Consider the following 288358-nt stretch of genomic DNA (forward strand, 5'->3'; position numbering starts at 1 on the left):
CGCCCGCAGGGACCTGAAGGAGCGGCTGGGCTAGAGATTCCGTTACTTCGCAGAAACTTAGCGAAAACACTTTCTGGCGGGCTACCAGCGAGGCGTGGGAATGACTTGTGTTTCCGCGTTTTCCGCCAAATCGTAACCGTGATTGGCTTGCTCAGCGCATAGCTCCATGACGTAGCACATTCGGCGCAGAAATTGGCGCCAAGAATCGCCATTGGTGGAATGGTTGTGCTTCGGCAATAGAGTGGAATTTTCCGCCGGTTTTCGAGTTGCTGATTGGAACGTTTAACCACGGCCACTGTCGTGGAGGCGGGAATGTTCTGTGTTCGGCTTGTATGGGTGCTCTTGAGAGAGTCGGCTCTCGCCTTTCGGTCGGAGTAGGTTACAAGACTGAGCTCTCGCTGCTCTGGACAGCCTGCCTTCCGTTGGCTGTCTAACTTACTTTTATTTAATTGTAACTGTTTGACGATGCTGCTGAAGTTTCGACTTCAACGTAACTTTCCGAGTACAGTTGGCAAATGAGCGTTCTGTGTACAAGCGGCCTATGTTGTCTGTCTTGAGCAGTTTTGGCTAAAGTTGACTGTATCGGAGTTACTGTGTGGCTTCACTTGTTGAAATCAATCACTGTACCGTCAGTGATTGTGTGGCGAGCCTTCTTCGTCTCCCTCAGAGGCGCATTTGTATTGCTAGGAAGTCTTTAGTCTGGAACAACCCGACCAGGTTAGTTTGTTTCGCCCTATACTCGCGATATTATCATCAAAACGACGGGACGTCGAAGCAACCAGCCATCGCCTCCGGTACGCCAGATCGTGTTCTTGCAGGTAAGAAAACAGTTTGGTAATGTATGTCCGCAGCACCGGCAGATACGGATTTTCCTAGGTGATAATCAGAGCTCAGCAGAGCGCGCCTGTTCGTCTTTTTCTAACTTTGTTCTGTCTTGGGTGCTCATTGTCTGATTTCTCACTACTGTAGCAGCAATTAATGTTGGGTTGGCTGTGTGTTTCTCTTAAGATTGGAGTTGCAAGGAATTGGCTCCACATACCACTTCGTCATAAATGTCACAGTCTAGTTTAGGGACAACTTCACCTTCACAGCATTCATTTGAGTATCCAATTTGAGCCAATTAGATGTATTGTAAATGTTTCATATGTTTTGTTTATTATTTTGATTTTAATCATAATAAATCATGTTGTTATTTTGGACAGAACTTTCATTCTGTTAATAGGTAGAGCAATCCTTTCATTTCTCACTACGTTAATGAAACTTCCCTTTATTTAACTTATTTATTAAATGAAATTATTGCAGGTGCCAAGCTCTTTTCTACTCCACTTGCAGGGTCGATTACAGTCAGTTTGCGTTTCTTTTTAATCCATGTGCAACAGCAAAAGTCGGAGTTAGAAAAGGGGGGCTTAGAGCATCGTTTATGTATGAAGATTCTAGAAGAATTTAGTGTTAAATACACTGCTAGCCCAGGCACCTCGCACTACTACTGTTTGGCATCGAATGGCTAAGTTGAACAATGGAATCGCAACATCAAGGTAGAACTAAGAGTCCGACTTTCAGATGACTGGGTCAAAAACTTACTAAGAATTTTTATTTAATGAATCCCGCTTGGATTAAGTGAAACCAGAATATAATCCAATCACTGGAGAAATCATATAAAGCACAACTAGACTTCCAGCTGATTACTTTGTTCCTACACCAGTTGAGTGTGATATTCCAACTTCCATTTTCAATTTGAAGCAGCACATGGCATCACTCAAAGTAATAAGTGTTCGACATCATGTTACAAAATGTTTCTTCCTCCATCCTGGACTTATAACCTTAACACATCTACTCATAAGACATGGTACACAAAGCAAACATCTCCACCCTGTCTACAATGGACCATATCGGTACATTCATGCTCTCAAATAAACTTTGTTGTTGAAATACCTAATGGTCAGATGGCCATCTGTGAAGAGAGACTCAAGCCAGCGTTCCTGCTGAAGAATAGGGATCCTGTATCACCCACATCAACTTCAACTAAACAACCAGTCCCATTCACCAAACCACTTCCACATGTTTTTTACATTAAAAGAGAATTCTCCATCAAATGATCCTAGTTCCTGGGTGTTTATTTAGGTGTAAGAATATTTTGGAATGTACATGTAAAATAATTTTTTTATAAATTACCTAGCATAATTTATCTGCTATGGCTAGTCACAGATTATTTACCTGAAGTATGTGTTATAACATCAAATTCTGCATTCTTTGATAGTATAAAATCACATAGTATTATTCTATGAGTTAATTCTACAGTACCATGTGCATGGCATCTTAATATTCAAGTTGAAAGCTATTTGGATATGTTCTTGAGCAAGGTCATGTGGTAAATTTTTGACACTGCTGAAAGGTGAACAAATAGGAAAAGTCACGATCAAATATCTAAAAATTAGGCATTTAGTTGCCCAATATAACATATACATACAATAGCAATCCACAATATTTAGAAAGGAATACTTAGAGCATTTTCACCTTATCCACTATGTTTTATTTTCTCTCCTCAAAAGTACCAAATAATGTAAGAAGGGACTGTATTTTTCCTTCAGAATAACGGACTTTTTCACTGTTAAAAAGAGAAAAGTACTTCTTCACTTTATGCACAGCGCAGACTTTTTCCTCTGCCCAGTCATTGTAAAACCTAAATCTTTTTCCCATTCAGATATTTGGCCTGTTTGTTGTAGGAATACTTATAAGCAAATTATCCAAGCCCTCATGGAATCTTCGTAATGTGTCATAAATAAAAAGCAAACAATAAAATAAGGATTAAGAAAATCAAAGCAAAAAGTCCACTACTATAAAATGGGTGGTCACAATAAGAACAGGTTAAACGCCAGTGTTAGAAGATGTCCACACTCTCCTCTTGTCAACGGCCATGTCAATTATTTTCTCCTGAAAATCCATGATGTTGACACATCGTTTCATTCTAATTTCGGTCTGAGCGAACACAGACTTTTGAGAAGCATTGTAGAAGGTTTCAACGTTCTGTTCCATTCTGTTCTCTGATATCCTTTGTGAATCAGCATTCATATTCTGATTTTACAGTGTTTTTTTCAGGTAGAGTTGTCTTTGGCATTTAATTTCCCAGTTCCTCGAGGATTTGATTTTTGCCTTTCCTCGGATGCGAAAGGAATGCAGTTTAGATCTTCTGAGATGTCTTCAAGCTCGAGGATGTTCTGTATGCACATGATGGGTTTTATTTTCTTCCAGATCGCGACACATGTACGAACAAAAGAATGAAATGTGTAGTAGTTAGCTTCAAATATAATTAATGTTATATAACTCGCATATTTCATTATGTATTTCAATAGTGGTGGTCGAGAACATTCGTTGTGTTAAGTTTTATAGCTTTCTGACAGGTAGCTTTAGTGCTTTTAAGGTAGCATTGCAGATTCCATTGGTGCTCAGAATACCTTAACTCTAATGTAGTTGAGGATCTCAGTTGTAAACAATGATAAGGAATAAAAGTGGTAAGTGATGTGCTTTATTCATATTATTGACCCTTTAAAGATAGACCAAGAAATGGAAACTCTATGTCTAATAATTTCAGATACTCTATAATGGCAACTTTGTCAGGATGTATAAGTGTAAACTGTGATAACTGTGAGAAACATAGTTGCTGGTAGTAGTAACGGGTGTTGCGTTTATGCCAAGAAAATGCTTTTCAGAGGCGATTTTTACCAATTTGAAGATAATGTGGATAACTACAACTTAGGTAATGTAAGTGCATTTCTTAATCGTTGCTAATTGCACAAATGTGAATATTTATTTAAAAAAGTAAACAATATTAAATCTTGTCCCTCACCGGTATTTACATGAATTTTGATGGTTGTAAGCTTTCACAGTAATGTTTTGTTAATTTGCCAGTAAGTAAATAGGGGTCAGTCAATATTGCCCCATGTTAAATGCGCTCAGTTTTCAAGTAAAGAGTGCAAAGTATCAATTAATAAGTTTTTAACAACAAAATTGTTTGACGAATTGACCGTTTTAAAAATGTGTCGTTACTGTGAATAGATTTGGAAACAATAACTTAACTCAATAAATAAATCCATTCCATGTACTTGGAATAACTTACGAGATTTTTTTGAAATTTTACTTTGTAATTTCTTAAAACAGCTAGCTTGTCCTTTGCCACTGTCTACATCCAATGTCTCTATATGTGTGGCCATATGAAGAAACATACTCTCTAATGCCACATTTGAATTAAGCAATTATTTTATGAATTATTGTGTTTTATGGCTTTATCGAGTTAAGCTACTGATGTATGAGATATTGTAGCACCAATTTAATGTTGATAAATCATGTGACTGTTCCAAGCATTATCACTGTACTGTAAATACCTTTGTCACAGCATAAAATTTTCTTATTATTGCCAGAGTCCCTATCCACATTCACAAATCTTTATGAAAATCCTTTAGCTTTAGTTCTAATCGAGATTGGTACTCTTCACTCAGATTTACTGAATCGGCCAAAGCCTTACAAAAGTGGTTAAATGATAATGACTGATTTGGGTAAGCTATTTTAGATTTTTTTAATAAACTGGGTCGCATTCATTTCAACCATGGGCAAGCAGCCACTGTACTGTTCCATCAGATTCCCCAGCTCAAATACTTATGGCTGATCAACTTGCATTCACAGGAAGTTAGTAAAGAAGTAGTTGTAGGTTTATGCATACACAGATCACTTTTGCAGCGATACTGGACAATTGTGATTCTATAAAGCCAGGTCTGGATATAGTTTACCAAAAGTCAATCAGCAGATTTTGAGACAATAACTGTGTCACTCGTTTCTCTTCTGCGAATAAAATACATTCTACCCATCTCAATTATATACATATGTAATTTTAGTCATTGCAGTAGATATGTATTATCTCGCCATTACACTCTCCCACAATTGATCATGTAGCAAATAAGATTTTAAAGCAAAATGCCTTGTGTTATAGTTTTCTCATCCTTTAAATTTTTCAATTAATGGCAACAAATTAGAGCTGAAGGTATTCATAATGTTGGATAATAGCGTTTCAGAAGAATCAGGTTCAGGTGAAATAAAAGATGATTCTGAACTACCTCAACAAGCACTCATTATTTCTTCTCAAATATCAAGACCAAATAAGATGGAGAGTTGTGTGTCCCGTCATACTAAAGATTCACAAGAACAGAACCATCAACTTTGGAAGAAATAATGCAATCTTAGGTCTTGAAGAAATGGCTTCATGTAATTAAAAAGGAATTAAAATCACATGCAGAAAATCAAACTTCAATCAGAAATTCTGCCACCAAGCAAAAATCCGGCCGGTGTGGCCGAGCGGTTCTACGCGCTACAGTCTGAAACCGCGGGATCGCTACGGTCGCAGGTTCGAATCGTGCCTTGGGCATGGATGTGTGTGATGTCCTTAGGTTAGTTAGGTTTAAGTAGTTCTAAGTTCTAGGGGACTGATGACCTCAGAAGTTAAGTACCATAGTGCTCAGAGCCATTTGAACCAAGCAAAAAAATATTGACGCCAAGAGAGTCTTTAAGTCAAAAAGAGACTTATAAGGGCAAATAGGTAGCTACAAAGCTAGACTGATAGTGCACAAATAAAAGGTTTGCACTGTGAAGAAACATGTGCACTAATGATATGACACATTTCACTCACATTTTGTTTAATCTCGCTGTTAAATACGATTTGAATATTGATAATTTTGACGTAGTTACAGCTTTTTTGCAGTGTCACTTGAAAGAGCAAATTCACATTAAAATTCCCATGGTTCACTACATAACAAAAATAGCAAAAGCCAAAAGCATTAAATGACTTAAGATAGCAATCTACAGACTCAATCAAGAAAGTTCCTGTTGGAACATGAAACTGGATAAAGTTCTTCTACATCTACACTTCAACAGGTGCAATATGCAACAGAAAATTGCATTTAAATAAAAACTAAAGGAACAATTGGAACTAGATGACCTAGTTGCCTAGGGGTCCATGTAACAAGAGAAGTCAGGTGTGAACTTTTATGAATGGATAAGGATTTAAAACAAGCAAACCAACCACCATCTTGTATCCACACTGCTAGACAATAACAAAGTATTAAGCCATGAAATGATCCCAAAGACAGAGATAGAATGGAATTAAATCAGAATGTCCCTTGCAGAGAAGCCATAGGCAGCCTAATGTATGTATAATTAGGTACTAGACCAGATCTTCCATATGCAGTTGGAGTGTTGAGCTGATCTAGTCATAACCAAGGAATACCCAAATGGCAAGTTGAAAAAAGAATCTTATGGTATCTAAAGGGAACTGATGTTGGGAACCATGGCATCACAGGATACAGTGATACTGACTGGGCTTGGGACACTGCTGATCGAAAATCGACCACTGGCTCCTTGTTTATGTCACAAGATGCAGCAATTTCGCGCAACAAAGAGAAAAAGAAAGACAAAGAACAGTAACTCTCATGATGGCAGAAGCAGAGTACATGACATTAACTACCGCCTATCAGTAAGCACTTCAGCTGTAACCTCTACAAGGGAAGTATTCCCTTTGCCAAAAGAGTGCCTGAATAACTAGTTAAGTAATAACAAGCATGCAATTAATAAATCAAAGAGAAGTGGATATAAGGGCCACACTAAACATATTGATACCAGGCATTATTTCATCAGAGAAAAAACCGTTTCAAAAGAAATAACAATGGATCAGATATCATCAACTAAACTCAGAATCTGGACTGTAGGGATGAAATACAGAGAGGCATTGTTTCCAGTGGGGCAATTGCAAATACTAGAAAATCATTCTAGATGCCTTTGCTACAGCTTTTGCCATGGACAACTTTTTTTGTAGATATTCTGTGCTTTTACATTTTTTTAGTTGTTCTTGTTAGATTCGTTCTGTGTGAAAACATCCCTTTTCTTCAGTTTCAAAATGTAACCATTTTTATTTCATGATTAAGAAACAACACTTATGTTTCTTTGGTAATTTTAGGGTATTATGCATACATACCTTTGCATCCTTGGCCTCTCTGAAGTCTCTCCCTGTTCCATTACTATGTATTGTAATATTCACTAGCTGCTGGAATAACAATACTGTTATGATAAAGTCCATGTTGTCCCACTGCAAGTCTTCCGTAAGCTCAATGTGCTCTGAGAGTAAGCTGAGGATAATCTGAGGTGGAGCTGTGAGTTCTACATTTTGTAAAGACTTGCGGCACAATCACATTTTCAGGCAGTGAAGTCATGGGTATTTGGCGTCGTTTGGTGGCGTGTTCAGCACCACCTAGTGGGATATGGCGAGCCCTCTATAGTAGTGCCTTGTGGAGGCTGGTTTAAAAGTCTCGTCAGCGAAGATGAGGGTTATGTGACACCCCATGTCTGGTCGACAAACACACTATCGATAACCCATTCTTCCACCAGCCCTTCCCCCCTCCGAAAATTGCACATCCCATCAACGCATGGTGTGGATGGTGGGTGCAGGCAATAGTGTGGGGGAGGTTTGGCTGTAGCGTGATGACAGATGGGCTCAACCAATCAGCATACTGACATTTGCCTTGCAGACCACTGTGAACATCTGCCGAGGACCAGAGGTAGGACGTCATCCAACAGCACAAGTGTGTGCTGTATTTACACTGCAGTGGACGCCGAAAGCTGTATGGCTGATGCAGGTGCCATGTACATGACACATTGCTGTAAATGTAGGCAGATATTGTGGCTGTGGCAGAGGCTGCAGAGGAGGCAGCGCTTGTGTAGGTGGGCAGGGATCGAACTCAAGGGGAAAGTCATATGACTCAGGTGCCCAGACATCAGTTGCCTGCAGGTGCTGCTCTGGGGCAGCGGTCTAGAATGCTGCAGTATTTCTGAAACACGAATATCTATAGCAGGATTACAGGTATCAGGAATGCGCAACTGATTTTGATGCTTTTAGTTGGCACATGTTGTGCTGAAAACATTACAACGTCTGACAGTGCCAAATTCCGAGTTGAGAGGCTTCTTAGAGACATGGTAGAAAATTTTCGTAGTTCGTTGCAAAGTTAGCATTGGAAGGAGGCTGTTGAGGGCAAACAAACATAGCAGAGTATGTGATGACAACCATTTATAATTCTGCTAGTGGAGAAGAGTGGAAAGGCAGAGTGCAATAGATAGTGAGAAACAACTACAAAGCAATGTCCCTTGAGTATAAAGCAAAACGTTTTGACATCTGAGACCTGAAAGTATGAACCAAACATTCAGCTTCACTGTTTGATTGAGGATAGTGTGTTGCCATTCAGATATGGTGAATCCTATTTTGTTTGTAATTCCCCTAAAGATCATTGTGGACCATTGTCCAAAAAAATTCTTAATGGCAAACCTTGTAAACAAAAGACAGAAGGGAGTGTTTTCATAGTGCTAGTGATAGTTGTCAAATGAATATGTTTGATATGAGGACGTGGTGTCTGTTCTTTCGAACTGTGTCCAGATGGTACAGTGGCTAATGCAACTGGCTAGGAAGGGGGAGATCCCAAGTTTGAGTCCCAGTTGGGTACACAGTTTCCCTTGTCCACACTGGTTCCATGTAAAGTCAGTAATTCCTTCCTTTTCTTTCCTTCCCAGCTCCACTCTATATTTAATTTACTTAAAACGTATATCTACTGTATGCATCGACAACAAACAGTCACTGTGTGTTCCAGAAAGGCACAGCAAAGTCAGTATGGGTGCGTTACCAAGGTAAGCCAAATCGAGGCCAGTTGGAAAATTGCTGCCTGGTTATCTGTGCATGCTTAGTAGTGGGCAGTCATTTATTTTGCCTGCTAGTCAGTCTTCTAGTATCTAGGTGTTAGGGTCACGAGCCCAGAAGAGGCACTGCAGGCAATGTCGTGCTGTTAGCAAAGGTACTTGTTTCGGTAGTCTGATGCCTGTTAACGCCAGATTTCACTGCACTGTCATGATGGATACGTTCGTCATACATCCCACATTGATTTCTACAGTTATTTCAAGCTGTGTTGCTTGTCTGACAACACGCCGACGCTCTTGGTTGTTAAGTGAAGGCCATCAGCCACTGCATTGTCTATGGTGAGAGGTAATGACTGAAAGTTGGTATTCTCCACACACTCTTGACACTGTGGATCTCGGCATATTGAATCCCTTAACAATTTTCGAAATGGAATCTTCCCTGTGTCTAGCTCCAACTACGTACCATTCCGTGGCCATAATCATGGCAGAAGCGTTTTCACATGAATCACCTGAGTACAAATGACAGCTCCGCCAGTGGGTGCACTTTGTGTATCAGTTCAAACATTTCAGTAAACAACATAGTCATTGTGTTATGATACACAAAGTGGTCACAACAAAAAAGTAAAATAATTGTAGCTTTGATTTGTCAAAACATAGATGTAATGGTTAATTATCATTCATTCCATATTGTAGGTGTTGTTGGATGTTTTAGTAAGTAATAATCAGGTGCAGGGGATCCAAGGATAATGTGCACACAACACTGTTTGCTGTGGTAGGACCCTTATTAGTCAACAGTTTCTGGATAGAATTGTCATTGACTGGAACAAACAGTAAGAAGTATCCACTCAGATCTCCTTGCATTTCAAGGCTGCCCCAGTTACTTCAGCATTACGAGGTTACATGAAACAGTGGTGCACTTGAATAATTACTACATAATATATGACCTATACAGGTTATGCTGAAAGAAATTCTTGTTAGGACACTAACAGAAGTTTTACATGAATAGAAAGGAGAAGGCGCAGCTTTAAGATACTAGATGGATCAGTGTTTAGAATTGGGGAATCTTTTAATGTTTCATTTACAAAACAGAAACGAAGAGGTGAAAAGAACTTTTAATTTATTTACAATGAAAATTATAATGGAAAACACATTTATAGAAGATGCTGAAAGTGTCCCTCTGCAACATCAACACAAATCTCTGCACATCATAGCATATTCATATACACCTGCCATAAAGTTGGGATATCGATGGTGGGAACTTCATGGCTGATGTTGTCTTTCAGTTCCTGAACTGTGTGTGAATTTGTTTCATAGTCCTTGCTCTTCAAGTGCCTGCACATGAAAAAATCACATATCATTAGATCCAGAGAATGAGGTTGCCATAAATGTTTGCTGACAGTTGGTTCTCAGTGAAGACATCATGGACTTATTCCAGGGATACCTTAGATGTGTAGCACATTGTTCTATCTGAGCAGTGGCTGCTCATATCGATAGAGCCACTCTGGTGGTTTCTCTTTCCTGCCACGGTCAGGGCGGTAAGCACCGCTCTCTGGGGCCTATAGGAGGAGTAACAAGGCGAGGTCCTGTGGGGGGTGTGCTCCGGGATGTGGTGGAAGACGGTTGTCGGGTTGATGCAGAGAGAGTGGGACCGGACCTATCGCATGCAGATATACAAGTTAGCTCTGAACGGAAGGCGCCGTAGCAAGCATCGCGGAGCGGGCGTCCTGTACTTTGTGTGAAGGAGTAACGATTTTTGCATTGGATGTCCCAGTGGTTCTCGAGATTTACGGTGGCTGCTTTCGGAGAAGAGAATTGGTAAGAGCTTGTGTCTACGCTCTTTTCATACGATGTTGCTGCCGGCCGTTATAAACGGGTGAAAATCAGGCGCTTGTATTGACTATATACGGGAACTGGTGATGTAAAATTACATTTGTGATTGAATCTCACTTGTACTGTGACAATTTAGAGGCGAAAACTGTGGTGGTTTCGTTAGGTCTTGTTCTTTGCTGTGCAACTAAGGGAGTCAGTTATTTGAGGTAACTGAGGGCGCACCATTATGTTGATCTAAGTGATATGTTCTCCACGTTTTTGTCTATGGCTTTACGAATCGAAATCGTGGGGGAGTACATGTGTGAGGAATTTGCTATTCTATTGATGGTTATGTTGTAAAGACTGTTCTCTGATGTGTTAAATTACGCACTGATTCGAAGCCAATCTAAGCACAAGTTACCATTGCTAGTTTCTTATGTGCTACTGTCCTTACAATTGGCGTTGTCTGTCTTTTAATTGTGGGTGTGCTCACGTTTAAAAAAAATTACGGCTACTATTCATAAGGGTTGTCTAGTAAGGAAATTGCTTAAGCTTTTGTCATATGCTGATCTGTTTGCCAATCACATTGGCTTTCTACGCAGTAACTGAAGGAATGTGTATGGTGGTTCAAGATTGTAGGCTGACTAGTATTTGAACTGATGTTGAGGTTAAGAGCGAGATCAGCATCCCGCATACCCACACGCTGCGCGCGGTTAAGTGTTCCGCTATTGGGGAGCCGGCTCTCTGTTCTTGGATTTTGTAAGGATATGTGATGAGTGCATCGCTGTAGTTTTCGCATGCTAAATTGCGGGTTGTCGGTGCCGTCCTAGGGCTAGACTTGTGATGTATGTTATGCTGAAAGGGAATTGACTGTACCAAACTTAAGAGAGCTTTTAGTTTGTTTTAGATCTGTACATGGAATGATGTTGATATTTTGTCGATTGCAGCAATAACTTCATGCGTGGGGAGACACTCTAAGGGACGTGTATTGTACTGTTGCAGTGCAGTCCATCTGAAATGTGCTACTTCAAACTTGGGACTGCAGCTCTCTGATGTTATATATTCCTGTTTAAGCTCAAATGTTTTGGATGTAATATGGTTGTTGAGGATTATGTAATTAATTTTGATCGCTGGTTCCTTACAGGAAGTATTGCGTTTTAAAATATGTGCTCCGTCAGAGCCTATTTAAATATGATTTTAACTCATCATTCAAATTTTCTAGTCTTGCTTTCTTAAAAGGCTTTCACTTAAATGATTGCTATTTGCCTGTTTAAATCTCTGAGTGACTTGAAGGAAAAGAATATTATTTTGTAATTTGTACTGATTGTTCCTTTTGGGTAATACCTGACTTATGTGTTCAATAAATGTGTCTAGTCAATGGTGATGCACTCTTCTATTGGTAGCCTACCCCTTCCACTCCACAGCCTATTGAGCTGCTTTGTGTCGAAATTGTGTTCAGAACACCCCTCTGACCTGACACCTCATTATCTTGCTGGAAGAAGAGCAGTATCTTTCATATTCAGTTACTTGAGTAATTAAAATATATCAAAAATCTCCATATGTGCAACAATGTTGAGGGCAGTGTCAAAAAATATCAATCCAATGATGCGCTTTCCTGTTACATTGCACCAAACGCCGATTTTTTCGTCGTAGAGTGTTGTCAACACAGAATTTTAGGGTTTTTCATTGCCCAGTACCTCATGTTCTGTGAATTCACATGGCTGGAAAGATGAAACCCTGCTCATGATGTAATGAAAAGGGTCTATCAAACAAAAGCCGATGTAACTCAAAACTCATGTGCAGTAATCTACACGTTTCTGGCTGATATCCTCCCATAACTGCTGCACAACCGTCACACAATATGGCTTCAGATTAAGACTTTTGAATATCCGCTGGCAACTACTCCTGTTTACATGTGACTGCTGGGCCAATTTATGTGTAGTCTTCTATGGGCTCTGAGTAATTCTTTGGTGGATGTCTGCAATAACTGTAAACTGAAGGAATTCTTTGTCGTTTTACAATTTGCACTGATCTGGAGATGCACCAGTTTTTATACAGGCTCTGTATTGTTTTCTTTGCTGATAGTCCTCTATCAAGATACTTGAGCTCTTTTCTTAATCGAATCTGTTTTCACATATGCTTCCACAATTTCAACTGCTTCTCCTATCGAGGAAGTCATTTTGCAGTTTGCAAAGAGAAAGTCTGACGTCACTGATGAAATAAACTGAAATGCTGACAGAAGAAGGCTAACAATCGATTATTGCATAAAACTATCCTTTGTTGTAACTGCTTACTCTGTTTCAGAAGTCGAAATATTTCATTTGCATTCAAAGGGGAGGTAGGCCACTTTTAACTGTGCCACCCTCTACATAGTTCAATTCAATAATGATCGCTCGCCAAACAGGCATCCCACCTCATGGGACTGTTGTAACATGCCAGTGTACCATTGACTCTTATGCTATGACATGTGAATTCATTGGTGTGATTGTTTGTGAAATGTGCTAATAGGTGTTGCATCTCACACTCAGAACATATCGTCCTGTACTATAGCAGGACCGAATAGCATATAGCAGAATTCATCCTCATGTAAGCACAAAATTCATCCGAGAGTGTGCGCCAGTGTTTCAGTTTTTGTGGTCCGTGGCAACACGTCCTAATGCAGTGATAGTTTCATTGCGCCATAGCTGCTCACGACGTGTGTTCATTGCTCTCATACATTCTTGTCACATATTCACTAACACATTAACCCTTTCTTTAGAAATTGTTCACAGTATCGCACCGTGTTTACATATTAAGGTATTACATATAAAAATCCCCTCAATTATACCTGTTACACCCTGTATACATTGATCAACCAGAATATTATGAGCACTGACGTACTATCGATATAAACGCGTCCAGACGACAGCAGCATCACGTGACAAGGAATTACTGTTAGTCAGACAGACATACAGTGCTGTCTATGTAGAGAATGGGGAAGGTGTGCGATTTATCTGAGTTTGATCAAGTGTGGTTAGTGGCAGCCCAGAGGCTTGGCATGAGCATTTCGGAAACTCGACAACTTTTTTGGTGTTCGAGGAGTGCTGTGGCGAGTGTCTTCAAAATGTGGCAAAAAAAAGTTAAGTCATGTCCAGACATCATGAGGTCTGGCAGCGAACTGTTGCGGAACTATCATTAGACTTGAATGCTGAGCAGAGTACAAATGTGTCATAACGCATGGTGCACTGAACACTCCTTATGCCTTCGAAGCGAATGGCTCATGCATGTGCCAATGTTAACACCACTACAATGGCAACTATGACTGAAATGGGTCCATGTCCATCGACACTGGACGCTGACGCAGTGGCAGAGCGTCACATGCTCTGGTGAATCCCGGTACCTTCTTCTTCATGCTGATGGGAGAGTGCGAATCTTCCAGGCAAACAGCTCCTTGACATCTGCAATGCAGGACAGAGACAAGCCATTACACTCTGGGGACCATTCATGTGGGTGTCCATGGTCCATGTGGAGCTTGTGCAAGGCACCACGATGGACAAGGAGTATCATATGCTGGCTGCAGACAATGTACACCCCTTCATGACAGTCGTGTTTCCTGATGGCAGTGGCACTTTTCAGCAAGATGATGCATTATGTCACAAGGCCAGGAGTGTGATGGAGTAGCTTTAGGAGCACAGTTGCGAGTTACAAATGATATGCTGACCCTCCCAACTCGCCAGATCTGAACTCAAACACATCTGGGATGTAATTCAATGTGGCATCAGAGCTCATCGCTCCTGTCCCACGAATTGAGTGGTACCACCTCCCTCCAGCGACCTATCACGGTCTTATTGCTTCCATGCCACGGTGCATCACCGACATAAGGTGGACATACTGGCTATTAGGTAGGGGGTCATAATATTCTGGCTGATCAGAGTATAGTGACTGCTAAAGCAGCTGTATTTCTACTTGTGGTGTGCAATTTTAAATCAACATTTCAGAAGAGTCACAGAAAATGGATGGTAGAAATTGGAGAGAATTCCATAATGAATAATAAGTCTGTACCCAGAAGCTAGTCCCCCTTCACCCCTCCCCCTCCCTCCCTCCGCTCGCCCTTGCAGATATTATAAGACCTTTGGGTTGATGAGTGCATGCTGAAGCAAATATACCATCTGACCAAAAGCTTAAGGTGTTTGACTGCTGTGGGCTAACACGACGTGTGAAGGTGGTGGGAGCAACGATAAAAAGTGGAATGGAAATGAATTCACTTGGCCCTACAGTCAGTACTTTCGTGGTCCCAAGTTTTGATTGGTATGATCTGTTGTGTAAAGAAAAATGGATTCAAGATTAATCTTTCTGTGACTGGTTAACCATATTATGGAATGTATATGAAATACTGACACATGCTGAAGCATCGCAAGGCTTAAGTTTTTTAGCTAATCACTGTGCTACACTTTTAGCCTTCACTACACTACACTTTTAGCCTATGAAGTTCTTGCACCAAATCTCACTGGACGTTTGGTTTGCTTGTGCCTGCTGTTCATGCACTATGAAGTATGTTCCTCACTGTTTTGCTGCACGTGAGCACAACTAGTGCTGTGCACTAGCGAATGCAGGACTAGATCTGCAGAATGAAATACCAGGCACAGATATGTTCTCATGGTTCCCTTATTGGAAATGAACACAGCTGCATGTAATGTACAGCATATTCTACAGCTACAAGGAGGCTGTCTGTATTTGGCTTATAGAGGGCAGTCGCCAAACCGTGTATAATCTGTGGTGGGTGACACACAGTGAGTGCTCATAGTTTGAGGTACGGCCACCATTTCTCACACACGAACCTATCGACAAGTTACTAAGTGATCTGAGCTTCGAAACTCGCTTGTAGCAGTTTGCATAATTTAGACAAAAATGTCAGCACACTCTTGCGACTAGACTGCACACATCCAGTGTTATCACGACAGCAAAACACTATCATGCACTCGTAATGCGAGACGAGGTGGACAAAGTGACCACAGATGAATTTTCTCTATGCTGAATCATGTGCGTCACAAGCAATACAATTAAATACCTTCGCTGCCATGGCAAAGAACATGGCATGCTATCCGTGAGAGAAGTTACACGCAAACACTGTAACGTACATGAGGCACAAAGGAAACAGGCACATAAAAAGACAAGCCATGTATGAATTTACTTCTACAGTAATAACAATATGAGTGATCGGTCCCTCAGGCCTTTGACATTAATACAAGGGATTCCATGACACGGACAGAGTAAGTTGAGAAAACGAAGCCACATGGCAATGTGTGCAGATCATTTGCAAAACTTGGTCTGTATAAAGAGTGAATGGAGCGCTCTGGCACTAATTCGCGGTTAGGCATGCATATCCCAGCAATTACAGTTCGGTCAAAGCGTGCGATATTAACACAGCGGCATCGTCTTCGCTTCCCACACCTTTCTGGGCATTGTTGTGGCAAGCCGTCAAATGTTGATTATTCTAACACAAAACACTCCGGAATTAACACTCAGGAAATGTTATCTCGTTTAAACGAACATGCGAGTCGCTCGGCGTCCGCGAGGGAAGTACCGATCGTGGAACACTTTTCTGCCGCATGCCTTCCTAGGAAAAACTTCCAGTTGCAATAAAGAAGTGCATGATGGAGAGACTCCAACTCGTGTGTCTGCTTTTGCTCACGGTCCCATCTAGCGCTGTGAGACACGTTGTCGCCTGTTGATATCTGTTGAATCAGACTGGGGGCGAATAGACTTCACAATGCTTTTTGTTGTGGCGTCACTAATGGGCTTTCGACTATCGACTTTGGCGAGCGCGTGTGAACGACCCCTATGTGAACCATGTGCATTTCGATTATTCATTTTTTAAAGTGTAGTTTTATTTATGTCATGTTCCGTAGATAATTTTCCCGATTATTTCATCGATGTGATGTAGAACAGGTCAGATTACAAGATATATACAGGGTGCGTCAAAAAAAAGTATACACGCTTTGAAGCGTCATAGAAAATTTATTTCCCGTTCTACAATGTTAAATTTCTGGAAATGGAAAGCTTAAAGTCCAATCCGAAAAATAAATGAACTTTGCAAATGTGATTAATGTTCAAACTGGTGGCCTTCAGCATCAATACATTTCTGAGTACGAGTCACCACTGATTCCGTACATTGTACCAAAGTGTCCAATGAGATTTCTGCACACACTCCCTAAATCTCATTCCAAAGTGTGTCCGGGTTACGTGGTTTACGTTTGTACACCTCATCTTTTACTATGCCCCGTAAGAAGAAATCCAGCGGCGGAGGTCTGGAGAGCGTGCAGAAAAACTCGATTGGTCCCTTCGTCCTATCCACTGGCCTCTCCCATTGTGATCCAGGCATGCTCGTATGTCCCTATGATAGTGCGGTGGGGCGCCATCTTGTTGGAAATAAAACTCATCATTGACGTATAATGCACGAATGGCGGGGTATATGGAGTCAGCAAGTACTGTTAGGTACGTTTCTCCAGTAACAGTACCTTCAAAGCGGAAAAGCTCAATGAGTCCCCTTGCAGACCACACCACACATTAACACTAGGCAAATTCACAGCCTTTTCAACTGTAATGTGAGGATTATCTTCAGCCCAGTACACACAATTGTGCCTATTGACAGTTCCATTGAGTTTGAATTGGGCTTCATCCGACCAAATAATGCAATCCATAAATCCCAGTTCACGTCTCACCATCTTCTGAACCCATTCACAAAATTCTAACCTTCCATCTGGATCGTCGTGACATAGCTGTTGCACGAGCCTTGGAATGTACACACGAAACTTGCCTTTATTCAGAATGTGTAGAACACTACTAGAACTTACATTACTCTCAAGTGCCGCTTGCTTTGAAGATTTTTGAGGCGAACGTTGAAACTCTTCTAAGACTGCAGTTGTGGAATCATCACTTGTGGCTGTATGAGGTAGCCCTGATCGATCTTTATGCACATCACACACTGTTCCATGAATTTCGAATTTGTCTCAAAGACATGTAATTGTTAACCTTGAAGGTGGTTCTGTACCATACTCACTTCTCCACTGTCTTCGAACCGCACATTCTCAAACTTCCAGTACCACTTAATTATCTGCTTCCGCGCTTCAAAGCTCAAACGCACGTCCGCCATATTGCAGCTACTTCCTTGCCACTGCTACCTCCTGTTGAAGAAACGTAACATTACTTTCTCACAGATATTTAACCTTGTAGAACGGGAAATAAATTGTCTATGACAGTTCAAAGTGTGTATACATTTTTTGATGCACCCTGTATATACACACATGAATAGTGCTAATATTAATATTACAGAAATTTTTAGTTCTACAATTGCAACTACATTTAAGGGTACAATCTTTTTTTTATCCAGAAACTCGTATATGAAGTAGAAGGAGTTGCCCAAAAAAATGATTTTAAGCTAGATTTAAAACTTGATCTATTACCTGCGAGACTAAGTTGTTGGGCAAATGATCAAAGATTTTTGTTGCTGAATAATGTACTCCTTTTTGAGCAACTGACAGCTTCGTATGTATGAACATCACTGTTCTTCACGAATTGAGATGGATTATTTGTAACGAATTTCCTAAGTGAATATATGTACTCTGATGGTGCAGTTAAAATACCTAATTCCATGAAAAGGTGCCTACATGACGTCATTGGGTGAGCACCACTAATTATTCTCACTGCTCTCTTTTGTGCAATCAGTACTTTATGTCTAAGTGGTTTGTTTCTCCAGAAAAATATTCTGTAAGACATTATTGAGTGAAAATATGTAAAGGGCTTTTGGAGGCTGATCTGTTTATTACCAAGACTAGCTATTATACGAAGAGCAGAAGAAGTTGAACTTAATTGTTTGAGATGCTCAGTAATTTGCTTCTTCTAGTTCGAGTTGTCATCGATGTGAACACCCAAAAAAATTTGGAGAAATCTACCCTGTTAACTGAGTCCTGTTCACATGCTACATCAACTAACGGTATGACTCTATTCAGTGTACAGAACTGGATATAGTGAGTTGTTTCAAAATGAAGGGAGAGTCCATTTTCTTGTGATGTGTGTGCTAGTGGTGTGTGTGTTAGTGATTAGCTAAATTGCGATTTTCCGATATCATTGATTTCTGTGAATGCTACTTTTCAGTATCTGATATTCTTAACTGTGATTTGTCACAGTTAAGAATCGCAGTTAAGGAACCCAGGTCTTGTAACCCTCCGCACTCTACCACTGCTATTTCTGCTACTTCTACGATTTCTGTGACTCCCGCGATTTCTGCAACTTATCACTGTATGAAAAAGTTTCACTTGTTCGCACAGAAAATTGCATCTCTACAAAACTGTCATTAGTAAGTATGTTTTACATTTGTTCTTCCGTTGGCTTTACTTTTGTATTAAAAAAAACATTGTGAAAATATTAATAGTATGATTAATATGTAAGTAGCCATACAGTACTGTCATAGTTCGTGTTTAGAAAACGAATTCTAACGTATTGTTATGTTCTCAGATACCCAAACGACATTTCAGTCACTCAGTAAGGCGATAATTCAAAATATCATTGTCAACAGATGTGGAGAAATTGCCACTGCGTCTTTAGACTGTCTTCGTCAGATGATAGGTTAGTTTATAAGTGTTTAGATGAAGTTAATTATTTAAATGAGATCGTTCTTGCAAATGTGAAACATCACCCATTGAGTGGCTTTCATTAGTAATACTACTCTGTCAATTACATTGCTTGTAATTAGTGACAGCAAAAATGTTTAATAATCCTTCTGATTTTGTAGATGAAGTTCTGACTTCGATTACTGGTTGCTGTACTTATCTATCCACATCAAAGCTCTTAGAATCCTGAAGGTTCAAGACAGTTCTTAGAGGATTTGCAGTTTAAAAGTGCCATAATTATGAAATAAGTGTACAGGCTGAGTGATTGAACTGTTTTTAATTGAAGTTGTTATGCAATTTTGAAGGAATGGTAAATGTTAAGTGCAGTGAGTGAATAATGAAAATCACATCCTCCACATGTTAAGCCACCCTATACCTGTGAATTTTCCGCCATTAAATTATTGATAAAGACTTGTTAGAGAGTGACATGCCGATCCCCCTCTCCCTCCCCCCCCCTTTTCCCCGCAATCTTGGTGTGACACATACCTGTAACATAACCTGAGGTCTAGAGGATGCATTTTGAGCCTGTTGATATGAAAGTGGGAAGTACAGATCTTCCAGTTAAATTAGGAATCTTTAAGTGCGGTACTTGAAGGTAACCCAGGAAAAGCTCACTTATGTATGTGGTTCTTGTGCGTGCAGTTGCCATGTAGAACATCAAGTGTAAATTTTTTCTCCAGAGTCTTGAACTATGTCGAAACAAAAGTGAGGCATTCATATGACTCGATAATTTTGTTTTCATTTCAATACTCTTACACAGATGTCTGAGTTCTGCTGTGTTGACATTGCAAAAGTCCTGTAAGCATGTAGAGTATTAACAACAATTGTCATATTGGAAGCAGAATCAAACGCATTTTTTAGGTTACTTGTCTCTAAATGACATTTTCTGGAGAAAAAAGAACCTAAGAGGACAGCTTAAATTGCTGCAAGTGTAACGATGCGGAATAGCATTCATATTCTTCATTGTTACAAATATCTCACACGTTGCTACAAACACATTCCTGTTAACAGTTCTCGATACAACTGTGAGATTCTCTTCCAACTACTACATCCATAAATATTAACTCGGAGCTATAGCGACCGACAGAATGGATAGCCTCGTTTCTGGTCGCCTTTACAGCGCCACTACGACACGATTAGATAGCAAAAAGTAACGAATTGGAACCGCAGATGGATGTCAAGAGCGTACGCGCTGTAGTGCATCGCCACGTGCACATATGGATGTGTTTGAATGTGCACATCCGAGCAAACCACGTCAACATGGCAGCGTTATTGTAGGTCAAATGTAAGACTAAAATGTGGTTTGTTTCATCATCGCCTTAACGCTCTTGCGATGTGCCAGCACCGAGGCCATAACATCACCCTCCATAGCTGTACGTGACAGTATGCAAATAGGAGAATCCAGTGATGTAAGAGCAGAGGAAAGGGTAACGCACTCTCGGCATTCACGTCCAGCTGACATTAAACAGAGAGTAGTGACATACAGGCTCTGTGTCCTGCTGGCGGGTTCTGTGCAAGTTGGCAGAATTGCTCTACTCTTTAGCTGTGCGTTTCCCCTTCTCCCGTTTAATCTGTCATCGTCTGTCTGTTTTGCTTTTCAGAAGTGTCGCTCTTTCGCTTTCTCTGTCTCTCTCCCAATGAAAAGTCGGCTGTCAGTTACAGTTTTGGTAAGATTTTTATTTCGGATATGAGCGGAAGTCTTCATTGTTTCTTTTTTAATTCTGAATATAAAGTTTCCAATCATAAATATTGAAGTAATCGTCTTTATTTTGGGTTTGTTCGTTGAAACATAATTAATGCATTACTATCATCGCTGTCACTAAACTATAGAATCTGAAAGCAAGTTTTGTTGTAAGCTAATTAATAATGCTTGACAGATCGAACGTAAAACCAGTCCGAGTTGCAATTTTTACTTTTTCTACACTCGATGACTAGTTCGGGGCGAGACGCATTTTCAGATCATCCTTATGCACTTTAAATGTTCACTGCACATTTTCTGACAGCTTCTGAAATGTTATTTTCGACTTTGTTATAATTATTGAAAATGGATTTTGGCTCGATACTAGTCATAGAATGAATGAAAAATAAAACTGTCGTAGCTCTGTTGGTAAAAAGGGGTAATAGAAAGCACTGATGCTCATATCGTTATAGGTACTGTAAGCTGACTAAAGCCAGAGATAAGGTCAGCTGAAATTTTTGCGAAGAACCTAACGGTGTTCTGAAAGGATAGGCTAAACATAGCTGGCGGTGGCGCGTTTGCTGCTATTAGAAGTAGGTTAAGATAAATTGAAGTAGATAGATCCTGTAAGTTTGTAAGGTGGCTATAATTTCGCACCTTACAAGCACTTATCTACATAATTTACCGTGATTTACAACAGGAATTAGATATAATTTGATAGGTTGTACATTGTGTATATGAATATTTAAAGAAGACTGACTCTCGATTTGACGCACTTCGGCAACTTGTGCTTCGATGGGAATGAAATGATGATGATTAGGACAACACAACACCCAGTCCTTGAGCAGAGAAAAGCTCCGACCCAGCTGGGAATTGAATTCGGGCCCCTTAGGATTGACATTCCGTCGCGCTGACAACTCAGCTACCGGGGGTAGACATGAAAGATGATGGACTGTCTTCTTATCAAAATGGCGGATTCAATGATTGCATATACTAGTAAAGGTTAGAACGCTATTGGAAATGAAACTGCAGGCGTAACTCAGGCCCTGGTGTGTTGGTCCTGCTTAACAGAGGAAGTAGCCCAGGCGAAAGTAAACGGTTGTGAAAACACACTTGACCTCTTACCAACAAATAATCCTGAGCCAATAACGAACATCAAAGCTGGTACAGGGATTAGTGAACACAAGGTGTCGTAGCGAGATTGGATATTGTAACCCCAAAAATCCTCCAAAAATAAAAGAATAATATACCTATTCAAAAAGATAAAAATTCTTTTCCTGCCTTCCTGAGGGAAGATCTCCACTCCTTCCAAATTAACAATGTAAGTGTATATTAGATGTGGTTTGAATTAAAAGAAATGGTATCGACAGAAGTTGAGAGATTTGTACCAAATAAATTAACAAACGACAGAGCTGATCCCCCTTGGTACACAAAACGGGCCAGGCACAAATAACGAGAAAAGTATGCCAAATTTAAACTGATTCAAAATCTCCAAGATTGGTGATCTTTTACAGAAGCTCGAAATTTAGCGCAGACCTCAATGCGAGATGCGTTTCCACAGTGAAACTTTGGCTCGAAACCTGGTAGAAAATCCAAAGGGATTCTCGTCGTCTGTAAAGTATGCTAGTGACAAGACACAATCAACATCTTCTCTGCGTGATAGCATTGGAAATACTATCGACGGCAGTCCTGCCAAAGCAGAGTTACTAAACACAGCCGTCCTTCACTAAAGAAGCAGAAGTGAATATTCCAGTATTCCAATCAAGAACAGCTCAGAACGTGAGTAACTTAGAACTAGGTATCCTTGGAGTAGCGAAGCAACTTATAATCACCTAATAATGGGAAGTCTTCCGGTCCAGTCTGTATACCAATTAGGTTCCTTTCAGAGTATGCTTAGCAATAGCTCCATACTTAACAATTGTATACAACCTCACATTCGGCTAAAGATCGGTACCCAAAGACTGGAAAGTTGCACAGGTCACGCCAATATTCAAGAATGGTAATAGGAGTAATCCACTAAATTACAGACCCATGTCATTAACGTCGATATGCAGCTGAAGTCTGAAAAATATATTGTGTTCGAACATTATGAATTACCTCGAAGAGAATGGTCTGTTGACACACAGTCAACAAGGATTTAGACAACATCGTTCTTGGGAAACGCAGGGAGTGCTGAGTGCTATCGACAAGGGATTTTAAATTGATTGCGTTTTTCTACATTTCCAGAAGGCCTTTGAAACCGTATCTCACAAGCGGCTTGTAATTAAATTGTATTATTACGAAATATCGTCTCAGTTACGGGGCTAGATTCATGATTCGTGATCAGAAAGGTCACAGATAGCAGTAACTGACGGAAGGTCGTCGAGTGAAGTGATTTTTGGCGTTCGCCAGGGTAATGTTATAAGCCCTCTGCTGTTCCTTATTTATATATATGATTTAGAAGAGAGTCTCAGCAGCCGTCTTATGTTGTTTGCAGGTGATGCTCTAGGTTATCGTCTAGTCAAGTCATCACAAGATCAAAACAAATTGCAAACGACTTAGAAAAGACATCTGTATAGCGCGGAAATTGGCAGTTGACCCTCAATAATGAAAAGTGTGAGGTCATTCGTAAGAGCGCTAAAGGAATCCGTTAAACTTCAGATACACGATAAATCAATCAAATCAAAGAGCCGAAAATTCAAAAATGGTTCAAATGGCTCTGAGCACTATGGGACTTAACATCTATGGTCATCAGTCCCCAAGAACTTAGAACTAGTTAAACCTAATTAACCTAAGGACATCACACAATACCCACGAGACAGAGAAAATCCCTGTCCCCGCCAGGAATCGAACCCGGGAACCCGGGCGTGGGAAGCCAGAACGCTACCGCACGACCACGAGATGCGGGCGGAAAATTCAACAAAACACCCAGAGATTACAGTTACGAACAGCTTGAATTGGAAAGAAACATAGAAAATGTTTCGGGGAAAGCGAACAAAAGGAGATTGCCTACATTATACTTGTCCATCCCCTTTCGGAGGTGGCGGCGTGGGATCCTTACCAGGTATGATTAAGTGAGTGCATTGAGGAAGTTCGAAGAAGGGCAGCACGTTTTGTATTATCGAGAAATAGGAGTGTGTCACAGACATTATACAGGATCTACGGTGGACATAATTAAAACAATGGCGTTCACCATTGCGGGAGACATGCAGCATGAATGGTCACAGGTTTGATTGACCAATGGGAGAGTGTCCTGAGATGTTGAAAGAAATGAACAGGTAGACAGGATAGACAGGAACTATCCTGAAAAATCCTACTAACAATGGTTCAATGACTGGCTTTCCATTATTACTTTAGGAATATACTAAAACCCTCTACATATTGCTCCCACAGGGGTCGTACGGATAAGATTAACTTCATTACAGCACCCACATAAACATTTAAACAATCATTTTTCTTGCATCCATATGTAAATGGTAAAAAGCCGTTATAACCAGTACAGTGGGATGTAGCCTTCGGCATGCACTTCACAGTTATTCTCAGAGCATAGATGTTGATGTAGATAACTGGACCAGAAAGTATCACTCCCTTTAAATGCCAAAACTTTCATAAATATGTGTAACCCACATTGGAGGTCATCTTCTGAGTCTGTTAAAATCACTTGGTCAAACGCAATGAGTGTATCGTTTAGAGTGATATCGTGCATTTTGAAATGTGTAGGTATTTTCTTCTGCCATTCATTAATTATATTATTATAAAAATGAAGTAATTTGAATGACAGTGGATACTCTTGTCTAAAGCCTTGGACTGTCACAGCCTGTACTGTATCAACTATAATTCTGATATTCATTTTCTTAAACATAACTTTCTATTATTCTTACAAGATGTTGTGGGAAGTAGCATATCAGTGTATGATCTGACCAAGATAACAATCTTGTCACATCTGGCGTTAGGTTACACATCTGGTGTCAGATTATACATGTGTGTGACGTATATTCAAAGCCACTCCCTCCCCCTCCCTGTGAAAACTACTGGGATTTGCTCAAAGTCACCCAGTGAAATCACCCAAGCAATTGTGTGACTTACATTCATGACCACCAAGGTTAACGCTGAACCCCTCCCACTCTCCCCCTCTCCTCCACTTTGGACCCCATCCACAACTTTATCTCTTATAAGTGGGATGCTTGAGTGGGAAGGAATCACCCAATAGCTGAGCAGAGTATTTATTAATAACAAACCTGTAAGGTGGCAGCTTGAATGAATGTTAATTTCGGAGCTTACATAACATTTTATACGGTGTAACAAGTAGAAGGATAGGTCACCAGACATACTTCAGGGATAGTGAGCAGATTTGCCAATCGAAACGTACAGTAGGTAATGAAAAAAGGAATGACACTCGATTCGACGATATTAACACACTGAACCCAAATCCTCCATGACCAATCAGCAAAAGGTGAAAAAAACTGCTGGAAGAAACGTTTTAGTTTGAGGGTAGACGCGAGTCGCGCCATCGTGGCCCACATACAACAGAAGAATTCTAACAGGGGTTGGTGACCCAAAGCAAGAGACAACGAACGCGCAGGGCGATACAGCGAGGGGAGCAGGTAGCGATCCAGAGCTGCTTGCAGCGGAGTAATTCTTTAGAAAACTGCATTGGGGAATTTCCAGATGAATACAAACAGATCAGCGACGCAGTTGATCTCGTGAAAGGCCCGTGTTACACTTGTAATGTGCGCGTGTAACTTTTAGGTAACAGGAGCGGGCACAAAAGTCCGATTTGCTGAAATAAACTTCGAAGCAGGAAAAGGGGCTATGTTGCTATGCAGTTTGAAGGTAGGCCCTTTGCGATTGGCGGGGGTAGTTCCCACAAGATGAAAGGAATTCTTCCATTGATCAGAAATAGCCATGATATGAAGCACGAAAGGACACAGGTTGGGGACAGTTTGCTCCGAAATACATAATACCGAAAACTTCAGGGACTCTCCTCTGAACCAGCATCAAGTGTAGACCAGGGATCACGCTCTGTACGACGCCAAAAGAGGAATTTTTGTGAACACTGCGTTCACTTTGGCAGACATTCAGCTAGAAATTAGCTGAAGAGTCGTAGAGCTCCGACAGCAGAGAAACTAAACAGCCACGTAGTTAATCGTTCTTGTGAGAACTGAGAGGGCGCTGGGCATATACGCTGCTCCATCTATGCACATGTATATCGCCATATTTTTCAGACTAGGTATGAGTGCATGTTTTCTCGCCTAACAAGAAACATAGGACAATTTCAGCTGCTAAAATCAGTAAAGATTTTGATTAGCTTTTTTATTGGATTTTCAGAGGACGAGAGGAACCATGCAGCCGACAGCATGTCTCAGCTAAAGGTAAATGCCTCTCGCAGTTAAAATTGTTGGATCACCAGCTTGTGTCTATTGTGAACTCGAGCAACCTTGAGTGATCTTTTGCTCATCTTGTCACAAAAAGTAACCATCCTCCGTAAACTTGATTTCGTCCTAAATAGTAGCGAACTTAGAACCTGAATCGCATGATTTGTCGTAATATTAACCAACGCAAACTAGGCTTCACTGTCTAGAAGTCAGAAAAATCTTGTAGAGAATCATCTATTTAAGTTTGATATGGTTGGGTTCAGTGTTATCTTTGCTAAACACGACAACTGTCCTGAAATCTTGACAACTGTCTGAAATCGTCATGTCACAATCTATGTAAACCCATGTGCTTCTTTGACAACAACAGAGAAACTAAACAAATTTTACAGCTAAGCACCCAGGTGATCTGTCATAGAACAAAGGTCCGCTTCTAACCCCAGTAATTTATTCTAAGGACGCTAATGCACTCACAGGATGTTTTTGCTGATGTCTAAGGAATGTGAGAAGGAATGGAGTGTCAGAAATTGCTTTAAGTAATATCATTTGAGATCTTTTCGTTAATATAAAGTTAATATTACATCATTCGAGACACCAGCAGAGACGATACCCAGGCAGATACGTAAGCACTCTTATTTTTCCACAGTTTTACATATTTTCCACATTTTACGTAATTCCCCCAATTTTACGTATTTTTCACCATTTTTCATATTTTTCGGGATTTTCCAGAGTTTTATGTATTTTGTCCAGCTACAAAAGATCCACCCCATTGTTCCCAACTTCCCGCAGACGTCATGATGGTTTCAGACAATCACAATGCAACATGCATCTGAATTAGTTATCACTGATGTTGAAGCACACCTCCCCAATTCAGTAATTTTATAGCTGAGACACCTGAGCGACCGCCATAGAGATAATTCTGACTGTCAATGAAATTCACCAACAGCCATGTAACTTTGGATGTTATTTTATTCTATTTTTAAGGCTACAAGTTTCAGCATTTCATATGCCATCTTCAGGACCCATATGCATCTCTCCAGGGCAATGGGGTCTAAAGATCACATAATGAAATGCTGAAACCGGTAGCCTTCAAAATAAAGTAAAATAACACTCTGAGTAAGACAGATGTTGGTGAATTTCATTGACATTGACAACTGCTTATCCAGCTGATGTCCCCTGTCCATAATGCACCAATAGAGACCGTAGGGAGAGGTTTGGGGCTGTGTCTATTTGTTAATAACAAATTATATCAACTAAGGCCAATTTTAATAACAAATCAATATTTCGTCATCAGAGACTCCAGCAGACACCAGATCCAGACAGATGTGTAATTACTTTCATTTTTTCATGTTTTCGACGATTTTACGCATTTTACGCAATTATGTGAGTTAATTGTCAATATCACATGATCATTGCATTGTATCATTATGTAGCGTCAACGTTGCAATGTGTTACATCGACCTCGTGATCCTCTCAGTCAATCACAATGCATTATAAGCCTGATTTATGTATCACTTCTAAGTCACCACTCTGTTACTAGTGTATGATGTCATAGTTTGTGTGCTAGAAACGGTCATATTGGTAGAAATTATGACATCGTATTAAATTCTATAAGCACTACCGATTTCTAACTAAATACATTGTATCTATAATGTCGTAGAAAGATCTGATGCTTCCAACCAAAGATACTGTATGTTTGTAGCATAGCGTTTCAGAATATGCACCTAGAGATAGAGCTGAGCAGTAACTGAAAAACTTCTGTAAAAATCAAATCCCAAACAAGGTGGTCCACACCCTCAGACTCCGGCCCTGATGCATGGTGTATGATCGCGGACGCTCTCCACCCAACCTAGCAATTGCCGAGAAAGTTGCATTATCTACATCTACATGACTACTCTGCAATTCACATTTAAGTGCTTGGCAGAGGGTTCATCGAACCACAATCATACTATCTCTCTACCATTCCACTCCCTAACAGCGCGCGGGAAAAACGAACACCTAAACCTTTCTGTTCGAGCTCTGATTTCTCGTATTTTATTTTGATGATCATTCCTACCTATGTAGGTTGGGCTCAATAAAATATTTTCGCATAATAGTCATAATCATCTCCAGCCTGGTAACTGACACTGCTGCTGTATCAGTTCTGGCGAACAGAACAGATCCACATGTCCGCTTTACATTACATCAGACCATCTCCCCAGGTTTGGCAGATAAATTTGCATTACTTAAACAAAATGCATCTGTGACGTCCTCCAATGTGAGCGACCTAGTGGCTGCAAAACGGCATTCAGTTATCCAGAGAGGGGACATCCCACCACAGAAAACCTATTGTAGAGCGCCCTCATCTTTGTTGACTAACATTACTAACATTTTAAGTACCAGTCACTCCTCTCCTCGCCCCCTTCCTCTCGGGATCAGCGAGAAACTAGCTCGCCCTCGTACCCCCGGTGTAGGTACATGGCGAAAGACCCCAGGATATCGTTAAGTTAAAATTTATTAAAGACAAAAAATGAAACACCAATCGACCATAAGTGTTGGCAAAGATGTTAATTACGAATGCGCAGCAAGGCACTGACAAATGAAGAAAAAGAAACATCATTCATTTTTCCTTATACATGATTTTGTTTCTGGCTCTCTCTCTCGTATGTAGAGGTTTCTGTTAAGATATGCGGCTCAGAATATGTCGGGCTACGGGTGTTTTGTATCATATATGGTTGGAAATAAGAGAAGTTTTGATATGAGTATTAAGTATTTTTTATTCAAGTGAAGTGGAACCAAGTAAAGAGGATTTCTTATTTTTGACACGCACTGGTGTCTGCTGCCTGCATCTACAATTGAAATGTAAGAGAGGAGGCCCGATTAGCCAAAAATACTATGAGCACAACATTTCTAATAATACAATTGTAATATACTTTAAATTAATTTTCCTCTCCATTCATATATGTAGTATTATTGTATATTTTTTTGTTATAGCTCAACTGGCGACCTGAGTGCCAGGACTTCAGGGTACCGGTCTTTAGTAGGGTTTGTTAACTATTGTTATAGTAAGACATTTCTATACCATTGTTATTAGTCATAAAAACTAATTGTCGGTATTCTCTGTTTGCATGGTTCACAACAGGGAGCAAGTAAAGCAAAAAGCAAACAAACTGAGGAGATAATTTTAGAAAGGAATAAGAATTGGACACAGGTTATGTAAAATTTTCTATAGTAAGCTGTTTTTTTCGGCGCAGTAAACGTAGGTCGACTACGCATGGTTAGGTTTGATAGTGCCTCTTTTGATGCAGATAGAAACCTTTTCCTCATTATTCCCTCCTTTAAATTTTATTGAAAAATTGACAGGAATTTTTCCCTGTGATACAGTAAAACATAAGGAATATCAATAGCATAGTTTGCCCATCATAAAAGACGTAAAACAGGCTTTTACCCGTAAATTGCAATTATGAAGTGTAATAATTAGCATATGAAATTTTAACATTTTTGTGAAACTTTTATTTTTGCCAATTGATACAACATGGCAGAAAAATTTATGTTCATTGTTGATTGCAATGCGAAAACGCAATCAGCCAAGATGGCGTAGAATTTCGAGATCGAACAATTGAAGTTCAGGTGCCTTGCTTCCATGCAGAAAGTTTAACCTTTAACTGCTGGCGTGCGGTCTGTGAGACTGCGCGCATTTTCCATCACGTAGTTTAAATTCTTTCCCGCGCTCGCTATCGCGCCACAGTTTCAGTAGCTTCTGAGAAGTGCAAGACGACTCGCATAACTGCGAATGAAACAGACAGGTGAGTTAGAACTAATTAAATGTTGACGGCGGTCTGTCAGACCGCACGTCAGCGTTAATGTAATTATTTACAACGAAGGGGTTACTTTGTCATTCTTCTTTATAGGTATTGTAGACATAAATAAATGGAAGTAGCCGGTCCGTCTGGCCGTAAAAGGTCAAAAAAGGATCAACATTAACACATAAATGTTACTAATGAACATTTTGAAACAACTGTGCAACGTTGGCTAGAGGAGAAAGGAAGATTCGGACTTCAGTGTTGTGGGACAGACCCCAGACAACTCTGAGAACGAAGAAATAGTCTCTGACGATGGTACAGAAAAGGTTGTTTCAGACAAGGAAGAGGAAGACCTAGATCCCATACAAAGAATTTCAAATAGTTTTTATGGCAGGAACCGGTACAAGTGGTCGAAAAATTCACCGAACAGAACAGTTAGAGCTCCTGCGCATAATATTATTGTAAAATTACCCTCTTCCAGGTTGTCTAAAAATGAAAAGCATGATCCTCTTTCCATTTGGCGCACGTTGATAGATACTGAAATGATTAATGAAATTTTTAAATGGACGAATGAAAAACTAGCTGCTTATAAAAATAAATTCTTTCGCGAAAATCGGCCTGAACTCTCTGAATTAAACTCTATAGAACTGAGAGAGTTTTTTGGTATATTATTCTATTCGGCAGTTTTCAAATCAAATCATGAAAATGCTGACTACATTTCCACATCTGATGGTTCTGGCCGTGAAATTTTCAGGTGTATTATGAGCAAAAATGGATTTCTTATTCTACTGCACTGTTTACGATTCGACGGTGCAACAGACAGGAGTGAAAGATTGTTGAGTGATAAGCTTGCTGTTATATCGTTCATATTTGAAAAATTTGTTTCCAATTCCCAAAGCTTGTACAGTTTAGGAGAAAGTGTCACTGTGGATGAAATGTTGGTGCCTTTTGGAGGCCGTTCTTACTTTGTTCACTACATGCCACAAAAAGCTGCCAAATGCGGCATCAAAATTATGAGTATGTGTGGCAGTAAAACCAGCTACTTCTACAAAAAAATTTTGGTACCAACTCAATCTGTTATCCGCTTATGCAAACCAAATTACGGCTCACGTCGCAATGTTACTGCTGACAATTGGCTTTCATCTATTGAGTTGGTCGATTATTTGACAAATAAGGACCTTACATATGTTGGAACCATGATAAAAAAAAAAAAGAATTACCTTATGAATTTCTCCCAAACAAACCGTGAAGAAGGGTCTGCGTTATTTGGTTTCACGGGTACAAAAACCTAATGTTCATATGCGCCTTAAAAAAAAATTTGTGGTGTTGGTTTCATCAGTGCACCATTCTAATGAAATACATAGGCATACAAACAAACCTGAAATTATTGCCTATTACAATTTCATGAAGGGGTGTGTGTATGAGCTCGATGGTAATTTTTTACAGAATTTTCACTCTGAGTGGGGTAAATGCGTATGTGATCTACACCACACAATTTACCAAGCCAACAGAAAGAGGAGTTTTTCTGAGAATGTTAGCACGAGTTTTAGCGTAGCCTCAGATGAAGCGACGAGCTGTGAACAACAAGTTGCCACGGGAATTAAGAGCGACCATCATCAGAGTTCTTGGACGCACCGGAAGAACAAGCACCAGACCCTGAAGAAGGAGGTAAAAATAGGCAAACCTGCTACACCTGCCCTTCAAAACTAAAGGGAAAAAATGATTATTCCTGTAACACGTGCAAAAATGCTATTTGTCTACAATGTGCAACATTTGCATGTAAAAATAGCAGCTAATTTTTTTCTTTTAAGACTGAAATAAGTCATTATCACGTTAAGTTTCTCAGAGTGCTTTATATTTTATTGTTTTAAACAGTGTTTGGTACAATAAAAAAATGTAGTTTTTTAAATTTTTATTTCGTTGTTCATTCTCCGCTCATGTTTGTAACACACAATCGTGGAACATGCCAAAAAACCTTTGTAAACAGTACGTTTCATAAGTAAATTTACATGCCTTTCAATTGTTATACACGTATTTGAAATATTTATATACACTCCTGGAAATTGAAATAAGAACACCGTGAATTCATTGTCCCAGGAAGGGGAAACTTTATTGACACATTCCTGGGGTCAGATACATCACATGATCACACTGACAGAACCACAGGCACATATACACAGGCAACAGAGCATGGACAATGTCGGCAGTAGTACAGTGTATATTCACCTTTCGCAGCAATGCAGGCTGCTATTCTCCCATGGAGACGATCGTAGAGATGCTGGATGTAGTCCTGTGGAACGGCTTGCCATGTCATTTCCACCTGGCGCCTCAGTTGGACCAGCGTTCGTGCTGGACGTGCAGACCGCGTGAGACGACGCTTCATCCAGTCCCAAACATGCTCAATGGGGGACAGATCCGGAGATCTTGCTGGCCAGGGTAGTTGAGTTACACCTTCTAGAGCACGTTGGGTGGCACGGGATAAATGCGGACGTGCATTGTCCTGTTGGAACAGCAAGTTCCCTTGCCGGTCTAGGAATGGTAGAACGATGGTTTCGATGACGGTTTGGATGTACCGTGCACTATTCAGTGTCCCCTCGACCATCACCAGAGGTGTACGGCCAGTGTAGGAGATCGCTCCCCACACCATGATGCCGGGTGTTGGCCCTGTGTGCCTCGGTCGTATGCAGTCCTGATTGTGGCGCTCACCTGCACGGCGCCAAACACGCATACGACCATCATTGGCACCAAGGCAGAAGCGACTCTCATCGCTGAAGACGACACGTCTCCATTCGTCCCTCCATTCACGCCTGTCGCGACACCACTGGAGGCGGGCTGCACGATGTTGGGGCGTGAGCGGAAGACGGCCTAACGGTGTGCGGGACCGTAGCCCAGCTTCATGGAGACGGTTGCGAATGGCCCTCGCTGATACCCCAGGAGCAATAGTGTCCCTAATTTGCTGGGAAGTGGCGGTGCGGTCCCCTACGGCACTGCGTACGATCCTACGGTGTTGGCGTGCATCCGTGCGTCACTGCGGTCCGGTCCCAGGTCGACGGGCACGTGCACCTTGCGCCGACCACTGGCGACAACATCGATGTACTGTGGAGACCTCACGCCCCACGTGTTGAGCAATTCGGCAGTACGTCCACCCGGCCTCCCGCATGCCCACTATACGCCCTCGCTCAAAGTCCGTCAACTGCACATACGGTTCACGTCCACGCTGTCGCGGCATGCTACCAGTGTTAAAGACTGCGATGGAGCTCCGTATGCTACGGCAAACTGGCTGACACTGACGGCGGCGGTGCACAAATGCTGCGCAACTAGTGCCATTCGATGGCCAACACCGCGGTTCCTGGTGTGTCCGCTGTGCCGTGCGTGTGATCATTGCATGTACAGCCCTCTCGCGGTGTCCGGAGCAAGTATGGTGGGTCTGACACACCGGTGTCAATGTGTTCTTTTTTCCATTTCCAGGAGTGTATATAAAAATAAAAAATAAACACATCAAATTGTTGCCTGTACGACGCCAACAATACAGCGGTCTGAGAGACCGCACGTCAGCGGTAGTGTGACAAGATCGGCACGATGTCAGATAAAGGTTAAGTGGGTCAGAGAAGAGAGTCGCAGATGTGACAAATGACAGCGACTTTAAACAGCAGAATAATCTTGACTACACAATGTTTACAATTGACGAGACAATGTCATGCATCTCCCAAAGAGATGTACCGCTCATGAATGAAACAATGGAGAGTGATTCCAATATGAATCTGACATTACAAACACCACTTGGTCACAACACAAACATTAACTTGGAAAGTACAGCTGACAGCAACCACAGAAGCATTGCTGTGACACAAACACGAAGTTTGATGACATGAAATACAGTATAAACACCAATTTCAGTGATATAAAGCAAGATATGAATACCAAAATTGATAATTTAAGACACAATCTGAACACCATCACGCAAGATCTAAATATAATGAAACAAGAACAAAAACAAGTGTTCAAGGATTCGCAAAACACGATCTTACAGACATTCAATAACCTAGCAAAAACTTTTTGCAGTGAAATCGACGAAAAATTGAATGATATGAGAAAACAAGTAAAGCGTGAAGTACTTTCTGAAGTCAACAGTAACATTACGGAGGTAAAACAGAAGGTAGTTTCCTTTAACGACCGTAATGATCTAGTAGAGCAACAGATAAAGAAAATCACAGATACAAACAAAAATATTGAAGCAACACAAAACCAGTTGTGTTCGACAGTAAAAAAGGTAATCCACTGTCGTTAACGAACTAAATGAAGACTATGAAGGTGTATCTCTAGCTGCAGAAGAGCTTACTTAAAGGGTAGCAACATTAGAAGTCGACTCAGCATGTGCTAAGAAAGGGAGAGAGAGAAGATCAATGAAAATCTGAGTGATATCATTAGTCAGGCTGAAGCAGGTACTACGTTAGATAAGGGTAATACCATTGCAGGGAAGTTAGTAATAGGTTGCAAGTTATACACAGATGTAGTAGAAAAGGCTATTCAGAAAGAAGAAAATGAAATAGTGAACAAGGTAAAGATTAACCTACAAGCTGTGGAAACAAACCACAAGCTGTCGATATTAAACCACAAATCGTCACGAGTCCCACAGCAGGTACCAGTGACAGTTGTAGAGTGCAAAATGTAAACATATCCATAACTCCGATACCTGAACAATTACCAACCAGAGTTACAGGTAACTACAATAACGACATAAATACGACCGAAAATGTCACTTGTCTATCAACTATTTTTGCGGATGAAGGTTTACTGAGACATCGACAGTTTCCAACATTCACTACCGATGGTAAAAGAATGAACCCGTTAGTATTTACCAGTGGTTTTCGTCATGTACTTCCACGCAACTGGACGGAAGCACAGAAAATCAGCGTTGTCGTGGGATATATGCAAGGTTACGTTCTTTTATGGGCAACTGAAGTGACCGAACGCCGCACCACTTATACCCAATTTGAACGAGCTTTCCTCGATAAATACTGGTCTGAGGCAGTGCAAAAAAGACTCAGACGCGAGGTTTTTCAACCCCACACCATTCAATGGCAAATAGGGTAGTCTACGTGAATACTCTGAAAAAACTTGAACAAGACACGCTACTAGATGAACCCAGTATCACAGGTTGAAGTGCTAAAAATTATGAGAAGTCATTTACCATCGCATATTAGAGAAAAATTAGTCAGAGCGCCATAGCACAAAACTGAATATTTTCTGTCAGTGCTTGATTCTATCGACTTAATCTAAGAGGAAAGACCCAATAGCGCAACAGAAAATCAGGCACAACAACAACATAGTTATGTAAATCAGTTAGTAAAACGTGCTCTAAACACACAGCAAGGATAGGAGGCCTATACGCAACAGCAAAGTTACATACCCAGAGGTAACAAGTACGGAAACGGGAAAAACAAGCGATTTAAAAGAAATTTTCATAACAGAAGGAGTAATTTCAACGCACGAGCGAATTACAATCCACCATCTCAAGACCCCATGCCGAACATAAACAGAAACAGTAAGCCACATCAGTGGCCGACACGCGGCAACAATGTCATGTCTTACGCTGTACCGCAGACGACCTTTGGGCACCAAAATAACGGCACAACCGCTAACGACATAAATTGGCGAATCACCCACCCGGTGCAACTAACTGAAATTACTCCTGGTAATGAATTAAGTCACATTAAGCCGTCGGAAAACACAAATCGGTCGTAGTTAAGCCTCAGGCTACTGACCAAGTAAGGAGGATTTTCTTATTTTTGACACGCACTGGTGTCCTTGAAGTCTGCTGCTTCATCTACAGTTGAAATGTAAGAGGAAGTCCGATTAGCCAAAAATAGTACAAGCACAACATTTCTAACAATGTAATTGTAATATACTTTAAATCAGTTTTTCTTTCCAGTGATATATGTGGTATTATTATATGATTTTAAAACTTGGGTGGGCGACACCAGGTAACACTTCCAGGTGGATTGAAAACACGTGCTTACGGCGTAAGTTCGTAGGCGTCCGCAGCCTCTGTTATTTGGATAAAATATCTCCGGGTATTGGCCCCATCATTGTAAACTTCTAAAACAATAATCTGCCAAAGTTTCGACCAACTTTCTGTGGTCCTCTTCAGAGCGGTTCACTGGTCTATACTGGTGAATGTCTTCATTTACGTTGTACTGTCCCACCGTCTATGCCTTTAGGTAATTAATCTGCATCAGTATGTAGATGAGCAGCGAACTGTAAACTACCATTTGTTACACAAGGATTCCTATTAACGCTAAATTATGGCCCTAAAGACTTCAAAAGGGTGATGGAATAGTGACATTGTAATTTAGTTTTGTGACCAGCTATCATACGTTTTTGTAATGGAAGTCTAAGTTATGATAAGTTCTATTGTTTATCATAAATCCACGCAGAAAAATAGTGCAGTAATTGCACTGAAGTATAACACGAAAACGTTTAATAACATCCTATTCAGTGACAAATTATCACAAGAACATGAGACAGTTACTAGAAACTAAAGTTGGCGGAGATTCAAGACCATTCCGGGATCTGACGGCAGTGATTACCAAAATTCGAGTTCATAAAGTTATGCATACCAGAAGGACGCCTTCTTCCAACTCAGTAACATTGTATTGTATACTGACTACGTTCAGAGGTATACACGCCGAAGCCAATTGCAGATCTCACCATTTTTTTTTTTTTAAACAACGCCGTTGTGTTGTCCACCAGTATTGCTGTCGTCGGACTCCAGGGTGATGCCTGTAAAACTCGAAAAGCTACGTAACGCAAACTTTACATCATGCTCCAGTTGGAGCTGCAAAGTGAAATGACTGCTTCTCACACTAAATTCTCCCAGCAGAATTCAAAGTGATTCTCTGACTAACAGCGTGCAGAGTCACTTTAGTTTCTCCTGTCTTCCCTCTTAACATTTTCTCCTTCTTCGAGAGCCAGTCCTCTCATGAGCAGTTATCCAATGACAAATGCCAGTTCCCCTGAGCATCCTCCCACTTCTCAATAATTTTCCAGAACTACTACACTACTGGCCATTAAAATTTCTACACCAAGAAGAAATTCAGATGATAAATAGGTATTAATTGGACAAATATATTATACTAGAACTGACATGAGATTACATTTTCACGCAATTTGGGTGCATAGATCCTGAGAAATCAGTACCCAGAACAACCACCTCTGGCCGTAATAACGGCCTTGATACGCCTTGGCATTGAGTCACACAGAGCTTGGAAGGCGTGTACAGATACAGATTCCCATGCAGCTTCAACACGATACCACGATTCATCAAGGGTAGTGACTGGCGTATAGTGACAAGCCAGTTGCTCGGCCACCATTGAGCAGACGTTTTCAATTCGTGAGAGATCTGGAGAATGTGCTGGCCAGGGCAGCAGTCGAACATTTTCTGTATCCAGAAAGGCCCGTACAGGACCTGCAACATGCCGTCGTGCATTGCCCTGCTGAAGTATAGGGTTTCGCAGGGATCGAATGAATGGTAGAGCCACAGGTTGTAACACATCCAAAATGTAACGTCCACTGTTCAAAGTGCTGTCAATGCGAACAAGAAGTGACCGAGACGTGTAACCAATGGCACCTCATACCATCACGTTGCGTGAGACGCCAGTATGGCGATGACGAATACATGCTTCCAATGTGTGTTCACCGCGATGTCGCCAAACACGGATGCGACCCTTTGAATTCGTGCACCCAGGTTCGTCGTTGAGTACACTATTCTGTCTGTGATGCAGCCATGGTCTCCGAGCTGCACCCAGGTTCGTCGTTGAGTACACCATTCTGTCTGTGATGCAACCATGGTCTCAAACGTCGTCGAACTGTTCGTGCAGATGGTTGTTGTCTTCCAAACGTCCCCATCTGTTGACTCAGGGATCGAGACGTGGCTGCACGATTCGTTAAAGTCATGCGGATAAGATGCCTGTCATCTCGACTGCTAGTGATACGAGGCCGTTGGGATCCAGCACGGCGTTCCGTAGTACCCTCCCGAACCCACCGATTCCATATTCTACTAACAGTCATTGGATCTCGACCAACGCGAGCAGCAATGTCGCGATACGAGAAAACGCAATCGCTATATGCTACAATCCGACCTTTATCAAAGTCGGAAACTTGATGGTACGCATTTCTCCTCCTTACACGAGGTATCACAACAACGTTTCACCAGGCAGCGCCGGTCAACTGCTGTTTGTGTATGAGAAATCGGTTGGAATTTTTCCTCATGTCAGCACGTTGTAGGTGTCGCCACCGGCGCCAACCTTGTATGAATGCTCTGAAAAGCTAATCATTTGCATATCACAGCATTTTCTTCCTATTGGTTGAATTTCGAGTATGTAGCACGTTATCTTCGTGGTGTAGCAATAGTGTACTTCAGACGAAGCTGACCAATGAAAATACCGTAATTTCGTAGCCAGAGGCCTACAGCTAAAAGTACGAATTTGTTTTTGTTTTGGGTCTGTCCTGTAGGTGCTTCAAAGGAGTGTGTTATTGTGTTACAGCATTTTGTTTGATGCTACAATGGCAGGTTATCAAGATTTAAGTGAGGTTGAACGTGGTGTTTTAGTCGGCGCGCGAGCCGTGTGACACAGAATCTCCGAGGTAGCGGTGAAGTGGGGATTTTCCTGTACGACCATTTCACGAGTGTACCGTTAATATTAGGAATCGGGTGAAACATAAAATCTTTGACATCACTGCTGCCGAAAAAAGATCCTGCTAGACGGAACCAACGACGACTGAAGAGAATCGTTCAACGCGACAGAAGTGCAACACTTCCGCATATTGCTGCAGATTACAATGCTGGACCATCAACAAGTGTCAGCGTGCGAACCATTCAACGAAACATCATTGATATGGGCTTTCGGAGCTGAAGGCCCACACGTGTACCCCTGATGACTGCACGACACAAAGCTTTACGACTCGTCTGGGCCTCTTAACACCGACATTGGACGGTTAACGACTGGAACATGTTGCCTGGTCCGATGAGTCTCTTTTCGAATTTTATCGAGCAGATAGACCCGACAGAAGTGGAGACAACATCGTGAATTCATGAACCCTGCATGTCAGCAGGGGACTGTTCAAGCTGGTTGTGTGGGGTGTGTTCAGTTGGAGTGATGTGGGACTTATGATGTGTCTAGATACGACTCTGACAGGTGACCCCTACCTAAGCATCCTGTCTGATCATCTCCATTCATTCATGTACATTCCGCATTCCGACGGATTTGGGCAGTTCGAACAGGACAATGTGACACCCCACATGTCCAGAATGGCTCCAGGAACATTCTTCTGAGTTTAAACACTTGTGCTGGTCACCAAACTCCCCAGACATGAACATTATTGAGCATGTCTGAGACGCCTTGCAACGTGCTATTCAGAAGGGGTCACCACCCTCTTCTACTCTTACATATTTATGGACAGCCCTGCAGGATACATGGTGACAATTACCTCCAGCACTACTTCAGACATTAGGCGAGACCATACTATGGTCGAGTTGCGGCAGTTCTGGGTGCTCGCGGGAGCCCTATACAATATTAAGCAAGTGTACCAGTTTCTTTGGATTTTCAGTGTACAGCAAGCTATGAGGTACGGTGAAGGCAAAAGAGGTAAAGGTACAGAGGGTATTCTTCCTGTGCTCGGATATCTTATGATAGGCTTTGCCTAATGCGTAAACAGAGTTCTTTGTCGCGAAACAACCAGACCTTTATTTCAGATGAGCCGCACAATCCGAGATTTGTTGAGGCCCGCTAAGGATCCTGTGAATGCCCTCCATACTGCAGGTGTCTACAAACTTCGGTGTGAATACGGGCCGAGGTCTGTGTTGGTGAAACTGGAAGACTCATTTCAACATGGTGCAGAGATTGGCAACTTATTCTGAATGTTTAGAAATGTAAAATTTTGCACTCCACAGAACGAAATAACGTATTATCCTATGACTATAATATCAATGAGTCACTGTTGGAATCGGCCAGATCATGCAAATACCAGGGTGTAACATTCTGTAGGAATATGAAATGGAATGGTCATACATGTTCAGGAGTGGGTAAAGCAGGTGGTAGACTTAAGTTCATAGTGGAATAATGGAGAAGTGCAATCAGTCTACAAAAGAAATTGCTTACAGATCATTCATCACTCACGTGGTGATCGTGAGAATAAGATTAGAATAATTACTGCACGCACAGAGGCATTCAAAAATTCATTCTTCCTGTGCCCCTTACGTGAATGGAACAGGAAGAAACCCTAATAACTGGCACAATGGGACGTACCCTTTGCCATGCGCCCCATGGTGGTTCGCAGAGTAAACAGGGTGTTACAAAAAGGTACGACCAAAGTTTCAGGAAACATTCCTCACACACAAATAAAGAAAAGATGTTATGTGGAAACGTGTCCGGAAACGCTTAATTTCCATGTTAGAGCTCATTACAGTTTCGTCCACCTACGCTCAATGGAGCACGTTATCATGATTTCATACGGGATGTGCCTTTACAAGTACGACACAACATGTGGTTCATGAACGATGGAGCTCCTGCATATTTCCGTCGAAGTGTTCGTACGCTTCTCAACAACAGATTCGGTGACCGATGGATTGGTAGAGGCGGACCAATTCCATGGCCTCCACGCTCTCCTGACCTCAACCCTCATGACGTTCATTTATGGGGGCATTTGAAAGCTCTTGTCTACGCAACCCCGGCACCAAATGTAGAGACTCTTCGTGCTGGTATTGTGGACGGCTGTGATACAATACGCCATTCTCCAGGGCTGCATCAGCGCATCAGGGATTCCATGCGACGGAGCGTGGATGCATGCATCCTCGCTAACGGAGGACATTTTGAACATTTCCTGTAACAAAGTGTTTGAAGTCACGCTGGTACGTTCTGTTGCTGTGTGTTTCCATTCCATGATTAATGTGATTTGAAGAGAACTAATAAAATGAGCTCTAACATGCAAAGTAAGCGTTTCCGGACACATGTACACATAACATATTTTCTTTCTTTGTGTGTGAGGAATGTTTCCTGAAAGTTTGGCCGTACAGTTATCCGTATAGTTTCGTCTATTTGGGACATTCGAAAAGAAACGAGGCGAAGGCTGTACAAAAAAAAAGAAAAAAAAACGTCGAAGAATCGTATTGCCATTGCCTACGGCAAAAACTGTGGTCTCGGTAAGAGCACTGAGGTCCCAAACTCGCCACTAGAGAGAAATATCGTCCACTGCACTCTGTAGTGCTGAAACAGGGTAATGGAAGCTTCCAAAGAAGAGCAAACGGACGAAGTGCTTTTCCTAACAGTGGAAGGAGTGCACGGAACAAAATGCATCGAAGAATGACACAAGCATACAGAAAGCACTGAACGTCCCATGTAGTTCCGACGCTCAGTCGGACTTCTGCGGCAACGGCTGCCGCTGTCGCTCGCTGTACTTCAGTGATGAGGGCATCCACCTCCTGGACAATGGTATCGGCAATGTGGTCTGACGTTCCAGGTTGCCTGTAATAAGCCAACGACATCCTTTAGTCCTTGAATCGTTTATATCAAGCCTTGAACCTTGGAGCGTACTTCGTATGCATGTGCCATTCTTCGATGAATTTCTGTTCCCCGTACTCGTTTCGCTGTAAAGGAACCCACTATACCAATGTGCACATCTTTTGAAGCCTCCAAGTATCTGTTTTCAACATTACTGAGGCAGCAGACAGTCAAAGTGTGCACCTGGTCCTTCTGTCGTTAAGCAGTTGTGCGTTCGTGTCCCTGCAGCTGGGAATTTGGGGCCTCGGAGCTCTTATAAGAACCACGTTGTTTTCCATATGCGGTGGCATAAAGGTATTGCGATCCCTTCACAGGTTTTGATATTACAGCCTCCAGTTTGTTTCTTTTTTAATGAACCTAATATAAAGAGTAGTCGGATGAAAAAGCGACAGACGGAAAAAAGTAAGTAAACTATTTATTATTAAAAAATTAATCGCCATACATAACTGATAATACATTAATCCTATTGTGAGACGAGACAGACAATGCCTTCATGGAAAAATGTTTGGGGCTAGCTATTGAACCATGATTGTTTGCAGGTGTGCGCCTCTTCATCCGAAGCAAATCAATGGCCAGGAATGTCTTCCTTTGGGTTTCCAAAAATATAGAAATCGATGGGCAGAGTAGGAACCGTATGGTGGATGTGTAATGGCTTCCCAGCGAAACTTCTGCAGTGTAGTCCAAACATTCTTGAGAACACATGGGCCTGCCCACATGTCATACCACTGTGTAAATGTATAAACAGTTTATCTGCTTTTTTCCCATCTGTCTCGTTTTCGTTTGACTGCCCCTAATACACAGCTCAGTTATCCATAACGCTCAAATTTTATTGAACCTACCTTACAAGTTATAAAATATTCTAAATCTATGTAGAAAAAAATGCAGGAAGATTTTTTGTGTGTATGTGTGTGTGTGTGTGTGTGTGTGTGTGTGTGTGTGTGTGTGTGTGTGTGTGTGTGTGTATTATGGGGGGGGGGGGGGGGGGCGGCGGGGACGCAGCCTTGGCATTTAAGCCAAGCCAAGAGCACAGGATCATCTCAGTACGGCTTTCTCAATATGGCTTTAAACACAACTTTTGGTATCTTACACAAAGTAACAGACAATTGCTCTCATCCAATGCAGTACATTTATTACAAACTGAAAAGCGTAATTTCCGTGGAGTGTTACGTATCAAAGGCACGCTCTGCCTGTGACCGATATACACTGAATAGCCAAAGAAACAGGTACAATTGCCTATAGGACCCCCCACAAACACGCAGACGTGCTGCAACTCGATGTGACATGGACTCGACTAATGTCTGAAGTAGCGCTGGAGGGAACTGACTCCCTGAATCCTGCACGGCTGTCCATAAATCCGTAAGAGTACGAGGGAATGGAGATCTCTTATGAATAGCATGTTGCAAAGCATCCCAGATATGCTGAATAATGTTCATGTCTGAAGAGCTTGGTGACCACCAGAAGTGCTAAACCTCAGAAGAGTGTTCCTGGAGCCACTCTGTAGCAATGGTGAACGTGTGGGGTGTCGCATTATTCTGCTGGAATTGCCCAAGTACACCAGAATGCACAATGGACATGAATGGATGGCGGTGGTCAAACAGGATGCTTACGTATTTATCAACTGCCATAGTCGAATTTGGACGTATTAGGGGTCCCATGTCACTCCAACTGCACACACCCCACGCCATTACAGAGCCTCCACCAGCTTGAACAGTCCCCTGCTGACATGCAGGGTCCATGAGTTCTTGAGGTTGCCTCCATACCCGTACACATCCATCCATTTGAAACGAGACTCGTTTGACCAGGCAACAAGTTTCCAGTCGTCAACAGTCCAATGTTGATGTTGACGGGCCCAAGTGAGGTGTGAAGCTTTGTGTCGTGCAATCACCAAGGGTACACGAGTGGGCCTTTGGCTCTGAATGCCCATATCGATAATATTTCTTTGAAGGGTTCGCACACTGACACTTGTTAATGGCCCAGCACGGAAATATGCAGCAATTTTCAGAATGGATGCACTTCTGTCACCTTGAACGATTCTCTTCAGTCGTCGTTGGACCCGTTCTTGAAGGATCGTTCTCCGGCCGCAGCGATGTCGGAGTTTTGATGCTTTACCGGATTTATGATGTTCCCATTTCATCGCTACCTCTGAGATGCTATGTCCCATCGCTCGTGCACCGACTATTACACCACGTTCAAACTCAATTAAGTCTTGATAATCTGCCATTGTAGCAATACTAACCGATCTAACATCTGCGCCAGACATTTGTTGTCATATGGGCTTGCCGACCGCAGTTCCGTGTTCTGCCTTTTTACATACCTCTGTATTTGAATATCATGCCTGTACCAGTTTCTTTGGCGCTTCAGCGTGTATCTTTTAACGTTAGTGTTGATATTAGTCAGGGATGACCTAAATCACCCCGTTCTCATGGGACTCGCTATACGGGAATTCGTAAATAGATTTCCCTGTAAGGATTCTGGGTGGTCATGTAAACATTTCAAAATCGATTCTGGTTGCTGGTTTTCCAATTCCGCAGTCAAATTTCGCTGCCATGTAAACGCAACTGGTTTTGAAATGTGCTGTCAAGTTTCGTCTTGCTTTTAATAATTTTTGGCTAAAATGGACGGAATGTCTTTTTGTACAGTGGAGGAAAAGTAGAAATATTAGACTGAAGCTGTTTACACATCGTGTAAATCAAGAGAAATTATGATTGTGTTGATTAAATCATTAACTGTATCAGCTGTTTTCCAGTCGCCATATTTCACAGGGCCAGAAAATCCGCTACAGACCAAGTAAACACGACAGCGAGAAACGGTTACCTATATTCCATTTTCGTCTTTTGGAAGTGTCGTATATAAATGTAGAATGATGATATTGTTATTTGCATTTTAATATCACTATACCGTTCATATAGATTATCATCACATATACAGATACGCGCTTCTTTGACAAGAAACTATCCCAACAGAACACACAGAACCTTAAACTATTTCAATATAATGAACAACACCATGCCTCCGTAGTTCTGAAAGCCGCTACCTGTCACGCCCTTTCTGGTCATTGACATCATGGGCGTCGCATTGTTGGCTGGCCTGATAGTTTTGCCAACGTGACTACGGAGACGTGACATACATGTGAACATCTTTGCGCTGTTTTGTCAGTTTAAATACACTACCAGGCACGTGTGTTGACAATAATTGAACTCCGAATTTGGAGAGCTTGTTTAGTTACTGATATTATTAATTAATAACTAGAAAGAGCAAAATACTCTCTATACAATGTCTGGTCAGTGGGAATTTGTGGGTAAAACTAAGCAGAAAGCAAATGGTCAGGCAGTCAAAAAACTCAGCAAGAATGAAAAAAAGAAGTTTGTAGAGAATGCACCTAAAGTTGAAGACATTCGTAAGTTTTCATTACATATTACCCAATAATTGAACCAGAAGCTGCAAAATATATTGAATATTACAAAATTTATATCATAGTTTTATAAGATATGCTGCGTTATCCTCTTCCAGATGTCTTAATTAAACAACTAATTGTTGCCTATCGTATGTCGTTATCGACGTCTTCTTTGTCATCTATACTGGTACTACTTCCAGTGAAAAATTGTGTGTTAAATCTGATTGTATGGTAATTGCGGTATACTAGAAGGAAACAAGACAATTTAATGATTTTATGGTTATATTACAGTCCCCTTATCGCAAGTGAAAACGCTGTACAGTGCCTTGGATAAAGAAAACAGGAAGCCGCAAGGAAAGGAAAGCGTCGCTGTAAAAGAAAACGGTGAAAAGAAACAACCTAAGAAGCAGCCAGAGAAAAAGAAAGAAGCCCACAAAGAAAAGATTGCACCTCCAAAAAATATTGAGGCTGCTGTGAAACTGGTGGGTTTGATTGTAGTGATACTATAAAATTGGTGTAGTTTTTGTCTGCCTGTGGGGGGCCTAATTATGTATGTCAAAATTGTTCCACTGCATATACTGATATATGGGTATACATGAGTTTATTAGAAATAAGTGTGTTTCCTTTTTTATGTGCACATTTATGACATTATCACAGGTCAGGATATAGTAACACAAGTATGGGTATACCAATCTGCCATTTATTTTCAGCAGTAATTCATCATTTACTGTAGATAATGGTCATTTTTTATGTTAAGAATATGCTACCGCTTAGTTTGGAGTATGCTCTGTTAAATGTTTTTCTTGCACCGCAGAGTTGTGTGCACGTGTAAAGTGTCACTCCTGTGTGTTCCATTTTTACAGAGACTTGTAAACTCACATTAGTTTTGTTTGTTTGCAGTGTATTATTTGTGCAGATTGCATGTAGGCCCTGTAAATTTTTACTGCCATTTATTCTATGTGAAATAGACTTGAACAGTTTTCATAACCCATGTTGTGTCCACCCTCCTCATCACTTGGTATATGTCAGTTAGTAATGATTATATTATCATTAAACATAATTACTCCTACTGAAGCAGTACATTATTTTTTATTTTAGTGACCAGTAATTATACTCAATGGAAGAAAGTATCCGGAAAGATGATGGCACATTTTCGAAGTACATGAAGTTTATGTAACACATCATTGTTGTTGGTGTGTGTGTGTGTGTGTGTGTGTGTGTGTGTGTGTGTGTGTGTGTGTGTGTGTGTCTAGCATTCTGGAATGTGTAGGGCAAGTACATATAGCTTATTATCTGGAAAATTTGATTATTGGGGAACAACCATCCTAACATTCCTGGGAATGACAGTGGACATGGGGGATAGAAACTGTGATTTGTAAGTATTGTGCTGAGAAATTTCGACTTAGAAATGAAACACAGACATTCTGTAGATTACTAAATAGGGAGGAGATAAGACACACACACAGTCTAAAGGTTAAGGCTGAAGGCAGTAAAGAGGTGATACGTAAAAATGTCAAAATAAGTAAATCCATAGTTCTTCTGGCTGTGGCCAATTTGTGACAGCATTGATACCATTTTAACTCCAAGTTTAGATAAGTATCAAGACAATGACTGGTAATTTACCTGTTGGAGAACAAATGAACTGTGGAAGATTACACTTGAGAGTTGAGTATTCTTTTGTCCTGAATACACAATTAACTCCACCTTTCATTCAAAGACACTGCATAATGTCACTTTCATCACCAGACACAATATTTGCTCTTTCCTCAACAAGGAAACTCCTTAAACAGAATATTATGATGTAGAGTCAAATACATTAAGAAATCAAGGGAGAGTCCCTACCTTCATTTTGTTAATCAAGTACATTAATCATACATTTAACAATTTATTACAGCTGTCTTAGTTATTTTGATTTCACTTGGTGTATGCTCCTTCATGTACAACTACGTGCTTTGTCAGTTTATTCTACACTTGACTCTTCCTTACTCTTGTTACTGATATTTACTTTAATAATTTTTTTAGTTTGTAAACCTTGTTACAGGTGACTAACAACTTATTTTTCAGCTATGATGAATATATTTCTTCTTTTGTTGATACATTTGTTAATGCTAGAGATGCTACCACATATTGGGGGGGGAGGGGGGAGGGGGCAGCTGTAAACGAAACTGAAGAAAGGAACATTAAGGCAGTTGGAATAAACTTGTGTGATACAGAACATGATTTTAGAGACAGAAGAGAGCATAGCAAATAATATTGGAATCGAACCTAGGTGTTTAAGCTTCTCTTACTTTCTATACTTGAAAAATAATAAGAATGAAAATGGGAGATGTAAAGATTTATTAGATAGTGAACTTGAATTAAACAAACATTTATCGACACCATTTTATGATATAAACTCTAAGCAATTTCTTTTGAATGAAATATTAAAATATTTTTGAACTGTTACTTAAATTATGAACATTTGCTAGGGGAACGGAATGTAGCAGTAGTGCATCAGGTGTTTTAGAAAGTTGATGAGTTTAAAACAGGGAATAGGTCTTTAAGCATGCTATGCACAGTACATAAAGTCTATGCAAAGATAGTACAGAGAAAAAAAAGAAAAAGAAAGCAGAAGCAATTGTAAATGTCACATAGAATGATTTATGTGAAATCAAAACAATCACAGATTGTGTTTACACCATGACCTAGCTAACAGAAAAATGTTACGAATGTAATGCACCTACTTACACTGATCAGCCAAAACATTAAGACCACTGCCGACCGCGACATTGGATGCCACCTGATGACACTGTGGGCATCTGATTTGCTGAGAAAAGTATGTAAGCAGAGTAGACACGGATGGGGAGAGGGGTCACCCTAGTGAAGAAATGGGTGGCCTTCACAAATGGCGTCATTGGGGTGAACTATGGCTTGAAATGTACAGCGCACCACGGACGTAGGCTGGTGGGAGCAAATATATGGTATGGGAGACACCTCCCGTGCTTGCATGGGACCTGTGGTAGTAATCAGAAAACACTCTGACAGCTGCAAACCACCTGCATCTCTTCATATTTGATGTTTTCTCCCACAGCGATGTCATCTTTCAGCAGTATAATTGTCCTTTTCTCTGAGCTAGAATAGCGCTACAGTGCTTTGAAGAGCATTACAGTGAACTCGTGTTGATGTCTCGGTGACCAAATTCGCTAGGTGTAAATCCTACGGAATCCATCTGGATCGCTATCAGGCACCATGAGTGCGTACGCAAGTCAATGACACATTATTCACATTAACTATATGACCTGTGCATAGACATCTAATGTCTCATACCTCCACAGGCCTACTAACCAAGTGTCAGATCCCTGATATGCAGAATCAGTGATGTATTTTGTTCCAAATACGGACAAACAAGCTATGAAGCAGTTGATCATAGTTTTGGCTCATCAGTGTACGTTGATTGCTCAAATAAAATAACATTGTGGGCGACAGATTTTTTATAACACTATTTTAGATGCAATATACTATGTAAATGGTCAAGTGATTTTAGCTGAAACAGCAAATTACATAAAATGTAAGAGGAAGCAGCTAGTAGCACTAAATAATTATTCAAATAACATACAGCCCTGCAGAATAGTGACTTTTCTTCAAAATCATTATGTTCGGAGATTTCCACCAATCTATTGATCACACAGTCCTAGAGCCCACAGATGTGACACATAATCTTAAATTTTTCTGTAAAAACTGAATAAAGTGTAAAGATTTTAAATATTGCACTTGCTGAGTCTACTGCCAGTAAATCAAGGGTTTACCACAGGGACAAGCAGGTGTTTATGATACGTCAGCTGACAAAATTGTGGAAAAAGTAACGAAATGGTTATGAATGATTGTCGAATCACAATCGGAGAAGTTGCTGATGGTGTTGGCATATCGGTTGATTCACGCCATGAAATTTTTTAATGAAAACAATAACTTTTGACAAAATAGTGTAACTGGATAGGTAAAAAATCTACTCACAAAGTGGCGACAGAAAACACACACACACACAAAATAAGGTTATAATTAGGCAGCCTTTCAGAACCAGTGGCTCCTTCTTCAGGAAGAAGGGTTGAAGGGGAAGGATGACAGATGAAGGAAAAGAACTGGAGAGGTCTGGAAAAAGGGGTAGGTATTGGGAAAGTCACCGTGACCCACAGTTTTGGGTGACTTTCCCAAAATCTACCCCTTTTCCCAGACCTCTCCAATCCTTTTCCTTCACCTACCTTCCTTTCCCTTCAGTCCTTCTGGCTGAACAAGGAGCCACTGGCTCCGAAAGCTTGGCTAATTGTAACATTATTTTATGTGTGTATTCTGCCACCGCTTGGTGAGTAAATTATCTATCCAATTACATTATTTTGTCATGAATTTTTTCAGACACATTGGCTATGGAATGTATGACAGCAAAATTGATTCTAAAACGAATTTCAAACAAAAACTGGTGAATGCAAGTTTATTTATTTATTCATTTGGCCTTGGATCATTGAGTACAACAGTATTGGACATGTCCTACGCAATACAAAAATAATAAATACAAATATTAAACATAGGCGATAGGATCAGGCAAAGATAGGGTAGGAAGTAGGCCATGACGTAATCAATGGAACCACCCCAGTATCTACCTTAGCAGACTGGAGAAATCATGGAAAACCCAAGTCAGGATGGGCAGATGGTGCACAAAGACTTCTTCCAAATGTGAGCCCAGTGAATTCACTGGCTTAGCCTTCCACAAAGATATTACAATGGCAAAAGGAAAATAATGGTATAATAGAACATGATATTTTGTAATATTTCACTTCTGATAAAGTAAAAACCCATGACCACACTATACAACACTGCTGAAAAGTATGACACACGAACGTCTGGCAACACTGTCCATCCTAGTTAATCTTGCTCCTGTTCCCTTCTCTGACAAGGTGTATTGCACTGCACTTAAAACAGAGAATCAGTAGCAGAAATGTTATAGTGCAAAGGCAAACACAACACACTTGTACATCAGTAAACAGATTAAAAAGTACGTGATAATAAATGGGGGCTAGCAATCCTATAAGCTAACATACTCACTTCTCAACAACAAATCATTGAGTGTTCAGATGTCACTAGATGAAGTCCACAACAATCCAGAATCATGTAACAAGTGATGAAACATGGCTTTACAGATCTGACATTGAACTAAGGGTTAGGTGAACCAGTGGAAGCATTCTGGATCACCAGGACTGAAAAAAGATCGACAAGTGCAGTCAAAAGTGAAGTTTATACTTACAAAGTTATCCAATTTTAATGGCATATTGCCGCAAGGTTGAATGATCAGTAAGGGGTAATGCTTAATATTTCAGAACTATTTGCTTGAAACCATCTGAAAAATGATTAAATAAAAGCCCAAGTTTGTGACAAAACATTTTCTGTCATTTGCACAATGATAATGCACCTGCTCACACATCATTACTTGTTCATAAGCATTTGCCTCCAAATTTGCCAGACGTCGCCCCATATGACTTTTTTCTGTTCCCAAAAATAAAGAAAACATAAACATGCAGTTGTTTTACAAGGCTAGTGTAAATTAAAAATGAATAACTGATAGAACTAAAAGCTGTACCAACTGTCGAGTTCCAGAAGTATTTTGGAGACTGGAAGAAGTTCTTGTTTTGTTATAGACAAATAACTTTTTTTTTTTTTTAAATATTCCCTATATGTGTAGCTGATGATACCATGTTCTTCAACAGCAGATTTACCTAGCACAAAGCAATCAGAAAGCCAATGTAGTGGCAACCACACACTCACTGAATGCTGTAAATGCTTGGAATCCATAGTCCTTACTGGCCTTGGACAGATTCCAGTATTTTCAGTGAAATAAAAGCATCATATTGCAGTTTTCAGAATCCTGGTGATCTGTGATGAGCAGCCCATCATACAATAGGAACACTAATAGATACGTGTTACCTTCTTCACTTGTGTCTTGCAAGCATGATTGTTTTGAATCTTTGAAGAGCTATTCTTGTACAGTGTTTTGATCTTCGAGGAGCCATTCTTGTACAAGCTTACTCTTGACTGTACATCAAACAGTGAGCTAGGAATCTGTGTATTATGTTACCATCATGAAGGACAAATTGAAGTTTACAATTGTTGGAACGTTTCATAATACTACATCTTTGTTGTTTGATGAATGACTTCTACTTATTTTTTTTATAAAGTTTGTTAGCAAAGAGTTGCATCTGAGTCCATGAAATTATGAAGATGAATTTGACAGTTGCATTCTTGTTAACATTGAGTATTTGAAGGATATGATATCTGTTCTAGATTAAAGCTGATGAATTAGATTCTGAAATAAAGATTGGGCAAGCAAGATTTGCAGAAGCACCGTTAGTATGGCTTAAAGGACTTGCTATTTACTGCAATAGCAAGCTATGTGTGGAGCACAGCCCAGTATTTCAAGGAAAACCAAATGAATACCCTCTGAGCTTGCTGTCAGGGGAGGTTCGTGAACTACTAAGAAGAGCCATCAAAGATGCTGGGGAAGCAGTTATTCAGCCATACTACGAATGGTGTCTGACTTCACTGGCAAATGATATGACAAAAGGTACTTATGCAATAATTTCAGTATTAACATCAATATTAGGCATATCCAAATGGAAATGAGTTTTGCTGTAGTGGCATTGTACTTAATCTTACTGGGATAACATTGTAGCCAATAGGTGACTTATGTTTTAGTCAGTGGTCCACATGAACTGAACAGTTTTGTCTCAGTTACTGCTATAGATAATCACAAACAGTTTTCATGAAATCAAACAGTGGAGAACCCATAATGTGATAACAACATGAATTACGATAGATTTATGCTCATTACTTAGAGGAGGCATTGAGAGGCAGTCGGGCACGTTCAAAAGTATGTAAATATAAAAGCAGACTAAGGTGTCAATGTCCTTAATCTATCTTAATTCATACAGCTATTGTGAATATTCACTTGCAGAATGCAACCATGCTTCAGAAATTTATCACAGGATGGAGAAGATTTTTAAAGAACAATTTTTCACATTTTATGTAGTATTAAGTTATCCAGGGCTATGTGATACTGTTAAGTTTTTATTGTTCATGAAGATTCATTCACCAATCCTGCAGTTACAGCTGTTGTGACCCAGTTCATAAGGAATAATTGGGTCACCACACATGAAATTGCTACTGAACTCATGATATGTAATGCAGGAGTGCATCACCTGATAAGAAACTTGATAATGACAATATTTGCAAACAAAGTTACCCAAGCATCTGTCGGAATCATAAGGTTGTGGGACTGGTGTCCCCCCCCCCCCCCCCCCCCCAACTTCTGCAGTACATTGAGCTAAGAGTAGACTTCATCACATGAATAGCAGCTCTTTTTTATTTGTTTTTAATTGCCTGCAATGAGATGGAATCCCTAATACCGGAAATAAACACTTTGCTGTATCTTAAATAGGCCATCACAAACTTGTGCAGAGGCCAGCTTTTGAAATGGATAGTACTGCTGTAAGATAATGCTAGTTGATGTATGGCAATAGATAAAACAAGGAAGTTCCTTTATCTTATCACTGTTCACATTTTTTACAATACATGGCTGAAAGAAGTGTTGATTTGCTGAAAGTATGTATGCCATTAGAGACAGGTTAATCAGAAGTGGCTTTCTATGCTTACTTGCAGCTGAAATGGATCTGGCTCAATATGCCTTCCTTTCTTTTTGTTCCTTTCTTCCCACTTATCTTGAAACAATCTTCAGACTCAAGCTTAATTTGAGGTCTCCAGATGTGAGGAAGGTAGTTTTTGAGGTTGATCTCTTAAGCTTATTCAGACTACTGAAACCTTCTCTTTCCATTTAGGTGACAATGAAATATTTTGAATTCTTTTGCCCATTCATCTGGCGTGTGCTGTTGGATATCTGTTTTCTTGCATACACTTCAATGTGACCAAAATAACGATTGCAAGGGAGTCTAGTGTGACCTACTACAGGGAAGTAATGCTGGGCAGATTCAAATCTTTTAGCAGCAATAGGTGAACCTGTCCAAATCAATAAAAGCCCAACCCTTTCTGATTCTATTGCATTTATCTGTGATTAAGTGGGAGATGTTTTGTTTGGGGGTAAGTTACAGCCAAGTATTTTATTGAGTAGCTCCCATCTTCATGTGAACTCCTTCCTCCATCTATCTTGCTTTACAGCTGTACTGTGGTTGTATTGTCTTCTTGTCAAACGCTGGAGCAACTGTTAGTTTAAGTATGGAGAACATTTGTTGCATGTCCACAGCTGTTACATGGTGCTCTTTCGGATTCTCTTTACCCATATCAGTTAAAGCCACAGTCATATTTTGCCCAGTGTCGTCCTTTCTGAGCTGCAGTTCATACAGTAACTGCACATAATTCTGAGTAATTCATTGTCATTAGAAACATCTCACTGAAAGTGTTGTTTTTGGCAGTTTGAAACCTATGTTGTACTCGGATACGAAAATTTTTCTGAATGTACTTTCGGAAACAGTAGGAACATTCTTTTCTTTGCAGTATTCTGAGTGTCTGTCCCAAAATAAGGGTTTACTTGAGAGATCACATTCCAAATTCATCTTGTTGGGAGTCTGTTGTCTGCCGTAATGATTGTTATATTTTGATATGGCAGCGATAAAATTTATGATGTCTTGTACAGGTCTATCATGAAATTTATGTGGATAGTTTCCATGTTCACCTGAAAGAAAAAGGCATTAGAATTTATATTGTGGTTTCTAACACAAATATTTCAACAATATGGTATTTGGTACAAATGGGAACATACAGTACATAGATTTAAACTGTGGAACTGCAAAACCCAGCTTTATTTGCTATTGTAAATTCCACTTCCCTCTCGCATGTTTCTGTAAGAGATGAACTCTTAGAAAAGCTTCATTGCAAATCATGACTTCCATTCCAAATACCTACATGTTACATGAAACTGTATCAGCATTAGATGATGTATGGTTTGTAGTCTTTTTGGATATAGTGATAGACATCCCTGGGGTTGTGAAGCAGCTGAATGGGTTGAAAATAAATAAATCGCAAGGTCCTGATGGGATTCCAATTCGGTTTTACAGAGAGTACTCTACTGCATTGGCTCCTTACTTCGCTTGAATTTATCACGAAACTCTTGTCCAATGTAAAGTCCCAAGTGAATGGAAAAAAGCGCAGGTAACACCTGTATATAAGAAGGGTAGAAGGACAGATCCACAAAATTACAGACCAATATCCTTAACATTGGTTTGTTGCAGGATTCTCAAACATATTCTCAGTTTGAATATAATGAACTTCCTTGAGACAGAAGTTGCTGTCCATGCATCAGCATAACTTTAGAAAGCATCGCTCCTGCGAAACGCTACTCGCCCTTTTTTCACACGATATCTTGCAAACCATGGATGAAGGGTATCAGACGGTTGCCATATTCCTTGACTTCTGGAAAGCGTTTGACTTGGTGCCCCACTGCAGACTCCTTACTAAGGAACAAGCATATGGGATTGGTTTCCAAGTACGTGAGTAGCTCGCAGACTTAAGTAATAGAACCCAGTACGTTGTCCTCGATGGTAAGTGTTCATCGGAGGTGAGGGTATCAACTGAAGTGCCCGAGGGAAGTGTGGTGGGTCCGCTGTTGTTTTCTATCTACACAAATGATCTTTTGGATAGGGTGGATAGCAATGTGCGGCTGTTTGCTAATGATGCTGTGGTGTACGGGAAGGTGTCGTCGTTGAGCGACTGGAGGAGGATACAAGATGACTTGGACAGGATTTGTGATTGGTGTAAAGAATAGATAAATGTAAATTAATGCAGATGAATAGGAAAAAGAATCCTGTAATGTTTGAATACTCCATCGGTAGTGTAGCGTTTGACACAGTCACGTCGATTAAATATTTGGGCATAACATTGCAGAACAATATGAAGTGGGACAAGCATGTAATGGCAGTTGTGGGGAAGGCGGACAGTTATCTTCGGTTCATTGGTAGAATTGTGGGAAGATGTGGTTCATCTGTAAAGGAGACTGCTTATAAAACACTAATATGACCTATTCTTGAGTACTGCTCAAGCATTTGGGATCCCTATCAGGTCGGATTGAAGGAGGACATAGAAGCAATTCAGAGGTGGCTACTAGATTTGTTACTGGTAGGTTTGATCATCACGCGAGTGTTACGGAAATGCTTCAGGAAGTCTCTAGAGGAAAGGAGGCGTTCATTTCGTGAATCGCTACTGGGGAAATTTAGAGAACCAGCATTTGAGGCTGGCTGCAGTACAATTGTACTGCCGCCAACTTATATTTCCCGGAAAGACCACAATGATAAGATAAGAGAGATTAGGGCTTGTACAGAGGCTTATAGGCAGTCATTTTTCCCTCGTTCTGTTTGGGAGTGGAACAGGGAGAGAAGATGCTAGTTGTGGTACGAGGTACCTTCCGCCACGCACCGTATGGTGGATTGCGGAGTGTGTACGTAGATATAGATGTAGATAGCTACTAAAGGAAGTACAAGTTAACAGAACGTAATAAAATAAATTTATAAGACATTAGACCATTTGTACTTAGAAAATTGAAACAAACTTCCAACCTTTTAGTACCAACTTTTTGCAGCTCTTCGGGTAAGTATTCAAGGTTTCCTATGTCCCTAAAAAGAATGAAAAAGGTTTTCTTCTTCCCCAACGAGTTTAGTATAGCACTTCTTCCAGCAAGTACACGGGCTTTGTGTAGAGGCTGCCTGAACAGTCTTGTTGCTTGTGGAAGACACATACTGCTGACCAGCATTATTTAGTTTTCATTTTTTCCATCCAGTTCTTCACTTTCTTTTTCTTGAAGATTTTGGTTTCTAAATATTGAGCAAGCAGTAAAGGAAACAAAAGAAAAATTTGGAGTAGGTATTAAAGTCCATGGAGACGAAGTAAAAACTTTGAGGTTCGCCGATGACATTGTAATTCTGTCAGAGACGGCAAAGGACTTGGAAGAGCAGTTGAACGGAATGGACAGTGTCTTGAAAGGAGGATATAAGATGAACATTAACAAAAGCAAGACGAGGATAATGGAATGTAGTCAAATTAAATCGGGTGATGCTGAGGGAATTAGATTAGGAAATGAGACACTTAAAGTAGTAAAGGAGTTTTGCTATTTAGGAAGTAAAATAACTGATGATGGTCGAAGTAGAGAGGATATAAAATGTAGACTGGCAATGGCAAGGAAAGCGTTTCTGAAGAAGAGAAATTTGTTAAAATCGAATATAGATTTATGTATCAGGAAGTCGTTTCTGAAAGTATTTGTTTGGAGTGTAGCCATGTATGGAAGTGAAACATGGACGATAACTAGTTTGGACAAGAAGAGAATAGAAGCTTTCGAAATGTGGTGCTACAGAAGAATTCTGAAGATAAGGTGGATAGATCACGTAACTAATGACGAGGTATTGAATAGGATTGGGGAGAAGAGAAGTTTGTGGCACAACTTGACTAGAAGAAGGGATCGGTTGGTAGGACATGTTTTGAGGCATCAAGGGATCACAAATTTAGCATTGGAGGGCAGCGTGGAGGGTAAAAATCGTAGAGGGAGACCGAGAGATGAGTACACTAAGCAGATTCAGAAGGATGTAGGTTGCAGTAGGTACTGGGAGATGAAGCAGCTTGCACAGGATAGAGTAGCATGGAGAGCTGCATCAAACCAGTCTCAGGACTGATGACAACAACAACAACAACAAGGTGATTATTCAGCTACTCATTCTGGAAATATTTACAGATGGCAGAGTATAGAATGCCACGCCATCTGTTGCAGATAGATGGAATTTTTTTAACAGAACATGAAGACGGCATGGTAAAGAATGTCACAACATGAAAAACTCAATTTCGAAAAATGTGGTTTATGCCTATATCTCTCTGACCCCTTCAGTTATACACTTTCAATGTATCACTTTTGCAACATAAACCATGCACTCAGTAATCTTCACTATCTTGTGCTCAGGCAGCTTTGCATGGAGCACCATGTCTGTCCAAGTCACCTGGAACAAACAAAAAAGAGAAAGATAGCAACCAGCAGTGCGAGGGGCATTATTCTGTAACAAGAAGGTGCATACATCATATATTTATTGTTCCTGGGTTATGGATATACAGATGTTGTCATTTCCTGTTTGAAGGAGTTCCTCTCTACTGTTCAGTGTCAGTATTCTTCTGTACTATTCATGGTGTAAACCGTAATTTTTACAAGTAGCACAGAGGTGTAGAAAGACAAACAATTTTTATACAAGACACTTGCGGTACATAAAGTAGGGGAAACATTCACAAATTGGCCTAGGAAACCGACCCAAGCTACTGTGCATACACAGTGTGCAAGATTTTCTCTCTCTCTCTCTCTCTCTCTCTCTCTCTCTCTCTCTCTCTCTCCCCCTCTCCCTCTCCCTCTCCCTCCCTCCCTCTACACACAAACTATTGGTCCTAGGAAGAAAAAAAATAATACGACCTTTTTTGCAGGAAATTTTATGTATGGTGGTTTAATTTTGTACTGGGGTATGTTTTCACTAGAGACTGCAGTTTACAAATAAGTCAAGAAAAAAGTACCAGTGTGGTGTTAAAACATAGCCCCCACACTCGCTGCCCATCAGTCATGCCTTTTTCCCACCACTGTGTAAAATTTTGCCACTACATGAATTATTTACCATGTCTGATCTCTTTTGGTCTTTGTTTTCTGGGCTGTCATCACACCACTGTCTGCTGGATTGTCTTGGTATCAAATTTGCAATACATCTAAGAGCCTTCTTCTGAAGCTTCACTAAACTATGTGTATGCATATGTGCTGCATTTCCTTGGATTATAATATAATACAATAAGGATAGGTCACTACTCACGTACTGAGGTAGCACGCCGAGATGCACAATTTCAATGAAAATGCTGTTACACACTAAGCTTTCGGCCAAAGCAGAAAAGAAAGAAAACACACACACACACACACACACACACACACACACACACACACACACACACACACACACACATATTCACACAAGCAGGCACACCTCACACACACAACTGTGATCTGTGACCACTCGGGCAAGATCAGGATTGGGGTATAAAGTAGTTCTGCAATTGCTCGCATTCCAGAGCCCTTTGTTGACAGTAACAGCTATTCCAAAGGCAATGGAGCTAATGAATTCATATCAGAACAGACAGTCCATTGTCTGGATGTGGATGTGGATGTAGAAGACTTCTGTTGAACAGAAGCAGCAGTCAGGTGTGGGGCAGGCAGGGGGAGGAATAGTAGAGTATGGATGGTGGGAAAAAAGAGCAGCTGTGTGGTGGGAAATGCAGGGACTGGAAGATGGCAGGATAAGTCTGCCAGGGGCAGCATTGGTAGGCTGTGAGGGGAAAGGGGGGGGGGCATTGGGAGTGGAGAGAGGAAGAGACTTGTGGGTGTATTGGCAGAGAGCAGTGCACAGTGAGGGTAAAGGGGACTTGAATTGAATTGGAAGGAGGTTATAGGACAAGGGGGACAGAATCTGTTGGGTGTAGAGTAACTCCCAGTTGTGCAGTTCATGAAAGCTGGTAGAGGAGGGGGGGGGGGGGTGCAGATGGACCAGATTGTGAAGGAGCCATTAATAACATGCTTGATTTTAATGGCTGCTTCACAAGCCAGGCCATCTAGATCCTCCTCACCAACACAGCTTTTCTGAACTGCACAGATTGCAGATTGGAGTTATCCTTATAACACATGCTCTGCTACTGAAATTATCCAGGCCTCAACATACTCGCACTCTCTACCCAACAGTTTCTGTGTCCTCTAACCTCATCCCAATTCACGTCCTTTCAGCCTGATTGTGTGTTGTTCTCTGACAACATATCCACCTGTCCTCCCCCCCCCCCCCCCCCCCCAATGCTTTTCTCTTTCTCTGCTACCTGTTCCTCTCACCTCCCCCACAGCCTCTCAATGTTGCCTTTGGCAGCCTTGTTCTGTCTCCTAGTCCCTGCATGCTCTACCAGGCAGCACTCTTCTCTCCTCCTACCCATACTCACCCTTCCGTGCCCCACTTTCGACTTCTGCTTTTGCTCAATGCAAGAGTTGCAGTCTGGCCAGAGCATCCGAAGATAGTGGTCGCGTGTGTGCACTCGTGCATGTGCGTGTATATATGTGTGTGAGATATGTTTGCTTGTGTAAATATATGTGTGTTTTCGTTTCTTTTCTGAAGAAGGCTTTGACCGAAAACTTTGTGTGTAACAGTCTTTTTGTTGTGTCTGTCTGCAACTCAACATCTCATCTTTACGGTGAGTAGCAAACTAACGTTTCATAACAATATAATAAGTGACAGTCTGAGCCACATTATATTGTTAACAGCATGTCTGTATTTACTGTCCTAGACATCCTCCTCATACAAAAGCTGCTAGCTCTTATTTTGAAGCATATTTTGTTGATATGGTCCTCCTATGTCAAATGTTTATCAACAGCGATGCCCAAAAAATTGTGATTCTCCACTTCTTTGAGAAATGAATTACCTTGTTCAAGGCAGATATTGTTACTCTTTCTGATTTTATTTGCTTGTAATTGTATGTGTGTTGTTTCGTGTGAGTGATCTTGCTTGATTGTAACCATAATTTTTATTTTGCAGGAACATCATCAGGATTGGGGTATAAAGTAGTTCTGCAATTGCTCGCATTCCAGAGCCCTTTGTTGACAGACACTAGATCGCGTGTTCATATCAGAACAGACGAGTCCATTGGGTTGTCAATTTTGTGGCTATTGGGCTTGGGGGCATCAAGGATTTTGCAGCAGGCTTGAAAGGTGACATTGCTTTTTCTTTTAATTTCATCTTTGAAAAATCTGTGTTGACAATGCATATAATTGGCATGTCAGTTATAAAATTTGTCTGAGGTCCCTAGTACTGTAGGTTACTATCATAACATTAAATAACTCAGACAGAACGAGTGACCATATTTATTTTCAGGAAGTAAAACTCCAAGTGCTTCCAAAAGAAACATTTAATAATATCAGTATAAACTATACTTAGCTTCCAGAATTGTTGATTCCTTTCTCAAGAAGGAAAGAGAGAGAGAGAGAGAGAGAGAGGGGGGGGGGGGGGGGGGGTTGGAAAAGAGGTGCAGGTGAGAGGGGCCTACCTCATTCCCAGAACAGGTGGGCTCCACTCAACCTTAGGTATGTTTGTCCCTCCCTACCTTCATAGCCTTCTACAGCCATTCATCTTTCCTCTCTGAGGAAGGAACTAACATTTATAACTTCCACTATTAAATGCGTCTATTGACAGCAGTTAGCATTTCACTTCCTGAATGCATGCGATGGGCAACCATTCTGTGTTGTTTTAATGTTACATTTTTCTTTTGCTGTATTAAATAAATGCACACATTTAAATTATAGCTAGTGTGCATAAGTAGCAACTAATTTGTGACAAGACCAAGGGATGTACCCAGTAAGGGACAGGGGAATTAAGGTCCCCCCCCCCCCCCCCCCACATTGTCCCCTCCTAGGAAAAATTTTCAAAAACCCAATTCACATCCTGTCTACAGACTGATCAGGTCTGTATTAGTTTGAAGAAAGCCAAAATATGTTATGGATATTGACTAGTAGCAAGTGTTCGCAGATCCATTTGTCATGGAATTTAAAACCATTATTCACTACAATCTAACATGAGTTGCGACTTCACAATTTGTGCTGTACAGTTTTAATCTTTAGCTTCTCTTGACTAATGAAATTACCTACGATCTTTTTTGTGTGGATGCTTTAAATTACATAAATCTTAAAAAACTGAAAACAGTTCTTTGTTATTAACAGCTTTTTCTTGTTACTAAAACAGTTATGGTAGTGGAGGACCATTTAGCATCAAGCAAAGAGAGCTTGAAAAGTTATCCATAGCGAAACATTTCCCCGATTATTGACATAAGATACCATTTGAAAAGGTGGGTCACAGCTCATGCATTGACATATCAGGACACTGTTATGAAGGAGGCAGTCGACATCAGAATAAATTGCAAAAAAATTTAATGAAGACCAGGGGCACACACACTTATAAGGCATGATGGTTGGCTTTGGACATTGAACAGAAGGAAGACAGATACTTGATGCTTGAAGGGCGGTAGAAGTGGCAGTTACAAATGCAGTACTTGCTCTTCATGCCAACTGATGTCGCTCGGTCCCATGGCGGGCTGGAGCTGCCAGAGCTGTCCAGCTTGCCTTCCCGTGCATGCATAACATGGCTTCTCCTGTGGGATGTTTCAGGTGCTGCTGTCATCCCTGTATAAATGGAAAATGTACCTACCCCCAGAACCAGTAGTTGTTTACTCCCAGTGATGATGATGATGATGATGATGATGATGATGATGATAGCTGTCAAAAGCTCAAGCATTTTATCTGAAGTGACTCAGCTTGAAAACTGAGAAGGTTTTACTGGATCAGCTTAGTAGTTGTTCAAGCAAATGTTAAAAGAAACAGTGCTGTGGGAAAATGCAAATTTCATACAGATCTTTTTCTTGGACAATTTTTTACATTTTTCATAAACTCTACAACAATGCACCAAATTACTTCATTCAGCGTTTAGTATTGAATCACCTTCAGAAAATACTTTTTGCAGTAGGTTTGAAGAATTTCATCATGATCGTGCTTTTGTCAGCAGTGAATTTTGTGAAGGGTTGCAGTTAATATGAACTCGAACTCGTGACACTTGGTGTAATACAAACTCCATAGAGCAATAGGGTTGTTATGTTTAGCAATCAATTTGTAAAAAAAATTAATATGCAAAAGCACCATTTGCATGCCCAATTTTTTATTTTGTGACATAAGTTACAGCTGTTTATTTCACAGATAAGTTAACAGTTTCATACAATTTTGCAAAGAGATTTAATAAAAGACATAATCAATATTATGAACTGCATAAAAAATTACTTTTTAGCCTCCTCTCCCCCTCCTCCTCCTCCTCCTCCCCCACCTCATTGTGGATCTCCCTCAATTATGTTTGCTAACTTGGAATGGATTTCACCACATGTACTGATATTGAAACTTTCTGAGGCATTTGCAAATTGTACACATCCTGGCTAGTTGGCAGCTGATTAGATGATTTTGGCTCCTCATGTACACTATCAATAGGAAAAAAGTAGGCTTTATTGAGTTGATCAATAGAAATCTTTATCTTTAATCTTGATGGTGAAGAACGTAGATAGATGTTAACTGATTTCCTAAGGTCATTCATATGGTTGTGTGATTCCACTCTTTACTTGTCAATTCTAACAAATACATGGCTTGTACTTTTAAGATCTGTGTGGATTAAACGAGTTTCTTTGGATTGTGGGAATACTCCACCAGCTTGAAGTGAGTCATCCTTTTCTTCAGTTTGATGAAAGTTTGAAGATCAATATCCATTGTGATATGAGGCTCCTGGATGAAATCTCTGAACACCTTCAGTATAGTACCATACAGCATTTCTGCTATTATACAACTACTTTCTTTCTGGAAAGGCCAAGTAGAATTGTGAGTACTATCCCATTTAGCTGTAGTGTAGTCTCATTTGGCATTCACTTGCATATAGTTAACTTTTACGTTTTTCCGTTAGCTTGTGCATGGTAGGCATTCAGTGTTGTCAATTTACAGCTACAGGTATTTGTGCAGACTCGAGATATACTAGACTGAAATTGTTATTAACTGTTTCGGTTTACCAAATTTGATCATCCACGATTTTAAAAATAATTGTCACTGCTTTATCTGCTTCAGTGTTTCAGAGGTGGATAAGTTCTATCCAGAGGTGAATCTGCCTGTAAAACAGTAAGTAAATCCCTCCGAGGGCAGTAAGGATACATTAGGTTAGTATGTAAGGCTTCAAAATGTTCATCGGCAATGGCTAAATCTCCAATTCTTGATTTAGCATACCTTGAAATTTCGCTCTCCTGGCAAGCTGCACGTACCTTATTCCATTGCTGAAAATCCTTATTTTATTTGGATGGAGGAATTTGAATGATATTAACTTTGCTGAAGATCTTGCACTTTGATGAGTCATTTTGTGGTAATTTTAAACATTGTGAACTAATATTGTTTGAGAACATATGGATCAGTGGTTTCAGTGACCTGCCACTCGACAGTGGTAATCCACCCGGTGTACTAAACTGCGTAAATTCAGTTCAGTGTTGCAACTTCACTTGAGACACATTGATATTCCTCACCTTTTCTTTTGTGACAGCTGTTTTGTAATAATCCACCATCTGTAATTCTTCCATCCTAGGTAGATGGTCAATCACTATATTGTATATGTCAGACACAATGCAAATTGATTGTGAACTAAGAAATATACTGGAGACAACAGATTTGGAATGGTTAAGGCTTCTTCTTCTTCTGTTTGATGCAAAATTTAATGAGCATGATCCGTGTCGACATAAAATGTTCTTCCTTCGAATAAATATTTGAAATATTTTATGGCTGAATATATACTGAGAGAATTTCTTTTTTATAAGTTGAGTAATTCTTTTGGACAAGAGAAAACTTCTTTGAAAAGAAACCAGTAGGTTTCCACATTCTACCCTATTTCCATTGTAGTGTTGCTCTTGCAGCAAAGTTTTACAAATCAACTTACTTATAGTGCAGCTTGGGCTAGATTTTCATTGCATTTTTCAAATTATTTTCTTGCTTCTGGAGTCCTGTCAATTTTCCTTTTGTCTGTCTTACTATTCCCCTCCAGAATGAAGAGATTCATTTTGTACCATATGTTCTAGGTGACTGTGATAGAAGTTGAATATGATGAGTAATGCTCCTGAAAGTGCTGATATATGCATGCAATTATTTCACATATTGACGGTAGGCAATGGTCATCACTTCACTTCATTAAATTCTATAGGGGAACCAAAAACAATTTCTTAAAAAATAGTATAAAGTGATATAAAGTTCTACATGTGTAACTGTATAGCAGAAGCCTAGTTATTGACAGATTAGAAAACCCATGGAATCTCTCTTTGAGCACGGAGTTTCTGATAACTGGAGTTATGAGGCTGTCACTGACAGATGGAGCTACAAGGTTTTCATTGCGTACCATTGATATTATGGATGAGGTGTCTGTAAAATGGTTATTACTCTTTCCTCATCTGGTTTGGTCCTTTCTGACGTAATGGTGTAAATCAAGAAACTTGTTTTCTGACTGCTGAACAACTTCCCAAGATTAATTCTCGGAACATAGTTATCAGGATGATACTTTTTCTGAACCAGATGTTTTTTTTTTCTGAACCAGATGTAATTAGAATGTTATCTGTGAAGACAAAGTAGAAATCAAATCCTTGCATTACTTCATTAATAAATCTTTGATCTGTGCCAGGTGCATTCCTCAATCCAAATGGCATGAAAGTAAACTCGTATAGGCCAAAAGGAATGGTGATCACTGTTTTGTGTTTTATCCACAGCTGCTGCAGGTTCCGGAAAGCAGGAAATTTCAAACACATCAGGGAATTCTGGAGGGGGGGGGGGGGGGGGGGGACTGGAAAATCTCATTTTTGTCTCGTTAGATGAAATGGTTTGTTTACTGAGGTGCTATGCATCATTGCTGGCTGGGTGCAGCTGAGTACGTGCTCCACCTCCGTACTCCCTCATTCCTACTGCTTCTCCCCTTCCTACCACTCCTCTCAGCTTGCAGTCAGTACTGTCACCAGTTCTTGCCACTAGCCTAGCGGCTGCCGACAATAGGCAGGAAGGCGTGAGCAGTGGTTTGTTTGGATTTGATTCTCAGAAACTGTAGATGCAGCGGCTGGAGATGGTGGCCATGTGTGGAGGAGTTGTGTCCGAGTGATTGTGTGAATGTGTGCGTATGCTTGTTTTCTGACAAAAGCTGTGGCTGAAAATTTTGTTGTGAGTGTGTGATTGTCTTTTCCAAGTGCCTGTCTGTGGCTGAGCAATCACCTTTATGGTGAGTTACTACCTATCCTCATTATTATTGATTCTCAGAGTAATCGCACAAGTTATATCTTGCGTAAACTGATCACCACATTCTCATTTCATCAACATGCTGTCTGTGGCTCATGAATAGCTGGCCATACGAGTGGATTTCCACGATGGGCCAAAACCGCAGGCCGTTTCTGTGGGTATCTGTAATGGATCGGCCTGCCGATCTGAAGCCATTCATTTCCCACTAATGTGCAGGCCCTGCCTACCGAATCTGGCCTCACCAATCTGCCAGCATGCCGGGTCTGTTTGTGTGCGGCATAATGCAGCGGATTTTTGCGGATTATGCATGGACCCAGGATGGGCGATGAATTTCAGTAATTGCAAGTGTCTCACTGCATGTACATTGTATTGCGTGGTGTTTTATAGACATTTTATTTGTTCTAGTACATTTTGGCACTTCAAAAGTAGTCTATATGTTAGAAAGTATGGACAATAAGAAGAAGAAAATTGTGTCAGTTGCTGGCAGTATGTATGCTATGTACTCATATATTTCTCAAAAGAAAAATCGCTCAATACCTGTAGAATAATAGACATAATACAGTGGTTATTAACTGACTATAATGAACATAGCAGAACCAACATCTTATTGATGGTCACATACAGTGTTGGTTTACACAATTCTTCCCCACCTTAGACACTTCTTTCAAGAGACCCACTTTTTTCTTAGGTTATTTTTGAAATCAATAGTGGTATTTTATATCTGTCTTGTGACTCAAAGGGAATGCATATTTTTGTCACCAAATGTGTTTTGTTTTATTGAAATAAAATAATATCAGTGGTCTTAATGGAACGCATATGCCATTTGGCATGTTGTCTCCATCTAAAAACAGTTCATTACAAAAGATGTTAATGTGAGTACTTAAATTTTTGCTCACACCTGGAAATGCAATCTGCTTGCAAGTTTTTTTAATTAGATATTTCATTATTTACACTATTATTTCTTGTACTGTAGCCACAAAGGCAGATTGTCAACTTATTTCTTAACATTCCTCAAGATCTCAAAATTGGTCAGGGAAAATGCTGAAACTTGTCTGGAAATCAGGGAATCTCACTTAGGGGAACTTGTGGCAACCCTGCTACCTTCTCCCACAAGTGGGAATTATTAATAACCTGTTAAGCAGTCTATATTAGAAAACGCTTATTTATTATGAAGGGTTAAATTAACATCACCCATTCATGGAATTGGACAGTGATCTGGGAGGTGGCAATCTCCATAAGCACTCCAGTGGCCATCTGGTGGTCTGCTACGGCATTCACTCAAGTATAAAATGATCTTTTTTTTTTTTTAAGAGGCTCCTTGGGAAAATTTTATACTTATGTTACTGATCAAAATTACAAACTGTTTTATTTACATAAAGCATCTACCAAAATAGTTAACATTATATGTATTTTAAACTTGTGTAATTTATTGGTTGTCTACAGTTTGATAATGAAAGGAGAAATAAAATAATGGAAAGTGCCTTAATTTTTATTTGCATGTACTTTTTGTTTCTGTCTTGTAGTATCAATACTTTTAATCAGCTTCATCACTGATATCACTATTTTTATTTGGAAACCTATTGGAATTTATTCCTTTCTGAACACTGCATATGCAGCGGTTTTTGAATCCTTTCATAGTAGATTCACTTTAGATTTGGCCTCTGGCAGTAAGCCCCTGCTTGGATACTGAGGATTTCTTGAACTTTGCCCTGGTATGAGAGCAAAGTCTCCATGAAGAAGCCACTCACTGTCACAGGTGAACCTTAAAAGACTGCTGGAGAGCTGCCTAAGCAAATTTGAGAAAACTTAGCTTTTCTTTTTACAATACTGTATAATAAATAATTTGAGACATTAACTTCATTTGTGTGGCCACTTTGTCTGTAGTTAATATATAAATATTGAAGATATTTTAAATCCATCTTTGTGACTACAAGAAAATGAATATTTTGTCATTAAATGCTTTTCATTGTATTGAAATAAAACATCGCCAGTTTTCTGTAATGAAATATTTACAATTTCTAGATAAAAAAAACAATTTGTTACAAAAGATATTGATTTTACTTATAGTACTTTATATGCAGTTTTTGCTCACATCAAGGAATAGCTTCCACTTGCACATTTTTGAGGTTTGCTTTTTACATCTACATCTATACTCTGCAAGACACCTGACGGTGTGTGGCGGAGGGTACCCTGAGTACCTCTATCGGTTCTCCCTTCTATTCCAGTCTCGTATTGTACGTGGAAAGAAGGATTGTCGGTATGCTTCTGTGTGGGCTCTAATCTCTCTGATTTTATCCTCGTGGTCTCTTCGCGAGATATACGTAGGAGGGAGCAATATACTGCTTGACTCTTCGGTGAAGGTATGTTCTCGGAACTTTAACAAAAGCCCGTACCGAGCTACTGAGCGTCTCTCCTGCAGAGTCTTCCACTGGAGTTTATCTATCATCTCCGTAACACTTTCGCGATTACTAAATGATCCTGTAATGAAGCGCGCTGCTCTCCGTTGGATCTTCTCTATCTCTTCTATCAACCCTATCTGGTGCGGATCCCACACTGCTGAGCAGTATTCAAGCAGTGGGCGAACAAGCGTACTGTAACCTACTTCCTTTGTTGTCAGATTGCATTTCCTTAGGATTCTTCCAATGAATCTCAGTCTGGCATCTGCTTTACCGACGATCAACTTTATATGATCATTCCATTTTAAATCACTCCTAATGTGTACTCCCAGATAATTTATGGAAGTAACTGCTTCCAGTTGCTGACCTGCTATTTTGTAGCTAAATGATAAGGGACCTATCTTTCTATTTATCCGCATCACATTACACTTGTCTACATTGAGATTCAATTGCCATTCCCTGCACCATGCGTCAATTCGCTGCAGATCCTCCTGCATTTCAGTACAATTTTCCATTGTTTGGAATTGCTGATTCCAGCCTACTTCCACATTGCTTGTGGTGCTGCAATATGTTGTGTTTTACAGCAAGAGATATATAGTTCTGCAAAAAACTATGGAATTAGGCCGTATCAAAAATGCCAGATAAAGGAATACCTCTAAAACGTCCATGCAGATGACATTTCCTGATGTGAGTGAAAATTGGACATAAAATACCATCAACGAAATCAACATCCTTTGTAACGAACTGTTTTTCAGACTAGGAAGCAAGCCACATTGTAAATATCTTTCAGTATATATCATTGATGGTGTTTATTTCAAAAAAACAAAATGTGTTTGGAGACAAAATATGAATTCTCTTGTAGTTACAGAGACTAGGTTCCTTCAGTTTGAGATACTGTTGTTCTTGTTTTTGTTGTTTTCAGTCCAAAGACTTGTCTGATGCAGCTCTCTGCACTACTCTGTTCTGTTCTGTTCTTTGCAAGCCTCTTCTACTCTGAATAACTGCCACAATCCACATCCTTTTGAACCTGCTTATTGTATTCATCTCTTGGTCTCCCTCTACAATTTTTATCTCCCCACACTTCCCTCCAATATTAAATTGGTGATCCCTTGATGTCTCAGAAAGTATTTTATCAACCAATCCCTTCTTTGTCATGTTATATCACAAACTTCTTTTCTTCCCAATTCTATTCAGTACTTTCTCATTGGTCACATGATGAGACATTAGCCATCCTTATTTTATTCATGCTGCTTGCGTAATGTTCAGTGATATGATTGGCTGATAAGATCACGTGTGCTGTTCTGTGTGGCTGACAGAAGCAAATCAGACAGTTGCCATTGTCATTTCATTGCTTATGAAGCTATCATATGCCATACTTCAATATTTTCGTATTTGTACTTGTGTATTATGAAAGTACACAGTTTCAGTGATACTGCATTAAAGATCTCTGCAAAGTGTATCATTTTTAGTACAACTTGTAGTGCTAAAATAGCAGGAAGTCCTACTTTGATATGTAAAACCTTCATCTAATGAATTGCCCAACATAAAAACTATTATCTCAGCAGCAATAATTCAATCTGCAAATGTAAGGTGACTTCGTATTTTTCAAATGGTGAATTTGTGAAAAAACACGTCTTGTAATCATGTTAATATGGTTCATCTAGGGATACAGCGCATGTAGAGGACTGGTCCACAGCACTTTGCACAGCTGAATTCTTGCTTCACTATTTTAAATTTATGTGGGTCTAATTTATGCAGAAAACTGGAGGACCACTGGATGTTGAGGTGTAATACCTAACACCATGTTTAATATTTTTAAGCGTAACGCAGCATTTTATTATCTCTGGAATGTTCTTTATAATTTCAGAAAGTTTACAGGAGACATGAAAGGAATTAACTATTTCAGTCATATTTAGTCATAAAGTTTCAGTGATGACCTTGAAAAATATAGTTATGTAATAAACTCTTTGCCTTTAAATATGTCTGCTTGTGTCTGTGTATGTGCGGTTGGATATGTGTGTGTGTGTGTGTGTGTGTGTGTGTGTGTGTGTGTGTGTGTGTGTGTGTGTGTGTGTGTGTGCAAGTGTACACCTGTCCTTTTTTTCCCCTAAGGGAAGTCTTTCCGCTCCCGGGATTGGAATGACTCCTTACCCTCTCCCTTAAAACCCACATCCTTTCATTTTTCCCTCTCCTTCCCTCTTTCCTGACGAAGCAACTGCCAGTTGCAAAAGCTCGTAATTCTGTGTGTGTGTTTTGTTCATGTGCCTGTCTGCCGGTGCTTTCCCGCTTGGTAAGTCTTGGTATCTTTGTTTTTAATAAACTTTTTGTATGTTTAGAGTTACATGTCCACAGTACACTTGAAATTCCCACAACATAGTTTTGTAGCAAACTGCTAGAATTGCTAAAACAAAGTGCCACAGCCTATTACTACAGTGCAATATTGTTCAGGAATTTGTTTTAGGAAACAGAGATACGTTGCAGCTGTGTCGTGCCAGCCCAGAAGGTTCAAGAAGTCACCTGGATTGACCTGACTCAGGTGCATCATTTCTGATGCTGCCGAAAACAAATTACCCCACATTATTCCACTTTACCAATGGCCTGAGTCCCTTTGTTTTGGCTGTTCTAGCAGAGTGCCATAGTACCGGGGTGCATGTACCAGGGCTGTGTCCATGTAACTAAAAAAAATTCATTACTTCATTTTTTTGAAGTGATAGTAAAAATTTTAACCATCTCTCTCATACATGGGTACATTTCCTTTAAACTTCAACTGAATTTTGTAATCAGTTATTTGTTCTTAAGATAAACCAGAAGGTGAAAACTATGAAGAAATTTTATGGCTCTAATATGCCTTTCGAAATATCTGCGATGATAAATGTCCATAGAAAACTAGGCTTTAATCTGAGATCAAATTCAGCCCTAGCTTGGAAATGGAGAACCATTCATAGTAAGCAGTTTATATTCAGCAGTTTTTACATGGTGTATTTACCCCCCTCCCCCCTCATGATCCACTTCACACTTGTAATTTTTTGACAAACATGTGATAATGGCAGCCTATAACATCTCCTGTGCCAAAATATTTGGCTGCCATTGTATCTGCTTCTTCTTTTCTCTTGATTCTTCCATTCACAGGCCTGACCACATTTTTCCTGGCCTACAGTCTGCACCAAAATGAAAGTCTCCTGCTCCTACTGTGAGAATGTTGTCATATCTATTTTCTCTCAGCTGAAATTCCATCTCGTTGATTTCCATGCTCAGTTTATGGGTCTGGAATAAAGGATCTACAAATCCCGAATATTTTCAGCGAAGTGTGACTGTTAGTTGCTCTACTAAATAATTAAATTATATAATATCTGTTGTTGTGCTAATGATTTGAGATTCTGCTTCAGCTTGGAAAATCCAAATATCAGGTTTTTCTATCTAGAATGGAAGGAACTTCATGGTGGCCTTGTCCCCTTGAGCTTTACGTGGAGCATCAGAATTTGCATTGGCAGGGTTCATAGCTTTTTTATTCTTCTGTTGTATCTTCTTGATCACATCTGACTGTTTGTGTTAGATTTCTTTATTCGTTATCTTTAGTGATGTTTTTGTAGATAATTTAATAATTGAGTACATAAACAGAAAAGAAACAGTAGAAAATCCACCATGAAATAATGGCAATATAAGAAAAGGATAGATTGTTGCTCAACATGTAGCGAATATGTTGGATTACAGCTAGGCATAACAAAAATACTGGCAAACAATTAAGCTTTATCCAAAAAGACCTTCATCTGAAATAGACAACATAACACACACACTCAGACAAACGCTTTTAACACACACATGACCACAGTCTCCGGCTGGCAGGACTTGTTTAACAGGCTTTTTGTAATGCCTATCTGCGACACAACATCTCTTCTATGTGGTAAGTAGCAGTCCATCCTTTCCATAATACTGCCCTTTTTTTAAACATATTTAAATGAACTAACTAGCAGAACAGTTCCATACAATTCTGCAAATATATTTAGTAAAACAATTGAAATTATGAATTGCTTGAAAAAATAATTTACCATATAGTAACTGTTTTCAGACAGAAATTGGATATAGTCATATGAGCTAAAAATGAAGCAGCAGTCAGGTGTTTGGACATTCCAAGATGAACCAAAAAAAAACAGAAGTGATTATTCCAAGAAAGATTTTCAAGAAATAGACTGATTTTTTTTTTCTATGGCTACACTAGACATGTTGTAACCATTGCTTTAGCAGTGGTCATCAGACTGTGGCTCCAGTCAGTTGTTTATTCGGCCTGCCGTTCTCAGCTGTTTACAGTAACATGAGCTGACAAATCCAACATTGCCTGTGTATTCATTCTACCAGTTTTCTATTAGAAACAAAAACAAAAAATGAACTGTGTAATATTGAAAAATTTCATTCCATGTATTTGTGAAAAAACCATTGTGGTGTTGATAATTTTGTAAATGTTGCTATGGCAACACCTAATCATTGCTCTATAGACGACCATGGTTCTTGCCTGCAGCTGTTTGCAGTTCCCAGTTGAAAGCTGCCTCGTTTCAGGGATGTCTTTGAGTTGACTGTAGGAGTGTCTTAGTAGTAGAGGATAAATGTTTTAAAACTTCATCCATGATGTAGCACTTTTTCATGTATATCTTTTGAGCAGTCTGTCTTACAATGATATACAGGATGTTTCAGAAGAATGACCTGATTTTGGCTGGTAATAATTATGAAACATGGGTCATGCCAGCAAGGAACTGTGTGTTGTTTGAATGTGTGTGACTATGGTTTCAGAAAACCATTTTAGACATCAGTCAATGTGTCTTCTCAGTTTGCAGTCAGAAGGCATTTTGTGTGCTGCTGTTTGCAAAGAGTGTGATTGAGTGATTTCGGTCCAATGTGCTTTACGTTAGTGTTTTGGCATTCATCCACCTTCAACCTGAAACATGTGTCATTGGTGTCACCAAAGAGACAGGATGCATATGCAAAGGTGAGAGTGCAGGTCAATCTTGCGCATCTGATGACACGGTGGAAAGAAATCGGCAGACGTTTAAGTGAAGTTCACAAAAGTCTATGTGCCGCGCAAGCAGAGCGCTGCCAATGCCGTGAACGACTGTGTGGCGAATGTCCAGGTGTCATTTGGTCTATAAACTGGCACAACAACATTTGTCAGTTTCTCGGTGGCACTCTGCATCAGTGCTGTATAGGGCACAAATGGCTCGAGACACGCCCAGCATTCTGTGCTTCCAGAATCACCAGACATTGTCCTAATGCAATTTTTCCTTAAGGGGATATGTAAAGGAAAGCATGTTCATCCCCCCTTTACGTTGTGACATAAAAGAAGTGAATAGATTAACAGCTGCCATAACCTCTGTAAAGCAGATACATTGTGTAAAGTTTGTGACAAATTTAGCTGTCGTCTAGATGTTATTTGTGGAACTTCTGGTGGACACACAAAACATTTGTAATAGCGTAGCTAAAACTTCATGATTTTGAAAATATTTTGCAATACATCCTGTGTGTATAGTACGTATATGGAGTTTTGAATCAGGTTATTCTTTTCAAACACTCTGTTTTTGTGTAGGTACATTCTGCGACATATGTGGCTGCTGTCTGTGAAATATGTTGTATATCGATTTAGTAGTAAAGAAGTAATAATACTTGAACATCAAGCAAGATCCAAGTTTTTCATGCATCTCAGTGTTTATAACATAATATATCTTGAACTGTGTGTGGTACGATGATACAGTTTTGTAGGTGCATTTAGTGTCTGCGGAATTTTTTGCGAGTAGAGTTACTATCACAGAAGTGATAACTTTAAGCCTCATGCACAGTGCATCAGTTCTCACATATCTAGTTGTTCTTGATTTCACATCTCCTTAACCGAGATAGCTAGGTCATTCTTACTCCAACAGTTGTTGCCTGACACTAAGGGATATGTGTCCCAAGTTTAGTTGAAATCACTGCTGTGGTTTAAGAGCAGATGCGGAAAACAACACACACACACACACACACACACACACACACACACACACACACACACACACACATTCATTCATTTTTATAATATGTATGGATTCATCTAGCAGCTAATAACCCAATCTAGAAAAGTCAAAAGCAAGTTTCATAAGAGTGCAGTTTTCATGTTCACTGACAAACAAAAATACTTTCAGAAGCAGTAATAGTTCTAGGTGGTTGATTGATTAGTGAATTCTGCTATGAGTAGTGTGGCCACTGTGGGGTTAGAGGACTTGGGAGGGGGAATGTTTTACAGTTTGTCTTCCAGTGCAGATAACTAATGGACTTGTGCGATTCGTACTGGGCAGGTGCTATGGTATAAATTTTTGCATGGAAGTAAGATGTATTCATGAATGCACATCATAGAGACAGTCATCTTCAAATGAAGTACTTATTTTTAGCAAGGAAAATTAATTTTTAAGGCTATTGTAATGCAACACAGTTTTTAATTTATCAAGTTTTGGTGATTTCTCATATTCACTAGTGCATTTAAATATAAGTACAAATAGTATCATTAATCAAAATCATTTGCACACATAGTAAAACCAACATTACTTCACCACACAACAGTAGTATCACAACTGTTAGATCACTATTGGTGGCAGCAATATGAAATGGAGGAAATTTGACATGAAGTGTTCAAAATGATGCCAACTTTTAAGTTAGCACTTGGTAGCTGGTGGGGAACTTACTGCGCCTTTACTATAGCTAATGTATTTGGGGCTCATAATGTAAGGCTACCAAGTATTAACTAGAGTGGTACATAATGGCCCAAGACAACCACTGCTTTAGGGGATGGAAATACATTTAAGGCTAAACGGTATACAATAATTTGTTTGCTGGCAGCCATTGATGAAACCAGCAAGAAACAACCGAATACGTCGCTTCATTCTTTGTCATAAAAAGTCAGGTGTCGGACATCTTATCAAATAATTTATTAGCTCGCAGAGAAAAACATCCATCAAATCAATGTTTTGTTGTCCACTTGATTTATTCATGCAATAACTTCTTTTTGTTGCCTCAAGTTGAACAAGAAGTCTGTGAACAGTAATTTTCACCACTTCATGAAGCTGTTAAACTCTTCCCAAACCATGTTTTTACATTAACAACATTAGAGCAGAAAAAATGTATCCGGCATTGGTTGAGATGCATCCTGGTGTGGAGAAGCAGTAAGCTTTGCTGGCTAGTGTGCTGCAGGTCACCAGTTCAGATCCAATCACCAATAAATATTTGTTATTTAGGTTCTCGAAATTTTTTATGTTCATAATGTTTCTGTATTCTGAAATATTCAGATTTGTATGAATAGCACCGCTCTCTGTCGGGGAGGCAGTTCTGTTTTGTCTGTACATTATTCTCTGTAGTAGTAAAGGTGCTTTCAGTGGTAAATGTTGGATTTCATTGATGATCCTGCTTTTGGAACATGAAATTGATTGGGGCAATGGTTTGCAAAACAAAGAATTTATGTATTAAATGAAGTTTTGCTTTCAGTGTTTATGGAAAGCTTATAATCCAGGCTTACATGGCCAGGAAGGAATGGCAAATGATAAGGTGAGAGAAGGGTAAAGGACAGCAGAAAATTGGGGGATGCGGATAGAGAACAGTAGCTTACAAATTTGTAATTGGCACAAAAAAATTATGTTACTATGCTGCCTCAGATTTGGAAGAGTTTCAGGTAAATATAGGCATAGCAAGCCTGACCAGGCTTTTAGTAGGAATATAATTGTTTCAGTGGAAGTAAGGCTAGGAGGTAAGTTGTGTTGCTCAGTAGTAGTTATTAAAGTTGTATGAGCCAGCTATTGCAGGGAGAATTAGGTCACAAACTTCTCAAATGCAAGTTTGTACCTTACCCAAGTGGTAGAGAACATAGGTCCGTTGTGCAAGAATTTACTGCAGTTTCTAATGGAAATGTACTAAAACAAGTCTGATAAAATCAACTACTGCATAAACCTCTGAAAGAAGTTTTCAATATCATCAAAATAAATGTTCAAGTAATTGTGATGAAATCAGTAGTAAAATAGTCAGATATTGTTCATCCGAGCTTTGTAATACATTAAGATAATTATCTCTGCCTCCAGGTTTGTATTCACTCACCCTCACAACAGGTGTCTCACTCGGACACTGGGATCTGTGTGACCTATCCTTCCCTTTTAACCATCCCATATCTATCCCTCTTTCCTCCCCGAGAAAGGAGCTATTAGGTTTGAAAGCTAGGATAGGCGTACATTTATTTGTCTATTGCATGGGAGTTCAGTTTTTCAAGGGGAAAAAATGGGGGTGGAGGGCAGTGTGTGTTGCTCTATAATCACGTGCTCTTTAGTGGGTATTCTCCTGACTAGATGGAACACTGAGAAATGTGGTAAAAAGGTAACTGCCTTTGTCTGTCTTCACGGAAAGTATAATCAGATTCTCAAATAGCACCCTTTCATGTCATCCTCAGAGAGAATCTTCTATCAGTCTGCTATGAATAAACAAACAATGGTGTGTTAATTTAAGTAAACTGATAAAATAAGAAATGGAATAGGTTGCTGTTTGCCACGTACAGGATTTGGTGGTGGTGGTGGTTAGTGTTTAATGTCCCGTCGACAACGAGGTCATTAGAGACAGAGCGCAAGCTCGGGTTAGGGAAGGATTGGGAAGGAAATCAGCCATGCCCTTTCAAAGGAACCAACCCGGCATTCGCCTGAAATGATTTAGGGAAATCCCGGAAAACCTAAATCAGCATGGACGGAGACGGGATTGAACCGTCGTCCTCCCGAATGCGAGTCCAGTGTGCTAACCACTGCGCCACCTCGCTCGGTCCACGTACAGGAGGCATAGAGTGGCAGACAGGCGCATTGAAAGAAGACCAGCTAAGTCCTTTGTCAAATATAGATAAAATGCCTGTGTATGAGTGTGTGCATGCACACACACACATTTGAACAAGCATAACTTATACACAAGGCTACTGTTGTCTTCGGGCGCTAAGACCTTATTAGCATCCAGAGACAGTTGCGGCCGTGTGTGGGGAGGGGGGGGGGGGGACACGATGACACATGTATGTGCCATCTATGTGTGTTGAGTAGAAGTCAATTCTATTTTGTTAGCCCCTGTTCCATACTGCTGGATTCTATCTCAGACTTTCCTTAAGAAAAAAGGAATATGTGACATTTTGATTATCACCTTGGCTTGGCATTATTTGGTGTTTTGTAATTTGTTTCTTTGTTGCAGTGTGGAAAGGTGTTATGTTGCCTTTTATTGAGATGCGCAACTACACTAATTATGTGATGGGGTACGCTAAAGATTTATTTACTCGGAAGGCGGCGTCTCGGGCTGTTCTCAGTGAAGACCAGTTTTTTAGTATTTTAGATGTTGCATACAACCCGAAATTGAACATCCCTGTCTCACTTCGGCAAGAATGTGCTGTGAGTTTAAGGGTAAGTACTTTTCCAAATTTTCATAGGACATGTGAAAACTAAAGATCTTTGAGTAATTCTGTAAATAAAACAAAATTAACTGTGGCTTCTTGGGATCGGGAAGAGTTCTAGCAGAGCTAATCAGATGCAATAAGTGAACAGTCGTACAAAATATGGAGATATTCTTGAGAAACACACACAGGTAATTGTTGGATTTATTACAGTAACTGTTTGACTGTAGGAAACAATTTAGGGCCAGGGAAAGAGAGAAACTTTACAGTTAAAAGCCCTGACCTTCACATCATTAGTTCCACAAAACATGTCTGAAATACAATAATGTGAGGTGTTGGAAGGCCATACCAAAATGGTGTAGGAAATAACTTCCAGTATAAATCTGTCACTGGGATAGTACATGACTTCCTCAGAACTAGCAAGCATATATTATACGAGTTATTGTGTCTCTAGTGATGTGTGTGTATTATGAGGTAAAAATTGATATCGAACGTAAAAGACATTTTGAACATCGTAGCAATCATTTAAGTGTTGACCAAATTCTTGGTGTGTATCCAGATAAAGATATTTTATAAGTGAGAATTATTTCTTCTACAATTTCTAGTAGAATTTGGTTCTGTAAATTTGGTATTCTTCTGTTTAAAATGAATTTCCATGTGACACAAAGGTGTATTGATAATGAAACTTCGTAGCCTACAGTCACATATAGAGCACAAGCTTTTGCAACTGGAAGTTGAATCCAGAATGTAGTTCTACTTGCGTTCTTCCATGAAGCTGTTGTGTTGTTCTGCAACACACTCATTTTTCCTCAGCCAGTGATATTTTTTGTTGGAAGGACTTGCAAATCTATCACTGGAGAGTGAAATATTGTCAGGAGATTCATCTGCCGTTGGTGGTTAAGTATTATGTAAGGCGGGATCCAGATATTGAATCATGTTGTTAGGAACTGAGCTTAGGAGAGTTGGAATTGAGCTTGGACAGTGTGATTTATGGATTTCTGTGAGTAACACTTGAGTTTGCTTGTGTACTTGAGTCTGTAGATGAGAGTTGTTCATTTCTGGTGTTTTTGCTAGCAATTTTCCAGACAGAAGTATGGTCGTGATAATAAGAGGAACAGTGAAAGAAAATGAAAGTTCCATCACATAAAAGATGGTCTTTGTGTATTGAGGTAAAATGCAAGAAGCAAGTGAAGCATAATGTATGTAAATGTCTGGAATTTTGTGTGTGTTGGGTTTGAGGCTTGTTGCAATATATTCCTTCTATACATCATAGAAGATAACACATTTGGTAAAACAGAGGTGTGAAAATCCAGACAGCAAAAATGATACAAAAAAGATAACACTGTTCGACATGGGTTCTATTTCTGATATTAAAGTATGTGCTTCTAGACCATTTTACCATGGGAAATTCAAATATGTAAACAAAATATCGTTGTCAGGGATACTTTTATATATATATTAAAAACTAAGATTCCAAGACTTACCAAGCGGGAAAGTGCCGGCAGACAGGCACAATGACAAAACACACACACAGAATTACTAGCTTTCGCAACCGATGGTTGCTTCTTCAGGAAGGAGAGGGAAAGACGAAAGGATGTGGGTTTTAAGGGAGAGGGTAAGGAGTCATTCCAATCCCGGGAGCGGAAAGACTTCCCTTAGGGGAAAAAAAGGACAGGTGTACACTCGCGCGCACACACACACACACACACACACACACACACACACACACACATACATATCCATCCGCACATACACAGACACAAGCAGACATATTTAAAGGGAAAGAGTAAGGGAAGAGATGTCAGTCGAGGCGGAAGTACAGAGGCAAAGAAGTTGTTGAAAGACAGGTGAGGTATGAGCGACGGCAACTTGAAATTAGCGGAGGTTGAGGCCTGGCGGGTATCGAGAAGAGAGGATATACTGAAGGGCGAGTTCCCATCTCCGGAGTTCGGATAGGTTGGTGTTGGTGGGAAGTATCCAGATAACTCGGACGGTGTAACACTGTGCCAAGATGTGTTGGGCATGTTTGGCCACAGGGTGATCCTCATTACCAACAAACACTGTCTGCCTGTGTCCATTCATGCGAATGGACAGTTTGTTGCTGGTCATTCCCACATAGAAAGCGTCACAGTGCAGGCAGGTCAGTTGGTAAATCACGTGGGTGCTTTCACACGTGGCTCTCCCTTTGGTCGTGTACACCTTCTGGGTTACAGGACTGGAGTAGGTGGTGGTGGGAGGGTGCATAGGACAGGTTTTACACCGGGGGCAGTTGCAAGGGTAGGAGTCTGCTTGTGTCTGTGTATGTGCGGATGGATATGTGTGTGTGTGTGTGTGTGTGTGTGTGTGTGTGTGTGTGTGTGTGTGTGTGTGTGCGTGTGTGCGAGTGTACACCTGTCCTTTTTTTTCCCCTAAGGGAAGTCTTTCCGCTCCCGGGATTGGAATGACTCCTTACCCTCTCCCTTAAAACCCACGTCCTTTCGTCTTTCCCCTCTCCTTCCTGAAGAAGCAACCATCGGTTGCGAAAGCTAGTAATTCTGTGTGTGTGTTTGTGTGTTTTGTTCATTGTGCCTGTCTGCCGGCGCTTTCTCGCTTGGTAAGTCTTGGAATCTTTGTTTTAATATATTTTTCCCATGTGGAAGTTTCTATTTTATATATACATATTCACAACTCATGGGAAACACAGAGACGTTATAGAGAAATACGGGTATGTTGCCGCATCCAGTAGTGATAGAACGTGATAATTTCTCGTGCAACAGCAGGTGGGAAGAATCGGACATCATTAGGTTATCCCCCGCCACACCTATGTCATTAAGAACACCTGAAACATCTCATTAACTTGAACGGCGACAGCCGGTCGCTGCCTCGGCAGTAAAGTTTCACGCCTCCCAGGGGCAGGTGCATCGAGTTTACAACAGTGGTGTTAGCCGCAATTTGTGTCAGTCTTAACGAGTGGGTGTTTTGGCTGACAAGTAACTGTCTGTCATATTTCTGAGCACGGTTGAAATTTTTAGTTCCTGTGTGTAAACTGATTGAGCCTGGTGCTGAAGGTAAAACGACTGCTTGTTTTTACACATCAGCGTTCCTCTAGTTCCCTACTATAAATTTAATACAGGTGTATTACCAGAGTGGTATTTTTTTAAATTTGCAGAAATGCCACGTCATCGTGGATGTCGATATAAGCCGGACAACTTCTGCTACATCTGTGGGAAGTTCACTTTTGCCAGAAATAGGAAGAAAATTTCTTCAGTTATAAAGAAAGCCTAGAGGTAGGAGTCCAAGATAAAGAATGGGCACCACATTTCTGTTGTGCTACATGTTACTGCAAACTAATTCAGTGGTGGAACGGTAAAGAAAATGTGGCGTTGTTTGCTGTTCCCATAGTGTGGAGGGAGCCTAAGGACCATGTTACTGATTGTTTTTTCTGTCTAATAAAAATTCAGGGTTTTACAAACAAAAAGTTGAAGAGGCACATTGTTTACCCAGATCTGCCTTCAACGAGAATGGCAGTGAAGCATTCTGACAACCTTCCAGTACCTTCAAGAACTTGAGGTCAAATTCCAAGTGACAGTGAAATAAGTAGTGCTGAAGAAATCACAGATGATGATTCTTTATATCACTGCACAAGTGAGTCATCGCCACATTTGTTAACACGTGCAGATTTAAATGATTTAGTATGTGATCTAGGGCTAAGTAAACAAAAGGCGCAGCTGCTTGGTTCAAGATTACAAGAGTATAATCTACTGCACCAAAGTACTAAAATCAGTGTGTTCAGGCACAGAGAACAAGCCTTTATTTCTTATTTTTCAACTGATGAAGCACTGACATTTTGCAATGACGCTGCTGGCCTGATGAAATTGCTGAACTTCACTTATATTTCACAGGAGTGGAGACTTTTCATAGATGCATCGAAAACAAGTCTGAAGGGTGTTTTGCTCGATAACGGAAATAAAATACCCTCTGTTCCAGCAGCTCACGCTTGTTTGACAAAAGAGAAATATGAATTCGCGCAAAGGATTTTAAATTCATTAAAATACAATGAACACAAATGGAAAATATGTGCAGATTTCAAGGTAATTGCAATGATACTGGGAATGCAACAAGGCAAAACAAAGTATGCCTGTTTTCTTCGCGAGTGGGATAGTTGAGACCGAAATTCTCAGTACGTAAAAAAGAAACGGCCTAGGCGAAGATGGAAAGTTGGCGAAAAGAATGTACAACGTGAAAGTCTGGTAGCTCCTCCGCTTCACATCAAACATGGTCTGATGAAACAATTCGTGAAGGCCATGGATCCAACAGGCTGTGGGTTTGCATATCTAGCTACCAAATTCCCCCGTCTTTCAGCTGCAAAAGTAAAAGAAGGTGTATTTATGGGCCACAAATCAGGGAGCTGAGAAAGATGCAAATGTTTAACTGATAAAGAAAAAAACCGCATGGGACTGTTTCAAGATGGTGTCGGAAAACTTCCTCGGAAGAAGAAGAGCTACTAACTACAAAGCAATGGTGTAGGATATGATCAAAGCATATCAGGATTTGGGGTGCAATATGTCTTTGAAGCTACATATAATGGACTCTCATCTGGACTACTTTACAGAGAGCTGTAGTGACGCATCGGATGAACATGGGGAAAGATTCCATAAAGACATTTCTACCACAGAAAGGCGCTATGAAGGGAAGTGGGTACCTTCTATGTTAGCAGATTATTGCTGGAGTGTCATTCGAGAGAAGAAAGATTCACAATACAAGAGAAAAAGTGATGTGCATTACAATTCAGTGTCCCATTGTTTGTCAATTTTCTGTAATTTCTTAAGTCAAATAAATGCTTCAAAGTGTATACACAAAGTTTATGTTATATGTTAGATCCAGCTTCCATTAATGTGATGAACTTATAACATCATAAAGATGTGCATTTGTTTGCCGAATTTCACCTCACGTTTGCTACGCTATATCAAAAACTGAAAATAGAAATAAAATTGCGATTACCCATAAACTATCCCTGGCAAAAAAAAACAAACCAAAAACAGTTTTCAATTCGGCACTCAAAATACAACTAGGATCACAATATTTTTTATCAGAAATAGAAAAAAGTTTTTTTGTAGAACAGTGTATTACACTATGTGATCAAAAGTACCTGGACACCTGGCTGAAAATGACATAAGTTCGTGGCACTCTCCATCGGTAATGCTGGAATTCAATATGGTGTTGGCCCACCCTTAGCCTTGATGACAGCTTCCACTCTCACGGGTGTACACCAGTCAGATGCTGGAAGGTTTCTTGGGGAATGGCATACCATTCTTCACAGAGTGCCGCACTGAGAAGAAGTATTGATATCAGTTGGTGATGCCTGGCATGAAGTCAGTGTTCCAAAAAATCCCCAAGTTGTTCTATAGGATTCAGGTCAGCTCTCTGTGCAGGTCAGTCCATTGCAGGGATGTTATTGTCAAGCAACCACACCGCCACAGGCATTATGAACAGGTGCTCGATCATGTTGAAAGATGCAGTTGCCATCCCCAAATTCCCCCCTGCAGGTCTGGGGGTTAGAATAGGCCCGAGGTATTCCTGCCTGTCGTTAGAGGTGACTAAAAGGAGTCCCTCCCCCTCAAGGGGGCAGTTAGCGCCTGCGCCCGGAGACTGACAGTTCCACGACCTATCTTTGCGGTCATTTTGGTTTTTCACTTCTTCTGGTTTCTTCCTTCCTTTGGTTGGTTCCTTTCTTTGTTCTTCTCCATCTCAGTGTCTTACGTACTCTTTCCCTTGCCTTCTTCTCATTGCCTTCTCTGGTCTCCGCCTCGGCGTTTGAGACAGTCTGTCCTTTCTTTTTCCTCTTCTTCCTTCCTCCCTGTGCGTGCCTGAAGGCCGGTCCACGCGTTCGCACGCGTGTCCGGTGGCGGGGTAACACGTAATTCCCCACCCTGGGTAGACAAGTAAGGCCCGGGGAGGGGTGATTGCCTGAACTGACACCTTCCGACCATGCCGATTGGTTCCTCGGGAGGTGTGACCTGAGGTGTGAACAATCACCTAAGGCGGGAGTGCCCTCTGAGAGGGTCCCCACAAGGAAGGAGCGCGCCATCGGAGACGCTGGCATTCATGGGGGATTCATCTGCAATGGATTTCTCTTCTTCTTCTCTCTCGACTTCTGTCCACAAACGGAAACTTGACCAGCCACCAGTGATAAAAGTATCACCGCGTGCCCCACAGTTCCTTGTAGTTTCTCGATCTGAGGACGGAAAGGACTTTTCCTCTGCCAACCCTTTCGTTATCCAGAAGGGCGTAGATGCCATAGCCGGATCGGTCAAGTCTTGTACCAGGTTGCGTAACGGTACCTTGTTACTAGAAACTGAGAGCACAAAAACTGCTTCGGGCAACACCCCTGTACACGTTCCCTGTCCGGGTGGAGGCTCACCGCACTTTGAATTCGTTTCGTGGTGTGGTATATACTAGATCACTCGACGGATTGACTGACGAGGAGATTCAGTCTTTCCTCGCTGAGCAGGGTGTGACAGCTGACCATAGGGTCATGAAAAAGGTCAACAATGACCTTGTACAGACCCGGACACTTTTCTTGACATTTGATAGTGTTCAGCTGCTGTCGCGCATCATAGCGGGCTATGAGGTTATTTCTGTTCGCTCCTATGTCCCGACACCTACGCGCTGCTTCCAGTGTCAGCGTTTTAATCACATTCGCCAGTCTTGTTCCAATGCGGCTAAATGTGTCACTTGTGGCAGGGATGCCCATGAGGGTGACTGTCCACCTCCGTCTCCTCGTTGGGTGAACTGTCAGAGTGACCATGCAGCGTTCTCCCATGACTGTCCCATCTACAAGGAAGAATGATGTATACAGGAAATTCGGGTCAAAGAGAAAGTGTCCACCTCGGCTGCTCGCAAGCTATTTGCAAGTAGGAAGTCCACACTGCTCCCATCGGGGAAATACAGTACTGTCCTCGCCTCTCCTCGGACTACCAGGGAGGTGGCGACGCAGATATGTGATCTGACCTTCAGCACTACAGTCGTCTGCTCGGCCAGTGCTAAGATCGCCCGATCGACGTCTCCTCTTCCTCCCGTCACCCCTCCGACACTAGCACCTTCATCAGCTTCTGCCAAGGCGAATACCCAGAAGTCAGGTGCACGGGCCTTCGAGAAGGAACCGTCCCGTGCAGACTTCTAGGTACTTCAAACTCCCAGCCATCGACGAATACTTCCACAAAACGACCTTCCAAGAAGGCTCATAGGAAGCACAGTTCTCCTTCTCCGCCACGGCGCATTTATTCTCCTGCACCACCCAGCGGTTGCCGCCCCAGGCCATCATCCGTTTCGCCTGGCCACACCGGTGGTAGCCGAACATCTGGCCGTTCACCAGCGGAGGAAGCCACCCTCCCGACCATCTTAACAAGATGGCCGATGAACCTATAAAACCAATGGACGATGACTGTCCGCCTACTGCTAGCGGCGGCAGTGCTCGCTCGAAGCCAGGCTCTCAGCGGCCTTCGAGGTACCCCTTCTTGCATCTTCTTTTTCTTTTTCTTCTCACGATGGCACTTATTCACTGGAATATTCGCAGCATACGCTCCAACCGAGAGGACTTAAAGCTGCAGCTCCGCTTGCACTATCCGCTCGTCGTAGCCCTCCAGGAGAAGAAGCTACGCCCATGCAATCAAATTGCCTTGGCACACTACACCTCTGTGCGTTTTGACCTACCCCCTGTAGCAGGTATTCCGGCTCATGGAGGGGTTGTGTTGATGGTCCGGGATGATATTTACTATGATCCCATCACATTGCATACCGACCTGCAGGCTGTTGCCGTCCGCATTACTCTCCCCACTTTTAAATTTTCCATTTGTACCGTTTACACTCCATCGTCGTCTGCCGTTACCAGGACAGACATGATGCAAATTATTGCTCAGCTACCTGCACGATATATGTTAACTGGAGACTTCAATACCCACCATCCTCTTTGGGGCTCTCCAGCATCCTGTCCAAGGGGCTCCCTGTTAGCAGACCTTTTCAACCAGCTCAATCTTGTCTGCCTCAATACTGTCCCCCCTACTTTCCTTTCGGGCACATCTCACACCTATTCCCATTTAGACCTCTCTATATGTACTACCCAACTTGCACGCCAGTTTGAGTGGTATGCACTTTCTGATACGTATTCGAGCAACCACTTCCCGTGTGTTATCCATCTCCTGCATCATACCCCCTCTCCGTGCTCAAGTAGTTGGAACATTTCCAAAGCAGACTGTAGGCTCTTCTCTTCCAGGGCGACCTTTCAGGATCAAAACTTCACAAGCTGCGATAGTCAGGTCGCGCACCTCACGGAAGTCATTCTCACTGCTGCTGAATATTCCATCCCTCATACTACTACTTCTTCACGTCGCGTACCGGTCCCCTGGTGGACTCCAGCACGTAGAGACGCTTTACGTGCTTTATGCACCTTTAAATGCCACCCTACAGTGGCAAATTGTATCAATTATAAACGATTACGTGCGCTGTGTCGTCGTATTATCAAAGGAAGCAAGAAAGCCAGCTGGGCTGCTTTCACAAGCCCCTTCTACATCTACATCTACATCCATACTCCGCAAGCCACCTGACGGTGTGTGGTGGAGGGTACCCTGAGTACCTCTATCGGTTCTCCCTTCTATTCTAGTCTCGTATTGTACGTGGAAAGAAGGATTGTCGGTATGCTTCTGTGTGGGCTCTAATCTCTTTGATTTTATCCTCATGGTCTCTTCGCGAGATATACGTAGGAGGGAACAATATACTGCTTGACTCTTTGGTGAAGGTATGTTCTCGAAACTTTAACAAAAGCCCGTACCGAGCTACTGAGCGTCTCTCCTGCAGAGTCTTCCACTGGAGTTTATCTATCATCTCTGTAACGCTTTCGCGATTACTAAATGATCCTGTAACGAAGCGCGCTGCTCTCCGTTGGATCTTCTCTATCTCTTCTATCAACCCTATCTGGTGCGGATCCCACACTGCTGAGCAGTATTCAAGCAGTGGGCGAACAAGCGTACTGTAACCTACTTCCTTTGTTGTCGATTGCATTTCCTTAGGATTCTTCCAATGAATCTCAGTCTGGCATCTGCTTTACCGACGATCAACTTTATATGATCATTCCAGTTTTACTGCTTCTGTTGTCTGGGGTAGCCTGTGTTGGCTATCTGGCACTAAGGTCCACTCACCAGTTTCTGGATTGACGGTCGCGAATGACGTCCTTGTGGCCCCTGAGGATGTCTCCAATGACTTCGGCCGCTTTTTCGCAGAGGTTTCGAGCTCCGCTCATTACCACCCTGCCTTCCTCCCCCGAAAACAGGCAGAGGAGGCTAGGCCATCTAACTTCTGCTCCTCGAATCGTGAAAGTTACAATGCCCCATTCACCATGCGGGAACTCGAATATGCACTTGCCCAGTCACGGTCCTCCGCTCCAGGGCCTGATTCTATTCATATTTCGATGCTGAAGCTTACATGTTTCCTGGAGCGCTGTCTTCAGCGTTCTCTGGACCATCTTTACTCCTGGAGTGTCACCGATGGCTTCCGTTTTTCTGCTGAGAAGACGGTCTGTATTAACTTCTGGCACTGCAAAGAGTTTCTCCCACCGTCCTTATGACTCGGTCCCGTTGCTCTCCCATTCGTGGAGACAACAAAATTTTTAGGTCTTACATTTGACAGGAAACTTAGCTGGTCTCCACATGTGCCATATTTGGCTGCCCGTTGTACCCGTTCTCTAAATGTCCTCCATGTTCTCAGTAGTATGTCGTGGGGAGTGGATCAAACCGTCCTACTTCACCTATATCGGTCGATCGTCCCCTCCAAGCTGGATTATGGGAGCTTCGTATACTCCTCTGCACGGCCGTCCATCTTATGCCGCCTCAACTCCATACAACATCGGGGTTTACGTCTTGCGATCGGAGCGTTTAATCTAGTCCCATCGAGAGTCTTCATGCTGAAGTCGGTGAATTGCCACTCACCTACCGGCGCGATATACTGCTTTGTCGTTATGCCTGTCGGCTACTGTCAATGCTCGACAACCTGTCGTATCGTTCCTTTTTTGTCAACTGTCTCAACCGTCAATACGGATTGTATGTCTCTGCCCTGCTACCCCCTGAAGTTTGCTTTCATCGCCTCCTTCAACACCTTGATTTTTCACTCCCTGCAACCTTTAGGGTGGGCGAGAGCCACACGCCACCTTGGCTCCAGGCTCAGGTTCACGTTCACCTTGACCTCAGCTCGCTCCCAAAGGAGGTTACCCCCCGATTCGGTATACCACTCCCATTTTGTCAAACTTCGTTTGAAGCTCATTAATATGACCTTTATTTATACAGATGGTTCTAAGACCAATGACGGGGTCGGGTGTTCTTTTATTGTCGGGGCACAAAGTTTCAAATACCGGCTACATGGCCATTGTTTGGTCTTCACAGCTGAGCTCTTTGCCCTCTACCAGGCTGTTCTTTACATCTGCCGCCACCGACATTCTGCTTATGTCATCTGCTCCGAATTCCTGAGCGCCATCCAGAGCCTCAGTGATGCGTATCCAGTTCACCCTTTCGTGCACCGGATCGAACGCTCTCTTCAGCAGCTGGTGGACGACGGTTCTCCGGTTAGCTTTATGTGGGTTCCTGGCCATGTCGGTATCCCTGGGAACGAAGCTGCAGATGCCGCGGCCAAGGCTGTGGTTCTCCAGCCTCGGACGGCTTCTTGTTGTGTCCCTCCATCATTTGTAGCAGGGTCATTTGTCGGGGTTGTGGCATGCCGATTGGGCTGCACTTACGGACAATAAGCTTCGGGCCTTGAAACCTCTTTCCGCGGCTTGGATGTCCTCCTCACGCCCTTCTCGGTGGGAGGAGGTCGTTTTGGCATGGCTACGAATTGGACACTGCCGGTTAAGCCATCGCCATCTGCTGACGGCTGCGCCGGCGCCGTTCTGCCCATGTGGGCAATTGCTGACGGTCCACCACATTTTAACGTCCTGTTCAGATTTTACTACACTGCGTCTTGATCTTGGCCTGCCACGTACTCTGGATTCCATTTTAGCGGATGACCCAGGAGCTGCTGCTCGCGTTCTTCGTTTTATCAACTTGACAAACCTGTCTAAGGACGTTTGATTATATGTTTTTTTTTTAATCCTATCCCTGTTAATACGTCTTTTATAGTGTTGCCCCTTTTAGTTGCTGTTTTAACCTTGTGCCTCCTGGTGCATTCCTAACTTAGTCTGGCCACTAATGACCATTGTAGTTGTGCGCCTCAAACAAAAACAAAACAAAAAATCGCTTTTCAATAGTGGGAAACAAAAGAAGGTGCTTAAAACATCAATGTAGGCCTATTCTTTGATAGTGCCACACAAAACAACAAGGGATGCAAGCCCCCTCCTTGAAAAACACGACCACACCAGAACGCAACTGCTCTGAATTTTACTGTTGTCACTACATGTGCTGGCAGATTACTTTCACAGGGCATTCGCCATACTCACACCCTGCAATCAGATCGCCTTATTGTGTACCGTGATTCATCACTCCACACAAAATTTTTCCCCTGTTCAATCGTCCAATGTTTACACTCCGTATACCAAGTGAGGCATCATTTGGCATTTACTGGCATGGTGTGTGGTTTATGAGCAGCCACTCGGCCATGAAATCCAAGTTTTCTCCCTTCCTGCCTAACTGTCATAGTACTTGCAGTGGATCCTGATGCAGTTTGAAATTTGTGTGTGATGGTCTGGATAGATGTCGGCCTATTACACATTACGAACCTCTTCCACTGTTGGCGGTCTGTAAGTCAACAGATGAGGTCGGCCTGTACGCTTTTGTGCTGCACGTGTCCCTTCGTGTTTCCACTTCACTATGACATCAGAAACAGTGGACCTGCGGATGTTTAGAAGTTTGGACATCTCGCTTACAGATGTATAACACATGTGACATCCAATCATCTGACCATGTTCAAGTCCGTGAGTTCTGCAGAGTGCCCCAGTCTGCTCTCTCATGATGTCTAATGACTACTGAGGTCGCTGATATGGAATACCTGGCAGTAGGTGGCAGCACAATGCACCTAATATGAAAAATGTATGTTTTTGGAGGAGTCCGGATACTTTTGATCACAAATTGTATTTCATAGTATCTTCAAAGAATACACCTGTCTATAAAGATAGAAATCTTGCAAATTTCGCAAGCACTGCCTTTTCCTGTCCTATAGCCTTACACTATCATAACTCAAGTGAAAACAAAAATTTAAAGGGCTCTACGAATCTTTTGCTCTCTAGCAGAGTGTGCACTTTTCTGAGAGATTAATGCTATATTCCGAACTGGGATGCAAACCTGAAATCTTTCCTATCACAGTCAATTCTCTTGCTGTCTGAGCTGCCCAGGCACAACTCTCAGCTTCATTCCAGCTTCACTTTGCCAGTATCTTCCTCCCATTAGAGCATTGCCCACGAAACACAAGGTTCTGGATTTGAGCCCCAGTTCAGCACACAGTTTTAATCTGCCAGGATGTTCTCATTCATATGGCTTTTGTCACTTTCTGTGGGCTTGACTTAACAGCCATTTGAAGTGCTCTTGGGAAGAGGGCTGTAATACTGAAGCTTCTCTTGGACTTCAGAGCAAAGGATTTTGTACCGCATTTTGTTTGTACTGCATTCCATAACAGTGTCTTACGTTTACCAGGGTACCACAACAAACACCGCTTAAGCAGAGAATTTTCAAAAGCTGAGAAATGTAGGACCCAGTGTCTAATGACTTATTTTTTTGCTGACACTAAAGTATGGGATGAGACAGAATTATATGTACACTTTAAATTAGATTTTTGGCTTGAAAAATTTATGGAAATGGAACTGAAAGGAAGCTAAACTATGCATGCACACACTTTATTCAACATGTAAACATCACTAAAGATATTCAGATTTAGGTTATGACATGTCTGCCGTCATTGGTGATAAGGTGGTGCAGACGAACAGCGAAATTCTGTTTGATCCGCTGAAGTGTCGGAACATCGATGCTGTCGATGACCTCCTAAATGGCTGTTTTCAGCCCAACAATGGTTTTGGGGTTATTGCTGTACACTTTGTCTTTCATATAACCCTACAAAAAGGAGTCGCATGTGTACAAGAATATGGCAGTCAATCGAGGCCCTCACTAGTGGTCTCTGGATACCCCAAAGCCAGAATGCGGTCCCCAAAATGCTCCTCCAGGACACCAAGCACACTCTTGCTTTGAGGGGGTCGAGCTCCATCTTGCATGAGCCACATATTGTCAAAATCAGGATCACTTTGTTTAACTAGACAGAAATCATTTTCCAAAACCTTCACATATCATTTGGTAGTCTCTGTGGCATCAAGGAATGTCACACTGATTATTCCATGACTGGACATTGCGCACCACATAATCACTTGTTGAGGGTGAAGAGATTCCTTGATTGTGAAATACACATTCTCAGTCCCCCAAATGTGCAAATTTCGCTTGTTTAACGTCCAAGTGGCCAAGAAAACAAGGCACGTGTGCATGCACATACTAATTCCCATCGTGCCTCATGGACAAATGTTTCATTTGAACGTCCTGATGCAAACCATTCAGAAGTTATGATGATTTTATTTCATGTAGATCAATAATTGTCACCCTTTACATTATGTACTTGGTATTGTCTTTGGGTAAGCAAGTTGGTGGTAGAGTACCACGCAGTAACGAGGCTCTGTATTAAGCATTTATCATATACTTTCATGTTAATGAACTTGTGATAGTAAATCTTCCATTGTAGAGTTCATTACGGGCGACATAAAGTGAACACTGCAAGTATTCCATTAATTAATGGTATAGTGTTCCAAGCAAAGAAATATTTTAAGCAAAGAAAGTGTACTTCCCACACCACAGTACTACTAGTGGACAAACATGTGAAAGCTAGAGGATGTGGTTAGGGATGGACATCAAGAAGTCACTGGTGATACTGCAAAGAGCTCCCTCCCTCCCTCCCTCCCTCCCTCCCGCTGTTAATATCTGATGAAATGTCTTTGTGCAAACAGTGCTTCCCTGTAAATGAATTTTCACTCTGCAGCAGCAGAATGTGCACTGCATATCTGTTTTGATGTAACTACAGAATGAGGTCACCTCTCAATTTTCTTTTAGTCATGTCCTTGTTGTTTAATTTGTATTGGACTGTCAGATCTTTGGTTCCATGTACAGAGCACTTTTACTCAAGCAATTGGTATACTGTATCTCTGTCATAGAACACTTCAGCTTGTTCCAGTTTTTAGTAGAATAATGTAATTCATTGTATCTACAATGTCTCATTCCACTCTATAGTTACTCTTGAGTTCAAGAGAGAGAGAGAGAGAGGCAAGGGGGAAGTTAATGCCTCAATCGAAACATTTAGTTTGTTACATTGCAGACCATGAACTAAGGATGTGCTCTTAAGTGAATATTTTAAAACTTTCCATTCAGATAATCAATTCATTTTTACATATTCTGTGTCTCAGTGGTTCTCATTAAAGATAACTGATCTTCTCATCACACTCTTTGAAGTACATAAAAGTGAAAGTTTCTTTTCTTTTTTGCAAGTCATTTGTTTAGGACTTTCACATAAATCATAGAAATTAGAGCATCTTATTTTGTGACTGAAAGAAGGGTTCCAGGATTTCACAAATTAGTGAAACACTAATTACAATATGACATTAATTATTTTCCATTTCCTTTCAAAGGATTTTGTTTTATTTTTTTTATTAAAGGAAAATGACTTTCTAGAAGCTTAAATATGATTTTATTGTACTCTCACCGAGCAGGGTATTGCACTGGGCTCTCATTCGGGAGGACGATGCTTCAAACCCACATCCAGCCATCCTGATTTAAGTTTTCTGTAATTTCACTAAATTGCTAAAGGCAAATGTCAGGATGGTTCCCTTGAAAGGGCACAGCCCCTTTCCCCCTCCATCCTTCACCAATCTGAGCTTGTGTTCCATCTCAAATGACCATCATTGTTGATGGGACATTAAACACTAATCTCCTCCTCCTCCTCCTCCTCTTATTTTACTCATAGATAGTTTCAATAATACTGACAGCTTCTGTTCGACCTACACAATTCGTACTGTCTTGCTGGGATGAGCCGTTATTGTAATATACCTTGAAACTAAACATTAGGAAAAGCTTTTGTAAATGTATCTCCATAATTTGCATACTCTGATAATACTATGAATTTGCTGGGCTCTACAGCAAGCACACGTGGTTTATAATTAGGCTACATTTGACTGCTGAAATGTAAATGTTTTTGGGTACACTGTATAATTTGTAGATTTTCCACTGTATAATTTGTGTTTACAGTTAATGTAAATAGTTCATGCCTTTGTATTTCCATTTGCAGAAACATGTGATGGATACAGACCCAGAAAAAAGACTTTCTGGGATGTTCCAGTCCCTACTGGAACGATTGGTGCCATCAGCCCATGAAAACTTGAAATCTGAGGTAATTTTAATATTTCTTGTAGTGTTGAGAGAATCTGTAACTTGTAGAATACATTTTTTACTACTTGTAGGACATTAGTAGTTGCTGGTACATAATGATTTTAGTGTAATTGCACCCAAATACACACTACAGCAACAAACATTTTAAAAATGTAGACGAAAAGGAGGTAGCGATTTACTGTGACATTGGTAGTTGTTATATTTACAACCCGTTAATTTATGTGGTAAACTAAATGCTAACTGCTGTTGGCTTTTTTTTTTTTATAATTAAGTTGAATGGGACAGTCACTGGGAGAAGAAACACTGAGTGTGTAATATCATGCATGAATGCTGTATGTTTAGCGTGTACCTTGGCACTGGTTGTGGTTACCGCTTAAATTAGTTGATTACTGATGCTGTGCAGGCATTTTAAGACCTAACGGTTGTCTGTCCAGACTGACGTATAGTCATCACCATTACAAATTCCGTATTTACCAGAGTTGTTGTAAGCAAATGCGGAAAAGTCAAGCACATTGATTTACATGTTCTTCCTTCCATGTTAAGGGTTTTTCTCTAGACATGGATTTCTACTCAAGTCATCATTTACCTGCTGTCTTCTGTGCAGTCTTGGAGTTTGTATAGGAATTTGATTGCACCTTGCATTAAATATTGCTTTGTATGTTGAAGAGTAAGTGTAATTTTCAAATGTTTGGTGAGGTTCACTTTAATGATGCTTAAATGTGCTGCAAAATAGAAAATTATAACACATGAGAACGCAAAGAATATATTTGTCATTCTAAATATATTTGTGTTCTCAAGTAGTTTGTCTAAATAGATATTTGGTGTTTATAAATATGTCAAATATGAGGAAGATTCTTTTCACACTCATATTTTTCGTCTTTTGCACATCTGCATAAAATTAAGTTTTATATTGAGCTTGAGCTGTGAGAATTTGACTTTCTAGAACTTGTTAATACAGTCCATCCAAATATTCATTTGACGATGGAGATAGGAAAGAATGGCTGTCTACCCTTAACTGGTGTATTGGTCAGGAGGAAGGTAGATGGTGCGCTGGGACATGCTGTTTGCAGGAAGCCCACTAGCACTGACTTGTAACTGCAGGCACTTGTTGTCACCATTTGGCTCAGTGTGAAGGGGTACTTCTTTCCTTGGTACAAAGTGGCCACGTTATTGCAGACCCTGACAGTTTGTCAGATGAGTTAACCCACTTTGAGGTCACCTTGCATCAGAATGGAAAGAGAGACTAAACGTGCATTGCACTATCGACCAACTGTGCACCCATTGAGTGATGATAATACTGAGTTGGCACCAAAGTCTATGGCCTTTCTGCCTTACACAGGGAGCATTTCCAACAAGATTGCTTGTATTTTGCAGAAATATGATGTGACATGTGTTTTCTGACCTCCATCAAAAATTAGAGTACTTTTAGGTTCTGTTAAGGATGATCTCGATTTGTGTACATTGGGTGTCTCATCGTATTCCTTGCATTTATCCCATTTCATATATCGGTCAGACTATCAGGACCACGAAGGAGCGGTGTACTGAGCATATAAGTGCCACACAGGCTTACGACAGTTGAGCAAATTGGCTCTCCTCAGGGGGCTCACAACTCTTTCCACAGGGCCCCAGCCTTTGTAGCATTACATCCTTTCCATGCTACAGCTTATACTACCACTATCCTTTTCTCCCTCTGCCTTTCCATTACATGGTTTTCTTGGTGCCAACCCAGCTTGGACCTGGTTTATGACTGGGCCTCGAGTTTCCACTTTGGGCATATTCTACAACTTTTCATTAAATAAACACTTGGTCCTCATTGTGGGTTTTGACCTGACAATGATTTTCAAAATTTTCCAGAAATGCGAATTGTGCAGGGAAGGTTTCCCAATGTGGTGTAAGCTCCACCTTTGTGCCGTTTCATTTGTGCTCCGTGCCCTTTAATAAGGTAACACATGAAAAGCTCTGCAGCCCATCATGTGTGGTGATGGGGAAGGGGGCATCAAGTACCTGCACAGTGGTAGCCCCCTGACCACGCAGGGACTGCATTGTTGGTGTCTGAGCTGAAAACTCCCCATTTATACCAAGGAGTATCTGCCCATAGCGAGTGGCGCACAGGGACTCTGAGTAATGGATTACTGGCAAGGTAGCCATTGCTGGGGTTGGGTGGCACGCATGGGGAGGTCCCCCGTTCAGAATTCAGAGTGGTAGTGGCACCATGGCAGATGAGCCATAAATGAAGAGGATTAAGTTATCTCTGGCTGGTGGCCATACGGCCCCAACAGTCTATATGAAAGGACAGTCCTCTTTTAGTGAAGAGAGATATGACCTTAAAATGTTCCCTTCCCTGGCTACCCTGTGGGAGCTACATAGGGCTAAGCAGCAACCAGAGCAATACTCCGTGTAATGCTTGTTTAGTACAAGGACTGATGGTGATTCCTTCTTGGTTACAAAGTCCTTATTCTTTGGGGGGAACTTAGAAGGCAAGTTGGTGGAAGTGGCAGCCAAGTGTGTGGAACAGCACCACTGCACAGTCGTGGGCACTGCTTGCTTTTAACAGGCTGGGTGAAATACTGGTGACCGTCACTCCCAAACAATCTAAATTTGGTTCAGGGCATCATTTTTCATAGAGACCTGCTCTTGCAACCTGATGATGAGCTACACGTCAACTTGGAGAGATGTCTTGAACTCTTTGTCTTTTATGTACATAGGTGGTCAGAGGACAATAGGGTCTCTACAGGTGCGTGCATCTTCACGTTTGAGGGTGATTCATTGCCTGGGAAGGTCGAGGTGATGGTATACCGATGCAGTGTGAAACCTTATATTCCCCCTCCCCCATGCGGTGCATCAAGTATCTGAAGTCTGGGCATGTCTTTGCGTTGCAAAGCCCCATCTATCAAGACTGTGGATGAGCGCTACATGCAAATTCTCCTTGAGCCTCTCCCCCCTCATCTGTGTCATCTTTGGAAAGTACCATTCTCCCTGCTCAGCATATTGCACTGTTTTCCTGAGAGAGAAGAAAATACAAGAGTACAAGACTCAGGACAAACTCACTTGCCAAGAAGTAGTACAAGTGTTGCATCCAGCATGTCAAACATGTTGTAGACACACTATATAGTGAACCTGGATCTCTTATTACACCTTTGGAGGCTGTGGCTGTTTGGGTAAGGGTGTTTCATGATATTACCATCTACAGTGTTTACCTCCTGCCCAATGGTAAAGTGTCTTAGAACATACTATTTGCATGGGTTTCTCAGCTCCCCCAGCCTTTCCTAATCTTGGGTGATTTCAGTGCCTATAACCCATTGTGGGGTGGAACTTTGATCACTAGCTGTGGTAAAAGACCTCGAAAATTTACTGGCAGAACTTAACATTTGTCTCTTGAATACTGGCACACACAAACACTTCAGTGTGGTACATGGAACTTTCACAGTGATTGATCGTTCCCATTGCAACCCTTGTCTTCTCCCATCCATCCATTGGAAGGTCCATAATGAACTGTGTGGTAGTGACTATTTCCCAGTCTTCCTATCCCTCCCTCAGTGCCTCTCCCCTGGACACATACCCATATGGATTCTCAACAGTACTGACTAGGATGCTTTCGCCTCTGCAGTCAGCCTTGGCTCCCAACGGCATGGAGATGTCGATGAGGCAGCCCAGAGTACAACTACACCATTCTTTCAGGAGCTGATTTAGCGATCCCCTGTTCTTTGGGCCCACCCCGACAGAAAACATTTTCTTGAGCGTGATCAGGTTGTAGTTGGGCTCTCCAACACCATAAGCAGCACCCATTGATGGAGCAACTCATTGCTTTTAAGCAGCTCTGTGCCTGGGTCTGCCACATAATAAAAAGAGCGAACCAAGATTGCCATTCGGTCACATACCACTCCTTTGCAGGTTTGGAATAAGATCAGACATCTTTACAGATACGACAGTTGCAGGTGAACCTGGTATTACCTTGAATGTCGCTGTGTACACTACCCAGTCACTGTCACTGAACATTCTGCTCTGCATTAAGCTCAAGCCTCAGCATCTGAAAATTGTCAACCTGCCCTTTGTGTTTTAAACAGTAGATGGAGCAAAACCAATTATCTTTTACTACATGCCACCTGGAGCCATATAATGTTCCATTTAGTGAGTGGGAATTGGTCAGTGTCTTAGCCCATGGCCCTGATACAGCCCCAGGGCTGGACTGCAACCACAACCAAATGATCAAGCACCTACCAGTGGATTATCAGCATCCTATCCTTGTCATCCTTAACCACATCTGGAGTGAGGGTGAGTTCCCATTGCAACAGCGACAAAGCATCATTGTCCCAGTACTTAAACCAGGCAAGCACCCTCTAGAGATAGACAGTGGCTTGAACGCGTGGTGAGGTGGTGATTGTTGGTACCTTGAATCTTGTGGTCTTCTGGCTGTGTCCCATGGTTTTCGCCGAGGCTGTTCCACTACTGATAATCTGGTTTACCTGGAATCTGCCAACCTAACAGCTTTCGCCAGATGTCAACACCTTATAGCTATCTTCTTCGACCTGCAAAAGGCTTATGACACCACTTTGTGACACCACATCTTTACTGCCTTACATGATTGGGGTCTTACTGCTTATTTTCATCCAGGATTTCCTGTTCCACAATACATTCCAGGTTCATGTTGGTGCTTCCCACTGTGCTCCCCCATATTCAAGAGAATGGGGTCCTTCAGGGCTCTGTACTGAGTGCCCCTCTCTTTCTTGTAGCCATCAATGGTCTAGCAGCAGCTGTGGGGTCCTCAGTATCACACTCGTTGTATGCCAACGACTTTTACCTCTATTATTGTTCCTCTAGTGTGGGTGTCACTGAATGTTGACTGCAAGATGCTATATGGAAGGCTCATGCGTGGGCCCTTACCCATGGCTTTCGACTTTAAACTGCCAAGAATCATGTCATGCGGTTCTGCCGACATCATATCGTTCACCCACAACTGGAATTACCTTGACAACCAGCTACTCAGTATCGTGGAGACACCACTTCTTAGGACTTGTCTTCTATTCTCTGTTGACGTGGATTCCCCATCTTCGCCAGCTTAAGTGAAAGTGGTGGCTGCAACTTAATATATCATGATGCTATACAAAGCCATGATACAGTCCTGCCTTAATTATGAGAGTGTGGCATATAGTGTGGCATCACCCTCAACAATGCAGGTACTGGATCAGATACACCTCTGAGGGGTTTAACCTTTGACGGGAGCATTTTGAACTAGCCCTGTTAACTGGTTACTCATGGAGGCTGGGGTCTTTACATTGTGGATCAGGCACCAACCACAGCTTGTCATTGACACTACCCACATCTTCAGCTCACCTAAGCTTCTGAACTACCATCTCCTCTTTCCAAACACAGTAATCGATCTCCTGCAATGGCAGCCCAGATCAGGATTACGATCGGAATCCACATCTGGTCTATCCTCTCTGCATTTCAGTTGTTTGCTCTTCCACCTCTCCTCTGGATTGACCCCTGTACACCTCCATGGTGCATTCCTCAGCCACAGCTTCGTCTTGACCTATCACAAGGTCTGAAAGATTTGGTTCATCCGAGGCCCTCCGCACCGATTATTTTCCATTCTTGGCACATTCCGGGTTTCAGAAGTAGTCTACACTGATGGCTTGACGATTGCCGGTCATGTAGACTTTGCTTATACTCACAAGGGGCATATTGAACTGTGTTTCTTGCCAGATGGCTGTAGTGTTTTCACTGCAGAGTTGGGGCTCTTGAGCCTATCCATTCTTGCACTGGTGAGGTCTTTCTTCATCCGCAGCTACTCCTTGAGCAATTTGCATGTACTCAACTAGTGCCACCCTCACCATCCCTTGGTCATTGCTATCCATGATTTCCTGTATGACCTTGAAGAGTGTGGACACTTAGCGACCTTTGTCTGCACCCCGGGCCACATCGGGATCCCAGGAGTGAACTTGCTGATAGCCTGACCAAACTGGCTACAAGTAAACCGACTTGAGATCATTATTCTGGAGACAGACCTCCAATCGATATTACGCCATCAAGTTTAAGGTGACCACTTTGACTTCACAAAATAAACTACGGGTCACCAAGGAGACTACGAATCTGTGGAGGTCCTCCAAGCAGGCCTCTTGCAAGAACTCTACCAACCTTTGCTGGCTCTGCATCAACTCTGTTTGGCTGACTCGTCATTATCTCCTCATAGCGAGGACCTACCCCAATGTCGTTGTGGCTACAATTTGATGGTGGTCTGTCCAACCTAGTTGCCATGTGGCGGACTCTTGCTCTCCCTGGCTTGTCCCTGGTGTTAGGAGATGGTGCCTCAGTGGCTGACATAGTTTTATGCTTTATTCATGAAGCAGGCATTTATCACTCTCTTTAAGGGAGGGCCACTTAACATTATCGAACCATTGAGGGTTTGGCAGAACACCAGGCTGCGGTTGTCTGGGCCTGTTGGTCCACTCCTCTCCTCACCCTACTTCGTTTTTGTTATACTTCTTCCCCCCTCTCACTGGTCTGTTACACTTCTTCATCTTTTGTCTCCCTGTGCTTCTCTTGTCCTGTCCATGTTGCCAGTCTTTCTGAGGCAATCTCTGAGTTGAGTACCTCTGGTAAGTGGTGGGGGCTGGGGGATGTATGCCTCTCATTGCGCTCTCCTTTCAGGGATTTCCGGCTGCTCCCTAGATGGGGCAACTTGCTTGCCTTTCTTCCTCTGTCCCTTATCTCGGCTTTGTTAGACCTTCAAGTTTTCTTCCCCTGGTTCTGTGCGGTAGGCTATCTCTGATCTGCAGTAATATAGTCCTCTCTCTTCACAGAAAAAGGGACTGATGACCTAGTAGTTTGGTCCCTTTAGTCATCCTACTAAATTGGTGGTTGCAGAACATTGTCTTGTCACTGGTCATCCTACACAGTATAACAACACAAAGATCTGGCATGCTCTTAAAGTTATTGGGCTGGTGTTATTAAGGAAGCAGTTAAATTAACAAATAACCTTGTTAAATGGAGATGGAGGTTTTTGCTTAAATTCTGCATGGAATTCTGCTCTCTCCCTTGTCATAAAACGGAGGGACATAGTTAATGCTACCTCACCCGTTCTTTAGAAATTTTCTCTGTCAATAACTTCTAGTATCAGTTATCTTTAGTAGTGTGGTAGCACTAGTGTTTACAGAGAGAGAGAGAGAGAGAGAGAGAGAGAGAGAGAGAGAGAGAGAGAGAGAGTGTGTGTGTGTGCGCGTGTGTGCGTGCGTGCACGCGTGTGTGCATGCATGGGAGAGAGGGGCAAGGGGGAAGCAGGAAAATTGTATCCTAAAAATAAAAAAAATGTGATAGGTGTTGTGCCACAAAGTAAGGAAAGATAGAGTGAATGATAAACGTTGTCTGAACATAACATAAAATGACATGCTGTATTCCTGTTTAGCAGCAAATCTGAGTTCCCAGTCTCGTGCAATGTTCTGAAACTCCAAAGCAGAGAAAGGCTATTTGTGAAACCTTATGTATTATTGCCAGTCTAGCACTTATTGTTACCGTTTTATTTGCATACGTGCAGTTGATGAAAATCATTTTTATGTGTTGATGAAATATGTAAGAAAAGAAACTTTCTGGTTAATTAATTTGTAAACGTATCACTCCCTGTGATGTATCCAGCTCATTAGCTCCCTTTGCTTTTCACAAGAACTCCGCCCTTCCCCATGACCAATTTTTATTACTGAGATTGCCCAAAAAGTTGCCCCTATAACAACAAATTAATAGTTAACCTCTTAATTCAGTTACCATCTAACATTAAGTGAATATGTTCGTACACAATAGTTTTTGTCTCTTTTTGTTTTTGTTGCAGCTGTGCATATATCTTTCTGATTGCCTTCAGAATCAACCAGAAAGTTTCACCACTTGGCGACAAATATATACTAAGGTGTTACCACAATCAGCATTGCTGTTGAGACATATAAGTAAGTCTCATATTGACACCAATAATCTTACTGATTGGCAATCAATGCAGCAGTTTGTATGTTTTAAATCCGCTTTTGTCTCCTGTGAATGAAATCTTTCTGAGGGTGATTTTAACCGTACCATAGATTACACTGAGGAAGTAGAGGCTCGATGGGTCCAGACTAGTTGGATATTTGAAGGATATTCAAGAAAATAAGTGATGCATACTGTGAAGGAGTCTGAGCATCAGAGGTTTGCTTACAACTGTAAATACTAAATTACTTGATTTGGTTAGGGAAACTGTGGAATTTGATAAAAGGTTAAAGAAATGATTATGAAGTACAACATATACTGCATTTTTAGGTGATGAAGAAAGTAACATCCAAGCAGCTGAAATGCAAGGTAATTAAAGTGCCTTTAATACATTTATGAGTGGTTTTAACTTTACAACTTGGTACAGTTGAATGAAGAGGGAAAAATTATTATTGTCCTGAGGTAGAGGAAGATGAGTACAAATCTGAATACTGTACACCAACAGCATTCAAATTATCAGCCTGAAAATAATCAATTGTTTTTAAATCAAGTAGTTCCAATTAAATTTAGAAACTGTTCTTATTGACATTCACATTAATCATGGATTTCTTATAGAAAATGGCAAGGATGATAAAAAATTTCATGAGCTGTGTTGTCTCCACTGAATACTGGTGTCACTGTGAAAGTTCTATTTTCAAAAAATGGACACTAGATCGCGTGTTCACAAGTGTGGTTTTTTTTAAATTATTATTATTATTATTATTATTATTGGAACCATATTGAGAAATAGTGAATTTAAGTAAAGGAGCAAAATAGTTTTAAAAATTGAAAGGTTAATATTATCTGCAGCTACTAAAATATTTTGATTATAAACCAAGTGTCTCGTATCATTTCATAGGTGCCTAAGTCACAGTGTGATTTTAGTTAGTGACAGTTGCTATATCAGCTATTTAACTTATGGTTGCAGTAACACTTTTTATTTTTTATTTTTTTCATGTCACTGAACATTATTAAGAAAAGTGACTGTGTTATGTAGCAGTGTAATTTTAGTAATGACATTTAATTAAAATGAGATTTGGCCTTTCTAAGTATACCATTTTCCAATCGTTTGCAGTTGGAGATGAATTGTTGGCCAGTTGAACGAAATTCATCTGAAACATGCTAGCTTCTACATGACAGTCATTAGCATGTGCATTCATTCCTAATTTTAAGTTGCCATATTGTGTTCATTCTCTTAGCATTGCCCATTTCTTATTTGTACAAGAAAATCTGTTCCAGGTGATCGGTTCTTCGTATTAAATGATTGTTCATTTCTTAGACTTATCGTGAAATAACTAAAACATAGAAAAAATTGCAGCTTACTCTGAATATAAATTAATTAAAAGACTGATCTCTACAGTTGAGTACACATTGTTCAGATTTGTCGTGTTTTGTTCCTGGATATTTAATTGTATGATCATGACTCGAACATTTGACCAAAGCTTGGTAACTGAATGTTATTTAATGATAAAGCTGAAATGTTTTGCATTCTCTAAAAACTTAGTCTTTATGTGATTTTACGTAGCAAGTCACTTATGATTGGTCTTAACACTGTGGACCTAGATGAATGAAGTAGTAGTGAAAAACATCAGCATGGTTATTTTATGTAGTCTTAGAATACAAAGTTTTTTATGTCTAATTACTTTGTGCACATAATTATACATCTAGACACGTATTTGAATCACTGTAATAATGGAAGCAGCTGATTTTGTCTTTAATTTGTATTATTATATTGTAGTTAGTATATTTTCAGAATATTCAAATCTCAAAGGCACTTCCATGTGGCGTTAACATGTCTATTTGTATAGGCAGCACCACTGCCATCAAGTGCCACTGAAGTCAGTAACAGCTAAGTGGTTATCAAGCATTACTCAAAAAATTTCTTTAACATAAACTTCGCCTGATAGGGAAGGAATGAGAGAGGGGGCGGGGGGGGGGGGGGGGGGGGGTGTTTGGATTCCTGAGGTTAGTTGGTTACATAGGTTATGCCGATCTTTGTGAAGTAATGTAATTTGATTTCAATGTGAGGCCGTGTGCTGTCACATGGAAGGCACCATCCAGCCAGATGAAGTTATGGTTACTTCTTTGCTGTGTGCTTCCTCATTGTTGTGACCAGTAACAGGAATTTTAAATGTTTAAGTGTCATCTGGAAGTTAGAAATTATTTATTTTTAATATTTGTCATTGTTAGCAAAGCAGGACTTTTAAATGTATTATTTTAGAAAAATGTAGTAATTCTTATTTGAATTTGTTTTTTTCTTTTTAAAGCTAGAAGCTGGAAATATGATCCCAGGAATCAAACTTTCAAACAGCTGAAGCAAACTTTGTCTGCTTTCCAAATTTCAAATGATGAGCTTCAGTCAGTGAAACGTAAAGAAGACGGCCTTGCAGATTGTAGAAAAATTTGCACGGTGAGTGTAGAACCAATATCTTCGTAATTTAGCCTTTGACTGAATGGAATAAACTGATCTTGTTGAGCATAAATTGTCAAAGGAAGAGCTACAGGTTGTCCCCCATCAACACTTCCCTTCTTTTAGCATTACATACTAAAAAAATTATAAGGACAGAGATTCTGAAGCAAGCTTTTGGTACAAAAGTCATGAGAAAGAAGAAACGTTTTATTTTATTTAACTTCTGCCCCCAAGTATGTCGGCTATAGTAAGAGGAAAATTAAAACCTCTTTTCTATTCTTTCTCTTCTCCCCCCAACCCATCCCATCCCAACCCCAGTATTCCGGGCATGGCTGTGCAGTGGCAGAGCGATTGACGGTTCGGGGAGCTGGGTGACAGACCTTCACCTTCCATTCTTTGGCTCCTTGGCACCCAGGGGTACAGAGCCAAACAATGCCTCATGATTCATTGAAGTATTCTTGCTGGCTGCATTCTACTGAGTGATTTGTTCCTTGATCAAATATTTTTTCTCATGGGCTAGCAGTGTTTGCCTTTTTACACAAACACCACAAATGAGGTTTGGCAAAATGCACAAATGTTATGTTTAAAACATCAAATGAAGGTGCCACCTTTATTTTTCATGCAGGAGAACAGAAACCCCAAGATCATCGCCATCTGATTGATCATCTCTCATCATGACCACACAGGCTTAGATATCTTCACTGCTGCTGTCCTCATTGTCTGATAAAGAATTTACCATATTTTGTATGGATTCCTCTCTTATGCCTTATTTTATGTTCAACCTTGTAATCTTTTTCCACACTGGGTTCAAGATATTCTTCCAATTTTCTAACCCGATTCATGTGGCAGCCTTATTTATCAGCCTCTCTGCTTCTCACAGCATAAAGGTTTTAGTTTGCTCCATGATATCTGCTTTTATTTGAGCCCAGACAAGTTCAGTGGCATTGTAATGCAGGGTAGTATGATGGAAAACATATAACTTTATGGCCGTGATTCTCTGCTAATGTGTCAAATACATACTGTACCTTCTGTGGCTTGTATCATTTCTCTAGTTCCAGAAGTTCCACATTTCGCCTATTCTGTCAGAGCGTATTTTATTATTATTTAACCAGCTGATTATTCGTCTCTCCTTTCAGCAATCATTGGTGCTTAATTTAATTATCTGGAATGGTATGGTACATTGTCCCTTACAAAAACACTACCAGAACTTTCATTTGGTAGCAAATGAGTAACGAACCTGTCTTTAAATAATCTACATTCATTTCCTCCTGGTAATTGACAGTTTTTTTCATACTGAAACATCATCATAACTCTGGACACAAAATTGTTCATAGAGACAGCTGGAACAATAATTTATCGCCCTCCCTTACCAGTTGGCACACTTGTAGTTTTGTGGCGTTTGCCATCTGTCTTCCCGGGCTTTGCCTCTGTACTTCTTTCAACAACTTCTTTGCCTCTGTACTTCCGCCTCGACTGACATCTCTGCCCAAACTCTTTGCCTTTACAAATGTCTGATTGTGTCTGTGTATGTGCGGATGGATATGTGTGTGTGTGCGAGTGTACACCTGTCCTTTTTTCCCCCTAAGGTAAGTCTTTCCGCTCCCGGGATTGGAATGACTCCTTACCCTCTCCCTTATAACCCACATCCTTTCATCTTTCCCTCTCCTTCCCTCTTTCCTGAAGAAGCAACCGTCGGTTGCGAAAGCTAGAAATTCTGTGTGTGTGTTTGTGTGTTTTATTTATTGTGCCTATCTACCTCTCTCCCAATCCGAAACCTCTGTCCTATCCAAAGGCCTCACCTTCATCCCCACTCCCAGATTCAACCAAACTGCCCTTGTCAAGGATTTACTGTCCTACACTCGTAGTCTCTGCTGGAAATATCACTTTGCCATGAAGAAAAATAATCCTGATCCTACTCCTAATGATCCAACTCCCCAAGACACTATCCAAATTGAACCCTGCCTGGAACATTTCCGTCCTCCATCACAGCGGGACCCACCTCCTCTTTCTCAAAATCGCCCTCTCCAAACCTTCCAGGAATTTCTCACTTCCAGCCTTGCCTCTCAATCTTTCTTGAAAAACCTTAATCCTACTCCCAACATCTCCACAGCCGAAGCCCAGGCTATCCGTGATCTGAAAGCTGACCGATCCATCATCATTCTTCCGGCTGACAAGGGTTCCACGACCGTGGTACTTGATCGTCGGGAGTATGTGGCTGAGGGACTGCGTCAGCTTTCAGACAACTCTACATACAAAGTTTGCCAAGGTAATCCCATTCCTGATGTCCAGGTGGAGCTTCAAGGAATCCTCAGAACCTTAGGCCCCCTACAAAACCTTTCACCTGACTCCATCAAACTCCTGACCCCACCGACACCTCGCGATCCTACCTTCTACCTAATTCCTAAAATTCACAAACCCAAACATCCCAGCTGCCCCATTGTAGCTGGTTACCAAGCCCCCACAGAACGTATCTCTGCCTACGTAGATCAACACCTTCAACCCATTACATGCAGTCGCCCATCCTTCATCAAAGACACCAACCACTTTCTCGAACGCCTGGAATCCTTACCCAGTCTGTTACCCCCGGAAACCATCCTTGTAACTATTGATGCCACTTCCCTATACACAAATATCCCGCACGTCCAGGGCCTCAGTGCAATGGAGCACTTCCTTTCACGCCGATCACCTGCCACCCTACCTAAAACCTCTTTCCTCGTCACCTTAGCCAGCTTCATCCTGCCCCACAACTTCTTCACTTTTGAAGGCCAGACATACCAACAATTAAAGGGAACAGCCGTGGGTACCAGGATGGCCCCCTCGTATGCCAACCTATTTATGGGTCGCTTAGAGGAAGCCTTCCTGGTTACCCGAGCCTGTCAACCCAAAGTTTGATACAGATTTATTGACTACATCTTCATGATCTGGACTCACAGTGAAGTACAACTCCTGAATTTCCTCTCCAACCTCAACTCCTTTGGTTCCATCAGATTCACCTGGTCCTACTCCAAATCCCATGCCACATTCCTTGACGTTGGCCTCCATCTGTCCAATGGCCAGCTTCACATATCAGTCCACATCAAACCCACCAACAAGCAACAGTACCTCCATTATGACAGCTGCCACCCATTCCATATCAAACGGTCCCTTCCCTACAGCCTAGGCCTTCGTGGCAAACGAATCTGCTCCAGTCCTGAATCCCTCAACCATTACACCAACAACCTGAAAACAGCTTTCGCATCCCGCAACTACCCTCCCGACCTGGTACAGAAGCAGATAACCAGAGCCACTTCCTCATCCCCTCAAACCCAGAACCTCTCACAGAAGAACCCTAAAAGTGCCCCACTTGTGACAGGATACTTCCCGGGACTGGATCAGACTCTGAATGTGGCTCTCCAGCAGGGAAACGACTTCCTAAAATCCTGCCCCGAAATGAGATCCATCCTTCATGAAATCCTCCCCACTCCACCAAGAGTGTATTTCCGCCGTCCACCTAACCTTCATAACCTCTTGGTTCATCCCTATGAAATCCCCAAACCACCTTCCCTACCCTCTGGCTCCTACCCTTGTAACCGCCTCTGGTGTAAAACCTGTCCTATGCACCCTCCCACCACCACCTACTCCAGTCCTGTAACCCAGAAGGTGTACACGATCAAAGGCAGGGCCACGTGTGAAAGCACCCACGTGATTTACCAACTGACCTGCCTACACTGTGACGCTTTCTATGTGGGAATGACCAGCAACATACTGTCAATTCGTATGAATGGACACAGGCTGATAGTGTTTGTTAGTATTGAGGATGACCCTGTGGTTAAACATGCCTTGGTGCACGGCCAGCACATCTTGGCACAGTGTTACACCAACCGGGTTATCTGGATACTTCCCACCAACACCAACCTATCCGAACTCCGGAGATGGGAACTTGCCCTTCAGTATATCCTCTCTTCTCGATATCCGCCAGGCCTCAATCTCCGCTAATTTCAAGTTGCCGCCCCTCATACCTCACCTGTCTTTCAACAATTTCTTTGCCTCTGTACTTCCGCCTCAACTGACATCTCTGCCCGAACTCTTTGTGTAAGCTAACTTAAGTCCATATTACAAAGAAAAGTCATGTTGCACTGTATCAAAGTTCCACATGTGAGGAACAGAGTCCAAGGTAGTAGCACCTGAGCCAAACCAGTTGCACCCACACCTTGAACTCCACAGATCTCATCAGCAGCTGACTCAGACAGTCTGTGGGCCAGCTTATATGCCAGATTCTGATGTGATCTGTCAGCATGTGCTCCTGATGACCAGCATCATTTCGGCGGCACCAGAGAGCTCGACATTGATTTCCATAGCAACTTAAGGTGGCACCACCAAAATGGCAAAGTATTATGTGGTGTACAATTATTGGAAGATGCCAGCTGGCTGGCAAAAATCTGCATTTTACTGCAAGACATGCTTTCAAAATCCCAAGATTTCATTCTATTAACTGGTATCAAATTCACCACACTCTGCAGAAATATAATGAATTATCTTGACTGAAATGTTGATGAGGAAAAAATTGATTCCATGGTCTTGATGATATTAAAATAGTTTGTGTATGGACTGCACAGTATCGATTCTGTTTTTGCAAAAACCACATACTGTGCGTAAAAACTTCAAAAATTTCAAGAACAGGGTTGGACAATTAGGAGCATTATTAGATATGACATAGTTAAGTCCAGTAAGACAAATAACATTCTACTCCCTCATGACACTTGGAGCAAGACAAATTATATTTAACTCAAATCATTGAACACTAAATTCAGTCAAGTCTCCCTAGTAAAATCTCAAAACATAGGGATAAAAAATGACCCTTGAAAAGCAGACCCATTAGATTTCCTTAAGCAGCCATTGCCGAGACCACCATGAGTGTCAGTTTTTCTAAATAAGCTATTTGAGTTGGCACGAAAATTGTGAGGATGCGAAAAAGTACTAATTCTTCTGGATCGGATCCATTTTCAACCCAGGAACTTAAAATTTGCATGGACTTTATAGTGCCCTCTCTCCCTCAAGTTACCTTCGTAACTAATTGATTTCCTGAAAGAATGAAGTATGCAGCTGTAAAGACACGTCTCCCTCCTTCCCGAGTTACTAATATTTTTGAGAAGGTAGCATACAACAGAATGTTGAACAACCTTGAATGACCTTGTGACAACTCTGACTCCCGTAAAGGCTTCTGTGTGGAGAAAGCTATATAAGATCAAATCAGTTATACTCTAACTGAAAGCATCTCTGATGAACTGTCACTACACTGCATTTCGGACAGTTTGTAGCTGCAGAACAGCAAACAAAAGAATTTGGATGCTGAGAAACATAAGAGCTGAACGCACACTGCCATCAATTTTGAGGTTTTAGCATGTGTGCATGCTCCTGACATCTGTGGTGAACCAGCTTTACTTTACCTATATCTGTAGGCCCACATTGTATACATGAATATTCTATAAAAGCTGTCTCTCCAATTTCTTGGCTATCCGTTTCCATCTGGGCCTAAAGCACAAAGCATAATTACAAGTATGTTGCTCTGCGCTGCTCACTTGTCATCTAGGTTTACCACTGTATAGCAGTAGTACTTCGCAATTGGAGGTTTATCAACATTTTTATCTGGACCTCAAGCCACAGTGAAAAGGTGATAACAAGAACCATGAAATGTTTGAATAGATCATAATTGTATGTGTTGTGCATTTAGTACCTGTCCTGTATGTTCTGATTCTACTTCCACATTAATTACAAACTTAACTGTCTAAAGACACTTGTTGCTAGCCTATATATGACAATTTTGTGAATTAACATTAATCATAAATATAATCCTAAATATTAATTAATATTTCATAACATAAAGTGGGCATATAATTTTTTCATAGGAAATATAGTATACTGAGACTTTGTTAAAAAAAAAAAAAAGAAAGAAAGAAAAAAAAAGAAAAGAAAAGAAACAATTCAGATGTATGAGCCTGGTGGTTCGTGTGCAAATTTGATTTTCGCAAATGTCTATTTTTCTCAAATTTTTTTCTCTGTGCTTTGGGCCCGTAGGGTTCCCAGTGTGTGAAATACACAGAAGAAAAATTTCCTGTTGCCATTTTCTGTAATCTTTGATTGTGTTGATCATAAAATTCTCTAAAGAAACTAAAATAGTATGGCACTAAAGGCTTTCCCATTTTATTTTTTAACTTAACAATAGAATGAGTGTCACATCAGTAAATGGTGCAACTGGAATAAGATTAAATTCAGAGTGGGGACACATTACTTACAATGCCTGTCATTATTCTGTGTCAGCCTGCTGCCATTCTTGACCTCCATAAATGGTTTACCTAGAACAATGGAAAATTCTTCAAAATGATGACATTTACATAAAGTTAAAAGGCACAAACACATCAGTAGACACTGAAGACATAATAATGTATTGGTTTACGACTTGTTCACAGCAAACAGTTTAACCTTTAATCGCACACAGACTCAAATTATAGATTTCTAAGACAGAATTTCTGGCTATTACTTAGCTTCACAAGGCAAAACTTTTTAGCACTGCTGATAGATGCATACAGAAAATAAGAGTACCTTAAACTGGGTATACTTTAGTCATCATGGTTACTTGACCACTCATACACCAAAAATTTTAGAGCTCTCTGCTACCTCTCAGTTGGGTGTTTAGTATATACTGTTTGGTGGTAACATGTTATCAGCATACGCTAAATGACACCATGTAATGCTGATTTTATTGAGCAACAGTTGGTGAACATGATGTGACTCTTCAAGCTTTCCTGGCATATGTGTTGTAAATGGTCTTCACAGGTTTGCTGCCAGATAACGTTGTGCAAATTCCACAATATTTCCTCGGAGCAGCTGTCCGACATCTTCAGGTAGTTCAACCTTGCTGGTTGCAAGGTACAACTGATTATATCCGCACATCGATGCCTCATTTCTAGAACATGCACGCGAAGAATACACAGGTGCGGAAATCGATCATGAGCAATGATTTGCAGTTAGATGGTGACATATTCGAACTTCCTGTGCTGAAAATTGCAGAGTGGCTCTCCCGTGCGTGCGGTGTACACTGCGTTTGTCAACAGTGCGGCCAGACATTACTCACCAACGGCCGTACTAGACCAATGTTATGACGGGCCTGTTATTGATGAATATTGATTTTCACGTCGTGATTTAATAGCAACCAATGCAGGGTTCCAGGCAGTGCTCAGTTGAAATCTCGCATGCTTGTTGAAAAGGGATTATCGGCTGTACTGATATTTATTGCTTCCTTAATGATACAATACCAGAAAAATGATGCTGGGGATAAAACTTCTGTCTTCTCATAAATCATCCAATGTCCTGTATTCAGACAGTGTTCCATGATTGCCGACTTTTCCAGTTGATGAAGGCATGTATGACGCTGATGTTCATCGCAGCGTTCTTGTACTGTGGGGCATGTCTGGCCTATATATGCTGCCCCACATTTACAAGGAATCTTGCACACACCACGTTTCCTCAGGCCAAGGTCATCCTTAACTGAACCCAACAGGTTTTGCAGATGATTGAAAAGAACACGTAATTCCCGAGGAATCTTCAGATTCTTGACGACATGGCACCACAATACGACAAGAAGGCCAAAGTTGGTGAACCTGTTGTGACTTATAATTGTATACAAAAAGTGCAAAAATCATGTTGTACAAAATCCCATCAGTAACCTTTAATTGCAAAGTGATCGGTGTTTTAAACTATATCATATATGTTACTCAATTAATTCTCAATATAGAACACTGGTTAGTTTTTTTTTTGTCACGTGTAATATATTTGCCACTATATTACAGTTTCTCAGGTCATGTGCATGATTTCTCTACTTTGGGGTTACATTGACCACTGATCATTATTACCCCAGTATTACAGACATTTGTTAAACAGTGTCGATGCCAATGACAGTGTGGAACTAAGGAATACACACATTAGACACTGGTGTATAGACAAAGATTCATTTGTTGTTGTTAATGTACCCACAACTAAAAACATCAATTGTCAGTAATGTCTTGCACAAATGGCATGCTTTTGTGGTTCAGGCATTGATTCAGATATAACATATAATGTCAGATGTCTCCAGAAACAAGAATTGAAGTTTGTTTGGCCACAAGTTCCAGATATTTTCTCATAAAATGAAGAACATATAACCTTAATTCTAATGGAAATGGATGTTTTGAAATGAGGGTTTAGATCTAAGATGGGTGAAATTGAAGGTATTATGCCCAGCTAAATTTGGAGCTATGTATATGGTACTCCTTAGTTCCTTTCATTATTTTTGTAATTTTGAGTATGGGTCACACTGTTTGATTTATGTACCATACTACTTTTCTTTTTCTTTTACGAGGCTTCATAAAGTGCTTAAGATAATTTTGAATCTTTTTATCTGTTTTATTTCTAGGTGGTTGAAGTTTCATTGTGTTTTTGAAACACTTACCACAAATGAAACAGTAGCCAACTTTTGTAGTGGAAGTATAGGCTGGTTAATGTATTCCCAAATCCATGCTAACATTGACCACCTGCATTTTCTTCCATTACTTCCTCTGCATTTTTAGAAAATGTATGGTAATGATTAGTATGTAGCCCTTTTGTATAAGCCCCAATGTTCACTAACATAAATATCATAGAAGTTAAAAAATCTCTCATGATAATCATATTTGGTTCTCAAAATCAAAGTGTACACAGTTTACATACATGAAACTTCCATAGCTTTTGGAACTGTTTTCTGTCTCTGAGAGGAAAGGGGACAGTCTAAAATGGTAGGGTAGATCAGTCCGACTCCAAGCTGAGACAAAACCCACTGGTTATTGAGGGAGAGCTTAGAAATGTTCTGTCTTGTTTGTGTCTATTGACAACTCAGTGCCTCAGCAATATAGTGAGGTGTTAACTTTACTCCTTCCATTATTTGTATTCCGCAAAAAAAAATTTCTTGTTAGTATATTTTGTAGAAGTAGCCAGTAGTGGCTGCCTTTTTATTATAAATAGACTTGACTTAGGTTCCACATACTTAAACAGTGTTCCAGTAAGTGCCGCACAGATGCTTTGTAAGCATTGTTCTTTGTAGAGTAACTGCATTTTACTGGTATCCTATCAGTGAACTTAAGTCTGCCACGTCCTTTACCTGTGATTGAGAATATGTGACCATTCCAATTCATATCCCTAAACATTTTTGCTGAACATCCACTGACACTAAAATCTATATCACTCATTGTTGCAGTGGTGCAAGAATTAAACTCGAGCTTTTCACCTGCACCTTTCTTTGTAAAGGAACAATGGGGGGGGGGGGGGGGGGAAGGGTTGAACACTTCCGTGTTTGCTTTACTCCCAAGAATTTCAGTTCCTGTGTCATACACAAGTTTGGCACTTACAGCCATTATTAGTTGGTAAACCAGACTGGTAATCTCACTACTGTGGCAGCACTACCATGTTTACCCTGAGAAGCAGGGGCAAGAGCTGGCAATAGTGTACATTCCAGTACCCTTACAAGTGGGGCACTATTGCATGGTACATGTCTGTAAACAGAACTGAATGAAGGGCCTGTTTAGAAGAAGAACAAGAAGAGAAACAGGATATACAGTACATCTCAGCTTTGCTGCTCACAATGCATTGTGGGCAGTATGTGTTAGACTAACTTGACAGTGATTTTGCTATTTTCCACAACAGCGTCTGTTGATTCATCATCTGCTGTTTGTCACGGGCGATAATGCCAACTTTGTGTTAATCTATGCTGAATGATTTTACTGTATTTTCAGTTTCCTCATCTGTCAAAGAATCTCTCCTCCAGTAGTCATCACACACTCTTTTAGCATGATTCATGGCCTTTAAGTTCTTCTACATCACTACAGTAAGTACTAATGCCACAGCAATGAAAGGAAACTGATTGCATGGTCTCGTTTTTTTAGACTAGAGTTTTTGGCTAATACTGCCAAGTCCAGGGTTCAGTTCCCAGTGACCACTTCAAAGTTTTGTGTGGTGGAAGAGTATGGAAGGAGGTCTGCTCTGCATTATGAGGGTAACTGAAAAGCTACTTGAATATAAAAGGAGCAAAACTGGCATGCAAGTACCTGAAGAAATGTCTTATGTTAAAAGTCTTGCACCACTCAAGGTGGCACACAGTGTGAATTTACTAGCAGAAAAAGTATCAGCTGAGTGGAGCAGGATTCAGATATCTGCCTGAAAGCAGGACAAGTAAAATGTGCTCAGTAAATATGAGTGTTGTACCAAAAGTAAGGTTTCCAATGAGCTACACCCTTGAGGGCAAGGTGCTAGGCTAAATCCGACAACAGTATCATGAGCAGTGGTTCCCACACTCTTGAACCTGCCCATCTGCGATTCGCTACATCGCTCAGTGTTGGCTTGGCAGCCGTCAGAGACGGAAGTGTTGATTGCCACTCCTGCCAAGTTCGAGGTTCAAGCAGTAATCCAGTTTCTCCACACATGGAAGTTACCGCCCGTGGAGATTCATCGGCAACTGACTGAGGTTTATGGTGAAGAGTGCATGTCTGTTTAGCAAGTCTGTAAATGGTACAGGGCTTTACTGAGGGTCACACAGATGTTCACAATGAAGAACGGAGTGGAAGACCGCTGCTTTTGGATGCGATCAGATCAACAGTGGGCTGCTCAAAGATCGGAGGATCACTGTCCATGAACTTGTTGAACGCATTCCTGAAGCTTCCAACAGCACAATTGAAAGAACTTTAACAGAAATGTTGGCTAATCGCAAGGTGTGTGCTCACTGTGTCCCCCTGATGCTGACTGACATACGCAAGGAGCAACACCTTAACTGTGCTTGCAAGTTTCTTCAACAATGTGGGGGGGGGGGGGCAAGTTTCTTCAACAATGTGAGGGGGGAAGACAACAAGGAGAATTTGTTACAATCTCGTCAGTGGCATCACTCCGGTTCACAGCCACCAAAGAAATTCAATCAAATGCAGTCGGCAGGAAAGGTTATGGTGACTGTGTTCTGGAGTCGGAAGGGGATACTCCTCATCGATTTCATGCAGCCTAGGATGACAGTAAACTCAGACAAATATTGACCAAACTGTGGCAAGCGATCCCGAATCGATGAGAGGACAACTGAAGGAGGGAGTAGTGCTTCTTCATGACAACATTCGACCCCACGTTGCTCATCAAACATAGGATCTTTTGAAGAAATTTAGGTGAACTGTTATGCCCCATCCCCTGTACAACCTAGACTTAGCCCCCAGTGATTATCACCTCTTCCCCAAGCTAAAGGAACACTTAGGTGGCAAATGCTTCAAGAGGGACAATGAAGAGGTCACGTGCTTCCTCATCAGGTTGGTGGGAGATTTCTTTGACTTAGGAATACAAAAGCTGGAGCACCACCTTCAAAAGGTTGTTGGAAAAAAAAGAGAGACTATGTTGAAAAAGAGACAAAAGTGTAAGCTTTTCAATGATGTATAAATTAATAACAATGAACAATGTTTTCTATGTGTAAAAAATATGGGAATCTTACTTTTGGTACAACTCTCATATTTTATTGATGATGTTGATAAATGATTGTTAGGCTGCAGTTTCTACTATCTTGTAGAAATGGACAGAAAAAGATTAAAAACTCATAGAAACAAGAGAAACCAAAGATTTCGCATTATTTAAGGAGCATCGCCACTTCTCCTTATTTCACTTACAATATTTTGTAAAAAAATTGTTCCCTATTCATTGCCACCATACCATCTAGACAGTGGGTGGGCAACTGGCCGCCCGCAATCCGGATCTGGCCGACGATTGTTTTTAGTCACGCCCGCAGAATAAATGCTTGGGAGATAGTCAGGTGATGCAGAATTTTGGAATGCGTATTTCAGTGACAATTGCTGTAAAATATCATGAATAAACAACATCCGTGACATGTAAATAAATTTAAGCTTCTGAAGATGGTGTGAACATAAAATGAACATAATCTCAAAAACACCTGTTTTGAGGCATCATTTGTTGGCATGTTGGGAAACGGATGCCATTCATGTCGGCACGTTACCCTTACAGTTTTAAGAGTTCTGCTGTTGCTTCACTTGATGAGGCAGCCCGTGACCTTAAATGAGTATGTAAATCAGGCCTGTGGTTTGCCAAAGGTTGCCTATGCCAGACCTAGACGTAAATCCTATAAAACTGGTCTGGAATCTTGAAATGTATAAGATATGTTGTCATAATATGTCAAGTAGCTCACTCTCTAACCAGAAAAAGTAGCAGCTTTTCAGTTGCCCCCACAAGACTGAGTGGACTGCCTTTCAGACCTTTCCACCACAAAAAAATCTGAAGTGGTCATCTGGAGTCTGACCTGGGAGCTTGGTGTTACTAGCCAAAAATGCTAATCACTAGGAAGCATGTGCTCCAGGACTGTATTAATGAGATCCAAGATAGGAGGAAGGGCAGTATCAGTTGTAAATTTTTAATCTGTTCATTGCACACTGTGTAGCTATCTTGAATTCTGCATGTGTAAAAGAACATAATGAGAATCAGGCATTAAAACATAAATTAAAACCAAACACAAATACATCAGCTTGAAAACCATAAATTACCATACCAATTATCTTCTTGTCATAATGTCTCATGGTAAATAAAATCGCTCTTGGTATCAGATTGCTATTACAAATAGCAAACAGTTAAACCGAGCTTGCTGCTTTGCATTTGCATGCAGCTAATGGAAATGTAAGCAGCATCCTCACTTTAACTGTTTGTTATTTTAATGGCAGTGTGGTACCATGTGCGATTTTATTTACGATGAGTACTGGAATATAATTGGCATGTAAATGTATGATTTACAATCTGCTGTATTTGTGATCTGGTTTAATTTATATTTTAATGCCAGATTCTGATTATGTTCTTTTATTCATGTAGCACTGAAGATAACTACACAGTAGCTGAAATTAATTTTGCAATACACAGATTAAAAGTTTACTAGCAATGCTGCCCCAACTCCTGTCTCGGCTAACCAGTACACCATGCAGTTGATTTATGTTCAATGCTCCATTATTAGCTTTTAGTGTTGTGACATTCTGTTAGAGCTTCTGATAGCATTAGGAGAGCCAGCCATGAAGAAACTCTTCCATCTGGTGAGCAAGATGTATGAAGCAGGCGAAATACCTTCAGTCTTCAAGAAGAATATAATAATTACAATCCCAAAGAAAGCAAGTGTTGACAGTTGTGAAAATTATCAAACTGTCAGTTTAATAAGTCACGGCTGCAAAATTCTAACACTAATTCTTTACAGGCAAATGGAAAAATTGATAGGAACCGACCTTGGGGAAATTCAGTTTGGATTCTGTAGAAATGTTGCAACATGTGAGACAATAATGACCCTACGACTTATCTTAGAAGATAGATTAAGGAAAGGCAAATCTATATTTCTATCATTTGTAGACTTAGAGAAAGCTTTTGACAATGATGAGAGGTACACTCTCTTTCAAATTCTGAAGATGGCACAGATAAAATGAGGGAGTGCAAGACTATTTACTATTTGCACAGAAACCAACTAGCAGTTATATGATTCAAGGGGCATGAGAAAGAAGCAGTGATTTGGAAGGAAGTGAGACAGAGTTGTTGCCTATCCCCGAAGTTATTCAATCTGTATATTGAGCAAGCAGTAAAGGAAACAAAAGAAAAATCCATGGACAAGAAATAGAAATTTTGAGGTTTGCCGATGGCATTGTAATTCTGTCTGAGATAGCAAAGGACCTGTAAGAGCAGTTGAACGGAATGGACATTGTCTTGAAAGGAGGATATAAAATGAATGTCAACAAAAGCAAAACGAGGATAATGGAATGTAGTCGAATTAAATCAGATGATGCTGTGGGAATTAGATCAGGAGATGAGACACTTAAAGTAGTAGATGAGTTTTGTTATTAGCAATCAAAATAACTAATGATCGAAGTAGAGAGGATATAAAATTTAGACTGGCAATTGCAAGGAAAGGGTTTATGAAGAAGAGAAATTGTTGATATTGAGTGTAGACTTAAGTGTCTGGAAGTATTTGTATGGAGTGTAGTGTTGTATGGAAGTGAAACATGGACAATAAATAGTTTGGACAAGAAGAGAATAGAAGCTTTCGAAATGTGGTGCTACAGGAGAATGCTGCAGATTAGATGGGTAGGTCACGTAACTAATGAGGATGTACTGAATATTATTGGGGAGAAGAGAAATTTGTGGCACAACTGGACTAGAAGAAGGGATCAGTTGATAGGGCATGTTCTGAGACATCAAGGGATCACCAATTTAGTATTGGAGAGCAGCATGGAGGGTAAAAATCATAGAGGGAGACCAAGAGATGAATACACTAAGCAGATTCAGAAGGATATAGGTACTTGGCGATGAAGAAACTTGCATAGGATAGGGTAGCATGGAGGACTGCATCGAACCAGTCTCTGGACTGAAGAAGAAGAAGAAGAAGAAGAAAACGACAACAGTGTTGTGACATTAGAAGATTCGAAAGATGTTTCACACCAGAAAATGAATTAGGATTACTTGAGGAGAGATACTTTGTTGGATGAGGAAATAAAATTGATAAGCGTCGTGTACCCCCTTTCATGGTATGCACACCACTGACTTACTTAACTATTAATTGCAAACATTTGCTTGCACCTTCTGTCTGCACTGTCACACTTTTGACATTCTCATTCTAATTATCAGTAAAATTAATTATGTCAACAGCAAATTGTCGTGGCTTATCACAAGGTAATGATATGCGCTGCTTGGAATTGTAACGAGTGAAGTGACCAAGTTACTTGTTGCTACAGTCAAGTTACTGCTTCGCCTTGCTGAGTAATACATTGTTGTTATTGGTTTCAGTCCAGAGACTAGTTCGATGCAACTCTCCACACATGGTTTACCCTGTGAAAGTTGTTCTTCTCTCGATAACTATTGAACTCTACATCCATTTGAACCTACATACTGTATTCGAGTGCTGGTCTCCCCCTAAAGTTGTTACTCTCTATGCTTACCTCATTGCCAAAATAGTGATTCTTTGATGCGTCAGGATGTGTTCTAACAATCAAACCTCTTCAGAAATACTTCTTAACTTTTAAATTTATTTTCCGTGTTACCAATTTCTCTTTTTCAGAAATTCACTTCTTGCTATCACCAGTGTGCATTTCATATACCCTTCAATTTGACCAGCATCTCTTACTACTCACATCCCCCCTTCCCCCCCCTCTCTCTCTGCCCCTTCCTCTCCCCCTACCTAAAATATAAATTTGGGAAAGCACTACCCTTATGATACCAGCTAAAATCTGTGTCCTACTAACTTATGCCTGATAGCTCAGAGTTGTACCGTCAGAGTTGCAGTAACCCAATTGTCATACAATATAGATGGCAGGCCCATCAGCTAGGAATGGTTTCTTGCAGAAAATACAATACAATCAATTAAAATGTGGGGAACAAATACAGGTACATATCGAGCTCCACACACGTGTGCCCTTTCACTGGAACGGGAAACCACGTCAAAGTGGAGCGGTCTACTCGAAATCCGGTGGCAACAACTTCTTCGTATCTCCTAAACTGGAGAGGTGTTTGCCATGGATGTGTTGCGGACTTTCCACACCAAGTTTATTACCAAGTCACCTCTTTCTCTGTCTCTTCCACAGACGTGACACTTCTCCTCATGAACAATGTTGTAGCAAGTTGGGGAATTGCACAGGAATTCTATTTAAGTCAGATGCCTCTTTGGCTTCAGGGTCTGTGAGTTCATTTTTCCCAATTTCCTCATGGCCTGGTACCCATCATAATGAGATAACCTTTGTCTGCTGTTACAGATGAATGGAGAATTCCTATATGTTCAGGACAAATTTATCTGTTTGAGTGCAGCTGCTGAAGAGCTTGTAAAATAAATGCTTTTTGCATTTGATCATTATAATAGACAGTGTATTTAAATTTAAGATTTCATAAAATTTTATCTTAAGAGTGGTGTGTGGTTCCTTAACTTTGTTAAACCGAGCGAGGTGGGTCCTTGCGTGGAGATGGTGCCCATGTGTTAGCCACGTATGACCAATGCAGAGCCAGCCAAGGACAACAGAGGCCCTGCGAGTAGTTCGCATGGATGACCGCGACACTTTTGTTGTCTCCTTGATAACACAGAGTTTATTTGGTGTAGTGAGGGTGCTCCATTCAGTATTACAGATCATGAAAACTTTATGGCAGGTGACTGATCTGAGATCAGTATCTGGCAGGCTGATCTCCAGAGTGGATTTACCAATAGCCTGTTTGGCCAGGCTATTAGTAAGTTCATTGCCCGGTAAACCGCCATGTCCTGGGGTCCAAATGAAGATCACTGAATGTCCACTGTTGCCGACTGCAGGAAGAGACTCTTGGATAGTCATTACCAAACGATGTTGAGGGAAGCACTTGTCGAGAGCATGTAAGCTGCTTAAGGAGTCACTACAGATGACAAAGGACTCTTCATCGCAGGAGCGGATATGGTCAAGTGCGCAAAAAGATGGCTACCAGCTCTGCAGTGAAAACACTGCAGCCATCCAGCAAGGAGTGCTGTACAGTATGTCCAACACGAGTGTAAGCGAAGCTGTCGACCATTGATCCATCAGTGAAGACTATTTCTGAGCACCGGAACTTGCTGAGAAGAGAGAAAAATTGCCAGTGGAGGGCCTCAGGTGGAACTAAGCCTTTTGGGCCTTGCAATAGGTGCAGGCAAAGTTGTGGCAAGGTGTGGACCATGGAGGTGTACGTAAGTGGACCGGTAGAGGAAAAGCGTCGAGTTCAGTAAGAAGCAACCGGACACGGACGTCATGGGGCCACCATTGCAGGAGATGCAATGCTGTCTTTGGGGAAAAGATATGCTAATTTGGATGGCGAGGTGAACTATGAATGCGGGCGGTATAATTTGTAAGCAGTAATTGCTGCCGGAGCCACAAAGGAGGAACACCAGCTTCCGCAAGGTGGCCGTTCACTGGGCTCGTCTGGAAAGCTCCCATCACGAGCTGAACTCCAGAGTGGTGGATAGGCTCCAGCAGACGCAGCACGGAGGGTGTAAACGAGCCATACACCAGGCTCCCATAGTCAGTACGGGACTGTAAGAGGGCTTTGCACAGCTGCAGTAGTGTAGGGCGATCAGCATCCCATTTGGTGTGGCTCAGCCATCGGATAATATTGAAATCCCGCCAGCACTTTTACTTAGTCTGATAAAGATGGGGGAGCCAAGTTAAGCAGGTGTTGAACACCACTCCCAAAAAGTGGTAAAGTTAGGAATGCGATTGGACAGTACGATGACAACAGAAGTGTATGACGCTAGTCTTGGCAACTGAAAACTGAAAGCCAGGAGTTTGGGCCCATGACTGCACCTTCTGTATGGCTCCCTGCAGCCAGTGTTTTTCTCTGACTCTGTCTTATTTCTTAAGGTCCATTCTCTCAGGCATGGATGAGACCACGGCGGTGTGGAAAATTTGAGCTTCTAAGTCAATGTAATCAAAAGATGTGGCCATTTATGTCACAAATTTTGATACTCTCAAACTCATTCATCAAAAACTACAGATGAATTGTCACACCTGGTGGTGTAGCAGTAAAGCATATGCCAGGAACCCGAGAGGTCATGAAATTGAATCTTGGTTGGATCACAGATTTATCAGTCTTCGTTTTAACCTAGCCTTCACCTCAGTGATGTGAGGAGTCACCAGAAACAACAAGTGGTTAGGATTCCTCATTAAACTGTAGGTTCCCAGTCCACAGTTGGATAACTGGAATAGGTTAGGTACATGCAAGTCACAGAACTGTCATGCTGTAGAAAGACTTGCACAGGCCCCATTGAGTCACACAAAATTTTACTGTGAAACCCTCAGTGCGAGTCCTATCCCACTTGCCTGGTTTTTTTTTTAGTTGTTTAAGAAAAGATACAGGTTTTTCCTGACAGGGCCCTGGCCGTTTCCTGACAGGTAATTATAGTCAGATGAAACTAGCTGAAACAGTCTCACTCAAGTCATCAGTCTGAGAAATTGGAAAAAATGTGAAGCCTTCATTCAAATAACGTATTTGCTTCAGCACCCTTTGGCTAACCTTTGAGGTCTGTAGGAAAGTAGCAGCAAAAATGCCATTGTTGAATTTTAATGAGCTGCATGTGCATCAGTTGTGTGAACAAAACATACCATTGCCGCGTAAACCATTATGATAGACATCTGTTGGGTTGTATTTGTTTCTCTTGGTGTTATCTACACTGACAGTAGCATGCGCTTACAGTCTCAGATCGAGGGAAAAGCTGCTTCTCACAGGCAGAAGATAGGATCACAAATAGGATATTTTTTTCCATTGAATGTTCTTCCACAAAGGAGTTCACACATCGGAAAGTGAAAACTGATTTAAGTTTTTACAATACCTGAAAGAAGATAAAGCCTACACTGTCAGTGAATAACAACATAAAATGATAAGCAATTTTCATGAAATAACCTTTCTTTTAAGAGCTCTATTACAGGAGAAAACCACAATTGAAGAAGGGAAAAAAGTGTAAGGTAAACAGATTGTATGTATTAAAAGACATCTTCAATACACTAAGAACTGCACTAGAGTTGTTTTATTCGCTAAAACTGGTTTTTGGGTTTACAACCCATCATTAATGGCATATTATGCACATCTGTAGCAATGACATGCTTATCAGTTAATATGGTATAGAAGTACATAATATGCCACAGATGATGGGGTACAAACTCAAAAACTGGTTTTGGCAAATAAAACTATTCTAGTGCACCTCATGGTGTATTGAAGATGTCTTAATAAACATCTGAAAGCTGTGGAACACCAAGCATTCAGGGTTGTGTGTGTTGCCTTATGAATTGTGTTTAATGTGTGTATATACATTTGTGGTATAAAATAAACATTGGTGTTTTGAAATGTTTAAATGTCAGTTTTCCTGTTGTTTAACTTTTTGGAAGATCAGCATACAATCATTTTCAAGAACTTCCCTTATGATGATTGATTTCATTATTAAGAACTTTTATCATTGCTAGTTCTTCATTTCTGATACTGTATTCTGACCGATTGTATATCACAGCCTCATTTTCACTGTTTGGTAATGTGCCCAGCAAGGTGACTTTGTGTTTAAGTTCTATTTAATGTTTAGTGAAATTTCCACCATTTGTCAGTGACGTCACCAGCTGTCCATTCCGTTGATGCCCAGATTGAATTGGCTTTCAGTCAATTGCCACATCTGTATACATGACGTTGATTTGTTGTAGAATCTTAGAACATATTTTGAGCTCGAGCATAACAAGGTATCTCGAACAGAATGACCTCCTCCATACCAACCAGCATCGATTCCGAAGACATCAGTTATGTGAAACTGGCTCGCACTTTTCTCACATGACATACAGAAAGCTTTGGATCAAGGCTGTCAGGTAGATGCAATATTCTTTGATTTCTGAAAAGCACACCTACACTTATTGCCAAAAGTGTGATCGTGTGGGCTATCAAGTGAAATTTGTGGCTGGAGTGAGGACATTTTGGTAGGGAGGATGAAGCATGTTATCTTGATGGAGACTCATTGTCAGATGTAGAAGTAAATTCAGGTATGCCCTACAGAAGTGTGTTGGGACCCTTGCTGTTTATATTGTATGTTAATGACATTGCTGACAATATTAATAGTAACCTCAGACATTTTGCAGATGATGCAGTTATCTGTAATAAAGTTCTATCTAAAAGAAACTATGTAAAAATTCAGTCAGATCTCCATAAGATTTCAAAGTGGTGCAGAGATTGGCAACTTGCATTAAATGTTCAAAAACACAAAATTGTGCACCTCACAAAGTGAAAAAATGTCATATCCTATGACTATAATATCAATCTGTCGTACAAATACTTGGTTGTGACACTGATGGAATATGAAATGGAATGATCACATAGGCTTAATTATGGGTAAAGCATGTTGTAGGCTTTAGTTTATTGGTAAAATACTGGGGAAGTGCATCCATTCTACAAAGGAGGTTGCTTACAGACTCTCATGTGACCGGGTCTAGAATATTTCTTAAATGTGTGGGGATCTTGCCAAAGAGAATTAACAGGGGATATTGAACATATACAGAGAAGCATGGCACAAATGGTCATAGGTTTGTTTGATCCATGGGAGAGTGTTACAGAGATACTGAAGAAACTGAACTGGCAGAGACTTGAAGACAGACATAAACTAATCCTGGGAAAGTTTACTAACAAAGATTCAAGAACTGGCGGAGGGTATGACTCGCATTGCAGTGGTGCCACTTGAATCTATCAGTAGATTGGGTTTCATTATGCATGGCCTGCACCTCAATAGGTATGGGAAGGGGATGCCGGCAAAGCTTATATGTGACATTGTAGTGGGTGTTGATGGGATCACTCATGGAAAAGTTCCTGTAGGAGTTTTTGTTCGAGCTGCACCTTTTTTAAACTGAAGTCAGCTGATAGGTATCCCTGCTTAAAGGAAGTCCATCTAACAAAGAAATCACCTTCAAGGAGGTCAGGTATCCGAGTGGCGAAGGAATTAGCATATTTCATCAAAATATGAGGTATTAGAGATCAAGTTAGTGAAATGCTTATAGGTGGTGACTCTGTCATTATTCGTATATCGGAGCACCACTTATATAATTTGACAATTCAGAGGCTATGTTTACCAGGATACAGATTAGCTGGCTGTTTTTCAAGAAGTTCTTTATGGAGCAGGGGAGTGCCCGTGTACGTAAAAAATAGTATTCCGTTTAAATCCGTAGATGTGTTATGGCACTGCACTGAACAAGTATTTGAATGTTGTGCAGGGGCAGTTGAATTTAGTGAAACTAAACTGCTAATTGTTGTTCTTCTTTATAGATCCCCTAACTCTGACTTCAGAGTGATTCTGCTCAATCTAGGTTCGCTTTATGGGAAGTACCAAAAATTAGTTATATATCGTGACTTCGGTATTCATTCTGTATGTGATTGTGCAAGAAAAAGGATGTTGGAAGCTCTCATAAACTCATATGCTCTGATGCAGATTGTGTGTTTTTTCCACCCTGGGTGCAGGGAAACAGTAGCACAGTTATAGACAACACTTTTATTCATTCTTCATTACTAGATGGGCATTCTGTTGGTAAACGAGTGAATGGGCTTTCAGACCATGACACACACATTTTAACACTAAAAGGTTCTTGTACTCAAACAAATGTTATATATAAATACAAAATATTTAGGAAAGATGCCTGCCCGGTTATCCTGTGTGGTCTGACACACTGCTTACTGGACTGGAAGGCATGCCAGTCCCTGGCACGAATCCGCCTGATGGATTAGTGTCGAGGTCCATTGTGGCAGCCAGTCTGTGGATGGTTTTTAAGGTGGTTTTCCATCTTCCTCGGCGAATGCAGGCTTTTTCCCCTTATTCTGCGTCAGTTATACTATGTAGGTGATTGCTGCGCAAACACTTTCTCCACGTACGTGTACACCATAATTATTCTACCACGCAAACATTGGGGTTACACTTGTCTGGTGTGAGATGTTCCTGGTGTACGGGGATGGGGGGGGGGGGGGGGGGGGGGGGGGCAAACCACACAATAATCCTGGGTTTGGTTTGGGGTAGAGTGGACTGCTGCTGTATCCTGTCGTGGGGTTATGTACCACTGTGGGCTGTGGTGGGGATGGAGCCTCTCCATTGTTTCTAGGTTCCCAGTTCCATACAAAACAATGTATGAAAGATAATCCAACAGCAGAAGATAGTTTTTTAAACCTCATTAAGGAACAAGAGTTGCAGAATGTTTATAGTGCTGATAACATAGATGGTAATTAAAATGCTTTCCTTAACACATTTGTCATGTTCCTTGAAAGTTGCTTTCCAATAGAACATTCTAAACAGGGTACTGGGTGGCTGACTAATGGGATTAGGATATCATGTAGAACACTGTGGGAATTTTATGAAAATGTTAGAAGTTGTCACACTCGAGCTATTGTAGCCCATTATGAACAGAATTGTAAGGTGCTTAAAAATGTGGTATGCAAAAAGAATAGGTAATTCACGGGATAAAATTAAAACCATATGGTCAATTGCGAAGGAATTGTCTGGTCACCTGCACATGGTCGATGATATAAAATCAGCTCATAGTAAAAATATTTCTGTTACTGATAAGTCAGATATATGCACAGTATTTGACAATCTTTTCTGAGCATTGCTGGTGAATTAAATAAAAACTTAGTTTCTGTGGCAAATCAAATAACTCTCTTGGAAAATGCCTTTCTGAGATTGATGTCTGAAGTATTCCTTTGTGATACTGACAAGGGGAGATTGAGTCAATAATTAAATCACTGAAGACTAAGGACTCTCATGGATATGATGGTGTGCCTAGGCAGAATATTAAGGTACTGTGCTGCACATGTTAGCCCTGTACACAGCCATGTTTGTAATTTTTCCTTTAATAATGGTCAGTTCCCTGGATTATTAAAGTACCCAGTAGTAAAGCCTCTTTATAAAAAGAGAGAAAGGGATAAATTAGACAATTTTAAACCTGCCATCAGTGCTTGCTAATATTATTGAGAAGGCTGTGTATGTAAGGATAACAGATCATTTTATGTCACATGATTTGCTATCAAATGTACAGTTCGGCTTTAGAGATGGTTTAACAACAGAAAATGCTATACTGTATTTTCTCTATGAGATACTGGATGGATTAAGCAAAAGGTTTCAAACACTAGGCATCTTTTTTTATTTAACTAAGGTGTTTGATTGTGTTGATCACAAAATATTGCTCCAGAAATTGGACCAATATGGAACACAGGGAGTAGCTCACAGTTGGTTTACCTCTTACTTTAACAACAGACAGCAAAAGGTTATTGTTCACAGTGTTGAGAATGGCTTTGATGTGGGGTCTGAGTGGGGCACAGTCAAATGCAGGCTGCCCCGGGGATCAGTGTTGGGGCCACTCCTGTTCCTCATTTCTATAAATGATATGCCCCCTAGTATTACAGGCAATTCTAAAATACTTCTGTTTGCTGGTGACACCAGCTTGCTAGTAAAGGATATTGTGTGCAACATTGGCTTTGCTTCAAATAGTGCATTTCATGACATAAGGACATGGCTTGTAGAAACAAACTAACACTAAATCACATTAAGATTCAGTTTTTACAGTTTGTAACAAACAATTCAACAAAACCCAACATTTTAATTTCACAGGATGGGCATACAGTTAGTGAATCTGAACAGTCCAAATTTCTAGCTGTTTAAACAGGCAGTAAACTGTCATGGAGAGCCTCCTTTCAGGATCTTGTTCAAAGACTTATTGCTGCCATTTTTACTATTTAAATGGTATCCGAAGTAAGTGATAGTTCGACACATAAAGTGGTGTACTTTGCTTATTTTCGTTCGCTTATGTCATATGGTAAAATACTAGGCAAAAATCCAATCTGTATTTGGATCACACTTTTTTGGCTGTTGTGCAGAAAGGTGTGCATTATAGTGCTGCATCCATTTGAATAAGCTACCACAAGAATTCGAAAATATTAACAGTAATCCACGCCCCTTCAAATCGAAACTGAAGAGTTACCTCATCGGTCGCTTCTCCTTGATTGTGTCGAGGAGTTCCTTGAAAAATTAAGCTGATTCCTATGTTATGTTGTTGACTACATTTATATAAACTTATGGCTTGTCTTTTTTGGGTTCATAAACATTTTATTTTATCTGTTATTACTTTTATCTTTTAATTTCATGTAGTGACACATTCCATGTCCTTGGAGATTTGCTCCTCTGTTTGGTTCTAAGGAACTAGATGTGTAAAATAAGTAATTTAAAAAAAAGTTCTGACAACTGGTTAATGTGCTCCAGCAATACATGCCTGACAGTGACAGAGCATGCTGTGAATGATGTCATCAGTCTCATGTTGAGGCAGTAATGCCCAGTGTTCCTGCAGGGCTGCTCACAATCTTGGAGCGTGGTTGGTGCACACAATGTCCCTGGTGCATCTCAGACATGCTCTGTGGGATTCAAATTAGGAGAGCGAGCAGGCCACACCATGTGTTCAAAATATCAATCACCCATGCTCTAAGAGGTCGAGCATTATTGTCCATCAATATGGCATCTGGGTGCACAACTCCTTGCAAAACTGCAAATAAGATCTCAAGATCACTTCACAATACCTGACAGCAGTTAAACCTTGCTGATTCACCCTTACAATTTCATGAAGAGTTGCAGTGGTAAACATAATCCCTGCTCACACAGTTTGGAAACCTCCTCGATCTTGGTCTCTTTCCACAGTGTTTGAGTGCTGAAATGGCGAATCCATCGAGTATCACTCTCTAGACTAAATCAAGATTCATCTGCGAAAACAACATTGGCCCACTGTTCAGCCGTCCAGGTGGCTTGTTGATGACTCCACTCTAGACGTTCCCTTCTCTGAAGACACGTCAGAGATAGATATATAGTGTGTCTCTAACAATAAAGGCCACTCTTCTGAATCCTTCTGCACACTGTTTGCCTCCGTACATGTGCAGTGGATGCTGCAAGCTCACATTCCGTGCAGTACTTAGGCGGTACTGTTGTGTCCTTACAGCCAAATAATGGTGGACCTCTCTTTTGAAGTCACATATTGTCGGTCATGTCCTGATTATGCTTTCTATAAACTGTTGCCACATCTGAGAAACAACAGAACAACTCAGATTAAGTCATCAAGCCTCATCAGTTTGCGACTGCCCTGCTTCATTTATTTCAGTGGCCCTCCACTGCCATCGTTTGTGACTGTGTACACAGCCATTGTGGATGTGGGACTACGGTCCCTTGAGGTCACCATTGACATGGTTGTCTGTTGACCAGAATGTCATTTTCTGTGCAAAACACGATTCTACGGATGTGTGGTTGGCACTTTGTATGATTATATCGTGAATTAGACACAGGACGGGGAAATAGCTATTTGTTGCTTTAATTTTGGACACCTGTGCACTACAAACCCCTGCGTATCGCTCCAATAGGAACAGAGGAATTCAAGTAATCATTCTTCCTGCGGTCTGTAAGTGAATGGAATAAGAAGAAACCCTAATAAGTGCTAGAATAGGACTTGGCCTCTGCCACGCTCAGTGCTTTGCAGAGTCTAGATGTTGTTGTAGGTGGTTGTACCTGTCAATTATCTGTGTGCTATGAGCACCATCTGAATGCTCTGAAATACTAATCATTCACAATACATGTTCATGAGCTCAGATGTTGACCACTGTGATAAGACAATATGTGAGCAAACTTAACTGCATATAATTGCCACAAATTTTGTGTGCCCACATGACTCAGTTTTGATGGTAACTCAAAGTGCCGCTGGGCAGCCATTTTTAGTAACAAGCAGCTACACATTCGCAAATGATATTTCAGTTCAGTATAATAATTCATTATATAAAAAATTCACCTGTGGTCTGGTAAAAAAGTGCAGTGTCTGAGGCAGTGATAGTGTTCTGAATAGTCCAGCAAGTGGATTGTTCACTGGCGACCATTTTCACATACTAATTATTTACTTCGTGACCTACAGAGTGAATCCAACAGTGAATGGACATGGAGATGTATTAGCATTCATAACTCGTCACATTCTGTTTCCCGTGACATTACAATTGCAATTTAGCCCTCAGTCACTGTAATATTGGGGCTCAATATTTCTGGATTGCACAGAAAACAAGAGATCAGAATAACATAAGCTTGGCTTATACAGGGTGATACAGGAGAAATTTCATGTAATTTTTCAGGTGATTCTGCATGTAAAAATAAACTGAAAAAATCACATGAACATGTGTCCAATTTTCAGTCATTACTGAACTGGAGCTGATTGAAGACTACACACATCCACAAATAAATATGAAGACAAGTGTAAATATTACTTATGGCAATCCTGTGTTGACTCTGTGGTGGACAGAATAATGGTGGGCCATATGACTGATACATCATACAGGAAATATTGGGGTTCTCCAGTAGACGGCAGCACTGTGATGTTGACCAAGGCAACAGCTGCAAGTGCCCAGTGAGAAAATTGTGGGTTGGATCAGTGAGCTGTTGTGAGGCCTTGTGCATGTCATGCTTGAATGTTGTTTAATTGAGCAAGTTCGTTGTGTCCGTGAATACCAACATGCTGCATACGTTCACTCATACAGAATACACAGACATGTTGTTTGTATACGAGTACTGTGATGACAATGCCTGTGCAGCTGTGACACAACATTAGACACATTTCACTGATGAACAAGCCCCAGTGGCATAGTATTTCCCCAAGTTTTTCAAACATTACGTGAATTCGGAACACTCCCCATTGCACATGTAATATCAGAACATGAGACCGCCCAGTCAGTTGAGCAAAGGGAAGACATTATTCTAATGGCTAAACTGAGTCCCACCACCAGTACACAGTGCATTAGCTGTCAGCTCCATATTCCACAAATGTGAGTGTGATGTATGTTACATTCCGAGGGCTTGTACCAATTCCATTTGCATTCTGTGCAACATCTGCATCCAGGCGACTTAGTAAACAGACACATTTTTGTGAACGGTTTATTGTACACAGAGCTGTCGTGCAATATACTGCACGCTGGTGTGGCCGTGCGGTTCTAGGCACTTCAGTCTGGAACCGCTACGGTCGCAGGTTCGAATCCTGCTCGGGCATGGATGTGTGTGATGTTCTTAGGTTAGTTAGGTGTAAGTAGTTTTTAAGTTCAAGGGTACTGATGTCCTCAGATATACTTTATTTACAGATAAGGCTACATTTACACTCAGTGGTATCATGAATGCTCGCAATTGTCTTACATGGTTGGTGGAGAACCCACATGACACTAGGGAAACAAGATTACAAGTTAGGTTGTCTGTGAACATCTGGATGTGGTACAATTGATGACCTGGTGTTACGGCCTATGTTCCTGCCAGATGGCATGACAGCCGCAGCATATGCACGTTTCCTGATAGAAGACTTATCAGCACTTTTGAAAAATGTGACATTAGAGAAGTGTCTGTAAACGTATCTGCAATATGGTGGATCACCGATACACCTGTACCAGGCACATATCCCACTATCTGAAAAACACATTGCCTCAAAGGTGGATTGTCCATGGCAGACCCGTTAACTGACCAGCCAGATCAACCAAGCTAAGCCCACTAGACTTCATTTTATGGGGCTGGTTCAAGGGGGATGTGTACGCTACGAAGGTGGCACATGAAGAACAAAGGTCACTGAGATAATACTTGACATGCAACACAGCATACCCTCCAGTTCCTCGAGAAATGCATTGAGACTCTTTGAACACCTCTTGTAGGATGGATAAGTCATATGTCCCACAATTGTTCTGCCCACTATGGCATCTACACACATTTTTGGTAAGTAATATTCACACTTGTCTTCATAATCATTCATGATGAGTGTAGTCTTCAACCCGCTCCAGTTCCTTTACTGTCAAAAATTGGACACATGTCCATGAAACTTTCTCAAATTTTTCTCACATGTAGAATCACCTCACAAATTGTGACATTCTTCCCAAATCACCCTGTAATGTTTGGTCTTCACAGCACCATATCGAATAGATTTCGTTACTTTGTCTAACTCTTAGCAGTGAATAGTTGGCAACGACTAGTTCTGTTATTGTTTCCATATTTGTTAGGGGTCAACTGCTCTTCCACTGGAAACATGTTTTCAACTTTGTTTCTTGTACCTGTCGGCAGTGGATCAAACATTTTTCGCAGTGCATTTGCGCTGTCCGCAAAGCTGTTTGTCGTATTGTCTGCTAGATTACCCCTATAAACGAGGAAACTGTAATTATGTAGTGCTAAATTATTAATACTCGGAGTTTCGCACAAACAAAATGGAAAGATGTCGACATCGTTGGTGGTCGATAACATACTGCAAGAGAACCAGCTGGGGTAATTTGCTACAGGAGCTGAATGTGGATAACAGTTCTGGTTTCCATAACTTCCTTCTGAGATCATCGACCCGTTTTGAATTGCGGGCATATATGATAGCACAATTTGTTTCAAAAAGGATACAAAATTCGGAAAGCGATTAGAGTCAACCAAAGACTTGATGTTATCCATTTTTTGGTAACAGTCGTTTCATTTCAGATCCTTGTGTATTTTTCCACATTTCGAAGCAAACTAGAGCTTAAATAGTACCTAAAGGCTGTGGAGCACTTTTGGAAGTCCCGAAGGAGTATTTGAAGGCAGCGGTGGATTCATAGTGAGGGGTGGGGGAGAAGGGCACCCGCGCAGCCACCGTCAGTCAGCACTCACGCAATTCGTTCGTTTCTTTCGACAGTCAACTTGACTAAATCGAGTTATGGAGCAGTTGTACTTTTGTATGTAGCATGTGTGTCCACGTCATCATATTTTATATGTTTCTGTCTGGCACACAGATAGCTAACACATTCCTATGAGAAAAGTCGCGGCCGTTCTAGTGATCTCTCTGTCTGGCATTTGTTCGAGAAGAGACGCGAATATTCTGATGTTTTCTTGTACAGAAGTGATGATGCTATGACATATTGGGAAAGAACTGTTTTTATTATTTATGAGATAACGATTTGCTGAAAAAAATATTTGTCATTTAAAATTCACTTTTGCCCTTACAACTACTGAAACATGACGGTAATAATCTGGCGCATAAATTGAATCAGTGCTTAACTGAACTACCGCTTTTTGAATCTTCACTCTTTGTGATTAAAAAGAGACTAATGAGTGATATTCATTTTTATATCATAAGATGGCATTGTCTTGTATATGTGTATAATCTGTTTAAATAAAACTTTCCATATGAGTTGATAAATTTTTATTACGGTGAAAATAAATGTAGCTCAAGGTATCTTTAAAGCCCTCTCCTTGATGTTTTTCTGTATCCGCCACTGTGTAAAGATAAGAGAATGGAAGTCATCGTTTAATATGCAAATTATCAAAGTTTTATTCATTTGCTGTTATTTCACGCGAATCGTCGAAAATAACTTCCACAAAAGTGTCGGCAGCCTCGGGGTTGCATATGAATGTGACAGTACCAAATGTAGCAGCAGTTCTCCGCAGAACGTCGTCTTTTTTTCCGTGGTTGTACTACGCTTAGTATATTACACAAGCATCCTTAGCCTGGTTCAGCAATAAAAGCTCGACAGACTAGTGCCTCCTCCATTCACTTTTCTTTCCTTCCTTGTTTCTTTATTTCAGGAAAGCTTAATAAATCATGCTAAGACTATAAGTAATATCTCTATGCAGCAAACAACAGAACGCGCTGCTTATAAACATAAAGGGGTGCAGGCGGAAACATTTTAGCCCACAATACGATTTGCCTTTGCCTGTGCAGGTGTGTTTTGCGCCGTCAGATGGGAACACTTTTGGTCTAACGTCTCAACTGAAAGCTGGTAGCGCACATTCCATACATGCTAAAATTCCCAGTCGACACGCTACGATTTGGCTGTGCGCGGACATGTAGTTACGTGTGGACCGGCCTTATAATCATATAATGTAATAAGGACGCCATATTGAAAGTTCCACCAGTCCAAGCGCAGCTTGTGGAAACATAGCTGTCAATTATCTAGCATATAGTGATCGTTCGTTTTTAGTTTGAATTGGATGCGTAAATCTGGCTTACAAGGAACATGGGCGTCTTTAAATGGGCGAATAAACAACACACGAAACCAGAAAGTTTTGATTCGTACTTGTCGATACTCTCTAATATCGTAGAAGTATCGATAAGAACACTTGCGGTTGATTGGTAGGCGAAGACCGTTTTCGATTCTTAAATCGGTGACTGGATTGGCTAGTGGAGTTGTCGCAGGCTGTGTTGCATCGAGCCCGCGATAGATCACGAATACTATTATTGCATTTTATATATTTACTTTAGTAAGTTGTCACTAGCCTCACGTAAAAATTATAATTGTGTGCTGTACAGGTTAACTTGTGGATATGTTCTTCATCCCAAATACTATATTGTAGTCGAGTGACCCATCGTCAACTAATTTATTGATTGAAAGTGATGCTAGTAAAACATTTATTAGTAATCAAGTGACTGTGTAGTGTATTCAGTCGTGAGTAATTAACTTTTCATTTATATTTTTCGACAAATTTGTACGAAATAGAATTATATTGACAAAAAATGTGAAAAGTGTCCGTTTTAAATAAGTTCGTAGCAATATTTTGCAGCCACTTAACATTCCGCACATGTAGGAATAGTGAATAAAAAAATTAAGTACCAGGGACAGGAGACGAGGGAATATTCCACGGACTATCAGGAGAATAGACAAGAATAACTTGTAGTAATGCACAGCTAAGAAATTCTCATAACTAGACAGACGTAACTGCACGTTATAAAAGAAGAAGAAAAAAAAGTGTACGAAGGGTTGAGTCTCAGATTTGTCTGTAATACAAAATCATATCGACCAGAAATTACACATTTCTCCCTGACAAAAGAAAATAAAAGCAGAAGCTGATTTTCATCAAACCACTCCATTAAATTTGTATCTACATCAAGAGACAAAATAACCATCATATTAAGCGCACTGAGGTCACCAGGAATATATACCTTTCCAGTATTAACAATATCTGAATATTAGCACAGTTTCTCTAGCAGCAATTCATAGTACATTGATCCCTAATGTAAAGTGCTGGAATTACCAGTTGACTTCTCTGGTTGTTCCTGTCAATTCTTGATAGTAGTGACAGACATAAATTGTCAGTTATCCATATTCAGAATTGTCAGTGGTACAATTTGAGATATCCAGCAAAGAATTGTGCTTTGTGTAATAGCTATCAAAACCTGCTGTATTAAAGTTATTTTGTTTGTGAATGCGTTCTTGTCACACACCATTTGTTTTGAGACTGGGCCACATTTGTGTCCAGCTTATTCTCAACTGTTTTTCATGTCTGCTTTGTGAAGCCAGTGAATGAATCGCACTGTACTAAGCCATAACTGCGTGGGTGGATGGGCATCTTACCAGTAAGCCATCACCTCAACTGGCCACACAATTTGCATGGTTTTCTAAAGGAAAAAAAAAAAAAAAAACCTTAGGGCTTAGAATTCTTTTGAGTACTGGTGCGTCAGACTAAGGTCATTCTTTTCTTTTACTTCTGTAAAATGTTACAGACCATCCAAGAAAGTAGAATTGGGTCAATCCAAATTAAGTAATCCAATAAAAATTAAGTTTGTTGCTTGACCATTTTTAAATATTTTAATTTCTTACACGTGATTATCCTATAATTGAGGAGTTCAAAACAGTTTTTTAAAAAAGTTTTACATTTCACCTTTACTGTATGGCGACGATTTTCGCATGTAAGTGCGACGATTCAGTTTAGAGGCGTTGACAAAAAATATGACTCTCTCTGCACTAGATTGGGTTACAAAATTGTAATTGAAATGATTGTTTTTAGAAAAGTGTCCTCTACAACATTGTCTATTAAACAAAATTCCCCAAATTCAAAAATAACCTGTCAAAATGACTTCCGAAGTTTGGTATTTTTTCAAAAATCTACTTTTTACGCCCAAAAATAACAAACAACTGGTGATTTATGAGAGTATTTTTTCCTATAGGTAGATATCATACACTACTAACCTCATATAGAGTAAGAACACTTACAAATGTTTCCTTAAATTTTTATGAATTTTTGAAATGTGAAAATTTTAATATTTTTGAAGTTTGTGGTTAGTTATCTCAGGTGGGACTGAATTTAAAAAATATGATTTTTGCACAGTTTGTACACCTATATGATAGCAACATACTGTACAAAATTCAAAATTTATATCTCGTTGTAAACAAAGATATGAATTTTTGAAAATGAGGAGATAATTCACATTACTCAACAACTGATCTTACAGCTGTCACCTATTCATGTGTGATACTGGCAGGATATAATCAATTATTATTGAAGTATACAAAAAGTGGAAATATCACTGAAATTTACATTTTGACATACTTAAAATAAATATTTTCAGTTAACATCTTTAGAGATGTGACTGTTACTAAACCTGGCGGTGAATGTTAAGAACACTTATTTCTTCAGAGAGCTTCTGTGATATAGAATAAGACCTCCCAGTTGCTGTGGTAAGTTCAACAACTGGAAGTTTCCTTAAAACATTTTTCATTGGTATCCAAACTTTGTCACTAGTAGATTTCTTGAATGATGTTCTTGAGCCAACAGGGTTTAAAAATGAACAAAAACATCATTGTTTTCCAGACTTATTCCTTCAACCTCTGCAAGCCACCACTGTCCATCATACACACATGCCACTACATCATTCAACGTTACACAGGAATTTGTGGAAATGCCTTGTTCGTTTTATTGCTATACAGTTTTCAAATCAGGCTTGAAGTGTTGTTTTCATATGCAGAACCACTTCTTCTTTCTTGACCAGAAAATAGGTAATGCCTTTAATATTATCCTTTCAAAAGACATAAATGTCTTGTACTGTGAGAATTTGGTCAATGGTGGGTCTTACTTCGTGTTTTGTTGTACCTCCTACTCCATCACCTGCATTTTTACCATGGCAAGATGCAAAAAAGTGCTATTAGCCTCCAACCCAAAGTCTACTTTGTGGTTGCTCAGATGTGAAAAATTCTTTTTGTTCTTATACTGACTACCACTTCCACCTGTAAAGTATATCAGCTTTTCAACCTTGGGAAAATTTTCTTTTATGTGATTTAGTACATACTTTTGAAACACATTTATAGCCAGAAGTGTTGTGCTCAAAGTAGTCGATGTCAGTGCAAATTGAAGAACTGCAGACGTCATCTTTCTCATTTTTAAAGTAGAGAATAAATGACTGCACTGTTGTGTGGTCATTGATCCAGTGGTAGCCTTGTATTGCATCCTGAATCACAAATGTAAAATCTCCTGCAAAATAAGCTAGCACTATGCATTAAGTTTCATGAAGTTGTTCTTTTTTGCCTTTCAAATATTTTAGAAACATAGTGGTGACTTGAGTTTTTGTAAGTTACCAATTAAAAGTTCCAAGTACTCTATCTGAGATTTAACCTCTGTTATCATTTGTGCCCTGTCAGCTGTGACCCACTGTTTGAAGATAATACTGCCTGGCATTTTCTCATCATATTTGTGAAACAATTCAATAATGGTTTCCTTACCAGGGCATATATTATACAAATTCATCATGCAGTCATAACTGTTAGTGTCACAGACCATTAAAACTAGTAACTCTTTGTAGTTAAGATCATTGAGTTTAGCCCACACAACAATCAGTTTGACATGTTGATGATATAAACAAACACATACAGTGTGTGTCCCTGAGGATCCAGCCAAAATACACCACTTAGAGCAGAGGTCACAAAATTTTGACCTTCCAATTTTGCATTCAGAATGAGAATTTTCGAAAGCTACATAAAGTTCATTTAAATTTGACAGCACTAGCCGTTTCTGCTTTGTTACTTTAACTCCATTTATGACAACTATTTTGCTATCTTTGCAGTCTGGGCACATTCAACTGCTTTCATGATCTTCAAAAAACTGCTGTATCTTTTTAATTGTTTCTTCACTTATACCTACTCCTTTCTTCTTTCCTAAAACTGGAAGAATGCCTTGCTCTTTCACTAATTTTTGTGTTAGTTTAACCAAACGATGAGAAACATTGAATTCATGAACAATTTATTTTCTTGACCATGAGTCAGGGAGCAGGATGCAGCTGGCTAAGGTGACGAGGAAAGAGGTTTTAGGTAGGGTGGCATGTGATCGGCGTGAAAGCAAGTGCTCCATAGCAGCGAGGCCCTGGACGTGCGGGATATTTGTGTATAGGGAAGTGGCATCAATGGTTACAAGGATGACCCACAACTTCTTCACTTTTGAAGGCCAGACATACCAACAATTAAAGGGAACAGCCATGGGTCCCAGGATGGCCCCCTCGTATGCCAACCTATTTATGGGTCACTTAGAGGAAGCCTTCTTGGTTACCCAAGCCTGCCAACCCAAAGTTTGGTACAGATTTATTGATGACATCTTCATGATCTGGACTCACAATGAAAAACAACTCCAGAATTTCCTCTCCAACCTCAACTCCTTTGGTTCCATCAGATTCACCTGGTCGTACTCCAAATCCCATACCACTTTCCTTGACATTGATCTCAATCTGTCGAATGGCCAGCTACACACATCCGTCCACATCAAACCCACCAACAAGCAACAGTACCTCCATTATGACAGCTGCCACCCATTCCATATCAAACGGTCCCTTCCCTACAGCCTAGGCCTTCGTGGCAAACGAATCTGCTCCAGTCCTGAATCCCTCAACCATTACACCAACAACCTGAAAACAGCTTTCGCATCCCGCAACTACCCTCCCGACCTGGTACAGAAGCAGATAACCAGAGCCACTTCCTCATCCCCTCAAACCCAGAACCTCTCACAGAAGAACCCCAAAAGTGCCCCACTTGTGACAGGATATTTCCCGGGACTGGATCAGACTCTGAATGTGGCTCTCCAGCAAGGATACGACTTCCTAAAATCATGCCGCGAAATGAGATCCATCCTTCATGAAATCCTCCCCACGCCACCAAGAGTGTCTTTTCGCCGTCCACCTAACCTTCGTAACCTCTTGGTTCATCCCTATGAAATCCCCAAACCACCTTCCCTACCCTCTGGCTCCTACCCTTGCAACTGCCTCTGGTGTAAAACCTGTCCTATGCACCCTCCCACCACCACCTACTCCAGTCCTGTAACCCAGAAGGTGTACACGATCAAAGGCAGGGCCACGTGTGAAAGCACCCACGTGATTTACCAACTGACCTGCCTACACTGTGACGCTTTCTATGTGGGAATGACCAGCAACAAACTGTCCATTTGCATGAATGGACACAGGCAGACAGTGTTTGTTGGTAATGAGGATCACCCTGTGGCTAAACATATCTTGGTGCACGGCCAGCACATCTTGGCACAGTGTTACACCGTCCGAGTTATCTGGATACTTCCCACCAACACCAACCTATCCGAACTCCAGAGATGGGAACTCGCCCTTCAGTATATCCTCTCTTCTCGATATCCGCCAGGCCTCAACCTCCGCTAATTTCAATTTGCCGCCGCTCATACCTCACCTGTCTTTCAACAACTTCTTTGCCTCTGTACTTCCGCCTCAACTGACATCTCTGCCCGAACTCTTTGCCTTTACAAATGTCTGCTTGTGTCTGTGTATGTGCTTAGGGACATGTGTGTGTGTGCGAGTGTACACCTGTCCTTTTTTCCCGCTAAGGGAAGTCTTTCCGCTCCCGGGATTGGAATGATTCCTTACCCTCTCCCTTAAAACCCACATCCTTTCGTCTTTCCCTCTCCTTCCTGAAGAAGCAACCATCGGTTGCGAAAGCTAGAAATTCTGTGTGTGTGTTTGTGTGTTTTATTCTTTGTGCCTATCTACCGGCGCTTTCCCGCTTGGTAAGTCTTGGAATCTTTGTTTTTAATATATTTTTCCCATGTGGAAGTTTCTTTCTATTTTATTTACATCATCATTAATCAGTTAAATTGTATTACAATAAACCATTTCAATAGGAAACAGTCATAAGATCAGTTGTAGAGTAAAGTGAATTATTTCCTTATTTTCCAAAATTCATATCTCTGTTCAGTAAGATACCAGTTAAAACTTATACAGTATGTTGGTATCATACAGGTGTACAAACAGTGCAAAAATCATATTTTTATATTCAGTCCCACTTGAGATAACTAATCCCACCGAGCCAGGTGGCGCAGTGGTTAGCACACTGGACTCGCATTCGGGAGGACGAAGGTTCAATCCCGCGTCTGGCCATGCTGATTTAGGTTATCCGTGATTTCCCTAAATCGCTCCAGGCAAGTGCCGGATGGTTCCTTTGAAAGGGCATGGCCGACTTCCTTCCCCATCCTTCCCTAATCCGATGTGACTGATGACCATGCTGTCTGGTCTCCTTCCCCAAAACAACGCAACCCCCCCCCCAACTAACCCCAAACTTAACAAAAAGTGAAAATTTTCACATTTCAAAAATTTGTAAAAAAATAGGGAAACATTTGTAAGTGTTCTTGCTCTATATGAGGCTAGTAGTGTACGATATCTAACTATAGGAAAAAAATAGATTCTCATAAATCACACCTTGTTTGTTATTTTTGGGCATAAAAAGTGGATTTTTGAAAATTTGGGTACCAAACTTTGGGGGTCATTTTGACTGGTTATTTTTGATTTAAGGGTATTTTGTGTAACAGATAATGTTGTAGAGGACACTTTTCTAAAAACAATCGTGTCAATTGCAATGTTGTAACTTAACCCAGTGCAGAGATTCTCTAATTTGCACTAATGTCTCCAGACTGAAAAATTGTCACACACCTACAAATAACAATTGCTGCCATCCAGTAACGGTGCAAGATAGATTATTTTAAAAAACTGTTTTGAACTTCTCAAATATAGAGCAATCACATATAAATAAATTAAGATATTTAAAAATGATCAAGCAATCATCACTGGACCACTTCATATGGATTGACCCAATTATCAGAACAGTATGTGTGTTATTTGTGATCTAGAACTGTCTTAATCTGTTACATTTCCTAAGAAAACTAGTGTTTAATGTAAGCGCTACTCACTAGCAATTGTGTACCTGTGACAAATCCTAACACAGACAATTGGCTGAGGAAATGGCTTGCCGGTCATTGGCTATTCAGACTGTGTAGCTCATCAAAGGTGTGTTGAAACCAGTATAATGCACCGTCAATTATTTTGATGACAAAGTTTCTGTTGGAATACAGTGGTTTTTTTTAATTGCTGTCAAAAGTTTTCCATTGTTTTACATTTTAGTATTCTATCTAATAAGATTTCTTGAGGTCCATTACCCCCACATTGAAAAATTTTTACTCATTATATTATTTTGATGCCTACAGATATTAAAAAACTATTTGTATTCTATTGGTGGTAAAAAATATGGTATGTATGTCTACATACATTCTCTGTAAACCAATGTACAGTGCCTGCAAGAGGGTGCCTTATTCCACTGTTAGTATTTCTGTTCCTGTTCCACTCACAGATAGAACGAGGGAAAAAAGACTGTCTAAAAGCCTCTGTATGAGCTCGAATTTCTCGCACCTTACCTTTGTGGTCCTTGAACGAAATTTACATTGGTGACAGTAGAACCATTCTGCAGTCAGCCTCAAATGCTGATTCTCTAAATTTCTGCAATAGTGCCTTGAAAAAAGTGTGTCATCTTTCCTCCTGGGATATCCATTGCAGTGCGAGAAGCAACTCCTTAATACTTGCGTGCTGAATTAACATACTGGTACAAATTCAGCAATACATCTCTGAATTGCTTTGATGTCTTCCGTTAATCTGACCTGGTGGGGATCCCAAACACTCAAACAGTAGTCAAAAATGGTTCGCACTAGTATTCTGTATGACATAACTTCTATGGTTTGCTACACTTTCCTAAAATTCTCCCAGTAATACGAAGTCGAGTAGTCACCTTCCTTATTGCCAACCTGACGTTCACATTCAATTTCATATTTCCAATATTATACCTAGATAATTAATCGTTGTGGCTGTGTCAAGGTGCATCCTACTAATGCTGTATTCAAGTGTTAACAGGATTATTTTTCCTACTCATCTGCATTAACTTACATTTTTCTACATTTAGAGCTTGCTGCCATTCATCACACCCACTAGAAATTTTGTCTAAGTCGTCTTGTATACTCCTACAGTCACTCAACATATGCTTGGTTTGTGACTGTATATATTGGAGCCCTTTACTCCACATGAATAAAGCACGTAGCATTTGTACCTTATAAAAAATAAAAATAGTAAGTGTAACCACACACAGTATAATTGAGTGATTGGCAGGCATATAAACATGACTGAAATAATTTCTAGGTCTTTGGACAGTGCCTTTCCTTATAGATAACATTTTTTGTTAATGTTCTAAATATTTGTTGTTAATCATTCATTAACTACACATGTTTAGTTTAATCAATAGCTATTTGTAAAGAAGCATCTCCCTCTAATGAAACAGATAACAAGTGGCAGTTGCTTTCATATGTTTACTGTGGACAAGGTAGACAAGTCACAGCTCCACCAATGAAATGAGTGAAACGAGCATCAAAGTACAAAAGTTGAATAAAACTCCAAATAATAATTCATTTAATATGGACAACATTGTCATTATAACTAAATTAATCCACAGTAGGGTTTTGGTTGTTCTTAAACTAAATTATATACCCAGTAGAGAACTACAGTTGCTTCTTTGGAAATGTTGGTGACCTGTCCTCTTGTTAATTTGACATATTCAAAATGTGCATACCTGTAATGTGTAATAAAAGTACTTCGTTGTTTCAGGAACTTCAACAAAAAATGACAGTAAAAAGATCATTTCCATATGGCCTCGGGTGTTTGGTTCTTATTGCAGCCATTGCAGCTCTAACAGCTTATGATGTGAAGCGACATGGCACATTTAAGTGTAAGTTGCTGTTTCCCTTAATATGAAGCCACTTCAGTTGTTATCCATTGCACAGCTTCTTTTAAGAGCTATGTAGTGCCCCTCCCATCTTGTTTGTGTGACAGACAAATTCCATCTTTCTCCTTTATGCATCATGTAATTTGCCAGATTATAACTCAAACATTGCTGTACTGAGTTACTTTCAGGAATCTATGGTGCTGCTTACGGAGCCTTTAAAATGCCAAAATAACATTGCTTTCAATAGCTACTTTTGAGACTGGGAGTCCTGTAAGAAATAAAGGTGTTATTTTCATCAGTGAAAATGCTTTTCTACTTCATTGTTTTGTGAGCCACTTGAGTTTTTATACAATTCTCTATTAGGAAAAGAAGAATTAGATGCTTTCATTAGGTTGTTCATATCCCTTATGAATGTTTCTGTTGGCTTAATTTCCCTGAAAAATTCTGTGTTCTTAGTTACTAAGTTTACTGAACAACTGCAGAGCTAAGGGTTAATCTTAAGTATAGTTGTTGCAATGGTGTCAGACCCAAGTGAGTGTAAGTTAAATTGTGGCAAAGTTTCAATCCAGCAAAGCTGGGGAATTGTCCTGTTGATCAATTTGTCAATAAAAATAATTTTTAATCTCCTTAATAACCAATACCATGTTTTACAGACTGTAAGATGCTATGGACTGTAAGATTTGCCTTAATTTTTAAGTAGTTTTTGTTTTAAAAATAATGTTTTTACCATTTTTATTATTAGATTGCAATGACAGGCTAAAAAAATTCTTAATTTATAAAATCCCTGAAAATCATTATCTGAGTCTTCTTCTTTTTTGTCATCGCTGTTGTCCTCTTCATGTGTAAGATGGTCTTCACTGCCATTGAGAGGGTTACTTATGCCACACTTCTTGAAAGATTTAACAGTAATGTCTTCTCTCACTCTAGACCATGACTATTTTGTCCACTGACATACTTGTTTGACTGTAGGTACTAACAAATATTTCAATTAACGATCACTGGCATTATAGACTGCAGTGACTCCTCATAGGCTAGACAGTGTTGTGGATTTGTGATGGCAGAGTGGGAGGGAGATAGTGTTAGCAAGCTTGTAAATTCCTGCAACTCATGTTCGTCGCATCAGTGCACTGCTGCTGCCAGTTGAATCCTGTGTTGCCAGATAGAAATAGGTTTCCCATGCCATTGAATATGTGGTCATTTTTGAGACAGGCTGGAATTTTAAATCAAACACCAGACATTTTTATATTGATTTTGAGTAAAAGACTCGCCGTAATTTTGGTGGAAATTTTTCAAAGGGTAAAAGTGTATATTATAGTCTGTAAAATATGCTATATAAAATTTATCACAAAATTATTCCTTATGCACTTCGTTACATGAATGGCATTTGAAAATACTATATTTTTCTGGTTTCATCAATTAGATTCAGTATTTTTTACCCCACTAATTCCAGACCCTTTTATTCGATTGACTGCCATCAGAAGTGAATGCAGTAATTCTAGTTCCGGCTTACTCTAGCTGGGTAATCACTGGTATCCATATCTGTGAGATGTCTCCAAGAATTGTGTTGTGACTTGCATACACAGCAGCAGGCTGAATCCAGTAAGGCACCAGAGGAGCAAATATAAATGCTGAAGCATGATTTAAAAGTTTATTCTTACAATTATCTGGAGTACTCACCTCTGTGTTAAAGAAACCATCACTTTCAGCAAAGTGTTGCTGAACTGTAGTACTTTGTGGAGTTTAACTTTCTATAAAATAAGCACACCTGCACACCTATATTTGAAACTTCCGGGCAGATTAAAACTGTGCACTGGACTTGGGCTTGAACCTGGGACTTCTGTGTTTCATGGGCAATTGCTCTGCTAGACTAGCTGTGAATCATGCACGCATAGCTTGGACAGCAGACAACTTTCCTGTGAAAGTTTGTGTCCCTGTCTGGAACGCTGTCTTAATCTCATAGGAAGTTTCAGATTACCTCTGCGGAGTGAAAATTCATTCTAGAAGTACAGCTAAGGTTTTTCATTGTGTTCTTCCCAAAAAATAATTTCCAGTTGCTTCCACAGCATGTGTAATACTTCATGGGCATTTGAGAACTTTTACAAAATTTCTGAAATGATTTTCGGAAGGAATTGGTAACAGGTTCAAACAACGTCTATACTCTTTTGGTGACTAGAAGAAACTCCTTATGGCACATAACTTATCTGGTTTTCAGTGTGCTTTTGTTTAACTTTGTGTCAGTTATGGTTTTCTGTTTCTTACTGTGTTGGAATGATCTGTTGTTGTTGTTGTGGTCTTCAGTCCTGAGACTGGTTTGATGCAGCTCTCCATGCTGATCTATCCTGTGCAAGCTCCTTCATTTCCCAGTACCTACAGCAACCTACAGCCTTCTGAATCTGCTTAGTGTGTTCATCTCTTGGTCTCCCTCTACGAGTTTTACCCTCCAGGCTGCCCTCCAATACTAAATTGGTGATCCCTTGATGCCTCAGGACATGTCCTACCAACCGATCCCTTCTTCTAGTCAAATTGTGCCACAAACTTCTCTTCTCCCCAATCCTATTCAATACCTCCTCATTAGTTATGTGATCTACCCAACTAATCTTCAGCATTCTTCTGTAGCACCACATTTCGAAAGCTTCTATTCTCTTCTTGTCCAAACTAGTTATCGTTCATGTTTCACTTCCATACATGGCTACACTCAGAACAAATACTTTCATAAACGACTTCCTGATACATAAATCTATATTCGATGTTAACAAATTTCTCTTCTTCAGAAACGCTTTCCTTGCCATTGCCAGTCTGCATTTTATATCCTCTCTACTTCGACCATCATCAGTTATTTTGCTCCCCAAATAGCAAAACTCCTTTACTACTTTAAGTGTCTCATTTCCTAATCTAATTCCCTCACCATCACCCGACTTAATTCGACTACATTCCATTATCCTCATTTTGCTTTTGTTGATGTTCATCTTATATCCTCCTTTCAAGACACTGCCCATTCCATTCAACTGCTCTTCGAAGTCCTTTGCTGTGTCTGACAGAATTACAATGTCATCGGCGAACCTCAAAGTTTTTATTTCTTCTGCCTGGATTTTAATACCTACCCCAAACTTTTCTTTTGTTTCCTTTACTGCTTGCTCAATATACAGATTGAGCAACATCGGGGAGAGGCTACAACCCTGTCTCACTCCCTTCCCAACCGCTGCTTCCCTTTCATGCCCCTCGACTCTTATAACTGCCATCTGGTTTCTGTGCAAATTGTAAATAGCCTTTCGCTCCCGGTATTTTACCCCTGCCACCTTTAGAATTTGAAAGAGAATATTCCAGTCAACATTGTCAAAAGCTTTCTCTAAGTCTACAATAGAAATGTAGATTTGCCTTTTCTTAATCTTTCTTCTAAGATAAGTCGTAAGGTCAGTATTGCCTCACGTGTTCCAACATTTCTACGGAATCCAAACTGATCTTCCCCGAGGTAGGCTTCTACCAGTTTTTCCATTCGTCTGCAAATAATTCGAGTTAGTATTTTGCAGCTGTGACTTATTGAACTGATAGTTTGGTAATTTTCACATCTGTCAACACCTGATTTCTTTGGGATTGGAATTATTATATTCTTCTTGAAGTCTGAGGGTATTTCGCCTGTCGGGAATGATGTAGGAGATCTAATTTAGAGGTCATGAATTTTTCAGCTGAGAGCTGCTTTTGCAATAGACTGAATTTGGCATTCAGTGTTCTTACTGTGTTATGCAATTATACAACCTTCATTTTATATCAGTGTTCTTTTTAATGAAACTACTGGCGCATCCGGTATTGATTTGTTCTATATGTTTTCCTGCACAGAATATTGCCAGGCATGACAAGTTCTTCTTATTTACCTCCTTCTCAGTCATAATTACTCTTTTGCGAGTGTTTTACTTGTGATTTTTTTTTGCATGTTATTTTGGACAAAAATTTCGGTAAAATGCAAAATAAATGAAGAATAACTCCTGCATTAACGGACCATCTCTGTCTTGGAGTTCCAACTTGTTTTTCGTTCATAATTGACATGCCTCTTTTTGTAATTGCTCCTCTCTGGAATATGAATTGTATACAAAAACCACTGTGTGTAATTTCTGTCTTTTCAAGGAATTCCTCTCAGCCATTTTAAAAATAGTACTTCATTTTCTGTGTGTGTGTGGGGGGGGGGGGGGGGCGGGAGACACCTGTTCAGTTTTTCTTTCTACGTAGCCAAATGGTGATTAGGAAGTCCTCTAACACCACTTTATCACTGCAGCCTTCAACTCTTCATTGTTCACGCACAACACTGTAAGCAAACTCACAAAACACACACATACAACACCACCGTAAACTGTCCTATAAAGGAGAAACGTGTCATCAAGTTGTCTATCGAGTAACAATGCTGCTCATAGTTTGTGGGCAAGCCACCTGTCGTATGCTACTTACGTTAATGTGGGGGAAGGCAATATATTTCCTCTCTTCTACTTGCTTAAGTGAATTTTTCACTTTGTTGCAGACATTTGTTTTTAAAGGATAAAAATATGGAAACTCTTAACCAGCCATTATTTTTCTCCACTCTACTTAAGCATGTAAGTTGTACCTTTAGGACTAGACATTGTACCTGTTGCCTTTGTCCATATTGCCATTACTTACCATATACTGTTCATTTGGGTGCATTGTCTACATGTTGGTTGAACCTGCTTATACTTGATGTTGTCTTTAACTTGTGGCATAATGATGATGTGACATCATGCATGGGAAAGAATATTTATTTTGCTTTTATATTGTTATTAGGATGTCATATATGGTGACAGGCAGATCTGTAAATAGCCTGACGTATAGGTTTGGTAAGAAGATGAAAGTTTGTTTGTGAAGTCAGTTAATTTGATGTCATATGTATAGTACGTGTCATCACAAGGATGTCGTCTGTGCGATGAAAGATCACATATTAGTAATGTGGAACACATTATCAGAAATACTGAACTGATTTCATCTTTTCAGGTCCTTATTCTTAGAAACTAAGGATGCGTGTGTTGTAAGCAGTGATCCCTAATGCCTGAACAAATGCATGTGTTGGTACATGTTTTTTTGGGAACCTAAATTATTTGTGGCAAGCCTCAGTTCCATTGTTACTGGAAGTGAAATATAGATTGATCATTATGACTCAAATCAAACACACAAATGGTGTGGCAGCCACTCAGTTCACAATAGTTGGACATCATAATGGTTCATTGTTCAACGAAAGTTACAGTAAATTTTTTCTTGAACTGTATACAGGTTGCACAGTGGTAATACACAGGAACGGTATTCAGGAACAGAAGTTCAGATCCAAATTTGGCCATCTAGATTTAGGTTTTGCATAAGCATCCTGTCAGGGACAGTTAGGAGATCCCAAACACAGCTCATGAATATGCACAGAACTAATGTGTGTGCAAAAACAGAGACCTTGCCCCCACCCCCTACCCCAAAACACACTCACAAACCAACATACTATCCATATTTGGCTGCAGGAAGAAACTGAATGTATGCCACACCATACAGCCAGCAACTGCAGTAAAGACTGAAAGATTCACTGTGGAAACTATCCCCCCAATGGCTAAGCCATTTCACCACAATATAGTTTCTTCTATGAGTGCTAGTACAGTGAGATGTGCAGGAGTGTTTCTGTGAACTTTTTAAAAAATGGGACAGGTACTGGCGAAAAGAAGTGTTGTGTGTCATGTCTGTATAATTCAGTCAGTAAAAGCATTGCCTGTGAAAGGCAAGGTTCATTGTTCATTTCCTGGTCTGGTACACAGTTTTAATCAGCCAGTAATTTTCATTTGGGCTTTTTGGTGCTCTGCTGCCACAGGTGTAATGTGAATAAAGTCAAATTCATCTGCTTCTTAAGGAAAAATTTGAATACTATCAAACTAAATAGTCAAGCAATAAGACTCTGATGCATCTGGACCTGGAACAAAGGACAAAGATTCAGAGAATTCTGATCTGGAAATATTGTCCTCAGTGCTCAGCTACTTAAACATACTTAACAAATACAGGTGACACTACAAGCACAAATTGAGTCTAATTTTTCTGAAAGTGCAAGTAATGAGATTTTTTAAAAAAACAAATGTACACTAACTCTTAGCAAAAATTTGAATCATTGTGTAGGGGCCTATAAATGAACAGTATAATCTGGATGGATGAAATTAAATACCTGATGAGTTCACATAATAACTGGGAGCATAACTGAAAGATCAGACACAAGGACAGAGACATTGGAATGCAGGATTAATGATAGTATTGGGCTATGCGAGCTTCTGAGGTATTAAATGAAAAGAAGTGAAAATGAAATTAAAGCTAACTACTTTAAGGAAGAGACAGTAGGAAATGGGGGACAGTGAGAGAAAAATAATTTTAAAAAGCAACATAGTGATTGTGAACTGTCTTCAACTGAAATGGATCTCCATTTCTTTTTACTTGCATAATCATCATTTCTGTCGATGTGATATCAAATCATATTTCTTTGAAATTGGGAGTATCACTGCTTAAAGTTAACTTCGTCTTGTTGACTTCTCAAAACAGATATGTTAGATCACAGCTTTTAATAACTGTTTTGCACAAAGTAGAATTGGAAACTAGAATGCCTTGGTTCTTAAAAATGGTTAAATAGTTAACTTCTACTTTGTTTTTTGCAAGTTGATTGCCATGTACTTTTGATTTGGTCTAATAGTCCTTAATCACCATTTAAAAGTTGTGTGTGCATATAAAAATCAATTAGATAATACTTCCAGTCTGATTTTTTTTTTTTTCTATTTTAAATCATTATGAAAGCTTGAACAACATGAAGATCATGCCAGAAATGCATTTGGTAGAGAAACCCCATGTAATATACAAATTTATAATTCGTACTGTGTTTCAAAAGACATTGGTTTTTTCCTTACGAATTTCATGGAGGACACACGAGAACTGCTGTTAATGATGAAAAAACATTGCTGCCATTTTAACAGTGCTTCAAGAAGATTGGCAGCCATCTTACGAAATAATTCGAGCAACATGAGCATTGGCACAAGTCAAGTACAAAACATTTACATCAGTAGGTAGATGTAAGAAAATGTTATTAGTGGGTTCCACCCAAAACTGACTCCTAGTCATAAACAGTGACACATTGATGGATGTGGAAAAAAATGTGAGAGGGCACTTCAAATTTGGTTTGGAATATTGTTACTGGTGGTGAATGTTGAATTTGCTGTTAACATCCTTAAAAGAAAAGTCAGCTGGCTTGTGGGTGTTTGAAACAGAAGCTAAGAGGAAATATCCTGTGATTGATTAATTCATGTACCTTTGGCTCACACATTTAGAGTTTAATGAAGGACATGATGAAAATAAAATACAGAAGTCAGTATCACTTTGGAAAGTCCCATTGTATTTCTCCGTTATATCATTACCGATTACAGAGAGAGAAAGAGAGAGAGAGAGAGAGAGAGAGAGAGAGAGAGAGAGAGAGAGTGTGTGTGTGTGTGTGTGTGTGTGTGTGTGTGTGTGTGAGAGAGAGAGAGAGAGAGAGAGAGAGAGAGGGCCTCTGATAACATTGAAGTATACCCTGTTACTGATGTCAGTGAAGTGCATCTGAGACCACTAATGGTCTGTGATTAAAGCTGGAAGGCCCAGGTGCGCCCGCAGTGCTGCTTCAGAACAAAAGGATGCGTGACTGTGACTGTGATGGTTTGAATGACACATTGGACAAATACATTGGCGACAAATCCAAGTGATATTGCCAGTGAATTGCGGTACTTGCTGCCAGTTGTCAGGTTCCTCCCCCTGTGGAAACAAGAGGTGTAGTTGAGCCTCCTGGCAGTACCTGCATTCTGATCCTTCTGTATTGCAATAAATAACCTGTCAAGTAACTTACGTTTCCCACTGAGATATTGGCAGTCTTTGACAGTGCTACACAGTCACATCTCATGAGCTATTCGTTCAATTTAAAGTTGTTCGGGACTTTTTGTGTTTTCTTAATTGTCTTTCTTACTTCATTTTTGCACAAACGAAGAGTCTTGTTATGAATATAAGACAGATGTTGTTTCGTCAGTAATTGAATTTTCTCTGTTCAAGAGTTACCATCTTGTCAGGGCCTCACCCAAAAATTGTGTTAATTGTATGTAATTATATTAATTCATTCTCAGAAATTGCACTGTTATTTTTACTCCAAAACATGTGTCAGTTGTTTGTAATTATATTAATCATTCTGAAACATTTGTCTGTTGTATCCCTCATTTAACTGCTAGTTGTTACGACTGTTTTTGCCAGTGGAAGCTCTAAGAATCATAAGGTAGGTAGGTCTAAGAATCATAAGTTAAGTAGATTACTGTGACTATAAGATCCAGTAATATATCAGCTGACTAATTCTTTCTTCGTAGTTGTATGGTGGTTACCTGCTGGTACATTACACATAATTACAGTTTGAGAAGGAACTAAACATGTAACAGTACTTTATAAAACTTGAGTAAACTGTAACACTATAATGTTAGTTGTTCTATTACAGACTGAAATAAAGTAGTTATGTTTTCTTTTTCTAGTGTTTCTCTAAGGAGATTCAGCTATACACATTGTAAGGGCAATAATTTTTGTACAGTTTTAAAGTGTCATTAACTGCTAAACAATACGAGGTGGCGTAGAAAAGCATTTGACGAAGAAGCTCCTTCTAAGCCAACAGCTTATAATTGGTACAGTGAACTCAGAAGATCTGTGTTTTAGCTCACAGGGTAACCATATGGCATTTGGAATTTTGCAATCTCTTTATATTTATGGTGTGTGAAGTCCAAAACTGAAAATCAGTTGGCAAAGCAAAGTGCAACTCTCAAATAGACATGAGAAAATTAAATTTTAAGTTCTCTGAGTAGCATTAATGTCATAAAGTAAGGTCAGTTTTCCAACACTAGTGTGGCTCTGTGGTATGTTTGCCTACCATGCTGAGGATTTGTATTTGATTTCTGGGCAATGCAAAATTTTAAACAGGTTTACTTGTTCTGTGCCCATTTACATGAAGCACAAAATATGTGAAGATTGGAAAAAATCAGTAGCACTTGAGACCAATAATCTCTTGATCACTGTTTTGAGTCTTGTTTTGGTCTTTTTTCTGTTCAGTTTTAGTAGCTGCGTCATTTAAATATAAACTTCATCAAATATATGCTAATTAACATATACACGGATAGACAAAATAATGTGAACACATGTACTTATTTTGGAATGGTTTATTAATAAGGGGTTGGACCACATTTCACCCATAATACGGCTGCAATTCTTCTTGGAATACTCGCATATAATGATTGTATGGTCTCCAGTAGAATGTTGTGCCACTTTTCGATCAGAACCTCTTCTAACTCCTGTAGTGATGAGGGAGGCATAAATCTATTCTGGAGTCTGCACTCCAATACTGCCCACAAGGGTATGATAATGTTCAAGTCCGGGGATTGTGCTGGACAAGGAAGACGATGCAGTTAAGTTGCATGCACCTCATGCTACGATTGTACTTTCCTGGCTTTGTGACTGGTGCATTAATGTCCTGAAATATGGCATCATTGTTGGGAACAACATTTGAATCATGAGGTGTACCTAATTACCAAAAACTTTCGCATAATTCTTGGCTTTAATATGGCCTTTGAGAGTAATGATTGGACCAGCAAAATGCATGGTACAGCTGCCCACATCATCACACTTCCACCTCCATGCTTAACCATTGTAATCAAGCAGTCAGGATTGCAGGCTTCTTTTGGCATTCTCCAGATGTAAACGCAATGTAAACCCAGCCCAATGTTGGAAATAATGAAAACATTGACTCTTTGGAGTAAATGATGTGCTTCCACTGATCAGCAGTCCAGAATTTATGCTCCTGACACCACGTTTTACACTTCTTTGCTCTGGTTGTCATCACTAATGATTTGAGGATAGCAGCTTGTCCATGAATATTTGCTGTATGCAGTTCTCGGCGGACAGCATTGGTAGGTACGGGGCCTCGAATATGGCTGTTGAGCTCTGCAGTCACTTTATCCGCCGTAGTTTTGTGTTGTTTTGACACATTTTGTGTTAGCATATGACAATCTCTGTCAGTTAGTTTTGATTTGCACCCACTATTACATTTACACGATGATGTATTTTCATTTTTGTGTAGGCTGTCATGACTGTTGAAACAGTTGGGTCTTGAAACATTCAGTAAGTTGGCTGCTTTGGTTACTGATGCTCCGCCTAACTGGGCCCCCGCGATCTGCCCTCTTGGTAACTTTGTTAGGTTTTTCATTGCACATCAACCTCACCCTCTGAATTCAAATATGAAGTGTGCACTACTCCTAAACAACCTGCACTGATACCTAGTCCATACTGAGGACGCACAGTCCAGCGCGTCCCTTAGCTGTATTGTTGACATCCGGCCCATTACTACCACTGTTCACATTGTTTTGCCTATCCCCTGTATCTAATTGTCATTTTTATGAAAAATGCACTTCTTGTTATTTGTGATTGCATATTGCTCACAATTTTTATGCTTCATAGAGACAATTGTAAAACATGCACCTTCGTTACAAAATTAGTATTGGCCAGGAATCGAAACCAAGTACCCTATTTAGCAGGCAATCATTTTGCCCCAGAGCCACGACGTCTGTCGAAAAATCTGTCTTTCTTTGGAGTATTAGACGCTCAGAAAACTTCAGAGTTGACTTTGAGTTACACGGAACTGCTTTGGAGGTTGACATTTGACCCCTGAATTTCATTTACCATAAATTCGAAGTGTGCTGAAAAAAATACAGCGCCTCCAAATTCTGTATTTGAAAACTGTTAATGCTTTTTAAATAAAACAAAATTTTTGATAATATTCTATTTGTTTGTTCTTCATGTCTACATATTTATTTCTCAACAAATTCACCCTGGTGACACACACATTTATCCCAGTTCTCTAACTGTACATTGTTTAACTTTGTTTATGAAGCGACAGCCCCATCTCTGCTTGCACTGCTTCATGACTATCAAAGTGGTGTCCTTAAAGGGATTTTTTAAGCTTTGGAAACAGATGAAAGTCTGATGTATTCATGTTGGGCTCATAAAGAGAATGATCAATTGAGTGAACGCAAGGTGTAGAATTGGTGCTCTTGTCACAGCACTTGTGTGTGTCTTGGCATTGTCATGCTGAAGGAGAGGGTGCTCCATGTGTGGATACTCTCTTCAGATTTGTGCTTTCAGTTTCCTGAACTGTATCACGCATTGACTTATCTCTGTTACACACTGACTTGTTACATGCTAAATTCAGAACCCTCTTGAGGTAGAAGTTTGCATATGCGCCATCAAAGCGGGAAAGTAGACATTTTAATATGCATGACATTTAAAACCTCAACTGGCATTGAGAACGGAATAAAAAAATTTGGAGGCATTACATTTCAGTTCGCCCTCGTACGAAAAATTACAAAACTGCTGTGCTGTCTCTTTCTTAGTGATGATGTTCATTTTTGATGTCCAAGAGCTACTGTTATTGGCAAAGATATTGTCATTGTCTGAGGACTGGTTGAAGACGATTGACAGCCATTTCATTAATTCATTACACGACTTTGGGAATTGGTATGAGCAAAATTCAAAACATTTTATGTAAACTCTTAGATGTGAGGGAACTTTGTTTTTGATTGATTCCTCATAAACTGCCTCCTGATCAAAAACAACAACACATTGATTAATGCAAAAAGAACTTTGAATAAATCCCAAGGCAGTATTTCAAATTTGGTTTGGAATATCATTATCGGTAATGAATTTTGAACTTACTGTTGTGATGCTTAAAGGAAAGGTCAGTTGGCCAAGTGGGTCTTTCAGACAGTACCTTAGCTTACAGAAGTCCAACAAATTTGTAGTGCCGGTAAGAAAATGGTTGCTAGAATGGCCCATTTTGCTACTATAGTGTTAGAAGATAGTCATACCATGCCAATTGGTACTCTAATGTCTGTTTACCACAAATTTTTGAAAAAGTTTGCGAAAAACACGAGAAAGGAAAACTAATTTTATATCACAAAAATACATTCTTGCTTAAAGCAAAATTAATGAATGGATAACTGGATGTCCTAAGTCAGTATCATAGACACCCTTCCACACATCCCTGATCGAGCACTTTGTGACTTATTTTGTTTCCAAAAAATTAAAGAAAAATGTGTTGAGACATTTCTTTGTCACTAGATGAAGCAGTGGAACCTTATAAAAGCTTGGTTTCTGAAGTGCCTCAGGAAGAGTGCCATCATTGCCATAATGACTAGTTTCATCGAATGCAAAAAGTGTGTTTATGTTAAAGGGGAACATTTTGAAATACAGTGAATTTTTTAAAAGTTTTTAAAAACTAATTGTTATATGATTTTCTAAAAAAGTTCAGTTCTACTATTGTATATAGCATTTTACCATATATGGCGTTTTACCCTGCCCCACTTTTAGGTTTTCTGTGTTCTCTACACAACTAAATTACAAACACTAATTTCAGTCATTGTGCCTTCTAAATTTAGAAATTAAGAATTCTGTAAATTACCTATGTAAGTGAGTTGAAAAATCTGTTAGGCTTTTGGATTTAAAATCATTCTTGTGGCTTCTGAATTCAATAGTACCAATCATATCCAAGTTAGTAGAAAATTGTGTGCATAAGCAGATATACAGGTATTTTGAAACCAACAAAATTTTAAATGAACAACAGTTTGGCTTCAGGTCACACCTATCAACTGTAAAAGCAGTAGAAGCTTTGGTAACCAATGTTTATGAAGGGTATGAAAAAAGGGTATCAATGTCTGGAAGCAATAGGTTACAACTTGTATATGCAAATAGCCAGAGGTCAGAAATACTCTCTGTAGAAAGAGGAATACCGCAAGGCTCTGTTCTTGGACCTTTTCTGTTCATTGTCTATGTTAATGACTTCTCGAATTACATACCGTGTAAGAACATACTATATGCTGACGATTAATTAATAAGTACAGGAGAGAACTTAGAGTGTACTGGACAAAAATGAGAAATGATGCAAATGGCTAATTACTGGTGTCAGGTTAACCAGCTGTGCATGTTGTTGTTGTGGTCTTCAGTCCTGAGACTGGTTTGATGCAGCTCTCCATGCTACTCTATCCTGTGCAAGCTTCTTCATCTCCCAGTACCTACTGCAACCTACATCCTTCTGAATCTGCTTAGTGTATTCATCTCTTGGTCTCCCTTTATGATTTTTACCCCCCACGCTGCCCTCCAATACTAAATTGGTGATCCCTTAATGCCTCAGAACATGTTCTACCAACCGATCCCTTCTTTTGGTCAAGTTGTGCCACAAACTTCTCTTCTCCCCCATCCTATTCAACACCTCCTCATTAGTTATGTGATCTACCCATCTAATCTTCAGCATTCTTCTGTAGCACCACATTTTGAAAGCTTCTATTCTCTTCTTGTCCAAACTATTTATCGTCCATGTTTCACTTCCATACATGGCTACACTCCATACAAATACTTTCAGAAATGGCTTTCTGACACTTAAATCTATACTCGATGTTAACAAATTTCTCTTCTTCAGAAACGCTTTCCTTGCCATTGCCAGTCTACATTTTATATCCTCTCTACTTGAACCATCATCAGTTATTTTGCTCCCCAAATAGCAAAACTCCTTTACTACTTTAAGTGTCTCATTTCCTAATCTAATTCCCTCAGCATCACCCGACTTAATTCGACTACATTCCATTATCCTCATTTTGCTTTTGTTGGTGTTCATCTTATATCCTCCTTTCAAGACACTGTCAATTCCATTCAACTGCTCTTCAAGTCCTTTGCTGTCTCTGACAGAATTACAATGTCATCGGCGAACCTCAAAGTTTTTATTTCTTCTCCATGGATTTTAATACCTACTCCGAATTTTTCTTTTGTTTCATTCACTGCTTGCTCAATATACAGATTGAATAACATCGGGGAGAGGCTACAACCCTGTCTCACTCCCTTCCCAACCACCGCTTCCCTTTCATGTCCCTCAACTCTTATAACTGCCATCTGGTTTCTGTACAAATTGTAAATAGCTTTTCACTCCCTGTATTTTACCCCTGCCACCTTCAGAATTTGAAAGAGAGTATTCCAGTCAACATTGTCAAAAGCTAAGTCTACAAATGCTAGAAACGTAGGTTTGCCCTTCCTTAATCTAGCTTAAGATAAGTCGTAGGGTCAGTATTGCCTCACGTGTTCCAATATTTCTACGGAATCCAAACTGATCTTTCCCGAGGTCGGCTTCTACTAGCTTTTCCATTCGTCTGTAAAGAATTCGCGTTACTATTTTGCAGCTGTGGCTTATTAAACTGATAGTTCGCTGTGCATAAATCAAACAAAAACAGAATAGATAATGTGATTCTTGAGTTTCTCCCGGCGTATTTGATAATCAAAATATCCACGGGTGTACTGCCGGTCTATAGTGTCCACGGATCTCCGTGCCGGCACGTTCACAGGAGCTCAGTCCGTCAGTTCACCTGATGATGGCGACATGTCTGATCGCCGAAATATTGTGCCCGTTGGACACTATAGACCGGCAGTACACCCGTGGATATTTTGAGAATAAATAATATTTAATCCCAAAGTAACTAAAAATGAAAACAAAACAGTGAAATTACTTGGGTTAATCATAGACCAAAAGCTCTCATGGGAAGGACACGCCAGTTATCTATGTAGTAAACTAGCACGAGCACTTTTCTTGTTGTATAAATTAAGAAACAATGTGAGCAAGCAAGTGCTACTCCACTCATACTATGCTTTTTTTCATTCCCAACTGCAATATGGAATATTGCTTTGGGGTAACTCCCCAGGGGCTGAATGTATTTTTAGATGGCAGAAGCAAGCAATCGGGGGCATGGAGGGGTTAGCACCCAGAGAGTCCTGCAGAAATTATTTTAAATCTCTTGGCGTAATGACAGTGCCAAGCATGTACATATATAGCTGTCTAATATATGCCAGAGAAAATCTGAAAAAATTGAATACAAGATGTGATGTGCATGCACACAGTACTAGAAACAGTCACCTGCTGGACTTGCCTTCCACAAGACTTGCTGTAGTCCATAATAACTATAAGTATTTAAGTATAAATTTTTTCAATAAGTTACCATGCTCAGCTCGTACAGTACCACTAAATAAATATAAGAATACATTGCAAACCTGGCTAAAAAACAATGAATTCTATACAACTGCAGAATTCTTAGAAACTAATCATCAAAATATATATTTTACCTAAGTTATGAAGAAAATGTTTTGATATTATATAAGCTAGTTATTTACTGTGATTCTTTTCTTATGTGTGTATTTAATTACTGTATAAAACATTGTTTTACATAATGCTGAAGAAAAGGTCTTTAGTTCCTTTTCTCCTGTTTCTGTAACTATTTGAATATCGTACTGAAGCTAAAACCCTCTGTAACTTTGACAAAGCCAATTGCATGAAAAATACTGAAAGTCTAATAAAAATATTCTATTCTAATACTAGGCAATTTGTCCCTAAGAATACACTGATATTTTTGGTCAGTGTCTCGGTACTGTATGGGTTGTTTCTGGCCTACTCAGTCAAGTTTTTAAAACATTTTAGCTAAACAATAAAAGATACATTGTGTTTGGCTATATAACAAGGAACGCTGTAGTATCTGTGTTACATATCTTTTTAGAAGTGTGTTGGCCTAAGTCCATTTCAGTAATGTCAGTGTGTTATAGTAGTTTGCTTAAAATTATTAGATTTTAGTGTCATTAAAAAGTTAGATATTTACATAAATCTTTTGTTTTGTCTTCTTGCAAACAATCTGCTATGTCACATAAAAGATATGTTGCAGATATGTTAATTTTTTTGGTTTAATATGAATAATTATGCATTTTCACTACATACAATTTTAAATCTGTTAATTATTTTTCTAGCCTCAAGCACAGGACTTTTTCTACGTGACATAGGCGCTCTGAAATATGGAGAACAGGCATGGAATAACGCAGTAGTATTCTCAGGCAAATCGTATCAGTAAGTACATTTCGTTTAAGAGACTATTAAATCAAAAGCACTGAATAAAGAAATTTATAGCCTCCACAATTAAATAAGTGGCATGTACGTAACAAACTGCGTTGCAGTAAATCAATATGGGAATTTTAATACCAAAATTCTGTATCAGTTAGTGGAGATAAAAAAAGTAATTTCATCATGTTAATTGATTTTCCTGTGCCAGCTTGTTAGAGCTGATTCATAATTATAAAAGTAAAGCATAAAATCATGGACATTCTGCAGCACACTATCAAACATCCACAGTTTTGTACTTATCATTTATATCAACCTGTCAGTATTAAACGTTAACAATTGTTAAAGGGTGTTCAAGAAAAAGTATCACAATCTTACAGGAGGTTGAATCTGAAAGAAAAGTTCGTATGTGATTTGAAATATGCCTGGAAACCTATTCCTGTCGAAATACTGTGGAAGAATTTTGCCTTATCCAAGACACAGTTTTCTAGTTTTATTAATACCCAAACCTGTTGTCACTTAATGTACTATCTTCAGTGGAATTTTTGTTTTCTCTTTCTGAAAAATTGTTACGTGTTAAGATCTTGTGTGTGTTACATGCATGATTCAAAAATAACTTCATTTGCAAAGGAGTGATAATAGCTGCAAAATATTTTACATTAAGTTACATACATTACCCAGTTAAGATATATGTCACAGATTTGGGCATTACATGTTGTTCACTTACGCCATGCTTATAAAATTTAGAAGCGATATGGATTTACATAAGGTTCACATACCTCATATGACGATGCTAGTTGTGTATGCGGGTAGCTTTATATCTGCCATACATTTTACATTCTGCTATTTAGAGAGAGAGAGAGAGAGAGAGAGAGAGATGGTGGTGGTGGTGATAGTTATTCTGCCCTTCAGTCGGCATCACAAGGTTGATTGTGCCTCGTTTCAATCCTCCCACCAAGGGGAAAAAATCCCTGGCAGTATTGGGAGTTGAACCTGGGTCCTCAGCATGGCAGTCCTGATCATTCAGCTACAGAGCTGGACAAGTCACTGTTCACTAAGTGCTCTCGTTATGAAACTCTGGATGAATTGTTGTTGTTGTTGTGATCTTCAGTCCTGAGACTGGTTTGATGCAGCTTTCCATGCTACTCTATCCTGTGCAAGCTTCTTCATCTCCCAATACGTACTGCAGCCTACATCCTTCTGAATCTGTTTAGTGTATTCATCCCTTGGGCTCCCTCTATGATTTTTACCCTCCACGCTGCCCTCCAATACTAAATTGGTGATCCCTTGATGCCTCAGAACATGTTCTACCAACCAATCCCTTCTTCTTGTCAAGTTGTGCCACAAATTTCTCTTCTCTCCAATTCTATTCAATACCTCCTCATTAGTTATGTGAGCTACCCATCTAATCTTCAGCATTCTTCTGTAGCACCACATTTCGAAAGCTTCTATTCTCTTCTTGTCCAAACTATTTATCGTCCATGTTTCACTTCCATACATGGCTACACTCCATACAAATACTTGCAGAAAATACTTCCTGACATTTAAATCTATACTAAATGTTAACAAATTTCTCTTCTTCAGAAACGCTTTCCTTGCCATTGCCAGTCTACATTTTATATCCTCTCTACTTCGACCATCATCAGTTATTTTGCTCCCCAAATAGCAAAACTCCTTTACTACTTTACGTGTCTCATTTCCACCCGACTTAATTTGACTACTCTGGATGAATATAGTCTGGATAATTTGCGCTCTTATTTTAAGCAATGAGGGCATAATTTTGTGGATGCATTCAGTGGTACAAGGTGGATACAGTCTGCAAAATGTGCTGCGAATAGAGTTAGTAGTGAAGAAGTAATAAATTAATACATGATGCTTGATGATGTTTTACTGCAGGAAAAGCGAAAATATAGCAAACAATATTAATTTAAAGTTCCATACAGGTTTGAAATTATCTGTAAGTTTGTTAGAAGTCACTAAATGCTCTCATTCTTGAATACTGCATGAATATAGTCGGGGTAATATACGCAGAGTGAGCTGCACTGCCTCAAGATATTCAGTTTCTAAATAAAATTGACCTTAACTGTGTTAAACCTTTAACATAAGATTATACCTCTTAATAAGTAGATTATGCCAGCATTAAATTTTTTTAAATTTGGTTAATAATTAAATGAAATTTTGGAAATCAGTTTTTGTTACCTCTGGAAGTAGACAGGCAGGTTTTAACTGGGACTGTGAGCCACAGTTCAGGTTAGTCAATTAGTAATATAGGTTACACAGTGGTGTGTGGTGATTTTACATTTAATACTTCTTCATTAAGCTATTGATTTTTCGATATGATGATTCACATATATTGATAATTTTTTTTGAGCTGTTGTTAGTTTTAAGTATTTTTAAAACAGTTTTTGTGTTGATTGGGTGGTGGTTTTGTACTGTTAGAAAAACAGCAAATGCTGATTGCATGCTATAGTTTTTAATGCTCTAAAATGTTCTGTATTCCTTAATGTTGGCCTACATATACAGATCGCTGGCAGTTAAAAATTATTTTGTATATACCAGGTTAGCTACAATTTATTAGTTTTGGTTGTTGTCTTGCAAGTCTGCTCTGTATCGTTACTAGTTTGGTATGTAACGCACTAAATGATCACAATATTATGAAACGGTTAGATTGCTACTCACAATACAGCAGAGATATTGAGTCGCAGACAGACACAACAAAGTAAGCTTTTGGCCAAAAGGCCTTCTTCTGAATTAGACAAAATACACATGTGCAAATGCATTTGTGTGTGCGCGGGCGCGCGCGCGCTTGTGTGGGAGCGCGCGCGCGTATGTGTGTGTGTGTGTGTGGGGGGGGGACCTTCGGGCCAAAAGCTGACTACTTTGACAGTCTTTTTGTTGTGCCTATCTGCGTTTCCACCATATGGTGAGTACCAGTCTAACATTTTCATAATATAATGATTATTCCATCCTGGATTTTACACAAACATACACACCAAATGCAAGCTTTCGCAACCAACGGTTGCTTTATCAGGAAAGAGGGAAGGAGAGGGAAAGACGAAAGGATGTGGCACACACACATATATCCATCCGCGGACACAGAAGGCCAGCTCTTGCTGCTAACTGATCATAAAATTATTTTTAGCTTCCATAATAAAACTCACAGTCATACATGTTCAGCAATCAGTAATCACAGTATTCCACACACAATTTCACAATATTTGTCAATAGGTACGATACCTTCTGAAGGAGACAGCTTTAAAACTGTCAAAACTGTGGTCAAGACTTAAGAACTTTCTAAATCGTTGCCATCATCACAAAGATTCTGGTATTGGAGGAAAGGGTAACTACTGAATTAGGGTGTTGTGGTTCCAGATTGTGTTGATTGGAATTTAGAGGTTTTGGGTGGAGTTGAGCTGGAAGTGGGAGATTGAGTAGATGGAAGAGACTAGGTCTGTGTGCAATGAGAGGAGGTTGAGGTTTGCTGGAAAGGTTGTGAACTATGAGTGAGTTGCCTTTCCGGAGGTGGGAAACCAGGAGATTGCATAGTTTTTTGAGGTGGAGGGTGGCATGCTGTTCTAATTTCCCTTTACAAATGTCTGCTTGTGTCTGTGTATGTGCGGATGGATGTGTGTGTGTCTGTGTGTGTGTTTTGAGGTGGAGGGTGGCATGCTGTTCTAATTTCCCTTTACAAATGTCTGCTTGTGTCTGTGTATGTGCGGATGGATGTGTGTGTGTGTGTGTGTGTGTGTGTGTGTGTGTGTGTGTGTGTGTGTGTGTGTGTGTGTGCGGGCGCGCGCGTGTATACCTGTCCTTTTTTCCCCCTAAGGTAAGTCTTTCCACTCCCCGGATTGGAATGACTCCTTACCCTCTCCCTTAAAACCCACATCCTTTCGTCTTTCCCTATTTCCTGAAGAAGCAACCGTTGGTTGCGAAAGCTTGAATTTTGTGTGTATGTTTGTGTTTGTTTGTGTGTCTATTGAAATGCCAGCGCTTTCGTTTGGCAAGTTACATCATCTTTGTTTATATATATATGACATTTAAATGCAAAACATGGCATCGGACCCTACAGAACATAAGTATGCCATGTTCAGAGCTAATGACAAGTGCTGACTGGATGAAGAGTGTAGGCACTAGCCTTAGGTCAATTCTGGTTGGTGGCACTCCTGCACGTCCTGTATGCACGTAGCTGCAGTCAGCAGCATGTGCGATTTCAAAAGTACATATTCGTTAGGAGAGTTAAAAGTTGAAAAGAGGGAGAGCGGAGGATGGGTAAAAGAACTGTGCTACAGGTCATGTGGCATATAAAGAGCCCGCAGGCTCAGTTAAACATAGCAAACTCATTACAGTACCGTCAAAAGGGGTGATTTTGGACACCGAGGCGAATTCGGACAGTATGGCTTATTTGCTCTTTGCCACTGCATAGAAACAAAGAGATACTCATTTTAATGTCCGTGTGCCACTGATTTTAAGCGCAAGATTGCATTTAGCACTTCCCACAACTTTTATTCCGCCTACATTGTTTCCCTAGGTGAATAATTAACAACAGTCTTAGTGTTAAAAATCCATGCATTATCGTAAAGTGGAAACTTTATACAGGGTACGTTCCGAAAGTAATGCAATTGATTTTCCCGCGCCGCTCCTAGTAGTCGGAGTGGGAGCGGGCCACATGGAGTAGGTGGCTGGGACGCTAAGCTTTGCCGCGAAACCGGTTTCAGTGCTCTCCGAGCTGTGGAAGCGGCAGGACGTCTGTTATTGTAAACCTCTGTGCGCCGACCGTGTCACGGAAAAAATGGAATCGACGATCGAGCAACGTTACGCGATTAAGTTTTGTGCTAAACTGAACAAATCTTTTGAGGAGACTAACAAAATGATTCGTGAGGCTTACGGGGACTCTGCTCTGTGCTACTCACAAGTTTCTAGGTGGTTAAAGGCCTTTAAGGAAGGCCGGGAAGAGGTTCACGTCGAACAACGCTCTGGGCGGCCGTCAACCAGCAAAACCGACAACAATGTGGCTCGTGTGCGACAACTGTTGGACTCTTGACTGTCGATTGTGTATCAGGATGGTTGCCAATGAACTGAACTTGTCGTCTACTGTTGTTTTTCGCATTGTTACTGAAGATTTAGCGATGAGGAAAGTGTGCGCCAAGCTCGTGCCCAAGGTGTTGTCAGACGACGAAAAGACTAACCGAGTGGAAATTTCAAGTGAACTTTTGCAACGTGTTGAAATTGAACCTGATTATTTGGACAATGTCATCACTGGTGATGAAACCTGGGTTTTTGAATACGACCCAGAAACAAAACGCCAAAGCTATGAGTGGCACACTGATCAGTCCCCCAAGCCCAAAAAGGCAAGAATGAGCAAATCAAAAGTGAAAACAATGCTGATTGTCTTTTTCGACAGCAAAGGAGTGGTCCATAAGGAGTTTGTTCCTCAAGGACAGACAGTTAACGCTTCCTACTACGTGGATGTGCTGGAAAGACTCCGCAAAAGGGTCGTCAGGATGAGAAAGGACATCTCCGCTACCTGGCAACTCCATCACGACAACGCGCCTTGCCACAACGTGCTACGAGTCCGTGAGTTCCTGGCCAAACACCAGGTGCCAACGCTGCCCCACACCCCCTATAGTCCTGACCTCGCCCCAGCTGACTTCTTTTTGTTTCCTAGGATTAAGTCAGCCCTGAAAGGAACCCGTTTTTCGTCCATAGACGAGATCCAATCCACCGTGACGAAGACCTTGCAAGAGGTCCCAGAAGACGCCTTCCAGGGCGCGTACCGGTCATGGCAGAGTTGCTGAAAAAAATGTGCAGAGGCCCAAGGACAGTACTTTGAAGAATTTTAAGTGTTTGTGCAAATCTGTTCAATAAATTACTTTAAAAAAAAAAAAAAATTTGCATTACTTTCGGAACGCACCCTGTATTGTTGTGCCGAGTGGGAAGTTATTGTAAACATAATTGTTGATGCGTTCAGTAGCCAACACCATTGAGACAATTTCTGTACAAGTTTGTCGAGTTACTTGTGCAAGGTTATAAAATGACAGTTTTTGTAAAACTGTGTACTGGATTTAGGAGATACCATAACCGTACATACAGAAGTAAAAAGGCGTACATTACATTTATGGGTAGAGCTGAAAATTTTCAAACATTTGGAGAAAAATGATTGCTACGATTTGCACACAGATATTTCCTGGAATACTTTAAGCGTCTACTTCAGGCTCAGTAGCCAAGTGTACCACTCGGCACTGGCCTCCGTGCTGTGTTTGCTTTCCGTGCTGTTTGTTTGTTTCACTCAGACTTTTATGTTAATTAAGAATACATCTTTTATTTTGTTATTGTGCAGTGTACACTTCTTCAACAGTTGCTGTTCAATATTTTGGTAATGAACCACCTTAGATCCATCCACCCCTTTTTTATGTTTAGGTTGTTTTATTCTGTTTGTAACATCGTGATTTCTAGGCATATACAGGGTGGTCCATTGATCGTGACCAGGCCAAATATCTCACTCAATAAGTGCCAAACGAAGAAACTACAAAGAATGAAACTTGTCTAGTTTGAGGGGGGGAAACCAGATGGCACTATGGTTGGCGAGCTAGATGGCGCTGCCATAAGTCAAATGGATATCAACTGCATTTTTAAAAATAAGAACCCTCATTTTTTATTACGTATTCCTGTAGTACATAAGGAAATATGATATATTGGACCACTTTTTTGCTTTATGGTATATGGCGCTGTAATAGTCACAAACATATGGCTCACAGTTTTAGACGGAACAGTTGGTAACAGGTAGGTTCGTAAATTAAAATACTGAATGTATGTACATTTGAACATTTTATTTCGGTTCTTCCAATGTGATACATGTACCTCCGTGAACTTATCATTTCTGAGAACGCGTGCTGTTACAGCATGATTACCTGTAAATACCACATTAATACAATAAATGCTCAAAATGATGTCCGTTAACCTCAATGCATTTTGCAGTACGTGTAATGACATTCCTCTCAACAGCGAGTAGTTCGCCTTCCGTAATGTTCGCAAATGCATTGACAATGCACTGACGCATGCTGTCAGGCGTTATCGGTGAATCACAGTAGCAAGTATCCTTCAACTTACCCCACAGAAAGAAATCCAGGGATGTCAGATCCGGTGAACGTGCAGGCCATGACCGATCCACCTGTCATGAAATATGCTATTCAATACCACTTCAACTGCACGTGAGCTATGTGCCGGACATCCACCATGTTGGATGTACATTGCCATTCTGTCATGCAATGAAACATCTTGTAGTAACATGGGTAGAATATCACATAGGAAATCAGTATACATTGCACCATTTAAATTGCCATCGATAAAATGGGGGCCAATTATTCTTCCTCCCATAATGCTGCACCATACACTAACCCGCCAAGGTCGCTGATGTTCCACTTGTCGCAGCCATTGTTGATATTTCGTCGCCCAATAGTGCATATTATGCCAGTTTACATTACTGCTGCTGGTGAATGACACTTCGTCGCTAAATAGAATGCGTGCAAAAAATCTGTCATCGTCCCGTAATTTCTCTTGGGCCCAGTGGCAGAACTGTACACGACGTTCAAAGTCGTCTCCATGCAATTCCTGGTGCATAGAAATATGGTACGGGTGCAATCGATGTTGATGTAGCGTTCTCAACACAGACTCTTTTTGAGATTCCCGATTCTCGTGCAGTTTGTCTGCTACTGATGTGCGGATTAGCCGCGACAGCAGCTAAAACTTGGGCATCATCATTTGTTGCAGGTCGTGGTTGACGTTTCACATGTGGCTGAATACTTCTTGTTTCCTTAAATAAAATAACTATCCAGTGAACGGTCTGGGCACTTGGGTGATGTCGTCCAGGATACCGAGGAGCATACATAGCACACGCCTGTTGGGCATTTTGATCAGAATAGCCATACTTCAACACAATATCGACCTTTTCCGTAATTGGTAAATGGTCCATTTTAACATGGGTAATGTATCACAAAGCAAATACCGTCTGCACTGGAGAAATGTTACATGATAAACCACGTACTTATATGTTTGTGACTATTACAACGCCATTTATCACAAAGCAAAATAGTGGTCCAACTAAAACGTTCATATTTCTTTACGTACTACATGAATATGTAATAAAAAATTGGGGTTCCTATTTAAAAAAACACAGCAGTTAATATCCATTTGACCTATGGCAGCACCATCTAGCGGGACAACCATAGCGCCATCTGGTTTCCCCTTTCGAGCTGAACGAGTTTAGTTCTTTGTAGTTTTTTCGTTTGATGCTTATTTTGTGAGATATTTGGCCTGGTCACTATCAATGGACCACCCTGTATACACTGTTTCGTGAGTCTTTGTTTATTCATTATTTTACTGGATATTTTATAACCACCCTGTGCCAATTCTAGTATACAGAGGGGCCAAGAAAAATGTAGACACTGTTTGATAGTTAATATCTTCTGAACAGAATGACGTATTCTTGTAATTTTGTGGGGTAGCAGAGTCCATTGCTTTCTCTACAGATCTCGGCACATATTTTCCAGCAGATGACAGTGCAACAATGAATGAAGTAAGATTGTTGCTTGAGCAACACAAAGCTGTATTGAAGTGGCACTGGAAGTATGAAAACATGATGGAGGTATAACGACAGTGGCATAAAGTGTACGGAACTCAACAACCAACACATACAAACAGTTTATTGTATTTTGGATAAATTTGAAGCTGACAGTACTGCTCATGTCATTAATAAGGGAAGGTCTGGCTGACCAAAAACAAAGTCTTGCTTCAAGCACTGCTGCGTTGCAACATTTTGTTGTCTCACTTCAAAAATCTATGAAGCAGGGTGCATATGAAAGCGAAATAAGTTGATCAAGCATATGACGTGGAGGCTGCAGAGTGGAAAGTGTACAGTCCAACATTGCTGCACACTATGAATGGGGTACTGCAAGTGGTAATCTAGTGGTTGTTAATGTGTGGTGTAGTCTATCATCATGCGTTTTGAGTGGCCCATTCTTCTCTGAAGGTACTGTAACTGATAACTGATGAAATGTATCTTCATATGCTACAAACATCGATTTTACCTGCCATCTGAGAGGTGCGTGGAAATGCAAGGTTTTAGCTGCAACAAGATGGCACTCCGCCTCACTACCAAAGAAATGTCAGCGCCTATTTAGATGAAAATCTATTGGGACGATGGAGTAGTCGAAGAGGAGCTGTTGAGTAACCACCACAATCTTCAGACCTTACACCTCGTGGTTTCTACATGTGGGGAACCTCGAAAAATGAATTTTACCCACAGAAGCCAGCTACACTGAATGAGCAACAGAAACTTTTGAGCGTCCTGTGCAACTATTATCACACCATGAACACTGACAGCCTTTGTTCAGTCAACAGTTCAGCAGTGTCGGAAGTTTTTGGCCGCTAATGGGGTAACATCGAACACACAAAATAACCTTCCCCCCTGCAAGAATTGAAATGCTATGTCATTATGTTCCATTTATATTGACTATCAAACAATGTCTTCATTTTTCTAAACTCCTTTGTATTTGTTAATATAACGGAGCGTGAAATGTCAGATCCCTTGATCTTGGAGGTAGGTTAGAAAATTTAAAAAGGGAGATGGATAGGTTAAAGTTAGATATAGTGGGAATTAGTGAAGTTCGGTGGCAGGAGGAACAAGACTTCTCGTCAGGTGACTACAGGGTTATAAACACAAAATCAAATAGGGGTAATGCAGGAGTAGGTTTAATAATGAATAGGAAATTAGGAATGCGGGTAAGCTACTACAAACAGCATAGTGAACGCATTATTGTGGCCAAGATAGACACAAAGCCCATGCCTACTACAGTAGTACAAGTTTATATGCCAACTAGCTCTGCAGATGATGAAATTGATGAAATGTATGATGAGATAAAAGAAATTATTCAGGTAGTGAAGGGAGACAAAAATTTAATAGTCATGAGTGACTGGAATTCGAGTGTAGGAAAAGGGAGAGAAGGAAACTTAGTAGGTGAATATGGACTGGGGCTAAGAAATGAAAGAGGAAGCCGTCTGGTAGAATTTTGCACAGAGCACAACTTACTCATAGCTAACACTTGGTTTAAGAATCATGAAAGAAGGTTGTATACATGGAAGAACCCTGGAGATACTAAAAGGTATCAGATAGATTATATAAAATGGTAAGACAGAGATTTAGGAACCAGGTTTTACATTGTAAGACATTTCCAGGGGCAGATGTGGACTCTGACCACAATCTATTGGTTATGACCTGTAGGTTAAAACAGAAGAAGCTGAAAAAACGTGGGAATTTAAGGAGATGGGACCTGGATAAACTGAAAGAACCAGAGGTTGTACAGAGTTTCAGGGAGAGCATAAGGGAACAATTGACAGGAATGGGGAAAAGAAATACAGTAGAAAAAGATTGGGTAACTTTGAGGAATGAAATAGTGAAGGCAGCAGAGGATCAAATAGGTAAAAAGACGAGGGCTAGTAGAAATCCTTGGGTAACAGAAGAAATATTGAATTTAATTGATGAAAGGAGAAAATATAAAAATGCAGTAAATGAAGCAGGCAAAAAGGAATACAAACATCTCAAAAATGAGATTGACAGGAAGTGCAAAATGGCTAAGCAGGGATGCCTAGAGGACAAATGTAAGGATGTAGAGGCTTATCTCACTAGGGGTAAGATAGATACTGCCTACAGGAAAATTAGAGAGACATTTGGAGAGCCGGCCGCGGTGGTCTCGCGGTTCTAGGCGCTCAGTCCGGAACCGCGCGACTGCTACGGTCGCAGGTTCGAATCCTGCCTCGGGCATGGATGTGTGTGATGTCCTTAGGTTAGTTAGGTTTAATTAGTTCTAAGTTCTAGGCGACTGATGACCACAGAGGTTAAGTCGCATAGTGCTCAGAGCCATTTGAACATTTGGAGATACGAGAACCACTTGTATGAACATCAAGAGCTCAGATGGAAACCCAGTTCTAAGCAAAGAAGGGAAAGCAGAAAGGTGGAAGGAGTATATAGAGGGTCTATACAAGGGTGATGTACTTGAGGACAATATTATGGAAATGGAAGAGGATGTAGATGAAGATGAAATGGGAGATACGATACTGCGTGAAGAGTTTGACAGAGCACTGAAAGACTCGAGTCGAAACAAGGCCCCCGGAGTAGACAACATTCCATTGGAACTACTGACAGCCGTGGGAGAGCCAGGCCTAACAAAACTCTACCATCTGGTGAGCAAGATGTATGAGACAGGCGAAATACCCTCAGACGTCAAGAAGAATATAATAATTCCAATCCCCAAGAAAGCAGGTGTTGACAGATGTGAAAATTACCGAACAATCAGTTTAATAAGCCACAGCTGCAAAATACTAACACGAATTCTTTACAGACGAATGGAAAAACTAGTAGAAACCTAACTTGGGGAAGATCAATTTGGATTCCGTAGAAATACTGGAACACGTGAGGCACTACTGACCTTACGACTTATCTTAGAAGAAACATTAAGAAAAGGCAAACCTACGTTTCTAGCACTTGCAGACTTAGTGAAAGCTTTTGACAATGTTGACTGGAATACTCTCTTTCAAATTCTAAAGGTGGCAGGGGTAAAGTACAGGGAGCGAAAGGTTATTTACAATTTGTACAGAAACCAGATGGCAGTTATAAGAGTCGAGGGGCATGAAAGGGAAGCATTGGTTGGGAAGGGAGTGAGACAGGGTTGTAGCCTATCCCCGATGTTGCTCAATCTGTATATTGAGCAAGCAGTAAAGGAAACAAAAGAAAAATTCGGAGTAGGTATTAAAATCCATGGAGAAGAAATAAAAACTTTTGAGGTTCGTCGATGACATTGTAATTCTGTCAGAGACAGCAAAGGACTTGGAAGAGCAGTTGAATGGAATTGACAGTGTCTTGAAAGGAGGATATAAGATGAACACCAACAAAAGCAAAACGAGGATAATGGAATGTAGTCGAATTAAGTCGGGTGATGCTGTGGGAATTAGATTAGGAAATGAGACACTTAAAGTAGTAAAGGAGTTTTGCTATTTGGGGAGCAAAATAACTGATGGTGATCGAAGTAGAGAGGATATAAAATGCAGACTGGCAATGGCAAGGAAAGCATTTCTGAAGAAGAGAAATTTGTTAACATCGAGTAAAGATTTAAGTATCAGGAAGCCATTTGTGAAAGTATTTGTATGGAGTGTAGCCATGTATGGAAGTAAAACATGGACGATAAATAGTTTGGACAAGAAGAGAATAGAAGCTTTCGAAATGTGGTGCTACAGAAGAATGCTGAAGATTAGATGGGTAGACCACATGACTAATGAGGAAGTATTGAATAGGATTGGGGAGAAGAGAAGTTTGTGACACAACTTGACCAGAAGAAGGGGTCGGTTGGCAGGACATGTTCTGAGGCATCAAGGGATCACCAATTTAGTATTGGAGGGCAGCGTGGAGGGTAAAAATTGTAGAGGGAGACCAAGAGATGAATACACTAAGCAGATTCAGATGGATGTAGGTTGCAGTAGGTACTGGAAGATGAAGAAGCTTGCACAGGATAGAGTGGCATGGAGAGCTGCATCAAACCAGTCTCAGGACTGAAGACAACAACAACAACAACAACAACAACAACATGCTTTATCAGCACGATCATTTCCCTTAGCAATATGCTTCACAAGTAATGATGTAACCGCCCCCTCTTTCCTCCCCCCCTTCTCTCTTTCCCCAATTTCCATTTGTTTTGGAATATTTGCGGTTTCTCCGTCACTTTGCTTTCTTTTACAATATTCACTTATGTCAGGGGTCACCTTAATATTTCAAGTATGAGACCTCCCATACACTGATAATGTTTCCTTGGAGTGTTTTTGCTTTGACAGTCACTCTTCTTACACTTTTGTGTAAGTGCTTGTTGTGTACTTCTTGACATACTGCAAAGATTTTGTTATGTGTACCTGAGCTTGCTGGGCTCGTTATTAGCCATATGACTTAGAGTGAGTATGCCTCAGTAAAATTATTTGTAAACATTTCCTGTAATTTTGTGTATTGTAATGATTCCACCTCTTTTCCACAAAGCCATCTTGCATGGTTCAGGAGACATGACATAGTAAACAGTGAGATGCATGGAAAAACAGCCACATAATACTTGATGTTTAAATTTATTACTTCTTTGCTACTAATTCTGTCTGCAACATATTCCACAGACAGTATCCACATATGCTGCTGAATGACCCTGCACAAATATATCATTGTAGGAAATGTTGTTCAGGAGGTATGGCATCATAAACACTGAGAAGTGTGAAAAAATGCTACATCATGCATGAAAGTTTAATACAGTTATTCTTTACTACTAATAAGGAGAGCTCCCTGGCAGTGGGATTAATCTTTTGAAACCATCTATGTGGTTAAGTAGATTAAGAGCCTAGGTATCACACAATGCAGACCTTCACCATAGTGGGCCCACATTTGCAATTAATTGATGAAAAAAATTTTGAACTTCGTGTGACCCGCACCAGTGTTTAAAAAGTTGCATCAAACAGTGTGGTTGTGTGATGTAATGGATAGGGTAGTAGCTTAAGAAACGTGATGTTGTTGGTTCAAATCTTGCCAGATGCAGTATTTTTTGTTTATATATTTAATTTTTAAATCTTTGTTGAAATGACTTTGATCATCATTTTTATTTAATTCATTGATTTAAATGTAATTTTTTATTTCCATTCCTTTGTCATATTTTAATTGTTATATGAACTTCTTGATTTGCTCTCGTTTTTCTTCCTATCATTCTTTTTCCACTTAAAGTGTTTGTTCATGAGGATTAATTATTTTTATGTATTACTATTTGAATTAATTTCTTTTATTTCATTGCCCTGTTTTTTGTCCACATTATTGCGTTAATTTTATCTATTTCTAATTTTGTTATACTTATTAGCTCTCTTTCATTTAAATTTTCATCTCCATTATTTCGTCCTTAGTGCAGTAGGTATTTAGGTTATGTTTCAAATGTTTGTGTGATGATTACCATATAAAAACATATATAAAATTAAGTGTACCTGGCAAGATTTGATTCCATAATTTCTTGGATGTGAAGCTATTATCCTATCCATTACACTGCACAACGAGATTTTTTAATGTTACCGAGCATTACACAGAATTCCAAAAGTTTTTCATCGGTTACTTACAGTTGAGGACCCACCATGGTGAATAACTACAGTATATTATGCCTGCGATCTTAACCTACATCACCGTACATTTGGCTTCAAAATGTTGATCCCTCCACTGGGGCCTCTCCTCGTAAGACATGCGTAGAGTCAAGGCAACATAAGAAAAATCCCTGGTTCTAGCTGCACTTCTGATAGTTTTCAAATGCTAAGTGCAGTGTCTGCAAGCAAAAACAGTAGTCATCTATAGAGCTATGAAGAGATGTTAACAAAATTGTGTTGTAGACATGTGAAGCAGCTTTCCCAGAGTACGAAAACATCGGGGATTGTGTCTCTTAATTTGGATACTGCACTTATATATTTGTATATTATACAACTGTTTCGTAACGTCAAAAGTGTTTTCACATATATGTGGTAATGAAATTTTTTCAGTAGTTCACAACAAACACAGTTCGTTTTTTGCTTTCTTTTCTAATAGATAATTGGAAAAACAAACACCCGAGCAATGCCGGGTTTGTCATTTAGTTACAAAGAATAGCAGACTTAAAAGACAACAATAAGGATAATGTTGTAGTGTCCACTCTGGAGCCTCTTGTAGGCAGCTCTTTGAATTGTTCATCATACTAACAGCAGCATCACAGTACATTTATTTCCTTATTTATGATGGTAATAAATGGCAATTTAAAAAAATAATATTGATAAAGTGAACCATAGAAAGAGAAATGCTTTGCACTACCGATCATACAGTCCGTAGTGTGGCACAGAAAAGTTTGGCCCTGATTTTTTCCAGACTGAAGAAACAGTAGATGAATTTTGAAGGAGAAGTCAGACTTTGCACTGGAGGGGCTGCCAGATTCAGGAAACTGGAAAATATTTAATGTGGTGTGTAGTAATCAAATAAATAATGCTAAAGTTTGTACGTAATACTCATTTTGTAAATGATAATTTAAAAATCCAGTTTAGTTGTATCAAAATAATAGTCTAAAATTTGACACATATCATGAAAAGTTCATAATACAGAGTTTGATGTAGTTAGAGTAAGATAGTTGGTGGACACACTGAATAATTCTGCTCGGACAAGGACAAGTGAGTCTAGCATCGCAGCTCTTTTTGGAGAGAGACCAATTTGTCTTGTGTTTCCTAATTCCGTTTTTCATTACCTTTATGTTTAATGCAAAACTCTTACCATATTTTACTGCATTTGTACGCATCCACATCTGTGACTGACTAAAACCTATAGGAGGAGGAAAAGTGTTAAAAAACTTTGTCAGTATGTGACTTGTTAATTATATCTGTAAATTGAAACTTCTTGATACATGCGCTTTTTATGGTGAAGAATGAAGTGAAACAAGCAGCAACTCCAAAGTTTAAATCACAATGCATTAATGACTATGCAAGTTTCATTGCATTTGAACCTAGGCTCCAGGAGGTGGTCACTGAGCTTGTCATGGTAGATTCTACAATTTCTGCTCTTTAATATCAATTTGTATCATAGTATGCAATTTGTTTGTGCAAACTATTGAAATGAAAGTTATATAATGGCCTCAACAAATATCCTACAATTAGCTAATTCTTGGACCTGTCGCTTATACATCTGTTAAATGGAGTTTACTGAAGGATGTGATGAAAATACAATATGGAAGTCAATATCACCTTGGGAGGTCACATTGTATTTCTCGATGACATTCATTACCGTGTGTGTGTGTGTGTGTGTGAGAGGGAGGGAGAGAGAGAGAGAGGGCCTCTGATAACGTTAAAGTATACCCTGTTATTGATGTCAGTGGAGTGCATCTGAGGCCACTAATGGTCTGTGATTAAAGCTGGAAGGCCCAGGTGTGGCTGCAATGCTGCTTTGGAATGAAAGGATGCATAGACTGTGATGGTTTGAATGAAACATTGGACAAATACATTGGCGACAGATCCAAGTGATAGTGGCAGTGAATTGCGGTACTTGCTGCCAGTTGTCAGGTTCCTCCCACTCTGGAGACAAGAGGTGTAGTTGAGCCTCCTGGCAGTACTTGCCTTCTGATCCTTCCTTCCAATAAGTAACCTGTGATGTAACTTATCCTTGCTAAACGTAGTGCACTCACATGTTCCCCACTATGATGTTGGCAGTCTTTGATGGTGCTACCCTATTTCATCTCATGAGCTATTCAGTCAGTTTAAAGTTGTTCAGGTTTTCTTGTGCTTTTTTTAAATAGTCTTTTCCATTTAATTTTTGCAAAGGGAAAGGTTCTTGTTAGGAATTTAGATAGGTGTTGTTTCATCAGCCATTGAATTTTCTCTGTTCAAGAGTTGCCCATGCCTAACCCAAAAATTGCATTAATTGTGTGTAAGTATATTAATTCAGTCTCAAAAACACAGTTACTTTCTACTCCATAGTGGACCCATTGTGCATATTGTTGAAAATTCAGGGAAAATTTTTCAGTTCATAAAATGAAGCTTGTTAGGTCACTTAGCAGATTTAAATGTCTACAGCTTGTTGACCATATATATATAGAAATCAACGATTCTACATCATCTGTCTGTTGTACCCCTGATTTAACTGCTGATTGTTAAGAGTTTTTATACCTTTAGAAGTTCTTAGAATCATTAGTTATGGAGATGACAATGACTCTAAGTTACAGTACTATGTCTGCTGAACACTTTGTTCTCCATAGTTTTATAGTGGTTACCTGCTGTAACATTACACATAATTACAATTTGACAATGGACTGAATGTATACCAATATGTAATAAAACTGAGGGTAAACTGTGAGATTAGTTGTTTTATTGCATGCTGAAATAAAGCGGCTCTGTTTTGTTACTGAAGTTCTGCCACATCTTGTTTGCTATTTACTTATATTGTGTGCATGGCTTATTTCCAGATGGGCTGAAGAGAATGTGCCACATTACTATGCTATTGCATCTGAAAAGGCTAAACCAGCTGCAGAATTGTGCTGGAAGGGAATAGTCATTACGATGGAGTATGTGACAATTTGGTATGAGAACATTAGAGTGTATGGAGAAGCAGCATCTCGAATATTTATTGATTGGGTATGTGTCATCTCATCTTTATTTTTGCTGCCCTTTAATGAAGTAACAGTTATAATAGTCTTTGTATACGTAAGTAGATTTCATCCCAAGCTTTGCCCCCATATGTGTATGTCATGTATATTTGCACACGTGTGTTTGAATCACTGCTGTTTCTTGCAAATTATCTGGGTATATTTCTATCTCCACCAGTCTATTTTCCACTCTTATGTTTCACACTCCCCTCTCCCATCTGCTTCACCTCTCTTCCACCTGCCTCGTCACAACTTGTTGTTCTCCAACCTGTCTCCACACTTCCTCTCTCTTCCACCTGCATGTTCACCCTCACCCTCACCCCCTCACCCTCACCCCCTCACCCTCACCCCGTCACCATCACATCCTCACCCCCTCACCCTCACCCCGTCACCATCACATCCTCACCCCTATCCTCACCCCCTTCCCTTCGCTACACCTCATCCTCAACCCCCTCTACACCTCTCTCCTCCACCTCCTCACCCCTCTCCTCCCACCCCTGATGAAGAATTGGGAATGAAGTGGCAGACAGTTTCTCTATGAAGGCCCAAGACCTGCGAGGAGGAGTGCCTGATGCTTGATGAACAGCACATCACAACTGAGGCAATAACAGTAAAAGTGAAAAATCCATTCATCAGCTTTCAACTTTGCAAGAAGTTTGGAACATTGCACAGGGAACCACCACAGGGTTCTGTAACTGCTCACACCCATTCAAAGAGTCTGCTGATCAACAGTGGAAATGTGGCAGCAGTGGCAGGCCAAATCATATTACTTCTTTAGCTGCCTACATCACCATGGATGAGTGCTGGCTGTGTCTCTACAGCTAAGAGAGGTTGGGGGGAGGAAGAGGGAGCAATCAGTGGAAATGTGGATTCACTATCACTGAAAAAGGTAAAGAAACTGTAACTGTCATGGACAATATGAAGCCGAGTGCTTTTTAGGACTGACACATGTGGCACTAACAGATTGTGTCTGAAAGGTGCCAGTTTTCACAGGAGCATACTACTGGAATTTCCTAACAAGGTTACAGGAGGCTGTCAAGGTGAAAGCCATGTGAAGCTACCAAAGGGATGTTTTTGCTCCACATCACACCAGCTCATTCTGTGCTGAACACACACACAACACACCACACTCTGCTGCTTTGGGCTATCAAATGTTCCCTCCCTGAACTCTCCCCCCTTCCATTCACCTCCCCCTCCCCCATAGTCTCCCGAATGGCAACCAGTAATGTCTTCCTCTTTCCTTGGATGAAGAAATCATTGTGTGACAGGCATTTTTAAAATGGCATCAAAGTTGTTTCTAAGGTGAAATGTGTTTTGAACAGTCAAAATACAAAGTGTAGATTTCTACAGTCAAGGTCTCCATCAGGTCATCCATCGGTAGGGAAAATGTCACATTGAGTGGTAAATATGTAGAGGAGGACCAACTCCATTGCCAAATTTTATGTTGGAGCTATCCCTTCCCCTCATCTCAGAATGATAGTAGAAACTTAATCATTACCCCCCTTGTAGTAGACAGACTAATGGGTCACTGAAGCCTAAAAATAATGTAACAAGGAAATAATCCTTTGAAAGAAACATTAGCTTTTGTGTTGATAGACATACGTCTTGACACTTTCACCATAAATCCGAGAGTTATAGGACGAAATATGTTAAACCCCAAAACGTTTTTGAAATGCCAGAAATCGGGCATGATCTACATTTACAGACATAGTTCGTAAGCCAGTACACGTTGCATTGCAGAGGGTACCTTGTACTGTTACTAGGTATTCCCTTTCCTGTTACACTCACAAATGAAGCAAAGGAAAATGTCTTTCTTTGTGCCTCAGTATGAGCCCTACTATCTTAAACCTGGTCTTCAAAGTCCTTATGTGAGATGTATGTTGGTGACAGGAGGATCATTTGTGTTCAGTCCTAATACCCATTTTCTAAATTTTTACAGTAGCATTTTGCAAAAAGTATGCCATTTTCCTTCCAGGTATTGCTATTGGCATTCATAATGCATTTGCGTAACACTTGCATGTTGATCAAACTTGTCAGTAACAAATCTAGCAGCTTGTCTCTGAATTGCTCCTTTAATCTGACCTGGTAGAGATTCCAACTGGTCGCACAAGTGTTCTATATGTGGTCATATTTATAGGAATTACACTTTCCTTAGAATTCTCCCAATAAACCAAAGTTGCCCAATCTCCTTAGGGAAAGCTCCTTCCATTTTGTACCACTTTCCAAAGATATGTTTACATATTTATTTGACGTGACTTTGTCAAGCATCACAACATTGATTCTGTATTCGAACGTTGAAGAGGCATTAGCTTATCCTATAGGCGCTTGATGATGACAGTTTTCTGTATACTACAGTGTCATCTACAAACAGTTGCAGATCGTTCATGTATGTAGAAAAGACCAGCCCAACAGCAGCCTTGTTTCTCAATCAGGCAACAACCATGAAATTGACAAAATATATGAAATAAAAGAATGGGGACTCTTGTTGAAGAGACTGCATGCTCTGCTTCTGACTTGTGTGTGTGAACTGATGAAATGAGCACTCAATATGTTGGATGTCATCTTGGAAAAGAGACCAATGAAAGGGGGTTACTGAAAGTGTATTGTGTACTGATGCAAGGAGACTTGAAGCACTGTTCACCATCATACATTTGTTACAGTCAGTAAACAAGTTAGTCAGGTCACAGACAATGGGTTCCAAACAAAAAGAACTGTTCAAATGAGTCCATCTGCTGAAATAAAGTTGTGAATGAGCCTGCTGGTGAACACAAACTTCCCTAGTTGTAGCATCTATAGTACCAACACAAGTGGTAGAGAGAAAACAAAGAAATACCTGGTTTGGCCTAAATTGACACCACAAACAGACAGGGAAGGGGAGAACAAAAGGGAACAGGGAAGTCAGTGGCCATAAGTGGACTTCGAAATACACATGAAACTCTTGTTATGAGCAGTTCTGCAAGTTGACGGCCACTTGAGCGAACACATTTGTCCTCTAGCTTTTCAATTCGTAGAAGGGAAAGAGGAGACAAAAACTTTGCAATGTGTGGCTCAGATGCTAACACTGAATGTGAATGGGCTCAGAACATATGTTGAGTTGTAACTATTGGCACAAGAGACTCAGTGCCTCTTGCCTCCAGGAGTAGCATTGTAAAACAACTGATAGGCACATGATTGACCCATTAAATTTTGGGTGCGCAGCCGTGTAAACCTTATAGTAGTACAGATAGTTCCAAAAACTAGGTAGTGTGTCCCTTTTATTTTTGCGTGTGCCTATTAATGTACTATACAGCATTATGTAAAGGATAAATTGTTACTCACCATATAGTGGAGACCTTGAGTCACAGACAGGACACAACAATGACTGGCTGCTGAGGCCACACTGCAAGCAACTGCGCATGATAGCAGACTCAGAGTAGATGGTGGGAGTAAGGAGGAGGTTGTGGTGGGGAGTGGGATGGATAGCAGGATAGGGGTGGGAGACAGTGAAGTAGTGCGTGTGGGAGCATACAGAGATGAGGTGGAGAGAGAATAGGGCAGCTAGGTGTAGTTGGAAGGCTAGACAGAGGGCATGGAGGAGGGGGGGAAGGGAAGGAGGTGTAAAAGAAGAGAAGTAAAAATAATGTGGTTGTGTTGGTGTAATAGAAGGCTGTGTTGTGCTGGAGTGTATATTGGGAAGGGTTAGGTGAAGGAAGGACAGTGACTAATGAAGATTGAACCCAGGGGGGTTACAGGAATGTAGGATATACTGCAGGGAGAGCTCCCCCCAGTATAATTTACAAAAGTTGGTAACGGTAGGAAGCAGTCATTGAATTGGAGAATGTTATGTTGACAGTGTGCTCAGCAATTGGGTGGTCCAGTTGTTTCTTGGCCACAGTGGGTCAGTGGCCATTCATACGGACAGACAGCTTGTTGGTTTCATGCCCATGTAGAGTGTAGCACAGTGGTTGCAGCTTAGCTTGTAGATCACACAACTGCTTTCAGAGATAGCTCTGCTGTTGATGAGATAGGTGGTAAAAAAGTGTTTCCATTGTAGGGACCATGAGGCTGTTAACTTTGGACTCCACCTCAAAGATTGCTACATCAGTACCTCCATCAATATCAGACCTGCCAACTACCAGCAATATTTCCACTTTACAGCTGCCACCTATTCCATACTAAGAAGTCTCTCCCTTGCAGCCTAGCCACATATGGCCGTCGCTTCTGCAGTGACAAGCAGTCCCTCTCCAAATATACCAAAGACATTGCTGCAGCCTTCACAGACTGAAATTACCCTCTGAATCCAGTCACCGATCATCTCCCATATCCCACCTTCTGGATATAGAGAAGTCCTACCCCCTATCCTTCCCCTCCCTCCCACAGTGATATTCCATTGCCCACAAACCTATGCAATATATTCATCTGTCCCCACTCAAACCCTGCTTCCATCACCTTGCCTCATGGCTCATATCCCTGTAATAGGACTATATGCAAGATGTGTCCCATACATTCTCCCACCACCACTTATTCTAGCTCTGTCACAAGCATCATCTATTCCATCAAAGGCAGGGCTACATGTGAAAACAGTTGTGATCTACAAGCTAAGCTGCAAGCACTGTGCTGCATTCGACGTGGGCGTGTGAACCATCAAGCTGTCTATCCGCATGAATGGCCACCAACAAACTGTGGCCAAGAAACAGCTGGACCATACAGTTGTTGAGCACACTGACCAACACAGTGTTCTCCACTTAAGTGTCTTCTTCACACTTACCTCCTATTACATCCCCTCCTCCTCTCCACCCTCTGTCTAACCTCTCTACAGCACCTAGCTGCTGTACCCTTCCCACCTTTTCCTGTATGCTCCCATAAACAACACTTCACAATCCTCTACCCCTACCCTGCTATCCCTCTCCCTCCCTGTCACAGCTTCCTCCTCACCCCCACAACCCGGACTGCTTCCGCCTTCGAGTGCAGTTGTTCGCATCCGGGCCTCAGAGGTCAGAGAGAGTGATCATCTATGTTTGAATTGTATTTGCCTGTGTATGTTGTCTTTTCAAAAGAAGGCCTTTTGGATGAAAGCTTACTCATTTAGCAGTCTTTTTGTTGTGCCTGCCTATAACTCAATATCTCCACTACATGCTGAGTAGCAATTTATCCTTTGCATAATATCGTATAGTACTACCGACAGACACACATAAAAATAAAAGCGACACATTACCTAGCTTTCGGAACTATTTGTACTGTTACAAAGTTTATGTGACTGTGTACCCAAAATTTAATGGGTCAGTCACCGCACCATGAAAACATAAAGATGTATATTTGGAATGTGACTTCTGTCTCATAATTAATCTGTGTGAATATAGAGGAGTCCTACCCCCTATCCTTCCCCTCCCTCCGCAGACACTTACATAACAGATATTCAAACAGCTGCAGTAAAAGTACATGAACCATTTAATGTTTCCCTGCATAGCATTTCCCACCCAACAAAGCTCTGGACTCACAAATTTTCTCTGATATTATTTGATAACTCCATACTATTGTCATTTGTAAGAAAGTGGTAAGCCTGTGGTCAAGATATTTTTGAGCCTCTTTGTGCTAAAAGAGGTTGCTGACCATCTCTGGAGAAATTTTTGGGTCTAAAGGGCAAAGACATGAATAGCAGTCAAAGATAGCACAAAGATTTAAAGTGGAATTCAGCAATCAATCGTGTTTGAACATTAATGGATGGGGAGGCAGAAACTTATGCTCAGCTGTGTGCAGAACATGATGATAACCAGGATTAACTGCTGCCTTGACTAAGTAAAGCAGGGTCAGCCAGGTTGTGCAAAAGTGCACATTGTACACAATGTACTGCATGCATACAGGCCGAGGCTTAGTATGTCTCGGCTTTGCTCGGCGGTCCTTCTTGGAAGTACTTGCTGCAGTGCAACATTACATTTAGCTGTGCAGTGCAACATTTTTTCAGTTGTCATGACATTCTTCAGTTTGGCATAATTGTGTTGTCAGCACCTTTTATTCTTCATTATTTGTTCATGATATAATGGAAGATAACTATTCCAGTAGATGTTTGCACAAAAAGAGGACGTCTAGCGATCTGTCATCATAAGCCTTTAAAAATGAATCTGAGTGATGGAGAAGAAGAATAATTCTCAATAACTATCATGCAGTCACATAATTGATGGGTACTGTAGATTTGCTATGGAACATTACTACACCATGCAGAAAGAATGTTGAGGTTTAGTTGATGATGAAATGGCAAAAAATTAAAACGATTGACAGATGATTTGCATGGGATTCATTGAACTGTACTTCAGGATGCACTTTGTGCTCAATTTGCAGGCATGGGGCATGTGAGGAAATTGGTGGTAGAAATAGTAAAATCTCTGAAATTTCACACATTTCTTCACTATCAGCCACAACAGTTTTAGATGGAATTAAACAAAGGGTGTGTCTCCTTTATACATAATATTACTGCAAAGTAATGTCTGTCAGTTAAACAAAGGGGCATGCCTGGAACTATTTTTCACGTTAAAACTTGCAATTGTTGAATTTATGAAGGAAAAAGCAAAGCAGGAAAAAATTATAACATTCAGAATGGATTGCAAACCTTGTATTTTCAGTGGAGTTGACTGCTCACTGTCCACCGTAAGACATTGAGAGCTAAGAAACAACTTATTTTTGATTTGATGAAGATGCAGTTAAAACAAAAATCACATTGCGGAAGGGACAAATTCTGACAGAAAACAACATCAATTTCCGTGAGCTCCTGGTGTTTAAGAAAACGCTAATTTTGAAGAATTTATTGTGGCATTGAAAAAATTATAAGGATAGTTTTGTGGGCTTTTGAGGACGTTGCCAATCTTACATCTGTTTTTGAACTGTTCTTGATACTGTTTGCCATTTCAATTGGCAGCACTCTGTGCATATGCAAACATAACTGATCAATCTGCAATGTAACTCTCATTCAAAATACAAATTCTTGTACATTAAAAATGTCCAGGAGTTCTGTGTTATTCTCCTCAGGAATAGTTTTTATGTCTCCGTAATGAGGTTGCAAACATAGTACAATATTTTGATCAATATATGTGCATGAAAGGGTTTTTTGGGTTTGAACCTAAATAAGTCCCTATTACTTGGCAACCTGACAGATGAAAATTGCAAAATTGTTTGCTTCTCTCCATATGCTTACAGGTTGTACCAGATAAAAATTTAATAGTGACTTCAATGTGCCCAGAGCGAGGTGGCGCAGTGGTTAGCACACGGGACTCGCATTCGGGAGGACGACGGTTCAATCCCGTCTCCGGCCATCCTGATTTAGGTTTTCCGTGATTTCCCTAAATCGTTTCAGGCAAATGCCGGGATGGTTCCTTTGAAAGGGCACGGCCGATTTCCTTCCCAATCCTTCCCTAACCCGAGCTTGCGTTCCGTCTCTAATGACCTAGTTGTCGACGGGACGTTAAACACTAACCACCACCACCATCAATGTGCCACAAATAAAGAACAGTGAAAATTTGTTTTGTATTTGATCTATGTTGTTGAGAAATGTGAAACCAGCTGCAGGCAAGCCATTCAGTGTTCCTTGTGCGACTACCCTGACATATAAAATGATGTGCATTCACAGTTCCATCATCTTCCTGCTCAGTATTGTGTGGTTGTGAGCGAAGTGTATGGCCGAAAAGAGAGCTCTGCACATGTGCAAGAGCACTGCGCATGCGTAGAATTGTTGGCTATCCCTACTGCAAAGTTTTGATACATTGTATGCAGGTTATGCCCCATAGCTTGTAAATAATTGAAGAATGCTATAATCAGTGTGATAAGCACCTTATTATAGCCCGTACGATGATCTTAATTCAAATAAATGCTGAGGAGTGCACCAACTACATTTTGCATGTGGGAACATTGTGTGTTGTCAGAGATCTAGAAAAATTCACTAGGCAAAAAGTGAAAACAGCATACATGGATCCTGGGAATCTTGTTTTGTTTATTATTATTATTATTTTATTTGTATTTTTAACAGTAGGTTTTATACAATTATGGTATAGTGCTTGGTGTGTGGTATGTGATTTTGCTTGGGTGTGGGTAAGTATGTGAAAGAGTGAATCATGCTTCATTTGGGGATATTATTTCTTAGTATGTTGTCTTAAATTTTTTTTTAAGTTACATCCTGTCAAAACAGTTGAGAAGTGGGTCTGATGACTTTGCTGTTAAGTGGCTAGTCATACAAACTCAAACACAGTTGGGTTTGCTCTTACAGCTGATTTCTGAATTCTGTAGACCATATAAAAGCTGCTGCATTAACTCCTTATTAGTGTTTGTTTTGGCATTATTGATGATGTGCTATATTTAAATTTTGCATTTTTTGTAGCAAGAGACTTTGTTATACAGGTGAACCATTATGCACCGGGTCTGTTGGAAAAACTAAAAGAGCATTCCATCCACATGTGGAACATGACAGTGTATTACACAATAGCAATGTGGAACTGCTCACTGGAATATGTCAGTGTAGCCTTGGAATGGCTAAGAAATACAGTTTTCACGTAAGGATACTCTTTCTTCTTTGTTCTCTCTCTGAAAAACAAACAAACACACACACACACACACACACACACACACACACACAGAGGTATGTTGACCTAGTATGTGTTGTTACAATCAATACTCTGTGGCAAAATTAGACTTCAGTAATTCTGTAATTTTAATTATATCATTGTATAGATGTGTTGTTCATTTATTTATAGCGACACAGTACATTTTTAGTCTGTTTTTGAATAAATTAGTTTCATCTTTTACAGTGGTTCCTTGTCTCCAGAGAATATCCAGAAATATTCATTGGAAGCACTAAATACAACACAAATCTACGCTTTGCGGACATATGATTGGGTGTATCAGAAAGTTCAAACACTGTCCAAAACACATTGACATGTTATAACCAAATGTCTAGTGCCTCACATGAAACCATGTCAAATGTATCACTTACCAAAATAGTTTTTGGCTAAGGGGGGACCAGTAAAAAGTCTGTGAATTCACCAACTAATAAACATTTCCATAAAAATTACATGCTGTAAATTTATTGTTGTTTTGTACTTTCTTGATACTTATGGACACATTGTGTGTGGTATCATTTGAGCTTACTGTGTCACCATTTGAGAAAATGGTGACAGTCTGTATTTATACTGTAAAATTTTAAAAAGTTGGTCCACTACATTAATTTTTGATTTTTTTGTATGTGAAAGTAATTTTTGAAAATGACTTTCAGTTCAGGCATGTAATTAGTGCAGTTTGCATAGTGCTGCCTCTCTCTCATTCCTAAATATTTGAGACTGAACTTACGTTTTGAGACTAGTAAGTTTTTTAACTAATATTGTGACGACTTGTAAAATTGTTAGGGATTTGAAAGATTTTTTGTTATTTATACTGAGTTTTATTATGCATGGTTGTAGCAATAAGGCAGTGTTCTACAATGTAGGAACCTGCTGTTGCATATGAATGTGATGGAGGATTATTGATATTAAATTTATTTGAACTGTTATCTTGTGTTATTTGAAAACCAATTTAATTAAATTAAACCCAAGCCATCAGATTCTCTTTGAAATTTTTGTTTTATTTTATGTGTGTGTTGGGAGGGAGTTGGGAGGTCGCACATGTGTGTGTTTAAAGCCAATCGCACTTCATCTGTTGCTTGCCAGGTTGGAATAGGTAAAGGAAATATGACATACAGGTATGTTGGAAGGAAAAATTGCTCGATTCTGTGGCATTACGCAAGAGAGAAGGTGAAGAGGAAGGTTTGAAATATGAGTAGTCTAACAGTTGGAATTCAAATTATAGAATCTGATAAATTAAGCTCCAGTAATCCATAAATGCACGATGAATAAGATTAGAAATAAATTTAGTTGCAAATAGAAATAAAAGAAGGTACCTAAAAAGTAAGAAAAGCTGTGAGGGCATAGTGAGGAGACAGATCACAAAGCTAAATTATCATGGAAGAACACAAACTAATCTGGTCCTTTAAATATTGTGACAATTATATAAACAAAACACTTGGGGGGGGGGGGGGGGGATGTTGTTGCTAAACTTCTTGTACCCAAGCAAATTAAAAAAAAAGCTTTAATGGTGCAAGCAGCATAAAGTTAGGACTACTGACAAGTAGAAACAGATAATATTATTTGGCAATCTCAACTTTTACATTGGCTTTTACCACAGAATGTCTATGCTTATGTAGAAAACCAGAGAAAATGCAAAAGACAATCGTTCTTCTTCAAACAGGAGCACATGGTGGGGATTTGGTGTCTTCTTGTTACACTGAAAGGAGGGGGGGAAAAAAACTTCCATGCTATAATCTATGAACTATTTTAGGTAAGAGTAATATGAATCCACAGACATTATGCCAGAAGGCAATAACATCATTCCAGACAATGATACACACTCATAACTGTAAATGTCAATGATTTGCTTGATGAGATAATAAATTGCTTCCTTGATTTCTACAAGTTCCAGCTGAAGTCTGTGTTGAAAAACACGAAAGACCAATTATCAGGCTCCAGTACATCTTAAGTAACTGGAACAGTTTCTTTGACACTTTAATATAAAATAATATTGAGTACCATTCAGGTTTGAAATGCATCAATTTGCAGTATGAACTGAAACAATTTGGATGCCAACATTAGGTCTTTACTATCATAAGTGGGTGTTCATATTATTTTGTCCAGGTTGTTGCTTCAGTGAGTGAGTGTTCGCATCATACTATCCAGCTCCTGTATTTAACTTGAATTTCTCAATTCTGAAAATGTAAGTTTCTATTATATCTGTGGTGGTCAGTAGTAATCACATGAAACACAGTTTTCTATTTGTTAGTCTTAACTAATGTGACATGTTTACTGGCCTGCAGCCAACCTCAGGCATCCTATTCTTACCTTATAAAAGAGTACATAATTTCCACTGACACATGTCTTTTGGATAGATTGAAAATAATACGTATTATGTGCTAAATGTATCAGTTAACAGTAACGGAGTCAGAAAATTCTAATTTTTTCTGCATTTAAAATGTGTATGTTCGTTCCTGAGAAAGCAAATTCCATGTATAAAATTAGGGCTCTTGAAATTTTTATTTTGTTCTGAACCAACCTACTTTCATTTGGAGGTGTGCATATGCATATTGAACTATTAGCATTGCTGTCAGGGATAAAATTTACAAAAGTCAGTCTTTTAGGTAATGTTTACTTTGTGATACTGTTTAGAAATTTTGAAAGTTATTTATCTCTTGATGAGAAAGTGACCCTAATGCCTTCAGTTTCAGTATGTACTATATTACTGTTTAATACCTTAATCATGTGTTACAACCTCACTTCTCTCCATGTTCATGAGAGACTAAGTGATGATTTTGTTGTTTCTGGTGCGAGTGAATGGTCTTTTGGATAATTATCTCAATTATATTGCTAAATCTTTAGAGATAAGGTGCTTTTACACTTTACAACAAATTTGAGTGCTTTTCTGTGACATCACAGCCATAGTCCTTCGTGAATATTTTTCTCTGTGGTTCCTGAAACAAATGTGTTTGTTCCACTACTTCTGTCCAAAAAAATCTAATGCTTGACCTGTGGTATGACTGTCAGTGAGTTGATCAAATGAAAGTAAATAATTAAATCAATAGACTATAAATTAGGCTGCACCTACATTACATCTGGAAGTCGTCCGTACCTATCCGATCCGGCACTGGCTAATGCTAGAGTGAAAAACAAACACCAGGTGGCTAATGCACGTGCCTACATTGGAGGGAGAAGCGCAGTACGACATTGTCCAGCACCGTACTGCTGGATTGGCCAACCAAACATGTTTGTTTCCAGTCTGGCAGTGCAGTCCAGCAGTGCACCATGAGCGGGATGATCAACGAGGAATTTCTAATTCATCGTGTGAGGAATGAGCCTTGCTTGTGTGACCAGAGGATTAAAGACTACCATAACCGGGATATTAAGTGAGAACTGTGGAAATCTATTGGGGAGTAACCATCAGTCAAAGGTAAATATTGAAATTATGTTGCAATAGTTTTAATGCTTGCTTTCAAATCAATACATGTTACTACAAATCAGTACTAATTTCAATCATAAAAACATTTAATATTTTTATCAAGCTGTCAAAAAGAAGTAAGCTTTTTAATTGCTAAAATACTGTTCAATGCGTTCGTTTAGCCAAGGAACAGCACCAATCCCATTGAAGTATGACTTGAATTTGTTTCTGATAATTTTAGCCCGTTGAGACAGTCTGTTGAACTTTCTTGACATGATGATGCGCTTACATCTTCTAAATTTGCAGAGCTGAAGAAGTCACCATCTTCATGGTCAATAATTATGTTGTGCAGTAAGCAAATACATTTCACTATTCTCTCCGCTTTACCATGCTCTGTTTTTCCTGTAAATGCCACTTGGCAGTCATGATATCAAGGCACACTCCATACATCTTCTAGCTCTTGATGGCCTGTAAAACTGTACATCTGTAGCAATTCCTTCGACAGGTGAAGATTGCAGTAGCGTAGCATGACAATTCTCCAAGAATGCAGACAATGTAGAATCGGGAAACGTTCCTTCGACACTGTTTTCCATACCCTCCCACATCTATAAAAGTAAATTGAGTATGGTAGTCCACCACAGCTTGTAAAATTATTGAAAAAACTTTTTGTAGTTAAAAAAACATAGTTCCACTTTGTTTTGGACATTTAATTTGGATATGCTTGTCATCGATGCATCAAACTACACGAACAAAATTGCACCTCTCATGTAATCCTTCAAAGTTTTTCAAATAAGGAACAGGTAGATGTCAGTCACAGAAATTCCTCCATATCGCGTCCACAACTGTCGAGATACACTTACCTACTGTATAATCCCTCAAATCAAAATGTTAGACCCAAGGACCAAAACAACATCCCTATTGCCGAGTACCTGAAACAGTAAAATGGTATTGGAATATTACTCAGATGATGTGGGTAGCCTTTGGTAATGATATTTTAGAAATCTTAGACATACATAAACAATAACAGAAAATTTGTTCCGAAGGAGGAATACACCTTCTGTGTTGATTTTGTGAGATTTATCTTTCCTTTTTCAGGTGAACAGGCTCGAGAAATCTGGCAGAACTTGCAAGACACTTTTAGGAAAAAATATAAAATACAACATGACTCCAGGGGTGGTCAGGAAGCTATTGCACCTGATAAATGGCCTTATTTAAAAGCATGCTGTTTTTGAAAAACGTTATAACAACTGGGCCCAGCTCAAGAAACTTGCCTGCCACAGAGAAAGAGAATGAGCCATCTCCACATCGTCAAAGTCCCACTGCAGCAAGTGAGGAAAGTACAAATGGTGGTGAAATGTGTGTTTCTGCAGATGGACGAGAGATGTCTGCTTCTATGTCGTCTTCTGCGAAAGCAGGCAGAAAGAGACCAAGAGTGTCATGTAAAAAAATATGATTGTGATTCACAGGCTCTGGACATTGATAAAAGGAAGATCAGTCTATTTGAGCAGCATGTTTCTCGAAAACAGAAATATCAGGATGATGACTACTACTCCTTCTTCATGAGTTTACTGCCATCAATCAAACAACTCGATCAACTGGAGAAAATGAGACTACATATGAAAATCTTGGAGGACATTACGAAAGCCTTAGAAGCTGAGAACTTCAAAAATGATGGGAGATCATCAAGTTTTAAACACACGCACACCCGTATGGATGTCCTTTACCATTGTTACAACTGTCACCGTATCCATCACCAGGTGCATCTAATGATGACCAAGATTAGTCTTCCTTTGTGAGTGTAGTCCTCCTGACCAACAACCTGATGACAACTCATTTTAATGGACTATCCCTAATGTACTGTTAATATGTCATTATGTATAAACTAGATGTTTTTTTCTACAATTTTCCTCTTCACATTCAGTGCTGATATTTGTCAATCCTGAACTAAACAACTGTTTCTTCGTGATTTTCAGGTCATACTTAGATACTTGTTAACAGTTGCTTATGTGCTAATAATAGCTAATATTGCTGTGAAGGAACGTTAACAAATATAAGGCTGTGTTAATAAATATATTTTATTGTAACTGATGCCAGAATTTATTTATAGTATTCTAATATTATTTGACCAGTTATACTGCGCACAATAACAAAAAGGCAATCAGCTGTTTTTAACCCTGACTTACCTGATTGCGATAGTAAGTTTTTCTTCTGAAGTGATAAATTTCCTGATGTTGGAATGAGTAGTTATATTGTCTCTTATGCCTTCAAGTATTTAGCCAAACATTTCTATAAACATGCGGCACTAGTCTGTGAACTTGTCTGGGAAATTTCGCAGTGACTGGTGAGTTGTAAAAAATTCACCTGCATATATGTCTTAATTAAAATGATGCACCCAAGTTCTTATGTTGATCATTCTTGTCTAGCAACAGTCAAGACAAAAAATCATAATACGAATCACTCATGATAACTTCTCAACAACTGCAACTGCTGACATATAGCATGTAACTGATTCCAGCGCAAAAACTCATGAATGATGGCAGTACACCAGGTTGACGTTCAGTGTAATCTCTTCCATTTTTTATGCTAGGGCAGCTGGCAGTCAGTGCCCCACATGCGTCAGCTGCACACTGTTGCCAAATCGTCTCAAACCCAGTGTAGGCGTTCACGTCAGACGACACCAGGGCACGTTTCACTCTTTACCGGACAAGGGGCAACTTCTGGATGCAGTTGTAGGTGCAGCCTTAGATGTAACCAAATTTTCATATTTGTCATGTTAACAGCTGTAATGGTAGTGGTTATCTCAGGTCACCTATATCACACACACACACACACACACACACACACACACACACACGAGACTTTTAAGTTTTCATTGTAGTGTCTGTTTTTCTGATAATGAGCTGAACCTTTCCAGATGGGCTGAAGAGAATGTTTCACCTTACTATGCTATTCTATGTGAGAACATTGAGCCAGTCATTTGGTTTTGCTGGGAATGGATACTTGCCATATCAGATTATTTGTCACCATGGTGTAACAGTATTAGAGTTTCTGGAGAAGATAAAGTAAAAATAATTGTCAGTTGGGTATGTTAAATAAATAACAACAAATTTTTGAACTAACTTGTTTGTGACAGTGCTCGTCAATCTGTGCTGTGTTGTGTTTGTGATGATCCTTTATACATAGAGGCTTTTCGAGAAAATTGTACTGACAAGTCAGGTTTTGTAAGTGAAAAATGTCAGCATCTGACATTTACTAACTGCAAGAAGAAAGAAATTGTCAACTAACTAGGGCATGCGATATTTTGTGCATTTACAACTCTTGGTTCCTCACTTTGTCGTGTCTCCTCCCCCCCCCCCCCCCCCCCCCACGCACACACACACACACACACACACACACACACACACACACACACACACACACACACACACACCGCCTCCCTCTCGCTCTCTCAGTGGCTTCTGTTTCACATTACATTAGTATCATTGCATGTGAGTTTGTGTTTAACATGTTTTCTGTTGGTGTTTTTAAAATAGTTTGAATAGTTGTCGAAGCCTGAGGGCAAACCCACTCTTAATTATTCTGACAATCCAGTTAAGACTACTTTTGCTATTTTTTACTTTTGTGTGGAATTGGAAATACTAATTACTATGTAAGAAGACAGTCATCTGCAAAATCAGAATGTGTCATTCAGTAGGATAACTAAGAATTCACGTTTTTGTCAGTCCTTTATATATAATTGGTGTTGGTCAAATGTGAAAGGGAGTAAGTAGCAGATGTAATTCGTAAAATTTTGTAGGCATTAAGGTGTCATTGCAAACAGTTTCATGCGACTTTTGAATTGGGTGTGCCTTCATAGTAGCACATAATAGTTTAGAAATTTGTTAGAACTCATTGCAAAAGAATAATGACTAGGACTCGTGGATGAAACCAGTGGCTTCAGAAGAGTAATATCTGATAACCCTTGTTTAATATGGGTGTAATTTTTTTCTTGATAAGAGAATGTCTGTTGCACTGGTGAGAACTGAATGATTGCTCATGGTATGCAAATCAGTGGCTGTAGCTGACAGGGGTGATGTACGTAATGCAAGACTGTGATTACTGATTGCTGAACATGTATGAGTGTGAGTTTTTTATGGAAGCAAAAAATAATTTTATGATCAGTTTTTCCAGCTAAATGGTATTTGGTATGTATTTAAATAAAAGTACTTTATTGAGCTCTATCTCAACCAGGACAGTGCTAATTAGAAGGGTAGGTAAAGTCATTAATATATATGAAGCAGAAATAATTGTCAAGAACAGTTAATAAACAGAGGCAGTGTTGAATTTATGTTAAAATTTACAGGTAATTACATAATCATCACAAGGTATGGAAAAAAGAAAAAGATAAGTGCAGACTGTGTTGCATGGTGAGTCTATTTCAAAGAGAAAAAGTATGTTGTTTTACTTCAAAACATATTGTGCACGAAACGACATTTGTCCTAAATTTCATTTCTTCAGTAAAGGGTAAATAATATATTTATAATGTTTGATGGACTAATCCATAGAATAACAAAGTTAAAGCAGATTCTTGTCTTTTATCAACTAATTTTATGATGTTTAGAAGCCGTCCATCCCAAAGTCAAAAATTTATCACGTATACTGAAAGTGTACAGGTTACATTAATATAGCTGTCAGCAGCATTTATAATCCTTAAAAAGGAAATTTGTACTATTCATGGAACACACAACTTACTGAAGTAAATTAATAATTTTCAGTTTTCATTATCAGTGCAGAGGTAGCAGAAAGATGGGAGTACTGAGCAGTCATGCCCAAATGCATAATTATGCAATGTCTCTTGTACAGTAGATAAATAGTGAAGACTACACCTCTGATTGAAAAGTTCAGTTTTGTGTGAAATGCTCCACAAGCAGCTGATAGCCTCTGAACACCACACAATGGAATCAAAGAGGATTTGCATATGTTCTTCAGAAATATCACATGATTTACATAAAAGCAGCTGTAGAATCTTGACAAACAAGGTCCTGATGAATGATATCCCTGACATGACAGATGGGCATGAGTCAGGTGTACTTCCATATCCAGAAAGCAACTTAACCTATCAATCTTTGAAGGAGATACGCACTTTCCTTACCTTATACGATAGGCAAAATTGTCTGAAGGAAGAATAGTACCACCTTAAGACACCACTCCCACCAAATGTTGGCAGTTCATGCAGCTAGATTTGATCTTGACAGTGCAGTGTAGAAAGCTGCTTCTGATGGTTTTTAGCCACAAGGTAGTGCTTTTCAGAAAACCTTTTGCCCTGTATCTTTCCTTCAGTAAGAAGTTGTAAAAATTAATATCTTTCCTCTCTCGTCGTTCACCCTAAATTTTGTGTTTTTTGTTTTATAATACATAACAATTTTTTACTTTTTCATCCAATGAAGGACATTGGCATTTGACTTTTTCAGTATCCTAAGTATATGCAAGAGATGATAATACAAATACAAGGTAGCTGTAACTGTCTGATGTTGGCAGGACATAACTGTTGCTCATAATAGTTAAAGCTACATTTGGCATTCCAATTATGACAGTGCATATCTGAGTTGCTTCTTGAGATCCGAAGCTTTTCTGGTGATGTTGGACGGAAATCATTAGTTCTGACGGAAATCAGTAGGTCTTCAGTAAAAGTAACAATACAGCTGCGTATTTTACGGTGCAGCTCTTAATCTCCTTAATGCAACTCTTTATTTTCCTAAAAGCTGTTCAGGACTGCATGGATGAAGTATTACATTTTATTAAGAGATTTTTAAGAAATAGGGGATACCATGATTTTGGTCTTGGAGGGGTCAATATATAGGTCAAACTCTTACCTGCTCTTAATTAGGTGGTTTACCATGCAATGAAGGACAGCTGGCTTCTCTGCTATGAGGACTGTGTCATCCACATATCTGCATTTTATTAATAGCTTTCACTGTATTAGGACCCCTTCACAAGTTTATATCAACACTTTCTTGAAAATTGCCTCCAAGTAAATGTTGAACTAGAGAAAATATAATACGCAGTCTTGCTTAATATCGTTCACAATTGAGGTCATTCCTGAATTTTTTTGATCGGTTTTGATTTCTACTGAATAGGTTAGCCATAGTGTGTAGAGCATTACAATTAATACCAGTTTGTCAAAGAATGTCTCTTAGTTCTGCATGCATGACAGTAGCCACAAAGAGCTCTAAAATCTCTGGTGTTTCAGTTGCTAATTTGATTCAAACATTTTTGTACGTTATGGGATTCAAACCATCACACTTGACACTAGTCTACTATGCTACTCAATAATTCAAACTGCTACTTTGTGGTAACTATGATAGTGTCTGCAATGTACCCAACCTTGTGCATATAACCATAAAAAGAAGTTACCACATGTCATTGAATTAAAGCTACTGATCCTCTTCTTTATACATACATTATGTCCCCAGTGACATGCTACTAAATTAAATTTTCCACCCACAAAAGTTTTGTATATGAAGGTCCTTTGTTTGTTTCCATCTTCCATTCTTGTATATGCCTAAGGGATAATACTTTAGATACTGAAAAGTGGTCTGAAGTACTTTACTTTCTCTTGTTTCTCAGTTTTTATTATGTATGTGTGTGTTTTACCAATGTGGAAAATACTTTTTATATGCTGTATTGTCTGTCCATGAAATCTTCTGTATTCTTTGCTGTAACCCCATATCTACACCCTTGACCACATTTATGAGCAGCACATCATCACTGATAGAGCTTCCTAATTTGATTGAGCAGAACTGTAGTGCTTTATTTCACTAAGTGCACTTTGCTCTGTGGACGTTATAAGCCTGCCTCTTGATTTTTTTCCTTCATAATTTTTACTTGGAAGATGTTTTATTTACAAATTCTTTACGCCTAATGACTTGCATTTGCAGTTTATGTAATTTTTATTTTGCATCAGATATTAATTGCAGTTATTTTAATTAACTTATGTAGTACTTGCCCATTCAATTAGTACTGCTTTTGTATCTCTTCTCTTGATTCACATCTCTATTGATAACATTCATCCGTTCCTCTTTCCTGAGAGTCCTCATGTGTTTGTTAATAAACTATCTTCCTTTTTGAAGGTTTACTTGGTCATTATGATTCTTTTGATATATATCAGACTTCTTCCGTTTCTTTGTTATGCATGTAGTAGAACTTATTTACTTAATTTACAAATTGTAGTCCTTATATTGTATTTCTTCCCTGTCATAGTTACCTATCACTGTCATTTTGGTTTTGTGTTTATCTTTGGCTTATAATTGCACAAGACATTAGTCAAAATTATAAAGAGTCTGAATCTCTTACGATTACTATATCAACATGTCTAATACGGTGTGTATGTTTAACTTCCCCCTCAAGCCTTCTACCTAAGTGGTGATGGAAGGGAAAGAAAGTTGCTGGGTGCTAGATAAGACAAATGTAGATGTAGCAATGAGATTTTATATCCCAAAGCAACATGTCAGTATTTGCTACTAATCAGGTGCTGACAAATTTCCATCCACCACATGAAATATATTGAAGAAGTTCCTAGAGACCTTTTTACTTGATACCTCCTGCAAAGTCAGTGGTAGTGTCTTGGTCATGTTTTTTTTTCAATCAACTGACTGTTAATCATTCCCAGATAATACCATGCTATGGTAGATACTTCTATAATGTGAAAAGTAAAATAGTATGTTAAATTTCTTTCTTTGGCCTCCATTATTTCCAAATTTCTTTCTTTGGCCTCCATTATTTCCATAGGCTGCAAACCAAATGTAGCAATTACACAACATAAATAAAGGTTTCCTTGGAATAAAATCATTTGTGAGGCAAAGCCTACATGTGATGAAGACTTCTGCAGTGTTCAGCATTACATACTTTTCTTATCACTCCCTCCTTCCTATTACTCCCCTCCCTTATTCTAGTGTCCCCTCAATAAATGATGGGTCAGTTGAAAGATGTTAGACTATGCTTTCCAGATGCTCTGCAACCGTGTGGAATTTATAATGAGTGAATGTAGTACAATGCGTATCACATTTCATCTGCTGCAACTACATGCTGGATGACTGAGTGCACTGAACAACATCCAGTGGTGTTAATTGTAGCGAGTTTGTGATCTGTAAAAACTTCAGTGTTAAATGAACTTTGTATTCTCAGAGAAAAATGTATTGGCCACCTAGAGGGCATGTGATATGATACAAAAAGTGTTTAACCAACAGTATTCTTAGTCTGTGTATGTTTAACAGGTGCACGATATACTATTTGGTCGTCTAAGTTTGAATGCACAAATTTGCTGATTTTAAGTGATTTGCCAAAGCTAGATGATAATGATCCCGTGACTAGAAGCAAATATTAGCAATTTGACAAAGATCATTGAATCTTCGTTGGTCCATTATGGATCGAGGGACGATTATTGCATCAAGAAGATCGTTGAATGTTTTCTTGTTGTCTGAGCATTTGCTGAAAGAATGTGTGACAGTGTGCTCCCTGCCGCCATTGGATAAGCAGCTGCAGCAGCAAGTCGTATAACCCTAGCTTACTTATTTGTTAGATAGTTTAATTAATTTCTTTGCGTGTTTTTGGGTACTTGCATTGTTTAATTCATTATTTCGGGCGTATTATAGTATTTGAGGGTTGTAGCATCGCGCCTTAGTACCTGAATAGTGCAAATTCGCGTAGTCGTCTGTCTTCTGTTTTTGTTGTGAACGGCCAGTGTCGGTTGGTCACAGCCAGTGTGCTCCCTGCCGCCGTTGGATAAGCAGCTGCAGCAGCAAGTCGTATAACCCTAGCTTACTTATTTGTTAGATAGTTTAATTAATTTCTTTGCGTGTTTTTGGGTACTTGCATTGTTTAATTCATATATTTAGGGCGTATTATAGTATTTGACAGTTGTAGCATCGCGCTTTAGTGTTTACTTCGTAGATTCTTATTTAAATTGCGTGTGAGTTTCGTATAGGAGGTGCAATTTCGAGTTTTAGTTACTGTAATCGTAAATTCAGCAGATTGTAGCGCAGTCGTAAGGCATTTGTACAGGTTAGTTGATACATTCTTTGTGTGTTCCGCTTGCGTTATCTAGGCACTGACTCGTGTTTCGGTAACTGTTGTTAAACATCGATTAGAATGGACAGGGACTGCGATTGCTGTGTTCGGATGAGGGCTGACTTGGCATCCCTTCGCTCACAGCTGCAATCGGCGCTGACTTCGGTCGTGCAGCTTGAGGCTGTTGCCAATGGGCACCACTGTGGGGAGCCGGACTCGGGTATCACGGGGATGTCAACCTCGTCCCGTCTGTCCCCAGATCGGTCTGCCGCTGTGGTTGTCCCGGTTGCTGCCCACAGTGGGGCTGAGCCCTCGCCTGTGGTTGATTGGGAGGTCGTTCCAAGGCGTGGCAGGCAGCGAAAGGCGTCCCCGGAGGCTGATCAGAAAGCCTCCCCGGTGCGTCTGACAAACCGGTTTCAGGCACTGTCTCTGGCTGAGCCAGATGCAGCCGCCTGCCCTGTTTCAGAGGATCATTCTCAGCCTTCAAGGTCCGGGCAAGCGCAGAGGGTGGGCTTACTGGTAGTTGGGAGCTCCAATGTTAGGCGCGTAATGGGGCCCCTTAGGGATACGGCGGCTAAGGAGGGGAAGAAATCCAGTGTGCACTCCGTGTGCATTCCGGGAGGAGTCATTCCTGATGTGGAAAGGGTCCTTCCGGATGCCATGAAGAGCACAGGGTGCAACCAGCTGCAGGTGGTGGCACATGTCGGCACTAATGACGTGTGTCGCTTTGGATCTGAGGAAATTCTCTCTGGATTCCAGCGGCTATCTGATTTGGTGAAGGCTGCCGGTCTTGCTTACGAGATGAAGGCAGAGCTCACCATCTGCAGCATCGTTGACAGAACCGACTGCGGACCTTTGGTGCAGAGCCGGGTGGAGGGTCTGAATCAGAGGCTCAGACGGTTTTGCGACCGTATTGGCTGCAGATTCCTAGACTTGCGCCATAGGGTGGTGGGGTTTCAGGTTCCGCTGAATAGGTCAGGAGTTCACTACACTCAGCTGGCGGCTACACGGGTAGCGGAGGCTGTGTGGCGTGGACTGGGCGGTTTTTTAGGTTAGAAGGCCTCGGGAAAGTGCGGGATGGGCTGCAATGTCAAAGGGTGCTTGGCAATTACAGGACGTGCTTGGATCAAGGAACAGTCGGAATTTTAGTTGTAAATTGTTGTAGTTGCGCTGGAAAAGTCCCTGAGCTTCAAGCGCTAATAGAAAGCACAGAAGCTGATATCGTTATAGGTACAGAAAGCTGGCTAAAGCCTGAAATAAGTTCTGCAGAAATTTTTACGAAGTCTCAGACGGTGTTCAGGAAAGATAGATTAGGCAGAATTGGTGGTGGAGTGTTTGTGTGTCAGTAGTGGTTTATCTTGTAGTGAAGTCGAAGTAGATACTCCGTGCGAATTGGTGTGGGTGGAGGTTATACTTAACAGCCGAATTAAGTTAATAATTGGCTCCTTCTACTGACCCCCAGACTCCGATGATACAGTTGCGGAACAGTTCAGAGAAAGTTTGAGTCTCGTAGCAAATAAATACCCCACTCATACGGTTATACTTGGTGGGGACTTCAACCTACCCTCGGTATGTTGGCAAAAATACTTGTTCAAAACTGGTGGTAGGCAGAAAATATCTTCAGAGATTGTCCTAAATGCTTTCTCCGAAAATTATTTCGAGCAGTTAGTCCACGAACCCACGCGAATTGTAAATGGTTGCGAAAACACACTTGACCTCTTGGCCACAAACAATCCAGAGCTGATAGAGAGCATCATGACTGATACAGGGATTAGTGATCACAAGGTCATTGTAGCTAGGCTCAATACCATTTCTTCCAAATCCATCAGAAATAAACGCAAAATAATTTTATTTAAAAAAGCGGATAAAGTGCCACTAGAAGCCTTCCTAAAAGACAATTTCCATTCCTTCCGAACTGACTATGCGAATGTAGACGAGATGTGGCTCAAATTCAAAGATATAGTAGCAACAGCAATTGAGATATTCATACCTCATAAATTGGTAAGAGATGGAACGGATCCCCCATGGTACACAAAAAAGGTCCGAACGCTGTTGCAGAGGCAACGGAAAAAGCATGCGAAGTTCAGAAGAACGCGAAATCCTGAAGATGGGCTAAAATTTACAGACGCGCGAAATTTGGCACGTACTTCGATGCGAGATGCCTTTAATAGGTTCCACAACGAAACATTGTCTCGAAATTTGGTAGAAAATCCGAAGAAATTCTGGTCATATGTAAAGTACACAAGCGGCAAGACGCAGTCAATACCTTCGCTGCGCAGTGCCGATGGTACTGTTATCGACGACTGTGCCGCTAAAGCTGAGTTATTGAACGCAGTTTTCCGAAATTCCTTCACCAGGGAAGACGAACGGAATATTCCAGAATTTGAAACACGAACATCTGCTAGCATGAGTTTCTTAGAAGTAGATACCTTAGGGGTTGCAAAGCAACTCAAATCGCTTGATACGGGCAAGTCTTCAGGTCCAGATTGTATACCGATTAGGTTCCTTTCAGATTACGCTGATACAATAGCTCCCTACTTAGCGCTCATATACAACCGCTCGCTCACCGATAGATCTGTACCTACAGATTGGAAAATTGCGCAGGTCGCACCAGTGTTCAAGAAGGGTAGTAGGAGTAATCCATTTAACTACAGACCTATATCATTGACGTCGGTTTGCAGTAGGGTTTTGGAGCATATACTGTATTCAAACATTATGAATCACCTCGAAGGGAACGATCTATTGACACGTAATCAGCATGGCTTCAGAAAACATCGCTCTTGTGCAACGCAGCTAGCTCTATATTCGCACGAAGTAATGGCCGCTATCGACAGGGGATCTCAAGTTGATTCCGTATTTCTAGATTTCCGGAAAGCTTTTGACACCGTTCCTCACAAGAGACTTCTAATCAAGCTGCAGAGCTATGGGGTATCGTCTCAGTTGTGCGACTGGATTCGTGATTTCCTGTCAGGAAGGTCGCAGTTCGTAGTAATAGACGGCAAATCATCGAGTAAAACTGAAGTGATATCAGGTGTTCCCCAGGGAAGCGTCCTGGGACCTCTACTGTTCCTGATCTATATAAATGACCTGGGTGACAATCTGAGCAGTTCTCTTAGACTGTTCGCAGATGATGCTGTAATTTACCGTCTAGTAAGGTCATCCGAAGACCAGTATCAGCTGCAAAGCGATTTAGAAAAGATTGCTGTATGGTGTGTCAGGTGGCAGTTGACGCTAAATAACGAAAAGTGTGAGATGATCCACATGAGTTCCTAAAGAAATCCGTTGGAATTCGATTACTCGATAAATAGTACAATTCTCAAGGCTGTCAATTCAACTAAGTACCTGGGTGTTAAAATTACTAACAACTTCAGTTGGAAGGACCACATAGATAATATTGTCGGGAAGGCGAGCCAAAGGTTGCGTTTCATTGGCAGGACACTTAGAAGATGCAACAAGTCCACTAAAGAGACAGCTTACACTACACTCGTTCGTCCTCTGTTAGAATATTGCTGCGCGGTGTGGGATCCTTACCAGGTGGGATTGACGGAGGACATCGATAGGGTGCAAAGAAGGGCTGCTCGTTTTGTATTATCGCGTTATAGGGGAGAGAGTGTGGCAGATATGATACACGAGTTGGGATGGAAGTCATTACAGCATAGACGTTTTTCGTCACGGCGAGACCTTTTTACGAAATTTCAGTCACCAACTTTCTCTTCCGAATGCGAAAATATTTTGTTGAGCCCAACCTACATAGGTAGGAATGATCATCAAAATAAAATAAGAGAAATCAGAGCTCGAACAGAAAGGTTTAGATGTTCGTTTTTCCCGCTCGCTGTTCGGGAGTGGAATAGTAGAGAGATAGTATGATTGTGGTTCGATGAACCCTCTGCCAAGCACTTAAATGTGAATTGCAGAGTAGTCATGTAGATGTAGATGGTATTGCTATTACGTGACAAAGCATTGACTGCCTATGCATCATCAAATAACATGAACATGACTTCAGTGGGGGTGTGAACATCATTTGCAGGTGATGGAACAATGAATCACAATGGCTGCTACATATTGGAGGAAATCCATGCTCAAGTTATGCGCTGAGGGTGGACATATTTACACCACAGGCACACTTGCCTGCTTCTATCGTAGAGTTGCAGGTGCTGTGGACTACTTGCATTCCAGCTGAAATCTTGGTTGAATCATCTGAAATTTTGTGAAAGAACAATCAACCATTGTGAAAGGTTTCAATTGTTCTGTGATTGAGGAGTAGGGTGATGAATTCCTTGTAATGACCTGGTATCCAAATTTTCTCATTTAACGTATCTGGTATGTAATTGAGTTACTGGTCATATCTCACAAAAGTCAGTGTCTAAATCTAAAGGAATTCAGTGTCCAGTAAACCATAAAAAATTTAAAATCTTGTCTGTTTTTGTGTCTAATTGGTCAGCATATGATTGCCATGTACACACCCTGTGTTAGTGTTTGGTTTCCAGCATTACCAAAGTTTTTTCCATGCTGTGAAAGCACTAGATCAGTGCATCCATCTCTTATGACTTAATCGTGAATAGGTAGTAAACCCCAATCACATTTCATGCTTTGATGGTTCAGTCCCTTAAATAGAGGAAGTACACGAAGGAAAGTAGCATATTTGACACTAATGATCTGTAAAAAATTGTTTCAATTTCATACCCCACATACTGATCTCCAGTGTTGCCATTAGCAGATATAGCATAGCAGTTGTTCAGTCCCTTAGACTGGATTTTGGAGTATTGTTATATATTTATTTTTTATTTACAAACACTGTATATTCAAAAATGTATGAACATAAGAAATTTTGAGAATTTGTCAAGAGTTGATAGTTACTAAATAATAAGTGATCGCCAGTGGTTGGGTTTGAACTTGTGACCTGCAATGCACCAGCCAGTGATGCTAACCACCACACCACATAATATGCAGCCCATCTTTCCCATTCTAGCTTCACAGTTGTTGAGTGAGTCATCAGTTTCCTCAAACAAGAAGCCGCCATTGTCAACCTGTACTTAAAGACTTTAGTAGGGCTTCATACAGAGAACATAGTCATCATCTTCCTTCTCGATGAAGTATCACTACCATTGACTTTGTATGTGATGCCTGAAAACAATGAAGGGTACTATATGGCCCAAAGTAGCACTTTTAGTAACCTTTCCACAAAGGCGTAAAAGTCCATGCCAATTCTCCCAAGATGTATCCCACTGGCCAGCATTTGGTGTTACAGAGCTCTTATTTTTCTCAGGGGCATCGAGCATCTGCATGTGAGCCATCCGTCTTGCTTCTTCAGTTCAGGCGTTTAGCTGTTTCCCGTAGTCTTTCCAAGTATCATTCAGTTGAAATGGGAACAGTGTGACTATAGAGCAGAAAGAATGGTGTGAAGCCTGTAGTGTCTTGCTTCACTGTGGTGTATGTGAACCTCACAACTGGCAATACTGAGTCCCAATCTCTCTATTTTACATCAAAATACATTGAGAGCATATCTGTCAATATCTTATTAAAGTGTTCTGTAATATCATTCATCTGTGAGTGATGTGCCAATGTGAAATTACTGCTGATACAGATTGAGTGGAAAACTTCTCCACAATAACAATCATCACAAGGAATGTCCTGTGCTTCAAAATTGTGTCCTCTGCAAGGAACCTTGCAATTTCTGGAGGTACAGCAGTCTGACAAGCCTTGCTGACAGTGTAGTGGGTGAAGTATTCAGTTGCAGACAACTTTCCGTAGATCCCCATTTGTTGATTTTAGGAACCTCCCAGGTGTTGATTCCAATTCAGTGGAATGACATTGCTGCAGGTGTAACTTGTACCAGGTGCTCTGGAAATAAGTGTGGCACATGCTTCTTTTGCTTGCATTCCTGACGTGGCTCACATAATGTGTAATACATCATTAGAGTATATTGCCAATGATATCGGCATCTGATCTTGTCTATAGTCTCGACAAATTCCAAGTGTCCAGTTGTTGGAGCTCTGTGGAAAAGCTTCAAGTTAGCTGGCTGCGGGTGAGCTGGGATGAGAAGCAAACATTTCCACCCCCGTTAGATGCTCTTATACAGTTTTGTGTTTATTAATTTATAGTCTCCTTTGGTCGGTTACTCATTTTGGATGGCTCCTCTGGTTTTCAACAATATTGCTTCTTCCCTCTGTTCAGCAGCAATGTCATTTAATGCAGTTATGGTTGAGATTTCATCCGTACTGCTATCTTGTGCCACATGATCCCTTGAAAGGCAGTCAGTGTTGTTTGTAACTGTTTTTGTGACATCATGTTCCTGAAGCCTTAGTGCCCATCTTTGCAGTCGGTTGCGATAGATCCTTCAGGCTAGCCAGTCAGTGTAGAGAATGGTGATTCATCATGTTTGCCAAATATGAATCTCTAGAACTGGTTCATGGCACTCTTTTAGAGTTTTAAAGTAGTTCCTCTCAGACTTGGAAAGTACTCTGGAAGCATAAGCTATTATTTTTTCAGCACTTCCTGAATTCAACATAACTCATGACAGAATGGATCTGGATTTCATAGTTCATCTTTGGTAGAACCAATCTTGATTACCTCAAAGTTGAAAGTTTAAATGTGTGTGGGTTGATGTAAGTTTGTTCATTAAGTATGGAGACCAGTTTATTTATTATGAGCAAATTGCTAGTGCCGATATCCATTTCAGAACTCATAATGCTTAACAGACCCTATCCTTTGGTGAAACTGAATGATTACTGTGGCACAAAAACAATGCTCACTATTATAAAAAAATACAGTTCACTAGCGATAGTTCATTTAAGTCAGTCTACAATCAAATCCACTGTGTCCAACAATGAATACTTCAATAACAATAATGTTTCACACTGTTGTTAAGCACAACACAGTTCAGTTCAAATGTTCTCTGATGTGAGGTACTGTAAATGTTCCTGAGTTTAGTGGATGTCAGTACATGTATTTTTTTGTTCAGTGTGTTAATCACAGTTGTGAGAGTCAACACTGTGAGTGCATTCTACATTAATGTTTCTCATGTACTTTCAAAGCTGCGGACTGACAGTTTTGGTTGGGCAGCATCCCACTACTTATATATGAGTGTAAGAATAAACTCTTTATTTTGAAAACTACATTATACTTTAAAAATGTTCCAAGTTGGGTTTTACTGTTATAGATGAACTACAAGAACAAAGTGATTTTGATTTATAAGATATATTGCCGGTCAGAAATTTAGAAAAATATATGGTAACCAGAATCCTTTCACAGTATGGGTCCTCTTGTTAATCTGTATGAGCACCATACTGCACATTATAAAAAATTAAGGTAGCAAAAGTAATCAAAACTCAGAATTTAACAGTGTTCATGATGATATAGGTGATGTTAATTTGCAGTCTCTCTGATCTGAAAGTTTAACTGTTTTGGAAGATAATCAGTTTTAACTAATTTAAAATACGTTATTGGAAAGTAGGAATGCTTGGACTTCTGATGGTGTGGACCATTATGTGGAGTTATGCTGATTAGCTCACAGTTTTTCACATACTGACCTGTAGTGTTTACTGTAGGTTCTAATTATGAGTGTCCTAATAAAAACTGATTAGACCAGTGGATTCAGAACAACCAAAATAAGACCCTGAATAAGAACTTGACAATATTATGAACAGGGAAGTTGCTACTCATAGTGGAGATGCTGAGTCGCAGATAGGCACAACAAAAAGACTCACAAATAAAGCTTTCGGCCCGTAAGGCCTTCGTCAAAAACACACACACACACCGACTGCAGTCTCAGGCAACTGTAGCCACACTTCCATCCTGGATTTTCCATTGTTTGAATAAGAACTTGAGATTACTATGCAAGTTTTACATACCAATAGATAAGTGCAATGGAAAACATGGTTATTTATGGGAGTAGAAAAACATAAAAGATGGGAAGCATCCACCTTGCTATGTCACACAACCTGCAGCTGACTATATAATCCAATGTCTAGACAGTTAACACAAATTTCAACATAAATCAGATAAAAAGAACTTGTATGATCTTCATAAACATATGTTATTGCAAATGCAAATGAACTATCAACTAAAACTGGTCACTGGCATAAATTATAAAATATATTCCACACATTACTTATGTGTAAATATATAACTTAATTCTTCAAACAAGAAGCAAAATTTTACAATCTTTTTTCAAAATTAGTCAATCCTATTTTATCCAAGCATAACACATTGTCTTCCTCGGGGAAAATGCTTGGATCACAGACATGTACTTTAGTCACAGCGTACCACTGACCAGGTGATGAGTATATTTGCGGTATCCATGTCCATTATAGTGCTCAGCAAGCTATTACGTGGAAAATACATAAACAACTGCAGAGTAACTATATATCTATTTTAACTATTTCTGTAATGAAATATCTTTGATTCTTTCGGATAGTGGATACATGCTAGAAATACGCAGTTACCTTTATATCCCATAGAAAAACAAACAATGAAAAGTTCAGGTCAGAATATTAAGAATTTTATGGAAAGAATAGATTGCTACTCACCGTGAAGGTAACACATTGAGTTTGAGTTTGTAGGCAGGCACAGTGAAGAGCTTTTGGCGAAAGCCTCCTTCAGCAAGGAAAATGCACACATTCAGACGAGGAAGCAAATATCATGCACACATTACTGTTATATCCAACCAGAGTGCAACTGTGTCACATTGAATGGAAGTAGCAATCCGGAATGGGGTGGAGAGGAGGATGAGAAAACAATACTGCCTGGCAGGGCATGCAGGCACGAGACAGCAGACAAAGCTACCCAGTGCCCCATTGGGAGATAGTGGGGGAGGGATGAAAGGGAAATATGAGTGGATGCATTGGTGGAGAGTAGTGTACGATGAGGGTGAGTGGATGTGCTTTGGTGGGCAGCGATTGGAAGGGGGACAGAAACTGTTGGGTGAAGGTTGGAGGGCAGTGAGTTACCATAGGTTGGGGCCAGCATAATTTCAGGAGTGTTCGGTGTGTTGCAAGTATAACTCCCATATGCACAGTTCGTAAAGTTGATGGTGGAAGAGAGGATCCATTTGGCTCGGGCTGTGAAGCAGCTATTGAAATTAAGTATGTTACATTCAGCTGCATATTGTGACACAGAGTGGTTCAATTTATTCTTGGCTACCCTTGATGGTGGCCATTCCACCTAGTGGACAGATGGTTGGTAGTCATACCAAGATAAAGAACTCCACAGTGATAGCAGCAGAGCTGGTATACGATAACTGCTGTCACAGATGGTCTGGCCTCTGACGGGGTAAGGTAAGTATGTCACAGGACTATAATCATCTGGACTCAGAATCAAGACACCCTATCCTCATTCCTTCACAACCTCAACAACTTCTCTCTCACCCCTTTCACGTGGTCCTCCTCAGCCCAACATGCCACCTCATCCGATGGCTGCATCCACACCACTGTCCACGTTAAAGCCACTAACCACCAACAGTACCTTCACCTTGACAGCTGTTATCCCTTCCACACCGAAAAAGTCCCTCCCATACAGTGTGACTCTCCACAGGTGGCGTACCTGTGTGACAAGAACTCCCTTGTCCATTACTCTGGGGGTATCATAATTAATGCCTTCACAGATAGGCACTATCCCCAGACCTTGTCTGCAAACAATTTCCAATTACGTGTCCCCTCATAGCCCCAATCCTCCCACCACCCCGAAGAAACAGCTCAAAGGAACACCCCCTGAATTACCCAATACCACCCTGGAGTGGAACAACTAAATACATCCTTTGTCAGGGCTTTGATTATTTGTCATCATGCACTGAAACAAGGGACATCGTATTCAAGGTACTTTCCACCACCTCTTAAAGTGGTATTGTGTTGCCCACCCAAACTCCACATCATTCTAGACCAACCCTGTGCCACTCCCAATCCCAACCCCTTGCCATAGGGACCATATCTCTGTCGAAAAGACAGGTGTAAGGCCTACCAAATCCACCTCCTTAGCACCTCCTATTCCAGTCCTGTCATAGTCAAATCCTACCACATCACAGGCAGGGCAACTTGTGAAAGCAGCCATGTCATATACGTTGTGCACCATTTTATATTGAACTATCAACCATCCACCTGTCCACAGGGATGAATGGTTCCCACCAAACTGTGACTAAGAGCAAAGCGAACCAAACCTGATTTCAATGGCTGTTTCACAACCCAAGCCATCTGAATCCTCCCTTCCACCACCAGCTTCTCTGAACTACACAGATGGAACTTGCCCTCCACCCAACAGTTCCCACACTCGTTGTGCTATCACCGCCTCCGAATTCACATCTGCTCTCCCTCACTGTGCATCACTCTTGCCAGTGCATCCACCAATCTTTCTCCTTCTGTGCTCCTCTCTATCTCTCTCTCTCTCTCTCTCTCTCTCTCTCTCTCTCCCTCCCTCCCTCCCTCCCTCCCTCCCCCCCCCCCCCCCCCTCTCATAGTCTCCTGATGCCGCAGCAGTTAGCCTTGTCTGCTATGTCTAGTCCTTGCATGCTCTGCCACAGCAGTATCCTCTTCTGCCACTCATAACCTGCTATCCCTTCCCATTCCCAACCTGATTCCAGTTTGCTCCTTCTATTCAAAAGTGACACAGCTGAATTCTTCCTGGAGACAGCTGTCACGTATGTGTGAGGTGTGCATGAGGTTTGATTACTAGTGTGTGAGTGAGTGTTCGTTTTCCTTTCTGAAGAATGCTTTCGGCGTAAGCTCAAATGTGTAATAGTCTTTTCCTCACCCCTGTCAGCAACTCAACGTGACATCTCCAGTGAGTAGCAATCTATCTTTTTCATTATATTGTTTACTTTGAAAAACATTTGACATACTGTAAAGAGAGTGCAAAAGTGATGTCTTCCTACAGTAGTATTACATACAAAATATTATTATTGCCCTATCCATGTCAGAATCCCCAGTGTTTAATGGTCAGTGTCCAGTGGTGAAGTTGAATGTTCCACAGTGGCAGAAAAACAATGTTCACACTTGCATAAAATGACCCAAATCACATGTAGCACAGTCCTTTAGTAACTCATCATACATAATGACAATGTGATAGATCCACCATGTCTGATAATCACTAGTTCAGTGACAATGACATTCAACATTACTTGCTTGACCACTACGAGGTGCATTCAAGTTCTAAGGCCTCCGATTTTTTTTCTCCGGACTGGAAAGAGATAGAAACATGCGCATTGTTTTAAAATGAGGCCGCGTTCTTTGTCAATACGTCTCAGAAATGGCAGCACCATACGGCAGATGGAATTTTACCGCCTGCGGCGAGAATGAGAACTGTTTTAAATACTTAAAATGGCGATGTTTTTCTTACTTGAACAGCATGCAATCATTAGGTTTCTGAATTTACGTAGTGTGAAACCAACTGAAATTCATCGACAGTTGAAGGAGACGTGGTGATGGAGTTATGGATGTGTCGAAAGTGCGTTCGTGGGTGCGACAGTTTAATGAAGGCAGAACATCGTGTGACAACAAACCGAAACAACCTCGGGCTCGCACAAGCCGGTCTGACGACATGATCGAGAAAGTGGAGAGAATTGTTTTGGGGGATCGCCGAATGACTGTTGAACAGATCGCCTCCAGAGTTGGCATTTCTGTGGGTTCTGTGCACACAATCCTGCATGACGACCTGAAAATGCGAAAAGTGTCATCCAGGTGGGTGCTGACGGACGACCACATGGCTGCCCGTGTGGCATGTTGCCAAGCAATGTTGACGCGCAACGACAGCATGAATGGGACTTTCTTTTCGTCGGTTGTGATAATGGATGAGACGTGGATGCCATTTTTCAATCCAGTAACAAAGCGCCAGTCAGCTCAATGAAAGCACACACATTCACCGCCACCAAAAAAATTTCGGGTAACCGCCAGTGGTGAAAAAATGATGGTGTCCATGTTCTGGGACAGTGAGAGCGTAATCCTTACCCATTGCGTTCCAAAGGGCACTACCGTAACAGGTGCATCCTACAAAAATGTTTTGAAGAACAAATTCCTTCCTGCACTGCAACAGAAACGTCCGGGAAGGGCTGCGCGTGTGCTGTTTCACCAAGACAACGCACCCGCACATCGAGCTAACGTTACGCAACAGTTTCTTCGTGATAACAACTTTGAAGTGATTCCTCATGCTCCCTACTCACTTGACCTGGCTCCTAGTGACTTTTGGCTTTTTCCAACAATGAAAGACACTCTCCGTGGCCGCACATTCACCAGCTGTGCTGCTATTGCCTCAGCGATTTTCCAGTGGTCAAAACAGACTCCTAAAGAAGCCTTCGCCGCTGCCATGGAATCATGGCGTCAGCGTTGTGAAAAATGTGTACATCTGCAGTGCGATTACGTCGAGAAGTAACGCCAGTTTCTTCGATTTCGGGTGAGTAGTTAATTAGAAAAAAAAATCGCAGGCCTTAGAACTTGAATGCACCTCGTACACAAAACATCACACTGTTTGTTTATTAGAGGTGCTGTAATCACTTGAAGAGCTTTACATTTTAGTATTACTGAGTTTCACTGTTGTTGGATCATGAATTTCATGTACAGAGCATTCGTAATTGTGGCAAGAGTCAACACCGAGAGCTCACCCGACGCAGATGTTACGTATGGACTTTTGCATGTAGAGAACTGTGGTGCTTGCATCAGTTGTTGTATTTTCTAATTGTGTGTGCCCTAATGAATATCAGTAACATCAATGGAATCAGAGCAATCAAAATAAGAGTCTGGATATAAATTCTAGTGAAATTCAGTCAAAATAAAAATTTTAAATTTTTAGGTAGGTGTTACATGCCAACAGGTAAATATATGGAGAACAAGATTAAAATGGGTGAAAAAAGGATTATTTATGCGTGTAGAAAAACGTAACGATGAGAAGAATCTACCTGCTGTAGCACACAACACCTACATTGGGTTGTATAGACAGATATTGCCAAATTGCTGATTATATAATCCAGTGTCTAGACAGTTAATGAGTTCCAAGATAAATCACAATAAAAACAAAATGAAAAATTTTCATAAACTATTTATTTAATTTATTACATATGCAAATAAACTATAGATTAAAACTGGTCACTGGTACAAATTACAAAATTATACACATTTCTTATATTACATCTGTGCAAGTATATATACTCAAGTTCTTCAAACCAGAAACAAAATTTGTACAATCTTCTTACAAAATTCGACTTTTTTTTTAACTCAACTCTTGATTCCACGTTAGAGTAGTTGGATTTTTGAAAGACATTTCTATTCATAGTCTACCACCATCCTGGTGGTGAATTCATTTCCAATATCCACACACACTGTAGTGCTCATCAAACAGTACATGACAAAAGAAATACTGACAAAATACTCACTCCAGTACACTAGTGATTTATATCTATACCCATAATACAGGGTTTATGAAAAAGAATCATCCGATTTGGCATGTCTGTTATTTCTGAAACTAAACACATACAATGAATTTTGTTTTTTGATTAACGGGAAACTCAAAAAGGTTCCTGCCCCCCCCCCTCCCCCCACCTAGGTGTTCAATATGCCCCCATTGAGATGAGTGGTGTACGTCAATGCCATATTGAAACTGTTCCAACACTGCAGCAAGCATATCTTGAGTTACAGCTTCCTCAGCTGCTGTTAATGCAATGTCTCAGTTCATTCATTGTTGTTGGTAATGAGGGCACATAAACAGAGTTGTTTATATACCCCCGCCCCCCAAGAAATAATCACATGAAGTCAGGTCCGACATCCTTGGAGGCCAGTAATGTAAGGCTGAATCATTTGGTCCAGTGTGACTGATCCATCGTTCAGTTATCTGTAGTTTTAAAAATTCCTGCACTTCCTGATGCCAGTCTGGCCACGCCCCATCCTGTTGGTAAATGAAGTCGTTCGAATCAGTCTCCAACTGTTGGAAAAGAAAGTTCTCAAATGTATTGAGATATGTGCTTGCTGTAGATACGTTTATGGCAAAGAAAATTAGACCATACATCTTTTCCCATGAAACTGCACAAAACATATTAAATTTTGGGGAGTCCCTAATGTTATACAACTTCATGTGTTTGTTCTATACCCCATATTCTCACATTATGACAGTTCACCTTTCTGTTTAAATGGGAAATTGGCTTGTCACTTAACACTAAGTGTGGAAGAAAACTGTAGTCCTCCAGCTCGCCAAGAATAAAATTACAGAACTCTACATGTTGTTTGTCACCTTCATGAAGAGCTTGCAGTTGCTGAATTTCGTATGGTTTCGTGTGTAAATGTTGACGCAAGTCACACTAGACTGACATCGGGCGCATGTCAAGCTGCACAGAGAATTGGCTTCTGCGGACACCTTGTGAAACTATGGCGGATGCATTTGATGTCTGTGTCAGAAACGCGGTCACGGTCCGACAATTTGCTTTTTCACAAACTTCATCTTTCTCAGAATTGTTCATGCCACTGTCTAATGCTCTGTGCTGTAGGAGGATCCACACCATACCTAGTACAAAAGTAATACTGAACAGTTATTGCTGACCTGCACATATGCGAAATGTAGAACACAAAACACTTTCTGTTATGGCTGTGGTCCATGGAACTCTTCTATCCCTGACATTTCGTTCAAGGCTGTGTAGACGTCTTCGGAGTTACTCCCAGATGTGCTAAGTCTTGCTGGCTGACAAGTCAGACATCGAAGGGCGGCCTAAATTCCGTGGAAAGTGGCCGTGGTCCGGATTTCATGTGATAGCAGAGATAAACCTTGTCAAAGATAAAATATAACTATCAATCTTAGTACATCAAAGATAAAAACTTCTCATAGATTCTGTAGCGCCACTGTCCATATATCGCTGAGTTTCATGGCTTTTTCTTTTCTGTTAAAATTATCCCCATGTTTATATATTTCGATGGCATCTGTATATAGCCATGGTTAATAGTTTGTCATAGTACATAAAACTTCAGTTTCCGAAAATTTCATTACGTGATCACCTGACTGAAGAGCATGTTCCACCACGGGTGATTTGTCTGTTTTTCCTAGTTGGCAAAGACATTTATGTTCCTTCAACCGTGTATTCACACTTTTCTTTGTAGTCCCAATGTAGACCTTACCAAACGCACACGGAATCTTGTATACACCACTTGCAGATTGGGGGGGGGGGGGGGGGGGGGGGACATTTAACCTTAACGAAACAAAGTGCTTGGCCTGTTTTCTTAGTTGGTCTGAAAATCAGTCGAACATCACGTTTCCTTAAAATCTTGCTCATTTGATCCATTACTTTTTTGATGAATGGTAGAGAAACCGTGTTCTTCCATTGCTGTGTCCTATCATTGTCCTTACGCCTCCTGTTATTCGGTCGCAAAACTCTATTTCCTTACCAGAGTACCTATTCTTCTCAAAAGCCTGCTTTAGATGTTTTCTTCTCAAAAGCCTGCTTTGGATGTTTTCTTCTCAAAAGCCTGCTTTGGCTGTTTTAACTCGGCGTCCAGGTGTTCCGGCATACAAATCCATTTTGCTCTGTCCACTAGACTTTGAATTGAACCTCTTTTCTGTTGTGGATGACGACTGGGACGCTTATGCAAGTATCTGTTGGTATGTGTAACCTTCTGAAGGACTTTGTTTCAAGCTGACATCAGTCTGTTTCATAACTAAGACATCCAAGAAGGATATTGTATTCTCTTTCTCCATTTCCATTGTAAACTGGATTTTTGGCTTTCTGCTACTTAAATAACAAAAGAATTCCTCTAGAGCTTTTTTTGCCATGTGACCAAACCATAAATGTATTGTCCACATATCAATACCATTGACATGGTTTCTTATTCACTTTTCCCAGAACTAATTGTTTGAATTTTTCCATGTAAAAACTAGCAATCATAGGACTCAATGGATTACCCATGGCCACACCATCAACCTACTCATAAAACTCATCTTCCCACTGGAACTGGCTAGAGTTAAGGCAATTTCTGAAGACAGCAGTCAAATCTACTGGGAAAACATCCTGTATGTAAACCATAACTTCGTTAAGCGGAATCATAGTAAATAAAGACACTATATCAAAACTGACAACCAGGAGTACCTCCGAAGATGTCCAACGCAGCCTTGGGTGAAACGTCAGGGATAGAAGAGTTCCATGGACCACAACCCAGAAGAATTCTCAGCAGCTGAAACATGCGGTCGTGAAAGCCTTCATTGTATGCTTTCTGTTATCACAATGCCATTTTTACTAGAACTGAAGTGGCGCACACTGCTGCTACATAGCTGGAATCATGTAAAACTTGGGAGTTTGCTCTTTCCAACAGTACATTGGTCACACACACATCTCAAATAACATAATAGTTATGATTTTCTTAAAATCTGATGATTCTTTTCGATATGCCCTGCATTTTTTTCAACAATTCAGACAACTATTCTACTATATTACAATATATTACATGATCACTCCAGTTAAGGGGATAGAATCTGATTCATACCACCCTGTACATTTGCTCGAAGCACAGTATTCACTTTACTGCACGTAAAAGTCAGATTTCAGTAAAATTTTCAAAAGGTTCCATAGCAAAACATTTTCCTTTAGCGCATCATCATTTGGGGTGATCAGCATCAAAATTATAAACAAATAATTTGCACAGCATGAGAAGCCAAATATGCAACCGTATGTAGTAAATGATTTAGTAATATTTTAATATTTCAGTTCACTTTTACCCGAAAATGCCTTAAGTTAGTTCTTAAAATTAAAATGTTGTTTTGTCATAACAAAAACCAATGTATCTACCCACAGTTAATATTTGTACCATTCACTCAAGCCTCTTATTCCCAACAAATTCTGTGTATGACAGCCTAGTTAGCTAGAGGAGTCATTTCAGTATCTTGAACCATTCATGAAATAAAATATATGTTTGTCTTCCAAGCACATGTGTTTTATATTCAAATGGTTTTTTCACATATTGATTCTGGTTTTGTTACATGATCCCTTACAGTCATCCTACAATACAAGGTGGTGACAAATCTCATGACATAGCAATAAGCACAACTACAGGTGGCGATAGTATCTTGTACACATTGTATAAGAGGGCATTGCATTGACGGAGCTGTCATTTATACTCATGTAGCCACACAACAGGATTTAACAGATTTTGGACCTAGAATAGTAGTTGGAGCTAGATGCATGGGACATTCCATTTCAGAAATCATTAGGGAATTCTTATATTCTAAGAGCCACAGTGCCAAGAGTTTGCCATGAATACCAAATTTGTCATTACCTCTCACCATGGACGAGACGGTGGCCATCGGCCTTCATTTAATGACGAAGAGCAGCAGCATTTGAATAGAGTTGTCAGTGCTAACAGACAACAACACTGCATGAAATAACCACAGAAATCAGTGTGGGATATACAACAAACATATCTGTTAGAACAGTGTAGCAAATTTTTGTGTTAATGGCCTTGGCAGCAGATGATGGACGTGAGTGTCTTTGCATCAGCACATCTTCAGTGCTATTCCTTGTTGGTTGGACCCTAGATCACTGGAAAACTGTGGCCTGGTCAGATGAATCCCAATTTCAGTTGGCAATAGCTGATGGTAGGGTACAATTATGGTTCAGATTCCATTCCTGGTTCAGTGCCATTCCTGGTTGGTTGGACCCTAGATCACTGGAAAACTGTGGCCTGGTCAGATGAATCCCAATTTCAGTTGGCAATAGCTGATGGTAGGGTACAATTATGGTTCAGATTCCATGAAACCATGGACTAAAGTTGTCAACAAGGCACTGTACAAGCTAGTGGTGTTGTGTTTACATGGAATGGGCTGGGTCCTCTGGTCCAGCTGAACTGATCATTGACAGGAAATGGTTATGTTCAGTTACTGGGAGACAATTTGCAGCCATTCACACACTTCATGTTCTCAAGCAACAATGTCATCTCACTGGGTCACAATTGTTTCCAATATGTTTGAAGAACATTCTCAACAATTCGAGCGAATGATTTGGCTACCCAGAGCACCTGACACGAATCCCATTGAACATTTATGAGACAGAATCGAGAGGTCAACACTTTCACAATTATGGATCGCTATAGAGCCAGCATGGATTAATATTACTGCACAGGACTTCCAGTGGCCAGTTAAGTCCATACCACATCGAACTGGTGCATTATGCCAGGCAAATGGAGGTCCAACATGATATTAGGAGTAATTGTATGCTTCTACAGCAGCCCGAAACTGATCTCTTGTTCGTGGGGTTGTGAGGGCTACCACTTTCCCTCTGAACACATATATGATGTAGTTCTGCAAATTGAAGCTTAAGATCCAATCTTTGTCTCTCACTCCACAGTAAACAATCACTTTGGGCTACTTGTATATATTTTAACTTTTATGACACTTTAGCACCCATTGTGCAGAGAAACAGCAACTCCTGCAGCAGCTACATGCTCTGCACACACTTGTCTTACATGTACCTTTCATTCCAAAATATCCACAGATCCTCCAGAACGTAGAACAAGTCATTGTTCAATTTCAGTGTGCAGTTAAGGCACATTATCAGTACATTGTTTAGTAGTTACTCTTGTTCTACTTTGCCCTAGCTCATAATAACTATTTAATTTGTATGGGTGTTGTCACCACAACCTTGGAAAGACAATCATGGCACATTCAATACTCATGATAGCATGGTCAGTGTTTAACCTGTTTCAAGGCATCTGTGGCTTCTGCCATGCAAAAGGAGGTCAAAATAACTTTATGATGATATAATGTAAAAATACTCAAAGAAAATGTGTATATGATGTAGCTATTATGGAAATAATGCACTATTTTCCATTTTAATGACATACCTATTTAAATCAGGGGCACTCATTTCTGGAACCTGTGGAATAATTCTCATTTGTGAAAAATCATGACAGTCTCTTCTACATATTGATCATATTTTCTCTTTCTGTTTTCTTCTTTTTCCATTTGTGTTTAGCTGTTAAACACTAGTATTACTCCTTTTGTCTATACTTCATTTTTTTCTGCCTGCAGCCTGTGGAAAAATGTCATGTGTAATAACACACACACAAATAAGTGTGCATGGAATAATCAAATCATTTTAGTGAAAACACCTATCATAAGTTCCATACAAGGTCTGTATCCATAGTGCCAAGTCCAAACAATTATCAAGCATCCTGAGGATGGATTCAAGTGAGCACACGAATGCACTACAACAGAATGAGGAAGAGTGGTCTGGGTTTATAACAGATAGGTCTTTAGTCAAATTCACATGGTGACACTGTCTGTGAGCTGCACATGCCCACCACACTGTGATGGTGCCATTGCTGTTTATGCTGCCACCTGGCATCGGGACCTGTGCCGCCAGGCCCTGGTGCATGCGAGTTGAATCATAACAAAATGGTCAGTGTCCTGCATCTTGCTGTATTTCATGGTCAGTGTGGTATATGTAGTGAAAGAGTTTACACAGACCTCTCCCCTTGGCGGGGTCATTTTTTGAAGTAGAAGATGACAAAGATGATGATAATACCCATCTGGTTAGTTCAGTGAAACTGGTGGCTCATCTCATTGTCCAATACATTTTTGAATATGATTCTCAAAAAGGTCCAAGTGGTGTCGCGTGTGTTAGAGAAAAATATTAGTGTGTTCGAGCTGAATTGTCAAAGTATATTATTAGCTTCAGCATAACCATTGTATTGTTTTTGGGTTGATTTGGGGGAAGAGACCAAACAGTGAGGTCATCAGATTACAGAAGGGTGGAGAAGGAAGTCGGCTGTGCTGTGTCGAAGGAACCATCCCGGCATTTGCCTAGAGCGATTTAGGGAAATCACAGAAAACCTAAATCAGGATTGCTGGAGGCAAGATTGAACCGTTGTCGTCCTGAATACGAGTCCAGCATAACCACTGTGCCGCCTTGCTCAGTTGATTGTATCTGTTTCTCATTATTAACGTACAAATGACTTGATGTAAAAGGTCACTTTCAAAATAAACACAGGTTATTAAATTGACAATTTGTATTTTATCTCATCACAAAAATTAAAATTTTTGTTTACATACAGTTTTGACCACTTTCAGTTCAAAAGAAAAGAAGAAAAACATCTTACATAAATAGATGTCCTAGTCCTTACTTCTACTCTTCTATACATCCCAACAACACTAAGAAGACATTCTCTACCCAAAATGAAACCAAGATATCACAACTCATTGGTACAAAACAACAAATGATGCATATTTACTACATTGCAGAGTGAACTTTTATCAGAAAAGTAATATTTGTACCGTAAACGAAATTTACAAATGTAAAGTGATTATATTTTCTTAGAGATATTTTAGTCGTGAACTTTTGGTACCTAAATAATTTTAAATGTTTAAATATTTGTCAGTTATTGATGTGAGAGACAGATGGAATACTGGATGATTAATGTTCTAAAATGTCAAACTGATGAGAGAAATGAGTTTCCAATATATTACAGAACATATATAAAGAGTAGAGAATAAAATTTGCACAAATGTTTCCTAACAACAATAGATCGTGAAAGTTCCCCTCATGAGAATAAGATTGTACATTTCGAAGAAAGGCAATTAAACAAGTGAATGGTATTGGAGGGTTCATAACCAGTTCAGTTCATAACCTATTGATCATAAGTCCCTATAGTACAGTATAATGCTTTGCACATTTCTCTCACAATGTTGGAAATGACATATATAGGTAAAGATTAAAGGAAAACTTCAGTAGACATAGCTATCTTTGTGAGTTAACAGAAAACATCTATGTGAAATTTACTCATGAATTTCTTCTGCTCAAACAAATAAAAAATGTGAAACAATTTACAAGTACTTAGCAACTTTGTACAACCTCCTAAAAATTATTATTACATATTCATTTTTGTATCTGACCATGCATTTCGTGTACACTTAACATACGCGTAAGAGAATACAAATGAAATAGTTAATTGCAAAATTATGAATAAGTTCTTTTCTCCCTACTTTTTTCCTTCATTGTTCTACCACAAATAAATAATAGCTCCTGATTTGGTTAATTCACAAATATTTATACAAAGCAGAAAGACTGATGTCTTTTTCTTATCCTTTCTTGGTCCCTCTATGTATTTAACACACACACCAGTGTTCAAATTGTGCTCAGTACGTTTCCTCCTCTTGTTCCCTCTTTTCAGTTACACCAGACACAAGTTTTTGAAAATAAAAAGAGTAAGTGTTCATGAAGGTTAAAATGTTTAAAATAGGTGTGAATTCCATGAGGTCTTATGTCTAATTACAGACAGAAAGCAAATTCTAAATTGCTTCAACATCACGCAAGCACAGATTTCACATGTAGCTTAGTAACAGATCTACATCTCTAAAGAATAAATCAACAATGGAAAATGCAGGATGGAATGTAATGATGTTATGAGAAGGAAAGTTGCTACCCACCATATAGCGGAGGTGCTGAGTCGCAAATATGCACAATGAAAAGACTTTCACAATTAAAGTTTTCGGCTTTCCTCAACAATACACACGCACGCAGTTGCCTGAGACTGGAGTCTGTGCATGTGCGTGCACATGGCCGTATGTATATGTGTGCGTGCATGCATGTGTATTGTTGACGAAGGCCAATGGGCGAAAACTTTAGTTGTGAAATTCTTTTTGTTATGCCTATCTGCAACTCAGCATCTCCACTATATGGTGAATAGCAACTCTCCTTCTCATAATATTGTTTCAATAGGATAATTTTTTTCTGTTAACTGTAAGACACACAACATACATAAAGGAGTTGCTTTGTTTTATATAAATTGAAATGTCTAATTAGTCTTATTTTTCCTCTCAGGCAGATGGCTGATATCAGTGTTTTATATTTGTAGTGAAATACAATCTAACCTCGATATAACAAATATCATGGGGTCATGAAAATTAAATTGTACTCTACCAGGGTTATTGTTACAATGAGGTTTTGTTATCATGGCTGAGAGCAAGGAGTCATGTTTTTTTGGCTGAGAAGTACATTACTGTAGTACTTTTCTGATGATAAATGGCATTAAATGATGAATAATGAAACATATTTTGTTCATTTCATTTATTAATATTGTACCTGTAAAATATCTTACTTTTTTGTACAGAAAAATTCTCTTATTTTCGTTTGTTTCTTTTTTCTTAAACATTCTCTTGTGAATATTGTCTTTATCTCCTGTAACGCAATCAATTTCTGCACTGAAACACTCGGGATTGAAGATGCTACTTGCTGAATGGTTTCCAACTGACCTATTAGCTCCAACAGAGGAGGGGGATTTGCGCTTATCACATCACTGTCATCATCAGAATCTTCAAAAGGTGAACTGCCCTTTAACTCCTCGATGATGGATTCGGGCGGTATATGCTTCAAACACCAATGCCTCATCATGCACTGACAAGTATTCAACTACTGAAGCATCTACGGTTTTATCAGTAACTGCTGAATAAATCTTCAGAACACTCTGAATATCATGCTCTGTTCTTTCATCCACCACACCATTTTCACCAAAATCTTCACTTTCGGAAATTCTTGCATTTTTCCAGCAGTTTACAATCACATTCAGCTGTACACTGTTCCAGGAACTAGCAATCATGTCACAAGCCTGCTTCATATTGAAATTGTAGGAATTGCTCACCTTTCTTACAGTGTTTGCAATCACATGTTAAACTAAACATGAATGGTATTTTGTCTTACAGTTCTTAATTATCCCCATATCTAGTGGCTGAAGAATCGTTGTAATGTTCGGGGGAAGGTAGCATAGTTCAACGTTCTTCAACGCTGGCATTTTGTTATGCGCACTACAATTATCCACCAGCAATGCAATTTTCTTATTCTTCATTGCCATCTTTCTATCAATTGAAAGCAGCCACACACTAAAAAGAGTAGACATCATTCATTCTTTTTTATCTGCCTTGTAAAAGAAATCACATTTACAATACAACTGTAGCAAAACATAATGGCTGAAGCTATACTATAATGAATTAACGTATTAAAGGAAAGTAAAATAAAATGTATGTTTCCTCTTACCTGGTAAGCTTCTTACATTTTTGAAGCACCGTCCCTGACGCGTTGCTGCAGAGAAGAACAGTTCTGCGTACTTCAGACTGCTTCCCTCCTTTACATTTTTCCCCTCTAAAGACAATCGTCTTCTCTGTCTTCCATTGACAAGTTTTCAGGACTGTATTTTTCTGACAGTTTACACATGGTGTTTTTCCTCCAAAATTCTGCATCACCCTTAAGGTCCTGATTTTTTGTCTCCTGAAATCACATTAAAAATGATCCCTTGCATGTTCTTAAATCTTTGCAACCATGCATTACTTACCTTAAAATTAGAATCGCCAAACAACCTGCGAAATCTAAGACTTTTTGACATACCAACAGACCATTAATTGGTACATTCTGCACAAGCATTTCATTAAGCCATCGCAGTGTACCACTGTCCACATCGTCAGCAGTAGCCATCTTCATTCTTTTTCTTGAAGGTTTAAAATTACACGTACAAAAGTTTCTCCAGTTTCTTTTCGTTTTATAAGGAATGTAGCTAATGTTGATTGTACAAGTCCATACTTCTTCACCACGTCTACTTGTTTCATTCCGTTATCAATGTCTTTGAAAATATCCATTTTTGTCACCAACCTTATTTGTTTTCAAGTTCCAGCCATTGTCCAAATCTTAGCGATGTCCAAAGCATTTGCATAAACTAAAAACATTCACAGATTGCAAAAATCATGGAGATAAGCTGTGTATGAGCCCAACAAAACACTTCTGTCTGTCTGCAACTCTATAGTGGACAAACTAAACACTCGTTCAAAGAAAGGAGCTCTTTGACATTTGCCGCTCAGCACAGCTCGCCCAAGGCTGTACACTATTCTCTTTACTGCTAGAATAAATACAGTATTGTAGTATATAGCGAAGCTTCTGGAAATAAAGTGCCGAAAGTCTACTAGCTAAATAAACAATACCTACCACTATAGTGAGCTTCTTAGATGTAGGAAATAGTACATTCCTCGAAATTTTGTCTTCATTATAACAGTGAGTTGCTAAATTTACTTCATCATTGTAATGAGGGTAGTGTTTTTGTAGATCTCACAATTACATTTTTCAAAATATTCATTTTTTACATAAAAAGCAAAAGATTATAGATGTAAGAAATCACAAAAACTATACTAATTAACTAAATGTGTTTCACAATGACCCACTTTAGGGTTGTTGAGTAGTGATTTGCTTATTTACTTTACACACAAACACTGTCCCTCCCTCCCTCCCTCCCTCCCTCCCTCCCTCCCTCCCTCCCTCCCTTCCTTCTTCCCTCCCCTTCACCTTCTCTTTCCCATTTCACTACCATGAGATACATATTCACATTTCCCAACCCTGTGGGGAGGGGGGACAGTGAAAAATATGAAATTTGGTTATCTCTCTTTCTCTTCTGCTATCACCCTGCATTTAGATGGCTGCTTCGCTTTTCTCCCAATAATACTGACCAATGAGACATGGTTATTTTTTTATATGACAGCAAGAATAATAATTAACTTTAACACAATCTTCTCCTCTTGACTGACTTCTAAGTATCTGTTTTACATTTCACTCGCAAGAGTTGACCAATGATACTCAGTCATGCAAATGTAGTTTTGTTTAACTGCAACTTTTGCTTACCATAGTTTAGTTTAAGTAGATGGTATAAACATTTCTCTTCTCACTCATGAACTATAATTAACTTTTTGACACTCTGTGTCAATTAATCATTTATCTTCCAGTGGCCTATTTTAACTTTAATGTAAGGACAACCTTTTTTTTTATCAAGTTCCTTCCCTTTAGAGATTTTATATAATAAACCATTTCAACATCTTTGAAACTTCCATCTGATATTGGATTTTAACATTGGCTAAACACAGAACAATTTATTATTAGTTGTAATCAAACAATGGAAAATCCAGGATGGAATGTAACAATTTATGAGAAGGATAGTTCTCACAGAGTCTTTTTGTTGTGCCTATCTGCAACTCAGCATCTCCAGTGTCTTTTTGTTGTGCCTATCTGCGACTTAGCATCTCCACTATATATTGGGTAGCAACTTTCCTCCTCATAATATTATTATTAGTTAAACATTTTTCCTTTTCCAATTTTTGGATGAAATAATTTGGAGTATTGGGCTGTGTCATTGTAAACAACTAAAACAACAAAATTGCTGACATTTCAACCCCGACATGCTGCAGTCCTCTTCAGGGCGTTTCACTGGTGTATGCCACTAAATGCATCCCTTTATATACTGACAGTTTGTGAGAAGGTTAGTTGCTACCCATCATATAGTGGAGATGCTGACTCACAGATAAGCACAACAAAATGACTGTCATACAAAGCTTTTGGCCAAACAGGCAACACACACATACTCTTTTGGCCAAACAGCCCTTCTCAGAATAGGCAAAACACACACACACACACAACTGTTTGGTCAAAAGCTATGCTTGACAGTCTTTTTCTTGTGGCTATCTTTGACTCAGCATTTCTGCAATATAGTGAGTGGTGATTATTGATTTCATAATATTGTCATTATTTCATACCAGATTTTCCATTGATTCCTTTATATACTGCCATTTTTATTTATCTTGTTTGCTACCAGTGCCACATATGTGAGACGTCGTTGGATAGTTTGAAGAGGTTGTTGTTGTGGAGGGGAGGCTATATGGTATGCTGTTGCCTGTGCTACCCTGGTGGCTGATTGGAAGGCAACCCTAGCAGGTGATTGGTAGAAGGTAGCGTAGTGGCTGTCTGTCCTGTGCCATTGTGATAAGTTATTGGCATACAAGCTCTCATTGGTGATTGGAAGGCAATAGCTTGTGTCCTGGGGGTAGCATTTTTCTGCAACAAGCCATTAAGCTCACTAGGCAGTTCTCTTGTGGTTGCTGTTTATACTGTTAAACCTGGGGCAAGTGGTGCTGTGGACTGGCAAACACATGTGATCCACTAGGCTGGGATCGCTGACAGCCAGGCCACAAATAACTTGTAGACATCTCTCAATTGCCTTCCTTATTTTCAGTTGCTGCATCCATGCCTGCCGAGCAAGCAAGGCCACGTTTTTGGTGGTGCTCTGCCACAGCTGACTTGTTATTCTGTCCCAGTCATGGATAACTTTCCTGCTCCGAATGGGTCTTCCCGTTTCACTGACATAGACTTCATCACATTCACATGGAAGTTCATAGACACCTGCAGTGTGCAGAGCATTCACGGGATCCTTAGTGAGGCTGAACAAATCTTGGATCTTGTGGCCACTCTGCTACCAAGGTCTGATTTCTGTGTGATGCAGAACCACATAAGCCATGCAAGCAGTAGGAAGAGTATCTTCTGTACCTTTTTCTGTTTTGTCTTTGCTGTAGCTCAAAGCTCATTGTATGTTTTTCTTATATCCATTTGCATAGAATGTTGTCTTGAGCTCAGTCAGTTCTTGTGGTATGTGATTGGCATCTCTAATCCAGTTAGCTCAGGCTGTCAGCATACATAGCACAGCGTTCTTTCGTGCTGGATAGTGGTGCAAATCCACGTGTAGGTACCCATCGGTGTGCATCAGATTCCTGTAGACATTATAGCCTAGTTTACTGCTAGGTGTTCTGTAGACCTCAGCATTCATAAACTGAATCACTCCGTTGTTTTCCATTTCTAGCATGAACTATAAGTTCTTGTATAAACTGTTGAGATGCTCATGAAATCTGTGTAGTTCTGCTTGCCCATGTGGTCCTATGATGAATCTGTCATCCACATACCTCAGCCATCCTGTCAGCTGGCACTGAAGAGAGTGGCCAGAAATGACCCGGTTGGTGATGGCACAATCACAGGCATACCCATGCAGGTGAGATTTCAGCAGTAGGGGATGCCAACATTGAAACGAGATCCATGGTGGCATTTGGGGACCACACTGGCAGGAGGAGGAGATGGCTGGTACAGTGCCTGCTGACCATCCCGTGCCACTGGTTGCTCTTGATGCTCACTCACACCCAGCCTCTGATGATAACTTGGAGGGCTAAAAAAAACATCAGAATGATTATCTTTATAGCAACATTTCTTTGTCTGCAGTATCAGACACGTAAATGTGATCAGTTAATGTTGGGGAAACAGCACTAAAGAATGTTCCAGAGCTAGTTATTCCATGACACAGAAGATGATTATGATAATACTCATCTAGTTAATTCAATGAAATTAATGGCTCAGGTCATTTTGCGTACTCTTTTGACTGATTCTCAAAGAGGTGCTGGTGTTGCACATTTGAAGCAAAAATATTAATGTGTTTGGACTGAACTGTTGAAGTATAACTGTAGCTTCATATAACCATTGCATCCATATCTCACTTGTAACATACTGTATACTTGCTGTAAAAGGTCAGTTTCAAAATAAACACTGGGCACAAAATTGAAAGATTTATATTTCTTCTCATCACAAACATTAACATTTTCATATACATTCAATTTTGACTGCTTCCAGTTCAAATAAAAAAAAAACTATTTTATGTAAAAATATGACCCAGTCCTTTTCCATGCCTGTTAACACCAACAGATCTTCAAAGACTATCTCTGGACAAAGCACCAAACAATGTGTTTTTACTACATGCATGTTTTAACATTTACGAAGAAGTGATATGTACACCATAAATAAAACTTTTACAGATATAAAATGATTATATATTCTTAAATATAATTTTGTAATGAAGTTTTGATGTCTAAATAATGTTAAATGTTTAAATATCTGCCTGTTGGTGACATTAGAAACAAGCAGAATATTAAAGGATAATTAATGTTCTAAAAGTTCAACACATGAAAGAAATGGGTTTCTAAAATATTCCAAAACATATATAACAAGGAGAGGATAAATTTCAAATAAATATTTCTGAAAAACAAATAAATCATGAAAGTGCCCTTCATGAATATAAGACACATAAATTTCGAAGAGACATAGTTAAAAAAGAAATGGTATTGGAGTGTTCATTAACCAGGAGCTACTATTGAGCAGAGGTTCCTATGGTACAAATTTGTTATAAGGTAAAGTCAAAACAGAGGAAGGGAGCTCCAAGGAGGGCTGAGAATGAGAGAGCCTGGATTGCAGGAGGGAGGAGGATCTGGAAGTTTTGTGCTGGGGTGGTGGAAGCCAGACCACAACTCTTGGGTGGGTTTGGTTCCAATGGCAGACCAGCAGCCTGATCTCCGCCTGCAGCACGAAGACTCTCTCACAACCACCATGATCCAGTGCTCATGGTGACAAAAAGCCCAGACGGAGGTCTCTGATGTGTTTTGTGGCAACAGTGGCACCCGAGGAGGGCACTGGCTGGCAGCAGGAGGTTGAGGACTGTGCGTGGTCAATACCGCTGCAACAGCTCAGTCAGTATCTTCTCATACAACTGAGAAAACAGGTGAGGGTATCTTCAGCCGGAGTATGCCTTATGTACTTCTTCATTTGTGTCTTGAAAGTATGATCGAGGTGTTTGCCTCCCCGTGTGACTGAAGCTGGAACGAGAGCAGCCTGACATTGTGGAAACCATGTTGTGTCTTTTTGGCAACTGTGGGCCATTGGCAGTTACCAGGGAGTGGGGAGAACATCAATGGAGAAGATCTGGCTGATCGAGTGCCATTTTAAAATTTATAGAAACTGAGAGTAGGCATCCGTGACCACCGACCAGTAAACATACAGAAAGGGGTTTTCAAAATTGAGGTGGTCACACTCTGGCCACGGAGAGTAATGCTGCCATCTTCAGCCTGGTGACCTGCACACATAGAACAAGGGGCAATTAAATGTTCAATTTCACAATCAATTTCCAGCCAGTAGACGTGCAGGTGGGCCAGCATCTTTGTTCTTGATACACCACAGTGATCATTGCGCAGGAGATGCAGGATGTCCCACCTGAGGAGGGTCTTGGACATGAACGCGTGCGGCCAAGCATGTTCTGTAGATAACAAAATAACACCACTGATAGTAGTCAATCTATGACGCAGGACAAAATAATTACGAGTGGAAACCGATCCACGAGCTGGAGGTCGTTCCAGCCACTCGTTCTGAATAAACTGCAACACCTGTCGAAGTCCAGCAACTGAACTGGCTGCATTGGTGGTGTGGGAGCTGGTGATGGAGAACACACCCACCGTCCACAGAGCTTCATTGTCAAGGTAGAAACAAAAAACTTCATCCTGGTGAAAGCTAGGGTCGAGTCTTGTAGGGAGACAGGAAAGGGCATTGGCATTCAAGTACTGAGTTGTCAGTCGAAAGAGGATGAAGTAGTGATAGTGACTGAGGAACAGAGACCACAATTATTGAAATCTGTGTGACGTCTTACCTGGCAGATGTGCCACAGGGCTAAATAGGGAATATAAATGTTTATAGTCCATAACCAGGTGAAACTTGATAACATAGAGAAACACATTAAACTTCTTGATTTTACATATAATGGCAAGGGCCACCTCCTCGATTTTCAAGTAATATTTCTGTGCCGAGTTGAGTGCCTTTCAAGGTAAAAGCCATGGGCTGTTCTGAACCATCTATATTATGTTAAGACAGCATACCTCCATTGCTTTGGTAGCCACAACAAGCTGCTGACTTGGCTGGTATGTGGCCAGGCATGGGGTCGAATGCAGGCCATCTTTCAGTTTCTGGAATCCTTAGTAATAGGCAGGCATCCGAACGACTGATGCACTGTTCTTGAACAATTGGTTGTAAAGATATGCTGCTGTAGCTTGTGGTAATACATGACTGCCTAAAAATGCCTGGAGGATGTGGGAGGACCTCAATAGCCCCAATATGACTGTTTGGCGCTTGTATCCCCAACAGTAAATGGCATGCCCCAGGTATTTAGTATAGAATTAGAATAAACAGGACTTATCTGAAGTGTGCTTAAGACCCACACCCCACAAGGTCCAAAACAGAAGCCGAAGGTTCGAAGCTGGTCTTAAGTGGTTGGACATGTGACGACAGTATCTAAAGGTAGCTGGTCCAACAAGGGATTCTTTGTGTGAGTTGTTTCCAATAACATTGAAAAAGAGCTGGAGCACTATTGACTCCAAAAACCAATTGGTTGTACTTGTGGATACCATATGGCATATTGACAACAAGAAGCTGATATGACACTACATCAAGGGGTAGCTGCAAAGGTGCTTTTGACCAATTTAGTTTCAAAGAATACTGCCATACGGCCTCCCCTCCCCCCGCCCCCATCAGTTTTGTCATGAGATCTCGTGGGCAGGGGATGGGATACATATTGATCACAGGCCGCTAATTGACCACCACCTTGAAATTGCTGAAAAGGCAGAGCTTGCCCATTGGTTTCTTAATAATCACTAATGACATAGCACATTGACTGGACAATAAGGGCCCATTACACCCAATGCTGTCAATGTATCTAATTATTTTATTTGATCACGAGATGCTAGGGGCACATAGCAGGCACAAAGAAAAACGAGATGGGTTGAGGATGATGTGCTGCCTAATCTGTAACTTTTCCTAGCCCAGGCAAAAAAAAGGATATATATCCCTTGCACAGGTCATCCAATTCTTGATGGAGTATGAGGGCATACAAAATGTACCATATCACTAACTGTGAATACGAATGCTGTGAAAACATCCAAGCCAAACAAATTTTCTGTAAAGGCATAGTCCACCAAAAGGATTGTCAATGAATGTCCCAACTCTTTGTATGTCATCTCTCCCATAAACTGTCCAAAAATAAGGAATTTGTTGCCAGGTACAACTGACAAGTTGGCATGAAGCAGGAGACAGAAACTGAGGTGCAGATAAGTGTTAGCGTACAGAAGCGATGCTGCTGCATCCGTATTCACTTGCAGTTGAACAGGTTTGCTGTTGAAGGACACATTGATTAACAGTTGCAACATTGTCACACACATGGTTAACAGCATTAATTTCTATAGCTCGAGACTTCAAAGTCACAGCTGCAGATGACAGAGAGTTGCTGACCATTGGTATGTGTTGTGTCCTTTCTTTCAACAATGACAGCAATAAGCCCAACACTAAGAATGGGCCAGCAGGTCGTGTTGAACAAAATAAGCAGGGCAGAAGGTGGGGTTCCTTAGACTGGGCAGTAACAAAGCAATACTTTTGACGTACTCATACATCTTGCAGCTCCTCATCCCAAGTCCAATGAGACTGATGAAGCTGTTTCCTGTGCTGACAAAACTCCAATCTCATAGAAATCACACGAGTATGCTTGTGATAATAAGTCAGCAAACAATATATTTCGTCAAATGACAGAGATGTAGGATCCTGAAGGGGGCTAATTTGCCTAACAAGTGGTACTTTTGGGGGGGGGGGGGGGGGGGGGGGAGATCCATGACAGAAAGAGAGCTCTAAAAAAGTCGTCATCTGTTACTTTGAAGGCAATGAAGCATTGCCATAGCATTTCTCATACAATTCCCAGTCTTCGCCAGCTTGGTCATAGTTGTGAAAACAAGGCAGATAGGCTGGCAAATTTTGAGGCCATGTTAACAGGCATATCAACACCCTGTCCAGCATGGCCGTGTGTTCCTGCTGCTGCATTTCCAGCCAGCTCTGGCTATCCAGCTGCTGCTTCAGTGAACCCTGAAGAATGACTTCCAAGGTTGCATCTCTCAATGTTGCAACTTTGTCGAAAAACAAAAGTGAATAACAAACTGTACTCATCGCCATTTGGGTAGTACACACACAAATAAGTAGTAGTACACACACAAATAAGTAAGCAAGGAATAACCAAATCACTTTAATGAGAACACCAGTCTAAAGTTCCACACAGAGTCTACTTACATAGCTAAGTTGAGTCCAGAAAACTGACATGAGAACTGAGTCAAGTGAGCACTTTAAAAAACCATAGCAGAATGAAGAAGAGAGCCCTGTTCTCCAAGATTGTAATAGTTGATTGCTAGTCCGATTTCCGAGGTGGCACTGTCCATGGGCTGCACTTGCTGACTTTGCTGTGATGCTGCCATTGCTGCTTGATTGTGCCTTCACCATGCAGCCAGATGAAGCGTAACTAAATGAGCTGGTGCCCCCTGTCTCATTATGTTTATGGCCAACATGGCACAGGCGTGTTATATGTAGAAACGTAGGGTTACCACACAAATTATTACTGTTCAAGTATCATATGGCTTAAATAAAGTATCAGTGTTCAATGGTCATGTGAGTAGCAGAAAAGACTGTTTCATAGGCTATAGTAATACAGTACATGAAAACTCTCACAGATGTTTATGACAGATAAAGTAAGTAAAGGTACCTTCAGCCAAAAGGTTGGTTTGGAGTCTTTAGCAGACACAGTCCTGTTGGAGTAGCTATGACCTTGCCTACCTCTGACTTATCCAACGTGTTACAGCTAGTCATAGTGCAGCTTGACATTTTTCACTGTAACCAGTCACTGTCACTCATGAAAGAAGTGTTAGAAAAAACTTTGGACTGATTGCTGAATCAAACCTCAGACCTTTGGATTTGCAGTCTGGCACTTAATTTTGAGGCACTGGGCCATGAAGTAATAATTTGGGAACCTTTCCAATTTCTAACCCTTGAACTTTACTGTTTTGAGGTCAGAGTCCCATTCACTATTCACTGGACAGACATCATATTTAGCAGGTTTGGAACTTTAATTTTCCCAGAAACATTTGAAGAGTGAAGATTCTTACGACTGTCATGAAATATCTAGTAGACTTGTGGAGACCTCTACATCATTCATTAGTGTTGTACTTGGTCACCTGCCCAATCTGACCATCTCCTCCTCCCCCCCTCTCTCTGTATCCCTCCCCCTCTGCCTGTCCACCCCCATCCCCCTCTTTGTTCACCTCTTCCTTCCTCATCTCTCTGTCCAACCACTACAGTGTTCTCTCTATCTCCATTTCTTCCTCACTACTTTCTCTGTTTGTCTCCTCCTCCTCCTCCTCCTCCTCCTCCCTTTTTCTGTCCATTTCATCCTCCCCCTCTCATATCCATCTCCTCCAGCCCTCACTCTCTCTGCTCAGCTGTGCCCATCCGCACGTACATCCCCTATAATGCATTCTGATCTTACTAACGTAACACACCTGTTGTGTATGGCAGCCTAGATGTCAGAAGTAAAATTATTTTTTGTATGCACACACACACACACACACACACACAAAGTATTTGCTCTGTTAGGAAAGTGAGCAACAATAAAAAATGCCATTCTTATTTTTTTGTATTGGAGGCACAATTTGGTTTTGTGTGTGTGGTGTGGGTACTGTAAGACCTTCGGTACACACACCATCAGATTATTTGACTTGTCGCTCTATGCAAGTGTCTGCAATATGTCTCGTGGTCTTATCGTGGCGTGTTTATCTTCTGCCTTTATGTCAGATGATAGAAATGCCACGCTTAGAGTAGCAGATTGACGGTGACCAACTTTAAACAGAACTTGATTAATTTTCACACACATTTATTAAAATAATAAAAATCATAGACATTACGTAACTTGATTCTGGATTCTGTTTACAAATGACAATCTGAAGTTCCTCTGGTCTTGGTATGTTAATCTTATTCTCACTTATCTCTCATGCTTGACAAAGTGTCTATACATTTCTCTCCATGGCTATGTACAGGAATATGGTAATCTTATTAGGTGCAGACTGAAACTTGACTATAGACTGGTACAGACTAATGCAGACTGGTACAGACTAATGCAGGCAAATGCAGACTGACTAATCGGAGCTCTGTACACTCGTTATAATACCTCGCACGTTCAGGTATCACTGCGCCAGTGTGATCCATGAGGAGAAAAGGTTCTAAGTTAGCAGCAATCTCGTTGGCTGCATTACATATTAATATGCGGATCGGCAGAAGCAGAATTTGCTCCGTCTCTAAGACAGCACCATCTCGTAGTGCGGAGACGTACGAGCGCTGCGCCTGCACTGTTGTTCTTAGCAGGGCACGCTCTAATGGGAAAGTTGTGTACACGCTGACTACACGGAACTATCTACACAACTGTGTGTGTGCGTGTGTGTCTAAGGAACTTATATGACTAAGTCATAACATGAGGGTAATACCAATCTTATTTTATGACAAAAACATTTAATTTGATGCCACTTTGGCAACTCATGTATCCCTATACTAGTAATCCTCCTTGAACAAGGAGACTTCTAATGTAATTTGTAAAGCAAACCACATGTTGAGGTAAATTTTCACATCATTGGGAGATGAAGGCTTGTTTAAAGGCAAACTGAAAATTTCATGACCTGATCGGGATTGAATCCAGTGAACTTTTGGTTTCCAGGAACGCACTTTACCACTACACCATCAGGCCCAAAAATTGAAGCATTGTGAGTAAAAAGCTCACCGAAGGTTTTCAGTGTGACCTCAATGTTCCTAAAGTCCTCTGCATTTTTTAAGATACACCAGTGATCTGCCAATTTTATATTATTATTATTATTGTTATTATTATTATTACTATGTGAATTAGTTAATAATGGCACTAAATTATAAAGTTATATACACAGCAATGCATACCTTTCATTTGTAGTGCAAGATGTTACAGTTCTTGATCCAGCGAACTAGCTGATTATAGGCTACATGGCAGACTTGACAGTCACCCAGACATACTTCTTATTTATTTATTTAATAACCCGGTAAACGTGATATTGTACTGTGTACAGTAAACATTGGACCTCTCCTTACAAACTACAAACATTTCTTGCATTAAAATACAGTTATTTTTCCTCTAGAAATAATATTAAGTAATATTAGGGATGAAATCAAGCAGTGGAAAATCTAGAGTGGAACAACAACAATAACAACATGAATTAGGTCAGATTTCTACTCTCCACATAGTGGCAGACAGGCACATTTAAAAGTAGACAGAGGCCCTGTAGGTGTGAGTTGTACTTTTATAAATGTGTGCATGTTTTTCTAAATTTGGAGAATAACTTCATCAGGTAGCTTTCCCACCACATACATAAAATGAAAGAAATTTCTTCACATAATACACACAACAGGCAACATAATGCAAAACAAAATTCAGCAGGATTTCAAATGTTGCGGCAGGTGATCCTCTAAATATCCAATTTGTACCATGCATGTTTCAGAACATTGGAAAACCTTGACAAAGATAATTGATTATGTACTAGTGATTGGAGCTTGATTTTATTATTTTTCAATGGGAGGTTGACATCATAATCATTCAGGAGAAGTAGATCTGAAAATCTTCTCACAAAGTTTTCCCTGCATCCAAAGCCGTACAAGTCCGATGGGTGTACCTGCTCTGTGGAGCCTTTTGGGATCACCAGCTGGACAGGTTCCTTGTTGTCAGATATCACACTCAAAATGGTTTTTTCACGCTGATCTGTTCCCTTTTCATAGTTTTTAAAGAAACCAATGGAGTGTTTGTACCAAGAATTCGAGAATCACTTTTTGAAGTCCAAAATGTTCTTGTGGTGGCATCATAATCTGGTAAGCTAACATCTGACAATGTCTAATACTATTTGACAGGAGTTTTCTCTTCCAGTGTGACAGACAATCTGTATTATTGTTAGATTCTTGATGTAGTCAGTGCTAAACAACTGTTTTTAGTGTTGTACCCGAGAACAAGGAACTTGTTCATCCGGTGATCCAAAAAGGCTCTACAGGGCAGGTACAGCCATTGGATGTGTACGGCTTTGAATGTAGCCATTGCACATATATGGCATTTGATTGTGAAAGAATTTTGTGAGAAGATTTTAAGATCTAGTTCTGCTGGATGATAATGACATCAGTCTCCACTTGAGAAACAAAATAATCAAGCTGCAGTCACTAGGCCATAATCAGTTCTCCTCACCAAGAGTTTCCATTGTACTGAAATATGCCTGATACAAATCATGATATTTAATAGGTTGCCCACCAAAAAATTTGTAAATTCTGGTAAATTTTGTTTTATATTGTGTTATCTGTTGTGTTTTTTATGTGAAGAAATTTTGTTCATTTTATGTGCATGATTAAAAGATGTTACATTATAAGCATTTCTTTACCAATTATCATTATTGTAATGACTTTGTATCACTGTTATGAGTTACTTATTTTTGATGAGCAAAAAATGCAAGCATGAAATGGTAAATAAAAAATATGAATTTAAAGCATAAAATAACAATTTAAAATGTAAAACAAAAGTATACATGTGGATGGATGTGCTTCATAATTTAAGGCGCAACAAAAGTTTTTAATTTTTAGAATTAATTAATGGTGCTGGGATATTTAGCAAAATTTAAAACTATTACAAAATTTGATTGTGCAGTTTTCAAGAAGATTAATCACATTCCAACTTCTGTGTGAAACACACTATTTATACATTACAGTTTTGAAGATATTCCATCTAAACCTAATATATCAAATTTTCTTTCGAGGTGTGTTTCACCCCTTCAAAATGAAACTGAGCAGAAACAAGAAAATACATATTGCATTGCCCTGTACATCTCCACCAAGTTTCATCAAGATTGTTTAATTACACCTGGGAATGTTCCCTTGTGAGTCTGCACTTGTGCTTGATATAATTGCAGAGTCCCTGTACAGTGTACTACTGATTTAAATAGAGCCTCACCCAGTATTTTGTCTTCAGGGCACAAGCTCTTTGACTCAGTACAGAAACATAATTTTGGGCCTTTGCCTTGTGTCATTCCCTCTCCATGTCAGCCTCCTTGTATTGTGTCAGTTGTGCAGCTTCTACATATGCTGTTCACTTTGATGACTCGAATATTTGTGCAGTACACCTCCACAAAAAAAAGCTGGGCATGAATAAGTGAGAAAATGTTGATGACTAAACATAACAGATGGTACAAAATTATATGTTTTTGCAAGTATGATTGTGGAAGAAGTGAAATGTATTATAAATAATATAGCAAATATTGTGATCTACAGAGAAGCGAGGACTCCCAAACCCAAGGGACTGGGAGGATGGGGGGAGGCTGCTCCCCCTGCCTCATCCTTAACTCTCTGGTAAAGGAAAGAGATAGTGTAGTCAGGTTCTTTTCTTTCAAGAAAATGCACAGAATAGATCATTTTGTCTGTGTAACAAGAGAATATGCGTACAGTTTCTGATGCAAATGCTTATGAAGGCAAGATGAATTTATCACACGGATATAAAATAATCAGTGAAGTCATTAATTTTAAATACTTAGGACTGAAGACTGAAAGAAAGCTTTGTTTCAACTATCACATCAATTTCTTGTATAGTAACCGATTGTGGATGTCTACAATATAAGAGTAATATCCACTGTCACTAACACTGGTTTTAGAGTGAAAGCTTTTATAGTGTGCTTACTTACATTGGTGTCTCCCATGGTATATTTTGGGGCAAATCTGTAACACTAAAAAAAAAAAAATCTTAGCTTTGAAATGGACAGTCATTGGGATTTGTGGCATCAGTCCGTGAACGTGCTGACATCTAGGAATTTTAAACCTGCCGTCACTGTACATATGCTGTCTTATCATATCAACCACACACGCACACACACACACACACACACACACACACACACAAGTGCACTTGCACTTTGGTTATTGGGCAGTTGGTTGGAGAGAAAGACATAATCATGAGAATATGAGGCAGCCACAATACCCATGCTGTAACTTACTGTTTGAATGCAAGGCACTGACTTATGACTTAGGGCACAAAATTGTCCTTGGTTAAGGGGTATCCAGTGATATGACTTTACTGCCTAACATAAGTATAGTTACAGGCAACCTCAGACCAAATACTGTAGGTGCACCCGCACTTTGGGTATTGGGCAGTTGGTTGGAGAGAAAGATGTGCAAAATAGGAGAGGTAAATATTGGATGATGGGAAGGAGAGTGGCTCTCAGCAGCAGTTGCAAAATATGGATAGCTATTATTAATATTCATGTAACTGAAAGGGTAGAGAGAGGGAGAAGAAGATTTGTAGTTAGGATGAAAGATTATTACTATGCAAAATTAACAAAAAGGCTGAGGGTGTGGGGGTTGCTATCATGGGGTGGGGGGTTATGGAATGAAGGATATGCTTGAGCCACAGTTCCAACTTGCTCAGTGCATATGTGATGTGATGTGATGATGTGGTGGGATGGAAATTCAAATGGCATTTATATTGAACTGGCTGTTAAAGTCACTGGTGGTGTTAAGTACAGTACAGGGTGTCCCACTCAAACCTCCCTGATTTCAAGGACCCAGCAGAGAAAAACCACAGTAGATAGGACAATGAAAAATGCACCACATTGTAGTGCATCTCAAAGAATTTATATTCCGCCATCAGAAGTGCCAAGTATCGTCGCCAAGGTGCAGCACGGTCGTATGAAGTGAAAATGGCGACTCCACAGCAGTGTGCGCAAGCAGTAGTGTGGTTTGCAAAAACAAAATCCCTGATTACTGTGCAAAGAAATTATTGTTGTGTGTATGAATGTGATCCACCTGATGTGAAAACAATTAAGGAATGGTATAGGAAGTTTCTGGCAACAGGAAGTGTTCTGAAAAATTTTGGCAGTGCACATTAGAGAGTTTCAGAAGAGACATTGGAGGACATCAGCCAAGCCCATGTTAGTCAATTTGTCAAGCAACTGGGCAACTTGATGTTCCTCAATCAACATGGCATCTGTAGTTCACCATCTTCATATGTGTGCTTCATATACGTGCTTACAAAGTGCAAATTCTGCAACATCTGACATCGAACGACAAACCACACCAACAAAAATTTGCAATGGATATGCTGCAGCATGTTGAATATGGATACCATCTTCCTGGAAAGAAGTTTATACTCAGACGAGGTAACCTTTCATCTATCAGGAAGGGTAAATAGGCATAATGTTTGGATTTGGGGTTCGCAAAATTTGCATGTTGTCACTGAACGTGTTCATGATAACCCTAAACTAAATGTGGTGTGGGCTAATGCACGACAGGATTGTTGGACTGTTCTTCTTTGCAGAATAAACAGTGAATGGGTCAGTATATATGGATATGTTGGAGCAGTTTGTGTACTCTCAGATACAAGACTTGCAACCCGGCATCATTTTTCAACAAGATGGAGCTCTGCTGCATTGGTCAACAGCTGTTCACAGGTTCCTGGATAGGAAATTTCCCAATCATTGGATCGGACACCGAGGACCCATTGCCTAGCCACCATGTTCACCTGACATTATGCCGCTTGATTTCTTCAGGTTGGGATTCGTTAAGGACTGCGTGTATGCGACCAAAGTGGACGATATTCCTACGGTGTGACATTGTATCACTAATGTGATTGCAACAATAACAGAGGAAATGTTACAAAGAACTTGTCAAGAAATTGAATACAGACTTGATATTCTTCATGCTACAAATGTTTCACATGTAGAAGTATATTGATGATAAATAAATAAATTCTTTGAGATGCTTTACAATGTGATGCATTTTTCATTGTCATATCTACTATGGTTTTTTTCCCCCCTTGGGTCTTTGAAATCAGGGAAGTTTGAATGGGACACCCTGTATGTTTAAGAACAAAGCAGTCAACTTACGGATCAGCCCAAGTTTGACAGTTTTAGCCATTCATGTGTACCCACATAGAACACAGCTTTCCTGGTAGATAAGTAGCAAACGCCTGTGGCAGGTGGTGAGTGAATATATGGGGCATATATCTTTCTTCTGTGTTTTGTTATGAAAATGAACTCTGGAGGAATCGTGAGTAGGAATGATGTAGATGTGGATTGGCATAGGTGATAGATACATTTTTGAAAGGTGAGACTTGGCATACAGGATTGTAAGAAGGAGCGGTGTAGAGGTGGCCTGGGATGGGCAGCAGCTGCCCGTTTGGAGAGTGATGGTTGGATTTTGAATACGGTGTCTTTAAGTTCAGAGCGTGATGAGATGTAGTCAAAACCCTGTCAAAGGATGTTATCACATTTCTCTAAGCTTGTGTTGCAAAAGAGAGTAAGATTCTGTTACTAATTTCCAGTGGCAATGGATTTGTTGCGCTACAGGATGAACTTGTGTGTGGTATCCCTTAGTGGATCCCAGATTTTTTTCTGACAGGCTTTGTTCTGTCAGAGTCTACATTGTTGCAGTTACTATAACAGCTGTGTGTTAAACATCAGAGTGCGTCTGCAATGGAAACTGGAAAAAATGAAGAAAGTATCTGCAAAATTACAGGCTCTGGAAAAAGGATAGATCATGTGAGATGTCAAGAAACAGGGAAGGAGCTGAGTGGACGCATGGATAATGAGAGGGAACATGACAGCAAGAAAAGGTCAACATGCTAAAAATAAATATTGTACTGTAATGGTAAAAAATTGATTTAAATTACTCTAAAGAAAATAGCATGTTAATAGGTTTAGGAAAAGCATAAAAATATTTATCAGAGCCATGTTTATATTGGACATTTACATCTATGACATTTTTTTTCAAAGAAATTTAGTACTGATCTGGACTGCAGCTTAGTCTCAAGTATTATTTATTCACTGTTCTTTGAGAGTAGCCATCTGAAATGTAAGTAAATCTTAGCACCTACAGTATTTGATCTGAGGTTGCCTTTAACTATACTTATGTTAGGCAGTAAAGTCATATCACTGGATACCCCTTAACCAAGGACAATTTTGTGCCCTAAGTCATAAGTCAGTGCCTTGCATTCAAACAGTAAGTTACAGCATGGGTATTGTGGCTGCCTCATCTTCTCATGATTATGTAAGTAAGAATAGAAGAGCCATAAGAAGAACAAAGTTAAGAAACGTAGAGAAGAGAGCAATTCCTGAGATGGAAAGAGAAAGACAAACTGGGACTTATTTTGTGTTTCAGTTAGCACAGGCAATTAATCATATTTTGTTGAGATTGAATAAATGGTTGTTATGAACAGGGAAGATGAAAGTGATGTTAATCTTGATGGAGCGCAATGCAACAGAAGCTGGTGAGTTTTGATGGCACAACATATCTTTGATGAAAAAATCTTTTTTTCTTTTTCCTTTTTATTTATGTTGCCAGTACTATGATGCTCCTTAGGATGTTTAATATTACAATATTACAATTTGTCTTTACTACTACAGGAATATCAGAATACAACAAGTTACAGGGATCTGTAATGGGACCTTTCTGTTCCAGATGATGATTGACACAAGATCACATTCATTATTATATACTGATTGTGAACTTTGTTTATTGTGGTAATGACCCAAAAAGCGTTTAAAAATTGTATAGAGGCTATAGTTCCTCATGCTTCTTACTTATTCAGAGTCCACAGATGCCTTAATTTGTTTTGGGAGCATGTGATTGGTGAACATGGGGCCTTGAGGCCTTTGCAGTACTGTTTCTCCTTCCATGCTCCAATTCTAACTCTGGATGTGTTCTGGAAAGATTGCTGACAAAGTAAAGCCACAGGGTTTCAACCATTGATACAGGTTATTTTTTCACCATAAACTCTGAACATGCTTTAATGAACATCATAGGGTGCAGTTGTTGAATGTTGAATGTTTTGGAGAGTGTGTATGTAGCATCTTGGCTGTGTTATGCGTTACAGTGTCAGGTGACCCCTCAGATGGAAGTGGATACTGGTGTCCCAGTGTTTTCTAGTGAGCTACACAGATGGAATTCGTCATTTGTAGGTATTGAATTCAACCAAGCACATGCAGTATGACATTTTAGTACAGCGCAAGTTGCAAGAGTGATATACTTGGCCTGTTGGAGCATGTTGTGGTTGCTGCATATGGTGGTGGAACTGAATTCCTTTTAATGTTAGGGTCTATGTGGCAGGCATCAGCAGGAATTTTTTGCGAAGTCTGGCTTTTGAAGCAACCAAATGGCTCGCAGTGCGTCCTAATCTAAATCTAATCATGCTTATGTAGGTTATGCTTGACAGATGTGTGCGTAGTCATCCTGTTCCACCACAGACTCTCCAAGAATTCTCATAGACACTCACTGAAGAATGAGAATGGATACCAACCTTTACAAAAAGGAAACTCAATCTCAGTATGTGTTGCACACAGAAGGGATGAATGGCTGTTGGGGTAAAATTGTCGTTAGCAAGCAGCCTCTGTGGAAACTCCCACACCTCACTTGTGTAAGGCTTACCCAAGCAAATGGGGCTTTGCCTGAGTGTGGTGTATATCTCCTTAGCTGTTTGTCTTAACACCATGGGCCCTCACAAATAGCAAACCAAGTCACTAAATGATGTGTGTGGACCATTACATGTCACCAACAACCACACAGCTAAGAGAGCTTGACAGACTTATGTTCTTGGAATTTCAGTCGGAAAATCAAACCTTTATAATACAATGCTTGAAGGAATTAGGGGACCATGACTTTGGACATCTGCCACACTCCATTGAGCAGTAATAGAGGACTGGCTATGTTACCAAATTGTACCTTTATGTTTTACAAATTAAATACACAACAAAACATCATCACATCTTCGATTGTTTACATAAAAAGAACTGAAATGTCCAACAGGTGTTGACAACAAAGTGGAAACAGTCAATCATCCTGGATGCTTTTCATTGTACAATGAGAGCTTCAGAAATGTGTGTGCCCTCTGTGAGTGTTTATCACTGCCATATATATATGTGCGGATGGATATGTGTGTGTGTGTGTGAGTGTACACCTGTCCTTTTTTTCCCCTAAGAGAAGTCTTTCCGCTCCCGGGATTGGAATGACTTCTTACCCTCTCCCTTAAAACCCACATCCTTTCGTCTTTCCCTCTCCTTCCTGAAGAAGCAACCATCGGTTGCGAAAGCTAGTAATTCTGTGTGTGTGTTTGTGTGTTTTGTTCATGTGCCTGTCTGCCGCCGCTTTCCCGCTTGGTAAGTCTTGGAATCTTTGTTTTTAATATATTTTTCCCATGTGGAAGTTTCTTTCTATTTTATATATATATAACACACACACAGAATTTCTAGCTTTCGCAACCGGCGGTTGCTTCTTCAGGAAAGAGGGAAGTAGAGGGAAAGACGAAAGGATGTGGGTTTTAAGGGAGAGGGTAAGGAGTCATTCCAGTCCCGGGAGCGGAAAGACTTACCTTAGGGGGAAAAAGAGACAGGTGTACACTCACACACACACACATATCCATCCGCACATACACACATTGGTGTATGGTGTATTGGTGTATGTGCGGATGGATATGTGTGTGTGTGTGTGTGTGTGTGTGTGTGTGTGTGTGTGTGTGTGTGTGTGTGTGTGTGTGTGTGCGAGTGTACACCTGTCGTTTTTTTCCCCCTAAGGTAAGTCTTTCCGCTCCCAGGATTGGAATGACTCCTTACCCCCTCCCTTAAAACCCACATCCTTCCGTCTTACCCTCTCCTTCCCTCTTTCCTGAAGAAGCAACCGCCGGTTGCAAAAGCTAGAAATTCTGTGTGTGTGTTTGTGTGTTTTATTTATTGTGCTATATAGAAAGAAACTTCTACATGGGAAAAATATATTAAAAACAAAGATTCCAAGACTTACCAAGCGGGAAAGCGCCGGTAGACACTTTCCCGCTTGGTTAGTCTTGGAATCTTGTTTTTAATATATATATATGTGTGTGTGTGAAAAATATATTAAAAACAAAGATTCCAAGACTTACCAAGCGGGAAAGCACCGGTAGACAGGCACAATAAATAAAACACACACACAGAATTTCTAGCTTTCGCAACCAGCGGTTGCTTCTTCAGGAAAGAGGGAAGGAGAGGGAAAAATGAAAGGATGTGGGTTTTAAGGGAGACTGTAAGGAGTCATTCCAGTCCCGGGAGCGGAAAGACTTACCTTAGGGGGAAAAAAGGACAGGTGTACACTCGCACACACACACGTATTGGGATATGGGGATATGGCAGAGAAGTTGAGAAGACCAGCCTTGTGCATGGAACTTCAATGAAGCTCACAATTTGCAGAATTGAACCCAGAACTGATCGTGGTCCCCTGGTTCTGAATTGAGTGGAATGACTGAAACAGAGCTTTGGAAGGTTCTGTGAAACACTAGACTGTAAGGTCCCCCTCCCCCCCCCCCCCCCCCCCCTAAGTAGATCAGGTGTGCACTACACATCAGAAGCTGCTATCCAGGTAGCTGACTGCATACGGGCTGGACACAACGGTTTTATATGTTGCTCGACTCTCAATCCTGTAAAGATAATGACACCTGTAATAGATCCAGAAGTGTTAGTGAAAGTTCCAAAGGAATGCTCCCATAGGTGAGAGTATTAAAATTCTAGTAGTTGAATGTCAAAGCATTCACAACAAAGAACCAGAGTTTGTAAACATCCTGAAAATCTGTGAAGCTGACATAATACTATTTACAAAAATAAAACATGAAGTTGATTGCAGTGATTGGAAAATTTAAATGTATATCAACATGATAGACTAATGGGAAATGGAGGTGGTGTATGCCACAGTGGACAAGAGAATCAAATTCACCGAGTTAGAAACTGAAGATGCATGCAAGATTCTCTGAGCAGGACCCAGTATCAGCAGTGGGCATAAAATGGTAATTTTACCATTGTATTGACCACCAGACTAATCTCCTGAGAAAACTGAAAACTTTAGAGAAAATCGCAGTTCACTTGTACATGACAAGACAGCCTGTGAAATGGTGCCAAATGCTTTCTCTGAAAACTACTTAGATAATTCAGAACCCCATTCATGATGGAAATATGTTAGGTCTAATGTGTAGCAAATAGGCCTGACCTTCTTGAGGATGTCCATGCCATGACTGGTATCAGTGACCATGAGGCATTTGTGGCAATAATGATGACCAAGTACAAATGTCAACTAAACCAAGTAGAAATAGATATGTATTCAGTAAACAAGATAAAAAATAAAAGCAGTAATGCCCTATCTCAATGAGGAACTTGAAACTTCTAGCACAGGACAGGAACGTGTGGAGGAACTGTAGCTCAAGTTTAAAAGAATGACTGACTATGCACGGGATAGGTATGTACCCAGTAGAACAGTTCATAACTATCAGAGGTCCCTCCATGGCATACAGTCACTGTAATGAAATGTCTAAACAAACAGAGACTACTGCTTTAAAATTAAACAAACCCTCAGGGTCCGATCTAATCCTATTGGATTCTGTACTGCATTTGCAGTTGAGTTTGCCTCGTTCTTAACTATAATCTATTCGCAATCCCTTGAACAGAAAACTGACTAGTAGTTGAAAGAAACCATGGGTCTCAGAAGGTTAGTAGAAATGATCCACAATGGAAAATCCAGGATGGAATGTAACACATTATGAAAAGGATAGTTGCTACTCACTATATAGCAGAGATGCAGAGTTGCAGACAGGCACAACAAAAAGAGTGTCAGTCAGTCAGTTTTTGGCCAACAAGACCTTTGTCGAAAACAGGCCTTTGTCGAAAACAGCAAAAACACACATACACGCATTTGGCCTTTACAAATGTCTGCTTGTGTCTGTGTATGTGCGGATGGATATGTGTGTGTATGCAAGTGTATACCTGTCCTTTTTTCCCCCTAAGGTAAGTCTTTCCGCTCCCAGGATTGGAATGACTCCTTACCCTCTCTCTTAAAACCCAGATCCTTTCGTCTTTCTCTCTCCTTCCCTCTTTCCTGATGCAGCAACTGTTGGCTGTGAAAGCTTGAATTTTGTGTGTATGTTTGTGTTTGTTTGTGTGTCTATCAACCTGCCAGTGCTTTGGTTTAGTAAGTCACATCATCTTTGTTTTTAGATATATTTTTCCCACATGGAATGTTTCCAGCATGGATTCCAAAAATATCGATCATATGAAACCCTTTGCACATGATGCAGTACTGACTGGAAGAAGCTGCATAAATATCCAGCCATATTTTGGTAAGATTTCAAAGCGCTGCAAAGATTGGCAATTTGCTTTAATGTTCAGAAATGTAAAATTGTGCACTTCCAAAAATAAAAAAATGGTATCCTGTGACTACAATATCAGTGAATCAGACAAATCATACAAGGTAAAGCAGGTGGTAGATTTTAGTTTATTGGTAATATACAACTAGCAGGCATACTGAACATGTACAGAGAAGGGCAGCATAACTGGTCAAAGTTTATTTGAACTGTAGGTCACCATATGTGAATGGATTGGGAAATGACTCCTTACCCTCTCCCTTAAAATCCAGATCCTGTGCCATACACTTCAGAATGGTCTGCAGACTGTAGATAAAGATGAAAGAGTAGAGGTAGAGGTAAATTGCTCTCTAAAGTGGTCAATGCAATATCAGACAGAGAGAAAAGCAGCTGTCACTTGAATTTTTACAATCTATTAATGTTTTTACACCCCATGAACCATGGACCTTGCCATTCATGGGGAGGCTTGCGTGCCTCAGTGATACAGATAGCCGTACTGTAGGTGCAACTACAACGGAGGGGTATCTGTTGAGAGGCCAGACAACTGTGTGGTTCCTGAAGAGGGGCAGCAGCCTTTTCAGTAGTTGCAGGGGCAACAGTCTGGATGTTTGACTGATCTGGCCATGTAACACTAACTCAAATGGCCTTGCTGTGCTGGTACTGTGAACGGCTGAAAGAAAGGGGAAACTAGAGCCGTAATTTTTCCCAAGGGCATGCAGCTTTACTGTATGGTTAAATGATGATAGCGTCCTCTTGTGTAAAATATTCCCGAGGTAAAATAGTCCCCCATTTGGATCTCCGGGCGGAGACTACTCAAGAGGACGTCATTATCAGGAGAAAGAAAACTGGCATTCTCCAGATTTGAGTGTGGCCCTTGATCGGGCAGGTAGGTTAGAAAATTTAAAAAGGGAAATGGATAGGTTAAAGTTAGATATAGTGGGAATTAGTGAAGTTCAGTGGCAGCAGGAACAAGACTTTTGGTCAGGTGAATACAGGGTTATAAATACAAAATCAAATAGGGATAATGCAGGAGTAGGTTTACTAATGAATAGGAAAATAGGAGTGCAAGTAAGCTACTACAGACAGCATAGTGAACGCATTGTTGTGGCCAAGATAGACACGGAGCCCATGCCTACTACAGTAGTACAAGTTTATATGTCAACTAGCTCTGCAGATGACGAAGAAATTGATGAAATGTATGATGAGATAAAAGAAATTATTCAGATAATGAAGGGAGACGAAAATTTAATAGTCCTGGGTGACTGGAATTCGATAGTAGGAAAAGGGAGAGAAGGAAATGTAGTAGATGAATATGGATTGGAGGTAAGAAATGAAAGAGGAAGTTGCCTGGTAGAATTTTGCACAGAGCACAACTTAATCATAGGTAACACTTGGTTCAAGAATCATGAAAGAAAGTTGTATACATGTAATAAACCTGGAGATACTAGATGGTATCAGATAGATTATATAATGGTAAGACAGAGATTTAGGAACCAGGTCTTAAATTGTAAGACATTTCCAGGGGCAGATGTGGATTCTGACCACAATCTATTGGTTATGAACTGTAGATTAAAACTGAAGAAACTGCAAAAAGGTGGGAATTTAAGGAGATGGGAGCTGGATAAACTGACTAAACCAGAGGTTGTACAGAGTTTCAGGGAGAGCGTGAGCTACTGATTGACAGGAATGGGGGAAATAAATACAGTAGAAGAAGAATGGGTAGGATGAAGTAGTCAAGGATGAAGTAGTGAAGGCAGCAGAGGATCAAGTAGGTAAAAAGATGAGGGCTAGTAGAAATCCTTGGGTAAAAGAAGTAATATTGAATTTAATTGATGAAAGGAGAAAATATAAAAATGCAGTAAATGAAGCAGGCAAAAAGGATTACAAACGTCACAAAAATGAGATCGACAGTAAGTGCAAAATGGCTAAGCAGGAACGACTAGAGGACAAATGTAAGGATGTAGAGGCTTATCTCATGAGAGGTAAGATAGATACTGCCTACAGGAAAATTAAAGAGCAAAGAAGGGAAAGCAGAAAGGTGGAAGGAGTATATAGAGGGTCTATACAAGGGCGATGTACTTGAGGACAATATTATGGAAATGGAAGAGGATTTAGATGAAGATGAAATGGGAGATACGATACTGCGTGAAGAGTTTGACAGAGCACTGAAAGACCTGAGTCAAAACAAGGCCCCAGGAGTAGACAACATTCCATTAGAATTACTGACAGCCTTGGGAGAGCCAGTCCTGACAAAACTCTACCATCTGGCGAGCAAGATGTATGAGACAGGCAAAATACCCTGAGACTTCAAGAAGAATATAATAATTCCAATTCCAAAGAAACCAGGTGTTGACAGATGTGAAATTACCAAACTAACAGTTTAATAAGTCACAGCTGCAAAATACTAACGTGAATTCTTTACAGACAAATGGAAAAACTGGTCGAAGCCGATCTCGGGGAATATCAGTTTGGATTCCGTAGAAATTTGGAACATGTGAGGCAATACTGACCCAATGACTTATCTTAGGAAATAAATTAAGGAAAGGCAAACTTACGTTTCCAGCATTAGTAGACTTAGAGAAAGCTTTTGACAATGTTGATTGGAGTACTCTCTTTCAAATTCTGAAGGCGGCAGGGGAAAAATACAGGGAGCGAAAGGCTATTTATAATTTGTTCAGAAACCAGATGGCAGTTATAAGAGTCGGGGGACATCAAAGGGAAGCAGTACTTAATTTCAGTTACCTGAGAGCAATATTCAAAATATGATGTAATCCACTGATTTGGCACACCTCTTACACCATACCATTCGAGCTTCCTCAAGAGTATAGAACGATCAATCACATCAAAAGATACCATTCGAGCTTCCTCAAGAGTATAGAATGATCAATCACATCAAAAGCTTTTGTTAGGCCTAAGAATAAACCTGATATATTTCTGTGGTTGTCCACTGCATTTAAGAAATGGTTTATCAGATTGAAAGTGGCAGTTTCTGTGGTCTGAAGTCATATTGACATTCAGAAATAATATTATTCTTGTCGAAGAATGTAATTAGTTCTGAAAGGAACACTTTTTCAATAATTTTCGAAAACCCTGACAATAGAGACACAGGCCTATAGTTACCCATACATTCATGATCACCTTTTTTGTATAGGGGTATTACTTTTGCCATATTCAGTTGCTGAGGGAAGACACCACATGATAAGAATGAATTGCATATGTCCAATAAAGGTGGAAGTATTTGTCTTGCTGTTATTTTTATAACATAATTTGGAATATCATCAATACCAGTTGAATACTTACTCTTCTGTGAATTAATGGTATTTAGGAGCTCTGTTGGGCTTACTGGACTGAGGAACATGGATATATTATTCATTTCAATAGATGAAAGTACAGAAACCAGATGGCAGTCATAAGAGTCGAGGGGCATGAAAGGGAAGCAGTGGTTGGGAAAGGAGTGAGACAGGGTTGTAGCCTCTCCCCGATGTTATTCAATCTGTATATTGAGCAAGCAGTAAAGGAAACAAAAGAAAAATTTGGAGTAGGTATTAAAATTCATGGAGACGAAGTAAAAACTCTGAGGTTCGCCGATGACATTGTAATTCTGTCAGAGACGGCAAAGGACTTGGAAGAGCAGTTGAACGGAATGGACAGTGTCTTGAAAGGAGGATATAAGATGAACATTAACAAAAGCAAAACGAGGATAATGGAATGTAGTCAAATTAAATCGGGTGATGCTGAGGGAATTAGATTAGGAAATGAGACACTTAAAGTAGTAAAGGAGTTTTGCTATTTAGGAAGTAAAATAACTGATGATGGTCGAAGTAGAGAGGATATAAAATGTAGACTGGCAATGGCAAGGAAAGCATTTCTGAAGAAGAGAAATTTGTTAACATCGAATATAGATTTATGTATCAGGAAGTCGTTTCTGAAAGTATTTGTTTGGAGTGTAGCCATGTATGGAAGTGAAACATGGACGATAACTAGTTTGGACAAGAAGAGAATAGAAGCTTTTGAAATGTGGTGCTACAGAAGAATACTGAAGATAAGGTGGATAGATCACGTAACTAATGAGGAGGTATTGAATAGGATTGGGGAGAAGAGAAGTTTGTGGCACAACTTGACTAGAAGAAGGGATCGGTTGGTAGGACATGTTTTGAGGCATCAAGGGATCACAAATTTAGCATTGGAGGGCAGCGTGGAGGGTAAAAATCGTAGAGGGAGACCGAGAGATGAGTACACTAAGCAGATTCAGAAGGATGTAGGTTGCAGTAGGTACTGGGAGATGAAGCAGCTTGCACAGGATAGAGTAGCATGGAGAGCTGCATCAAACCAGTCTCAGGACTGAAGACAACAACAACAACAGATGAAAGTTATTTCCATGTTGTATTAGGTGGATTTCCAAATTTTTCCTTCACTAATTTTCCAGCAATAGTTGCATAGTATGAATTGAAACTGATTGCAACTGCCCTAGGGTCAGTGACATTCTTGCCATCATGTGATATCACAATATTTTTGTGCGTTGTCTTCTTCGCCATAAGATCCTGCACAGCTTTCCACATGGACTTAGTTTTATTGGATGACTTCATAATATATTTGTCATTTTCCTTAATTTTTGCCTTTATGACACGTTTCAAAACTAGCTTGTATTTTTTGAAATAATTAATAAATTATGGACTTCTGTGAGTTTTTGACTGCAGTAAAAGTTCCCGCTTCATTTTACAAGATACTCTGACGCCTGGTGTAATCCAGTTTTTGAATCTATCTATTCTTTTGGAAATCACTATCCTTTGCAGAAAAGCTATGCCAAAATTATGCTTGAAAATGTTCAAAAAATGTTCCATCTTTTCGTTATTATTATAGGTATCATATACTTCTCTCCAAGATTGTTCACTGATTAGGTACTGGAAGTATTCAATATTTTTCCCACTATAAATCCTTTTATGGATAACATTTTCTATACTGGTCGAAATGTGATTTATAGGAATGGTCAGTAATTGCGAAAGGTGGTCACTATAGCCAGTATCAAAGTTTTCTGATGTACAATTGTCCATGTTTACACATACCTGATCAAGGGGACTGACACTAGTTTTAGTTTCATGTGTTGGAGAGCTAACAGTAAGACAAAGATTGTAGGCTTTTATAACATTTAAAAACGTTTCCCTGTGAGGGCTATGGCTCAGAAAAATCACCACATAGCACCACCATTTTCCCAGTTGTCTTAAGTTTCCCTAAAGCAAGGTCCAATTTTTTGAAAAAAAACACTTATGTTGCTAACAGGAGATCTATACGCACATAAAATAATAGTGTTTTCAGACATTAACTCAACAGCTGAGATTTCAAAATCTCTTTCACAACCAAGTTTGCAAATGGATGCTATACTCTTATTATCTACATTTTCTTTTACATATATACAAGTCATTCTAGCGTAGCGGTTTGTCTCTCATTTGAATCAGTCTCACCAGTTATTCATCAAAAAAGTACGTGAAACACTGAAGAATGTTGGTCAATCCCGTCTTGAATTTCACAGGATTCAGAAAAAAACAGGAAGCTGGGGAGTGATTGTATCGTCATCTGTCCACTGGCCAGAAATATATGGCAAATTGCAATGTCCAGTTATGTTTGTTGTCACAACGATGTCAACAGCATCATCTTCAGGTCTTCCTGATGGTTCACCGTCCGAGGGACCGTTTTCATCTATAAGAAAATTCGTAAAAATTATCTTTTTCCTGACCAGAAATTAAACCACAGAATTACGGAAAATTCAGACAAAAAATAGCTTACCATCACTAATGTCAAAATCTCCAATTTCTTTATCTAATTCTGAACCACTATTGTTCAATAAAAACTCTATTTCATCATCTCACAAGGCCATGACGAAAATAAAGCGCAAAGCTATCAGCCGACAACAGTCTAAAGTTTCGAACTGCTGCGCACCTGTTGTAAGTCGAGCGTGAGTGCGGCAAAGCAAATGACTCAAAATATACTCCTGTACCACCTCCAACAGTGACATGTGATGCCATCTATATTTTTTCTTGGTACTAGGATACTGGTTCATGGTGTGGGTTCCTGTAGTCATGTCCTAGTTCATGAACCACGGGCAACGTATGAGTGGCCAAGTAAGTGGTCCCGACAGTCGGGATACCAGTTACTTTGGAATAAGTCTGGGCATCTCGGACATAATCTGAGTCGTGGTCACCTTTGTGCTCATGCGGCGAAGACTACCAAATCCACCGGTTAGTCCCTCAACCATTAGGGTAAAACCCAATGGGACTCGGGCCAAGTAAGGCTAGCAACCTGCTTCCCTGGTACTTTAAATATGATGCTGGCAACAATCAGAGCAAAATGCCTCAGACCTTTGGAGGTGACGGAGTCCCACCTCTAACTGACAAACCAGGGACTCCTAAGATACGACTTGGCAGACAAATGGTAATGAGATGGGGAGCTATTAATATCAATGGGGGCTACTCTGGGATGAAGGTAGAGCTGGCAGAGGCTGCAAGTAAGATGGAGCTGGACGTTTAGCTGTTAGTGACATTCAGGTAAGGGGTGAGAAAGAAGAGGAAGTGGGAGAATACAAGGTCTACCTGTCAGGAGTCAAAGCTGGAATAGCACAATGGGGTGTTGGGCTTTACATCAGGAAAGAAATGGAACCCAGCGTAGTTGCAATAAGGTATGTAAACGAATGACTGATGTGGATAGATTTGACAGTGTCTAGCAAGAAAATTAGGATTGTGTCAGTATATTCGCATTGGGAAGGGACAGATCAAGATAACATGGGTAGTTTTTATGAGGCACTCAGTGATGTAGTTGTTAGAGTAAAGGACAAGGACAGTGTTCTGCTCATGGGTGATTTTAACGCCAGGATTGGAAATCGAACAGAAGGGTATGAAAAGGTTATGGGTAAATTTGGAGAGGATATGGAGGCCAACAGGAACGGGAAACAACTCTTGGATTTCTGTGCCAGTATGGGCTTAGTAATAACAAACTCCTTTTTTAAACATAAGAACATTCACCGGTATACTTGGGAAGGCAGGGGAACCAGATCTGTCATTGACTATATAATAACAGATCAGGAATCCAGGAAGGCTGTGAGGGACACACGTGTATTCAGGGGATTCTTTGATGACACTGATCATTATTTAATCTGCAGTGAAATTGGGATTGTGAGGCCGAAAGTGCGGGAGGTCAGGTCCATATGTAGGAGGAGAAGAGTGGAGAAACTTCAGGATAAGGAAATAAGGCACAAGTACATAACAGCAATCTCAGAAAGGTACCAGTTAGTTGAATGTAGTCAATTACAGTCACTGGAAAAGGAATGGACAAGATACAAGGACACAGTACTAGAAGTGGCTAAAGAATGTCCTGGAACAGTAGTGTGTAAAAGTAGGATGAAGCAAACAGCTTCGTGGAATGACACAGTCAAGGCAGCCTGTAAAAGGAAAAAGAAGGCGTATCAAAAATGGCTACATACTAGAACTCAGGTAGACAGAGAAAGTTATGTTGAAGAAAGAAACAAAGCCAAACAGATAATTGCACCATCCAAGAAGAAATCTTGGGAAGACTTTGGAAACAGGTTGGAGACTATGGGTCAAGCCGCTGGAAAACCATTCTGGAGTGTAATTAGCAGTCTTCGAAAGGGAGGTTAGAAGGAAATGACAAGTATTTTGGACAGGTCAGGAAAACTGCTGGTGAATCCTGTGGATGCCTTGGGCAGATGGAGAGAATATTTTGAAGAGTTGTTCAATGTAGGTGAAAATGCGATCAGTAATGTTCCAGATTTCGAGGTAGAATGGGATACGAATGATGATGGAAATAGGATCACATTTGAGGAAGTGGAGAAAATGGTCAATAGATTTCAGTGCAATAAAGCAGCTGGGGTGGATGAAATTAAGTCGGAACTCATCAAATACAGTGGAATGTCAGGTCTTAAATGGCTACACAGGATAATTGAAATGGCCTGGGAGTCGGGACAGGTTCCATCAGACTGGACAAAAGCAATAATCACACCAATCTTTAAACATGGAAACAGAAAAGATTGTAACAACTACAGAGGTATCTCTTTAATCAGCGTTGTGGGTAAAATCTTCTCAGGTATTGTTGAAAGGAAAGTGCGAGTATTAGTTGAGGACCAATTGAATGAAAATCAGTGTGGGTTTAGGCCTCTTAGAGGTTGTCAGGACCAGATCTTTAGCTTATGGCAAATAATGGAGAAGTGTTATGAGTGGAACAGGGAATTGTATCTATGCTTTATAGATCTAGAAAAGGCATATGACCGGGTTCCTAGGAGGAAGTTATTGTCTTTTCTACGAGATTAAGGAATAGGAGGCAAACTTTTGCAAGCAATTAAAGGTCTTTACATGGATAGTCAGGCAGCAGTTAAGAGTTGACGGTAAATTGAGTTCATGGTTCAGAGTAGTTTCAGGGGTAAGACAAGGCTGCAACCTTTCTCCACTATTGTTCATATTATTTATGGATCATATGTTGAAAACAATAGACTGGCTGGGTGAGATTAAGATATGTGAACACAAAATGAGCAGTCTTGCATATGCAGATGACTTAGTTGTGATGGCAGATTCGATTGAAAGTTTGCAAAGTAATATTTCAGAGCTAGCTCAGAAATGTAAGGACTATGGTATGAAGATTAGCATTTCCAAAACGAAAGTAATGTCAGTGGGAAAGAAATATAAACGGATTGAGTGCCAAATAGGAAGAACAAAGTTAGAACAGGTGGACGGTTTCAAGTACTTAGGATGCATATTCTCACAGGATGGCAACATAGTGAAAGAATTGGAAGCGAGGTGTAGCGAAGCTAATGCAGTGAGTGCTCAGCTATGATCTATTCTCTTCTGCAAGAAGGAAGTCAGCACCAAGACTAAGTTATCTGTGCACAGTTCAATCTTTCGACCAACTTAGTTGTATGGGAGCGAAAGCTGGGTGGATTCAGGTTACCTTATCAACAAGGTTGAGGTTATGGATATGAAAGTAGCTGGAATGATTGCAGGTACTAGTAGATGGGAACAATGGCAGGAGGGTGTCCACAATGAGGAAATCAAAGAAAAACTGGGAATGAACTCTATAGATGTAGCAGTCAGGGCGAACAGGCTTAGATGGTGGGGTCATGTTACACGCATGGGAGAAGCAAGGTTACCCAAGAGACTCATGGGTTCAGCAGTAGAGGGTAGGAGAAGTCGGGGCAGACCAAGGAGAAGGTACCTGGATTCGGTTAAGAATGATTTTGAAGTAATAGGTTTAACATCAGAAGAGGCACCAGTGTTAGCACTGAATAGGGGAACATGGAGGAATTTTATAAGGGGGCTATGCTCCAGACTGAACGCTGAAAGGCATAATCAGTTTTAAATGATGATGATGATGATGATGACAAGTTTCCCCATGTTTTGATTCCATTGTACAAAAGCAGTTTGCAAGGTTAAAATGAAATATTTTTGAGTACTGAAAATACTCATTTTGTAACCAATGCTCACTAAAACATAACACTGAAACATCTTTCCATTCACTATTGAGGAATATATTTATTTCATCAACTTTGTTTGTTAATGACTGTACATTCTGGTGTACAATCTTCAGTCTATATTTGCAATTTAATTCTGCATCACATTTTTTTGTGATACAGTCTACTTCCCTAAAAAATGTCTTTCACCCTTTTTATAAGACATCGCATCTTTCTTTATGACTCATTTGTCCAAAGTACTTTGGACTGCTTCTATATTAGGCCTATTGTGACTCAAATTTGCTAGACAACAGATTTCTTCAACCAAAAATTGTTTCCCACTGTGATTTAAATGAAGGCCATGGCTGGTGTGCATGGACCTGTCATACATGCTTACATTTATTAAGTTCACATACACAAACTTTATGCATACAGCATCTGTCTCTTTGTTTACTCTTTCTATTAATTTATTTACACATGACCAAGGAGGAAGGTCATATTTGTGTGGTTGATTTACAACAGCTACATTTGTGTTGCCGAATTTGGGCAGCACACTTTCAAGGACAGTGATGAGTTCACTACCTTTATCTCTGGCAACATCATTCGCACCTGCACAAATTATGACACAGTCTTTTGGGTTAAGGTTTCCACACGATTTTACCACTGTTTTTGTCACTTCTCCAATGCCTTCTCCTGGTTTGACAAAGGCTTGGGCACTTGCGTTAGTTTGTGTATCTGTACCTTTTCTGCTATCTGACGTCCATGATTATCGGCAAAAATCAACACTTTTTGTTCATTTTTGCTCACTTGAGGCCAGTTGACTGATTTGTTTATCACATTTCTTTGTTTAGGATGTAACATAAGTGAAAAATTTACAGTGAATGGCTGTTGTTGTTTGTAATGATTATCTGGACTCATATGTTCCTGATTGACATTGTTTGTGGAATCACGTTTGTCATTATAACTATTTGATGCACTTACTTATTATTTCCAAGTTTTGTACTGGTTTTCACACTTAAAGTACTAAAGGAGTTTTGCTATTTGGGGAGCAAAATAATTGATGATGTTCGAAGTAGAGAGAATACAAAATGTAGACTGGCAATGGCAAGTTAGAAGCTTTTAAAATGTGGTGCTACAGAAGAGTGCTGAAGATTAGATGGGTAGATCACATAACTAATGAGGAGGTATTGAATAGAATTGGGGAGAAGAAGAGTTTGTGGCACAACTTGACTAGAAGAAGGGATTGGTTGTTAGGACATGTTCTGAGGCATCAAGGGACCACCAATTTTGTATTGGAGGGCAGCATGGAGGGTAAAAATCGTAGAGGGAGACCAAGAGATGAATACACTAAGCAGATTCAGAAGGATGTAAGTTGCGGTAGGTACTGGGAGATGAAGCAGCTTGCACAGGATAGAGTAGCATGGAGTGCTGCATCAAACCAGTCTCAGGACTGAAGACCACAATGATAACAACAGCATTAATGTTTTTCCATCAGGAGCAAAGATATGAGAGTCAGTGAGAAGGATCAATGGAGAAAGTAATATGTGGTCTGCAGTAGCAATACAATGGCAACTCTTTAGTATTTGACCAGAAGCAGTAGCCAAGACAATGGTGAAGTACTTCAAAAACAAATTACATCTAATGCCAATCAGTATTTCACATTCCAACACAGACAAAAATTTTCTGAGATGAAATAGTTGGACCTAAGCTTGAGTTACACCAAAAAGTACAACTGCCACTTTTGTGTGGAAGAGTTAGAGCATATGCTGTCTGTGACTTGCAGTACAATGCCAGAGCCAGAAAAGTGCATTATGACATGTTGTGACATTTGAATATGGAGTGAAACAACTACCGCATCTTGGTTGTTAACAGAATCTGGTCTGAGGAACAGTTTCCTGATTCTTGGAGGGAAGCAATCATGATCCCCCAACTGAAACTTGGGAAAAACTGTATTACTTAAAGTAATTATCACATTGTATCATTCCTCAGTTGTATATTGAAGAAGTGACTGAATGATCAGCTGCCACTTAAGTTCTAGAAACCAATAAATTTCAGTCATCATCTTTTTGGTTTCTGCAGGTACCATTTTACAGTCAACAGACTAAAAATCCCTGAGCCAGTAATTCATGAGGCTTTTTTTGCACAGATAGCACTTGATAGGAATGTTTTTTATGTTTAAAAGGCCTATGCCATTATATGGAGACTCAATATAATGTGAAAGAGTATGAATGAGGTTTGTGGGGTTGTCTTCCCATTATAGTGTGATCCTTCCCTTCAGGATGGTATTTTAGATCCAGGGTTGGCAGTGCACTCTCATACCCAAATACCCAGGAGAATGGTGTCCCTCAGGGGAGCTTGTTACATGTTAATCTTTTCACAATACCCATCAACAGTGTAGTGTCTGCAGTAAGAAGCTCAGCCAAAGACGCTCTTTTTGTGGACAATTTTTCAATCTTTTGTACATATTCTGGTTCTGAGGTGACTGCTAGACACCTGCAGCCAACATTACAAGTAAGAAGACAAAAATTATTGTCTGAAAAATAAACTTCACTTTTTCTGTGAAAAAATTGTGTGTCAGTTTTAATTATGTACATGATGCTTTTAATACACCTGAACTGTGACTGGGGCATGCCATTCTTGGAATCAGTAAAGTCCCTAGGCCATATCACTGAAGAGAGATCATATGTTGCCTTATTTGATGTATCTCAAGTAAGAACTCTGAAGGCTGTTAATATTTTAACGTGCATTTGTGGTAGGTATGGGGGGGGGGGGGGGGGGGGGGGGGGGGCAGACAGACCCTGGACTCCATTGATCATGTGACAAGAGGCTACATGCTCAGGAACTGCCTGTTACTATCTTTTGGAAATATGGCCATACTGTCAGCTAATCAGTAGTTTTTCCTGACAGTATATTTAGGATTAGACTTCTGGACTAATTCAAAGACTCTGACCTAACCCAAAAGGTACTGGAGAAGATAAACTGCACTTACAGAACAATTTACTTATCTGCTCTTATTTCCTAAGCTTCCTTCAGATCCTTCAACACATTTACACAGCAGCAAAGTCACCCAAAACATAGAAAACACACTTAACATTCTACATCTTCAATGGAAGGACCATGTAGAAATCCTAAGATATAAACAACATAATATGGCAGCAAGGAATGCATGCAAGGAATGTAATGCGCTGGTCTGTGCTGCTCCCTTGAGTGCTGTTGCCTCTCTGTTGAGGAACAGAGTTATATATCTATGGAAGAAAGGGTGGCTGGAGGTACAAAATAATAAATTAAGGCTGGTAAAACATAGCCATGATGAACATCATTCCAGTCACACAGCTAGGAAGAAGTGGGTTTAATTTGAGTGAGAACAGGACACTGTCCTCTGATATGTAGGCACTTCTTCCAGTAGAAGCGCCCATCATTGTGTTGTGCTCATAGCATATTATTACCAGCATGGTATATTTCATTTGATTGCATTTTATGTTCTGATAAGAAGGCAGCAACTTTTCCTGATAATGATGTGGTCACTGTTTTAAATAACAGACTGGGGAAAATGTTTTTAAAGTTCTGTATGTTGCCTATACTCCCACCCAAATTACTGGGTAGATTATTTTAATGTAATTCAGGGTTGTTGGTTCACCGTTTTCCATCAGTGATCACACCAGCTCAAGTATGTGAATCAGTTTTACAGTTCCAACACCATTTCTCTTTTAATATATTTTTAAAAACTGACAAGCCATCATTAACTTGTTCTCACAATGGCTTGCTCTATTCCTGTTTCTGTGAGTAGTTAACCAGCCACCTGAACCAGGGAATACCTTTTAGTACTTTTTCAGCTAATTCTTGTTTTATTTTTCATTTACGTCATAACTGTATAATATATTAAAAACAAAGATTCCAAGACTTACCAAGCGGGAAAGCGCCGGCAGACAGGCACATTAACAAAACACACAAACACACACACAGAATTGCTAGCTTTCGCAACCGATGGTTGCTTCTTCAGGAAGGAGAGGGAAAGACGGAAGGATGTGGGTTTTAAGGAGAGGGTAAGGAGTCATTCCAATCCCGGGAGCGGAAAGACTTCCCTTAGGGGAAAAAAAGGACAGGTGTACACACACGCACACACACACACACACACACACACACACACACACACACACACACACACATATCCATCCGCACATACACAGACACAAGCAGACATATTTAAAGGCAAAGAGTAAGGGCAGAGATGTCAGTCGAGGCGGAAGTACAGAGGCAAAGAAGTTGTTGAAAGACAGGTGAGGTATGAGCGGCGGCAACTTGAAATTAGCGGAGGTGTGTGTGTGGATGGATATGTGTGTGTGTGTGTGTGTGTGTGTGTGTGTGTGTGTGTGTGTGTGTGTGTGCGCGAGTGTACACCTGTCCCTCCCCCCCCCCCCCCCCCCAAAGGGAAGTCCCTCCGCTCCCAGGACTGGAACGACTCCCCACCCTCTCCCCCTGTATAATTGTTTTATATGTACTGTTGTTGTATTCAATCCAAAGATTGGTTTGATGCAGCTCTTCATGCTACTCTATCCTATGCAAGCCTCTTCATCTCTGAGTAACTTCTGCAACCTACTTCCTTCTGAATCTGCTTACTGTATTCATCTCTTGCTCTCCCTCTATGAATTTTACCTACCCCCCCCCCCCCCCGCCCCCCAAAAAAAAAAAATCCTTCTCTCCAGTGCTAAACTGGTAATCCCATGATGCCTCATAACTGATCTCTTCTTCTAGTCAGGCTGTGCCACAAATTGTTCTTCTCCCCAATTCTATTCATTGCCTCTGTATTAGTTAGATGAGCTATCCATCTAATCTTCAGCACTATTCTGTGGCATCACATTTAAAAAACTTCTATCCTCTTCTTGTCTAAACTGTTTATCATCCATGTTTTACTTCTACATATGGCAACACTCCATTCAAATACTTTCTGTAAAGACTTTCTGACACTTAAATCTATATTCAATGTTAACAAATCAAATTCCTCTTCTTCAGAAATGCTTTTCTTGCCATTGCAATCTACGTTTTATATCCTCTCTACTTTGACCATCATCATTTATTTTGCTGCCAAAATAGCAAAACTCATCTACTACTTTAAGCATCTCATCTCCTAATCTAATTCTCTCAGCGTCACTTGATTAAGTTCGACTGCAATCCATTATCCTTGTATTGCTTTTGATTATGGTCATCTTGTATTCTCCTTTCAAGATACTCCTTTTCTGTCTCTGATAGAATTACAATGTCATCAGCAAACATCGAAGTTTTTATTTCTTCTCCCTGATCTTTAATTCCTACTCCAATTTTTTTCTTTTGTTTCCTTTACTGCTTGCTCAATATGCAGGTTGAATAATATTGGGGATAGGCTACAACCCTGTCTTACTCGCTTCTCAACTAGTGCTTCCCTTTTGTGCCCCTTGACTCTTATAACTGCCATCTGGTTTCTGTACAAATTGTGAACTGCCTTTCACTCCATGTGTTTTATCTGTGCCACCTATAGATTTGAAAGAGAGTATTCCGGTCAACATTGTCAAAAGCTTTCTCTAATTTTGCAAATGCTATAAACATAAGTTTGCCTTTCCTTAACCTACTTCTGAGAGAAGTTGTAGGGTCAAATTGCCTCATGTGTTCCTACATTTCTCCAGAAGCCAAACTGATCTTCTCTGAGGTTGGCTTCTACCAGTTTTTCTGTTCTCCTGTAAGGAATTCATGTTAGTATTTTGCGACCATGACTTACTAAACTGTTAGTTTGGTAATTTTTACATCTGTCAGCACCTGCTTTCTTTGGAATTATTTTATTCTTTCTGAAATCTGAGGGTATTTAGCGTGTCTCATACATCTTTCTCACCAGATGGAAGAGTTTTGTCGCAGCTGGCTCTCCCCAATGTTATCAGTAGTTCTAATGGAATGTTGTCTACTCCCGGTGAGCCTTGTTTTGACTTAAATCTTTCAGTGCTCAGTCAAATTCTTCACACAGTAGCATTCTCCCATCTCATCTTCATCTTCTTCTATTTCCATAATATTGCCCTCAAGTACACCTCTCTTGTGAAGACCCTCTCTAGACTCCTTCCAACTTTCTGCTTTCCCTTCTTTGCTTAGAACCGGTTTTCCATCTGAGCTCTTGATGTTCATATAGGTGGTTCTCTTTTCTTCAAAGGTCTCTTTAATTTTCCTACAGGCAGCATCTATCTTACCCCCTAGTGATATATGCTTCTACATTCTAGTCGTTCCTGCTTGGTCATTTTGCACTTCCTGTTGATCTCATTTTTTAAAAAAATCATATTTCGTTTCACCTGCTTCTCCTTTCATCAGTTTAATTCAATATCTTGTGTTACCCACAGATTTCTACTAGCCCTTGTCTTTTTACTTACTTGATCCTCTGCTGCTTTCACTATTTCATCTCTCAAAGTTACACAATCTTCTTTTACTGTATTCTTTTCCCCTGGTCTTGTCAATCATTCCCTAATGCTCCCTCTGAGACTCTCTACAAGCTCTGGTTCTTACAGTTTATCCAGGTTGCATCCCCTTATATTCCTATCTTTTTGCAGTTTCTTCAGTTTTAATGTACAGTTCATAACAAATAAATTGTGGCCGAAGTCCGCATCTGCCCCTGGAAGTGTCATACAATTTAAAACCTGGTTCTTTAATCTCTGTCTTATCATTATATAATCAATCTGAAATCTTCCAGTGGCTCCAGGTCTAACCCTCTTTCATTATTCTTAAACCAAGTGTTAGCTATGATTAAATTATGCTCTGTGCAAAATTCTGCCAGGCAGCTTTGTCTTTCGTTCCTTCCACCCAGTCCACTTTCACATACTACTTTGCCTTTCCTTCTTTTTCCTACTATCGAACTCCATTCCCCCATGACTATTAAATTTTCATCTCCCTTCACTATCTGATTAATCTTTTTTTATCTTATCGTACGTTTCTCCAATCTCTTCATCATGTTCGGAGCTAGTTTGCATATAAACTTGCACTATTGTTGTGGTGTCTACCTTGGCTACACTAATGCCTTCACTATACTGTCCATAGTAGCTTATCCACATTTCTATTTTTTATTCATTATTAAACGTACTCCTGCCTATTTGATTTTGTATTTATAGCCCTGTATTCACATGACCAGAAATCATGTTCCTCCTGTCATCGAACTTCACTAATTTCCACTATATGTAACTTTAAGCTATCCATTTCCCTTACCTGACCGAGTAAGCGATCTGATATTACATCCTCTGATCTGCAGAATGCCAGTTTGTTTCTCCTGGTAACTGCACCCTCCTGAATAGTTCCCACCCAGAGTTTATAAAAACATGAATAAATGGCATCAATGAGAAAGCACACATGTGCACTCCCATGCATGACCTTTTTCCCCTCCTTCTTCTTCTTCTTCTATCACTTTTCATATACTGGTGATCAGTCACTGTCTATGTTGTTACAGTACTTTGTCTCATGATGAATGTTTGCCTCACTAAGGATGTAGTTCACATTCTGCAAGGACACTGATAACCATGCACTGAGTGCCCTGAAACCAAAGTCAATATCATTTATTGATTTAAAGTGAACAGATTTTATCTTAGTAAAATTGAAATGCAGAAAATGGATATTAGTTTACATTTTATCATGATAAATGAAGGGTGCCAAACCATAACGTTGAAAGTGGTATGAATAAATGTTTCAGGAGAAGACAAGGAAACAGATTCATGTATTATCCAAACATCATTGTTAGATTAGTAGCTTGAAACAATAGTTTTCTAACGTAACACCAAAACTGAAAGCAATAGTAATTTTGGTGGCCTGTACTATTTTTCTGTAGTGCAAGGGAAAAGATTCCAGCAATTCAGAGTCCTGCGCATTGATTTGGCAACAAGATTTTGCAGATGCATCAAAATCAGAGTCTAGGCCAATTGGAAGGTGAGATATGGTGTCTGCATTGCCATGCTTTGCCGTAGGTCTGCACAATTTGATACTGATAGTGTGAAAGCAACAAAGCCCAATGTTCCAAATTTTGAGCAGTGCATGTAGGAACCGGCTTTGATGGATGAAACAAGGACTGCAAAGCCTTGTGATCTGTCACTGAATAGAACTTATGACCACACAAATAGTGATGGAATTTGGTCATGCCTTACACAATATGAAGAGGCCTTTTTTGCTATTTGAGAACAATTGCACTGAGTTTGAGTTAACAAGTTTCAGGCAAAAGCAATATGTCTGTCCTGGGCACCAATTCTGTGTGAAAGCACAGTGCCGATCCTGTAGGAAGAAGCATTGACTTCCAAAATTACCAGTTTGGCAGGGTCAAAATTCACTAAACATCTGTCACTAGTCAAAACATTTTTGAGTTTCTGAAACACATAGTGACAGCCTTTAGTCCACACAAAAGATACATTTTTGCAATGCAAGCAAAGCAATGTAGCCGCAATTTGAGTGGCATTCGATGCGAACCAAATGCAGTATGCCATCTTGCCTAGTACTGACTGCAGTTCAGACACATTGCGAGGAACAGACAGGTCACAGATTGCAAGCAAATGAGATTGGAGGGGATGCACACTCCGACTGTTTATCGCATGACCTAAGTACTGTAGTTCAGTCTGAAAAAAGTCACACTTTTCGAGATGACACTTTAGTCCTGCTTCTGACTCGAAAAAGAGTACACGAATTGACAATGTGCTCCTCTGGTGCATGGCCTGAAATGACTATCTCATCAAGGTAGTTTGAACAAAATGGCACATTAGTAATCATCTGTTTCAAGGAATGTTGAAAAGTGGTGGGTGCGGAAGCACTGCCGAAGGGCAAATACAAATACTTGAACAGTCCTAAGTGAGTATTTACAACAAACACTTTCTGTGATTCTTCATCCAATGGAATTTTGCAAGCAGGCATCATGCAAATGTGTCTTAGAAAAGTAGTGTCCTACACCAAGCCTATCCACAAGTTCCTCAGGGCAAGTAACAATAAGTGTCAACTACTGTCTTTGGGTTGCCTAGACTTTAAGTCAACACAAATTCAAATGCGACTAGAAAGCTTAGGCAACAAAACGAGAGAACTTGCCCATTGACTAGGTTCAATGGGAGCAATTACACCATTATCTTGCAATTATTTTACTTTACTGGCTGCTTTGTCTCTTAAATCAATTGGAATGGGCTTGTCCGGAAAAAAACTTAGGCTGTACAGTGTCTTTCAATGTAACATGCATTGCAAAGTTACTAGCTGTTCCCATTCCATCTGAAAATAGTTCGGGAAATTCTTTAAGGAAGTTGGCAACACTGTCTTTTGGCGTAAATATAAATATGGAATGTATGTTCTTGTGGTTGCTAAGAACAAACAAATCAAAGGTATCTAAACCAAAAATGTTCTCACCGTATCTTGATTTGAACACAGTAAAATTGACTGTCCTAGTGTGAGATTTTTAAGTGGCAGGCAAAGTACACTGTTCAAGGAATTGCCTGTCCATTGTAAGCTGTGAGGTGCTTGCTAGATTTAGAAAGGCGTGGTGAGCCTAACTGTTCATACTTGGCACAATTTAACAACATTGCTGAGGCACATGTGTCTAACTGAAAGTTCACACGATAGCCGGCAATGCGAAATGAAACAATCGTTTGTTAGAATGTTGTTGCACAGCACCAGAGCGAGGAGGAGTCACAACCTTACTCTTACTTTTGTCAGAACCTGTCGTAGCTTTGGAAAACACTACATTAACTGCATGTGCACAAGCTTGTTTTTTTCTGGGAGCAGGCAAAATTGGAATTCTTGTGCCATTGCAAACAAACTGCTTGGACATGACCTTTTTCTCCACATGTGTAACACGCTGCTTTACGTGATGGGTAATCCTGTCTTTTATGGTGAGCAAAACATCTAGGGCAAGATTTCACTAAGTTCACTGGCCTGTTTACATGTCTACATGACTGTCCATGTTGATGCGGCTGCTTGGGGAGGTCATGAGCAAGAGGTGACTTGACCAGACAAATCAGGGCCTGGTCAAACTTATTGGCCACTATGGCACCTGAATCATATTGCTCTAAAATTTGCAGCACTTGAGGAAGGATTGACCAGAGTACTCTAAAATATGTTCCCATATTATGCTAGCTGGGACATTGAATGTTATTGTATCTCTGATCATTAAATCACTGTAAAAGTTGCCACAACTACACTTAAATTTACACTTCCTAGATATGCCCGTTAATTCTGTATACCACTGTTGGTACATCTGTTCCGGGTTTGTCTGCAAGTGAAAAAACTGATATGCGGTTGCAGATACTTGAAATTGCAGGTCATAGTACTTGGCTGATGCAGCAATTATTTGGCCATAACTGAATTCATCAGGAGATGCAGTTGGGAATAGTCTTTGTACTAAACTGAAAACTGGGAACCCCGCAATCGAAAGAAAATATTTTAAATTTACAGTACCTTGATCTCAACTAACTTCACTTTGTGCTTTGAACTGTGTCAGGTATTCAAGCCATTCCTCTTCAGTGTTGTTAAATTGCTGGAATTTTGGTATACTGGTCAGTGCACTTGGGCTTGCTGGTCGGTTGGTTGTTGTTGTGCGGCTGATGTAGCTTGTGCAGCCTGAAGTTGTTGCATCGTCATCAGTAAGGCAGCAATTTTTTGATTCTGAAGGTAAAAGATTTGTGCTACATCCATCACATTGGCTGTTTGTGGCTGTGGCGCGGAGGCAGGTAGTGGAGGGAGTGAGCCATAGTTTACATAAATATGTTATAGCAAAAAGCAAGCAAAGCCTCTGAAAAGAGTAATTTGATTAGTTCTGTGGCACCACTCATGGAATAAATGCAAGAACACAACAAAAAATTAGCAAACACTTGAATACTATCACCCCTGCAATTTGAAATACGAGAGAAGCAAACAAAATCTGCACTGAATTATACTTGTCACCATTTTTTGTCATCTTGTTATTCCTGTAGAGCTGTACCATGGGAAGCAAAGAGAGGATGTAGTTGGTGGCCGATATCCTCTTCTATATCACGAACTTAACACATATATTAACAGGGTTCTTTATTCATAAGAACAGAAAGTTACGTAACTTAATGTAGTTGTTGTGGTGCAAGCTCTTCCTTAATAGTCCAGATTTGCCTCACTGTTGGTGACGTACTTGTCCACTCTGTACACTACTCTGATCACTATGTGGTGAATGCAACTATCTGCGACTGCAAGTGACTGGGCTGCAACTGATGTCTCAGTGACCCACTGGATGACAGACTGAAACTAACTCAGCTCTCTGGTCTGCGGCAGCAATCTAAATACTGGCAGCCGAGAGGGCATTGGTGGCACTTTCTTGTGAGCCTGTCTTTGGCCTCTATCGATCTTCTCACTACCTCTTTGCCACCTGGTGTGCTGGCACCAGCTTACGCCAGCACACTTTCAAACCATTAAATTTCATTTTGTTCCCTCCTCTCCTCCTGGATGATTCATCTTTTTTATAAGGCAGTGTGTGGTACTTCATGATTAAGTGAAAAAAATCATTTTCCAAACTTACTCAGCCTTCTTTCTTAACTTTGAGATGAAGGGCTGTCAGATTTTGTTCATTTACGTTTTGCTTTCTCCATTTTGGCACCTTTTCTTTGTGTTGAAACAATTAAACTAGCAGTAGCTGCAGTTGACACAAAGTGCAGGGCCCCAAATGTTCTAGAAAAGCAGCTAGTTTTGTAACACTGGAAGTGAGCTGCTGTGTTGATTACACTGAATACTGAGGATGCCACCCTTACATCTTCCAATCTTCCTCCACAAAAAAAGAAGAGGGATGTATCTTTCTGCTGAGTAATGAGACTCAAGGGAAAGAAAGGAAGAAAGGTACCCTGGGAATACTGTGTGAGCTGAGGTCCGAGCACCTTGAAGAAAGTGAATCCTTACTGAGTGAAATAGCTATGTGTGAGTACAAGAAATAATGTTGGGAAGTTGGAGCCAGTTATGTACCTCTTTCAGATAACTGGCAGTTCTTAGTCACACTTACAGATTTCTGCATAGTGGCACTTTCTGCTGACAAACGGTTTTATTCTGTGTAGAAACAATCTTCGCTTTGTGGGACTTGTAGCATTTGAATCATTGTATTTGACATCATAACAAAGTTTATTTTGTTTGTGACAAGAGTTTTAATTTGAGGAAGAAATTTCTGATAATGTACAGTTTGTTTGGAGCACAGCATTGCACGGAAGTGAATCATAGACTATGGGAAAACCAGAAAAGAAGATATTCGAAGTACTTGAGATGTGGTGCTATAGAAGACTGCTGAAAGTAAGTTGACTGATGTGCTACTAAATGGCTACAAAAACCCAGTTCCAGTTGCAGGTTGCCCATCTAATGGCTTCCGGAGGCAACAAAAATTTGATTTTCATCATTTGTCATACAATTGTTCAAATTTAAAAAATTAAAATGCTGTAATGATCTACTCATTAACAGGTATAATTTTACATTAAAAGTTTAATACAATAAATCAAGCATTAAAGTTAGAAACTGTGCATATGTTTTCAGGCATCTTAACTCATCCTCATCTTATTCTTCATGTGCATTTTAGGGTTAGATGTGTTTGCCTGTTGCAAAACCAAGCAATTTAAAACTGGTTGCACCATCTTAATTGTGGTTTTCCTATTATTATTCTTCTACGATTTGGTCTTCAGTCATAGGTTTTCCTTGGTATATGGCTTTGATGGTTATACCATTCCTTTATGTATTGTTACATCTTTTCTGCTATTGCTAAAACATGGTGCTCCTCTTTTATCTCACTGTTCTTCTTGCGATCTTTTACTCTGCATCTTGCAAAAGCTCTTAGAAGTCTCATTTTTGCTGCTTCAGTGGTCTGTAATTATTTCTTTGTTAAAGTCCATACTTTGGATCCATGAACAGTAAAAGTTCAGTCATGGTATTACAAAATTTGAGCACTGTGTCTTTCCCAGTTTTATTCAGGAACATTCTCACAATGGTAGCTAACATGTGTAAGTATCCATGTTGTTTCTTTTCTGAGTCATTATCATAAACATAAGAGATAGCACAGCCTAGCTGAATATATGGACTAGTACCAATATGTTATTCTCTATTATGAGTTTACCCCTAAGATGTTGTTTTCCACACAAGGTCTTTGCTTGTGTTTTGTTTGTGGATATGGTTAGATTATATTGTTTCACCATTATATGTAAAGGCCATACAACTTGTTGAAGGTTGTCTTCCACATCCACAAGTATTACCTGCTCATCTGCAAAAAGGAGGAATCTAAAAATTGAATGTCTTGCTTGGTAGGAACCTTCCATTTTCTTTTGCCATTTATTGTCAATGTCAGTTACATATATGTTGAATAGTGTATGTGATAAAGGACACCCTTGTCTAACCTCTTTCTCACTTCTCTACTAATGGTTGCCCTAACACATATCTTGACATTGTCAGCAGCAGACAAACTCTGAACTCACGTTATGAAATGCTGAGGAATGCCGTACTCCCCTTAAATTTCCCGTAAGTTAGATCTCACCACCCAGTCGAAAGTCTTTTTGTAAACCATGCATGCTATATAAATCATTTACTCTTCTCAACCAAGCAAATAGAAGTAGATTACCTTATGCCATGCAAATTACTTGTGGGGGTTTGATTCTGTAAAGAATTTGGGATGGGATTGTTGGTAAGATAAGAAATGAGGAAGTTCTCTCTTAAGAAGGGACAGGATGATGGGATGTGTATGAAGACATCAAGCAATAATTTCCATGGTATTTGAGGAAGCCAGAGGTGTAAAAACTGTAAGAGAAGACAGAGATTGGAATATATCCAACAAATAATTCAGGATATTGAGTGCAAGTGCTACCTTGAAATGATGAGGCTGGCACAAAACAGGAATTTGTGGCAATCAGAAGACTCGTGACAAAAAAAAGTTACTGTTAATTTATATAGAAATTAATCTTTATGTTTGTTGAAAATGCCAAAGTTTAAAACTGTGATTAATACCATTGTCCTTCCTAAGACTGTGGATTGTAGATTTTAATATGTTGTAGAGGGTGTCACTCATCCTTCTTTCAGTTTAGTTATCACTCAGTCTTATAGAGCTATTGTAATATTTTAGTTTTTTTGCTTAAATGTCTTCAGTGGAAAAGTGCTCCAAAATCATGGAGACTCTGCTCTTTCACTAAAAAAGAGGGTTTGAGGAATAATTTGTAAGAAAATGCAGATTATTTTTATCATTGTTGTTGTTGTTATAAGTTTCTTCAAACCTTTTCTGTCTCATATTGTCACCCAAATTCAATGACATGAAGTATCTATAAATATTACAAAAATTATTTTATGGTATCTTAACAATAGGGCATTTTTATTTTTTTAAATGACATATTTTTAGAGTTATAATACATATTTTATATATTTCTGTAGGTCACATACTATGGTCCAGGATTACTAGAAAAGCTGAAAGTGGTTTTCATTTTCCTATGTAATATAGCAGCATCTCTGATACTGATATTTTGCCGATGGTGTTCCAAGCTAGGCAGCTGGATAATAAACACAGTTTCTTTGTGAGTATACTTTCTGTAATATACTATGCACTGTGTGTTGACTAGTAATTTATGAAATCACAAAGACAGAGTGTTGTCTACAGGTACAATTACATAGACCATGCTTGGCAAAGTGTGGCTTATAATCATTCCCTTCTAGCAAGTGTTTCACCCTCCAACTCTACTTATCTGTAATGTAACAGGCTGAGATTCATCTATTGAACAGTATGATACACATAACTAACACAGAACTTGACAGACTGGTATATTTCATTTTTCAAAGTTGATCTTTCAGTTCTTATAGTGCTTCGTAGCACTGCACTAGAAGTATTCAAGTGTTCTCATTTTTCTGATCTTTTTTTATTTATTTACACTCATTATTCTGTAAGTGAAATAGTTGACCAAGTTAAACGTATAGCTTAAATGTATAGCAGTCTTTTTTGCTGGTCCTCTCTGTGACACAGTCTCTCTAACCTTTCCATAAGACTGTCAAAATTCCATCATAAATTTTTCAAATAACAATAGGGATATTTAAAACATTGTATTTTTATCGACACATAATTATGTAATTTTAATACAAAGACATTAAATTTTAAGGAGCTATGTTTGCTGGAAATATTATTGTACTAAATAATATTATAGTTATTGTGTGCAAAAGCTGAAAATAAAAGTAGATTTTAAAGAACATTATGAAATTGGGTTAAATGAGGAAAGTTTGGTAATTTTGTCATAGAAGGAAAAGTTGATAAAGATCACATTTTAATGGTGTTAGTCTAAATTGTCAGGCAGGTTTTACTGTGAATCTTTCAGGGAAACCATTCACGTTAAAAAATTCTAATGATATAAGTTTTAACAAAGAAGCAAGCACTTAACTAACTACAAATAAATCATGAATGTGAAAAAGAATTTTGATTGCTCAGAAGTTATTGATAAAGTCATAAGAATGAAAGATGTTCTAAAACAGTCAGCCAAATACTTCTGCAGAGAACGAAACTGATTTGCTAATGTCAAAAATTATGGATATGCAATGTATAAACCATATTTCCTGAAAAAAAAATTACATCGTATGTGAGAGCGATAGCATTATTTATCACAGCCTCAGTGCAACCTATGGTTTGTTTATTGATCAGCAGTCAAGGGGGAGTAGCGTCTTTTTGGCTTTTTCCTCAAAGCATAGGCTCTAGAACCTTCATATGTTGCCAAACTTCAAACAGGCATCACTGTTTCACTTGCCCACTTGCTCTCAATGGTTTAGTCAGATTTCCTCTCTTTAATATTGCCTATTGCTCAGGTAGTCATTTTTGGGTTTATTTATGGTTATTACTGTGGCAACTTTGTTTTGTTGTTCTTGAGAGTACTGAAAAGAAAGAATACTCAAAACTGCATTTTTAATGAGCAAAATAAGTATTTGTTTGTGCTCAATTCTGATGAAAAACCTCAATGTTTAATATGTAAAAAATTCTTAAGTTGAAACAAAGGTACCAATTCTGCTCAACATTTCTCTTCGCTCCATTAAACAACTCCCAGGTGTTGCACTCATGGTGAACAGTGCACAATAATGGATTTAAAAAAAAAGAGTTATACAGAAGCTGACAGAACCACGAAGTATTAAAGAAAAGACGTTAACTGCACCACATGTGGTACCCCAAAATTATCAAAAGCTCAGTGACAGGATACTTGTGAAAGAATGTGCAATGTCAATGGCAAAAACAATTGATTTTAATGGTGCTACTGAACTTTTTGAAACATCTTGATAAGAACCATCATATAAAACAGAAACTAAACAGTTTAACTGCAAACTATCAGGATTATTCTTTGTGTGTGGATGGGAGTACTGATTGAACAGATCTGAGTGAACTACTAATTTTGATTCACATAATAATGGAGGACTTTTCTGTACACAAAGAGCTACTTGCTTTACTTCCATTGCCCAGAACAACAGTATGAATATATTCAATTATGTTAAAAAGTATGATGATGAAGTTGGTGGTTTTCAAAAGTGCTCTGCAATTTGTGCTGATGATGCACCAGCTATGGTCAGTAGTGAAAATAGCCTCATCAGTCAGTTAAGAAAAAGCTGAGTAAATCATTTAACTTTTCATTGCGTTATGATCATGACGCACTCTGCACAAAAGTTTTCAGAGTACTGTCAGCATTGAAAAATGTAATGAAAATTATAAGTAAATGATGTTGCATGAGGAATAGTAAATATTTTATGAGGTGGTAGTATAGTATAATTTGAATAAAACATTCCTTTTAACATTTGTCCAATTTATATTGGTCACAGAGATACAGCTGATTACAAAAATAAGTTTTTATTTCGGACATTGGTATTCCAGTTGCTGTGGTTTCATTTATCGACTGTCATTTGTTTAAAGTTCAGGTTCCACCACATGCCCACAGTTAGAGTGTAGGGCAGAAGACAGTGGTGGGAACCGTATTAATGTCTTACAAGAGCAGATGCATGAGCTTGTCTATAAAAATCTTGAATTGGAGAAGTTTGTGCAGGTGTAGGCACAGTCATCCATATTCAGTGGGGATTTGAATGTCTGACTACTGCTCAGGTGCCTAGGGAAATTGAAAGTAGTACAGCTGCCATCCCACTTCTTGACATAGTGAGCAGCTTCATTGCTGTAACTTTCATTGATTCATTTTTTAGGAAACCTACTGAAAATGTACCTGCCTTTTTATGAAATGTCAAAAATATGGGTCACATTCACACATAGCTGATAGATTTTCTGTTGAATGTATTGCGCCTAAAGCTATTAGGTGGGACACACACCTATGTACAGAAAGGTATTCAGATAAAAGCAGCTTAAGTCATTATTGAGATAAGATCTCCCCCCTCAAGCAAAGACGAGGGGAAGATCTCGAGGCATTTATTTATAGAATTCGTGCGATCTCATGTCATGCTTACACCCTGGGAAGAGATGCAACACATAATGATGTCTTGCTCGAAGAGGCAGAAGTGCAAGCAGTGGATGTATTTGTCCATGCTATAAATCTGCATACTGGAGGTGACTTCACTTTTGTCTTTACAGGAGAAAGTCTGTCTTGTGCTATTGCATAAAGAAGCAGGACAATTTGTCTCAACATCCTCATGCAATAATGACCCCCTCTGTATGCCCATAAGTGAAACAGATTGCAGATGATGCAGCCAGTCAGCCCACACAGCCCTAGTTTTAGGGATATTGGCCATTTAATGCTGACTGTGCTTGATCATGAAGTACAGAAAAATCATAGGTAAAGCTGGCACCAAAAAGTTAGAGATAATGGGATAACTGTATCAGAGAAATAGCAGAGGAGCCTCCGTGCTCCCAGTAAAAACAGATAACCCTGTTAATTCCCATGGATTTCATGAGGTAGCAAGTGAGATTGTGTACACCACTACATGCAGACGGAAGGTAAGAATATTAGTTGACTTGTGTGAATTTAGTGTTTTTACTCCCTTGTGATAAATGGACGCTAACCAACTCCATTGCCATATTAGTAGACTGGAGACAGAGAGCATTAAGTCAGTAGGGACCTATCATGTTAAGCTTACCTCTGACAGTAAGGGAAATGAGTCTGAAATGGAAGCATTAAGAAGGTGAGAACAGGACTTTCATGTCTTCCTGGGATATGATTTTCTGCACCATTACTAGATTGTTGTTGACTATTGATCCCAAATTGTTCAGTTCAGAGAAACAATTCATCATTTTGGTGGCAATAGCATCAAACAGGAGTGAGGAACTCTGGGAAAGGGGTCTATTTCCTGAAATCCTGATCACCTGCATATATGTGTGTTAAAAGCCAATGCCACTGTAGTGATGTGTGATGGTACCAGAAGAGTTCCTGAATGGCAGTCAGAATCTGAAAGCATAACAGAACTATATTTGTGGGTGCCCAGCTCACCATGCTGAAGCTCTTAACTGATTCCAGGTTCGTGTTAAACGATGCATTTTTAAGGCCAAGACTGAATAGGCAAGTATGTGTCCCAGTTTACCTAGATAATTTCAGTATGAGAGATGTTGTGAAACCACATGGTAATATGGTGGCCAAGATGCAGGAGATAGCTAATGAGGAACTGCCTCTGATGGGAAGGAGGAAATTGCAGAGGCATAGGAAACAGAAATCATTGCACATCAGAGAAGTTTATACTATCACTTCACCCCTTAGAAATTGCTGAAATGTCTGAATTGGATCAAAGCCTTTTGTACCCAGTATTGGGGGAGTTTGTGTGGTTGTTTGAGGAGAGGCAGTATATGCCGACCACTGACTTAACATACCACAAAATTCCAACAGGGAATGCTAGATGAATAGTGCAAAAAGCGAATTGAACCCCACATCACTTGCACTTGGTTGTGGAGGGTAGTATCCAGCAAAAGCTCAATGTTGAAATTATACAACCTTCTTCCAGTCCATGGGGTTCATCTATAGTAATTGTTCTCCAAAAGTCTGCTAATGGTGAGAAATCATATGTGAGCAGTGAATAAAATCAAAACACCTGACACAGACCCACCTTGGAGGTTTTATGTAGTAGCTATAGTAACTGAGTAGCCAACTGCCTATATATTTCACTCGCATGGACTACTTAACATAAATGAGTTGTGATTTTGAGGTTTTGTTTATACTACAATATTTTACAAAAAGGAAGTTTGGAGCAATAATCTTAAGGTCCACTAATACATTTAAGCTGTGTGATTGAAGTGTCTTATCATATAGCTTTTCTAGCATTGTGCATATTTGCTTTACAGAAGTTGAAGACAAAGCTGGGGTCGTAGGTTGTAGAAGAGATTAATTACATATGCAAGCACCTCGAATCAAGGATCAGTGATTTCTTTATAATAATAACAATAATAATAATAATAATAATAATAATAATAATAATAATAAGCCTCGGACAAGCAACGTCATGGTCATGGACAACGCTTGAACCCTATGCCCACCCACAATGGTAACGACACTGCTAGCCAACTGGAAAATGATTTAAATCCACATAGAGATGTTTTGCAGGATATGCTTCCTGCAACCACCCTAGAAGGAAAGCAAAGACAGGGGATGAGATGGTCAGATGAAGTTAATCGACACCTCATGTTCTGTTATTACCAAGCAACAAACCAAGGAACCAACACAACTGATACAGATCACAAGTATACACAACATTTATTACCAGATACCCAGAATTAAAATTTTTAACAGAACAACGACTAGCTGATCAGATCTGTGTAATAATAAAAAATTGTAGAAGTCAGAATTAGAAAACATCAAACAACAAGTACAACAAATACTGGAACAAAATAATGTGCAATCAGAAGAAGAAGAAAATACAGTAATGGACTCAAACATCCCAGAGCAAACAAACAAAGAACAACACACATCAATTAAACAATCAGAGGAAAACAAAATCTTAAGACTGCCACCAGAACAAGTACAAATAGAACACGAAGTGACACACATGTTAGATATAGAAGAAAAATTTCAGCTGACATATACAGAATACAAAGACACAAATACATACATTAGACCATTCTTGCATAGACCGCCAAATAATCCATGAGTCGAAACAACAATAAAAACTATCAACACAATCATACACAACAAAATAAAAGAAAACACAACTATGGAAGAGTTACAACTACTGGTTTATGTAGGAGCACTCACTACACTAAATATACACACTAGGCAGAGATCAGAACCAACCAACACACAGAAGAAAACCACAAAACCAGCATGGCAACACAGGCTACAGATCAGAATAGAAAAACTGAGAAAAGACATTGGACAGCTAACACAATTTATAAGACATCAAATGTCAGAAAAAAAACGAAAAAGGTTAGGTAAAATCTCACAACAAGAAGCGATAGAGCAATTAGATGAAAAGAAGCAGAAATTACAAGCATTGGCCAAACAACTTAGAAGATACAAAAAAAGTGAAAATAGAAGGAAACAAAACCAAACATTCAACACAAACCAAAAGAAATTTTACCAGACAATAGATAACACACACATTAAAATAGACAATCCACCAAACATAACAGACATGGAACACTTCTGGAGCAACATATGGTCAAACCCGGTACAACATAACAGGCATTTACGGTGGATAGAAGCAGAAACAGACACATACAAGATGATACCACAAATGCCTGAAGTGATAATTTTGCAACATGAAGTCACCAAAGCAATTAATTCTACTCACAATTGGAAAGCCCCTGGAAAAGATAAAATAGCAAATTTCTGGCTAAAGAAGTTCACCTCAACACATTCACATCTAGCTAAATTATTTAACATTAATGATGATGTAAATAAAATAGAAAGAAACTTCCACATGGGAAAACTATATTAAAAACAAAGATTCTAAGACTTACCAAGCGGGAAAGTGCCGGTAGATAGGCACAATAAATAAAACGCACAAACACACACACAGAATTTCGAGCTTTCGCAACCGGCGGCTGCTTCGTCAGGAAAGAGGGAAGGAAAAGGAAAGATGAAAGAATGTGTGTTTTAAGGGAGAGGGTAAGGAGTCATTCCAATCCCGGGAGCGGAAAGACTTACCTTAGTTGGAAAAAAGGATAGGTATATACTCGCGCACACACACACACACACACACACACACACACACACACACACACACACACACACACACACACACACACACATATCCATCCATACACAGACACAAGCAGACATATTTCTGCTGCTGCTTGTGTCTGTGTATGTATGGATGGATATGTGTGTGTGTGTGATTGTGCGCAAGTATATACCTATCCTTTTTTCCACCTAAGGTAAGTCTTTCTGCTCCCGGGATTGGAATGACTCCTTACCCTCTCCCTTAAAACCCACATCCTTTCATCTTTCCTTTTCCTTCCCTCTTTCCTGACGAAGCAGCCGCCGGTTGCAAAAGCTCGAAATTCTGTGTGTGTGTTTGTGCGTTTTATTTATTGTGCCTATCTACCGGTGCTTTCCCGCTTGGTAAGTCTTGGAATCTTCATTTTTAATTTAAATTATTTAACTGTTACATTGCAGACCCATACACATTCCCTGATACACTTACACATGGAATAACTTATATGAAACCTAAAGATCAAGCAGACACAGCAAACCCAGCTAAATACCTCCCCATAACATGCCTACCAACAATATACAAAATATTAACTTCAGTCATTACACAGAAATTGTTGACACATACAACACAGAACAAAATTATAAATGAAGAACAAAAAGGCTGTTGCAAGGGAGCACGAGGATGTAAAGAGCAACTGATAATAGATGCAGAGGTGACATATCAAGCTAAAACTAAACAAAAGTCGCTACACTACGCATACATTGATTACCGAAAAGCTTTGGTAGTGCACCCCACTCATGGTTACTACAAATATTGGAAATATACAAAGTAGATCCTAAATTGATACAGTTCCTAAACATAGTAATGAAAAATTGGAAAACCACACTTAATATCCAAACAAATTCAAATAATATCACATCACAGCCAATACAGATTAAGCGTGGAATATACCAAGGAGACTCATTAAGTCCTTTCTGGTTCTGCCTTGATCTGAACCCACTATCCAACATGCTAAATAATTCAAATTATGGATACAATATTACTGGAACATACCCACACAAAATCACTCATTTGCTATACATGGATGATCTAAAACTACTGGCAGCAACAAATCAACAACTCAACCAATTACTAAAGATAACAGAAGTATTCAGCAATGATATAAATATGGCTTTTGGAACAGACAAATGTAAGAAAAACAGCATAGTCAAGGGAAAACACACTAAACAAGAAGATTACATATTGGATAACCACAGCGACTGCATAGAAGCGATGGAAAAAACAGATGCCTATAAATATCTAGGATGCAGACCAAAAATAGGAATAGATAGTACAAATATTAAAGAAGAACTAAAAGAAAAATATAGACAAAGACTAACAAAAATACTGAAAACAGAATTGACAGCAAGAAACGAAACAAAAGCTATAAATACTTATGGTATACCAACATTGACCTACTCATTTGGAGTAGTGAAATGGAGTAACACAGACCTAGAAGCACTCAATACACTTACACGATCACAATGCCACAAATATGGAATACATTACATACATTCAGCAACAGAAAGATTCACATTAAGCAGAAAGGAAGGAGGAAGGGGATTTATCGACATACAAAAACCTACATTATGGACAGGTAGACAATTTAAAAAAAATTCTTTCTAGAACGAGCAGTAACTAGCAAAATACACAAAGCAATCACTCACATAAATACATCGGCTACACCACTGCAATTTCATAACCACTTCTACAACCCTTTGTATCACGTAACATCAACAGATATGAAGAAAGTAAATTGGAAAAAGAAGACACTACATGGCAAGCACCCGTATCATCTAACACAGCCACACATTGATCAAGACGCATCCAACACATGGCTAAGAAAAGGCAATATATACAGTGAGACGGAAAGAGTCATGATTGCAATACAGGATCAAACAATAAACACCAGATATTACAGGAAGCATATTATTAAAGATCCCAATACCACAACAGATAAATGCAGACTTTGCAAACAACAAATAGAAACAGTAGATCACATCACAACCGGATGTACAATACTAGTAAATGGAGACTACACAAGAAGACATGACAATGTAGCAAAAATAATACATCAACAGCTTGTCTTACAACATAAACTTATAAAACAACATGTTCCCACATACAAGTATGCACCACAAAATGTACTGGAGAATGATGAATACAAATTATACTGGAGCAGAACCATTATAACAGATAAAACAACACCACATAACAAACCTGAGATCATACTCACCAATAAAAAGAAGAAATTAACACAACTAATCGAAATATCTATACGCAATACAACAAATATACAAAAGAAAACAGAAGAAAAAATTGAAAAATACATCCAACTGGCTGAGGAAGTCAAGGATTTGTGGCATCAGGATAAAGTTGACATTATACCAATTATACTATCAACTACAGGAGTCTTACCACACAATATCCACCAGTACATCAATGCAATACAGCTACATCCAAACTTATATATACAACTACAGAAATCCATAATTAATTACCTGAAAGTTCCTAAATGCAATATAACATATACCGTACAGTTAAAAGGAAGTCACGCTTGACCAAGGTCCACGTCACTTTCTACTTTTGACCAGACATAACGTCTGAGATAAGAAGGAAAGAAATAATAATAATAATAATAATAATAATAATAATAATAGATATAGATATACATCACACATGTTTTTAGAATTTATGAACCTAGAGTTCTCCTAATGTTCCTGCACTTATTTATCAGTTTTAAGCCCTCATTTATAGATGGGATAAACACTTCAACCACATTATTAAATTGAAATAATCTACTCACCAAGTGGTATCAGAGGAACACACTCACAAAAGGATTTAACATTTACAAGCTTTCTTGCATTGTGCATCTGGTAAGTCTCCCCTGATCTGAGATTCTAGGTGACTTTTCTGAACTGTACGCATTTCAGTAAACTTCCAGTCCTTTTCCTTTGCCCCTCTTCCTTCCCCTTCAACTCTTCTGCCAAAGGAAGGAGCCACTGACTCTGAGAGCTTGTAAATGTTAAATCCTTTTGTGTGTGTGTGTGTGTGTGTGTGTGTGTGTGTGTGTGTGTGTGTGTGTGTGTGTGTGTGTTTGTGTGTTCGTGTGTTCCCCTGCCACCGCTTGGTGAATACCTATAGTGTGGGCAGGTGTGTTAGGTAATCAACACTATGTTGCGCTACAGAGAGAAACAACTCATTAATACTAATATGGACTCATTTTCATAGGTCATGCTCTTGAAAACAATGTTGTTGCTTCATTTTTTAAAAAGTACCATTTATCTGGGAAGACATTGGTCCTACTTTATTTTAAGGCATTTTACGAAAAGGAGTCATATTTACTGTAGACTGTAATATAAATCGGCCAGAGAGAAACCATTTGTTATTATTACTATTTTACAAACACTGTGCATCCTATATTAACTTTAAAAAAAGATTACATAATTTGTATGAAAAAGAAGAAGGGATTTATTTTGTTTTTATTTAGACTAAAAAATTTTACCTGCAATTTCCGAATGTAGTTTTCCTTGTGACAGTTCAGGAAATAAGTTATTTCATGAGATCCATAAGATTATTTTTTCCACCCCTGTCTTGATGAATATGGAGGAGGAGTAAATGGGTAGTCTCAGCTAAATCATTGTTGATTTGAGGCAAGTTTTAAGTCTTCTCAGGGTGCTGAATGGCCTCTCAGAGGATGCTGACAGTACTGGAACTGTCAGAATCAAAATGATGAGGCAAGTAACTTCCTGAAAGAGCTCTTTAACCCTACCAGGGTTAGCAATAAGTTGTCTTCCAATACATAATACAGTACATGGTTTTACACTATTCGTAATTGTTCCCAGCATTTTGAGCTGTGGATGAAGCATGTCCAGTTTAAAATCTGTTGTATGTACTTCTAGCAATTCTTCCAAATGTCATATAGATGGAGGATGTGTTTGGAAGGATGTAATAAGTATCTCTTCAAGATAGGATAGTCACTTTAGATCCTCTTGGCTGAACCTTCGATCAATTTCATTCAGCAGGAGATTAAGAATTTCAAACAAATCTTTCTAAATTTTCGTTCTTGAGACAATTCTTTGGGAACAGACAGTGTTTCTGTGCATTGCAATTTTGCTGGTATTTCTCTTGGCCATGATATGCTTGGGTCTTTCATATTAAGTTTTTAGAATAATCTTTGGATTTATGTAACAGCATATCAAATACTTCCATGGTCCTAAGATTTTCAAGAGCTACTTTTAGAACCTCTACACAATGTTTCACTCCAATTACATTAAAATTTGGATTTTGTAGGGATCTGACCAGTTCCTCACACAGTGCAAACACTTCAGCTGCTATTGTTTAATAGTTTCAAACTTTTTCATGGTGCTTCAGATGGCCCCACAGGACCTTCTTTCACCACTAACTGAGCTCGGTACCTTCAATATCGGTACCTGTTTTGGGCCTGCTCATAGTTTTCTTTGGAATGCGTCAAATAATTTTGCTCTCTGTCAGGTGGGACACATTGAGTCAGTCGTTAAGATTCTGGGTTTGGATTTATCTCATCGACACCAGAGGGTAGCACTATGCCTGCACACATTATTTCCTTCTTGCATATTCTAGAATTATATTTGAGACATCTTTCACAATTACCAGTACATCACACTGTGGATCACAGCTTCTTGAAACTTTCTGTAGTGCTAGATGCAAACAATGTTGCTGCAGTGAATGTAACAACTCTTTGGCTAGTCTTGAAGAAGGATTTCCTTCACACCATTGTTCCACTCAGGCATATTAGCTGCACCATCGAAACAGTGGGTCGTAGAAACTCAGTTTCCTGTGACAGTCTTAGAAGCATGTCTGTGATGGCAGTTGCCAGTGTTTGCACCTTAGGGTCTGGCAGACTATATAAACGAAAAAAAGTTCTTTTACTTCGAGCATTTCAGGGTCAGTATGATGTACACAAAGAGTGAACTGCTTCTAGCCTATCATGTCTGTGTTGAATCTGCCATAATTCTGTAAAATAGGAAATTTTTTATTTGCTCCACAATTTCTCTCTGGATCAATGAGCCATAATTTCCAGTACTTTGTTTTGTATCGATGGTGCCAACCATGTCACAGCATTTCAACCATATATTCAGGTCTGGTAGAGCATTCTTCCTCTCATCAAGAAGTGTCATGATGTTTCCAGAGACCGTTTTGTGACCTCTCAGTGCATTTCCTGTTCGACCCAGGAAGCTGATTGAACTGATAATTACTAGAAAAGCAGTTCTAGCTTTCTCCTCGTCAATCAGCAGATGTTGTGTGACTTGGGAAGGTGTGCTTTTCAAGTTGCTGAATAATTGCGAGAGACTCTCAGTGAAAAAGACTCTGCTTGTGTATCTTGAACTTTTCTGTGTCTTTTTTTCAGCTACAGAAACCTTCTTTTAGAAAAGCTGTCTGTTCCTGTGTTCATCTATTGTTCACTAAGTTGATGGGCCGAATGCAGTCATAGCAGAAAACATTGCCACTCTTTTCTTCGGAATGTAGCCATGAAGAAGCAGCAAACCATTCTGATGTACAAAATCTTACATTTCTCCATGGAAACTTATGCTTGTTTGATGGGCTAAATTTTGTTTCAAAAACAGGTACACTTTAGGTAGAGCCCATTGTATGTTCATATGAGAATGGAGTGCTGCATGCTTTGACAGTCCTAAGCCACAACTTTGATGTCCATCACCTGTACCTGAAATCTTTAAGGATAAAATCATGCAACATGACATATCTCACATGCATCACATTAACATAAAAATAGCTTTCAACAAGCAAAGTATGCTAATGGTGAGCATATAATATATTAGCACAAGCATAGGAAAAAAATGGTTCAAAAGGCTCTAAGCACTATGGGACTGAGGTCATCAGTCCCCTAGACTTAGAACTACTTAAACCTAACTAACCTAAGGACATCACACACATCCATGCCCAAGGCAGGATTCAAACCTGCGACTGTAGCAGCAGCGCGGTTCCGGACTGAAGCGCCTAGAACCGCTCGGCCACTGTGACCGGCCAAGCATTGGAAGAAACACTCATAGTTGACCATAAAATATTTATCTTACCAGTAGCAATACTTGTACTCATACAATCTGAGATTATTTAGTGCTGCTACCACCTCCAGAAAATTCCATGATAGATTTTTGTGACACTGTGCAATACCACACCGAAAATAACAATGTAGTAATAATCGTATATAAATATCGACCATGACCCATGGATCGATGTACACATAAAAAGGGGATGAAAAGTTAGATACTGAAACCTAAAAATGATGCTATAACTCACTAATCATATGTGTCACAAGCAAGAGGAATTACTGTAAACATTAATGAACATCTATATAGTGAATTACAAAAGAGGGTGCAAATCAGATCATGAAGCAATACTGCAGTGTAAATGTAAGAACACTAACATCAGACGTAAGAAACAAACCTACACAATTCATACCAAATCGACTGCAACTGGTGATTTAATAGAAGGAAACTCACATAGTAAATACTATATTTTCAATTGCAAAAAGATAATGTTTACTACCATATTTGTTCGGTGATGAATTGCTGTGTAAAGCACTGTGGTTTTCTGTTTATTTGACCTTCAACTTTGAGTTGTTAAGTCAGTTTAGGTAAACTGAACCATGTTTGTACTGTTGCATGTAACATTTGTGATGAAACTGGTATGGAAGTCAAATCTCATTTTCTGTGTACAAATGGTTTTCTCAGTAGATGTATAATAGGCAAGAATCAAGCCACACTCACAATATATTAAAACTTCTCGCCAGAAGCGATTGTAAATTTTTACTTGCTGCTGTTTTTGCAACAAGTTTTATTGTTAACACTGACTTGCATTATAGCCTTGTACTTTCCCTTTCATAAGGTAACGAATAGCATTAATACACTTCCATGTTATGATGGAGGAAAACATCTCAGTATTTATTGTACAGAGAACTACTGATCTCTTTGTATACTATTATTAGCTAAAAACATTGCTCCAGCGTCTTGAACTGTTTATGTGTGGGGACTTGTCATGCTGCACTCTGCATGGCGTGCAGAAATTTATCATGTGTGGCATATCACTAAAACATATGATCAATTTACTTGTCACCAGAAAAAATTAAGCTTTCCCACCACAATAAAAAATTACTTTGGTACATTAATACAGGACCTAAATTGCACAAAATGTGAAATAGCAAGTAAGATCATTTTTCTCTGCGAATTATTCAAAGTAAGTTCAATGATCTGCGGTACTTCATTTATAAACATTGTAAAAACTATGACTTATAAGGAAAAGGTAGCCACTTCACTGCCAAGCATGAATGCGAATATAGTCAGGGAGATCATATATTTCCAACTAAAAAAAGTACATATCAATTGAATTGTCCAAAGATGTAATATTTACATACATTTAACATTGCCTTCTTTGATTACAGCATATGAACACTTAAGATTATTGTGCACTGCAGCTTCATCCCTCCTTATTACATTTTTCTGAGGTTTCCACTTTTGCAGGAAGAGAGGTCTCTCTCTCGTGGCATCCCAAAATTGCTGGCAGTTGTAGTCAGAGTTAGTTTTTATTTTCATCACACTTTCCATTGTCTCTGATGAAAGCCTACTATAACAGAATTTAACAGCAGCTTCCGCAGTTCAATTACATCTTTAATAAATAATTTAGATTAATTTTTGAAGTATAATATACACTCATACTAAAATGTCCTGACAGTTTCCTAGAACTGAGTTTTGTTTACAACACCATTCTCTGCTAATGTGTTTGGCAGTGTCATTACTATAAATGGAATAAATGTATTCACTTGCCTGTCTTTTAACTTCTGAAGTAGATTTTGTTTTACTTTTAAGTTGTTCAGTGGCTTATTTAAATGCTGTTCAGTATCATGCTTACCTTTGTTTTGAATTGACAAAATTACATTGTAGGTGACACATTTTGCCTTGCAGTCATCATCTTTAATTTGCTTTATGCCAGGATAGTCACTCTCAAAACTATCTTGAAATTTACATTTCTGACATGCCATCTCAGTTTTTCCACTGTTCTTGTTGAGTAGCTGTTCACTAGTTGATCACACACTGTCCACAGTAAGGTAGCAAATGCAAACTAATTCAGCAAAGACCCACATTGCCTTGCGCATGTACAACAATGTGTGCTAAATAACTCTGCAGATAAGTGCGCTGATGGCTAGACAGTGGTGAGGGCTGCGTTGCAAGTTGGCGTCTGCTCAATAAAGGCATTTCCAATCTAACATAGACTGCTTCTCCCTGAAATTAATGGAATTGTCTCATCCTGGGTACACAAAGACAATTGGTGTACCACACATTTGCCACACTGTACCATGATACATCATAAACCGACATCAGTGCTGCCAACTTTAAACCCATAGCATTTTAGATTATGTAAGACTGAGAAGTTCAAAAAGAGTGTAGCGTATGTAAATAAATACACTCCTGGAAATTGAAATAAGAACACCGTGAATTCATTGTCCCAGGAAGGGGAAACTTTATTGACACATTCCTGGGGTCAGATACATCACATTATCACACTGACAGCACCACAGGCACATAGACACAGGCAGCAGAGCATGCACAATGTCGGCACTAGTACAGTGTATATCCACCTTTCGCAGCAATGCAGGCTGCTATTCTCCCATGGAGACGATCGTAGAGATGTAGTCCTGTGGAATGGCTTGCCGTGCCATTTCCACCTGGCGCCTCAGTTGGACCAGCGTTCGTGCTGGACGTGCAGACCGTGTGAGACGACGCTTCATCCAGTCCCAAACATGCTCAATGGGGGACAGATCTGGAGATCTTGCTGGCCAGGGTAGTTGACTTACACCTTCTAGAGCACATTGGGTGGCACAGGATACATGCAGACGTGCATTGTCCTGTTGGAACAGCAAGTTCCCTTGCTGGTCTAGGAATGGTAGAACGATGGGTTTGATGATGGTTTAGATGTACCGTGCACTATTCAGTGTCCCCTCAACAATCACCAGAGGTGTACGGCCAGTGTAGGAGATCGCTCCCTACACCATGATGCCGGGTGTTGGCCCTGTGTGCCTCGGTCGTATGCAGTCCTGATTGTGGCGCTCACCTGCACGGCGCCAAACACGCATACGACCATCATTGGCACCAAGGCAGAAGCGACTCTCATCGCTGAAGACGACACGTCTCCATTCGTCCCTCCATTCATGCCTGTCCCGACACCACTGGAGGCGGGCTGCACAATGTTGGGGCGTGAGCGGAAGACGGCCTAACGGTGTGCGGGACCATAGCCCAGCTTCATGGAGACGGTTGCGAATGGTCCTCGCCGATACCCCAGGAGCAACAGTGTCCCTAATTTGCTGGGAAGTGGCGGTGCGGTCCCCTACGGCACTGCGTAGGATCCTACGGTCTTGGCGTGCATCCGTGCGTTGCTGCGGTCCGGTCCCAGGTCGATGGGCACGTGCACCTTCCACCGACCACTGGCGACAACATCGATGTACTGTGGAGACCTCACGCCCCACGTGTTGAGCAATTCGGTGGTACGTCCACCCGGCCTCCCGCATGCCCACTATATGCCCTCGGTCAAAGTCCGTCAACTACACATACGGTTCACGTCCATGCTGTCGTGGCATGCTACCAGTGTTAAAGACTGCGATGGAGCTCCATATGCCACGGCAAACTGGCTGACACTGACGGCGGCGGTGCACAAATGCTGCGCAGCTAGTGCCATTCGACGGCCAACACCGCGGTTCCTGGTGTGTCCGCTGTGCCGTGCGTGTGATCATTGCTTGTACAGCCCTCTCGCAGTGTCCGGAGCAAGTATGGTGGGTCTGACACACCAGTGTCAATGTGTTCTTTTTTCCATTTCCAGGAGTGTATAAAGTGTAGAGTACATAGAGAAGAAGATAAAAAAGAGTACTTGTGTTCTATTTAGAGTATGTCTGGTCACCCTGGCTGTAATACATCAAATTATTTATGAAATCGCACGAGAAGCGTTGCATAGGGAAAAGAAAAACCCCAGGCAATTTTTGTATGCAAATAGTAAAACGTTTTCCAAACCAACTAATTTCAGGAAAGGCTGTAGCTTTGCCTCATTTATGTGAAACAACGATCCATATGACTGAAAATACAATTTCTGCTTTGATTCTTTTGTGCCTTAGTAAAGTGAGGGCTGTTTTTAGCATGAAAGACATTATCTAAGCAATAATTGTCACAATTTATTGAGTCCATCGCTTAGCTACTATTGGGAGGTTGACTATCAGCTAAGGTGGCCCCTGAACAAAGCAGCTTGTGGCACATCATGAATGAATGATCTACTCCTACGGGACATAAATGGGTGATATTTGTAACTAGTCAAATTAATTAAAATTGTCAAACTGAAATGTGAATGTAATGCATCTCATGAACTATGAACTTCACAGCAACTTGCTGGATAGTAACGTTTCAGTACGTACATCTCACTTTTCTGATCCTGCAACAGCAGTGGACTCTCTCTTACTGTGGAATAAAAGGAAGATCTGAGTACAGTGTCATGATGCTGCAATTGGTTATGGAGGGATTTTATTGCAATACTACACCTAGACCATGCGTTGAAATAATATTTTTCTTCCAACTTACAATAATTATTCCATCTTAGTTCTCAATATAATGTTATATGTATGTACTTTGCCCCTTTCTGTATGAGTTTAACTTATGTTGGTAAATAGTGATTACTGGCACCTTTGTTGATTGAACCTCTACTTGCTTGTTGTAGTGGTAGGTAATGCTTGTTCACCAACCACTGTTAATTATTTCTGGAGTATTTCTTCACTTTTTACTGCTGGAATCCTTGGATCTGACCTCTTTGCCACTGATACAGACAGTCAAGCATGTTCCTAGTATTCCAGTGTATACTCATGTACTGTTTTGTAACTTTTGAATTGAGATTTGGTACCCCCTTTAACTCAAAAGCATTTCCACAGTATTGGAAGTAAATGACATATTTTTGCAAATTCATTCAGGTGTGCCATAACTCCCTCACTCCCTCTTCCCATAAAAGTCTCACTGAGAAGTGTGGGAATATAATTACATTTACGATCTTCAAATGAAGAATCAGTATTGAGCTAAGAAATTTATGACAAATGAATGACATAAAATAATTACATACCTTTCACCACAAAGGTTCACTCATATCAAATGTGTGTCTTTATCTTTGTACAAAAAACTGGACAAAAATCACTAGCTACCTGTACACATTTCACCTTCATTACCTGAGCAACAATGCATAGCTATGAAGTGTGGTGTGAAGGGAGGGAAAGAGGGGGGAGTGTTAGAATACTGCCTCTCCTCATTTCAGATTATCATGCTGTTTTTATTTTTTTAAATGTTGGATTGTCCGTGGACTGCAGTGGACATTGTTGTAGCAGTGAGCAAGCTCAGGCATATTAACTGCCTTTTGGCCACTTTTGGCGTTTTTGATAGGACTGCATGTGGGTTATGCCTGTGTGACCGCAAGACTAAACTGATCCAAAAAGTTTTGCACCACCAGCATGTCTGCAAACATGTGAGGACTTAGCAATGAGGGCAGAGGCAATGCTTGTTTTGAATAGTATATTATTACACAGGTGCAGAGGATAACTGATAACAGTGTAAAGGAACAGAAAAACCAATTTTTTACAGTCAAGATTTCTGCCATAAGTCTGGCTCTCCTTCCCCCAAATTCTGCACACAGGCCTATGTGACATAGACAGCATTGCAGATCCAATCAGTCTCAGCTACAGTTTGAAAGTGCAATACAGAATTTGTTGCAAATGCATAAGGAGGCTGTTTCCAATTAGGAGTCACAGATTGAAAAATGGGACAAAGAGAGAGGACAGAATGTAATAGGTGTTATAAGATGCTTCAGTCAAAAGCAAAAATCACTGCCAACAAAAATACTGATCCCACATTTCTTGATGGCAGCATAGTTATTCACTGGCTCTGCCTACAGATTAGATTTAATAAAACTACAAGTGAATTTGGGGGAGTGGGGGCAGAAAAGTATCTCACCTCCAACACAGTTTGAAGTGTGGGAGGGGGCAACTACCATTCCTGCCCCCGCCCTTCCTCTCCCCGCCGTTGACATGCTGTTGTGTGTTTGTAGTGTAACATAAAAAAACTCATTTCCATCTAATCATGAAACAGCTTCTGCATGCTGGGCTCAGTTGCTTTGTTTACCTGCAACATGATTTTTTTAAACATCTCTATGGCAATGATTCTTTGTCGCTCTGTAGATAGCTATTGATTTCAATTCACTTCACTGCACTTCACAGTAAAAAGCTATAAAAAGTGCTGCCAGGTTTCAGGGATTTCATTAAGTTGATTCTATTCTAGTAGTGTATTAATAGTAAAGAATGAATGTATTGAAACTTCATGCATGATGCAGCATTTTTCATGTACCAGAGTGTTTAACATGTCACGTCTTTTGAAATATGTATGTAACAATGACATATTTGTGTAGGTACATTCAGTGGCATGTGTGGATACTATTAGTGAAGTATGTTGCAAATAGAGTTAGCTGCAAAGAAGTAATAAATTACAATGTCATACAGTTTTTGATGTATCTCAGTGTTCATGATGTCACATCTCCTGATTTATGTCATAAGTGATATAATTTTGTAGGTACATTTAATACCATATGTGCAGACTGCCTGTAAAATTTACTGCAAATAGATTTAGTAGCACAGAAGTAATAAATTTAAATGTCATGCACTATGTGGCAGTTTTTCATGCATCTATTTGTTTATGATGTCATAGCTCCTGAACTTCTTACCACACAGTGATTGTTGCTGGACAGTAAGGGATATGTGTACCTAGTTTGGATGAAATTGGTCCAGTAGTTTAGGAGAAGATATGGAACATGCACACATTCATACATCCATTTTTACAGTATGTATGGATTTCTCTGCGTTCCTGAGATTCAGTCAAGAGCAGTAGAAGTAGAAATAAGTTAGTACATAACTTTTGTAGTGAATATGGGATTAGATGGTTAGATCACATAACTAATGAGGAAGTATTGAATAGGATTGGGGAGAGGAGAAGTCTGTCGCACAACTTGACTAGAAGAAGGGATCAGTTGGTAGGACATGTGTTGAGGCATCAAGGGATCACCAATTTAGTATTGGAGGGCAGCGTGGAGGGTAAAAATTGTAGAGGGAGACCAAGAGATGAATACACTAAACAGATTCAGAAGGATGTAGGTTGCAGTAGGTACTGAGAGATGAAGAAGCTTGCACAGGATAGAGTAGCACGGAGAGCTGCATCAAACCAGTCTCAGGACTTGAGACCACAACAACAACATGAGCAGCATGAATATTAGGTATTACACAACTATTATCTTATTAAGGATACTGTACTTCTAATGCCTATGGCACTTCAGTGGACTGGAATCCTAGATTGTAATCTGCCTTCAGCAGTACTATAACAATTTATGTAGTAAATTCAGTACTCTGATTTGATATTCCTTCTTGTAAAAGTAATCCAGATGTGTATAAAAAGAATGTGAATACAAAGTCTATCACATCATCCCCCTTTACATTTTTGTAATACTCTTTAATGTAACTTTAGCTCACTTACTTTAAGACCTGAAATCCAACATAGCTGTTATTTAAAAGTCAAACAAATTTAAAATTGGAATGTCAATTGTTGATTAAATCAAGCCACTTCCAAAGCATACCTTCATTGCATGATGCATCTCCCCATAGCTTGTAAGCCCCCTATCAGGGCAACCAGCTTTTCCAGAGGAGTGTCTGACACCCTTTCGTAAACTCTGTGAGTCATCACACCTGCAGAAGGGAAAGAGTTTGTAATGTTATCCTTCCATCATTTTCTAAAAGAAGAGTAATTTTAGCTGTATTGATTGTAACAAATTAATCTCTTTTTTTTACATTTTAGCCTGGAATATAATACATCATATACAAAATCAAATGAAATTCCTTTAGTGAAATAGCTGAGATAATTTTAACGTATACAAGATTCAAAATACTTTCTGGTATCGGCTAATTCTACAACGAAAGGTATGTCAGAGGAGAGTGCCCCATTACAAGTTGTACAAGTGAGCGCACATTTGGAAGAGTCTGAGGATGATTTATTAGTAACTTTGAACAGCAAGATTTTCTTTTCATTCTCTCATGTTAGAAGATGTGTCTGTTCATGTGACCATTCTCCCTAAACTGAGCTTCATAAATAGCATATGTTATAGCCCAAGCATAGTTGGATACTGCTGGTGAAGCACGCTAGCAAGCATCACCTGCAGCAAATTACCAATAGGAAACATGGAAAGGATGTCATGTGAGGCTCCAGAGGTTGACTGCCAAGTGTGGTTCCAGAACTGGCTCATGCACTCTGCCTCTGGTCTCAGACGCAAAAACATGCATCCTTTCCATGCGACTGCGCAACTTAATTGGAATGGGCCCTGTAAGTCACCATTAGCCTGACCACCTTCCCTAAGTGCATCCTATGTATTCCATGTCTTGAATTACATGTTGTTTATTTAGCAAATCCTCCTGTTCTTGTTTGAAAATCCCCCCCTTATACACCTATCTTAAGTCCTCCCCTTGCTCTCCTACACAAGACATTAAAACATTACTCAGTTCATAAAACTTAGTCCTTCAACAAGTACAAGAAGAGTATCTCCACTTAGTAATGTAACATCTTTCAATCTAGACATATACTGAAGAACATGATGACCGGTATATTTTGTACCTATATCTCATTATTGCAGAGTATGGGAGTAACTTACAATTTCGTACAACGGAGTAACACTTATGATTAATAATTTGAGTATTTTATTTGGTCCTGACCTAAAATGTCAGTCCATGCATAATTTAGATCGATAATAATAATAATAATAATAAATAAATAAATAAACAAACCTGACATCATACTCACCAATAAAAAGAAGAAATTAATACAACTAATTGAAATATCCATACCCAATACAACAAATATACAGAAGAAAACAGGAGAAAAAATTGAAAAATACATCCAACTGGCTGAGGAAGTCAAGGACATGTGGCATCAGGATAAAGTTGACATTATACGAATTATACTATCAACTACAGGAGTCATACCACACAATATCCACCAGTACACCAACACAATACAGCTACATCCCAACGTATATATACAACTACAGAAATCTGTAATTATTGTTACATGTTCAATTACCCAAAAGTTTCTAAATACAATGTAACATATACCATACAGTTAAAAGGAAGTCACGCTTGATCAAGGTCCGCGTCGCTTTCCATTTTTAACCAGACATAACATCTGAGAAAGGAAAGAAATAATAATAATATGCAGGCATCATGTACATCATGTGAAGAGTTTTTAAATATATAAAAGTATGTCAATCTTGGTAAAGTAGAATAAAGTATGTAGCTAATAACCACTTTACGCATGAAAGCATCAAATAAACTTCAAGATAAATACAAAAATTTTTGAAAGTAGAATAGGTGATGAATTGTATGAGAAAAATCAAATGGTTATGCTGGAAGGACATGCTTTGTAAAGGAATTTGTTGTCACTGAGTTTAACAAAAACTGTTATCATGTAATATCTTCTAAAAACAATTGTGAAACAGAAACTTAACAAAGCATATAATTTATGGATTATTAAAAGATTACAAATATGATGGCAACTGTGACTGCATGACTTAGTTGTTCTCTGTTTTGGCTCATTGTTATTGTAGCCTTAGTTTTATCTCAGTTTAGTCAAGTCTCATTATTGCCTTAGTCTCCCTCATGGCCTGTTATTATCAATTAATTTGATGTTGTCATATTCTCAGGTCATTTTCGTTGTTTTGAGTAATTATAACAAATGCCAGGATCAAAGTAAAACAGGAATGTTTTTATTTTCTTCCGTATTCATTCACCAAGATCCCAGGGCCAAAAGTCATCTCCTAGATGGGTTAAGTACAACATAAATTTCCATAATCTGCTACTCTGAAATATTATTAGTGCATTATATTAGCAGATTGTTTTCTAAAGAATGCTTAGGCTCAGTATTAGTATTGTGGTTTGGGCAGAGTAGAATGCAGTATATTATGGTATACTGGTGTTCCATGTACGAGAATGTGGTGGACATTACATATGCACAGACTCTATCCTTATCATTTCCAGTGTATTCAACATCTGTGAGAAGGATATGAATGTCAGCAATTGGAATTTTATTATTTGGTAATTGCAAACCACTGATTAATCTCATTAATACTGTTTACTGATGAAACTGATTTGACTTGTGATGGTATTTAATAATGCTCATAACTTACGTTGGTGGTCAGATGAAAACCAGTGTTCCTTTGTAGAGACATATTTTCAAGAATGCTTCTGTATAAATGTGTGGTATGTGACAGTGATTGAGCTGATTGGCCCTGTTATGTTATGGCACTGTCATGCAGAACTTGTTATGTAGACTTCCTTGAACATGATTTTCTAGCATTATTAGAAGAGGTTCCTGTGTCTACAAGGATGGATATGTTCTTATTGAAATGAAAATTTTTGAGAACAATAGGCTTGTCCTCATTCAAAACACTCATTCTCTAATTTCAGTGTAGAATTACAAGAGAAATGTGTTATTTTGAGAATTATTGGATGCTTACTAAACTATATTTTCATAAGTTACTGGTATGAGTATTTTGGAGACATAATTTATTTCATAGCAAATCAGCGTTTGTGGTTCGAAGTTCTGCCAAAGAATACATCACCCCTGAACTTCACTGTATATCAGTGCAAATAAAAAACTACCTATAACAGATAGTTAGGAACCTGACTCGTGATGAAAACATATTGGATCTAATGGGAACAAATAGACCTGAGCTCTTTGAGGATGTTCACATTGAGAGTGGTATCAGTGACTATGATGCAGTTGTGGCAACAATGATTACCAAACTACAAAGGACATCTAAAACAAGCGGGAGGATATATATGTTTAGTAAACTAGATAAAAAAAATCAGTAGTGCCATGTCTCAATGAGGAACTTGAAACTTTCAGCACAGGACAGTAGCATGAAGAGGAACTATGGCTCAAGTTTAAAAGAATAGTTGACCGCCCACGGGATAGAAATGTACCATGTAAAACATTCCATCATGGAATGGCACCTCCATGGTATACAGCCACTGTAAAGGAACTTCTAGAGAAACAAAGATTACTGCATAACAGGTGTAAAACAAAGCATAGGGCTGTAGA

General features: G+C 39.9%; 1 protein-coding gene across 1 annotated transcript; it reads left to right on the forward strand.

The window, feature by feature from the left end:
- Window positions 1-44646: 44646 nt before the first annotated feature.
- Window positions 44647-183474, forward strand: LOC126267601 (transmembrane protein 214-B). The gene is made up of 14 exons (XM_049972903.1): window positions 44647-44941; window positions 45230-45420; window positions 51245-51524; window positions 58002-58137; window positions 59641-59714; window positions 76445-76650; window positions 91968-92069; window positions 99888-99999; window positions 102319-102461; window positions 140678-140798; window positions 156681-156777; window positions 173790-173958; window positions 182331-182482; window positions 182738-183474. The coding sequence occupies exons 1-14, from the start codon at window positions 44818-44820 to the stop codon at window positions 182862-182864; spliced, it is 2034 nt and encodes a 677-aa protein (XP_049828860.1). The 5' UTR covers window positions 44647-44817; the 3' UTR covers window positions 182865-183474.
- Window positions 183475-288358: the final 104884 nt, after the last annotated feature.

Source organism: Schistocerca gregaria, chromosome 4 (assembly GCF_023897955.1).
Source record: "Schistocerca gregaria isolate iqSchGreg1 chromosome 4, iqSchGreg1.2, whole genome shotgun sequence".
Classification (NCBI taxonomy): domain Eukaryota; kingdom Metazoa; phylum Arthropoda; class Insecta; order Orthoptera; family Acrididae; genus Schistocerca; species Schistocerca gregaria.

What these genes read in the sequence shown, in the direction of transcription:
- LOC126267601 (XM_049972903.1), top strand. Translation starts at nt 44,818, where the DNA reads ATGTCTGGTCAGTGGGAATTTGTGGGTAAAACTAAGCAGAAAGCAAAT. An exon ending in GTCTGGATGTGGATGTGGAT is followed by an intron (nt 58,138 to 59,640) that starts GTAGAAGACTTC and finishes ATATCAGAACAG; the next exon opens with ACGAGTCCATTGGGTTGTCA. An exon ending in GCGACATGGCACATTTAAGT is followed by an intron (nt 140,799 to 156,680) that starts GTAAGTTGCTGT and finishes TTATTTTTCTAG; the next exon opens with CCTCAAGCACAGGACTTTTT.